This window comes from Anabrus simplex, chromosome 3, assembly GCF_040414725.1.
Source record: "Anabrus simplex isolate iqAnaSimp1 chromosome 3, ASM4041472v1, whole genome shotgun sequence".
In the NCBI taxonomy this organism is placed as follows: Eukaryota; Metazoa; Arthropoda; class Insecta; order Orthoptera; family Tettigoniidae; genus Anabrus; species Anabrus simplex.
The window spans coordinates 128,592,273-128,880,630 of NC_090267.1; the positions used below are offsets into that span (position 1 = coordinate 128,592,273).

At 38.2% G+C, this 288,358-nt stretch overlaps 2 protein-coding genes across 3 annotated transcripts in view; both read right to left on the reverse strand.

The window, feature by feature from the left end:
- Positions 1-33,573: 33,573 nt before the first annotated feature.
- LOC136867094 (xylosyl- and glucuronyltransferase LARGE1) lies at positions 33,574-178,808 on the reverse strand. The gene is made up of 14 exons (XM_067144196.2): positions 178,578-178,808; positions 178,187-178,331; positions 170,200-170,408; positions 165,036-165,231; positions 140,705-140,919; positions 140,491-140,576; positions 113,358-113,607; positions 105,351-105,518; positions 95,417-95,597; positions 62,527-62,651; positions 45,399-45,554; positions 45,112-45,291; positions 35,472-35,695; positions 33,574-33,697 (listed from the first exon to the last, which is right to left on the reverse strand). The coding sequence occupies exons 3-14, from the start codon at positions 170,392-170,394 to the stop codon at positions 33,616-33,618; spliced, it is 2,058 nt and encodes a 685-aa protein (XP_067000297.1). The 5' UTR covers positions 170,395-170,408; positions 178,187-178,331; positions 178,578-178,808; the 3' UTR covers positions 33,574-33,615.
- Positions 178,809-210,088: 31,280 nt separating this feature from the next.
- The window catches only part of LOC136866055 (protein mesh), a 164,209-nt gene continuing 85,939 nt past the window's right edge, over positions 210,089-288,358 (reverse strand). The window contains exons 9-21 of one of the 2 annotated variants that reach the window (XM_067142694.2): positions 287,486-287,631; positions 275,691-275,972; positions 268,637-268,769; positions 266,678-266,825; positions 262,425-262,613; positions 261,254-261,391; positions 256,957-257,093; positions 255,228-255,363; positions 250,283-250,424; positions 244,149-244,309; positions 240,165-240,347; positions 217,149-217,314; positions 210,089-212,963 (exon numbers count right to left, since the gene is read on the reverse strand). In XM_067142694.2, coding sequence (XP_066998795.2) covers positions 212,864-212,963; positions 217,149-217,314; positions 240,165-240,347; positions 244,149-244,309; positions 250,283-250,424; positions 255,228-255,363; positions 256,957-257,093; positions 261,254-261,391; positions 262,425-262,613; positions 266,678-266,825; positions 268,637-268,769; positions 275,691-275,972; positions 287,486-287,631 — 2,061 coding nt within the window. In that variant the 3' untranslated portion in view covers positions 210,089-212,863. Of the gene's footprint in view, positions 212,964-217,148; positions 217,315-230,711; positions 231,266-240,164; positions 240,348-244,148; positions 244,310-250,282; positions 250,425-255,227; positions 255,364-256,956; positions 257,094-261,253; positions 261,392-262,424; positions 262,614-266,677; positions 266,826-268,636; positions 268,770-275,690; positions 275,973-287,485; positions 287,632-288,358 lie in introns of those variants that run through there. The other variant, XM_067142692.2, reaches the window with a different exon arrangement.

Consider the following 288,358-nt stretch of genomic DNA (forward strand, 5'->3'; position numbering starts at 1 on the left):
CAACACACTACACTACCAACCACCACAGAAACACGCAATAGTGATTACATCCTTCCATATAGGGTTGGCGTCAGGAAGGGCATCCGGCCGTAAAACAGGGCCAAATCCACATGTGCGACACAGATCGCACCCGCGACCCCACAGGTGTGGGAAAAGCGGTAGGAAAAGAAGAAAGAAGAAGAAGATAGGTGTTTGTAGATGATATAGCCTTCCTAACAGAATGCGTGGAAATAGTAATAGGCAAATCGAAACCCTCCAATCCATAGCCACCAAGACTGGTCTTTAATAATCTTACAAGCACACAAGTACACAGTAGTTCAAATATCTAGGCAAGTGGATCGATTCGGATGTTGAAAAGGAAAAACGCATTACAGGAAAATGGATATAACTAACAACCTATGCAGGAATGCTTGCCGAAAAAAATCCACATCGGTCAAAGCAAAACTGAGACATTATGCTACAGTAATTGCATGGAAACCATGTAGCCGCTCACTCGTAATTATTATTATTATTATTATTATTATTATTATTATTATTATTATTATTATTATTAAACGAACATCGTGGAAAGAGTCAAGGTAGGAACCGCCATCATTGATACTATTGACGCGAGGTGGTTGAGATGGCATCGAAGACAAATGCAGTGGCGGCGATAAGGGCCTCGCAGACCCCGTGGGGCTGGGGTGGGGCATGGATTGTGAGGGGCCTATGACTGTTTTTTAATTCAGTAGCCGAAGAGTGATTTTACATACTGATAAAGCTACAGTACACAACACAGTATTATTTATACAGAGTGTTATTCCAAACTTAGGCCGTCGTAATGCAGAGCTTCTTTCATCAATAGGAGTGCGGTCGTTATTTCTGAAAGAATGTGGGTTTCCCAACCTGTTACAACAATAATCAGCCAGGTTCTGAGAACTCAGTAGTCATCGAAGATGCGATAACAAAACATCCTCCTAAGGTACACTATAAATACTGAAGTTTCGAGCCTGTTTATAACTCTCGGCAGTCAGAGTACCTAAGTAGGCTTACGCTGGACGGTTGAGTTTTAAATTATTTGGTCCCAGGAACGAGATTATTTCTTAATATTGTGACGGTCAGCGTGTTTTGGTTACTATAATTGGTATATGCATTTCTTGTGTGTGGGTTCGTACCAAAAAGTCTATGTGTATGTTGGGTATTCAGCCCAAAGGCTGGTTTGATCCTCCACACATAGGCCAACAGCTGTCATAGATATCCGGTGATCGAAGGGATGAACTTGAATACTACCATCTGCACAATATGTTCATCCTACTTCAAACAAGAGGATTTTGTAAGAATGCCATCTTCTGCGACGGTCAATTTTTGTGCGGTTGAGTGTACATTATGAATGTGCGCGTTAAATGTGTTCCTTCTCACTAGTAGCGAAGCCAGGATCGACCGGTGGGAGGGGGTTATGGTTACCAAATGATGGCAGAACATAACAAAGCTGTTTGTGCGTGTGTGGTGCGCGAATGCGTGAGTGTCATTATAAGGACACCGATACAAGTAAATTATGTTTATTTTATTTTCAGATTGCAGTACCGGTACACTACAAAATCTTACATTAGAATACAGAACAAAAACAATATGACCAAGGGGAAAAGTTTTATGGTGAATGGTATGTTTAGATTACAATCTAAAATCCAACTTTCAAGGCCTCAGAAAATAGATTCAAGAAATCTGTCCGTTTTACAATTATGTCTCTGTGAATGTTCAAAAGAGTCAACCCATTGAATCGATTTTCACTTGTATATTGCCAGTTTCTCTTTATTTTATTCTATAAAAATTCATGGCGGGGTCTAACCCCCAGCAACCTCCCCCTTGGCTACGCCCCTGCTTTTCAGGGTAAAATTCAGACACTCTGGTATCTCTCAAAATCTATAGCAATCGACGTGATATTGGGATGACACAATATTACCAGTCACTAACATGTATACTGCGGTTACTACTTCGTATTCAGTTTTGAGGGTATATAGAATATAAGAGATTGAGCTAGATTGTTATATTAACCACAGTCTACCATTTACGAAAATAAGGTATCGATGTCATCTTATGATGCAATACACTAGGCACAATTTTGTTAAATCAGTCTCGTCAAAATCGGCCTCTGACTGGTACCACTGTAGGTTGTGTGGTTTACAAAATGCATGCAGCAATAAAGCGTCGTAGGAAACCAGGAAAGAAGGGGGTTATTTGTTTAACTTACCTTCAATACCTAAGCCTTCTAAGAGACGTCGCACCGAGCTCGATAGCTGCAGTCGCTTAATTGCGGCCAGTATCCAGTATTCGGGAGATAGTAGGTTCGAACCCCACTATCGGCAGCCCTGAAAATGGTTTTCCGTGGTTTCCCATTTTCACACCAGGCAAATGCTGGGGCTGTACCTTAATTAAGGCCACGGCCGATTCCTTCCCACTCCTAGCCCTATCCTCTCCCATCGTCGCCATAAGACCTATCTGAGTCGGTGCGACGTAAAGCAACTAGCAAAAAAAAAAAAAAAAAAGACGTCGCAGAGTCGGAATCTTGTCCCGAAAGAGATGATCAAACTGCCTGAAGTGACGACACAGGGTTATCGCATTTAAGCACCATTAGATGCAATTAGATGAAATGTGGTGCTGGCGTCGAATGTTACGAATTCCCTGCACTCTCAGGCTAACAAATGAAGAAGTTCTCAAGAGAGCTAAAGAAACCATCAGTCTAGAGAAAATGATCGCGAAAAGAAGATTTAGTTGGATAGGTCATTTACTCCGGCATTCATCATGGTGCACCACACAGCTTGAAGGGAAACTGGAAGGAAAGACTAGAAGAGGACGACCAAGAGCAGGGTTCCTCGATGGCATTAAAGGGCGACGTCCATATCAATTAATCAAGCAGCTGGCTCAGGATAGAAGGTCGTTGGACGAGGACAGTCATGCTACCCACCAACCATCAGATTGAGGAGAGTGAAAGAGAGAGAGATGCACTGGCGTCAAGCTGGGACAGAACCTGCTTTCTTAGAAACAGAAAGATAACGTTTAACCACTATGCCACTGACATCGACGTAACCAGTGTTATTCTTCCATCAGATAGGTAAAACTAAAGTACCTTTATGACTCAGTGACCTAGGAAGGTTGTCGTAGGGGCAGTATTCAGCCCATCAGCTGTAATAGACGGCCTAGGCGTCTCTGAAGAACCATACCGCACTACGAAAATGAAGAAAAAACTACTGTAGATATCCCGTTACTTTTCTCACAGGGCCAGAGGTTGCTATTGCATATTAGTCTGCCGAGCCCATTGATATCACCCACTAACCGAACCTATTAGGGATATTGTTCACTCCATTCCATAACAGGAACTGGATGCATAAAGAATGGCATTACTGGCATCGCTCATACCTCAGTCATTTTCATAATGTCGAACTTAAGTATGAGACCGAGAGAGGTCAATGAAAAGAAATTTGTTCCAGCCCTTACCAGAAGACATAGTGCACTATCAAAGACAGCTAGGAGGTTAAGGGTCCGAAAAAGGATATGATGGTGATGTCAGCACTACGCCTCAATTAGTCCTTGGCCCTCTATTCTTTTAGACAGTAGATCGACTGAAGGTAAAGCCACCGGAGGTTGGTCTAGGAAAATGAAAACTAAACTTGTAACCTTTAGAAATATACTCGAAATTGATTGAATTAAACCCGCGACGTATAATGTTTCAAGCAAAGATACGAGCAATTCAGATGGCTACAAACTGGCCAACCCGCAACCTAGAAATCAACGTCGATTTACAAGCAACTCTAAAAACTATATCATCCACCCTACAATAATTAGAAGTAATCTCTACGCTGAGCTATCTACCAACCAGCTCACACTTCAGTGGATCCGGGGATTTACCAGACGTTATGGAAATTAATTAGCCGATTTTCTAGCAAATGTCAGTTCCAAAAAGAAGATAATATGATAAGATCACATTATCCCTAAATAAGCAGAAACGAACAGACTTCTACAAACACCTCTGGAATAGATTGTACAACCGAGCGAATGGCTGCGCGGTATGCACGTAGCTGTCACCCTGTATTCAGAAGAAAGTGAGTTCGAACTCCCCTGTCGGCAGCCCTGAGGATGGTTTTAGTGGTTTCCCACTTTCACGCCAGGATGTACCTTAATTAAGGCCACGGTCGTTTCCTTCCTGCTCCCTATCCTATAGTCGCCATAAGATTTATCTGTATCGGTGCGACGTAAATAAAACTGGTAATAATAATAATAATAATAATAATAATAATAATAATAATAATAAAAGACATAATAACATTTTGGACTTTTGTCATGTCAGAAAACAAGGTATAAATAAGAGAAATACAGCGCAACGAAAGACTGACAGGATAGAAGACTAGAACAAAACTGAAGATAGAAAAAGGAGTGTGCAGCAGAAAGAGAAGAAAAATGAGTGAGTCAGGCGGAGGGCGGAAAGGACGTACTACGAGGCTGAAGACACGGAAGTGAAAAGAAGTAAGTATAATAGAGTAACAGTTGTATACAGGTTTTGAAAGAATAACTCATTGCACACATGAGTGAACCATCTAGGGATGAGGAGAGCACGAATTTGGAAAACAGAGAAACGAAATATCAATGGCGAAAAAACTACCTACGTAAATCCTTAATGACTGCCAACCACGTATTACTTAATTGATAGCCTGTGTCCCTGTTGAAATTGTTCGGATTTTTACGCATTTCCACAGCTTCCGCTGTAATCCTAGACCTGTAATGTTTAGTGTGGATAAGAACCCGAACATCTTGGAACACGACATCACGAAATATTTCGTGGCTAACTCTTTTAATATAATAATATCTGCGACTGACGAGAAGTCGCGACAGCTTGTAGGTATGGCACGAGTAACAGGCACTACACTCTAAGCTACAAACATTCGTCATAACAGACAGTGCGAACTCTCTGAAACAGATGCATGTTCACTATTAACTCGTTCATACGCAGTACTTACAGTAAATGTGTAACAAAAGCACAATTGCACTGCCACTTTGAAGCTTTAGAACACCACCTCATTTCGCAAAAGTAACCGCGGACGTACCAGATGTTTATTGTCAGGTCTTGAGATAGGCGCATGCTCGGCAGCCATATTTATCCCTCGCACCCCTTACCCCGCATACACGCGACTTGTCGTCAGATAACCATAGTGCAGTTGTCAAGAACTTTTATTTTATTTTGTTATTTACTTTACGTCACACGAACTCAGACAGGGCTTATGGCGACGACAATGGGATAGGACAGGGATACGACGGAATGGTCTTTCTTTCTAGAGCAGAGGTGCTCAGCTGGGCGCCCCTCGAGGCTATCTCAGTGCGTGACATAAATGCGGGCAGTTTACGTAGCAAGGATACGTCACAATGAATTGAGAGAGCGAACGCACTTTGCAGGAAGGGAACAGTGATGTTCGATTGTCATTACGAAGCTCTCCTGTACTACTCAGCGAAAAGATGAAATGGGTACAGTATTAAAGAAAAAAAACGCTGTAATCGCAAGAAAACCGACCTTTCCAACATATTCTTGTTTGATTTATACTGCGCTCGATGATAAGTCAGTTTTTTTTTTTTTTTACGTTCAAAGAAAACTAACACGTTATCATTTTTGTTTTACAAAGATGAATGGTTTAAGTGTAGGCTACGAGCTACTATTTACAATTCCTTGGATGGAATGACAGTATTTCCATTTCTTAAAAAAGTAAAATTCCTGTTATTCATTCAGCAAAAAGTAATATATTTCCATATTTCAACAAGTTTACTGCTTGATTTTGCACACAATATTGTGTTGGTTGAATTTTCCTGTTCACTGAATTTGATAATGGTACTTAAAACTTATCAGGCGTCCAATGATAACAGCTAGCCTCTAAATGGCGACGGAGTTTCATATCGAGTGGGGACGTAGATATTTACTATCCAAGATTAATGTGCAACAACAAAGTAAATGTATCTACCAAATATATGTACAATATGTCTTCAAATAAATAACCTGCCGGACTGAGAGGCTCAGGTTCGATCCTGGCTCAGTCCGGTGGTATTTGAAGGTGCTCAAATATGTCAGCCTCGTGTCGGTAGATTTACTGGTACATAAAAGAACTCCTGCGGGACTAAATTCCGGCACCTCGGCGTCTCCGAAAACCATAAAATAAGTTAGTGGGGCGTAAAGCATTATTATTATTATTATTATTATTATTATTATTATTATTATTATTATTATTATTAATAAATAACCTAACTGATGTTATCGCCAGTAAGCATGATTGGATTATTGGTAAGTTTATCAGATGATTTAAACCCAAGCAACCACAAGCCACAGCTTATCCACCTTAACTCTGTATTATATTAGAAATTCTTCGAAAGCGCCTATTAAAATTTAATAATTCATGACGTACATTACAAAAATACTTGAGGTTGTAGGCCTCTTTATTGTATCCGGACAAAATACGTAAACTGCAATGAACATAAATTATTTCTTACAACGTAAATTGAAAATGGCGTGGATTTCTGCCTCCATTTCAAAATCATGTATCGCCGCAGTGATAGAGAATGATTTAGAAATACTTCTAAAGCACCTCTTAAAATTTAAGTGGCAATTGTAATTCATGACGGCTTTTGACGTGACCGCAACGTCATTGTGGTTGAATAGCATAAGCTCATCGCCCGCCTGCTCGCCCACTTACAGGGACGAAATGCCCAGCGAGAGCACCTCTGTTTAGAGGTTTAACGTCGCACTAACAGCAAAAAATTTCAGCGACGGAAGGATGGGAAATGACTAGGATTGGGAAGGTAGGAGCCACTGCCTTAATTAAGGTACAGTTTGAACATTTGCCTGATGTGAACATGGGCAACCACGGAAAACCATTTTCAGAGCTGCCAACAGTAGGATTTGAACCCACCATCTCCCGAATGCAAGCTCACAGCGGCAAATTCGCTCGGTTATTAAAGTAGTGACAGTGGCCTTAATTAACATACAGCATGAAAATGGGAAACCAAAGAGAAACCACATTCGGGGCTGCCAACAGTAGGATTTGAACCTATCTCCCAAATCAAAGGCAGATAATTTTCTGTGTAACCCCTAGCCAAGAAATCTCTATGATAAGGTGTTTGTTCCTTTCAGTCATAATTAATCACCTGCCATTTGAGCACTTGCACTTCACTTGCATTTATGCTTGCACCAGTAGCGTAGCCAGGATTTCAGTTTGGGGGGGGGGGCATTTTTAGGTGACCAAACTTCCAGAGTTTAGGTGGTATAGAATACCTAAAAAGGAAATTAGTGTCCTTGGATCCAAGTAAGAGTGGTGGATTCGTGCGGATTCCGGAAGCTAATAGTAATCATCATCATCATCTTCTTCTTCTTCTTCTTCTTCTTCTTCTTCTTCTTCTTCCGTTTTTCCTACATCTGTGGGGGTCACGGGTGCGAACTGTGTCATACATGTGAATTTGGCCCTATTTTACGGCCGGATGCTCTTCCCGACGCAATCCTATATGGAGGGATGTAATCACTGTTGTGTGTTTCTTTGGTGTCTGGTAGTGTAGTATGTTGTCTGAATATGAAGAGGAAAATGTTGGGACAGACACCAAGTCCCCAAGCCAGAATATAAATACGGTAATTTTATTATAATAATGGTCATGTGATAAGCTATAAAGAAGTGACATTTTATACGATTAATGCGGCAAAGAAACACACACATACACGTCGAATAAAGGTTTCTCACCCTTCTCCATGGCTAGATGTTGAATCCAAGAGAATGATGGCCACCGTGACTCGTCATTTCGACATTATAAACAAACCTTAGATGACACAGACTTCGAATCTTACCGCATCTTAAGAAATCGCACAAAGCAGTTAATCAGAAATAAAAAATGTGCATATTTCCAGAATTTAGCTAACAACTTTAATTCCAATCGCGCATGGGACCAATTTAGAGCTCTGGGAATAGGAAAACATCAACAGAGCCAGACAACTCCTGACATTCTACTTGACGAACTGAACGATTACTCTAGTGGAATAAATATTCAACCTACCCCAATTAACTGCACCAAATCACCGCCCTCCCCTCCAGCCAATCCACCATTCACATTTCACAGTGTCACAGAAAATCAGGTTAAAAAGGCTTTGTACTCGATTAAATCAAAGGCCACGCGTGTAGATGATAATCCTGTTACTTTTATACATAACATTATTGGTGCTGTCCTGCCTATACTGACGCACATACTGAACTACTGTTTACTAAACGGAATTTTCCCCTACTGTCTGGAAAACAGACAATATTGAATATTATACTGGTACCTAAGAGTTTAGACCCACAATCTCTCTCTGACATTCGTCCTGTGTTCATGCTCCCTGCGCTTTCTAAAGCCTTTGAACGTTTAGTACATGAGAAAGTTCTGGAATACCTAAATAAAAATGCTCCTTTGGACCCTTTGCAATCTGGATTTAAGAAGGGTCACAGTACCGCGACAGCACTTTTGAAGGTAAGAAGAAACGCTATAGACAAACGACTGCTCACTAAACTTATCATTCTTAACTTCAGTAGCACCTTTGACACTATAGAAATTCCGACTATGATAAAGTAAATGGAACTGCTACATTTCGACCTGGTTGCGCTTAAGTTTCTTAGTTATTATTTGAGTAACCATCAACAGCGTGTAACAGTAAACGACAAGGCCTCTAAATGGAAAATGAAACTTAGTGGTGCCCCGCAGGGCAGTATTCTAGGGCCCTTACTTTTCTGTATTTATATCAATGACATACCATCCGTGACAGGAAATAACATATCGACACTGCAAGACAAGATATTAACAATGACCTCTGATGACTCAGTATATATGCACAACGAAATTCTCTTATACTAAACTCCACAAAATCTCAGGCAATCATAATTGGACCACGAAAATTACTGAGCTGCTCAAACAATGTCGCAATCCCACCTATCCTACTGAATGGGAACATTATTCCCCACAGTAAACCGGTTAAAAATATTGGCTTAATTATGAATGAAACACTTGATTGTTCTGGTCACACGAAAAAAAATACGTAAAAAAAAAGACCTTTGGAGTGCTTCACCCTCTTAAACGGCAGAGGGATATATTTCCATTTGAGCTAAAAGCAAAACTAATACAGACACTCATTCCCCCTATTCTTGATTACTGTTACGTTGTATTAGTTGATATGACGAGAGAAGAAATACTTAAACTTCAACGAGCACTGAATTCCTGCCTGAGATTTATTTACAACATCGGGTACGATGTTCATACCACCCCATACTATCAGGCTGTCTCATGGCTGAAGCCTGATAAACGTCGGCAGCTACACACTTTAACGATGGTGTTTAGGAGTGTTAGCTGAAAGTCAGCCACTGTATATTTCTTCTAAATTCACCTTTTTATCATCATTTCACAACTTAAATACACGTTCTAGATCCTATCTTTCTATTCCACTGCACCGCACAAATACAATTAATGGATTATTATTTGTGGTAATCGGCGTCACATTATGGAATTCCCTGTCAGCTCAGGTCAGAGAAACTAGCTCTTTATTAAGATTTAAGGTCACCTGCCGAGACGTCCGACTCGTTGGCTGAATGGTCAGCGTATTGGCCTTCGGTTCAGAGTTCGATTCCCGGCCGGGTCGGGAATTTTAACCTTCATTGGTTAATTCCAATGGCCCGGAGGCTGGGTGTTTGTGCTGTCCCCAACATCCCTGCAACTCACACACCACACATAACACTATCCTCTACCACAATAACACGCAGTTACCTACACATGGCAGATGCCGCCCACCATCATCGGAGGGTCTGCCTTACAAGGGCTGCACTCGGCTAGAAATAGCCACACGAAATTAAATTAAACCTGCCGAGACTACCTGCTGAGGACAGCTGACTGAATGGTTGAAGTGTGAATGTGTGCGTGCCTGAGGATGTCATTTTTAAGAGTTTTTAATATTGAAATGAAATGACGTATGGGTTTTAGTGCCAGGAGTGTCCGAGGACATGTTAGGCTCGCGTCGGCATGAGAATGTAATGATGATGAAGACGACACATACACCCAGCCCCCGTGCTAGCGAAATTAACCAATGATGGTTAAAATTCCCGACCCTGCTGGGAATCGAATCCAGGACCCCTGTGACCAAAGGCCAACTCGCTAACCATTTAGCCATGGAGCCGCACTTTTCAATACTAATTAGTTTTAATATTAATTTAGTCAGTAATGTATTTAAATTTATTTTTAAAACTAAAAATTTATGTAGTTTTAACTGTTTTACGTATCTCAGTATTCTATTTGAGATTTTGATTAGTATGTGGTTAAGTATACGAGAGGGCCTCGAGCCCTAACTTCGCCACTGTAAAAAAGGCACTAATAAATAAATAAGTAAATATAGAATGTAAGGGGTATGGGTATAGATATTTTGTTAGTTGGTAAAGAAAAATATATGTCACAACATACGCTAGGGAGTGTTTACCTTGTCCTATTTGTTTCCCTAGCGGTTAGGGCAGCGCAGTTGTGAGCTTGCATCCGGGAACCAGTGGATTCGAACCCTTCTGTCGGCAGCCCTGAAAATGGTTTCCCGTGGTTTCCCATTTTCACACCAGGCAAGTGCTGGGGCTGTACCTTAATTAAGGGAACGGCCGCTTCCATCCCACTCCTACGCCTTTCCTATCCCACCGTCACCATAAGGCCTATCAGTGTCGTTGCGACGTAAAGCAAATTGTTAATTCGTTTCCTTCGCAAGCCTGGGGTGCAGAATATAGTAGCATTAAGTTACAGTTTTATGACGCTAATATTCGTATGTATAATTTTTATTAACGTGCCAGAAACCAACGACATGGAGCTGTTGCCATTTCAACACCGTTTTGAGGGCCACCGACCAAAGTCCGGATTTGAACCTGCGAACTCGGACTCAGAAGGACAGCGACTCAACCAACTGAACCACATGAAAAGGAGGCGTTTCTGATTATTGTTATAAATAGATTCAGTTAGTATGTTTACACAGGTTTTATGAAGAGCATTTATTGAGGCGCACGTTTTCCAACTGTCCTAAATGCACGAGACCGGACGGAAGAACTAGCTGGAAGCTAAAGAGCCTTGCAGGGGTGTCGCTTACTTCTCTGTACACTTTTCCAAACCAAACTCCATGACGTAACAGCCCCGAAGGGCCATCGCCTACCAAGCGACCGCTGTTCAGCCCGAAGTCCTGCAAATTATGAGGTGTCCTGTGGTCAGTACGACGAATCCTCTCCGCCGTTATTCTAGGCTTTCTAGACCGGGGCCGTTATCTCACCGTCAGATAGCTCCTCAATTATAAGCTCGTGGGCTGAGTGTACCTCGAACCAGTCCTCAGATCCAGGTAAAAACCCTGATCTGGCCGGGAATGGAACCCGGGGCCTCCGGTAAGAGGCAGGCAAGCTACCCCTACACCGCGGGGTCGGCTTGTTACTTTCAGGTCACCTTATTTTAGAATTAGACTTAAGGCATCCTGCATTCGATGCCCGCCACTGACAGAGTTAAGAAAGGCATGGGATCGGGAAGATACAGCCTTGTTTGTGGCTGCAATAGAGTTGGCCATGAGTCTCCCGTGATCGAAATATCTACGACCTGGCAGGTAGTCACCTTCACGGGGCGTCGTACCAAAGTGGTTCTTTTTTTTTAGAAAAAAAATTAAATGAAGATTCTACTTCCTCACAAACTAAGAACGATATCAATTTTACGAACAGTTTCAATAATGCAGACGGTTTAGAGTACAGAAGCTATGATTTCGATTGTTGGATATAATTACATGGCAAGAATCAAAACCATCAATATCTACAGAAGATCCGTCACCGCACTCGGTAGGACCGGCTTTCTTTTCATATCCACCGGGCTAGTTGGCCGTGAGGTTAAAGGCGCACAGCTGTGTGCTTGCATCCGCTTCGAACCCCACTGTCGGCAGCCCTAAAGATGGTTTTCCGTGGTTTCCCATTTTCACACCTTAATGACAGCTGATGGCGGAGCTGTTGAGGATCCAACCAGCCTTAGGGCTGAAGACTGTACATACAACATACAATTAAGGCTACGGCCGCTTCCTTCCCACTCCTAACCCTTTACTTTCCCATCGTTGCCATAAGACCTGCGGTGCGACGTAAAGCAAATTCTAAATACAAAATAAAACATCTTTTCACAACCCCTTCCATGGAAAAGTTGTATCTACGCTACCGGCCATTGAAATTGTTTCATGGGTACGCCACTGCATCCACTCACCATTTAAGGTACAAGGTAAGCCCGAAGAATGGTTGATACTCAAAATACACCATCATAAATGATGCGGTTATTACTCAAAAGTACTAAAGAAAGGTAAGGCACGCGACCTAGTGTTTTAAGTAGAATCTGTATCAATAGAACGTGACTTCCCATTTTAAAAATGTTTCATGCATCGACTGCGACTCAAGCCTCGGCCGTCTTGATGAGAAGATAGAACCATTGGAACTGAGTTATCACGTCCGCTAATTACAAGATAGTTACATGCACTTTTGATGGTGCCATTTGAAGTTCTAATCAGTCCCCGGGCATTTGACAAAATATATAGACCTACCTATAGAACTAAGGTACGCATCTGCGATCTGTCTTGCTATTAGAATTTTTAAAAAATCATAACTTACCGAGGATGCACATTATTTTGCCCTCAGTGACAAATAAAGTTATTATATGGCACAAAATGAGAAACTAACGTGCAGCTCACAATCCTGTCACAGTCTTCCGAACGCTGCAACTTGAACACAGCACATCTTTCAACCACGGTACAACCCCAGTTTACTGGAACTGATCTGCAAAAGTTGACACGATGTTGTTCAACTGTTTCTGGCTGTGGACCCCGTTATCTCGGTGGTCACGTTCCGGCCCCCTACTGAGTAATCCCTGGCTAATTGCCCCTTTCCTCATCTTTTGGCATTTGTCAACACATTCCCAATACTGAGGCCTCTACAGTGAAATACCCTGCGCATCACAAACCTAAGTGTCTTCCTTTCATTCAAGCAGTACAAATATGGAGAATTATGAATGGCCGTATTGAGCCCTGCTAGTAGATTCTTTGTCGCTACGTTAATTCGTCATTTCGGCGTAAGTTTTAAGTTGCTCGTATCGTACGTAAAACAACGGCTGATCCTCGCTCTGGTTTCAGGAAACATTTTGGGGGGGGCCCGGCCTTGGCTACGCCAGTGGCTTGCACTGAGTTCATCTGTGTTCCTATATCAACAACTGATAGTACACCCAGGTACAGTATAGGCCTACCTCAAGATTACTAAATTACACGGATCTCACATGGACTGGTGCCTTAATTTAATACAACATTTATAAGACAAAAAAAAATGATAAAAATTACCAAAAACAGAGAAGAAAAAAAAAGACATTAAAATCAGTATTCAGTTTATTGTTCCATATAAATCACAGGAGATAGTTGCAATGTTGGTAATGTTGAACAAGTGGCATCATGTACACAATCAGTACAATTACTATCACAGTAGCCCTAACTTAGAAATCAGTTTTGTTTAGAAATTCAACTGTATCAATAACAAGACAATAATAATGAGCTTGAGAATTTCTTCAACTCTTCAAAACTTGACAACATGCATACTGAGAAAACATGTACTAAAAAATTAAACACATACTGTAATAAGAAGTTTTATTCTATACATCAGTTTCAAATAGAACCACTTCAGAATTAGTACCTAAACACATAAAACAAGGAGTATCCTTTCTTAAAATATGATGAGCATTTCCTCCCTGGGTACTTTAGCTTTATTGGAATAAACAAACATAAGTTACTCATGTATGTTAAAGCACACATAAATAAAAAGATATATAGCCCAGTATTTCACCTTAGATAGCCCTAACTTACATGGTATTGCATTAAATAAATGATTAGCAAACTCCACCATATTTCTGGCAATTAATATTCAGAGAATTTAAATGTGATCCAAAGGAAGGAAGATTTAACAGAAGAGCTACTAGTGATATACAGTACCGTAAATCTGGTTATGTACTCTCCAGACGTTACAATGCATATGGATTGGCAGTGACATACTGTATATTTTCAATAATGGTCCAGTTCTGTAACATGATCAATACATTTATATAAAATGTCACAAAGTAATGTTCAATTACTATCCTGCATAGTCAAAGCATGTAGCAGAGTAGAACCTTGGATCTTCAAACTGAAAGACTGTTATGAGTAAGGTTAAAATATACTGCTTTGGCCACTCATTACTAATTGCTCTCACACAATATGATGTTCCTGATGGTCAATATCAAGAGTTCTGACAATTTTTTCAGTTAAAAGAAGAGAGAAATGCCAACTTTCAGCTCTACCAGGGTGCAGTCTACTACTGGTACCTCAGCAAGTTATTGGTACAGAGAAAAGCCACTTTACCACATATGTGTAACGCATAAATCAACACAATGAAGGGTTTAATAAAACGCCAATATTTTATGATGTAATTTAAAAAATTCTCAATGCACATTTTTTTCTGCTATATGTTTTACTGTACATCACACTGGCACAGATGGGTCTTATGGTGACGATGCCTTAATTAAGGCACAGCCCCAGCATTTACCTAGTTCAAAAATGGAAAACCAATGAAAACCATCTTCGGGGCTGTGGACAGTGGGGTTCAAACCCACAATCTCCTGAATGCAAGCTCACAGTTATGTAATCCAAACCGCATGGCCAAATTAAGGCAAAAATAACTCACGATATTTTTTAAATTTATGAACTTATTTCATTATTTAATTGCTTCCTAATTTATGGGTTGCCATTATGACAAAGCATACCATACAACCAATTTATGGGTTGTCATTGCGATGAAGTGTACCACGTAAGTCTTTGCATCCATATTATTATACATAAATTTGGCTATTAAAGCATTCTGATGTGGACTTTGAAAAATGAACAGATCAATCGTCTGAAGTTACTCCAGGTTATTCAAACTTTTTTCTTGGGAACCATTACAGTTACTTGTAAGTTTGTTTTTGCAATAGATTGGGTTGACTTTCTACAATAATTTGGAATATAAGTGTCAAACTCAGCTTGCACAAGCTATTTGTCTTTATCTTACGGTTCTTCCCTCATATATATATTTATCTGGCCTTCTTCTTATCTTGCACTTTATGCAACAAGACTGAACATCTTTCGAGATGGTTCCTTGGTGAGAGTTCAAACCTGCCCTCCCGATGAAGTTAGGAAGCAGAAACGAAGGCTGTAGAAGAACTGGGATCAATGAGAGGAGAGGGCCTATCTATCTGAAGATGGCAGTTGTATAAAGATGTGAACAATGTCCTTGTCCTTTTGTTGTTTTCATGTTTATCCTTGTCTCCTCTTTCTGTTGCTCCCTCTTCTCACATTGACCTGCCATTATGTTAGTCATATGCCCCCTCCCCTCCTCTCTCTCTCTCTCTCTGTATGCATATACAGTATATATGCAACTTGATTTGACTTTTTTGTTCCTTTCTAAGTCAACCGATACTTGTTATACATTACAGGTTAAATGGGGTGGAACATGTTAATTTTAATGACAACCACAGTAATTATTTACTAGGCTGTAAGGATTTTTAGGAGTGTAAAGGGCCCCTTTCAAACATCACTATACTGCACAATCAGATTTAGAGAGCAATGTCGTCAGACATATCAGATTGTAATGCTCAGAAAAACATCCACATCAGTGATCCAAGCAATAATAATGTCTAGTGACAAATTTCTAACTAAAACTTGGTGGAATAAAATAGAACACACTAGTGGCATACAAAGTTCATTCCTGATTTTTAAGTTCTTATATTTAAAAAGCTCATGTTTAGATTGTTCCATATTGATTGTATATTACAAGAAATTATAACACAATTAAAAAGTTCCACCTTGGTCAATACACTGCATGTCGTAAAGAATTTTTATGAATTCGTTCTTAAGTTCTATTTTTTTTTTCTTTTTTTTTTTCTTTTAATTATATCATTTCTTTTATGCTCTTGTCAAAGCCTACTGCAGGCCATGTTTGCAGCATGACCAGACTGTAATTTCCAGCACTGTAGGATGTGCTCGCACTTAAGACCGGAATGTGTTTACAATACTTTGCAAAATTCCAAAATAATAGCTTTAAGCAACTAATGATGATCTTTACCTGTTCGTTAAGACCTTAACATGAATCTGAAGAATAGCAAACCAAAATATTTCTTTTATTGGTTTAGTGGAGCACCTGCTTGGTAGAAGGTGCTTACTAAATAATAATCTCCTTATAAAAGCATCTGAAAATGATAAACTGAGACTACTGTTCATAATAAACTACATAAATAACATTCATTCTGAAATGCATTCATTATTCCCAATTCTATTTTCATTCTAGCTGTCTATGGTATGTAAGCTGAAAGTTGAGATAATGAAATGTTTCTGGAAGTTTAAATATACAGAAACCTCTGCATATAGAACTGTTAGCCATAACGAAAGACAGCCATTTAAAATAAAAATTATCAACAGGTATCAACCATGTATTTCACCATAATTCAAGTTTTCTTCTATGTCTGCAATAGAGTCTCGGTATTTCGAGTCTCGACAGTTCAATACTCCCATACATTAGACTGAAGAATTTGAATCAACAAAAATAATAAATCAATTTTTAATGCACAAGTGCCTTATACAAAGCGAAAGCTAAACACAACACATGGACAACCAACTTTCACTCAATCTGGCAGTTCCCCTAACCCCAGCTCCCTTCACCTATCTCTCCTCTTCACCTACATCATACCATGTTCTACAATTAAATCAGTCTGTCCTTTGATCATATTGCATCGAAATCTGTTACTTTGAAAGTGAAGAAGCATTAAGAAGACTTGACAAGAGTGAGACAATTAAGACTTGCTGCAGAATATGTTGTTGGTGAGGTCACAGTCAGCAACTGGTGACAAAACAGAAATAAACTTCAAACATTTTCACCTAACAAGTGCTCTGATGAATCATTTGACTGAAAGCAAATGAAAAAGTTTGAGTATGAAAAAACGAGTGAGGCACTGTACATGTGGTTTATACAGCAACATGTGGTTTACATAACAAAAACAAAGGGAAAGCCCACTTTCGGGGCCAAACCTTCAGGAAAAGGCTTTGATGTTTAGAAACCAGTTGAGATGCTAATTTCACTTAGAGTGTAGGCTGGTTTGACAAGTGGGGGGAAAAAAAAGTATCTTACAACTGACCAGCTTTATAACGGCTCTACTTCAAAATGTTACCAGCTAAAACACTTGCTTTGCATAAAGATAAAAGCGCAACTGGTCACAAAAAAAAAAAAAAAAAAGCTCAAGTCCTGGCTGCATCCAACACTTAAAGAAATCATAAGCTTAAACTGCTTGTTGTTGGAAAGTATAGCAAGCCTAGAGAATTCCAACATGTTTCCATGGCACAGTGCTGTGTAAAAAAAAAAACACACACACACACAAAATGCAAGGATAGACTGGAAAATATTCAAGAATTATTGGGTTTTTTAAATGATTTTGTACCATAAGTAAAGTACTACAGTTTTAATGCTGGACAATGCAGTCACACCAAAGTGAAGATGAACTACAGAGTGATAGTATCGTGCCATATTTTTGCTGCCTAATGTCACGAGTTTAATTAATAATAATGTTATCTGCTTTACGTCCCACTAACTACTTTTTACGGTTTTCGGAGATGCCGAGGTGCCGGAATTTTGTCCCAAAGGAGTTCTTTTATGTACCAGTAAATCTACCGACACGAGGCTGACATATTTGAGCACCTTCAAATACCACCGGACTGAGCCAGGATCGAACCTGCCAAGTTGGGGTCAGAATGACAGCGCCTTAACCGTCTGAGCCACTCAGCCCGGCGCGAGTTTAATTCAGCCTAGATCAGGAAGTTCTGGAATGCCTCAAGAAAGAATATTGGCACCAGATGCTATAATCTCTTTTACGAGCAAAAGAAGGTGAGGATAGCATTGCTGGAGCTTTATAAAAATAACTGTGAAGGACACCGTAAAGTGGGTGATTGAATCATGGAGTGAAATAACATCAACAACATTAATTAAGCCATGGATCAAAATTTTGAAGGAAGAGACTACAGAAAGTGAGGAGGAGAACAACACTGAAGACAACAAACTTTCTTAAATGACTTCCAGGTTGTGAAAGCACTAACAAGGCTGACATCATGGAGTGGTTAAAAGGTGATAAGCAGCTGGAAATTACAGATGCTTCTATCATAGAAATTATGAGTGCACCAACACAGTGTGAAAGTGAAGAGGATGTGACAGATACTGTACCACTGATAAGCCACAGTGAGGGGGCATACAGCACTAGAGCCAGCTACGTGTTATGTTGAACAACAGCCTGAGGTGGCCCCAACAGACAATCTGCTGTTTAGACAGTGGTGCAGTTTATTAAAACACTTAACAAATTTTTTAAAAAATTGTATTACAATGTGTTATTAATTTCCATCACCACTGATATAGGGCCTATGATATTAAACTCAAGTAATTTTTTTTTTAAATTTTCAAAAGACACTTGACAATTTCTTTTAGTGTAAAGCAGCTCCCGGTACTGCCAGGAATTTAAGAATGACTGGAGGGTTGGTATGTGGTTGAAATGGTACATTTTTTTTTTTGCTAGTTGTTTTACGTCGCACCGACACAGATAGGTCTTACGGCGACGATGGGACAGGAAAGGGCTAGGAGTGGGAAGGAAGTGGCCATGGCCTTAATTAAGGTACAGCCCCAGCATTTGCCTGGTGTGAAAATGGTAAACCACGGAAAACCATTTTCAGGGCTGCCGACAGTGGGGTTCGAACCTACTATCTCCCGAATACTGGATACTGGCTGCACTTAAGCGACTGCAGCTATCGAGCTCGGTGAATTGGTACATGCAGCTCACCTCCACTGGGGGTGTGCCTGAAAAGACCTTGGGATGAAGACACGTGTTTACTTTACTTATCTGTATATTTTATAAAACTACTGTGCTGTAATGTTCAACACAAGTACATAAGTACATTTTTTCTTGTACATAGGCTTTTTGGTGTAATTTCATAAGTCTGAGTTTCAATAGTTCAACGCAGTCACAGTCCTGTCCACCTCGAATTACCGAGACTCTATTGTACATGGGAATGACTACTGTCGTGGAAAAAAGTATAGACACTCAAGTTTATACGTTAATAAAATGTTTATCCTTTGTCCCACATAGAAACAAGCTACACCAAAATTTAGCTTATTTTATTCTACATTTAATTATGTATAGTACAAATGTTTGTCATTCCCAGTTCAAATTTTAATGCAGGTTGAAAGAAAAAAGTGTTGGTATTTTTTTTTCCATTTCCAACAGAGCAATCACTTTGAAAATTCATAACTTTAAAAGTATTGATCTAATCATTACAAAACGTTAATAGGTCTTGAAGCAACTTATTGTTGATCTGTATTCCAAGTTTTTATTTCATCTGATATTTTTGAAAAAAGCTGTTGTAAATTTTGTGAAACAACATTTTTTCATCATAAACATAAAAAAAATTGGCTTGTTATGAAGCTCATGAGAAAGTCAGGCTAAAATTAAAATTGCTTTCTGCCTGCAATTAATTGTTGATTTTATATTGATTTATATTTAATCGGGTGGTTGTGTGAGAAGAAAGCAGTTGTTTAAAACCTTTATTGGAGTAGCGCTCGATATATCAACGATAGAATTACGTAGTATATCTTGTATTTCACCGTAAGTTCCGGTTTATGAGAAGGACCTCTTCACTTCGTTAGTGATTAATGCATCAGTGTACTTCGTAAAATTATTTGGAAACTTAGTTTCCTTAGAAGGAGGGAAGAAGTCATTGTTTCTCCAAAATGTCTCATTTCTACGTGAACTTTAGTAAAATGGTACAGATTACGCTGTCGCTAACAACTCCGGTTAGCTGAACGCAAGGAGCCTAGTAGCATTCGCTCCACAGCGGTATCGCATAGCGCGTGTGTAATTAAATACGGTAAAGTCGAAAAACGTATTTTCTTTAATTTTTTGGTTTTCGGATACAAGGGTCCTGGGTTCGATTACTGGCCAGGTCATTGAAATTTATCTTCACTTGGGGCTAGGTGATTGGGGCTTATTCGAAGAATACCCTCGCTTCTAGGTATCAGTAGTAGTGGTGGGATGCATTCAACTATTGAAACGTCAGGGGGAAACACCACTTTTCTTCGTCTAGCATGTTAACCCATTGTTCTACTTTCTCACCCCACAACACAACACGTTCATTGCAAAGTAGTTCACATGACTCAAAGCTGACACAGAGCAGTGACAGAGTTCAGTTAGCATGGCAAATAAGCCAACTGGGCAACACCCCTTGTCCAATACGCTGCTTTCTTCTCTCAAAACCACTCAGTTAAATTTAAATCAATATAAAATAAACAATTGCATGCAGGAAAAAAGCAGTTTTAATTTTAGTCTGACATTCTCAAAGCTTCATAAGAAGCCAAATTTTTTATGGCTATGATCACCCATTAATGAGAAAATGCTGTTTCACAAAATTGACAACAACTTTTTTCACAAAAATCAGATGAAATAAAAACTTTGTATACAGATCAACAATAAGTTCCTTTAAGACTTATTAAAGTTTGGTAACGATCAGATCAATACTTTTAAAATTATGAATTTTCAAAGTGATAAACTTTTTATTAACGTATAAACTCGGGTGTCTATGCCTTTTTTCACAATAGTACGTGTGACTTTTTATCACTCAAGATACAAGAAAATTCTTATAATGACATAACATCACCACTTAATAGAAAGATTTGCAATCTTATTTCATGTTCTCTGCTTTGCAAGTTACCATTAAACCAACACAGACCTTTAACATTTTGAATTAATGTCGCCCTAAATACCCACCGAGTAGAACGAGCATCCTGCCTCTTATTCAGAAGCCTCTATATCAATTTTCAGTTTGTCCAAGGACTGAGGACTGGAACATGATTCATTCAGACTTCTGAGACCAACTAAGAAGCTGTCTGATTTAAGGCAGTGGACCCAGTCATGAAAGCCAAGCAATACAGCTGACAATATTTTCACACCGGCATGTGGCACTCCATGATCTCCAGGCCATCTGGCCAGGTAACGGTCATTTTGGCAAACCATGCTCCAAAACATGCTGTTTGTTTGTTTGTTTGTTTGTTTGTTTGTTAATAAGCAACAGAATTACCAAGCGAGTTGGCTGTGCAGTTAGGGCCACATACCTGTGAGCTTGCATTCAGGAGATGGTGGGTTAGAATCCCACCATCGGCAGCGATGAAGATGGTATTCTGTGGTTTCCCATTTTCAACACCAAGCAAATGCTGCGATTGTACCTTAGTTAAGGCCATCTTGTGCATCACCAGAAGTCTTTGATATGTTAGTGCGACATTTAAAAAAACATTTTAATGCAATGGAATGTCTTTATTCCTAGTACATATTAATCCTCCCTAAATCAGTAGAACAGGGAAGTTTACTTTTAAAAAATATTCACACCTCATCACTGTCCATCAATGGACGAATTTGTTGTCTGTTTATAAGAAGTAAAAAGTATGCATGAGCTAGCAGAAGGTTAGAAATAAACTTGATCCTAATAAAAATAAGAAACATACACAATTTAAAAAATCATACACAATAGAAAAATCAATTCCTGGCACGTATTAACAGCAAGTATCACCAGTATGAGATAATCAAGATTCTACACTGTGCACATTGACCACCTACTGTCTGCATTACTCAACAACAAAGTTCAGATCATACACTGAATGAAAGGCAAGTAGACTGTCATAGAGAAACAATGATAAACTTGAACAAATGATAGAGAAACATATCTCCATGAATACCTTGTCCAACCTTAAATTGAAAAAAATAAACAAAAATGCAATTCTGGTATTGACATTAGGAATGTACTCTCTTCTGTCCAAGTCAAATTTGCAACAGTGAACAAGCAAATATTGCAATTCCATATATAGGGTGAAGCGTAATTCGCGCACTCGGGCGTCGCAGCGCGACTCCTCATATGCCAGCAATAAAAAAAATGTCTCTTACAAATTTTCGTTTTGCGAGTATATCCGGTAGAAAACGGATGTTGAAGAGTAACAATCTGGCAACACTGTAACCGTATGTAGGGTAACTACCGCTGTCAGCACTTTTTCGTCGTGCTGCACAGTTGGTGCAGTGGATAGAGTTTTTGGTTGGCATGCAGGAGGTCGATGGTTCGATCCTGGGTTGAGGCGCATTTTTTATTTGCTAATTTCCATCTGACATTACCTACTGTAATACAGTAAGACACCGTTTCTGAGGTCACATGTATCCTACATTTACAACATTTTGTAACGCTGAAACAACAAATACCTGGTTAGACTAATAGAAATAGACAGCTGAAACAAACAGGTTTCACATCTAGTAGATGAAGTGCTGCGAATAAATTCACGCCCACGACGTGGAAAGGGCGCCTTTCAAAGCTGACCAATGAAAACGATTGTTCGTCCATTTCTAGGATCGTAGTATGTAAGTGCAAATGGTTTCTAGAGGACCCACTGCAATCGCTGTTGACGATTAAGATGCCAGATACCGTACCACCTGGACTACATTTACGAAATAAAAAACATACGCCTCAACCCAGGATCGACCACTCGACCTCCTGCATGCTAATCCAAAACTTTATCCACTGCACCAACTGTACAGTACGACTAACTTCTGCTGACAGAGGTAGTTACCCTACATGTGGTTACAGTGTTGCCAGATTGCTACTCTTCAACGCCGGTTTTTGCCGGATATACTCGCAAGACGAAATTTTGTAAGAGACATTTTTTTATTGCTGGCATGTGAGGAGTTGCGCTGCGACGCCCGAGTGCGCGAATTACGCTTCACCCTGTATACACCATGCCCAAATACAATATCACAGAATTCTGTTCAAGGTCTCAATTAGGTACATCCAATAGACCTACATATACCTACTGGGAGCTATCCATGTTTCAGATCCTAAGTAACAGAAATTACACATCCTATTACAGTAGTTCAGGTTTCAATCACCCAGTTAACTTAAGAACCTGTATTTAAATCTTCCCTACTTTTCAATTCAACTGATTACACTTTGCCCAGTAATTTACAGCTCGTGAGCTATACACACTTCCTTCAAATTCATGCAACGTTCTTGTAAAGTACACAACTACATATTTTTGATAGGTAAGTATATGTTAATGAAAATGAATTAATTAAATAAATAAATAAAAACAAAAGAACATCTCTGACAGACATTCACAATGCATACCGGTATAGTAACCAAGTTTGGCACAGCAAAGTGTACTCGTTACATAACAGATATTAAGGGACAAAATAGTCCAATATGCATTCGAAAAAGACAGATCAATCAATACTTTATTTGCATACCACCAAGCAAGCATTTACAAGTTCACCAACTTCAAGATTTCCAAATATTCTTCAGTTCCTCTCTTTGGATCCTTTTATTTCAAACCATTACGGCCATGTTTTAATTACAGGTTCATAAAGTGATGGTTTAATGACTCAATTTCAGCTAGCTGAGAGGTTGATGTATGAGCTAAAGAATAAAGAACTGAATCTCAAAATACATTAGCTTAGATCTTAATGAAGTCTAAGCCAGATGAAACTGCAGACTTGATGGTAGAACTGTCTACTGAATGGTAACCACTTTGATTTCATGCTTTCACTTAACATGAGGGGCAGAACTATGTAACTCAAGAGGCTCTTAGTGAGTGCACTCTATCAATACAGTATTTTATTACATACATAAGAACAAAGGTATCATCATCATCATCATCATCATCATCATCATCATCATCATCATCATCTGGGTATTATTGTCCCAGGTTGCTATAACATCCTTCTCAAAGTTATGATATAGAACACAAACACCAAAGAAGTTTTGAAGTTTGGCTATGTGATGCAAACACCAGTGAAATAGTCTTAAGGAAATTCAGATGACTTTACTTACTGTATATTGAAATAACATTGTTACAAATGCTTATGTCCTTAAAATGGATAAAATATTGCAGGCCTGTTATAAAATTCAAAAATAACACTATCAAAATGCGTATGTTTGACCATCTGTCTTGTAAAGCTATGAAAATTTCATATAATTTTGCATGACCATTTGACAAAACTTACATAAAAACGTAATGGGCCAATCACGTCTTATGCTATTAGCAGCACAAATTGTATACTGCAGATCCAATAATCTCCCAGTGTGACATTATTATTATTATTATTATTATTATTATTATTATTATTATTATTATTATTATTATTATTATTATAGATCTAAAATTAGCTTAAAAATTATATCAAGTGTTTACCATTTATTTGTTTTAGGTCTTTCTATGGATGTTTTAATATTTTGATTGCAGACAAAGAGAATGGATCAATTTATCGAAACATGTACGATTGATGTAAAGTAGGTAGCATTATTTTCATGCATATAATCTATATACATAAAATCCTTTCCTGCGAACTGTGTGACCTCGCTGCGGTGGGGAGACTTACGCGTCTCATTGAAGCAGATAGCCAAGCCGCTGGTGCAACCATATCGGATGGGTATCTGCTGAGAGACCAGACTAATGAATGGTTCATCGAAAGGGGGGATAGCAGCCTTTTGGAAGTTGCAAGGGCGGCAGTCTGGATGATTGACTGATGTGGCCTTGTAATGATACTCAACATGGCATAACTATGTTGATACTGCTACATGGCTGAAAGCAATAGGAAACTACAGCCGTAACTACTCCTGAGGACATGCAGCTCTCTCTGTATGAATGATGTACTGATGGTGGCTTCCTCCCGGGTAAACTATTCCAGAAATAAAATAGTCTTCAATTCGGATCTCCGGGTAGGGACTACAAGAGAGGGAGCAATCTGCGTGTCGGAGCGTGGAATGTTAGAAGTTTGAATCGTTGTGGTAGGTTAGAGAATATGAAAAGGGAGATGGGTTGACTAAAGTTAGATATAGTTTGTATAAGTGAAGTACGTTGGCCGGAAGAGCAGGATTTTTGATCAGATGACTACAGACTTATCAACACAAAATCAAACAAGGGAATAACGAATAAGAAAATAGGACAGCAAGTAAGCTACTACGACCAGTATAGTGAAAGGATTATTGATGTCAAGATAGACACCAAACCAATGCCTACCACAATAGTGCAGGTCTATATGCCTACTAGTTCAGAAATCAAAAGAAGATTTAATACAATATGTAAAATGTGACGAGAATCTAATTGTGATGGGAGACTCGAATGGAATGGTAGGCCAAGGAGGAGAAGGTAATACAGTAGGACAATTCGGAATGGGACAAAGGAATGAAAGAGGAAGTCGGCTTCTTAAACAAGCCTTTCTAGTGGACATTCGAGATTTTTTTCTGATGATGCAGAGCACAGTTCTCTGCGAAACGTAAAGAATTTCACCTTATTTTCTTGACACGGCATAACCCAAAAGCCTATACAGTATCATGTCTATAAGTACAGGCCATGAAAGCATTAAAGGCAACATTGTTCAATCCTGTTAACTCATGTTGGTTTTTGTCATGACTGTCTTGAGGTGTAAAACCATGTGATCACTGGTCCATATCGACAAGGAAAATTGTAAAGATGATTATAAAAAATCATAAAGGACCAATCACTTGAAGAATAAGAAAAGAGGGGGGTCATGAAAGGAGAAAGGACTCCCTTTACAATAGATGGCCTAATATCACAGAGTTAGATGAAAACTAAATTTGAAGGCCTACAATATGAAAGTAGTGTGTAGACATTAATATATTTTTGGTTCCCATTCACTGCTTGGTATTAATGATTTTGAGGTGACAAGATATTTTACTGGCTATCCCATCGACCTGATTTTCTATCAAAGGAAAATCCTCAATACATGCCTGGGTTTGGAAGGAAAGCACCACTACCAGTAATGCACCATTTTACTGTTTTTATTCTTTTTAATAGTGAACATCAAGCATAGGATAAGTAACCATATCATAGGATAGAATAGGATATAGGGATTAGGACTGCACTAACACAAGTAAAAATTTTCCAGTGACCTTAGGATAGGAGAGTATAGGATAAGATAGGATAGAATAGAACAGAATAGAAGATAGAGTATAGGGATTAGGACTAGTGAGGTAGTAGTTGAGTCCTTGCATAAGATATGGCCCTTCCAATCACCTGGTGTGAAAATGAAAAAACTACAGAAAACCATTTTCTGTTCTGCCAACACTCATACTCATCATCTCCCAAATCCAAGGTTACAGATTCAGGACTGTGCCATGTAGCCAACTTGCTCAGTACCTGAAAATCCATAATAGGAACTGAAAAAAGCCTGCATGTCTGCTTGTCACTGCACTCCAAACAAATCATATGACTTGAAAGACGCCTTTCAATCCACTACACCAGATATCCTTACTTGCATATCCAGTAAGTGTATGAGGTTGTGTGAGCAACACAATAGTGCACACAACTCTAATGGACACGTAATCTCACTAGGACCAAGGGGATTGCCCAGATACCCAGTATGCTGCATTAGATCTCACAATTCGAGATGAAGAACTTCGCCAATTTCTGTGAACAATCATTCAGTATGTAGAGTATTCAGTCCAAAGGCTGGCTGAATTTCTCAACAACTCCACCATCGGCTGTCACAGATGGCCTAGACATCATTAAAGAGAAATACTAGGGAAATAAGGAGCGAAGTAGGTTCCTGTTCCTTTCCTCATCAAGCCAGAAGTTGCTATTACATATCAGTCAGTCCAGCCCATTGAAATGCAAGCACCAACTGACCCTAAGAGTGAAATTTTCACACCATTCATAAGAGGGACTGGCTGCATAAGGAATGGCATTACTAGCATCACTTATATCTCAGTCACTTTCAAACTGTCAAACCCAAGGATGAGACCAAGACAGGTCAATGAAAGGAACAAATTTATTCTAACCCATACCAGAAGACACGGTGCACTGTAAATGTGTATGGCTCACCAGGAAAAGCAGATCCATTCAGTAAAACATCAAGAAAATAACTTTCATCATAAGCACAAAAACCTTTGAAAATGCCCTGAATATAAAACAACAACAAAAAAACAACAAAGCAAGCTTGTAAGTTTTACCTGACTGTCAATACAGTGGTTATAGACACAAGACCTCCTGTTTTTAGTGAAATCTGAACTACCAAGGACGTGACTTTAATTTCAAAAATCGCACATACAGTAGATTGTTTGGATTGTAATAGCAGCCACTTGAGTGAGAATCTAGTGACAAAGTTGGTTGATTTTCCCATCCTCTCACCCCAATTATAGCACTAAAATAATCCCATTTCATCTTTATTATGACAAGCTCATTTCAAGTTTCATAGTACAGTGATATGGAAAAATTAAAACATTATACATAGAGTTTTACTATTTCTCCACTGACAGTCTACTAATATAAACAGAAATAGAAACAGTTTATATTTAATCTACCACAAAGCAAGCAGTCTTTGTTAAAAACAGCATGTGAAATAAGTATGCAATAGCAACTAAACAAGTACAAAAACAATATTATTTACAAATAAAAGAATAAATTACTACAAAATACTTTCAATATTTGGCAATATCCCATGATCATGCTAAGTAGCATTCTTGGACTTAATAAATAGCTGCCTTAACAATATAAAACAAAAAAAAATAAGTTACAGTGGACAGGCACAAACATGACATTTCCTTCTCTAGACTGTGCATAATATCAAACAACAATGCAGATAGGATTACAGCATCTTTAAAAGTGTGGAGAATGTTGAAATGCAATCATATATGTAATTACAACGAAACTAGTTGGACAGTTATCTTTGGCTACCAAGTTTCACCTTATGGTACGAGACAATCTGCACAAATGTAATCGTAAACTAATTCTCCAAGGTTCAGAACAGTAATCAGAGAGCAAGTTCCCAATAGAGACAGAAGACTGCCTAAAAGTAGAGACCACCATCATCATCATCATCATCATCATCATCATCATCATCATCATCATCATCATCATCATCATAAAAAATCCCACCAACTACTTCTTACAGTTTTCAGAGATGGCAAGAGGCTGGAATTTTGTCCTGCAAGGGTTCTCGTATGTGCCAGTAAATCTACTAATGTGGGCCTGGGATATTTGAGCACCTTCAAATACCACCAGACAGAGCCAAGATCAAACTCACCAAACTGAGTTCAGAAGGCCAGCTCAGCTGGGCGACTTGCATGTTTCCTCAGAGGTAACTTATCAGATTCTAGTAAGTGAAGTCAGAGAACAAGTTAAGTTTAAGGATCCACATACACTGATTGGCACAAAAAATTAAACACATTTTGCATGCTGAAGATATTATGAGTAATTATGTGTAATTGTTTGTAATCGTCCATTTAACTTCAGGACTTCATCTTGTCTTTCTTCATGGGGAAGGTTCTCCGTTATGTTTCTGTAAGAATAATGTATTAAAGGTAGTTTTTGACACTGTCCCAGCAATTTTCACTATCTTATATTGTATCTCCCAGATCTTGGGAAGTGTTTTTACAGAATACTGCACACTGAGTTTTATTATACACTTTCTCCACCCAGGGCTGCTCTTTTCCCACTTAAGGGTGATTCTTTCTTTTCCCAATAATCTGGATTTCCAAGCATACCTGTCAGTTTCAAAATCAAATGCATGTTATTCTAGGAGGCCAGGAATGAGCTCAAGAGCCACACCACCTAGGGATGATCAGTTCCTATGGCTACTAGTTCTCCCTGACCATCATACCAATATCTAAAATTGAATCCAGCAAGTCTGAAGAGTCAACATCAGCGAGAGAACTATCCAAAGAAAGTTCCATGAAGCCAGTCTCCATTCCAAAAGACTTCTTTTTTCTTTTCTTTTTACAACTTGCTTTACATCGCACCAACAGAGATAGGTCTTATGGCAGACAGGAAGGGGCTAGGAGTGGGAAGGAAGCGGCCATGGCCTCAATTAAGGTACAGCTCCACCAGCATCTGACTGGTGTGAAAATGGGAACCACAGAAAACCATCTTCAGGGCTACCGACAGTGGGGTTTGAACCCACTATCTCCCGAATACTGGATACTGGCCGCACTTAAACAACTGCAGCTCCTGAGCTTGCTGTGGGCCCCTACTCACCTGACAACATTGTATTGCATGGCTGCATTATGTGACGGAGCATTGTAATTGGATGATACAGCTGTCAAAGCAAGTATTATTCAATGATGAGTTTCTATTTTGCTTTTGAACACTGGATAACAAAGAAAGTGAAGGAGGACTGGGCAAAAAGTATTCCCTATTGCACATTTTCATCCAGGGCAGCTTTTCAGCAAGATTTTGTGATGGTGCAGGCAGGAATAAGTTTGATGGTAAGGACAGATCATCACCGGGCAAGTTGGCTGTGCGGCTGTGAACTTGCACCGGGAGATAGTGGGTTCGAATCCCACTGTCGGCAGCCCTGAAGATGGTTTTTCGTGGTTTCCCATTTTTACCCCAGGCAAATGCTGGGGCTGTACCTTAATTAAGGCCATGGCCGCTTGCTTCCCCAACTCCTAGACCTTTCCTACCCCATCGTCCCCATAAGGCCTATCTGTGTCAGTGCAACGTAAAGCCAGTAGCAAAAAAAAAAACAGGATGGATCAAGTATTCGTAGAGTATGGAACCTTTACAGAACATCAATATGTGAATAAAATCCTTGAGGAACATGTTGTGCCATTTGCTCCATTCATCAGTGATAGTTTCATGCTAACGCATGACTTACCAGCATGTTGCAAACACTGTGCAACAATACTTGGACGAAGTTGGGATTCATATAATGGTATGGCCTGGTCTAAGTCCAAATCGGAATCCCATAGAACATTTACGGCATAAATTTCTCGAGACTCTTCAGGACTTGCAGGGGGCTCTTCAAGAAGAGTGCAAGCAGATTCCATAGGACAGGATTGCAATATCATTCAGGAGCATGCCTGAGATGCTAGATGACATGATTAAAGCAAGAGGTGGCATTACAAGCTTTTAAAGGTGGATAAATGTATCAATGAAATGTAGTAAATGAAAAGGAGTAAATAAAAAGTGTTGGTGGATAGATATTTCATGATTATCCATGAACAGCTAGAGAGTACACACCAATTATATATTACTTTTGTCTTTCTTGACCATTAAATTGTTTACAAAATATCATCATCCATTCATTTTCATGTTTAAAAATGACTTAATCATAGTATTAGACTGCAAAATAATATTTTAATCCCAAGTTGACAAGAATTTAAAATCTCCAGGTCAAAATGTTTGAGAGTTACTTTACTGAGGCAGTTAGTACACAAAACTGATAGGAAGTGAACACCAGATAACTGTCCAATTCATCAACCTACTCCTTTGGCTCAAAGCTATGAAAATATTTGCTTGTTACTTCACAAAATATACAAAGTCTAGTTACATTGCTGTGGGCCCCAACTCACCTGACAACATTGTATTGCACACGTGAGTATGTTATAAAGTATGTTACAAATCACAGTTTGGAATAATGGGTGCACAAATTGTGTAATAGGCCATCTGCAAACAAATAACATGCTGCCATGTGTAAAAGGGAAGATTTAGCTGTACAGCAAGAAAGGGTGATTATCAGCTTTCAGCAGCCTAACAGGGACAACTGTGAATAACTAATGTGGAAACTGTGGGAAACTCATTCCATTTCCATTGAGTAAGTGAACACCGCTATGAAAGATCATGAGGGACAACCAACCTTCTACAGTGGAGCACAGCTCTCCATCAAAATGAACCAGGAGACTAAAAATGACAATTCAGCAAACCATGGGGTTCCAAAGCAAACAGACTTGCCTTAACCAGTAAGTTCCATTTTCTGCTTCATCAAACGGATGGACATCAGCATGTCAGGTGAGAAATTGGGGAGATGTTTACTTTGTAAACAAAATATGCAAAGTCTAGTTACATTATTGTGACCACCTGTAACATTCGACATTGGCAGCATGTAGTCTACAAAGTACGTTATATATCATAGCTTGGAGTAATGGGTAAACAAAGTGTGCAATAGATCATCTACAAACAAATAACTTGCTGTCATGTGTAAAAGGGAAGATTTAGCTGTGCAAGGCACTCTTGATCATTATTAATCAATCCTTACAGAAAATGTACACCCAAACATACTCACTGTCAGCCCTGGGGCAGATGAGTTCTTTCAACAAGACAGTGTAAAAAAAAGAAATTCCAACAGTTGTTAGAAGAGTACAACCAAATTTCCAAGTACTTCCCTGGTCCTCTAATAACCAAGACTAACCCAATTAAGCATCTCTGGGTCCACCTCAATCATTGCATTTGCTCTATGAATCCTCAACTGTGCACCCTCCAGCAGTTGCAGGAAGCATGGATACCTACCAGCCCCTTACAGAGTCCCTCTCAGTTTATCTAGCTACTCTCTATGTTGCACACTTTAGTTACTCTGGATATTAGCTGGTGGTTGGTTGTAATAAACTGACTGTACTAAGTATACTTTTTAGGTTACATTAGAGCATATGCTGCAAGAGTGGAACAACACTAACAGAGCTTCTGAAATCTGGACTCTCCTAATGACCACAAAAGCTATGACAGCAGCCAATTCTTGAGAAGAGTGGGATAATTCTGAACACCAGATGTAAGTTACTTTTCTGTAAAATGCTCATAAAATGCATAGAATATGGCACATTTTAACAAGTCTACTGCAGCAAGATAGTCTGAATAACTCCAAATGGTAACAAGCTTCTTGAATAGCTCTGTCTCTTATTTCTTTATATCAATATTCCTGTATTTCAGTCTGCTTTCTTCCTGATGAAGCTTCATATTCATTATAACTATGATCTGTTAATTCTGTAAACTGATTAGCAGCCAAAAGAAATTTTCAAAACTGTAAAGCCTGAAATTTGAGTTAAAATTCCACCGTTTCAGTAAGTTAGGAATTCTCTGTCACCACAAACTGTGATGATATTGCTAATGCTGACGAATGTTGTAGTATCCTTGAACGGAAGGCAGCAATGACTGGAGAATCCAGGAAAAGAACTCCTAGTGACTGGCTCAATGAAAATATATGTTTTATAAGAGAATTTAGGTGAAGCAAATGAAGCAGTGGGGAGGGGTGAAATACCTGGATGAAAGTTAGTGGAGGAGTTTCATTCGCAGACTCATCAATTGGATCAAACAATGTGCAATATGCTGCTACTGCTGATGCTGCTGCTGCTGATGATGATTATGATGATGATGAAAGTTTCTCCTGAAATCTGTCCCACAAGTTTCAAATTACACTGGATCTCTACATTCCAACACCATTCATCTCATAACACATTAACTGAGGCTGTTTCATGATGTTCAGTAGTTCATGTAGCATGCAATAAAATTAGCTACTTTATTTCATCTTTTGAAGTTTCATAATGCTTCCAACATTCAGCCCAACAGGTTATTTTGGATAGATTTGGAGGCTGCTGTAAAAACATGATTTGGCTCACAATACCTTTACAGCACTGCATATCTCTACCCAAAACTAAATCCTAAAAACATACTAGTATTAGAAGCAGTACACATCCAGCCTCATTTCTTGAGTGCTTTATTACAGCTTTTTCCACAGAAGAAACAAAGGCTAGAGATATATGCATGTCCTACAAGTCAGTACCAGCTCAGTGCACTATAGAATTTCTCACCTTCCTCAACAAAAGCCACCCAAACAACTCTGGCATTCCCAGCTTCCCAAGAAGCATAATGTACATGAAAAGGTCAACTGCATTTACATAATTATAAAACAGCACAAATTGCATCTTTCTAAAAATTATCAAGGTGCTATAGCAAACCGATACACAAATGTGCATCACTCCAAACTAAAATTAATAATCTCATCAGAACTGTGTGACAATGTTATGCAAATGCTAACTATAACTGAAGCAAATAATATTAAGTTTTGCGACACATATTTGAAATGTTTGGCAAGAATGACGGCTTACATAACATGAGATCAGTAAATAGTCAATTGAATTACACAATAAAATGTGATGTTATTTCACGCTTGTGCCTAATCCACGTGTAAATATGAAAATAGAAATACAATAAATATTAATCTAAAAAGAAACTGATTTGCTCTTTGACATTCAGCCTCTTGGACTTAAAAGGAGCAACTGATCAAAAAAAAAAGTGGACATAAACAAAATCACATTTAAAATATTTCTTTTCAAGCATAGCCTCCATGAACACTGGGTTAAGTAATACTATAGGATACTGGTCATCATTCATTATGAAGTTGAATTCAACCTGCTCCACAGTCTCTCAACATTTGACATTCCATATAAACTCTACATCATACATATAACTAAACCACTTATAATCTTCAATGTCTCAACATGAAGCACGCACAGAGAGACAAGAACATCAACACAGTATATAGTATCATAAATCCATGGGATAATACCATTAACATTTTCTGTAGTTAAAACTGATCTAATAATGCACAAAAAGTTAAAAAATAAATAACAGGAGGACAGCCACTCGCCAGGAGGGATTCATGATTATAAAGGATAGATACAGAATGCAGAGGTTTTGGATGGAAGCATCAGTTCAATTGCTTTATGTATTAACTAGTGTCAATATCAAATACTTTACTATAACGTTTACTCAGATCTTTCACAAATTCATTCTTTAAAATCTTCAGGCACCTGAAAAAAAGAGAAAAGATGTAGTAGTAAGGATTAAAAAGTAAACATTTTTTACAAAATAAGAGGATCATAAATGGTTTACTTAACTCAAATTAATATTTTTAGAAAAGAAGTTTGAGAGGTCTAGATAGTCTTTAAATTTCTACCCTTTATGGCATTTTCCCTTTCTTTTGCCAATACATTTTTTTCTTTGATAGGTTGAACCTCTTCCTTTATCTCTACCAACCAAGAGTTAAAAGGAGAAATTTGTGTAGTTGTACTTCCCCTTAAAGCAATCACCACCCCTACCTTTTCTCCACAGAATGCATGACTGTCCCATTTCACATCATTATTGTTGCTGAAGTTTTCAATATATCCACAGAATCACATTCCCTCCCTCACATCACCTTATGACACACCTTAATAGAGGAACAAAATATATTAAAATGAATAATTAAAGTATATATAGGTGTATGGCCTTCAAAGAGGATTGGAACAGGTCTTTCAAGTTGATGCCCATAAGTGATCAGTGCATCTGTGCAGATGAAATCAAATGTTGAAGACAGCACAAACACCTAGTCCCTGAGCCAGAAGAAATAACCAATGAAGGCTAAAATCCCCAATCCGGACAGGAATTGAACCTGGGACACTTGGACCACAGGCCAGTTTGCTAAACAGTCAGCCACTTAGCTGAACAAGACTAAAGAAAAAGTTTAAACTAAAAATAGAAAGAAAATAGTCTACCTTTTTATTACATATTGCATATTGTACAACGGGTGATTGTTTGGTCTGCCCTGTCAATATATTATTAATACTTGAATAATTTATACCAACATGTTTCGGGAGCCTTAACCCCCTTCGTCAGCGTATTTACATCAAAATCTACCTTACCCAAGTCTCAAGATACATCTTATCATATTAACATTAAGCCTTGTCCTGTATAACCTTAACTCTAGACCACTATATGTACACTTTGCTTTTTGTATAATAATGCCTGTTGTAACCCAACACATAAGACATGGAACATATTTAAAAACACTCTCGAATAGTCCACTCATTCCTCCTATGCTTTACACTCTTACATGTATCATCACCCTGGATGGATCCATTAGCTGAGTCAGCCACTGATAAAATGTTACTTGTCACTGCTTGTAATGTTGCTGCCACTAGGAATCTAGAGTGTAAAGGATAGGAGGAATGAGTGGACTATTCAAGAGTGTTTTTAAATTTGTTCCATGTCTTACGTGTTGGGTTACAACAGGCATTATTATACATAAAGCAAAGTGTACATATAGTGGTCTAGCATTGAAGTTATAACAGGACAATGCTTAATGTTAATATGATAAGATGTTGTATCTTGAGACTTAGGTAAGGTAGATTTTGATGTAAATACGCTGACGATGGGAGTTAAGGCTCCCAAAACATGTACGTATAAATTATTCAAATATTAATAATAGATTGACACAGCGGACCAAACAATCACCCCTTGTACATTATTGTCATACGAGTCCATACGGACCAATTAAGGACCGATATGGTCAAGTTTGTCGACTTTTTATTACATGTTGAAATTTCAAGTTTATATGTCACAAACAAGCTGAAAGTATTTAAATAACCAAGAATTTTAACCTTAGTTCTCTTGATACACATTCATGGACAAGAGCCTCTAAGTGTGGCCAAAAATATAAACTTCCCATGAACCATATACACTAGTTTACCACTTTCTACTGAATTTTTTTTATCTCAGCAAGAAAAACATTTAATTAAAAGAAATAATAAACACTTTTATACTTACTTTCTATATTGCGAAGAACTTCTAAACTTGGCAATATCAAAACTGGGGGCATGAGGCATATGAATGATGAATGCATTGGGTAAAACAACGAATTCAAAGCCTTGTGCTTCCAGTTCCATTATGTGGGACACTTTGTTCCAGCCGAAGCCCACGAAACGAGTATCATACTCTGGGATATCTTTTCGGACAACAATATATGGCTCAAAGTCAGGCTCCCACTGCACCTGTGGCAAAAGATCACTCTCTTACAAAACATAATTTTCTATAATAAGGTTTCTCATACATGCCATACTTCTAAAACTTCATTTGAGTAGAAAAAAATATTCTGCATTCGTTTTGTAAAGTCCCTTCAAACAATGTTTTCATCAATTTCTTTTATACCACTTCCAACAAACGTTTGTAATTATTTACCTACTCTTCACACACATCATCAGAAATGCCAACAATAGCCATGAATTTGTTATCAAGTTCAAGATGGAATATGACCTGACCTATGTTCTTTTTGCCTCAATCCTGGTTCCTTTCTTTCCATCTGTTAATTTATGTTCAGATTTTTAGGATAGAGGAATAAATCATTCATAGGAAGAAAGTCTATATCTGTCAGAAATGCATAGTGTATATTCATTTGCTCAAGCCCAACATGTTACAGAAATCAATTCCCATAGAGAACCAGAAATATTTGTCCCAAGTGAGTCTATTTATAATACCAATGTAATTAGTCCATTATTAGGCATTATAAATTTTCCAGGTAACTCATTCCTGTTGCCAGTGTTTTGCTCCAGTGTACCAAAAAAGAATATTTATTAATGTCCAATAATGCCCAACATCACGAAGGACGATGATGATGATGATGAAGATGATTATGCTTGTTGTTTAAAGGGGCCTAACATTGAGGTCACTGGCCCCTAATGGTACGAAATGAGAGACAAAATGGAATGACAAATTAAAAGTCCAAAATCCTCCACTGACCAGAATTCAAACCATGAGGATGAAGAATGAATGGATGGATATGAATTTAAAATAATTAGTGGACCCGACCCGCAATGTCTCGCATTCACAGAAACTGACATGAAACAATAGCATTACTGACCAAGGGACTGCGTCTATAGCATAATACCAAATCGATGATGCTTTTAGTCTAAAGGGGTCCAAAATCCAAGTCATCGGCCTCTCAAAATGGTACTTATCAGTAGGAAAGTAGAACCATGGTATTTGTCATGTTGCAGTACTAATCAAAAGTAGCATAGACTCGTGGCATTCCACATAGTATGGTACTACTCACAGGTAATGAAATTCCCACATGGAATACAGACCTATGGTGTTTCGCAAACTGCGGCGCTACTTACAGGCAACGCAAACCTATACAGGCAAAGCAAACCTATGACGTTCGTCACAAAACTGGACTAAACACAGGAACCTGCACTATCTCGGGGTGTTCCTCACATAGTGGGTACTAAGCATAGGCAAGGCAGAACCATAGTGTTACTCATATAGGGGTATGAATCACAGGTACTGTAGAAGCCGGCACCATACTCTATTACTACTAATCACAAACCTATTTGGTACCTAACATAGTAGTACTATGCGCAAGTAAAAGCAACCCGTGTGTTCCCCGCGTGGTGGTACTAATCACAAGTAGTCTCATGGTTCTAATTTGATCATCCCTTGATCGCCCCTTTTAGTCACCTCTTACGACATGCAGGGGATACCGTGGGTTGAGTGTTTGGTCCGCAAGAGGTATTTTATTTCCCTCAAGTCTGCCGGCAAGCCAGTTAGGACCCCCTATCCGCCATCTGGGATGCGCCACGTGGGAGTATCACCTCTCCCCCTGCTACGCCAGCGTTGTAGGTTCATGGCATCATGAAGGAAATTCACACAATAAAAGCTCAGGACATGACGAAAATAAGATCCAGTCAATGAATTCATTTTGTAAAAGTAAATTACATTGAGAGTCAGGCAAGAGTATCAGTACAAGTGCAAATGTTTAAATTGAATCTTTCACTTCACACAATAATAAACATGGCATTATTTTCTGTTTATGTTGTGTGAAAAAGAAACTGCAAACATTTTGCAAAAACTTTTGTTCCATGTCCTCAGAAATGAACCATGACTGACCACAATTGTTGTATTCATCATTTCCCTTTATCCGGCTGTAGCCGGATAGGGGAAAATATGGTTCCTCTCCACTTTCTTTGGTCTTTCCACCAGATCCCTACCTGAAAATGACAAAATAGCCCAAAAGAAGAACCAAACAACCATATATTAGTTCCAAGACTGTAAAAACATCTGTGTACACCCCCATATTTTGTGAAATAACACACAAGAAATATTATCAATCATGCAGATTGTGTGATTTTGTGATTTTTCACTTTTTTCATGAATGAACTGACACTTTCTATACTAATATTATAAAGAGGAAAAATTAGTTTGTTTGTAACGAATAGACTCAAAAACTACTGAACCGATTTTAAAAATTACTTCACCTATAGAAAGATACATTGCGAGTGAGTAACACGGGCTGAATTTTATTTTCAAAACAATTTGAGGTAGGGGGCATGGGGGGGAGATATAAAAATAATAGGCTAATATAGGCAAAATATCGAATTTGTCGTATAAGGATGACACAAAGCTCAATTTAACCCTCTTCGCGCAAAGAACAAAATTCGGTAAGCCCTACGGGCCCAAAAACCATGTTTTAAGGCCCTAAAACCAACCATTCCGGAGATATTGGCACCACTCTACCCCTGCTCTATGAATCGGATAAAGTAATGAACTGGAGTAACCATGGCAACGTCAGCTCCAGGATTCTACAGCAGCGAAATTATCTACAATAAATCACAAAAACTTAACATGTTACAGACATGAAAATTGATATTTGGAATCCCCTTTAAAAATAAAAAAAACACAAATATTCGTTTTCAGAAAATCCACTTAAAGGGGGGGGGGGGTGAAAGAAAGCGAGGAAGGAGTTGAATTATTTATATGAGGATACATATATCTCAAAAAATGAAGGTGTTACAGACTTTAAAATTGGTACTTGGAATCTCCTTTAAAAATGAACACACACTTTTTGGAAAATCCACTTAAGGGGGCAAAAAGAATAAAAAAGCGGGTGAATTTAAAAAAATGAGTATCTTCTTCTTCTTTTGCTTTACCCACACCTGTGAGATTGTGGGTGCGAACTGTGTCACACATGTGGATTAAACCCAGTTTTACGGCTGGATGCCCTTCCTGACGGCAACCGTATGTGTAGGGATGTAATCTATACTTCTATACTAATACTATAAAGAGGAAAAATTTGTATATTTGTTTGTAATGGATAGACTCAAACACTACTGAACCGATTTTAATAATTACTTCACCTATAGAAAGCTACATTGCCAGTGAGTAACATGGGCTGTATTTTATTTTCAAAACAATTTGAGGGAGGCGACGGGGGGAGATATAAAAATAATAAAATAATAGTCTAATATATAGGCGAAATCGAATTTGTCGTACAAGGACAAGACAAAGCTCATTTTAAGCCCCTTGACGCAAAGAACAAAACTCTGTAAACCCTTCAGGCCCGAAAACCATGTTTTAAGGCCCTAAAACCAACCGTTACGGAGATATTGGAACCACACTACCCCTGCTGTAGGAAACGGATAAAGAAACGAACGGCCGTTCGCAACGTCAGCTCCAGGATTCTACAGCAGTGAGATTATGCATGTACGTTTGGGCATAGCTGCCAACGAAAATTGATACACATGACTTACTATCTGGAAAAAATAAACTGTTGTGTAAGACGCTCATAGCACTCCTTTGGGCGGGGATGGAAAGGGAGTGAAGTATAAAAACAATAGCCCCAGAGATCTCCGTAGTACAGCGACAAGTGGTTGCCGACAAGCCTCCGTTTTTACGTACTGGCTTAGGTTTCAGCATTTTGCGGAGTCTGTTTCCTATAGTTTAAACCATTTTCTATCAAATAATCGAGTAGTAGGATCACTGATGTTATTAGTGCCGATATTTTGGTCCACTTTCACGATCATTGTAACCATGAAAAAATTTCTCAAAATTTATACTCAGATTCATTATATGATGTGCAACATGAGTGACAAGCCCTGAGATTTATAATTCTCTATAATTATAGTAGTTTCTTTTATGCATCGCATATTTCCTTGATCATCTGTAATAGTTACGAAATGTTGGATCAAACAAATACATTCGATAATATTTATATTTGTGGTACTATCTGGCGAAAGTATACTTACACTAAACCAGCAGCTTTGTGAAGGGAGCAGGTATATCTAGGTGGGAATGAAGGAAAAACATGGTAGCAAAATATCTTAGAGGTAGACGCTAATTAGGAACTAATATTTAGAGCCCCCCATGAAGAAAAGAAGAAGAAGATACACTATAATTCCAAACATGACAAATAATTACTACGTACTTAAGTAAATACACCAGTGATATGAATATCTAATGAAGTCAGTCAAACCAATAGTATGAGTAACTAAAGCCATTTTTTTATAACCTGTACGAAGAACAGGTACTTCTGCTAGTTTCAAATATAATATATTATGTGCCTCGATCATGCATTTTTCATATCTCAAAAAAGGGTGGCTACATCATACCTATCTTTGCATTAATGTCCCGTCATTGGAGTAATTAGAGCAAGTACCGGGAAAGTGATTGCAGTGAACTTGCATTGTATTCACTGGGTGTGTTTGAGGAAATCAAGGAAATCATAAAGCAAAGTGGCCATAACAGTTGGAAGGAGACAGAGTATATTCAACAGTTCTACTTGAAGACAGAATGAGTTTTGCCAAATGTTCATACTTGTAAAAATAAATCTGCATTATGTCCAGGGTTAGATGTTTATTTTTTATAGACTTTATACGATTACATCTGTACCAGTAGTTAGGCCTCCTTAGCTGTTTAAAACTGCCGCTAATTGCTACAGTGCAATAACCTATTCAGAAAAGAATGAAACATTTAATATTGTAGTAATTTGAACATTTTGGTCTAGATGTCTCTAGCATTGAGTTTTTAGTGCCTCCTTGTGGTTATGAACTAGAACTATTAGGGAGAAAGTTGGTGCTTTAAAGTTGGATAACCTTGTTTGCCATTTAACTGTGTCTCAGTTGTCATTGATTCAACATAAATAAGATTTGATACGGGAAATGAAGCTGATTTCTTGCAATGTCATTACTGTTGTTTACCTTTCCCAGTCACTTAGTGCCTGCCTTCTCAAGTAATTTTGAACCAATTAGAAAAGACATTACATCATTATTCTGGAAGGATCCCAGCCACCCCACCACCCCAATATAAGCTGGGCGTTTCTTGAGTGGCTAACTAGCGGGAATGGATTGCTGAGTGTGCTACGGTTGCGAGCTCTCCCTTTGGGAGAGGTATGCTAGGGTCTGGCGGACTGATTGAACGTGGCGGCAATAATTAAAGGTACAGCAAAATATTAAACATGTGAACTTCTGTGTTAAAAAGTTGGAAAGATTTCTAAGTTCTTATTTAGCTTGTAACCCTTAGGTCATTCTGGATTATTACACTTTAAATGTAGGGTTTTCTCTTGTCAACTTCAAAATGTAGGCCTCCATTTCCTGTCTCCAGACTTACAGATTTATTTCCCTAATGGGACCTTGTAAAATATAAGGAAGCACGAGTGGATACCCTTGTTAACCTTCATCGGCTAACGTAAATTTTTTAACACTTCGGCTATCGTTGCAGCTGTTAGCTGCACTTGCATCTTTCTAACTGCCAGTGTTATTGTTTAACTTAAATGCATAATAGACAGCAGGTCTCTTAAATCAGTATTAGTAAGTACTGTATTAAGTAATAAACTATATTTTTTCCGGAATGATGTCTTCGTTACAACATATTTTAAAAGCTTAAACATTATCACAATTCTTATTGTTCTAAGACATCAATTTTCAGTTGGTTTTAGTTCACGTCAATAAGCTGTCTTTTGTTTGTATACACAATATCAATATGTTGATCATATAAATATAATAAAGGCGAAAAGAAATCATGAACATTCAAAATATCTATTAGCCAAAGTGTAGGCTACATGTCCGAACAAAACAAATATAACTCACATATTGCAAACAACCGAAACAAAACTTTACTTTTCAGTCACATACTTGAGGGGGATAGCCACCCACCTTCACGCAGAATCCCAAGGAATGTAATGCTATTCTTCAGAAGATGCTCAGCAAGCAGTTAGCTACAGAAGTAGTAGTTGCTGGTCAAGTTTCTAAGTAAGGATGCGTATATTTTATATTATGACAAAAGTTTTATAATATGTACTTATAATAATTTTATAGTTAATGTCGTTGAAAACACCTATTTACAAAGCAACCCACAAAACAAAATAATAATAACACACACTGATATTGTGACCAAAAGCTGAGACACACTGGCTAACATGCGGCAGACAGCCGCCGATTTGACACCTATAAACTTAGAAGTCACATTGGGCGCCTCCTTGTCGTGGAGACTTCTGGAAACCATTCCGCCTAATTGGGGAAGGGTGTAACTTAGGAATACTGGCTCCTTCCATTACACTGTGATGCGCCGAGTGCGGAATGGCGAGTTGGTTTCAAATTTTGCGGCCAACAGCCGCATACATTAGCCGATGAAGGTTAATCTTCCTCTCACCTTAGTTTTTGGTGATCTTTTTCCTAAACATTTAAATTATATTGCATCTGTTCAGCCTTTTATTATTTTCATTACCTAATCACCTCGTAGTATGGCTTAGCCTCTGTTTCTGCGGGCCTTATGCCCCGTTAGATAGGATATAAATTTATTTTGGAATGCTTGCATTTTGCCTCCATTCCATTTTGGTTTAAGGCCTTTGTAAATGTAACTTTTCTTTATTCTTTCTTAACTTTTTGGCCATGTAGCATGAGCCTTCTGCTCCTGTTTCCTATGGATCTGCAAATCCTTTTTTTTTTCCTAATTGGATAATTTTTATTTGTGTATTCAGTAATACATTCACTCGCTTAAAACGTTATTTTTCCTTGTCCCCTGCAGAAACATCTTAAAGAGGTTTTTTCTGAATCACGTAATAAATTTTGCTTTCAATTTTTTGGCTAGTAGTTCAATGTCACACTAAAATTTACACATTTTCATTGAAGTCAGAATGGGAATGGACAAGGACTGTAAAGGTAGCAGTCATGATCTTAATTATGGAAGAGCCTCATCATCTTGCTGGTGCAAAAATGAGAAACCAGAGAAAAACATCTTCAGGGCTGCCCATGGTAGGGTTCAGATTTACAATCCATCAAATGCAATTATTTTTACAATTGACTTTACATCGCACGGACACAGATAGGTCTTATGGCAATGATGGGATAGGAAAGGACTAGAAGTTGGAAGGAAGCGGCCATGGCCTTAATTAAGGTATAGCGGCTGTGAGCTTGCATCCGGGAGATAGTAGGTTCGAATCCCACTATCGGCAGCCCTGAAAATGGTTTTCCGTGGTTTCCCATTTTCACACCAGGCAAATGCTGGGGCTGTACCTTAATTAAGGCCACGGCCGCTTCCTTCCAACTCCTAGGCCTTTCCTATCCCATCGTCGCCATAAGACCTATCTGTGTCGGTGCGACGTAAAGCCCCTAGCAAAAAAAAATTAAGGTATAGCCCCAGCATTTACCTTGTTTGAAAATGGGAAACCCCAGAAATCCATCTTCAGGGCTGCCAACAGGGGGATTTGAAGTTCGAACCCACTATCGCCCGAATGCAAGCTCATAGCTCTGCACCCCTAACAGCACGCCAACTCGCTCAGTAAATGCAAGTTCACAGCTACATGATCTATTATACTGCACAGCCAACTCGCTTGATGCAATGACTACAGTCCAGTTAAGAGGACAAAGTAGTGAGTTTCCAGAAGTAAAATAAAGAAAACACATACGTCTTCTGCTTCTAAGTAACTGAAAGAATCACCAGATTACTTGAAACTAAACAATATATTTAAACAGCAGTCACAATGAACATTTCAACTGCATATTTCTGAACTCCAGATAGAACAAAATTTGTTATGAATACAGTGAAACCTTGTTAGTGTGTTCCTCATTAACACATTTTCCCACTTAACATGTCGTAAATTTGAAGTCCTGATTCTCATCACATTAAATCCATATAAAAATACCTCACTTATCGTGTCACAAATTTTTGCTATTTCCGCTTAGTACAATCACATTTTTCCTAGCCCTGAAAATGTTATTTGCCATCCCTTGTGAAAGAAACATGATTTCCATATCAGATAAGAGCCCTCGCCACAGTTGCATGATTACAGAAAAAGGCCTTAAATTCCTTAAATTCACAGGATAACTTGCACCTTCAGGGAGCAAGCTGTTAACCTCAGGAATGTTCAGTTTTGCTTGCCGGTTAGCAGCGAGATTTTCTGAATAACACAGCGAGCCTATACCGGTAGTTTTATTTTGCATTCCATTCAGAAGTTAGAAATTTATTTTGTGTTGAGTGGTACCAGTACCATGAAGTGTCAGCGAATATTTGTCATATGATAGCCTATATCTGAATTAGGAACATAATCGTGTGAAGTTGACTAGCATGGTGCATATTTATCTTGTGATAGCCTAGTTATGGATATGGAAAAAAGTCGTGAAATTCCTTACTAATGAAAAAATTAAAATCTGTCAGAAAGTAGACTGGCACCTGCATCTTTGAGCACACAGAGGTCAAAAATGTTGAAACTCACACCTTTGAGTTTTGAACTGATCAATGGCATTAGTCGAAGTTTTGTCCAATTCAAAATGGCAGCTGAAATCATTCCTGGCAGTAGCACATGGTAGAGTGCAACCTCCACTCCCCACTGGTCCAAAATAAAAGACTTCTACTAATATTTGTTTGAGAAAGAGTGCGATCTGCAATAACACCTCGATATTTTTATTGGCCCACGTGCATATGTTTTCCTATTTGTTGTCTGGTGGTGTTATTTTATAAGCCCCAGTGGAAAATATTTTCACATTTGCTGTCTTGTATTTTTCACACCTTTTAATACTTTGCTCTCATCATTAGAAAAGGTAGGCCTAGATATATTTTTCACTTTACCCGCGCATACACGACGTAAAATGCCCTCATTTATTACAAGTAATTAAAAACATTTTGGGTCCGCATTGAATCTCAGTATACTTCTTAACATATATAATTTGTTTATTAAACAGCCACCTATTCATACAATTGTACTGAAACAGCCACCTATTCAATCGTATTTAGTGTCTCCATATCCCGGTTAGATAGTTTTTATTCGTATATTCAGTAGTACGTTTTCTTGCTTAACACTTTTTTTTTTTCGTCCCCTGCAAAAACGTCTTAACAAGGTTTTACTGTAAATGAATTTCTCACTACAAAATTGTTAAATTAAAAAGAATAGTATTCAGATTCTCCAGTAAATATTCAAAAAATAAGATCTTGTTTTTCAACCATCAAGCATTAATAAAGTAAGGATAAACTTTTCAACTAGAGCTATACTCAACATTAAATATGAATATTAATTCTGAACTGAATTTCTATGTGCGAGGCTTCCCAATATACAGGGATAAGAAACAGGCCAATGGAAATGAAAAGTACAACGTGATCACCAACTTCTTACTCTCAACGTTCAATTCTGAAAAACATGAACTACCTTGTATGGAGTAGTAGCTGTTCTCCATTTGCCGAAATTTGTGGGTGCATGTCCTTTAGTCCACACATGGTAACGAAATGTGAAAAGAGTTCCCATGTCCAACATGTTGAGAAGCTCAGCTTTACTTTTGGGAAATGTGATGCGATATCGCTGCGTCTCAAAAGCAGGTACCACCAGAGCCTAAACAGGTGAGGCAATAAATATACTAGAGGTCATATTAAATTATTAAAATGGCAGCAAGAAATTTTTAAACATAACTTTTCTCAGAAAATAAATTATTTTATTACCTTCTTAGCAGACTCGAGATTCAATATCTGGATGGATTTTTTAAGATATGGATATAACCCATACATAGGAAGAAAGTCTATATCTGTCAGAAAAACATATGGTGTATTCACTTGCTGAAGCCCAACATTGCGAAGGAAATTCACGGGATAGAAACTCTGGAACATGACGAAAAGTAAAGTCTAGTCACTAAATTAATACATTTTGTACAAGTATATCGTGTCAAGAGTCTGGCAAGATCTGCAATTTAGCTATAAGCATCTCAGAAGTAATTACAATAAAAAGCAATGTTCACCACCACCATAACCTGAAATGTTAATATAATAACTGGCAATTCACACTCATCTATTAATATCTTCAATGGGAAAAATATGAAACAGAAATTTCACACAGACATGCCTAGTGCAAGACACATATCTCTGAAAATTCCTTATTTCCTGATAGTTAAGGCAATTATTTTAAATAACATCAGCATTAATTTTTAATATCTGAAACTATGCCAACTATTTTAAATAACATCACAATGTTTCAATCATATCTATATACATTTCCATTTATTTAGGAACAACCTCCTGTATTTACAGGCTGCCACTAAGTACAAGATAAAACATATCAAATTTTCTGCACAGTTCTATTAATTGAAGAAAACTCTAAATTATACAGAAGAGTATAATTAGTGCGGCATTTCAGAGCTGTAGCTGTAGAGGTGATGTCTCAGGATCTTGATGGAGCCTCAGAAGACAAGAGTCACAATTTCGGGGATGAGCTTCATTGGAAGTTGGAGACGCTTCTGACAAGGTATGGTGCCATGAGCTCCAAACATTATCCCTATTATTTCAATTTCCTGAAGGTGGTATTTAGATTTGTAGTAACTGTACTCATAATCATTCCAATAAATTCATGATTCAGTAAAAAGACACAATTATCAATTATTTTTATTTATTTATTTATTTATTTATTTATTTATTTATTTATTTATTTATTTATTTATTTATTTATTGTCTTGTTTTATATGGCAGGACTCAGGCTATGAAGCCTGCTAGTTGATTTCAAATAACTTCTGAACCGGGCGAGTTGGCCATGTGGTTAGGAACGCGCAGCTGTGAGCTCGCATCCGGAAAATAGTGAGTTCGAACCCCACTGTCGGCAGCCCTGAAGATGGTTTCCCGCGGTTTCCCATTTTCACACCAGGCAAATGGTGGGGCTGTACCTTAATTAAGGCCACAGCCGCTTCCTTCCCATTCCCAGGCCTTTCCTGTCCCATCGTCACCATAAGACCTATCTGTGTCAGTGCGACATAAAGCAACTAGCAAAAAAAATAATAATAATAACTTCTGAACTCTCGCACAGAGCCATGTAAATACTGTATAAAGTCTTGATTACTACATGTGATAGTTTAAATTTGAACAAGCTGTGAAAAAAAAAAAAAAACTGGAAAAAGAGAAGGTGGACCATCATATTTAATCCCGTAATTCCCCCAGAATTCCATCAGATTAATGGCAAATGTCAATATAACATAAATTCTGGTTTAACAAAATTATTTATTAGCCCCAGCTAATTTATCTATATCTTACATGCTGTATTTATTAGGAATAATAAGACCCTTTTGCACATAAGACTCTCTCCATTTTTTTAAGCCAATTTATTCCTCTCCCCCCCCCCCCCCTGCATACTGGACGCTTATAAATGAAATACATTAGACATATGGCACTAATATTTCATTTTGTGTGTCTATTACCGAGTAATTTTAAACATTATATGAAAGGAAAAAAGAATTGCTAATTATTCGCAAATTTCAATTAACATAAATTTCACATTGGCTACCACAAAATATTGAGAGTATACTCAACTGCCGTTACAGTATTCTCTAAGCAACAGTAGGCTAACTTATTTGTATCATGATGCAACGAGCTGCATTCCTTTGTGCCTGCAAGAAAGATTGTGTCAAGAACTAGTTCCCCTCACCACAAGCCACATTCCCAGCCAGTGACTGACACCACCCCTCTCACTGCTGTCTTTGTCAATCTGCTTATCAGGTAGCACAGATGCTAACAACAACAGTCATCTGGAAAGTGAACTTCAATCAAATAAGTTGTGCGTTAATATGAGTACTACCGGTAATAAACGTCGAAGTTATTCTGCAAGTTTTAAACAAAATGTATTTTCATTTGCCGATACAATTGGTGTGTGGGCTTCCAGCCTTGAATTCGCTGTTCAACCAAATATGGTAGGATGTTGGAGAAATCAAAAAGAAATAATTTATGGCCACAAAAAAGGAAATGTCAAAACTTTCCGAGGGTCGAAATCAGGACAGTGATCTGAAGAGTATAAGAAAGTGTTGATGTGGGTGCAGGAAAGCGGAACAATGGCAACAGTGTGTCTGATGAAATTCTACAAATGAAGGTATGTGAAATCGTAAAGAATTGAGAGAAAATGAGTTTAAAGCAAGCACAGGTTGGGCTGTGCACTTCATGTGAAGAAATAACCTTAGTTTATGGATGTGTACATCACTGTATTAGCGAATGCCGAAAGAATGCATGAATAAAGAATACCATTTCATCTGTTTGAGTCAACAGCAGCAAGAACACCAGTATCTCAAATTGCAGATAAGAAATGCGGATCAGACTCTGGTTTAACTGATATGTCAAAACTATCAACACTATAGGAACTTTAAGTGTACTTGAGAAAACTACATGGGGTGAAAAATTATGGTGTACAGTAATGGTCACAATTACAGCAGATAGCAGGGAACTTCCTCCCTATGCTATTTTTAAAAGGAAAATCTTTTCCAGTGGTTCATGTTTGTGGGTTACTGTAGTCACGTCCTAGTTTGTGAATCATGGGCAACGGCTGAGGGGCCTAGTAAGTGGTCCTGAGAGTTGAGATACCAGTTGCTATGGAATGGGAATGGGCATCTCGGACATATTCTGAGTCATGGCCCTCCTTGTGCTCAGGTGGCTAGGACTATACAATTCACCGGTGGTCCATAACCCGTCAGAGGAGAGATCCTCACTTGGACTACGTGCAAGTAGGGTAGCATCCTGCTTCATGAATTTACCAAGCTCAGAACATTCTAAGCAAGCCTCGGACCTATGGGAGTAACGGAGTCCCACTCCCATTTGACAAGCGAGGGACTCAAAACAACTTGGCAAACGAAATGGAATTCGATGGGGAGCTATCAATATTAATGGGGCTTATGGGAGAAAGAAAGTAGAACTGGCTGAGTCAGCAAAGAGGATGCATCTGGATGTGCTAGGAGTAAGTGATATTCGGGTAAGGGGAGATAACGAGGAAGAGATAGGAGATTATAAAGTGTACTTGATGGGTGTTAGAAAGGGAAGGGCAGAGTCTGGGGTAGGGCTCTTTATCAGGAATACCATTGCACGCAACATAGTTTCTGTTAGGCACGTAAATGAGCGAATGATGTGGGTAGATTTGTCAGTTGGAGGAATTAAGACAAGAATTGTGTCCGTGTATTCACCATGTGAGGGTGCATATGAGGATGAAGTTGACAAGTTTTCTGAAGCATTGAGTGACATCGTGGTTAGGGTCAACAGCAAGGATAGAATAGTGCTAATGGGCGATTTCAATGCGAGAATTGGGAATAGAACTGAAGGTTACGAAACGGTGATTGGTAAATGTGGGGAAGATATGGAAGCAAATGGGAATGGGAAGCGTTTGCTGGACTTCTGTGCTAGTATGGGTTTAGCTGTTACGAATACATTCTTCAAGCATAAGGCTATACACCGCTTCACATGGGAGGCTAGGGGTACCAGATCATAATAGACTATATCTTAACAGACATCGAATTCAGGAAATCTGTTCGGAATGCACGAGTTTTTCGCGGATTTTTCGATGATACAGACCACTATCTGATCTGTAGTGAACTAAGTATCTCTAGGCCTTGGGTAGAGAAAGTGAAATCTGTCTGCAAACGAATAAGGGTAGAAAATCTCCAGGACGAGGAAATTAGACAGAAGTACATGGATATGATTAGTGACAAGTTTCGAACAATAGACAGTAAGCAGGTTCAGGATATAGAAAGTGAATGGGAGGCATACAGGGATGCTGTAGTAGAAACAGCAAGGAAATACCTAGGAACAACTGTGTGTAAAGATGGGAAAAGGTGAACATCTTGGTGGAATGATGAAGTGAGAGCAGCCTGTAAACGTAAAAAGAAGGCTTATCAGAAATGGCTCCAAACAAGGGCCGAGGCAGACAGGGATTGGTACGTAGATGAAAGAAACAGAGTGAAAAAAACAGTTGTTGAATCCAAAAAGAAGTCATGGGAAGATTTTGGTAATAACCTGGAAAGACTAGGTCGAACAGCAGGGAAACCTTTCTGGATAGTAATAAAGAATCTTAGGATGGGAGGGAAAAAGGAAATGAACAGTGTTTTGAGTAATTCAGGTGAACTCATAATAGATCCCAGGGAATCACTGGAGAGGTGGAGGGAATATTTTGAACATCATCCTCAATGTAAAAGGAAATCATCTTGGTGGTGTTGCAAACAGCCAAGCTCATGAGGAGGAGGAAAATGATGTTGGTGAAATTATCCTTGAGGAAGTGGAAAGGATGGTAAAAAAAAACTCCATTGTCATAAGGCAGCAGGAATAGATGAAATTAGACCTGAAATGGTGAAGTATAGTGGAAAGGCAGGGATGAAATGGCTTCATAGAGTAGTCAAATTAGCGTGGAGTGTTGGTAAGGTACCTTCAGATTGGACAAAAGCAGTAACTGCACCTGTCTATAAGCAAGGGAACAGGAAGGATTGCAACAACTATCGAGGTATCCCATTGATTAGCATACCAGGCAAAGTATTCACTGGCATCCTGGAAGGGAGGGTGCGATCAGTCGTTGAAAGGAAGTTGGATGAAAACCAGTGTGGTTTCAGACCACAGAGAGGCTGTTAGGATCAGATTTTCAGTATGCGCCAAGTAAATGAAAAATGCTACGAGAAGAATAGGCAGTTGTATTTATGTTTCGTAGATCTAGAGAATGCCTTTGCTGGCAGGACGTAGTGTTTACAGTGCACTATGTCTTCTGGAATGGGCTAGAGCAATATTGTTACTTTCATTGATCTGTCTCAGCTTTATCCTTGGCTTTGACAAGATGAAAGTGACTGAGGTATGAGCGATGCTAGTAATGCCATTCCTTATGCAGCCAGTCCCTGCTATGAATGGTGTGAAAATGTTGCTCATAGGGTCAGTTGGTGCATGCATTTCAGTGGGCTTGGCAGACTGATATGTAATAGCAACTTCTGGCTCAGTGAGGAAAGCAACGGGAAACTACCTCACTCCTCATTTCCCTAGTACACCTCTTCAGTGATGCCTAGGCCATTTATGACAGCTGATGGCGGAGCTGTTGAGGATCCAACCAGCCTTCGGGCTGAGGACTAAACATACATACAGATCTAGAGAAAGCATATGACAGGGTACCGAGGGAAAAGATGTTCACTATACTGAGGGACTATGGAATTAAAGATAGATTATTAAAATCAATCAAAGGCATTTATGTTGACAAATGGGCTTCAGTGAGAATTGATGGTAGAATGAGTTCTTGGTTCAGAGTACTTACAGGGGTTAGACAAGGCTGTAATCTTTCACCTTTGCTGTTCGTAGTTTACATGGATCATTTGCTGAAAGGTATAAAATGGCAGGGAGGGATTCAGTGAGGTGGAAATGTAGTAAGCAGCCTGGCCTATGCTGACGACTTGGTCTTAATGGCAGACTGTGCCGAAAGCCTGCAGTCTGATATCTTGGAACTTGAAAATAGGTGCAATGAGTATGGTATGAAAATTAGCCTCTCGAAGACTAAATTGAGGTCAGTGGGTAACAAATTCAACAAAATTGAATGTCAGATTGGTGATACAAAGCTAGAACAGGTCAATAATTTCAAGTATTTAGGTTGTGTGTTCTCCCAGGATGGTAATATAGTAAGTGAGATTGAATCAAGATGTAGTAAAGCTAATCTAGTGAGCTCGCAGTTGCGATCAGCAGTATTCTGTAAGAAGGAAGTCAGCTCCCAGACGAAACTATCTTTACATCGGTCTGTTTTCAGACCAACTTTGCTTTACGGGAGCGAAAGCTGGGTGGACTCAGGATATCTTATTCATAAGTTAGAAGTAACAGACATGAAAGTAGCAAGAATGATTGCTGGTACAAACAGGTGGGAACAATGGCAGGATGGTACTCGGAATGAGGAGATAAAGGCTAATTTAGGAATGAACTCGATGGATAAAGCTGTACGCATAAACCGGCTTCAGTGGTGGGGTCATGTGAGGCGAATGGAGGAGGATAGGTTACCTAGGAGAATAATGGACTCTGTTATGGAGGGTAAGAGAAGTAGAGGGAGACCAAGGCGACAATGGTTAGAGTCAGTTTATAACGATTTAAAGATAAGAGGTATAGAACTAAATGAGGCCACAACACTAGCTGCAAATCCGAGGATTGAGGCGACGTTTAGTAAATTCTCAGAGGCTTGCAGACTGAATGCTGAAAGGCATAACAGTCCATAATGATAATGTATGTAATTTATGTAAATCTTTTCCACTGGCAATTTTCACATTCAAGAGAAAGGGTGGGTGGTGGTAGATCTGATGACAGACTGCTTGGACACAATGTAGGGTCACCACCGTGAATCCTTGCTGGCGAAGAAGGTACTTATGGTGCAACACAGTTTTCAGGGCTACCTTGTAAAAAAAAATTTAAAAAATTATAAAAAAAAAGGTTGCTCTAAATAAACACCCACACCACAATTTCCATCCTTCAACCATTGTATGCATGAACAGGCCATTCTAAGATCATGTGAAATGTTTTTATGTACACTGGATGAAAACTGGAAACTTAACGCTGACGAAAGGTGGAAAAATGTAAAATCCATCCAGTGAAACAGTGTGGGAATCGATAGTCTGAGCCTAGGGAATCATCATCATCATCATCATCATCATCATCATCATCATCATCTTCCTCTGCTCATCCTACATCTGTGGATGTGGCCCTGTTTTATGACCAAATGCCCTTCCTGACGCCAAACCTATATGGAGGAATGTAATCACTATTGCGTGTTTCTATGGTGGTTGTCTGAATATGAAGAGGAAAGTGTTGGAGCGAACATTAACACCCAGTCCCTGAGCCAGAAGAATTAATCAGATGTGATTGAAATCCCTGACCCGGTCAGGAATCGAACCCGGGACCCTCTGAACGAAAGGCCTCAATGCTGACCATTCAGCCAGGAGTCGGACAGCCTAGGGAATTATCACATTACAAATTGTTGAGAGAAGATTAAAAAAAACTAGAATGTCATGTGCATTGGATGTATGAGAAGATGATGCAGTAAGGGCAACCAACCAACCAACCAACCAGCCAGCCAGCCAGCCAACCAACCAACCAACCAACCAACCAACCAACCAACCATCTATAAACACTGATGCAGAAGGCAGCAATGACTGACACCGTGATGACAGTGATGACGTATAAAACATAACAATAATACATTTCTTTTAATAGTAGTGTAAGAATGACTTTTAAGTTAAAATGTACTCTATCCCTGTTGTATCCACAATGATGCACACAAAAAGCTGTCAACTTGTGTACACGGAATTATTTACAATTATTTACAAATTAAATGCACATAACCTAAATCACTGCCGTCACAACAAAACACTTCACTCCGTAAACATCAACAAGCCACCATTTCTAACAACTGCCTATCACAAAGTATCTTACATGGAGACTGCAACCATTGCATGTCAACTACCAACTTTACTAAACAAATTCACATACTTCAAACACTCATCAGCATGACGCACGTCTGATCAGAACGACTCCTGTTAAACCCGACTGTTATTTAACAATAACTCTTCTCTACCATCAAGATCGCCTCCTTATAATACGTGCCTAGCCAGGCTTCTTAAAAGATACATTACAAAAATACCTTCTTATAAATAAAGTGCCTAACAACATGGTTATAACGTACAGAATATTCTACCATCATCTCGTCTGATCCAGTGCCATTCTGGATGTTACAGTGTGTTACACAATTCTGTACCGTACCGGTAGTGGATTACAAATCTATATATATAAAATAACTTGTTCTGACCGACCGACCGACCGACCGACCGACCGACTCATCATCGCCGAGCCGAAACTACTGGACACAGATAAATGAAATTTTGGGGATACGTTCATATTAACATGTAGGTGTTCGCTAAGGGAGGATTTTTTGATATTCCATCCCTAAGGGGGTGAAAAGGGGGGTTAATTTTTAAAATGAGAATATCTATATCTCAAAAACTTAAAGGTTTAGAGTAATAAAAATTGGTATTTGGTATCTCCTTTAAAAATAAAGAAATATGTATTTTTTGTTTTTGGAAAATCCCATGAAGGGGGGTGAAAAGGGGAGAAAAAGGGGTTGAACACCTTTTATGTGGAGACTTATATCTCAAAAACTAAAGATGTTATAGTCATAAAAATTTAAATTTGGAACCTCCTTTAAAAATAGACACGTATTTTTTGGTTTTTGGAAAATCCAAATAATGGGGGTGAAAAGGGGGGTGTGAATTCTTAAAATGAGTGTATCTATATCCCAAAACTGTAAAAGTTTACAGACGTAGAAATTGGTATTTAAAATCTCCTTTCAAAATAAAGAAACATGTATTTTTTGTTTTCGGAAAATCCCATGAAGGGGGGTGAAAAGGGGGGGAATGCGTTGAACAACTTTCATGAGGAGACTTATATCTCAAAAACTGAAGAGGTTACAGTCATGAAAATTTAAATTTGGAACCTCCTTTAAAAATAAAGGAACACGTACTTTTTTGCTTTTGGAAAATCCAAATAATGGGGGATGAAAAGGGGGGGGGCGAATTTTAAAAATGAGTGTATTTATATCTCGAAACTGTAAAAGTTTACAGATGTAGAAATTGGTATTTATAATCTCCTTTCAACATAAAGAAACACGTATTTTTTTGTTTTTGGTAAATCCCAATAGGAGGGGTGAAAAGGAGTGAATAATGGGTTGAATACCCTTAATGAGGATACTTATCTCTCAGAAACTGAAGATATTACAGACATGAAAAAAGATATTTGGGATCTCCTTTACAAATGAAGAAACATGTACTTTTTGTTTTTGGAAAATCCAAATAGTGGAGGGTTGAAAGGGGGGTGAATTTTTAAAATGAGTGTATCTATATCTCAAAACTTTCGTTTACAGATGTAAAAGTTGGTACTTAGAATCTACTTTCAAAGTAAAGAAACAGATATTTTTTTGTTTTCGGAAAATCCCAATAGGAGGGGTGAAAAGGGGTGAAAAATGGTCGAATGCCTTTAATAAGGATCCTTATATCTCATAAACTGAAGATGTTACAGACCTGAAAATCTGTATTTGGGATCTCCTTTATAAATAACGAAATATGTATTTTTTGTTTGTAGAAAATCCAAATAGTGGGGGGTGAAAGGGGTGTGTATTTTAAAAATGAGTGTATCTATATCTCAAAACCTCAAAAGTTTGCAGATGTAAAAACTGATATTTAGAATTAAAAGATTTAAAAGAACACATATTTTTTTGTTTTCTGTAAATCCCAATAGGAGGAGTGAAAAGTGTGAGTAAGGAGTTGAATGTCTTTAATGAGGATACTTATACCTCAGAAACTGAAGATATTACAGACCAGACAGTTAGTATACGGAATCTCCTTTAAAAATACAGAAACATTTTTTGTTTTGTTTTTGGAAAATCTAATTAATGGGGGTTAAACAGGAGTGACAAATTGGGGTGAATTTTTAGAAAGACTATATCTATAGTACATCTCAGAAATGTAAAATGCTACAAACGTAAAAACTGGTATTTGGAATCTCCTGTTAAAATAAAGAAACAGGTATTCTCGGAAAATCCAATGAAGGGGGGGGGGGGGGGAAATTGAAAAAATAGTCAAATTAATTGTATGAGGATAAGTCTTACATCTAATAAAAACTAAAGTTGTTACAGACGTGAAAATGGGTGTTTAGATTTTCTTTAAAAATAAAACAACGCGTTTGGGGGGGGGGGGCGGGAATCATCTTTGGGGGCCGGTGTGAAAAGGAGTTGAATTCGTTTTGTGAGGACACATGTCTCAAAAACTGAAGATAATCGGTATTTAGAAGGACCTTTACTATTAAAGAAACAAATATTTTTTGCTGGAAAATTCACTTAGGGGGCGGGGGTGTGAAAGTGAAAAAAGTGAATTATTTTTATGGGAATACTTATATCTCAAAACTGAAGGTAACACACGTGAACATTGGTATTTGGAATCTCCTTTAAACATAAAGAAACACGCCTTCTTTTTTTTGGGGGGGAGGGGTAAATCAACTTAATCGTGGTGGGGTGAAAACGGAGGTGAGACCAATTGATTTTACTGTTCCTAATGTACTTATAAGGCGCCTCCGTGGCTCAGGCAGCAGCGCGCTGGCCTCTCACTGCTGGATTTCGTGGTTCAAATCCCGGTCACTCCATGTGAGATTTGTGCTGGACAAAGCGGAGGCAGGACAGGTTTTTCTCCGGGTACTCCGGTTTTCCCCGTCATCATTCATTCCAGCAACACTCTCCAATATCATTTCATTTCATTTGTCATTCATTAATCATTGCCCCAGAGGAGTGCGACAGGCTTCGGCTGCCAGCACAATTCCTATCCTCACCGCTAGCTGGGGGCTTATTCATTCCATTCCTAACCCGGTTGAATGACTGGAAACAGGCTGTGGATTTTCAATGTACTTATTCTGATCCTAAACCCATCATTTTCAATCTTTAATGGGTTCATTTTCAAGAGCCATCTTTTTCTATGGAGAACCTTCTTAGATTATAGTAGATTCTTCTGGCATATAAATAAAAATTTAAACACATTTGAATTAAACGATAGGTATAAGACTGACCGTGCAATTGTTCACCTCTATAATAAGGTCAATAATGTATGGAAGTACGTCATTCGTATTGCCAGAAGTCCTGTGCACTTGCCTACGGGCGACAATGGTGCTGGTCATACTGTCATCAATGACAATGGCAGCAGATGTAATTTACCGCCAAGTAGAGGTCTTGCATCTTGCTGTGGGGTCCAGAACATCAATAATAATAATAATAATAATAATAATAATAATGTTCTGGACCGTCGTCAAAATATGTGGACCGTGCTGGAAACGGGTCCTGGACGTGTAATGGCTACGATTGCAGTCCGGCCGCCGGTTCAGTACCGCCAAGGCACCCAAGACGACACCACGCCAGATCTCCTCAAGGATTTGATCCACATTAAAAATGCTTAAAGGAAAAGGTGGCAAAGATTTAGGGACCCAACTGACCGGGTGGAATACCTGGACCTCGCCCGGAAAGTACGAAATCGATTGCTGGAAAAAAGATTGAAAAATGGGAGGAATGTTGCCGTAATCTCTCAGAAAACAAGTCAGATCGCGAATTATGGCGGAATCTCTCAGAAAACGAGTCAGATCACGAATATTGGTGGGTTATATATAAAACGATAAGCATTCAATTATAAATTTCAATATAATACCGTAGCGAAGCACGGGTATCTTGCTAGTCATATATACAGGTAATATGAAATTATACACAGATTCTTACATTAATTGAACTCAAATAAGACTACTGACAAAAATGAGTGCAATTCGACTAGAAAAAAGAGTGACTGAATGGGTGGCTATATTTTTAGAAAATAGAACTCAGAGAATTAGAGTAGGCAAAGCTTTATCTGACCCTGTAATAATTAAGATTGGAATTCCTCAAGGCAGTATTATTGGACCTTTATGTTTTCTTATATATATATCAATGATATGTGTAAAGAAGTGGAATCAGAGATAAGGCTTTTCGCAGATGATGTTATTCTGTACAGAGTAATAAATAAGTTACAAGATTGTGAGCGGTTGCAGGGTGACCTCGATAGTGTAGTGAGATGGACGGTGGACAATAGTATGATGATAAACGGGGTTAAAAGTCAAGTTGTGAGTTTCACAAATAGGAAAAGTCCTCTCAGTTTCAATTTCTGCGTTGATGGGGTGAAAGTTCCTTTTGGGGATCAGTGTAAGTACCTAGGTGTTAATATAAGAAAAGACCTTCATTGGGGTAATCACATAAATATGATTGTTAATAAAGGATACAGATCTCTGCACATGGTTATGAGGGCATTTAGGAGTTGTAGTAAGGATGTAAAGGAGAGGGCATATAAGTCTCTGGTAAGACCCCCACTAGAGTATGCTTCCAGTGTATGGGACCCTCACCAGGATTACTTGATTCAAGAACTGGAAAAAATCCAAAGAAAAGCAGCTCAATATGTTCTGGGTGATTTCCAACAAAAGAGTAGCATTACAAAAATGTTGCAAAGTTTGAGCTGGGAAGATTTGGGAGAAAGGAGACGAGCTGCTTGATTAAATGGTATGTTTCGAGCTGTCAGAGGAGAGATGGCGTGGGAGGACATCAGTAGACGAATAAGTTTGAGTGGTGTCTTTAAAAGTAGGAAAGATCACAATATGAAGATAAAGTTGGAATTCAAGAGGACAAATTGGGGCAAATATTCGTTTATAGGAAGGGGAGTTAGGGATTGGAATAACTTACCAAGGGAAATGTTCAATAATTTTCCAATTTCTTTGCGATCATTTAAGAAAAGGCTAGGAAAACAACAGATAGGGAATCTGCCACCTGGGCGACTGCCCTAAAAGCAGATCAGTAGTGATTGAGTTGAGTGAGAATGTCAATATACAGTACATGTTTTATGACATAACCTCACAAACACTGCAATCATTTGACTATGTAAATAATAATATTGTTTTCAAGTTATATCAGTATATCATACTTGCGTCATCCGTAACAGTATTTTTGATTTATTTCACCACACAGAGCTTGAACATTAAAATAGGCCTGCTCTATGACACATAGATCCCCCACACCACAAGTGTGGTGACTTTATATCTCAGAAAAAGTGAATGTATCTTCTTCTTCTGCTTTTCCCACACCTGAGGGGTCACGGGTGCAACCGTGCCTCACATGTGGATTTGGCCTTGTTTTACGGCCGGATGTCCTTCCTAATGCCAACCCTATCTGGAAGGATGTATTTAGTACTGCGAGGCAGAAGAATTAATCAGACGCGATTAAAATCCCCGACCCAGCCGAGTCCAAACCTGGGACCCTCTGACCATTCAGCCAAGAAGTCTGACAGAAAATGTAAATGTACACTATGTGATCAAAAGTATCCGGACACCCGCAAAAAGATACGTTTTTCATCTTAGGTGCATTGTGCTGCCACCTACTGTCAGGTACTTCATAGTAGCGACCTCAGTAGTCATTAGACATCATGAGAGAGCAGAATGGGGCACTCCGCGGAACTCACGGACTTCAAACGTGGTCAGGTGATTGGGTGTCACGTATGTCGGAAGTCTGTACGCGAGATTTCCACACTCCTAAACATCCCTAGGGCCACTGTTTCTGATGTGATAGTGAAGTGAAAACGTGAAGGGACATGTACAGCACAAAAGAGTACAGGCGACCTCGTCTGTTGACTGACAGAGACCGCCAACAGTTGAAGAGGGTCGTCAAGTGTAATAGGCAGGCATCTATCCAGACCATCACACAGGAATTCCAAACTGTATCAGGATCCACTCCAAGTACTATGACGGAGGTGAGAAAACTTGGATTTCATGGTCGAGCGGCCGTCCATAAGCCACACATCACACAGGTCGATGCCAAACGACGCCTGGTGTAAGGAGCGTAAACATTGTACGATTGAACAGTGGAAAAAAGTTGTGTGGAGTGACGAATCACGATACACAATGTGGTGATCCAATGGCAGGGTGTGGGTATGGCGAATGCCCTTTGAACGTCATCTGCCAGCGTATGTAGTGCCAACAGTAAAATTCGGAGGTGGTGGTGTTATGGTGGGGTTGTGCTTTTCATGGAGGGGCTTGCACCCCTTGTTGTTTTGCATGGCACTATCACAGCACAGCCCTACATTGATGTTTTAAGCACCCTCTTGCTTCCCACTGTTGAGGAGCACTTCAGGGATGGTGATTGCATCTTTCAACACGATCAAGCACCTGTTCATAATGCACGGCCTGTGGCGAAGTGGTTACACGTCATTAACATCCCCGTCATGGACTGGCCTGCACAGAGTCCCGACCTGAATCCTATAGAACGTCTTTGGGATGTTTTGGAACGCCAACTTCGTGCCAGGTCTCACCGTCCAACATCGCTACCTCTCCTCAGTACAGCACTCCGTGAAAAATGGGCTGCCATTCCCCAAGCAACCTTCTAGCACCTGATTGATCTTATGCCTGCGAGAGTGAAAGCTGTCGTCAAGGCTAAGAGTGGGCCAACACCATATTGAATTCCAGCGTTACTGATGGAGGGCGCCCCGAACTTGTATGTCATGTTCAGCCAGGTGTCCGGATACTTTTGATCACATAGGGCCGGTTCTACCATCTGCTGGTAAAGTGGCTGGCAGCTGCCCGGGAGGTAAACTACCTGGAGGTGTAAATCGGCTGGTACTTTGGCTTGCGTCCAACCACCTCCGCACAAGCGCTAGGTAGCTACCCGGAGCTAGACACTGATATACGAAGTTGGCTAGACTGATTTTCAGCGACTTCTCGCTTTCGAGTGTGGTGCTATCTGTCGTCAGATGCATGAAACTCATTTTGATTGTCTTATTTCCCTGTGCTTGCATCAGCTGATTACCACCAAAAAGCCTAATAAGGGGAGTCTTAAGAGTTATGGACAACGATTTATGTCAAACTTTCGTGATTTTAATCTATGATCTTCAATATCAATACCTAATTGGGATTAAAATCTCGAGATTACATTTTCTTATGCCAGTTATAACCTGTCATGTAAGGCAGCGTTTTGAAAAGTATTCTCGTAGTAGATTGGTCAAGTCGCTCGCACCGTAATAGAAGGTATGCAGGTTTTCATCGTATTTCTAATTTACATTTTAAAATGTATTTTCGTTCCCTGCCATTGTTCTTAACTCTCTTTTACACGCTTCCATATACGTATATACACACACACACACACACACACACACACACATCGTCTTTACGGACTTACTGCCTTTGAGCATTCTATCTACAGGCTCCTGTGAATTGATGAAGTATCTCCACGATGCTCTATTTGCAACTAGTTCTGTGACCTCGTCTAGTTCCACATGCTTCCATTTATTGAAAAAGCATTTCATTCTAATGTTTAACTTTATGAAGATAAAGTTGGACGGTACTGTAAATGTAAAGAACTAATTGGGATAAATATCCATTCATAGGAAGAGGAATTCGGGAATGGAATAGTTTCCAATTTCTTCGAAATAATTTACAAGAGGACTATGTAAACAACTAATAGGGAATCTGCTACCTGGGCGACAGTCCTTATTGTTATTAATCATAACATCACGTTCTATAAGTAGCATACATATAAAGCAATTTCCTAGTAGACATAATATTGTGATTAAATATTTCAATGAAATATATTATTAAGAAAAGAACGTATGAAAAGAGGCATACAGATTAACACAACACAAATAATGGAAATTTAAAAAATTTGTCATAATAATGACTCGAACCTGCGTACCTCGTACTACGAAGTGAGCGTGTTAGCCATTACGCTACGAGAACGCTTAAGGTATTTAGGATACATGCATTAACTTATACATCGTGTTTGAAAAACTGAAAAAGTAGAAAATTAAAGCTCATTTGAAATGATTTCCAAATAGATTTTGATTTTATATCCTTTTAAAGTTTCTTTACGAAAGCTTGACGTATAAAATGTGTTTCCTAAGCTACTGATGCGAGAGGCTGGTGTGACCGTTGCAACTCAAGCGAAGCATTAATGTTCAAGATCCTGCAATACAATATCGGCCACTGTTACAGTATCAAGCTTTTTTCAGTATACTAAGCTAATTTAAGTTGTATGTCACCAGAAATACAGTTAATAACGTTCAACTCTCAAAACTTGCCCAGCAGGTAAAGTCTTATCGGGCCCTCGAAGTGGCCGATAAATTACGCGCCGGGTAACTACAATTTATGCTGCCGATAGCGCTACCTGGGGGGGGGGGGGGCGAACGGAAATATCCTTTTACGCGGAGGGCAAGTTACGCGCTACTTTACCAGTAGGTGGTAGAACCGGCCCATAGTGTATAATGGTCTGTAATTGTATTAAATTCACATAATAAATTTACTGTTTAGCAATATCTTTTCGAGAGGGCTATAACCACTGCACACAACGAAGATACAGCACAAGACCACTCAGAATGAAATTAAAAAGCATAATGATGCCTCAGTGCCAGGAGGTTCATAGGCATGGTTATATAGTGTGGTTGTGCATGAATAACCTGTGCAATGCACTCCAGCCTACATGATCCTTGCTCCAGCATAACAGGTTGCTGCTATTCTATATTACAGTATTGAGCTGTTCCTTTCAGAAAGACTTTTGTATATATTTCCCTCATCAATGCTCAATGTGAAAAAATTTTCACAGGGGATAATTTTTTTTTTTTTTTTTTTACAATCGACATGATAAAATTATAGTTTATGGAAGGATAGATGCAGGGAAAGGAAGAAATATCATCTTTGTTTTCTTGGATATAGAAATATAACATTAGTTTATGTGAGACATTTCTGGGACTAAATAAATTGAACGATGATTACGGGAAAGCTACAGTCCCAGGAATGATGAATCAAGGTTCTATAAAACCTCTGAGAGAGGATTCTGATATAATACATAAGAGGTGCAATCAGGAATTCAATACAGTTTGCTGTGAATGGAGCTAGTCTGCAGTTGGCATCCATTTAATCACTGGGGAGCAGAGACATCACTTTAAAGAAAACATTCTCCCTTCCTTTCAAAAATGGTGTATGGTAGTAGTTTAAATTCACGTTTTGAGCGACGATGGGATAGGAAAGGATTGGGAGTGAATAGTTCATGACATTTATTAAGGTACATCCTCCAGCCCCAGCATTTTCCTGGCCTAAAAATAGGAAACTACAGAAAATTATCTTCAGGACTTCCAGTGGTTTCTATGCACATAGTAGTAATACATGACATATTAACAAAAATGTCTAAATGATTCACATGGTTACAACTTGCAATATAATGCTACAAAAATTGTATGCAAGTACTTACTCCTTCTTTGTAAACAATGTGATACCCAATGTTCTTCCTGCCACTGAGGACTTCTGAACCCAAGGCATAGCTGAGGAACTGTTGTGCCTCTGCATCTGACATATAGAGTGTCAGACTGATAGGACCTAAAACATATCAGGTCATATTAGAAAATCCATTGTTACTCTCAAAAACAGCAATTTACCGTTACCTATAATTGTATTTTCCATTTTATTATGGCAAAATACTAGGAGAAAGGAAGAAATATCTTTTTTTTTTCTTTCTTGGATATAGAAAAGTCTTAAGACAGCCTGCCCAGGGACAAGATCTGGGAATGTCGAACAAGAAGAAAAGTACCAGGATCTCTTATCAGGAATTGCTCTATAACCATTGTCAGAGCTGTGTCCAAACAGGGAGTGGATATTTGGAATGGTTTGTCTTAACTAACAGAGTATAACAAGGCAATGCCTTGTCACCTTCATTCTTTATCACTGCAATGGATGAAATCATAAAGAGGGTGAAACAACAGAATTCCAGAAATGATGTTAAGGCATTTGCTTTTGCAGACGATGTATTAATATGGGGTTGCACAGATGAAGTAGAGCAGAAACTAAACACCTGGAACTACCAATTTACGGAGTTTGGCCGCAAAATCAATCCTACAAAAACAGTAGCAATCAAAGTGAACAGGCAAGGTGAACATACTAACATTATGCTGGAAGGAAAGAAATTAGAAGCAGTTCATCATTTCTAATATCTTGTCAGCATTGTAACTCAAGACAGCTGAAACTCAGCTGAAATCACCAACAGATTTCAGAAACGAGCCCACTTTTACCACGAAGTTAGGAAACTCCTTTGGGTCGTTGAAGTGCCTTTGATAACAAGACTCTGTACGAGGCCTACTTTGTACCAATAACAGAATATGGAATAGAAACTTGCACCATCAACAGAAGGGATAATAGCAGACTCCAGGCTGCAGAAATTAAATTCCTGAGGTCAATGTTTCAGAAAACAGGATGAGATAAGATCAGAAATGAAATGATCTGAAAAGACATCCAAACAGAACCACTTTGTGAAACTCTAGCAAAATTAAGATTGAAATGGTTTGGTCACTTGAAGAGAATGGACCCAAAGAGAGCAGCAAGGAAATGGTTTTGAAAGGAATCTAGAGAGCAAGCCACCTACACACAGGCCACGGACAAGATGGATATTACAAATAAAAGAAGATTTGCAATGGAGAGGCATAGAATGGTGTAAAGTTGAAGAGAAAGGAATGTACCTGAGCAGATGTAAATGGAGAGCGCTCTCACACCATACCTGCGAAACTGGGGATGGTTAAATTATGATTATGATGATGATTTTTCATTTTATCCTCCTTGTATTATCTTTCTCTGCTGCTCCATCTCAGAACCTAAGTGAGGTCATCGATGCAATACAGTATGTTCCTCATGTGAACTCGGCCCAGTTTTATGGCCGGATTTTCTTCCTGACACTAAACCCATGTGGAGGAATTATTACGTGTTTCTGTGACCATTAGTATGGTGCTGTGTGTGCAGATGAAGAAGTGTGTATTTAAACAGAGATCTAATCCCTGAGCCAGACAAATTAAGCAGATGTGACTAAAAGCTATTCCAAAAATAATGAACTGCTACTTTATAGAGGTGATATTGCCCAAGAGTGGCTAAAAGCTTAAAATGTTAATATTAACATTGACATTTTTTAGAATAAGCATGCCAAAAGAATTCCAACAAATGAGCACAACAGGTGATCATTTTATCAGACCATGTCTGACATACAAACACAAAGATCTGAGACCATAATTCTTCCCTTTCCTTACTTATAACCACTGTTAATATCTAACAAAGGATCTTCTAACTTAAAACTAACAAAACTGATTAGACATAAGATGCTAACAAGATATGAACACAACAAGAGGCTAGTGTTGGCAGAGGGAGCAACAAAAAGAAGAGACAACGATAAACATCATGACATTAAAGATCCAAGGATATAGTCCACATCTCAGCACACAGCTATCTTCATAAATGGGCTCTCCATCACTTCATCAATCCTAGTTCTTCCTGATAACTTTCTTTCCAGGCTCTGAGCTTCACCAGAGGAATGAACATACATAATCACGAAGGAGCCTTTCTTGACATGAGAAATACAGAGTAATGAAGAGTTTGCATACAAGAACAGGAAAAACAAAACAGAAAAGAATATGGATGCCAGAAGGCAACGAGCACAAGACTAACACAGAAGAAGTGATGATATCATAGATCAAGCACATCAAGGTCACATGCGCGTGCATGATAAACAGCTGTTATTAGCACTAGCCCATGACGTTTTCAGATAGCGCAAGTCTCGAGGGGAGTACATTACACGCTCATAGCTGGAGTAATCTGTACAATACATGTGTATATATATATATATATATATGAACGTAGGTTTTCGTGGCTCATTGTATTAACATATTCTTTCATATAAGGACATATGTAATTAAATATATTCAAAACGGCGCCCGCATAAAATGGGTGAAACAATATGCTTTGCAATCACCAATTACCAGAAAAATAATTACTTTAAACACTGCCATAAGCAATGAAGTAAAAATAAAAGGCCATTATTATTTTGGGGGCTTAACATGCTCAACTCTCCTACGAACAATTATGAAGCAGAATGCCAAATACTATGCCGCTACTATACCGCTCCTGCATCAAAAACTCATGTTTTTATAAATATAATAAAATAGGCTTCAAAAAAAGCAGCACCTCTTCAAGCAATCATGTTGAAAAAAGGAATACAGTGGAACCTCAATTCTCAATTTTTGGTGGGACCACAGGAAAAAAAAAAGAAAAATGGAAAATCCAGGAATGAATGAACCACCAACAATTTGGCTAAACATCACAAAAATGAAATATGTACAATTATAATCTTACAGACACTCCTACACTAAACCAAACTACAACCCCAATGGGCCTTCGCCTACCAAGTGACCGCCGCTCAGTCCGAAGTCCTCTCGGCTGTAATTCCTGGCTCTCTATACAGGGGTCATTGTCTCACCATTAGATAGCTCCTCAATTAAAGGTAATCCATAGGCTGAGTGGACCTGGAACCAGCCCTCATTTCCAGGTAAAAATGCCTGACCTGGCCGGGAATCGAACCCGGGCACTTTGGATGAGAGGCAAGCAAGTTAGACCGCGGGGCCGGCTTTAAACATTAATTTCTGCTACGCAAGTAAAAAATCTTGTAACTTTACATTCAGTTTTACCGGGGAAACTTCATCCGTTTCCAGTGAAAACTTTTTTCTGTTCAGCAACTTTGATTAGCCAAACTCTTCAAAAAATCTAATAACACCAAGCCAAGTCAAACAACTGACCACAAGTAGTTTTTAATTCTCTAAGCTAATAAATTAAACCACATTAGATACAAAAACACCCATCAGGATCGTGAAACCCCCTTTTTTAATCTTCCATTTAATTTGGTCACCAGTATACTGTTTGTACAATTTCTGGAAATCTTGTACCACATAAATTAGGCCTACATAGACTTTTAAAGGGTATTTTAAACCAGAGAACATTATTTTGAATATAAGCATTGATTCTCAAAAGTTCTCAAATGCATTATATTCAATTCTGCCCGTCACTAATCACAATGAGAAAAACTATCATTAAACATCTGAAATTATGGTTATTCGTGACCTTGAGCTTAGCTAGAAAGCGCACTCGCTGTACAAGTCACTACGAGTGGGCAATGACACAAACTTTTTAAATGTAACGTGCGCAAATAAAACAACTAGGTTTTCATAAGATTTTAACACAAAAACGTAAAATTCCCAGTCATATATTAGGTCCAAAACAGTAATAGGCAATCCCAAAACCTCCCATAGCTTTATGTATCTAAGGTCCAATATATGTTCTGGTCTCGATAACATAATCGTACATGATATCAAATACTAGATTTGTGTTAAGAAGGAGCAGTTTCAATTCCTGCCTGAAAGCCCCAGTGACTATAGAGTGCCCTGAGGGAAGTGCCGAAAACCTGTTCAGCGATACAATCAAAAAAGTTTTTAAAAAAATCTAACCCTGGACAGAATGTAGACATTTTATAAGTACCAACATTTGATGAAACTCATTCCGTCTTCAAATAGAGCTGTCAAAATGTGCTCTGTCTCCTTCCAATTGTTGTGGCCACTTTCTGCTTTATGATTTCCGAGGATTCTCTAAACAATACCACCCGAAAGCGATGCTAAGACGGTTTCTTATGCAAGTTCACCACCTATCGCTTTTCCAGTACAGTACTTGTTCTAATTATCGCAATGACAGGACGTCAACACCAAGATCCATAGGTATGCCGTAGCCGTCCTTTCGTGAGATGCAGTTTCTTGAAAAACCCTTGTTAGAGCATTTAGCGTTGATGGGACTGAAATTTCTGGATGGTTGATCCGGGAAATTTTCTTCGAGGAACAGATAATGCAGGATTTTTTACAATGTGACTTAATTAGGATGCTCACAGGACCATGTCATTTGAATTAATAATCTGGGAAAACGTAGTTTCCAGGAACATATAATAGAGGTTCTACTGTACACAAACACATCCTAAGAAATTACACTACTGTGTCAATCCTTATCTCACAGCCTATGTAGCTGTATGTTTCAACCATTACTTGTAAAGCAAAACAAACTGGAACCTGTATCAGTAGGCATGCACAGCACTGTGTCAGCTATGTGGAAAAGTCCAAGCCAACTAAGGGGAAGATACATATGCTCCCATGCACAGGCATTTCTAGCACGGGCACTGCGCTCACAGTGGGCAAGCTTTGACACCCGTGTCATAGATCATTAGTATTTGAATGTAAAGGAGTGGATCACACAAAAAGATGCAATACTCAAAAATCCCAGGTTCAAAATATAACAATGAAATACTTTTAACTTATAGTATTACCTCCAACACAATGTTAGATCATTTATGAAATAAATGCCACAGATATTTTCAGCATAACAGTTGAACAAAGGTAATTTTCTTTAAATGGTGTGCGTAATAAATGATACGCAACAATCCTAGTCATCAATCCATGTACAAAAAAAATATACTGTATTAAGAAACAGGCTTGCCATGATAAGATAAGAGTACCGAAACTGGAACTATCTCTTCTGGCAGCAAGACATCACTTCTTATGGAAAGAGACAATGTTTATATTGTACCGATCCAAAGGGTGCACTCTAGTTATCATACACCAACATATAACATTCAACTTCTCGAGTAAAAATATATAAACGTTACCTTGAAATGCTTTTACAAGAGAAATATGTCCATTGTAAATTCCAAGGACCAACCAACCCGTGCCAAAAAGTGGATTTACTTTTATAACCTAATGGAATATTTCATCAGCCATTGCCCATTAGACGAACAGCTACTCGCACTGCCATTGGCCAACATGACATCATTCCCAGAATTTAAAACCCTCAGCTTCCATTACCCACCTATGCAGAATACAAACATAAGTAAAGGCTCTGTTAATAGCTGTAGGCTAACCTATCTTGCACATCCAGGCCAATTTCTGTCTTGAGAACATTAGCCCCTTTGGGGCCACACTCCCTTCAAAAGGCTTTTTTCTATGGCCATGTCACATTAAAGCACACACTTTCGTAATCTCCCTGCAATAGTTTTGTAACAGTTAGTAGAACCTACTGATGCTTCTATTGACACTGTCAACCGGGTGAGTTGGCCATGCGGTTAGGGGCGCGTAGCTGTGAGCTTGCATCTGGAAGATAGTGGGTTCGAACCCCACTGTTCGCAACGCTGAAGATGGTTTTCTGTGGTTTCCCATTTTCACACCAGGCAAATGCAGGGGCTGTACGTTAATTAAGGCCATGGCTGCTTTCTTCCCATTCCTAAGCCTTTCCTATCCCGTCGTCGCCATAAGACCTATCTGTGTTGGTGCAACGTAAAGCAAATAGCGAGTCTCTGCCTGTAATGTGGGCACTGTGGAAACTAGAGCTGTACCAAATCCAAGTTTCCTGACAAGGTAACAAAAGAATCCCTTATCAAGGGTTATGAATTTCATGTTGTTGGTCCATATTGAACTGAGATTACATATAAGTTATAAACATAAAAGTTTTCCACCTATTCAATACATAGTTTTATTTACATATACATAACCCTTGATGATGTAGCTTACCAGGCAAAACAGAAAGCCTTCCAATATCTAGGCCTTAAATTAAAGATAGCCAAATTACGCAAAGATGTTGATTTCCTAAAACAATGTATATTGCTTGACTTGACACCTAATTTTCTAAAAAAACAACAAAAAGAAACACCGGATCTCACCTCAAACCATCAAAACTCATCAAAACTTTTCTATCACCAAGTAGAAAATAAATTGTTCTATGAACTAGCCAGAAAACAATCAAATGTGGAGGAAAAACTTAACAGGTTGATAAACTCCAAACCACACAACAATCAAACTAGAAAATTTAACAAAAACATGGACAATTGTAAGCAGTTTCACCCACCTGTCGTAAATCTATCAAACACACCCTTAAGTGAATTTGAACACTCAACTTTAGCCAAAGGATCCAAACACAACTGACCCAATTTGAACATTCTCAACATAGCCACCACTATGATTACAGGATCAGAGCTAGCCATCAGCAAAATGCCAGAAGATACACAAAATGAAGTTAGAACCGATGTCGAAAGGAAACTGAATAACATCCTCTCCAATTTAACCAACCCCATGAATGATTTCAAATATAGGGAAATAATAGCTGAACAAAAGCACGTATAGGGTAAACCTACCTAACTTCGTCATATTAAGGATTATAAGTAATATATCAGAACAAATACTCGATCTAAGAATTTTATATTTTACATGATGAGTACCTATACATTATTCTACAAACAAATGATAAAGAATGTTCAAAAAATGCAAAACATTTGGAGTTATAACATGTAACGAGCGAAGTGGGCATGCTACCAAATTTCGTGATAGCATACCTAATTCCGTGACACAGTATACCTAACTTCGTGATAATGTACTTAACTCCGTGATAACTTTTCTGAGCATTGTTACAGTTCACTTCATGCACTTTTCACTCATTTTCAGTATCAGTATCATAATTGACATAGTTAAAATTGAAATAATAAATAAAGAGGTTCAACCTATTCCTCACACTGCCAAATTCTTTGAGGAATAGGTTGAACCTCTTTATTTATTATTTCAATTTTAACTGTGATACTTTTCAATGGGGAACAATGAAATTTTTATCTTTAAAAGTAACTGACATATTCACAAATACTACACATAAATACAATAGCATTAGATGAATCAATGGACTGACAACTTTCATGGAACAATCGCAAACAGAAGCAACACTGAATCCATGGACTTTTATTCTTCCCATTACTGTAGCTGTCATTACAGGTGGCGCAGATGTCATCATCCTTTTTGTTTGACATCTGTTTTTCCGTAGATACAGGTTTCACTATAGTGATATGTGTGGTGGATTTTCTGGCTTGATCAGAAACAGGTGTAGTTAGATGTGTGGTTTAGTATTATAAACTTCATTTTTTGTCCGTATTGACTCAAGATTTTACAATGCTTAGTAAAGCTAAAGGTTCCGCCTATTCAATACGTTATCGTAATGGTCTATTTAGAACATCACATATTTATTTAACTTATCATAAAAGAGATGTGTGGTGCCAGCCCTGGCCTGATCAGGAACATGTGGCTGGTATGCGATGGAACAGTCACAACGATAATTTCATTCTTGGATGCAATTTCCAATACCTCTGGTGTCGTGACTAACATGGGAATCCATTATCAGTATCACAGATCTTTCTGCATCAAAGCCTCGAACAAATTCCTTGAACCACTTTAAGAAAAGTTCACTGTTAAACCATCCACTCCACGACAGGGCTACTGAGGCGTTAGGGAGGGCACAATTCGTCAATGAATATGACATTTTACGCCTTTAAAAATAATTAGAAGTAGACTGAATTCACCTGAAGCACTTACACATGGCAGCACAGTGTGGGTTTCTGCCTTGTCTGCAATAACATGGTTGTACATAACAAAGTCCAGTTTTGTCGCAATTCCAGATTTGACTTGGTTTGATAGCACTGCCAAGCTTACTGTAACACTCCTTGAGTTTATCATAAAAATCACTCAGTACCTCACAATTGGCATTGCTCGCTCTGTAGTAGGACAAATTTTCTGCCGTACAAAGGCACAGGTTGTACCGGTTACTAAAATCACGCCACCATTTCCAGCTTGCACAAGTCATTGTTTGCATACTGTTTTTTGGCCATAGCATACGCAACATGTCTTTTTCGGTTAACGTTCAGGCCGATCCCTATTTCCTGCATTTTTACTATGAAATTAACTACCGATCCCTATTTCCTGCATTTTTACTATGAAATTAACTAACTTAATCTCCAGTCCACTCGTAAGGGCAAACGGTCTATCCATTTTTCCAATGGTCATATTGTCTTTTAGAGTACTTCATGGAACTGTGAAATGTTTAGCAGCCTTAATATAGACCCCTTTTCCTCCCAAACCTTCTGAAGAGCTCCCGGAAGATCATCTGATGAATAGGCTTGTCTTCTTTTGTTCACAAGACCCATTTTTTTTAGCTTGTTGCTGTGTTTTCCTTCTTTACACATTTGCTGAACGCTGGAGCCATTATGTCTGCATTGGACACAAAACATAAGAGTCGTAGTCATTTTCCTAAGCAATTATCTCTTTAATAACGCACTTAAATCCAAGTCTGACTACTGATATTATAAGTGTGTTCTTTAGAGAATATAACTGCATATACTTGTCTGAATAATTACTTGACCAGCTTACTTTAATAACATTTTACTACAGGAACAGACCAACAAGCAGCAGGTTTCCATCCACACAACATACAATCAACAATCAACTGCCTGTCCTTCACCCAGGGGCAATTCCCGCTCAAAATATTTTCCCCGTGTAAAGGCACTCCTGCTATGTATTGAGGACTGGTGGAACTCAATGTAGAACACCTACCTTACTTCAGGATCAACAATATGTCACATATCACGAAATAAAGTATGTCATGAAATAAGGTAGGTTTACCCTACGCCCTCAAAAAGAAAATCAAAGACAACAAACTTATCGTAACCAAAACCGACAAAGGCAATGCAACAGTGATTATGGATAAAAAAGAATATATTAATTTTTCACAGATAGCTTCTTTCCTCTAATCAAAAAAGACCCCACTTAAAAAGTTCAAAGACTTCTTAAACAAACTCTTAAGAACACTTCATTTTTATTTACTGAAAAGGAAAAATCCAAACACATAAATATGAACCCAGGTCTCCCTACTGCTAAAGCTCTCCCCAAAATACACAATGCAGCAGAATTACAAGGGGAGAATTCAATATCCTCAAAAGGAGGAACTGTAAACTCACTTGGCTATGTTCCGGATGCAAAGTAAAAAATTTGAACTTTTCAGATGTGGAAGATCATCTGCTGGAAAAGCTCAAGACATTTATGGAGACGGTTTTAATCAAAATTAAGAACAACGTGATGACCATACTGAGGGATGAGATAAAATCAACACTATGCCAAGAATTATCAAACTATAATAAGCGCCCGAATAAGGAGAAAACTCCCAGCCCCCCAATTGCTCCTAACGGTCCTAAAACCTGAAACAGTGATCTTGGGGAAACGCAAGGGGCAGAAGTCAACTCTTGTATGAACATTTACGCCACCGTAGTATCACAGCAAGCTCAAAAGAGAACGCTCAAGGAGAAAGACATGGTTTTAGTACAGAAGAGTAAAGAACTGGTAGAGACAGATTCTAAGAAGACAAATAAAAACACAGAACCTATGCCTGTAGGTATACCAATCGTTAGACAACACGAAGTTGAAACTCTCGTGGAAGAAGGAGAGTGGGAAGTACAGAAAAGAAGGAGGAAGTCCACGAGAACGCACACCATAACGGGGTCCAAAATATTTGAAAATAGCAAAATCAGAGCTGCAGATAGGAAAGCGAGGCTGTATGTAGACCGCGTACATCGATCCGTCGATAAGGATACTCTGGTTGAACATCTAAAGGAAAATGGAATTGAAGGGAAGATAGAATATGAAGAGCTCACCACAGCGGGCGAGAACAAAGCGTTCAATGTAGGTTCCCCTTGGTGGAACATATGCAATTTTTTCCAAGAAGGATCGTTGTTCGACGATATCTTTTTCGGAGATACTAAGATTCAAGGATCCAACCTGCGGGAAGAAACTATGACCGAGAATATCAGAACAATGGCATGGAATATACAAGGTGCAGTGAATGCTCTAAGAATGTCCCCAATCAATGAGCTCAATGAACGGAAACCTTTCTCACGAAGGACTGGAATTTTGAAGGTTTCTACAACATCCATGTTCTCGCTCTGCAGGGACTAAAAGGTAGGCCATCCGGTGGAATCACCTGACTCCTGAAGCCGAGATTTCACCTGTTCACTGTGGAATACAAGACATCAGAGATGATAGTGGTTAAAACAAGTCTGTGTTCGAACATATGTGTGTATTTCCAGCCATGGTATAGAGATGAAGACATTATAGATAACATTAGCATTGGACTCAACAAGGTGGTACAACAGGAACTGGTTATACTCGCTGGAGATATTAATTCAGAGTTGATATTGACAGCACTAAGTCAGAGGCAGTTCTCGGATTTCTTCAAGGAGAAGGTCTGAGACTACGCAGAGAAGACATACATCTGCCACAACGGAAGTACCACGATCGAATTAGTATTCTCAAATATGAAGAACATGACAAACGTAGCGCAAAGAATACAGAAGAATATTGTCAGGAAGCATCTGCCTGTAGTGACAAACTTTACTGTACAGCAAAGCATCCCGCCACATCTCATACCATAAAGCGGACCAGAGCCCTTAATATACAAACGATCGAGGAATCCACCCCTTTGATCACAGAAGCAATACACCTTGTAAAGCATGGACACATTGACACCGTCTTACAGGAACTAGAAGACATCATACTCAGCACAATGACCGTAATACCAACATTTAACATGAAAGCCAAGCCCTGGTTCAATGCAGCCTGTTACCATTCCAGGTAAACATCGATTCAACCGCAGCACGTAGCGTTAATGTCACCCTGCGAAGCCTCCCTGTACGATTACTCCAGGAAAAGACAGAGCTACAAAGCGCTGATCAGAGAAGAAAAAAGGAAATATTTTGAAAGAAGAGCAGAGAAGCTTGTAGAAGAAGCTAAGAAGAACCCCTTCAAAGTCTTAAAAGCCGAGGAATCCAACCTTCCCGAGAGACATTCCTATGGAGATCTGGCATGACCACTTCAGAAGAGTATTACAGTCTAAAGACACTAGACCTTCCGATGCTACTGTCAGCCAAGGAAATGTGAGACGCATTGAGTCATTCACTCAAGAAGAGATAGTAGAAATAATTGCAACAATGAAACCCAATAAAGCATGTGGACATGATTTGATTTTTAGTGAATATCTGCAGAGGTCAGCTCAAATATTAGCAAAGGCATGGACTGAACTGTTTAATAAATGTCTCCAGCAGGGCAAAATTCCAGACAAGTGGAGGATTTCGAGGGTTAAAACTCTGTATAAGGGCAGAGGGGACCCGAGTAACCCTAATTCCTACAGAGGCATAGCGCTAGAATGTACATTATATAAAGCCCTGGTGAAACTTCTGACCTTGAAACTGACAGCCATAGTGGACAAGTGTATCCCAGAACAGCAGTTTGGTTTTAGGAAATGTCAATCGACAATCCAAGCAGTAAAATGTCTACAGAACAACATGCATGAGGCCCTTCGACATCCAAAAGGAAAACTACACGTATTTGTTAATTATACCAAGGCATTCAAAACTATCAACAGAATGAAGCTAATGATGAAACTCGAGCAACTCGTAGGAGAAGAACTCCTTTACAAGGCTAGTGAAAAATATACTTTCGAGGAACTATATTGAAGTGGACGACACACTTACGATCTCTAACCCGATTGAGCAGACTACGAGAGTCTTACAAGAGGATCCGCTAAACCCCCTCCTATTCAACATTGTTACATACAACGTGGTGCAGGCAACAAAGACAGAAGACATAAAGACATACCTGTACACGGATGACAGGACCCTGGTTTCAACATAGATCACTTTGCTACAAAAAGCGTTCGATCACCTAGTAGACTGGGCGAACAACAACGATCTTCAACTCAACAGGCTGAAGACTGAAAATGACCTTCAAGAAAGGAGGAAGATAAGCAGCAGAGGACGTTACATATTCAGGCAAACAACTGCCAAGCAATGTGAGCAGGTTCAAATATTTGGGAATCACTCTACAGGCACAGGACAGAACATTTTCTGCACATGTTAGAGAAAGAGTAACCGCATCTCTGATTGCAATAAATGATATCAGACATATCAGGAAGATTTCACTCCGAACAGCGATGAAATTATTTAAATTTAAGGTCATACCCGTAGCTACCTATGGGTTACAGTTAATCTGGGAATGCCTCACAAAAGCGAACTTGAAGGACATCGAAAACGTTAAGGCCACGTAAATGAAGCGAGTCCTCGGCGTCACCAAATTTTCTCCATTCAGACTGAGCTACGAGTTGTGCAGCAAAACAATGCTTTTGGAAGATCTTCGCGTACAGTTTGGACTGCCATCCACGCCAGCTTATGAAGAAGTCGTCTCCGAACACCAGAGGAAAAAGAAAGACATCTGGATTGACTTCTACAGCACAGACATGATGTTGACAAATGACTGGAAGGAAGCGAACTATGAGTTGAGGCACCTTGTAACAAGGTTTGCGATCCACGGCTTCAATTTCAGTCTGTTGCACCGATCAATTCCATGAATGTGAAAAATGTAGTTGTTCCTTGTGTGGTAAGTCATGCAATCATTACCACCTGCAATTTTGTGATAGCAGACGTATGTCGCTTACGAAATTCTGCTCAGAAGAGAATTAATACCGTGTAGACTGTCAATTATACAAATGAAATTGTAATTTGTAACATCTACTTATACACGGTATGCAAGTTTCTCTATGGCCATTGGCTGCAATAAACGTATCATCATCATCATCATCATCATCATCATCATTATTATTATTATTATTATTATTATTAAAAAATAATGACATATCATTGTAAACACAGTTTTAAAACAATTTGTTAAAAATTGTCTTAAGACCAATTACTAAATGGTGAAAGTCCCATTGAGTTTTGATACTCAAAATAAAATTTAATATGATCACAGCGTTCTAAAATCGGAATTAAATCTTGGAATTAGGTCATTGTCATCTCAGGTTGGAAGCTTGAATACGTATGCGTCTGGTTAAATAGGGCTTCTTTTTAGGTGAATTACTCAATATGTTGGATTATGTAGCCGGACAATTCATGCAATCCAGATATTATTGGTGTATGAAAGATTTTCTCCTCCCTGTTTATCTCTCTCTTGTCCGGCCAGCTCATGTGTGGATCTGTGTGGGACTGCTGTTTGCTTTTGAATCAACAAGACAGAAGGTCTTAATGATTGAGCGACTCCACCTTTAAAATGCAGTACAATATTATTCCTTTTATCAATTATACTTTCATCTACATTTACAGGCAAACACATCGCACCCTTCTCTGCAGCAAGATTAATTAGGTAACAAGAGCAGCCTACGATGATTATGCTATTATTTTCCCACTTCAAAGATCCTGTCACACCATTCTTTAACTCTACCATATTGGATCATTATCAGCACCAAGGGGTAGGCAGTTTTTAATGGAATGCAGAATTCCTGAAAAGTTGAAAGCAAAAGATCGGCAATGTTAACTCCAGTAGCATCCCCTTCTAAATTAGGCATAGAGAGTAGACAATTCTGAATTTCATTGAGTTCAGGCCTAAAAAATGTTATAACAATAGGATATATTTTCAAGTCTCTTTTATTACTACCATCAGTAGCAACAAAAAATGCATTCACCTGCAAATGTGATACAATTTTCGCCCTTTCTTCCATGCACATTTCTGTAATGATAGCCGCAGTTTTTTGTTCTGGCACACCAATATCATATGAATTAACACAGTAAAGGTTTCCACCTATTCAGTACTAATATGTATTTACAATGTTATAAATTACATGGAACTAGTTTCGACCCACCTAGGGGTCATCATCAGCCATATTAAAGCATACATAAGTTTTTGTCGAATCCTAAAACATGTTATTTTTAACTGTAATAATCGTGTGGATTTATAATTTATAAAGTGAAGTGTGGTAATGAGATGAGAAATGTTAGTATGGTACAGGTGAGTAGTAAATAATAATATACACTGACTGACAGAGCAAATGCAACACCAAGAAGGAGTGGTCAGAACTTTATGCCAATTGCAGGGTAGACTGACGTCACTGAGGTATGCTCATGATGTGAAATGCGCCGCTGTGCTGCGCACGTAGCGAACGATAAATGGGACACGGCATTGGCGAATGGCCCACTTCGTACCGTGATTTCTCAGCCGACAGTCATTGTAGAACGTGTTGTCGTGTGCCACAGGACACGTGTATAGCTAAGAATGCCAGGCCGCCGTCAACGGAGGCATTTCCAGCAGACAGACGACTTTACGAGGGGTATGGTGATCGGGCTGAGAAGGGCAGGTTGGTCGCTTCATCAAATCGCAGCCGATACCCATAGGGATGTGTCCACGGTGCAGCGCCTGTGGCGAAGATGGTTGGCGCAGGGACATGTGGCACGTGCGAGGGGTCCAGGCGCAGCCCGAGTGACGTCAGCACGCGAGGATCGGCGCATCCGCCGCCAAGCGGTGGCAGCCCCGCACGCCACGTCAACCGCCATTCTTCAGCATGTGCAAGACACCCTGGCTGTTCCAATATCGACCAGAACAATTTCCCTTTCCCGTCGATTGGTTGAAGGAGGCCTGCACTCCCGGCGTCCGCTCAGAAGACTACCATTGACTCCACAGCATAGACGTGCACGCCTGGCATGGTGCCGGGCTAGAGCGACTTGGATGAGGGAATGGCGGAACATCGTGTTCTCCGATGAGTCACGCTTCTGTTCTGTCAGTGATAGTCACCGCAGACGAGTGTGGCGTCGGCGTGGAGAAAGGTCAAATCCGGCAGTAACTGTGGAGCGCCCTACCGCTAGACAACGCGGCATCATGGTTTGGGGCGCTATTGCGTATGATTCCACGTCACCTCTAGTGCGTATTCAAGGCACGTTAAATGCCCACCGCTACGTGCAGCATGTGCTGCGGCCGGTGGCACTCCCGTACCTTCAGAGGCTGCCCAATGCTCTGTTTCAGCAGGATAATGCCTGCCCACACACTGCTCGCATCTCCCAACAGGCTCTACGAGGTGTACAGATGCTTCCGTGGCCAGCGTACTCTCCGGATCTCTCACCAATCGAACACGTGTGGGATCTCATTGGACGCCGTTTGCAAACTCTGCCCCAGCCTCGTACGGACGACCAACTGTGGCAAATGGTTGACAGAGAATGGAGAACCATCCCTCAGGACACCATCCGCACTCTTATTGACTCTGTACCTCGACGTGTTTCTGCGTGCATCACCGCTCGCGGTGGTCCTACATCCTACTGAGTCGATGCCGTGCGCATTGTGTAACCTGCATATCGGTTTGAAATAAACATCAATTATTCGTCCGTGCCGTCTCTGTTTTTTCCCCAACTTTCATCCCTTTCGAACCACTCCTTCTTGGTGTTGCATTTGCTCTGTCAGTCAGTGTATATACAAACAAGTTTGGAACAAAGTACAAGTGGGGTGCTTAGAGTTGTAAAAATATAACCTCGTGGGTGTCAGTAATCCTCGTAGTAAAGAATCAATGTAAAATAACACATATAAACATATATACAAGTATGTACAAAGTCTGGAGAGTAAAGAGTGATACTCTTTTTATGTCGAGTCGGCTTGACACTGATCACTTAAGCGGAGAAATTAGGCATTTGGTGTATTAAAGCTGTGTTGATCGGTTGCGTTGTTGATTGTTGGACGTGAAGTTATTTTTGAATTTCTGGTTGAGAAGAAGGTGGAAACTGCGCGTGGATATATTGATTCTCAGTTCTTAGCGAAAAACAAATTGGACCTGTTTAAATGGAGAAAGTCGGTAAAAACAAAAAATGGAGATAGGAAAAGGTTAACATAAAGTGAAAGAACGCTTGCCTCACGCTGCGGTGTGTGCAGTATAGCTGATGGTGTGCGATTGGTGGCGGGGAGAGAAGTGTGGGCAGAGAGGAGGGTTGGCGCGTGCGGGTTAAGAGGGGGTTAGGAAGAGTGGGGGTGGCTTGGGGTGAGGTGGGGGTGGGGAGCTTTTAAGGCAGGGCTGAAGGGTGCGGGAGAAAGGGTAATTGTCTCGGAAAAGTACCTTTGATTAGACTTAGGGTTGAGTTTTGGTTGGCTGCATTATTGTTTCTGAGGAAAGTGATGAATAGATCGAAGAGTATGTTGGGTTTCTCTGAGATTTCATTGAGATTGTGACTGGCGTTGAAGTATTGGTCTAGGTGTATGTAGTAATTTTCCATTATGTTGAGTAAAGGGTCTTTGTTTGCTAATTCGAGGATGTCCATGTCCTGTTCGATATTGGTGAAATTATGGTTATAATCATGCATGTGTTGGCCGATGGCTGAAAACCTGTCGTATTTTATTGCATTAGTGTGTTCGTAGTATCTGGTATTGAAGTTTCTACCGGTCTGTCCGATGTAGGATTTTTCACAGGTGTTGCATTTGATCCTGTAAACTCCTGATTTTAAAAAAACTGCTGGTCTTGTTGATGTGTGAAGTATTGTGTAAGACGTTCGTGTTCTTATTGTTGGTTTTGAAGGCTATTTTAACACCTTGTTTCTTGAAGATATTGGTTAACTTGTAGATATCATTGTTGAACGTGAAGGTGGAAAATGTTAAAGGTTTAGTCACTTCTTTTTTGAGGGTAGTTTTAGGGCGATGTTTGTGTTTATTGATTATCCTTTCTATAAAATGATTGCTGAAGCCATTGTATTTTGCAATTCCGCGAATTGTGTTAAGTTCGTTCTTTAGATCTTTCTTGGACATAGGTATGCTGAAGGCTCGGTGAACTAGGTTGTTGTATGTGGCTCGTTTGTGGGACTGGGGGTGCACTGAATCTTGGCAAATGGTGGAGGCTGTTTGAGTAGGTTTTCTGAATATTTTATAACTGAAAGAATCTGAGTTTCTAGTGATAGTTAAATCTAGGAAGTTGATTTTTTGATTTGATTCGGATTCTAGTGTGAATTTGATATGAGAATCAATAGTGTTGAGTTTTAAGACGGTGGTGGAGGCATTAATTGATTGCTCATTCATGATTACGAAGACATCGTCAACATATCTGGCCCAAAAGTGATCAGTGTCAAGCCGACTCGACATAAAAAGAGTATCACTCTTTACTCTCCACACTTTGTACATACTTGTATATATGTTTATATGTGTTATTTTACATTGATTCTTTAGTACGAGGATTACTGACACCCACGAGGTTATATTTTTACAACTCTAAGCACCCCACTTGTACTTTGTTCCAAACTTGTTTGTATATATTGTAACAGTAAATTTGGTACTTCGGCAGAGATGAGACGCAGGGCGTGTACCAGTCGCTGAAGTGCATACAGAGGGAGAGGGTTTGTTTAAATGAAATCTAAAAAACCTTTGTTCCAGAGTTTATTAAAAATTGAAATTAATATCACCTCTGTACAGCGTATACAGTCGAAAAAGTTCCTCGTCCTATGGCTGGCGATGTCCTTGGATTCCGGCAGCTCCATTTTCCATAGCAGCGAACCACCATTCGTCCCCCGATGGAAGTTCTAGAAGATCTATTCGGTGCTTTGAAGATCCATGGCGTCGAGGTAGTCCTTGTAAATGGTGAACATGAATGAACATCGTTCAGCTCTGGGGCGAGTTAGTGCAAAGGCTGCTTCTGCACAGATGATAGAGTGTTTATAAATGCTTTTGACAAAGTCCAAACACAAATGTCTCGGTGAAATGTCACTTAATTTTGTCACGTGTCAAGTGAAAGAAATATTCATAAAATAAAGTCCACTCGGAACTGATTTAAAGTTACTGAAAGTTTGTTGCACCTATTACAACGTGAAGTAAGTTCATTGAAGCACTGTTCAATTTAAATGAAATAAAGATGTTCCGCTCGTGAATCAAACTCGTTCACGTGTTGAAACCAGAAGACGAAATTAACTGAGTACTGACAGTCCTTGGTTTTGACTGTTCGTAAACTAAATGTACACTGTTCATTAGAATGGAAATGCACTGTTCATTAAAATAGAGATGCGCTGTTCACACCTGCACAGTTCATAGTTCATGACCACAGTTTACGGATTGGTAAATTAAATTTGGATTAAACACAGTTTATAACTTAAAGTATCGAGTCCTCGGCAAGAAGCAATCAGATTCAAGTCCATAAAATTTCGATTTCGAACACTCGAAAATGTTTGCGGGTCTTGGACACTCGTATAGAGTAACAGTCAATAAATAATGTCCAGACGATACACAATTCACCTCACGTCCTATCGGAGTAAAAGGTTGTCACAATATAAGGAAATCTGAATAAGTCCACATTCAACGTGACTATATTAAAGTCCACGAACGTGAAACTTAGCAGCGGCTTCACGCTCGATTACCGCACCCGCGAACTGACGGTGCGAATACTACAGTCTAGTGTGCTTATAGAAATCCCGGCCACAAACTGGTATCACATTCTGCAGCGCACTGCTGCTCACTATAACATGCTGCAACACACTCACACTGACATTCACTGATCTGCTGAGCGAAGCAGCACGTATTTATATTTGATCCGAAACACGTAGAACATTCTCCATCAATCCAGGCTTTGTAGTGCAGCGAGGCATGCTGTGACGTCACCCGCTCACTACGTCACACGCGCGCAGCTCTTGCTCGCTGTCGAGTCAGTTCTTCGTAAGCGGTCCGGAGCATAACACGTAAGTTTAAGATTTTCATAACGGGGACTTAGTCTGTACCGCCGTTACCGGTACATCTCCCCCTCCTCCTGGGGAAAAGAAAATTCGATAGGATTTTCTTTTAATGATATTCTCTCCTGAAATATTTCTTTAGGTTGGCTGCATTGTAAATGCCCTAGATGCTTCCATCCAATTTATTAATTTTGTATGCCCCATTCTCGAGAACCTCTGCAATCCTATATGGTCCTACATAAAGCGGGCAAAACTTTGCATAAATGCGAAGTTCGGGATGTGAAACAGCTGGTTTTCTTATCAATAGCCAGGGGGTTTAGATACAGAATGACACATTTAGAAATGATACCATTATTTTCCATTTCCTTTATCACAGTCCTGGCTTCTTCTCGGTACTTCTCAGGAACTGGATAGGGCCGTTTTTTATAAGGAGAGGTGTCCTTGACGTTCAATTGGTATTCAAAATCTCTAATAACGCCTGGTTTGTCATCAAAAACTTCAGGGAATTTCTCAAATATTTGTCGAGTTGCTTCTGCCACGCGGGAATCGAACTCTGGGCTTTCAGCCGCACTGGTGAGAAATATGAAGTGATCACGACCTTCGTCGAATATATCCTCAAAAATGGGCACTTCCTGGCCCTCGACGGGTCCCTCTTGACCGGGTCTACCCTCTTCGCAATCTATTTCATCGGCAGGCAAAGCATCGCTCATCTTGCCTCCGGTTTCTATGAATGGGGTACCCAGACCTTGGCACTTCAAATTATTACAGTCTACCAGCTGCAACTCTACAGAGTCGATATTAAAAAATCGTATGACGTTGGCAGGATAATCAATGATTCCCCCATACTTGGCTAAGAAATCTGACCCTAGGATGACGTTGAATTTCATCGGCGAAATGACTAGGAATATATGCTCGAACTGGACACCTTCAATGTCAAATGTAACAAAAGCTTGAAATTTACATTTGATATGCTTGTCCGGTACTATCCCTTTAATTTTAATCTGTGCGACTGGTATCAATAACATGTCTTCTCCTCCCTTCAACATTTCAATTAACCTCTCAGACATTAACGAAGCTTGAGCTCCAGAATCGATTAAGGCAGTTACATAAAGGGTATCCAAAGTAATACTAATAACTGGAAGGCTTCGTTGGACCTTCGGTGTTGTAGGAGTGGGATCTTCATACAACAGATCTGAGTCATCCAAGTACCAGTAATTAATATTAGTGACACAAATTATTTCCCCTCTACTACAGTTTTCAGGCAATCTTATTGTTGTGTTGTCGAAGTTTTTTTTTTAATTGCGCCTGTCGATTCGAGGTTGGTCGCAGGCGTCGTGTTCTGTCTTCTGGCATGCTCTTGATATTCTAAAGAGGTAGCGCCAGGTAATCCTTCATCCCGGTTTCGATTCTGGATATATTCGCGAGTTTCTCTCCATCTTCTTTCGATCTCGGCTCTCGGCGAATCTCTATCTCGAGTAAGTGATTCGGTAGGTTTCTTCCACGTTTGATTACGTCTATAAGGCGCACTTTGCCTGTATGGACGTCTCCTGAATTGTCGGAAATGAGATAACGGATCTCTCCGTGGTTGTACTTCCTCACGGGGTTCGGGATTCGATCTCGGCGGGTTATTAACTTCGACATGGTTAGTTGCAACCTCTTTCGTCTTAGTAACCCTAGGTAGATTTTGTGTATGTGCAGTGTCAAGTTTCCTTAATAAATCATCAAGTTGTTCTAGGTCTTGAACATTGGCTGCCACAAGAATTTCTTGTACATGCGCCGGAAATTGTAAAGTTATTACCTGTATTAACTCCTGTTCTGGCAAAGGAGGATCAAAGAATTGCATCTTCTTCAATTGGGAAATGAGAAAATCAGAATATCGTGAAGAATTAATAGCTGTGTTGTATCTCCTAGAGTACAATTGTAACTTAATCAAGTGTTGAATTTCCGAATTCCAAAACCTCTTCAACAAGGCTTCCTTGAATTCATCATAGGTTTTAATGTTAAATTTAAATGCTGTGTACCAATTTAATGCTTTCCCTTCCAATAATCTAGAAGCTATCCTCAATTGGTGATCGGATCATACTTTATTCTCTTGAAAGTACTCTTCAATATTGAGAAGGAATTCTTTCGCTGTGTACTCTTCTTTTCCGGAAAATTTTGCAGGTTTATCGTCTGACAATTTTAAGACTGTGGAAATGCTAGAAGTATCTCCACTAAACCCTTGACACTGGTGTGTAGACACCTCCTTCTCCACCTGAGAGATTCTATTACCAATCGTCTCTATTTTTCCTTGTAATTCGACCTTGATATTCTTAACTTGCCCACGGATGGAGTTTTCCACGCTCTGGACTTCCTTTTCGAGGTCCTGCTTCACTTCATTTACATCGCGGCCTATGCGAATGATTTGAGTATGTGCGCTATCTAATTGGTTTTTTACATGCTTATCTGTTTCCTCCTGCCTTGTTTTAAGTAAATTGACCTCATTACTTATTTTCTGAAAGTTAGTCTTAAAAGATTCATGGATGTTATCCTGAATAGAGGCTATTTTTGCTTGTGCCTGTGATAACTGACCATGAGATTCTTTAAATTCTGCCTTTAAGCTTTCAACTTCCTTAATCAATTGATGTGAGGTAGGAAAAGAAGCTTTTAAGTCTTCAACTATTTGTAGTTTAAGGTCCTGTTTTACTGTTTCTAAGTCATGGGTGAGGCGTTCGTTTATTTCCGTAAACTTAGAATTAATCTTCGCATTAGTTTCTGAGAATCTTTTTTCAATCTCGGAACCAGCTTTAGTAAGCCTATTTTCCAAATTAGCATTAACTTCGGTAAACTTGGTATTAATTATTTTAGTTACTTGTGTGATACGACTTTCTAAGTTGGCTGTAGTTGCGGTACTGGTCTCATTGATACGAGTGTTAATCTCATTAATACGAGATTCTAAAGTAGTACCTAATTGAGCAGTTACGGCATTGGCCTCGTTAATACGGGCTTGTAAATCAGCACCTAATTGAGCAGTTGCAGCATTGGCCTCAGTAATACGAGCTTGTAAATCAGCACCTACTTGAGCATGCGATTTGGCGATACGTTCATTTAAGCTAATCTTAAGAGCTTCAATAGCCGCTAAAATATTTTCCATTTTGATGGTAATGTATTTAAACCAAACAACAAGAAAATCATAAATCACTTGAAAAGAATTCAGATATCACCATTATTGTCCAATGGTTAAAAGTTCATGTTCAAAGTCATTCAAACATTCCCAAAAAGAAAAATCTCCAAGACATTTAACACACAAAATTATCCCATTTGATAACACTTCTTATTATAGAGAAGTTAAATCTTGTTAGACAGTTCACTGTAATGTCAATAGTTATTCCACATAAAGCACTGGAAATGTATATTACTAAGTCACACGATTTTAGTGCGATTTTGTCTATCACTGCACTTCTTAATTATTACTAGTACTTCAAAATTGAGCTTAGAATGGTTAAGTGTCAATTTAATGTCTACTGCACTCATAATTAAGTTCTGATATTGCTGAAGCGCTAATTTCTAATTTTACTGCACTCCAAATCGGCCCCGATACGACTGGGGTGCCAATTTCTACCCCTCTCCTCTGTAACAGTAAATTTGGTACTTCGGCAGAGATGAGACGCAGGGCGTGTACCAGTCGCTGAAGTGCATACAGAGGGAGAGGGTTTGTTTAAATGAAATCTAAAAAACCTTTGTTCCAGAGTTTATTAAAAATTGAAATTAATATCACCTCTGTACAGCGTATACAGTCGAAAAAGTTCCTCGTCCTATGGCTGGCGATGTCCTTGGATTCCGGCAGCTCCATTTTCCATAGCAGCGAACCACCATTCGTCCCCCGATGGAAGTTCTAGAAGATCTATTCGGTGCTTTGAAGATCCATGGCGTCGAGGTAGTCCTTGTAAATGGTGAACATGAATGAACATCGTTCAGCTCTGGGGCGAGTTAGTGCAAAGGCTGCTTCTGCACAGATGATAGAGTGTTTATAAATGCTTTTGACAAAGTCCAAACACAAATGTCTCGGTGAAATGTCACTTAATTTTGTCACGTGTCAAGTGAAAGAAATATTCATAAAATAAAGTCCACTCGGAACTGATTTAAAGTTACTGAAAGTTTGTTGCACCTATTACAACGTGAAGTAAGTTCATTGAAGCACTGTTCAATTTAAATGAAATAAAGATGTTCCGCTCGTGAATCAAACTCGTTCACGTGTTGAAACCAGAAGACGAAATTAACTGAGTACTGACAGTCCTTGGTTTTGACTGTTCGTAAACTAAATGTACACTGTTCATTAGAATGGAAATGCACTGTTCATTAAAATAGAGATGCGCTGTTCACACCTGCACAGTTCATAGTTCATGACCACAGTTTACGGATTGGTAAATTAAATTTGGATTAAACACAGTTTATAACTTAAAGTATCGAGTCCTCGGCAAGAAGCAATCAGATTCAAGTCCATAAAATTTCGATTTCGAACACTCGAAAATGTTTGCGGGTCTTGGACACTCGTATAGAGTAACAGTCAATAAATAATGTCCAGACGATACACAATTCACCTCACGTCCTATCGGAGTAAAAGGTTGTCACAATATAAGGAAATCTGAATAAGTCCACATTCAACGTGACTATATTAAAGTCCACGAACTTGAAACTTAGCAGCGGCTTCACGCTCGATTACCGCACCCGCGAACTGACGGTGCGAATACTACAGTCTAGTGTGCTTATAGAAATCCCGGCCACAAACTGGTATCACATTCTGCAGCGCACTGCTGCTCACTATAACATGCTGCAACACACTCACACTGACATTCACTGATCTGCTGAGCGAAGCAGCACGTATTTATATTTGATCCGAAACTCGTAGAACATTCTCCATCAATCCAGGCTTTGTAGTGCAGCGAGGCATGCTGTGACGTCACCCGCTCACTACGTCACACACGCGCAGCTCTTGCTCGCTGTCGAGTCAGTTCTTCGTAAGCGGTCCGGAGCATAACACGTAAGTTTAAGATTTTCATAACGGGGACTTAGTCTGTACCGCCGTTACCGGTACAATATATTATTATTTACTACTCACCTGTAGCATACTAACATTTTTCATCTCATTACCACACTTCACTTTATAAATTATAAATCCACACGATTATTACAGTTAAAAATAACATGTTTTAAGATTCGACAAAAACTTATGTATGCTTTAATATGGCTGATGATGACCCCTAGGTGGGTCGAAACTAGTTCCATGTAATTTATAACATTGTAAATACATATTAGTACTGAATAGGTGGAAACCTTTACTGTGTTACTATTCATATGTCATTCTCAGTTCAGTACGGACCAACAACATGAAATTCATAACCCTTGACACCAATATCATTCAGCGATTTCTGAATCAGGAAATGTTTTGCGAAACAAAGGTCCCGTGTGGTCGGCACAATTTACAGGCAGGTTATGTTCTACGATAAATGACATAAATAAAGCCTTGGCATCAGTCACAGGATTTACAAAACTGCAATTGAACTCTTCAAGAATTCCCTCCGTACTACATTTGGATTCGTATTTGATTCTGGACTTCTTCCCATACAGTGCTCTCTAACGCTTATGTCTTACTAACGTTCTTGATCCATGACTTCTTCATGATTGACACGCAGTGCTGATCCTTAAAATTATACAGTGCCTTATAAACTGCAACTGATAAATATGTATTTGACTTTAGACTTTTATCATAACATTGTGTTATAGTGTTTCATAAACTGCATCTGACAGTATCATCTAAACTTCATATTTTTACCTGTGCATCTTATTTGTGATTGACTACATTTCAACACACAGTACTCCCTAAAGATTTTAGTACTTCACTAACAGCAACCTACAAAATTCTTTATACTCGCAAATTTATTTATCTGTGCATTGTTTTACACTTATTTGTGATCGGCTGATGATGACCAAAAATACAGGTCGAAACCGGTACCAAGTTGAATTAAATAGGAATGTAAACTAACATTTCTTATTTTAATAGTATTGAAAGGTTGAACCATTTTATACTTTCTTTTAACTTATTAATGAAAAGTTCATTTGATTCTTTCTTTCTGCACACTGGACACTCTCCTGATGTTTATTCGTTTGCACATGTTTGAGTATATCGCACTTCCCGCCATGCGCAACTAAAAAATCACACCTACATATAGTACAGAATGTAAACTTTGGTCCCTTCCTAGATTCACTGAAACACGGAAACTCTTCCCTATAAGCGCTTTTAAACACTGCATCATGTTTCTTTTTTGACATTTTGGGGCAAAACAAACATTAAGGAATACAACCAAGAAGCACTACTACATGACTTAACACAAGCACTTATGCAGGTCCTGCCCTGGGTAGACGTCTATGGTGTGCTACTTTTGAAGTTAGGATACTCGCTTGCGACTTCCACTTCCTATTAAGCTATTTGAGTATTTGACTGTATTATAGACCAATGAGGAGCACATGGCTGGCCACCGTGCCCCGTACTGCCATATGGTTGTGATTATTAGAACTACTATCGACTAGCCATACTCAGCCATATATCGATAGAATGAGGAAACACGCTGGAGTTTAATATGAAAATTAATGAAACTGTTCTGAAAATCGGGGATCGGTTCCGGCAATCAGGAGACTGGTACGAACGATGAAAAATCGGGAGTCTCCCACTTAAATCATGAGAGTTGGCACGTCTGCTTAAGGTATAACTCCTGCATGTATGTGGTGTAAAAGTAGGAAACTACAGAAATCCAGAGCTACCAAGAGTGAAGTTCAAAACTACCATCTCCTAAATGCAACCTTATGCCCAAGTGCAACAAACCAACCAATATACCAGGATAAAGTCACATTCTGTTGCACCATACTCAATTTCGAGTATACCAACGATTTACCATAGTATAATGTTTACCACTCTTGAGGGAGTGACTTTCCATGAAAACTGTGGTAAAGAATCCAAAATGGTGCTTAATAGCTATGTGCCTACATGTTAAATTATCTTCAATATCATAATCAATCCTACCCGTCTCACTGGAAGGGCAAACCGATGACTATGATCATAATCTATTTGAACAGAATGAAGGGAGAGTTATACAAGAGAGGAAAGGTCCATATGAAGAAATGAACAATGCTTCATTTCAGAGAAAAAGTTCAATTAATAAAGAAAACAGTGAGATATATTTTAGATATACAGTGAAACCTCGATAGTGCATTCTTCATTAACATGTTTTCGCGCTTAGCATGTCATAAATTCGAAGTTCAGATTCTCATTGTATTAAATCTTTATAAAAATACCTCATTTATCATATCACAAAGTAGCACGCGATTTCCAACTCGGGTAAGAGCCGTCACCCAGTTGCGTGAAAAGGCCTTGAATTTCTAAACATCACAGGATAAGTTGCAACTTCGGGAAGCAAACCGTTAGCCTCAGGAATGTTCAATTTTGCTTACCGTTTGGCAGCGAGATTGTTGAATAACACAGTGAGCATGTTTGCACCTGTATTTCGCATTCCATTCAGAAATATATTTTGTATTGAGTGGCACAGTGAAGTGTGGCGAATATTTGTCATGTGATAGCCTATAGTGCATATATGTCTTATAATAACCTAGTTATGGATATGGAAAAAGTCGTTTAATTCCTTATTAATGAAGACAAAATTAAAATCTGACAGAAAATGGACTGGCATCCGCATCCTTAAGTGTGCAGAGGTAGTGGATGTTGAAATTCACAACTTTGAGTTTCGACTTGATCACTCGAGTAGGTCGAAGTTTCGTCAGATTCAACATGGCGGCCAAAATCATTTCTGGCAGTTGCACATGATCGAGTGTAACCTCTAATTCACTGTCTAAGAGTGTGACCAGAAAATAATGTTTAATAACCCACTGATCCAAAATAAAAGGCTTATACATACTAACATTTATTTTAGAAAGAGTGATATCTGCATTAATACTTTGGTATTTTTATTGGCGCCCATACACTTGTTTTCATATTTGTTGTCTGGTGTTTTTCAATTTTCACACCCTTCAGTGCACTGTTGTTATTTTATAAGCCCCAGTGGAAAAAGGTTTTCATATTTGTTCTCTGAAGTTTTTCACACCTTAGAAATCCTTAGAAATGGTAGATATAGTTTTCACTGTACCCACGGATAAACGACGTAAAATGTCCTCATGTCAGAAAAAATCGTGGCTAGTGTTTCTTTGCCTGTTGGATAGGTTTTTTTTTTGTATATTCAGTAGTACGTTTTCTCGCTTAACACCTTCTTTTTCCTCCTCCCCTTCAGAAATGTCTTAACGAGGTTTTTCTGTAATTAGTGAATAATTCCAGCTCCCAACTGGGAGAAACCATCCAATATTGCTGGAAATTACCTTCTAAGTAGTGCTGCTAATCTGTATAACTGCAAGAGTTTCAAGCAGTGAACAGTGATATCTGTGATATCAATGGTATGCCGAGCAAGTTCAGCCTACCCTACTTAGGGGTACGAATTGAAGTAACTTCTTTTTGCTTTGCTTTGCTTTGCTGCATAATATATAAGGCTTCAGATTTCATTGCTTCATTATCATCACAGTTCATTAAACTCCCTCAATATAACAGGAATAAATAGAGGTTATGGAAGGTTTAAAAAATAAATTTAAAAACATTTATCAACTAAGCCTCCATGGCTCAGGCGGCAGTGCGCCGGCCTCTCACCGCTGGGTACCATGGTCCAAATCCCAGTCACTCCATGTGAGATTTGTGCTGGACAAAGCAGAGATGGGACAGGTTTTCCTCCGGTTTTCCCTGTCATTTTTCATTCGAACAACACTCTCCAATATCATCTCATTTCATCTGCCAGTCATTAAATCATTGCCCCAGATGAGTGCGACGGGCTTCGGCAGCCAGTACAATTCCAATTCTCACCACTAGATTGGAGCTTCATTCACTCCATCCCTGACCAAGTCGAATAACTGGAAACAGGCTGTGGATTTCCATTTTCATTTCTCAACTAAATCGAACAAGATAAAATTTCCATACGGGCTAAAATTAAAAACTCTTGCACATCTGAATATTTTGTCATCCTTCCCTTCCATTCTGAAGATTAATTGCAGACCAAATATTACAACAGGGATGCACTGAAACACAACCGACAGATGTCTCATTAGGAATATGCAGCCCCTTGTTCGTCACTTGTTTCGTTGTTTTCTTAATGAAAGGTTCTCCACTGACAGAATAAGTTCTGCACTGTTTAATTTTTAATACAAAACAACGACTATTAACAAAATTCTTAATTAAAGAGTGTCCTAAGACCTTTAATATAAGCCTTCAAACTTTAGAAGTTATTGTACTTCAAAATTTCTGACTAAAGATTTTCGTAGTCTAAATTTGTGATGATGTCACACCTGTAAATATTAATTATGACGAAAATATTCTTTTAAAAACAAAATAGTAACACCATTGCTGTGAAGTATGCCATTTGTTCTCTTGGGATCGGAAGTAAACCCAGGAAGCTAAAAGCACTGAAAGTACAGCTGTTGAATCCATGTGGAGGGGAGCCTATGAGCGCATGTTTTATATGATGTTATCACGTCAAAAGGAGAAAAACTGCAATGCCTATCACTGCTTTCCAAAGTGCCAAAGCAAACATCAACCGTAGCATATTCACACCACCAGTTCTCTAAACGGGAGTCCTTATGGAAACAGTAGCTGCATGCAATTCACAAGAAGAACTTTTTTTAAATGTGTAACCTGCAATATCACTCATCATTATTATTAATTTTCTCTTTCTTTTTACTTCATGCTCCGGATTTCTTTACTTTTATTTGTTGAGCTTTGCTTTCTTTCTTCATTATATGTTCTCCAAATCTGCTACTTAGCTTAGTTATCTTTCATTTTATAACAGAATAGTATATTTCTTTTATATGTATATTATCCTGTAATTTACATGGTTAAGTGTAAGAGAAGGCCACGATTCCTAACTTTGCCACTGTTAAACAAACAAACAAACAAACAAACAAACAAACAAACAAACAAATAAATAAATAAATAAATAAATAAATAAATAAATAAATAAATAAATAAATAAATAAATAAATAAATAAATAAATAAATAAATAAATAAATAAATAAATAAATAAATAAATAAATATAGTAAAACTTCATTAATTCAAAGTCACTGGGATGCAAAAATTGGTCTTCGAATTACAAGATTTCAAATTAACCACCAATGAGTAATTCAGAAATGCCAACTCTTGCCATGCCACAAAATATTCTATGACCCGTTACTGCAACCCTTGATTCACAGTTTAAACCTTTCAAATGCCATGGAAAAATCTATTTCCAAAATGTATCCAACAAGGTGCATTTACAGTATTCATATAATCCACTTCGATAACTCACTGACAAACATAACCCCACGCAACGAAAGAAAAAAAAAAGCATGATTCAAAGACTAGGAGAAATCTATGCTGGTTCCCCTGTCCAAGTCCTTTATTCATTAGATTATTGTACCGTATGCATTTTAGATGTCTTGTACTTGCACGGAAAGTACCCAATGCCCTTAAAACATCGTGGTGTAATGAACTTTCCTATTATGAGGGGAGAAAGTCTCCCGCTTCCGTCTGCATTACAACACAGTAAAGCGACTATCCTTGCACGATTTCCCGCCATGGCACTTCTTTTGTAATTCAGAAACACCAACCCTTGCCGCGTCACAGAGTTTTCTAAGACTCATTAATGCACTCAATCACCTTGATTCACAGTTTAAACCTTTCAAATGCCATGGAAAATCTATTTCTAAACTTGGATAAATCACTGGCAAACATTACCTCACGCAACAAAAGAAAAAAACACACGATTCAAAGACATGGGCAAATTATGCTGGCTCCCCAGCGCAAATACTTTTTTTTTGGATTACTGTACATTTTTGCATTTTTAGATGCCTTGTACTTGCACGTAAAGTCCTTGACGCCCTTAAAACATCGAGGCTTATCAAACTTTCTTATGATGAGGGGAGGAAGTATCTCCCTTCCGTGTACATTGCAACAGAGTACGATTTCCCGACTGGCACTTCTTTTCTTTAAAACCATAAGTCCATTCAGGTTTGGCATTTAAAAAAACAATGCAATTTCATCGGTGTTGACAATATTGTTCGGTGTGTACGAATTGATTATATGAGCCATGCTTTTTTGCCAATTGTTGGCATCACCAGTATTCACGGATTATACTTCTCCGCACACTGCCTGTCACGTGACATTGTGGCATTCCTTAAAACGCTGACTACAAAAGAATTACGATTTTACTTGAACTTAGCAAATATGAAGGACACTGTAGACACACTGAAGTGAGTGAAAGTATGGAAAGCTATCCCAGCATGTTCCAGAAGACGCATTCTATCATGAAGCGGATAAATTTTGAATTTAAATTACTCTGTAAATTTTTTTTTTTTAATTTTATGTAAAGGCAGTTTTGAATTAAAAGTCTGAATTTAGGTAACGGGACCAACATTGTTCTTCGAATAATGAATTATCCGTATTTCGAATTAAACAATTTAAATAACATGCAAAACCGTACCTCATGCTTCCAAGAACATTAATGTATTATGTACAGTTGTAGAAAACAAGTTCCAACACTTTACCACAGTTTTCATGGAAAGTCACTCCCTCAAGAGTGGTAAACATTATACTATGGTAAATCGTCAGTAAACTCAAAATCGAATATGGTGCAACAGAATGTGACTTTATCCTGGTATATTGGTTAGTTTGTTGCACTTAGGAGATGGTAGTTTTGAACTTCACTCTTGGTAGCCCTGGATTTCTGCGGTTTCCTACTTTTACACCATACACATGCAGGAGTTATACCTTAAGCAGACGTGCCAGCTCTCCTGATTTAAGCAGGAGACTCCCGATTTTCATCGTTCTTACCTCCCTCTTAACCTCACTAGTGCTTTAACCACATGATGAAAAATACTGTCAGTAGTCGTGTGGTAAACATTAATTAGATCACCAGGAACTAACTGAAATGTTCTGGTACGAAACACTCGTAGGACACACAACTACTATAATTTGGAAGATACAACAAAATTAAGACAGGAATTAAGCTGTAAGTGATCTCAAAGTAGATTTAGAAGGAAAGTAAAGGATTCCTTTCTAAGACTGAACGTTCCTTACACTCTCTCCACGTGCACATCATACGGCTCTCGCCTTTCATGCACTGTACGCACTATTACATTTCCCATCGTTTTCTGCGTTGAGATCATCAATATAATCTGTCTTCCTGTCATATACGACACGATATTTTCAACAGTCAACAAGTCTAAACCTAGCTTACTACATGCACGAAGTGAGAGTAACTTTTTTTTTCTGCTAGTTGCTTTACATTGCACCGACACAGATAGGTCTTATGGCGATGATGGGACGGAGAAGGCCTAGAAATGGGAAAGAAGTGGCCGTGGCCTTAATTAAGGGGAAACCATGGAATGGGAAACCATAAAAAACCATCTTCAGGGCTGCTGACAGTGGGGTTCGAACCCACTATATCCCGGATGCGAGCTCACAACTGCGCGCTCCTAACTGCACGGCCAACTCACCCGGTTTAGAGTAAATACTAACCTATATTCGTGTTTCAAAGATATGAGCTTCATTGATATTTCCGTATTGAACTGAGATCACAGAGATGAGATATCTATTAGGTTCTACCTATTCAATACTAATTATGTGTTGATGTTACCAATAACTTTTATTCAACTGGGGACCTGTTTCGATACATAAAATGTCATCATTAGCCATAAAATTAATCACAAATATATAAGCAAAGTCATAATAACCAAAACTATTGTGGATATATATTGAAAAATAAATCTTAACACATGGTGCGAATGGACGGTTAAAGATTTTTAATGATCATATTTCAATATATAGCCATAATAGTTTTGGTTATTATGTCTTTGCTTACAATTTTGTGATTAATTTTATGGCTGATGATGACATTTTATGGGTCAAAACAGGTCCCAAGTTGAATAAAAGTTATTAGTAACATCAACACGTAATTAGTATTGAATAGATGGAACCTAATAGATATCTCATCTCTATATTTGTGTGTTATTTACTTCTTCAGTAATATACTACAAGATGGTGCTCTTCAACATTTTACTCTTGTAGTAATTTAGTCCAGGAGTATCTGAAAGGACTAAAATACTTCGGAAGTAATTTACTCTCGTATGGAAGTCGCCAAATGCTGACTTCAAGAGTACTTTACTACAGAAGTAGAACTTACTCTTGGTTGGTGCACGCCACCCTTAGCCTTTGAAGATCCCTCTTCTCCACAAGGAAGTGGTTTCCCATTCTAATTTTCCCTAGAGAGGATGGGTTGCCTCATCCACCATTTTTGCCATTCCGAAGGTCTCCTTCTCTGCCTAAGATGTTGTTAAGGTCTTCACCCGTACCCCTGGTCATGGGTTCCACGTTATACCCCGTGAGACTGGGTCCTTGCCTGAACTTAACTCTCCTTCACACCAGCCTACTGATGCGGAGGATACCCACCCCCGCAACGCGGATGCGCCAGACAAGAATTACTCAAGAGTATTTCACAAAGAATAAAATCAAATCTTATTCACCCCAAATGAGATATAAATACTCAGGTACAAAATCAAAGATAGAAATTATAGAAATTACCAAAACAGATTAATGAGGATGATGTCTTCATTGTGTGTAAGCTATATCATCTGCTTTCCTGGTTGGTTAGATAATTTCTCTCTTACTTATAGATATAGGAAGGGATTAAAGCTGGGAGAAGTAGCATATATAGCCTTAATTCAGGTATAGCCCTGCCATTTTAAAAGTGAAAAACCATGGAAAACAGAACTTCGGGGCAGCTGATAGCAGGGTTTTAATCCTAATTTGAAAAATGGATGGAAAATCCTTAATAACCTACCTTCCCAGTGTTTGCACAATGCTTCCACCATTTGCAATCTGTCCATAGAAAGCTGGGCCACAAGAGTGACATCAAACCCATCTGGAGAAGGTTCATACTCATAATCTAAGAAGTAGAGGTGTGTACGAAGGCTGTTGACTCTCGCTCTACGAAATTCATAACATGGATCTTCTTCATTTAACTGAAAAATCACATTAAGATTAACCAAACTTCACCCTCCTGCATAGAATGAAAGACAAGCTAACAAAAGTTAACTAACTCAACAACAAGGTTGTAAACATCTCTTCATATCATATTCACAGAAATACATCAAATCAAAATGTACTTTATTTCTGCAAAACAAAGAGCTGAGAAAACATGCTGGGTCTCAAGCCTATGAAGGAAGAATTTCACAAGTAATGACAATCTGAACCTAGAACATAGTATAATAAACTATTCTTAGATGGAGGATGTACGAGATCCGTATCGATGCAAAGATAAGCCACATATTTTATCCAAATTTGTATTATGGAAATTTCAGGAACAGCTAACAAGTATGACATTATAAAACTGTCCTTAGCAATAAGCCATTGCATCATATATACCAGTTAATTCAAACATAGTACTCATTCTTTAATTTGAAACATAGCAACACATGCCAGTAGCACCTGGAAACAAGAAGTGAAAAGGGGTATATGATAAAGTGTATTGTAACAATAGAAATTTTTATCTCATCATTCATGACTCTTATTGATCTCGTGAACAGTTCTTTGTTACCAAGTGAATGTAGTGGAAAACATTATGTTAATAATGTTTCGTTTCCACTGCTATTAACTATCGCTTTGAGCGAAAAAGCATCAATAAGCTTGGGAATTCAGAGTAGCTATGTTGCAAGTTTCAGACTGACAAATGTGCATTATACTAAAAGCACAAGTAATTATGAGACCCAAAAAGTTATAGGTTGAAGGAATCTAATGTCCGACACCCTACAGCATCACAACAAGAATAAATAGCTTCCATTTCAATGAAGAGTGATAATAATTTATTTTACATTTTATGGCCTTCACTGGACCACTTTAGTCAATTATACAATGATTTTTCGATTTTCTCTCAGCCCAGGACTTCTTCATTCTCTCGGATCTTGATTTTCTCTCCTCGTCTGAAATCACTCCTCCCTTGGTTTGTCTGTTGATCATGGTCTGTAGTTGGATGTCTATGTTTTTGAGTGTCTAGATTCTGCAGGTCTTGTTTTTTAAATCCTGTAATCATCATCATCGTCGTCGTCGTCGTCGTCGTCGTCGTCGTCATCTGCTCCAAGAACAGTTTCCTTGTTAATACACTTGTTTTCTGAACATTTTCCATAAGAAAAGATGAATGTGTCGAATGATAATTTTGAAGTAATCGAAATCGACTTTCAACCTATTAGGTCGTGTTACGTACATTTAGTACGCGTTGAAGAGATGTTAAGTACAGAACGAAAATAGCCAACCGGACACCAGTGGGATCCAAACCCACAACCTTCTGATTTCGCTTCAGTTGCTCTACCAAGTGAGCTATGGTGGCCTAGGCCATCTCTGTTCTGTTGGAAAGGATGTAAGCTACAGGTCTGGCACTACTGCCATTACACAGGTATGCCGGACCCTCCAAATTGATAACTGGGAAGAGTGGGCTCAAGATCAAAAAGGATGGAAAAGGATTTTGAGATCGGCACAGGAAATTCACGTCCCTCAGAGGCCTACGGAGTGAGTATCTAAAACAAATGACCAAAAATTTTTCAACATTTGGTGAGTAAAGTACGAGCCTTAAGTCACACCCATATCACTTCAAGTCTTCTCATTACAATAATATAGTGTGTAATATGAGGTCAAAAAATGAATGGTAATTTAACATAATGGTCACTACTATCATATTTTTTAAACATTTGCTCAAAATAGATAGATTCTGTTTCAACAAGGAGATTGCCTCCGAGTTTCAGACATCAGCTGAAAGTGAATTCCACAGTCGGGACCCAGTCACAAGGAAGAATCTACTGTACTCAAGGAGCAGTTGATGAAAATAGTGAGGAAAGAGCCAGATCAAGTGTTAAAAATATGATTTTCATTCAGAGTTCTCTACATCAACGTCAGTAAAAGAAACTCCAGTCCCTCATCAGGTTTTAGCCAGGAAGAAGCTTTGCATATAGAGGTTACAAGAGTACCAAGACCAGAGTTTAATGCTTGTTGTAGTTCCACAGTTTATTCACGAACTGCGTCAATGAAGACGATGTTGCAAAAGACCAGTGTTCATGAAATCAGAGTTTTAAGGTGTATCTCTAAAAGAAGTATAATGTTACCATTAATTCTATTGCTGACTAGTTGGCTACAATGCTGGAACAGAAGTACAACCCAGAGCTCCCCATAGACCTCATTGTGAGAGTTCAAGAAAATGTATGTATTTCTCCGAATCCACGACAACCCTCACTTTTTCCTTCAAAAAAATTAAATCAGGTTTAAAAAGTGCTTTGTGAAATTATAATTTTATGCATTACAAATTTCAAATTTAATTTGAAAAATAATATAAACACACACAAGTACCATGTAAATTCTACCTAATATCCTAATTATTTTCATTTGGGGTATATTGTACTGCCTTTGAAAGTATAAGGAATTCCTATTCGCAAACCTGCATTCGTATCGCATCTCGTGTTGTGGCCATTCTGACCTTGCGTTTATCGCACACATACCTCACAATTTCATGTTGCGGGCTACTGGATGCCTTTCTCGTACAGTACACATTTTTTGACTACCACTGTCTTTATGCCAATGCCAAATATTGGCTTTAGTTATGCCGTATTTTCCTACGGCTGCACATTCTTTATTTCCGCATGTTTAATAACCATTAATTTAAAACTGTCATTATAATATTGAAGAAAACCTGTTGGAAATTTGTTGTCGGAAGTGTTTCTATAATACGACGATCCATCACAAAAGTATTCCTGTTGTCCATAAAACTCTTACTAAGCGTTAGGTACAACAGGTTGCCACTAGATGCACATCTTGTTTGCCAGCTTTGGTCAGTTTCAGCGGCTCGTGATGTACAATATAATAAAGGCAAGGACGCTGAAAGTCAACAAGTTTTGTGCGCCATGATGGGCCATTCCGCCATTGCATTTTTTGTGCATATAGGCCTACCTCACAATTTCATCTTCGAGTTCTGTAAAGCATCCTTGTTGAGAGCCACTGAATGCAGTGTTTTTGTATAGTACACATTTTTAAGCTCTCTTCAGCTTCACACTAACACCGAACACTGGCTTCAGTTATGCCATACTTTCTTGCGGCTACACAAATTATTCTTCATTTCCACATGTTCAATAACCATTAACTTAAAATTGGCATCATAATATCAATAAGAACCTGTCAAAAATTTGCCAGCAATACCTGTTCCACGTGTCTCTACAATACGACGATCCATCGCGAAAATATTTCTGCTGTCTATAAAATGGTTAATTTTACTAAGTGCCAGGTACAGCAGACGTGTCATAACTCTGTCACTGAGTAACCTTGGACTTTCTAAGAGTTCTAAAGATTGCATCCTTGCTATTCCAATTTAAATGACATTTCCTGTGCAGCTAGGGCTCGGAAATACGGTACTTTATGGTCGAACTTGTAATTAGCTCACGAGAGTACCATAGGCCTAATATTTTGATGTCATTCTGCGGACTTGAGAAACGTTTTTGTAGAGGCTAGTAGAATGTCATTCTCTCTTCACTATTTTCCGAGAAGCAGTGACGTTACACAGAGGCACTGTACAATCGACTGCTGCAGCTAGCGAAAGACGCAGACATTGAAGGTAGAGTTTTGTGCATGTGCAGAGGTGTGAAGGGAACCAGCATGGTTTCCGTGGTAGCTGCCAGTGGTGTTCATTATAGTTACGTCACAAATGCAAGACGGCCTGATTTTTCACATGAAATTCTGAAAGAAAAAAAATGATGTCTTGGATTCGGAGAAATACAGTAGTTGCAAGTGATAAATATCATTATGGATCTGTACTGAAGATACTATATGTAGGATGCTAATTAGTTTATAATATCACCTATTCAATACATTAAAATTTTAAACAATTAGGAATTTATCATTATTTCCATATGAGACATGCTTTGCCTTTCATTGAAGGCATCATCAGTATTTGCCTATTTTATTCCTGTGTTCAGAAACGTAGGCTTTTAAGATATAAATCTGTTTTAGGTTCCTTTAAGCTAGATTTAGTTGGTTTTATTGTGCCTATAAATGCCTATTTCAGGGGTTTGTGCCTATTTGGAGTATAATTGCCTATTTGAATGTATTTTAAAGAAGCCAATTTTCCTCCCGTACATTATATTGTAATTGATGTGCTCGACAGTATTATCTTCTCATTTCTCAAGATCCGTTTACCCCACGAACAAAAATGGGATTTCTTGGAAGTCACCAGAAATAGTTCTTGGGAAATTTCCGTCAAGAGAAACAAGGAACAATTTGACCTCGAAGCCTTTAACCCCTCCAACCTTCTAAGACATATGCGAGAACCAATCAACGTCAAACCTTTATACCTCCTACTCGATGTGAACTGTTGTATGCGTACGCTTTATCTTCGAACGTATTGTGATTTATTGTGAAGAAGAAGGGTGTCGGTGGCAATGCTCGAAGAAAAATCATCGGGCGAGTTGGATGTGCGCTTAAGGGCGCGCAGCTGTGAGCTTGCATCCGGGAGATAGTGGTTCGAGCCCCACTGTCGGCAGTCCTGAAAGCGGTTTTCCGTGGTTTTCCATTTTCACACCAGGAAAATGCTGGAGCTGTACCTTAATTAAGGCCACGGTTGCTTCCTTCCCACTCCCAGGCCTTTCCCATCCCATCGTCCCCATACAACCTATTTGTGTCGGCGTGACATAAAAAAATGTAATTGCAAAGAAAAATCGTCGAAGTCCTACTGGCTGAAGCAGTGGATCACAGGGGATCCCAATTTCACTACGGATGGAAAGGTACTCTTCTGCCAAGCTTGGTAAGTTTGTTTGTTCCTTTTATCTATTTTTGTGACTGAACTTCGATCGCATTTCATTGTAGCATTTATAGGCCTATTAATTTATGTATTGTGGAAAATTATTTTGATGCAATGCTGTATCAGTCGTGAACTTTAAATAATATATTGCTAAAATGTAAATAATCATTTTATTACTGAACGAGGAGTTAGAACGCCGATGGTCTCTTGTCACAGAGTGGATGAAAATTAAAAATCGGTAATTTGAACTCCGAATCAATTCCCGCAGAAACAGAGATTTACAACTGAAATATTTTCTTTCTGTTTTTCTTTCTTTCTTTCTTTCTTAATCTGTTTACCCTGCAGGGTAGGTTTTTCCCTCGAACTCAGCGAAGGATCCTACCTCTACCATGTCAAGGGCAGTGTCCTGGAGCGTGAGACTTTGGGTCGGGAAATACAACCGGGGAGGAGGACTAGAACCTTTCCCAGACAGCCTCACCTTCTATGCTGAACAAGGGCCTTGTGAAGGCATGGAAAGATTGGAAGGGACAGGCAAAGAAGAGAGAAGGAAGTGGCCGCGTCTTTAAGTTAGGTACCATCCTGGCATTTTCCTGACGAGAAGTGGGCAACCACAGAAAACCACTTCGAGGATGGCTGAGGTGGGATTTTTTTTGTTAGCGGCTTTACATCGCACCGACACAGATAGGTCTTATGGCAACGATGGGATAGGAAAGGTCTAGGAGTTGGAAGGAAGCGGCCGTGGCCTTAATTCAGGTACAGCCCCAACATTAGCCTGGTGAGAAAATGGGAAACCATGGAAAATTATATTCAGGGCTGCCAACAGTGGGATTCGAACCCACTATCTCCCGGATGCAAGCTCACAGCTGCGCGCCCCTAACCGCACAGCCAACTCGCCCGATGATGTGGGAATCAAACCCATCTCTACTCAGTTGACCTCCCAAGGCTTAGTGGACCCCGTTCCAGCCGTCGTGCCACTTTTCAAATTTCGTGGCAGAGCCGGGAATCGAACCCGGGCCTACGTTGGTGGCGGCTAATCACGCTAACTACTGCACCACAGAAGCGGACTACAACTGAATTGTAATTTTTAAATATCGTGAGAAACTTTCACCAGCGCAATGTATAGGCTCTAGTGAACTCTGTTACGCTTCCGCTATGCCTTTGCGAAACATAGGTTGAAGATCGAATGCAGTGCAGCTAGGACGATGTCACAGAGGCTAGACATACAAGATGGCATGGCTTGGACGATGTCACAGCGTGTTTAACAAGGCTACAAAGACTATCTTTACAAGACCAGGCCAGTGGAAAGACTGTTGGTCTGGAGTGGTGAGGTCTGGTTAGTACCCGTTGGTCTGAGGGGGGGGGCAAGAATAGAGAGTATGGGGTGCGTAAGCTCTAGCATCCCATCTAGAGATTTGCTAAATTGTGACGAAAAGTAAGTTTATGGGCGCATGCCACGACAATTTCAAATCACGCGGTTTTCTAATTTTCAACGAGGGTGGCAGCCTTCTGGGGACACATGATGCAGGATCTATTGCAAGCAACAGAAAATAGTCTTCATTACAGCTGGCCCGGCTGACCAAAGCAGGCGAATAGCAACATATAAAATCTGAGATTTACAGTGCCTCCGTTTTAATTCTTCTATATAAGTAAGAATACTGCTAGAGGCAGCTTGGTGAGTTTCTGGCAAGCATATAGGAAGAATATCTCCTCTACGCTACTCAGGTACCGTTTTGCGTCATTTTTATGATTTTTTTCACCCGATGAATTCGACAGGAACCTGCCAGTTTATAACTGAACATTTTTGAGGACATATTTCCATGTAAATTACAAATTCTTGTTCCTACTTTAAAGTTTTGTACTTCTAGAAACATCACCTCTAATAGTCTTTCTCTTTTTTTTTTATGAAACAAATGCATGTTTATACTGTCCGACTTGTTGGCTGAATGGTCAGTGTACTGGCCTTCGGTTCACAGGGTCCCGTGTTCATTTCCCGGTTGGGTCGGAGATTGTAAGCTTAATTGGTTAATTCCAATGGCTCTGGGGCTGGGTGTGCGTGGCGTATTCAGCATTAGAAATCATCCTAGGTAGGGCCCTCATTTGCACAGACATGCAGGTCGCCTAATAGGCCGTCTACGAGGAAAAGATCCGCGCCAGGTCACGCAGGAGGCCATACGCCATTATTATGTTTATACTAAGCATTACTGCCAATTAGCCCAGCTGTAGGATTATTTTTGCTAGGGGCTTTACGTCGCACCGACACAGATAGGTCTTATGGCGATGATGGGATAGGAAAGGCCTAGGAGTTGGAAGGAAGCGGCCGTGGCCTTAATTAAGGTACAGCCCCAGCATTTGCCTGGTGTGAAAATGGGAAACCACGGAAAACCATCTTCAGGGCTGCCGATAGTGGGATTCGAACCTACTATCTCCCGGATGCAAGCTCACAGCCGCGCGCCTCTACGCGCACGGCCAACTCGCCCGGTACTGTAGGATTATAAGAACATCGTAATTTAAGGCAATTTTATTATGTTTCAGATCAAATGTGAAAAAATACTATATAGATCAACATAGAAATACTGCAATGCATTTGACATGAGTACAGAAAGCGTTGTCATCGCAGCTTGACTACCAGTCCACTGTGAACAGCGACCAACAACAATTTTCTATAGGCCTGTGCACTGCAATGATGGGAGCTAATATCCTCCCTGCATTAAATGGAGCATCTTCAGAATTCAACAAGCTGCCGGGAGCAATCACCGAGTAGGAGACGATTGGCTTTCCCCCGGTGGAGTCATTTAGGGTTGTGGAAGAAGTCAGAAGAAATTTTGACCGAACCTCTGGGAAGGTAGCCGCTGTCAGCAAAAAGTTCCATAAGAGTCCTGCAGAAGAATCCATGATGGAAAATGACGGTAAAAGTAGCCGGGGTGCTACGAGGTGAGGTAGATGAAGCAGTTGAACTAAAACCAGATGAAGTGGCTTCATTGAAGTTTTGACCAATCACTTTCTGTGATGTTGAGAGATTTCTCTCAGAACAAAACATTCTGCCCGACAGGAGAACAAGATTGTTACTGGAAAACATTGAAACGTTGCTTGTTGTAAATTCCTTTTATAGTAATTGAGCGTGTTATTGAATTATAAGTATTTTTTCATGCCTATTTTACATGTTAGTGCCTATTTACATGCCTATTTTGACTAATTTAAGAGCCTATATGCCTGCCTATTTTAACTGTTTTCAGTGCCTATGATTCTTGTCTCTATAGTTTATAATATCAGCTATTCAATACATTAGAATTTCAAAGTCATAGTCAGTCAACACTTACCCCGAACAAGTAGCTTCTCAGCGGCATATCGGGTATGTAATACTAACATATACTCTTTTTTACTTACATACTGTAGACCCTTTCTTTTAAACACCAATTTAATAATAATATCTCGATTACAAATAACTTCCACTCCATTCACCACAGCTTTTAACAACATGCTAGCATCCAGCATGCATCGGCACCAACATGGCGTGCCACTACAGCTCCACTTCACAGACAGAATTGAAGATGACAAATCCTAGCCGTGACACTCCTACTCAGTAATAGAGTACTTTCACATTTATTCTTTTTCACTAGGCCAGCATCACAAACCAAAACTTCGTCCCAATGTTCTTCATGTTTTCAATTACGACAATACCTCCGTTTAAAGTCTCATTAATCATTCTCACGCTGGTATTTTTCAAATAACATTACAGTTAGCAAGAAGTTAACAAAACTCAATTTAAGAGAGTGATTCTAACCCCGCAACATCTTCCCTGAAAAAAACATTATCAACAAATAACGGCCGTCATTGTGGCCATTCACAATGCACCATGTACTTAACGACCTTTCTTCAAATACACCGAAATTATGCCTGAACATTACGACACCCAATCAAATTTCCTTCCATGCCAGCCAAATTCACCATTGCTTATGGCGCCATATTCACGAACCCGGGACTTCAACCCAGACAGCTTTCAGTATGACTACTCTCCTAATGAAGCCTCATTCGGCAATTTCAAAAAAATGTTGGAATATTTTTCCTAGCATTCCAAATAATTATGAATTGAGGTCAAACCACTGCTGAATATTACTATGCAGTTGCCTTGTCAATACTGTGATCATCAACCAATGGGAGAAATTAATGTTATGCACACTGGTGTCAGACATTTTGTATTCTTTCTCCCCAAACTGCTCCCATGTAAATATGTATTATAAGCTTTGTTATTTCCCAACTTTTCAATAGAGTAACTTTAATATTACTGTATAATTACCCTGTCAATACTGTGATCATCAACAAACAGCAGAAATTATTGTTATGCACATTGGTGCCAGACATTTTGTATCCTTTCTCCCCAAACTGCTTCCATGTAAATATATATTATAAGCTTGTAAGTTCCTAAATTTTCTAATAGAGTAGCATCAGTGATTCATGTCAGACCACCACTGCTGGACACTGTTAAAATGCCCTGTGGTCTTACACATTGGTGCCAGTCACTTATCTTTCCCTTAGACTGCCACCATGAAAATATGTTAAGTTAACCTTTGTAAGACATACCCTAACATTTTGACGCTGTTATCCTTCACAACTGATAATTACAGCCAACGGCTGATATGTTGGTATCCATATTATCACCGAACATTGTTTTTCTCATTGACTATCCCTACTGTAATATGTCAATATTATTTTTTAGTAATTACAATTTAATTACAAATCAGGTATCTGATTTATACCTTGAGGTAGTACTGTGACTGATGATGCCTTCAATGAAAGGTGAAACATGTCTCATATGGAAATAAAGATAAATTCCTAATTGCTTAAAATTTTAATGTATTGAATAGGTGATATTATAAACTAATTTAGCATACTACATGAACTACAGTAGTACATAATTATGAACTTAAGGCCCTGAAGCATGTCTCACCTTGCTAAGCTCTCTCTCCTTCAGAGATGTCTTGGTGTTGTTGCAACCGAAGAGTTCTCTTCTCAACAGGTTACCATCGTACTCCAGAAAAGTTAAGTACAAGTTACGAAAAAACTCTACATGCTTGTTTTTAACCTTCAGCTTCTTAGGTGAGTTCCAATGAATGACCTGAAAAACATGCTTAATTAATGAACAGAACATAGCACAATCCTCAGTAACATAATACAGTATTATATATCATATTTCAAAAATACCAATCCACCCTACTTCAAAAACTAATTAATTTTGATTTAATGTCAAAGGCAGGATGTAACAGATGTTTCTTCATACCGAACTCTTGTATATTTCACATTATTTGTAGTGCACAAAACAAATGTCAAAGATTAAATCACATATAAAATATAACATAGAGAAGAAGGGAGGAAAACCAGGAGATGTACTTAAAAAAAGAAGAAGAGTGGTGGGGAGATAGGCAGCAATGGAGGTCCTTGGTTCACAACCCAATCCAGGAAGCTGGAAACTGGAAATGAAGATGATTATAAAATATTTGACTAATTTTTTTTAAATGCTTATTTATGAACTCTACTATTATCCACATGTGCCCAAAACAATAAAGTATTACTCTATTCACAGTCACTATGACTGCATATAAACAAACACCATATGCATACGGGTTCTATTCAGCTTTTTACATTGGCCCAACCACTAACACACAAGCCGAACATCTATTTGGTCTCTTTTGTACCCACAAGTCTCCGAACACTGATCTCTTCTGAATCCGTTCACACCCCGCTCCCCCAAGCAATGATTCATTATTTTCCTGTCAAAGTCCAGGAACATTAACCCTTTTCTCCCTCCTTTGCCTGAGCGGCATCAACTGGTGCTAAGGATTAAGTAGCACCCAGCCTTAGACCTCAAGCCAATAGCTGATTTACCGCTAACTGATCTGGAAGTGTTGCACATTTGCAGCATCTCGCCTACGTCATTCTAAACAAGTCATGGTATATGCACAAACGATACACCAAAATAATCAGGTGAACTGAATTTTTTCCAGACAATTTGCATTTTATAACTCAGCTCCTTTCAAAAGCACAGTGTATTTTAATTTCAAAATTTGATTTGATTACACATCAAATTAAAATGAGCATTAGCACAAGTTGCCATAAATGTTTGTAGTTTTGTTCATAAAAGGGTTAGGATGCAGTAACACCACACAAGTTCCAATTGTTTCTTCCTTCATTTCATGCTTACCAGTAAAACACGAAAACTAAATGAACTTCCAGATTTAAATGTACTGATAAACTGTGATTACTGTAATTAAAAAAAAAAGAAAAAACAACCAAAATACTACAAATTGCATGCCTTTACCACCATGTGCTCTGTAACAGAATAAATTAAACCTCACTATTGGTGCATGTGCGGTATGGTGTACGGTATATCAGCTGACTTCACGACGAAGTTTCCAGCTGTGCCATATGTAAAGATTGAAGCAAAGTCAGAAACAACTTCTTCCAATTTAAATGAAAAAATCTAAATGGGGCTGCTTCCAGGTCACGATTGCAAGCTTTGACGTAAAATATGTCCAGTGTGATAGGTGTTACCAAAATATAGTGCAATACTGATCTGAAATGTTTCCAGCACTGGGGCAGTAGACTTGCTTGACTGTAGCTCCAGTAACAAAATCTCACCCCATGATACACGGGTGCCATAACTTCGATACCCTCATAAATAGCACTTTTTATGATCGGCATTGCTGATCTTGGATTGTTTAAATAAGCCATTCTATAGTCTCAAATGCATTTTCAATAACTTTGAAGCCATTTATTGTACTCATGTTATAATTGAGACACTTTTTGCACTTCTTTACACTTCAAATTCCTCACGTCTTTCATCGTTGTAACTTTTTTGCCATATACGTCTAAAAATCACAGAGACAAATCAAACACCACCTCAAATGACATGCTACCAACTAGAATCAACAGCTACACTAATTGTTAGCTGTACGGTCTGACAATTTTAGTACCTCAAGATGGCAGTGCTATTGTATCAACCATATATGCCATACGGAGGTCAGACTCTTGTTACTGGACACAATAATTCTTTTTTCTTTACAACGAGGTACTGGATGGCATGTGTTGTCAAGAAGTTATGTCGATTTCAAAACTTTTATGTTTCTGTAATGTTTACCAGCCCAAATTAGTCCTGAAACTATAGACATGTTCTTTGTCAAAATATTATGTATACTTCAAAGGAAATTTTTTTGTTCATATCTGAAGATTTCTTCTCAGTTTATAACTGTCAGGCTCTCAGTCTGTAGAAAATAATTTATGAATAAATAACACCTGCTCGCAAGGATCCGCCCACCCTTTCCCCCCCCCCCTCCGTGTCATTCACCGCCTCAGCCACACCGGTATAATACTATAAGTAGAAAAGTCAGTCAAGCTAGAGTTGCTGGAACATGCACCATACGAATAAGTACCGCCTTAGGCATTTTTGACATGCGGGAAGTCTCATGCACAATACCCTCTTTAACATTTTGTTTCAGGTAAAACGCGATCATTTCTTCGAACAAATGTTTCAACAGGGTTAATAACACCCACTTGACCGTCTTTTGGATCCAATTTATTACCGTACTAACATAACTAAACACTGACATCAGCTAGCTTTGACATAACATTCATCCTTAGCAACGTCTCCACAAGAAGTCCCATCTTCCTTTCTACGACTTTCTGATAAATCAACTGTACATATTTTAACACATTTGATACGTGCACACTTCTATTTTAAATAACTGACATTGATTTTACTATAAACTTGAACTCATGCTATGGGAATGGAGTAAACATCCCCCTTGGATGATTGTGCTTTTACGCTCAAGGCCGTCACAGTCCTAATGACGTATAAGAAGAGGATCCATTTTGGTTTTAAACGCTTAAATATTCATGATTAACCACGTTATAATCTTAAAAAATTGTTAATTCACAGTATTTTTTAACATACTTTCTGTGCAATATCCCTATTTTAGATGCTATAGTCCAAACATTTTATGAGATCATTGTCCAACATTTTACTCTATAGTTTATAAGATTAGAAAGATCACGTATCCATTAATTTTTAAGATTGATATAGGCTGATGATGCCCATAAAAAAAGGGTGAAACATGTACCTACGACTTTTATGTATTGTGTATAAATTTTAACCACGTGAAATAGTGGATTGTATTGTATTGTATTGTATTGAACAGGTGGATCTATAAATATTATAATAATATTTGGGATATATATGCAAGCTCACAGCCGCACGCCCCTAACCACACGGCCAACTCGTCCAGTCACTTTCTCTTGAATGCAAGCTGACAGCTATGTGACCCAACTAGTGACCAGGTTAGGTATAGAAGGTTTCCATGCCTCACTGTGCTGGCTACATAAATTTAAGATTAGACATGGAATTAGCACCAAGCATGTGGGGAGAAAATAACAAGCTTTGACATTAATACTATAAGTATGTGGAAAGGAAGTAGTTCGAAGGAACTGACATCCCAGTATGACCCCAAAAATACATATTTAATGCTGTTGAGACCGGTCTCTTCTTAATTTAATGCCTGACCAAACAATAGCATCCAAAGAAGAGAACTACCGAAACGGGAAGCACAGTAAAGAACATGTGACAGTGCTGCTGTGAGCAAATAGTGACAGAACAGCTGCCTCTTTTAACCCATTCAACATTGATCTTTTAAATCTCCTGCTGGTACTAGTATGTTGCTGGATAGGCCTTGTGATTTCACTTTGTGGAGTTAATCAGAAAACAATTCATATCTTTGGCCATTTTTATCATGCTTTTATGTAACTAAAACTACAGTGATAGTGAATATTTTTTCTACATGCTTAGAAAGTTAGGCTTACTACATCAATATTTAAGGTATTATATTTATAGTTTCATCTCAAAGATATTGTTTTGTTAGTTAGAAGATGCCAACAGTAGTTTAAAAATTGTATTCAGACTGTACAATCTATGCACTCAGACATTTCTGCTTGTGCTATGAAAGAAGCTTATATAAATTTCAATGTCAGCAATATCATTTCCTCATTCTCTAGTACATGTGCTGGCTAGCGTCTCGCTATGAAAAACAAAAGCAAACTGTCATAGTCTGACACATCTGTTGATCTTCCAATAATAGCAATAACATATTAATAGCACATGAGATTACACAAATAACATAGGTACTCTGAATATTTAGATCAGTTCACTCATAAACATGGTTTCAAAAAGCAGAGGTGCCTCGAGTGGTTTGCAATGTGTAGCGAGTATTAGTGACGCAGAAATCATGCCGGACTTTATTACTATACCAGATAATGTCAGCAATACAGATTTCAACTTTGGTGACGTGATTTAGAAAACAGTATTGGAGAAACTGTTAGTTCCAGTGGCAAAGGAAATGAGTATGCATTTTCCTGTATGGTCGAGGGAGGAGTCATGTGGAGCACAGGCAAGAACTGCATGAATATAATACCTCATAGATACACGGATGGAATGGCAGGTGTTCAAACATACACATGCCTAACTGAAGTGGTATAAGTACTGTTCCTTTCAGTGCATCAAGTTGCTCTTGTACTTCTTTGTTGCTGTTCATTCGCCAGACCACCAATATCGTCTGCAAATAGTAATAATTTAATTTCCCTATTCCTAAGTGCTTCCTTCCGTTGTCTCCATTACAAAGATGTTGGACATAGCTGTTTATAGCAACTTGGTGATTCCGAGAGCCCTAAATGTGCGGAAGAGAATGACGTCTTCTCAATTTCTGTCTCGTGGTAGTGCACCCCCTGATGGAACAGCACCATGTGCCGCACCCATCCACATGGGATAAAATATTAAATAGTGAAACTCTGTTAGAAGTTTTTCAAGGGACAGCAAAAAAAAAAAAAAAAAAAAAAAAAAAACTTCTTAAGCAGGAAACTTCTTAAAAGGTGTAATGCCCAAAAACTTATTCTGTAATTTGAAATACATGTGAAACACACCATCAACAGATTTCCTTGTTTGTGAATAATACCGAAATAGGCTGATATATAAGAGCTGCTAACAGAAAGCCACAATACAAAAATTTGCCACAAATTGTTTTGTAAACGATGCCGGCTCGATTTTTAAAGCAGTCCAGCCAGCCATTCGACGCGGTAAAAGGTACCCTTAATTTGCATCCAATTTTTCGGCTTTCTCCTTCACAATAGTCCCACTCAAAAGTATGTTTAAACTTCGCTGCTGTTTAAACCACATTAGCAGAGCTTGTTCTATTTCATCATACTTTTCAGATTTAACTTCGTTGCAATTTGCTGAAGTATTCCCTGCAGAAGCAAAGATCTCTTCTTTCTTCGCTACAATGCCGTTCAAAGTAGACGGCGGCATCTCCAGCTCCTTTGCCAAAGCAACACGGGAATGTGTAGATCACTTTCCTTATAATCTCCACTTTGTCTTTTATTGTTAGTGCCTTTCGCTTGATCTCTTTCCTCTGAGTTCCGCTCATTTTCACGTAAAACGTTTGTATGTTGATATTACAAGTATAACTAAACTTCACCGACTCCTATTCATACTAATTACGATGCTACACTATGCTTGACAATCCGTAGCTTAGGCTTACAAGACGCAAAGACAAGGCAGTTTGTTAGCATGAGTTTTCTATCTTCCTCACACCCCCGACACCTGCTTCAAAGATAACGACAGCAAATGGGAAATCTGGCAACCTGCTTCAAAGATAACGACAGCAAATGGGAAATCTGGCAACTTATTCTTAGAGATTCTTAGAACCTAGGTCTAAATTGCCCCTGCATTCCTACTGGTTGTCACGGCAACGGGCGTAGTTTCTGGCTGTTTCGCAAGTACTGCATGGCCAAGCCAGTATTGAGTTTATTTTCACGCTTTAATCCTCTTCATGCCATAGGTAATGAAGAAAAGAAACAACAGGTTCGAAGTTGCAGAAATGAGTGCATGGAAAAGTATCTAGGGTATTGCGTGGGAGTGATAAAGGCGCAGTAGCAACGCTAGCACATCTAAACGTAAACAGTTTCCTTCCCTGCGAGAATTTTATTTCATGTCTCCTCATCCTTGTGCTACGTTCTAATGCGATGTAATAATTACGAGTGACACGATAATACAATGTTTAGCTCGTATAAAGGAAAAATTAAAAATAACTTTCAATTTTATGCCAACACGTGGTACTGCAATGCCTCTGTGTGCCTCCCACCAACACCCAGTTGGCTATCAACATTCGTTCAACTTCGTAGACGATCGGGATCTTTCGGCTGGCTGTTTGACGGCATGTGTATCAACTGGCTGCTGGCAAGTCGGCTGTTTCCTGCATAGAGTCGGGTAGTTGTTTTTGTTCACCTCACTAATAATGGACACGGAAAATCTTATCAGTTTAGTTCAAAAACGTAATTTCCTCTACGACAAGACCCATAAGTATTATTGCAACAACAACGTAAGAGAGAATGCCTGGAAGGAAATAAGCAAGGGAATGAAAAATCAAACAGGTTAGAATATTTCATTTTGTGGTAGATTAACAGTAATGTTGTGGACAAATACACTTTACGGTTTTTAATTAATGTTTAGGCCACCTCGATAAATGACTTCACCCTGTCGCGGCCCGCAAATTACTGCATTAAAGTTTTATCAAACCATCCATTGCGTGCTTCATGTTTTCCACGTAGAATCCCGTTTGATTCTATTCTGCTAGATGGAACGGTGGAGTGGAAATTTCGACTGATGGGTTCGATTCGATTTCACAAGGTCAGAGTGAGCATCTGGTGTCCATGTTGTCACAGCATGACGTCGTATGGCCTTAGCAAGCCCGCACAGGTTCCGTGACACCAGAGACATACCGCGAGCGCGCGAAGGGTCTAACACAGGGTGCAACTTGCGTGGAGACTGGAGGGTTCAAACCATGGGCTGCTTTGAGCGAACGTTTTCTATCTCAAGGGGCTCTAAAATCTGAACTGTTTAACCGGGAAATATATTTACAACAGAACACTTTAAACGGGAAAAATATACATATATCTTAATGCAACTGATCAAGGGACCAAGAATATCACACTTCTTAGGCAGGAAAACTTCTTATGCGGGAACTTCATAACCGAGTTTCATTGTAAATAAATATCGCCCTTTAGGCTAAAAGAGAGATATTTAATCTCCAAGATTCCATCCACAGACAAGAAAAAATATGCTAGCCGCCGATGTGTGCTGTGTCAGAAAAAAAGACATTAGGAAAGACATAAGAACAACATGCACTGCCTGCAGAAATATACCCTTTTGCTTCAACCCCTATTTTGAGGCATATCATACTAAACTCAACAAGTGAAGTCAAAATATAAAAACATTTTAATTTTAAGAACAGTATTTTTCACAAAACATTCAGTATAATTCAAAGAATGTGAAAGAGTGAAAGCAAAGAGGACACCGCGGTAGAATGAGGTGAGGGTGGTAGTATGTTGTGATGTACCAGAGCAAAGGTGGTTACCAGAAGACTTAAAATTAGATACTGGGATCAGGTCCAGAAAGATATGAGAAGGTTGGAAATCAATCAATCAATCAATGAGAGAGAGAGAAAATCCACAAGGGAATAAGGGGTATTGTACGGTAACAGCATCAAATAGCTAGTAATTTTCGCACTATTTGTCTTAGGATAAAATGAGCTTATATATTTTTTAATTTTTCAGGAAAACTTTATTTTTCTTTACATATACCGTATAAATGGTGATTTACCATTGGCAATGAATCATGTTGCTGCTGTTGTAATATTACTTTTTTCCTTCTAGAATTTTAAATGTATTGTATTCTATGAGATTGCTTGCAAAGTTAGACATATTCGTAATCATATTGCAACCATATATGTAGCAGAATATGTAAAATGGTGAAATCTCCATTGCACTGAAACAGTAAGGATGTGATAGTCACTAACTTGTATACTACTTTTCAAACCGAAAATAGAACAAAGGATCTTAGTTAGGCAAGTGTCCCTACCTTAAGATCAGTAACTTCTGTGTAACACAATTCACTGCGAGTGTTGTCACTCAGCTGCACATTCCATTGGCACGGTAAATTATACACTAAATATGGATGCTGCTTAATGATAGCATTGAAGATATCTTGGTCTGCTAAGCTGGTGGCCAACATAGTAATGAGATCTTTCTCTGCAATCAGTCTCCAGAGTTGACCCCAGCCTAACTCCCGAAGTTTCTGGAGTTGAAGTAGGATCACTCCCGTGTTATACCTGAAATCATGAAATATTCTATTTACACAAAAACAAATTATGTGAAAGTTCAGTTTTTTTCTTTTCTAAATGATAACTATTATGGGTGTCAAATTTTCAAGAAATTCTTTTTTGCAAGAAAAACATGTATATCAATGTTAAATGAAAAAACATTGACAGTGCTGCTTTCAAACTTATCTTCTTCATCATTATAAGTCATGCTTAGATTAAAACCAAGATTTGGTCATCTATCACATTTGGTCACTTGACAGCCCATGAGATTAAACCAAATCCATTTTCTATTCCTTTAAAAGTGCTCCACACATTCCCTGTGCAATGATCACTCATAGACACTTTGACCCTTAAGAAAAATATGGTAAATCTTGCTGAAACATATTCTTGAATGTTTTATCCACATGTCTTTACAATGAAAAAATTATAAATTCAATTTTCAGTTCTTACTGTCCCAAATACTGTATCTTAGAAATAAAGCAATTATATTTCACACGTTCAAATAACCTCAAATCATCCGAATTAAAGCTTTCACAGTCTGTTGAACTCGAATTGAGCTCTTTGCAAAGGCTGGGCCATGATGTTGCATTGCCTCTATGATAAACAAGACCTGGAAAGGAGCTTACATTCTGAGCATAAAAACTGGACGGATCAAATTCACAATCTCACTGCTAGGTTCCTGTAACTAGATCAACTGTTAACCCCTAAACTGACTTGAATAATGATGATGATACTACATTCAAGGGATCACTTTTAGAGAACTCTCGAGTCCAAATTATGGACATTTAACATAATAATAGTTTTTTTTTTGAGCTAGTTGCTTTACGTCGCACCGACACAGATAGGTCTTATGGCGACGATGGGACAGGGAAGGGCTAGGAGTTGGGAGGAAGCGGCCATGGCCTTAATTAAGGTACAGCCCCAGCATTTGCCTGGTGTGAAAATGGGAAACCACGGAAAACCATTTTCAGGGCTGCCGACAGTGGGGCTCGAACCTACTATCTCCCAAATACTGGATACTGGCCGCCCTTAAGCGACTGCAGCTATCAAGCTCGGTAATAGTAAATTTATTATTATTAGTATTATTATTTATATATTAAAAGAGTTTCCTAAAAACAGCTTGGTTACCCATCTCAAGTTCGAACAATGCACGCCACTAGTTTCAAGATTCCTGTCCTTTTCCTTATCTCTTCTTATCTCTTCATTTCTAATTCTTTCCTTTCTGGTCTCGCCCTCGATACCTCTTAGAAATTTAATCTCTGCTGCCTGTATTCTACTCTCCTCTCGTTTTGTTGTAGACCACGATCCAGCTGCATAGCTTCATAATAGGTTGAATATAATACTTTCTTACATTTCTTTGGGACATCTTGCTTCCACAAAATACCCCTTACACTCTGGTAGAAGCTGTTTGCTTGTATTCTTTTCCCCATTTCCTCAGTTATCTTTCCATCTTCTGTGATCACACTTCCCAAGTACTTAAAACTTTTAACCACTTCCAGAATTTTACCATTCAGTTTTATCTTTCCTCTTCCTTCCTTCCTTCCTTCCTTCCTTCCTTCCTTCCTTCCTTCCTTCCTTCCCCTTGTCATCACTATTGTTTTACTTTTCTCTGTGCTTACCTTCATCCCAAATTTTTCCATCTCTTAATTCCATACATCTATTTATTTTTGCACTCCCATTTCATCCTCACTCCCTATCACTATATCATCTGCAAACAATATGGCTTTTGTTGCCTGTCTTCCCAATCACTGTTTAATGTTCTTATGAATTTCATCCATGACCATGATGAATAGTATGGGGGATAGTACACCTCCCTGTCAGAGACCAGTTTCAACTTTAAACCATTTTGTTTTTCCTATACTAGTCTTCGCACTACTAAAACAATTTTTGTACATAGCTTTTATCCCTCCTCTGTGAACCATGTGACCTTGCCGCGGTGGGGAGGCTTGCGTGTCCCAATGATGCAGATAGCCGAGCCGCAGGTGCAACCATATCGGATGGGTATCTGTTGAGAGACCAGACTAACGAATGGTTCATCGAAAGGGGGGTAGCAGCTTTTCGGTAGTTGCAAGGGCGGCAGTCTAGATGATTGACTGATACGGCCTTGTAATAATACTCAACATGGCTTAGCTGTGTTGATACTGCTACACGGCTGAAAGCAACGGGAGACTACAGCCGTAACCACCTCCCGAGGACATGCAGCTCTCTCTGTATGAAAGATGTACTGATGATGGCTTCCTCCCGGGTAAAATATTCCGGAGGTAAACTAGTCCCCCATTCGGATCTCCGGGTGGGGACTACACGAGAGGGGGCGATCATCAGGAAGATGGATACTGACATTCTGCGAGTCGGAGCGTGGAATGTTAGGAGTTTGAATCGTTGTGGTAGGTTAGAGAATCTGAAAAGGGAGATGGATAGGCTAAAGTTAGATGTAGTTGGTATAAGTGAAGTACGTTGGCAGGAAGAACAGGATTTTTGGTCAGGCGACTACCGAATTATCAACACGAAATCAAACAGGGGTAATGCAGGAGTTGGTTTAATAATGAATAAAAAAATAGGGCAGCGGATAAGCTACTACGACCAGCATAGTGAAAGAATTATTGTCGCCAAGATAGACACCAAACCAATGCCCACCACAATAGTGCAGGTCTATATGCCTACTAGTTCAGCGGATGATGAAGAAATTGAAAGAATATATGAGGAGATAGAAGATTTAATACAATATGTCAAAGGTGACGAGAATCTAATTGTGATGGGAGACTGGAACGCAGTGGTAGGCCAAGGAAGAGAAGGTAGCACAGTAGGAGAATTCGGATTGGGACAAAGGAACGAAAGAGGAAGTCGGCTGGTTGAATTCTGCACTGACCATAACTTAGTCCTCGCCAATACTTGGTTCAAACACCACAAACGACGGCTGTATACGTGGACGAGACCTGGAGACACTGGAAGGTATCAAATAGACTTCATTATGATTAGGCAGAGATTCAGAAACCAGGTGTTGGATTGCAAAACTTTCCCAGGAGCAGACGTGGACTCTGACCACAACTTGTTGGTCATGAAATGCCATCTGAAGTTGAAGAAATTGAAGAAAGGAAAGAATGCAAAAAGATGGGATCTAGACAAGTTGAAAGAAAAGAGTGTGATGGATCGTTTCAAGGAACATGTTGCACAAGGACTAAATGAAAAGGCCGAAAGAAACACAGTAGAGGAAGAGTGGAGAGTCATGAAAAATGAAGTCAGTAGGGCTGCTGAAGAAATGTTAGGAAGGAAGAAAAGATCAACTAAGAATCAGTGGATAACTCAGGAGATACTAGACCTGATTGATGAACGACGAAAATACAAGAATGCTAGAAATGAAGAGGGCAGAAAAGAATACAGGCGATTAAAGAATGAAGTGGATAGAAAGTGCAAGGTAGCTAAGGAAGAATGGCTGAAGGAGAAGTGCAAGGATGTCGAAGGCTGTATGGTCCTGGGAAAGGTAGATGCTGCATACAGGAAAATCAAGGAAACCTTTGGAGAAAGGAAATCTAGGTGCATGAATATTAAGAGCTCAGATGGAAAGCCACTTCTAGGGAAAGAAGACAAAGCAGAAAGATGGCAGGAGCATATCCAACAGTTGTATCAAGGTAACGATGTAGATAATTTGGTTCTGGAACATGAAGAGGCTGTTGATGCTGATGAAATGGGAGACCCAATTTTGAGGTCAGAGTTTGACAGAGCTGTGAGTGACCTAAATAGGAACAAGGCACCTGGAATTGATGATATTCCCTCTGAGTTACTGACTGCCTTAGGAGAAACCAGCATGGTAAGGTTATTTCATTTAGTGTGCAAGATGTATGAGACAGGAGAAGTCCCATCCGATTTTCGGCAGAATGTTGTTATACCTATTCCCAAGAAAGCCGGTGCTGACAGGTGTGAAAACTACCGCACTATTAGTTTAGTATCTCATGCCTGCAAAATTTTAACACGTATTATTTACAGAAGAATGGAAAAACAAGTTGAAGCTGAGTTGGGGGAAGATCAATTTGGCTTCAGAAGAAATGTAGGAACACGTGAAGCAATCCTGACTTTACGTCTGATCTTAGAGGATCGAATCAAGAAGGACAAGCCCACGTACATGGCATTCGTAGATCTAGAAAAGGCATTCGATAATGTTGATTGGACCAGGCTGTTTATGATTCTGAAGATGATAGGGATCAAATACCGAGAACGAAGAATTATCTACAACCTGTATAAAAATCAGTCTGCAGTGATAAGAATCGAGGGCTTTGAAAAAGAAGCTGCAATCCAGAAAGGAGTGAGGCAAGGCTGCAGTTTGTCCCCTCTCCTTTTCAATGTTTACATAGAACAGGCAGTAAAGGAAATCAAAGAGAAATTTGGAAAGGGAATCACAGTCCAAGGAGAGGAAATCAAAACCTTGAGATTTGCCGATGATATTGTTATTTTATCTGAGACTGCAGAAGATCTCGAGAAGTTGCTGAATGGTATGGATGAAGTCTTAGGTAAGGAGTACAAGATGAAAATAAATAAATCCAAAACAAAAGTAATGGAGTGCAGTCGAACGAAGGCAGGTGATGTAGGAAATATTAGATTAGGAAACGAAGTCTTAAAGGAAGTAGATGAATATTGTTACTTGGGTAGTAAAATAACCAACGATGGCAGAAGTAAGGAGGACATAAAATGCAGACTAGCACAAGCAAGGAAGAGCTTTCTTAAGAAAAGAAATTTGCTCACTTCAAACATTGATATCGGAATTAGAAAGATGTTTTTGAAGACTTTTGTGTGGAGCGTGGCATTGTATGGAAGTGAAACATGGACGATAACTAGCTCAGAAAGAAAGAGAATAGAAGCTTTTGAAATGTGGTGTTATAGAAGAATGCTGAAGGTGAGATGGATAGATCGAATCACGAATGAAGAGATACTGAATCGAATTGGTGAGAGGAGAGCGATTTGGCTAAATTTGACGAGAAGAAGAGATAGAATGATAGGACACATCTTAAGACACCCAGGACTTGTTCAGTTGGTTTTTGAAGGAAGTGTAGGTGGCAAGAACGGTAGGGGTAGACCAAGGTATGAATATGACAAACAGATTAGAGCAGATGTAGGATGCAATAGTTACGTAGAAATGAAAAGGTTAGCACAGGATAGGGTGGCATGGAGGGCTGCATCAAACCAGTCTATGGACTGATGACTCAAACAACACAACAGCTTTTATCATCTACACTTCCACTCTGTTAACTTGTTTTTTACCTTATTGTGTCCCATACCAACTGTCAATGTCAGTAAATATCATCACTATGTCTTTTCCAAACTCCCATCTCTTCTCCATCATATGTCTTAATGTAAAGATCAGATCAAATAAAGATACAATGAATAAAGATACAATGAAATGAAATGAAATGAAATGAAATGAAATGAAATGGTGTATGGCTTTTAGTGCCAGGAGTGTCCAAGGACATGTTCGGCTCGCCAGGTACAGGTCTTTTTATTTGACTCCCGTAGGCGACCTACGCATCATAATGAGGATGAAATGATGATGAAGACGACACCTACACCCAACCCCCATGCCAGAGAAATTAACCAATCATGGTTAAAATTCCCGACCCTGCCGAGAATCGAACCTGGGACCCCTGTGACCAAAGGCCAGCACGCTAACCATTATGCCATAAAGCCGGACAAGATACAATTAATAATTTCGAGAAAAGAGTACTGGTCATACTAATTGTAGGCATAATTATGTACGAATGGGTGAGTACACTAACTGATTGAGCAACTGTTTCTGTATGTTTCTCACCAACAAACGATACAGTCCTTTTCACTTTCATTCGGGCACGAAACCACTCTAATCAGTATTGTATATTGAAGAAGGGGTGTAGTCTAAAAATCACTCTGTAGCTGGTTCCACAAATTTCTTTGCAACTTTATCTTTTTTGTCTTCTTCTTGCAGATACGTACGGGATACAAAATTCGTAATTTATCTGCTTTTTATTCTGTACTTTTTCTTTAAACAACTCAATAACTAGCACATGCACTAAAATTAGTTCACCCCATTGAAATCTCTCTTGAAATTTCCAAGGTGCAGGTCTTCATCGCATACATTCCACTTCAGTCTTCTTGCTTCTGTAAAGAGAAAAAATAATTTTGTATGCATCAATTTCCTGTGTTCAATGGGGCTTACTGATGTAGATTCTAATTGGTTCTTCCACCTGTACAGTTGTCGTAGTGACGTCACCTTACGACAACTTTTGCAAACAGTAGTTAATGCACACACATCCCTCCCTATTTCATCACAAATTTACAGCTTTTCTCTTGTATGCAAGATCTACAGTTTGTTTCACTTTCTTCTGTGGACTGGAAGCATAGCTTTAACTAGTAGATTTGCTAGGTGACTGCAGTGTCTCTTCACTGGATTGACGGGAATCAGACTCGGGGCTCAAAATCGGACCCGTAACACATCTTGTTCCTGGCGATGGTGTGCTGCCTTCTCTTTCAGATAGAGCAGATGACGTGTCGTTGCTTCCACTATCACTTTCACTGTCACTATTTCTCTTCAGACACGACTCCGAGATGATGCTGGCACCCAAGGGATGATTTTCAATTAGCTTGATCACACGTCGACCCATCTCCCTTTCTTCCAAAGTTATTTCACGGGAAGAGTAGAAACCTTTTTCACGGAAATAACATAAAGCATACTCTAGAACATTAGCCAGGTTCAAGACTGCTCTTTCAAATGAACATGTGTCAACTGGCTAGCGCAGAAAGCTCAAGGTAACCCAGTCACTTCAGCTGGTCACCAGGGCTGCCCACGTCGAGCTATACGCTAAAGCATACAAATTCCATTAGACATTTCCGTATCGATTTAAGGACCTTACTGATCGAAATAGCAGCTGAATTTTTGTACATTGCTTTCTTATGAACCTATCATCCTCTCTACCAAATTTCATTGTTGATTTAGATATGACAGTACGGGCAGTTTCCTTGTAAGCCTTGTTGAATAAGGCCATATCAGTCAATCATTTAGACTGCCGCCCTTGCAACTTCTGAAAGGCTACTACTCCCCTTTCGATGAACCATTCATTAGTCTGGTCCCTCAACAGATACCCATCTGATATGGTTGCACCTGTGGCTCAGCTATCTGCTTCACTGGGACGCGTAAGCCTCCCCACCGCGGCCAGGTCACACGGTTTGCAGGGGAGGTCCATTGTATTAAATCTATGTAAAAATACCTCACTCATCGCATCACAAATTTTTGCTACAACTGCTTAGTATGATCACATTTGCCCTGAAAATGAAATGGTGTATGCCTTTTAGTGCCGGGAGTGTCCAAGGACAAGTTCGGCTCATCAGATGCAGGTCTTCTGATTTGACGCCCATAGGAGACCTGTGCATCATGATGACGTTGAAATGATGATGAAGACGACACATACATCCAGCCCCTGTGAGAGCAAAATTAACTAATTATGGTTAAAATTCCCGACCCTGCCGGGAATCAAACTTGGGACCCGTGTGACCAAAGGCCAGCACGCTAACCATTTACCAATGGAGCCGGACACATTAGCCATGAAAAAGTTCTTTGTTTTCCCTTGTGAAAGGAACCTTATTTCCAGCACAGGTAAGAGTCCTCACAGCAGGAGGGAGGTCAGGGTTTTTGCTATAACCACTCAGTACGATCACATTAGCCCAGAAAATGTTCTTTGTTTTCCCTTGTGAAAAGAACATTATTTCTAACACAGGTAAGAGTCTTCACTACAGGAGGCAGGTCAGGGAAAGTTGCGTGATAATAGGAAAAAGCCTTGAATTCCTGCACTTCACAGGATAAATTGTACCTTCGGGGAGTAAGCTGTTAGCCTCGGGAGAGTTCAATTTTGCTTGCTGGTTAGCAGTGAGATTGCTGGATAAGAATTTTTGTGCTTTTATTCTGCATTCCAGATAGAAATAACAGAAATTTTTTCTGTGTTGAGTGGTACAGCAAAGGGTAGCAAATATTTATCACGTTGCCTTTCCAGGTCGTCCGTTATCTAGCAGACAAAGGTTGTTATTCTAAGTACAAAAACAACCCAGATGAAAAATGTATTTTTTTTTTTTTTTTTTTTTGCTAGGGGCTTTACGTCGTACCGACACAGATAGGTCTTATGGCGACGATGGGATAGGAAAGGCCTAGGAGTTGGAAGGAAGCGGCCATGGCCTTAATTAAGGTACAGCCCCAGCATTTGCCTGGTGTGAAAATGGGAAACCATGGAAAACCATTTTCAGGGCTGCCGATAGTGGGATTTGAACCTACTATCTCCCGGATGCAAGCTCACAGCCGCACGCCTCTACGCGCACGGCCAACTCGCCCGGTAAAATGTAATTTTAACCTGAAGTGAGATAAAATACTAGTATTATTGTAAGACAGAAGACCCTCTTTTCTTTTCCTATTGTATTAACGTCACACTAACACATCAAAGGTTTCTGACGACACAAAGACAGGAAAGGCAAGGATTATGAAGGTAGCGGCCATGGCCTTAAGGTACAGCCCCAGCATTTGCCTGGTGTGAAAATGGTAAAACATGAAAAACCATCTTCCGACCTGCTGACAATGGGATTCGCACCCATCTCCCAAACGTAAGCTCACAGCTGCAGAACACTAACCGCACGGCCAACATGCTTGCTGAGAGAAGACTCCTTTACTAACAGCGATACAGTACCAAAATGTCCCTTTATCCACCGCAACCAACAGGCCTACCAAATGATATTGTCACTAAACTTGTAACGTTCCAGACGTTACAGTGTAATTATGTTAATTTTATTATGTGTAATTAATTCAGGAATTTAACGTCATGATATTTATTTGGTATGTAATTGTATTATAATTCATGTTTAATCATTTGCTCACTATCATTTCATTACTTTGTAACTACGACTTATAAACGAGGGCTGAATATCCTAATATTCACTTAGATTCTTGCGACAGTTGGTTAAAATTAACTTGCAGTAGATTTCAGTTATCTTGCCACATCACCGAGGAGGAAGGGAGGACAAATTTAGACATCAAGTTCTGAGAAATGCGAGCACGTGTTCACGCGTCCTAACGTAAGCTACCGTATTTCGACCAGAATTATTCGAACTGATCAACGCCTATATTTTCAAAGGAGCGTCATGTTGCCATGGATACTGATTGAAAGGACGAATAGAAGAACAGTTGATATCTTGTGTGGGACCCATCTACTCTAAAATCTAGAGTGGGGAGAGAAGTGTCATCTGATTGGACCACGTGTAGCGGCCTGTAATTAGCGCGAGAGAAGGTTATAAGAGGGCGTGTTGGAGCTCCAGGGGGTCTCTCTACAACGTCTTATTCGCTTCTGCGAGTCTCTCTACATTATTCTACGATCTTCTACGAGGCTTCTACTTGATTTTCTACTTGATTCTGCGTCTCGATACTTAGAAATTCTGAATGAGGGGTGTATAGCCACTCTCATGAGGAAGTACGTACAGCACGGCTACAAGACCGGTTTGAACCAGTCTAAGTCAATAGATAGTTTTAATCTAGATAGAAATGAAACTTCAGAGAAAATTATCAGTAAAGTTGGAAGGATTCTTAATTGAGTATCCTCTCCATATAACCCAAGGTGGTTCTTCTAACTGTGACATAGGGCTTATCTCCAATCTATGGGATAAAGCATAATAGGGAGTGTTAGTTTTGAAGTCATCTTCCAATTAGTGGTGGGTGCAATTGGCAAGGCAGGAATGGTACTGAGCTGCAGATGAAGAGATATCAAAGACGACCGGTGATGTTCCAGCTGCAAGGATGGAAGCTTTCCAAGGACCAGCAGAACAAGACGACATGGTGAGCAAGCGAGTTAAAGATATTGCAAGTTTTCGCGAAGTAGAGTCATTCAATTTTTTATTAAATTCATTTTCTATGTTAAATTCAGTTCTCGTTAAACCGTCGTCATTCATCTTAAATATAATAAATAGTATTTTTCTAGTTCATTGTAATCAATCTGCCTTAATTAGCCTTTTGATTTCTAATTCTCCTGCTTAATGATTAGTGTACTATCACCTCACCCCTGTGATAAGAGTCTGTCCAAGCTTGATTATAAATTTTATCTTTAAGTCCTCAACTTAAAGATTGGCGCCCTTTGCTTGCTTGGTTGCATTTCTCATTTGATGATTGTTCTCCGAGAGGGGAAGTCACATAAATGCCGCTCCAACGTGTGGCGAGAAAATCATTAAGTACGGAGCAGTTAATGACAGTAACGATATCAGAATTCGTATTATGGGCAAAATTTGGATATCCACGTTTCATTAAGAGTGTTTGATTGTGGGAAGGGTCATGGCTGATCAGACGAAAGAGGAGAGGATGTTGCGTAGTGGACGGGCGATAAAAGGCAATAGCGTATTGAGTTCAGAGGAAGAGTTGTGTAGTCTTGTAGAGGAAATTGAAGATAGAAGTGTAAGTAGTATGGAGAGTGAAGGCAAACAGAAAGAAGTCAGTATGGAGTCAGATGATAGTAGGATGGGGGGCGAAGCGGAAGTCAACACTAACAATGAAAGTAATAATAATGATCAGTTAATGGGAATGATGCAGTTAATGTTAAGTAAGATAGAGGACAGTAAAACTGAAATAAAAAATGAATTGGAACAAATTAAATCTGAGCTTAAAAGTGAATTAGAACAAACTAAAGCTGAATTAAGCAGGGAGATGAGGGAAAATAAGGAGGAAGCGAATCGGAGAATGGACGAACACAGTAGGCAGTTACGCGATCTGGTGGTAAAAAATGAACATTTTAATAAGCGATTAGAGGACCAGAAAAGCGAATATGTACGGCAAGGGAAAAAGGTAGAAGCAAAGTTTGCGGAACAGAGAAGTGAATTCCTGGAATTAATGGGGAAGGAAAACAACTCTACTAGGGAGGAAGTAATGAGGCAGGTCACTAGTATTGATAAGAGAGTTGAGACTCAAAGAGGGGAAATACGGATATTTAAAGACCACGTCCAACAAGAGATTGACACGGTAAAGCTTAGAATAGAAGATGAGACCCGGGCAAGTGAAGAAAGGTTTGCGATAGCGGAAGAGAATAAGATTGAAATTAGGACATTGAAAGAGAAGCAGGTTAATTTGGAGAGAGAAATTGATAGGAGAGACAGAGATGTAGATTGCCGGATGGAGAAAGCAGAAAATAAGTTAAAACAGGTGGCAAAGGATAAACAGGTTTTCACGGGAAGGCAATGTCTAGGAAATAGCTACATTAGGGAAATTGAACTACCTAAATTTAATGGGAAACAAACGAACCCGCTAGATTTTCTTAAGATGATTGAAAAACGATTTGAAAAGCGTCTAGAGGAAGGGTCTATGGACTGGGAAGACGTTATGGAAAATATTGACCATGCTTTTGTAGGAGAAACTCGGTCTTGGTTCATGGTATATAGGCAGACGATGACGAACCTGAAAGAATTCAGAAATAAGTTTAGAGAGAAATTCTGGAATGAAGCGATACAAGCTAGGGAGAGAGAAAGGGTGGTATTTGGGAGGTACAAACAGCATGAAGGAGTTACTATGACCGAGTACTTCCTGGCACATGTCATGATTTGTCAGAACTTAGATGGTATAACCGAGGGGTCTGATGTAGTAAGACTACTTTTAAGACATTTTCCGGACAGGGTGAGAGAAGCGGCCTGTATGCAAAAAGTTGGAACTATTCAGGAGATGGAGAACCTACTAGGCAGTTTTGATGCGTTAGGTAACCTTAGGAGTAGAACGGAGAATATTCAGAACTTTAGTCATCACAACGGAATGAGACATAACGGTAGTACACAGAATCACGAAACTCGTAATCAGTTCAGACCTCAGCAGAACAGCAGGAGAGGAGCATCTGAATATAGGACAGGAAATTCCCAACGGAGGCCAGAGCAATGTACTAATGAGTCCAACGTCAATACACAAAGGGAACCTTTAAACTAACGAGAGGCTGTAATGTTAGGTCAGAATTCCAGCCTAGTAAGAAGGTAGCGAAGTGTCTTGCCATGAAAGTGTTACCATATGACCTCGATGTTAGAGACGATTTGTTGTATGAACCCGAGCAGAATAATGGAGATGCAAGTAATAAAGTAGTCAATCCCGTTGTTAAATTGAAAGTCTGGGGGGCGTGGGTTAAAGTTTTGATTGATTCTGGTAGCCAAATATCATGTATTAGTTCTCAGTGGTATGAGTCATTAGTGAAACAGGGTATTCAGTTGGAGGAAATGCCTGTTAAGTCTACTTTCATCATTACGGCTGTTGGAAAGAGGTCTAAGCAAATTTGTAAACAAGTAGCTGTCACGATCTGTATTAATAATTTTATTAGCGTTCAGATATGTTTGGTAATTCCGCATTTAATATTTGATCTTATCTTGGGATCTGACTGGTTAACGTTAAAATTGGCTCAGTTAAATTACAATGATCTAGTGCTAAATTTGAGGTGGAATAATGAGGATATTAAGGTCAAGTTTGAGGAGGAAATTCAGAGGAAAACGGAAGTTAGTACAGTGTGGAGAATGAAAGAGGTTTCTAAAGTAAATGAAGAGGCTAGTGAGGGCCTGAAGTTGTGTCAGTTGTGGATTCATGAGGATAAAATATGTGGCTTGAAAGAAGCCGTAAGTAGAAATGAGTTGAATGAAGTCCAGAAGGACAAGTTATTTGAAGTGTTATGTGAACACGTGGAGATTTTCTCCGAGAAACCTGGTGTTACCCATCTGTATGAACATTCTTTTTCTGTGCTGGATAAGACTCCATTCAGCGGACCGCGGTATCCGATACCACACAAATATGCAAAAGCCGTAGAGGATCAAATTCAAGCTATGTTAGCAGACGATGTGATTGAATTATCAAACAGTCAATATGTTAATCCCTTAATTGTTGTGCCTAAGTGTGATAGATCAATACGTTTGTGTATTGAATGCGAGAGCGTAGTGAGAGTGTTAGGTTTGCCTGAGGAACCACCTCGTAATGCTGAATTTTACGTCCGACTAGCACGGGAGAACCTGATTAAATCTGGAGATAAACGTAAAAGGCAACAAAAACGTAAGGTACTGGATAACTTTGAGGTAGGTGATATGGTTTTGGTGAGAGTTCCCATGTTGTCAAATAGTGAGGATAAGGTGACAAAGAAATTTTTTCTTTTATATCAAGGCCCTTATAAAGTACATAGAAAACTAGGACCCTGTGCTTACAAGTTAGCGGATGGCGAGAGCGTAATGAATGGTTCATATAACATTAGTAGTTTAAGGAGATACCTGTCGTGTGAGGTGGCTGACCGGATTGTGAGATATAGGTCAGTAACTCGGGGAAGTTGCTACTTGTTATGTCAGACTACGAGCGGTATGTGTTTACGTCTCAATTGTGGTGGTATTTCCTAGTTGTGTTTGTAAACAAGGAAGGTGTTTTGTGTGTAGCGGTATATTTACGCTCGTTCATTAACGATAGATCATTTGTTTTACGTATGTGAGGCCATGAAATTTTATATATTTGTTTTATGAGATGTTACAGAAGGCTAATTAAAGCTGACGACGGCAAATAATTAATTTTCCCGTATGTGCATTTCTAACTTGCAATAATTTTACCGTGAGCTTAAATCACGTGTGTATTTGTGTGAAGTGTATTGCATCCTGCTTCAAGATAAGGTTGAAACATTCGAAAGAGTGATAAAAGTGTAAATTGTTTGTATCATATGTTTTCCATTTTTTAATGTAAAATTATGGAAGAGAACGTGTTACTGCTATCTGGCAAAGAATGTCGGAAAGATGGGAGTAAAAGGACAAAAAGACACTCGGCAGAGTTTGTAATCTGAATTGTATATATTATGTTATATTCTCTAGGGTAATCTTGTTTTTTTTACAAAAGTGAAAAGTTGCTTATGATGGGCATAATTTAGCATCTAAACCTCAAGATGAACTGAAATAACAGACAGTCGCAATGGGAAGCAGTCTAAGAGAGATATGGAAAGAGTGAGATATAATTAAGTGTATGAAAATAATGTCGCTCGTTATGGGCAGGTAATAGAGGTATTTCAAGTCAATGTGGGAGTATGTGTGTGAGTTCTCAACTCATGTGATATTTGTTAAGAACTCATGGGGGCGTATGTAACGTTCCAGACGTTACAGTGTAATTATGTTAATTTTATTATGTGTAATTAATTCAGGAATTTAACGTCATGATATTTATTTGGTATGTAATTGTATTATAATTCATGTTTAATCATTTGCTCACTATCATTTCATTACTTTGTAACTACGACTTATAAACGAGGGCTGAATATCCTAATATTCACTTAGATTCTTGCGACAGTTGGTTAAAATTAACTTGCAGTAGATTTCAGTTATCTTGCCACATCACCGAGGAGGAAGGGAGGACAAATTTAGACATCAAGTTCTGAGAAATGCGAGCACGTGTTCACGCGTCCTAACGTAAGCTACCGTATTTCGACCAGAATTATTCGAACTGATCAACGCCTATATTTTCAAAGGAGCGTCATGTTGCCATGGATACTGATTGAAAGGACGAATAGAAGAACAGTTGATATCTTGTGTGGGACCCATCTACTCTAAAATCTAGAGTGGGGAGAGAAGTGTCATCTGATTGGACCACGTGTAGCGGCCTGTAATTAGCGCGAGAGAAGGTTATAAGAGGGCGTGTTGGAGCTCCAGGGGGTCTCTCTACAACGTCTTATTCGCTTCTGCGAGTCTCTCTACATTATTCTACGATCTTCTACGAGGCTTCTACTTGATTTTCTACTTGATTCTGCGTCTCGATACTTAGAAATTCTGAATGAGGGGTGTATAGCCACTCTCATGAGGAAGTACGTACAGCACGGCTACAGGACCGGTTTGAACCAGTCTAAGTCAATAGATAGTTTTAATCTAGATAGAAATGAAACTTCAGAGAACATTATCAGTAAAGTTGGAAGGATTCTTAATTGAGTATCCTCTCCATATAACCCAAGGTGGTTCTTCTAACTGTGACATAGGGCTTATCTCCAATCTATGGGATAAAGCATAATAGGGAGTGTTAGTTTTGAAGTCATCTTCCAATTAGTGGTGGGTGCAATTGGCAAGGCAGGAATGGTACTGAGCTGCAGATGAAGAGATATCAAAGACGACCGGTGATGTTCCAGCTGCAAGGATGGAAGCTTTCCAAGGACCAGCAGAACAAGACGACATGGTGAGCAAGCGAGTTAAAGATATTGCAAGTTTTCGCGAAGTAGAGTCATTCAATTTTTTATTAAATTCATTTTCTATGTTAAATTCAGTTCTCGTTAAACCGTCGTCATTCATCTTAAATATAATAAATAGTATTTTTCTAGTTCATTGTAATCAATCTGCCTTAATTAGCCTTTTGATTTCTAATTCTCCTGCTTAATGATTAGTGTACTATCACCTCACCCCTGTGATAAGAGTCTGTCCAAGCTTGATTATAAATTTTATCTTTAAGTCCTCAACTTAAAGATTGGCGCCCTTTGCTTGCTTGGTTGCATTTCTCATTTGATGATTGTTCTCCGAGAGGGGAAGTCACAAACTGACACCAATATAGTCATGGCTCAAATCCAAGAAACATAATACATAAATTTTTGTTAACGTTAAATCACATTGTTTGGTTCAGATTCTACATAAAACTTGAGGTTCCATGCCTATGATCATAACAATTACTATACATGGAACAACAAGCTTGCTTGCTTGCGTTACCATGTGTGTAATGTAAAATTTCATCCACTTACAAGTAAATTATCTTGTTTCTTTTCTACTAGTTTTCTAATTTTCAGTAATATAGCAACTCTGAAGGTGTTTTCTTCGTTAATCCTTTAATGAATTTTCAAGAAACAGTAGAAGTCTGTTATAGCAAGAATTCATAACAGCGAAAAATTTACTCGCTATAGCGGATTGTCGTTATATCCGATTTTTTGTAAAAGTCAGAAAAATCCTCATACACATTAAAACTGGTATGAAACACCAAACAGTTTGTTCATAACTTGCGTTTTCGCGGATGACGTCCACACTACGGCTTACTTGTTTGTTACTTTTCAAATTCTGATACTACGTGAAAGTGTGTTTAATTTCATTCTGAAAAAATTATAATATCACTCCAGAGGCTTCTGTGGCAAAGTTTTAGTTTTTTCTTCAAACAGTGTCACCTAACCTAACCATATATGCATCATGAAAACATATTTCAAGCGTATGTAGAGAAATGATAATCTCCTCACTAAAAATTTACATGGAAATAGCATTTCCGAAATTTAACTAGATGCAAGAAAATATAAACTATCCGCGGAAATCAGCGACGTACTCTGCCATATCTTGAGGTTTATCACATTCTTACTTACCGTATTTACTCGCATATTAGGCCCCCCCTTTTTTTCCCCCCATTTTTACAGCCAATAATAGTAAAGGGTCCAATATGCGATAACCTCAAAATTTAGTGCAGCGAACACATGACTTCTAGGCTATAAAGAGCTATAAATTGTATGTGTAAACATTCTATACCATTATTCAACAAACTTACAATGTATTTACGTTATACTGGCTATTTTAGTTGGAAGGCAGTATTTCTAAATGTAAAAAGACAACAAATGGTGAATCCGACTTTCAGGCCTATGGTACATACAAAAGTCCGTTTTATTTACTCATATCACGTCATTCGTTACATCTCATTAATTCCTCTGGTGAGGTTGATGTCAGGAAGGACATACGGCTGTAAAAACTCGCTACGAAGATTTGTCTCACTTCATACTCGACCCCGTAGGTAAAAGGGATAAGGGTAACGTGTTATCATATAATTAAATATTGATACAAAACAACTTAATGGCCAGTCATTTGTCTCTGTCAGTTCAGTAGTAGGCCTACCACACAGTAAACATGATCACTGTTTTCATTTGAATTATCGCCTTGCTCCGCCAACTTCCCTGTCCTGCTAGCGGCATGTCGGCATTCCAAGTGTTGTCATCCTCACTGCCATTTTGTCAGTCGCGTCAGCCATGCTTCATTCTCTTTGAGCCATGCACTGCAATCGAGAGCATACAAGGTCCCGTCTTTTTTAAACTTTTAAAAATAATTTTGTTCCCGACTATAGAGTCTAAACAGTGTGAATCTATTCCCTAATGGTTTCTGGAGATGTTCTCCGATATTCCCAGTTGGTGTATATGTAGCACAAGCCACTTCTTCCGAATAAAGCCGTGCTGTAGAAGGCATGCCAAACCATCAGCTGATAACTAGCATATGTCACGAGTTGTATTTCCGAATGTCTCGTCGCCATAAGACCTATCTGTGTCGGTGCGACGTAAAGACCATACCAAAAAAAAAAAAGTATTTCCGAATGTAATACATAGTAACTGGAAACATTCTTTTGATAGCTGCAGCTGTTGGAACACAGACCCTTATTTTTAAGTACATTTCATGCTTGTTCTCTACATTTATCACATCAGGATTTAAGTAAACAGTTGTCCATGAGATAAGACAGACCACATTGTTTAGGTTAGGTATATTATAGCCCTGACAGTGCCTAAGTTCCTCGACGGAAAGAATAAAAATAAATAACAGGAAAATATACCGCATTTATGGATATCTACAGGTGTGGCGGTAATGCGTTTTATTATAATGTTTAATTTCGTACTTTCGTTGCCTCTTTTTACTAACACATACCCTAGTATGTTTTGTTTGGCGTCTCTGAAAATCGTTTAAAGTACGTGGGGACATAAATTTTTTTTTTTCTAGGGGCTTTACGTTGCACCGACACAGATAGGTCTTATGGCGACGATGGGATAGGAAAGGCCTAGGAGTTGGAAGGAAGCGGCCGTGGCCTTAATTAAGGTACAGCCCCAGCATTTGCCTGGTGTGAAAATGGGAAACCACGGAAAACCATTTTCAGGGCTGCCGATAGTGGGATTCGAACCTACTATCTTCCATATGCAAGCTCACAGCCGCGCGCCTCTACGCGCACGGCCAACTCGTCCGGTAAGTATAATTTTTTAATTTTTTATTTTTTTTGTATCCTTTTACATACATCCTCATCAAGGGGAATGATGCGAGTCTCTGGTCATGGGAATCAACAACACCCATTCCACAGCTGTAGTCAACAACAAGATTGGGTCTGAACTTCTTTTTTCCATCATACTTTACCACTTCAAGGTAATCTGGCTATCATTTCATCCTCAGATACAGAAAACCAGTGTTTCTTTTCATATGACATTACCCTATTTATATCCTCGGCAGCTGATACAGACATTTACTTGCATAAGCATTTGTCTCATTGGTTCTTCATATGACATTACCCTATTTATATCCTCGGCAGCTAATACAGACATTTACTTGTATAAGCATTTGTCTCATTGGTTAGATATTCTCAAAAGTCTGCTGTTAGAAATTCGTTCACAACTTGCAGTTCGTTCAGGCATTGTCCTAGGTGCCTTTGAACAACACTATTTATTTCACCAGAAGCAATGCACGAAAGATACTCTGGAGTATTACTTACATGCTCCCAGTTCCATTCCCTATCATGTAAAATATGATTAGAAGCCGTTGGTGTGGCATCAGTTGTAGGCCTAAAATTCAGAGACATATTTGACAGCAAAACAGCACTTTGTTCACCCCTACCAGCGCTCATGTCACTATCACACAAACTACTTTCACTACTTTCATTTCCATTAAATTCTTCGTCACTTATTTCTATATCAATGTTACTCTCTTCTAAAAATTTCCTTATAATCGCTCCGTCACTCAACTTGGAGGCAGCCATGATTTCGCTTACTATGAGGTTGCTAAGATACAGGTTATTCTTCCCACAGGATAACTGCGCAGAAGTGCTTTCATCCGTCAAGCGGTTTCCTTACTATTATCAAATCCTTTCACAAAGCAAACCGGCTTGGAGTGGGTCCAGAAATAAACACTACACGCGGACGGAGAGATCTGTCTTCGTACCGGAGTGCAGTCAAGAGCCAGGACAGAGATATCCATCAAAGTACGTCAAGTGGTTAATAGTATGATTTTCAGAGCACTTTTTGTTCCTTTATCCCGTAAGAATTTTAGGAAAGAAATCAACACCATTTATACAATAGCTGAATGTAAAGCGTTCGTGAATAAAATTCTTAATAAATTTAGAAGTAAACCCAAGATCACCTTGAAAAAAGAACCTCCCCCTAAATAGAAGTTTACCACATTTACCTTTAATAATAACAACATATATCCAATTTCTAATATTTTTAAAAAGCATAAGTTAAAAATAGCTTTCAAGACCACTCACACCAATGCTATAGATTTTTATTCCCATAACGTCGATAGCAACAGAAATTTACAAACTCTGGGGTATACAAATTAAAGTGCCAGTCTTGTTTTTCAACGTACGTAGAACAAACAGGCCGTAGTTTCAATATAAGATACACCAAACATCTTAACGCCTTGAAGTATACCGCTACTCAGCCATGAGCGAACATTGTAAGGAACAAAATCATAAATACACAACAATTGACCAGAATTTAAAGATTTTACATTATTAACAGAAAGGTCCCTTACTTAATATACTGAATATACTGAAGAATATACTTAATATACTGAAGAATATTGATATCGATATTGACCAATACAACAATTCCTCACACAACCTAAATGAAATTAACAAGAAGAAAAATGTTTTATTGGAAACCTTTGTCCTGCTCATCTGTCAACAATTTATTAATAAAAACGAGTTTCATTACCGATGTTCCAGAACTAGACCCGCCCTTCCCTCAACATCCCCCACCCATACCTTACCTTATCCCTCCTCCTTCCCCCTTCCTGTTCCCCACCCAACTACATCAGCTCTGACACACTGTAAGCTACACATATGCTTAGTGTCAATGTGACATGAAACCGACAAGGTCGTACCATTTGAGACGACAGCCTTTTAACAAGCAAGTTGATTGAGCCTTTTCTTTTACGCGATATTTTTGGTTTTGGTTTCATCCCTTCATTCTCTTTTTTCCCCATTACAGATGATGCACACTTATCATTCCCTTTATTGATGGTCTCACTATGCTGCGCAACACAGTGTTTCACTTTTTTTTTTTTAAGAATCAGCAAGTTTTATGTCAATCAAATTTTTCAGACGAGAGGATTTTTTACCTCGACATGTTTTTACTTTGTCAATCATGATCATTGTATTTTAATTCCACACACTTCATCAGTATTTTTAATTTGTTTGTACAAATGTCATATTGAGCTTCTACTGAGGATGGTCTTTAGATTAGGCTGAAACATGTATACATATCATCCCATCTAATATAGATGGTTGTTTTGTATTGAAAAGGAGGACCATATAAATACTTTTTATCTGTAACATTAAAATTAAGCGATCGTTTACTTCAGCTTTCATTTCTAATGAGTTAACAACTGCTATCGGTCACGTTATTTATGCACCTATTACAAAAACAAGTTATCCTCTTTCATTTAGAATTTCCTTTAGAGAACAACAGTCGACGGATATTACTAATCGACTCCGACAATGCCTTCGAACGTCGATGAGAGAGCTCGCAAGTGTACACAGCAAAAAAACTATACCGAAGATGTTCGATCACATTTTGTGGCAAACATTTCAGTTTTCATATTCAAACAGTCACCCAACCTAACTTAACCATACTATATGTATGACAAAAACATATTTCAAGCACCTGTGGAGAAATTATAACATTCTCGTTATAAATTTGCGTGGGAATAGCCTTTCCGAAATTTAACCAAACACGAGAAAACATAAGCTAACCTCTGAAAGCAGTGATGTGCTCTGCCAAATCTCGAGGTGTATGACATACTTACTTTATTTCAGTGTATAGTATTAAAATTAAGCATTCGTTTACTTAGCCTTTATTTGTAACGAGTTGACAACTATTGAAATTGAAATAATAAATAAGGTAGTTCAACCTATTCAATTTGTACTGAATTGAAATGTGATACATTGTGATACATTTCAATATGAAATTTTTATCTTTAAATTGACAACTACTATCAACCACGTTATTTACGTATTTATTACAAAAACACGTTCTCCTCTTTCATTTCTAATTTTCTTTACGGGACAGCAGTTCACAGGTATTAATGATCGGCTCCGGCATCGCTTTCAAATATCGACGAGAGACTCGCAAGTGCACATAGCGAGAAAAATATACCGAAAGTCGCATTTTGCGGTAAACGCTTCAGTTTTTTTATTCAAACAGTGTCACCTAACCTAACTTAATCATATGTGCACCATGAAAACGTATTTCAAGCGCCAGTAGAAAAGTGATAACTAGGGCCCGGATTTTTAGGTTCTTAAAAACCACGTTTTAGTTTTTTTAATAGCTCAAAATAGTTTTCTTAGGTTTTTATCTTCCTGAAATAGTTTTTAATGATCATTTCCACTGAAGTTATACTATTCATTCAAATTTTTTGTACTTTATTGTAACCTTCACGCCTCTCTAGTACAAAACTATACCACTCATTTCAAAATATGGGACAGAATGGCTTAATGAAAGCATTTCAAACTCATCACACCAACTGAAATTAAAAATAACACAAAATATTTATGCGCAAATACAATAAATGGTTCAATGTAGGTTAAATTTTTGTCACTTCCAATGCATGAAGAAATATTTTCAGAAGCACAGAACACAGTTTTCACTTGCTGTTACATTGTACAAATACATTTCCAGATTTTTCAGAGTAAAACTTTTTCTGTTATCTCTCAAAATATTCTTATAGCAGGAAAATGTACGCTCCACACAACAAGAAGTCCTTGGAGCAAGCTTCATTGAAGCAATAGCTCTCGGTCCCCATGGTACCTCGCCAGCAATTTCTTCTCCCTGAAGTATTGCAGACACACTGTTCACTGCTGAAAATCGAGGGTTCCGCTGTAAAATTTTGGTGAGCTTGAGTGAATAGGCTTCACCCACCGGTCCTGGTATTTCCTTCTTCGAAATGGAGTTCACAACTTCTATTGAATCTTTTAATGGCAACGATGCCGACTCAACACGCTCAATAGCTGCAGGAAGATCAGCAAAGTGTGCCCTAATGAAGGCAAGTGAAACAGCGTTCTTTGTTCGTGAGAGCTGTTTTAGCCTACACTATGCAGAGTGCATCATCGACATCAGCAGAATTTATAACATTTTAAATGTCTTCAAAGTGATTGGCATAGTATAGGGCTGCATTGAGCCCTGTCTCCCAACGAGTGATTATGGGTTTGGGAGGAAGAGGAGTTTGAGGCAACATTTCCTTGAATGTGAGAATGCAGCTAGGAGCTTTAAGAAACACCTTTCCCACAGAATAAACAATACTGTTTACTCATGGACAATTATTTCTAACCTCTTCAGCCAATCTGTGTAAGCCATGGCCTATGCAAGTTACACGCAGCATGTTAGGGCAGAAACTCTTCAATACTTCACCAGCTTTGATCATATATGCCGCACTATCACTCAAAAGATGTAAAAACTTGCCATCCTGTTTTTCTCTTGGCCAAAGAATGCGAAGAGCATCTCGGACGGTGCAAGCTATGGTGAGCGTATTCCACGGCACTTTTGCCGAAACCAGCGCTTCACATAAACGGATATTACCGAGCTCGATAGCTGCAGACACTTAAGTGCGGCCAGTATCCAGTAATCGGGGGATAGTGGGTTTGAACCCCACTGTCGGCAGCCCTGAAGATGGTTTTCCGTGGTTTCCCATTTTCACACCAGGCAAATGCCGGGGCAGTACCTTCATTAAGGCCACGGCCGCTTCCTTCCAGTTCCTAGGCCTTTCCTATCCCATCGTCGCAGTAAGACATATCTGTGTCGGTGCGACGTAAAACAAATAGCAAAAAAAAACTTACTTTTCATTATAGTAATGGGGACTTTTTTTATTGGAGGTATGCTAAATAATTCCTTACCTGCTTTTGGCAGACTTGACAAAATATAATTTTGCCATCTGTAGTAAAGTCCGGATCGTTACCAATCCACTGGCGAATCAACCAACTTCGAGATGCCTTGCCTTTAGGCATCGCTACTTCTGAGATGCGTAAGCTTCTTAAACTGCCTTCAATAATAAATTGATTTATAGGGAAAATTAATTTTAGTCTGTCGCATAATAATGTGCATAGAGCTAAACAGTGAACAGCGCCATAGCTGGCGGTAGTCGTCCGTACACAATGAGAGATGCACTGAAGCTGGCAAGTTAGGCGGGCTTGTACCTGTTAGATACAGGTCAGGGGGTTGCCTCTTGATTTGTGCAGTACCCTAGTGGAATAGTACCGTATCACGTTGTTTCGCTCGCACTAGTTATACTTACAAACCACTTCCAGTTCCAAACCATGAAGTCATTTCAAAAAGTCTTGAATAATGTTTATTTTAAAAAAATTCAATTTTATTAATATTTGATACTTCTATTCCAAAATAACGCAATACTGTCTTGAATAGCCCATTTAGTTTTTTTTAGGTTTTAACGTCTTATTTAGTTATTTTTAGGTTTTATAAGATTCGAGTAATTTACTCCATTGGTAATGAAATGGATAAGTAAGTTAAAATACTGCAGTTAACTAGCAAGGAATAAAATAGTTTAAAACCTAAAAATCCGGGCCCTAGTGATAACCTTATCGCTATAAATTTACATGGGAATAGCCTTATAGAAATTCAACCACCAGACTCGAGAAAATATAATTAAAGCTCTGATATCGATTATGCCCTCTACAATATCTTGAGGTTATCACATTCTTACTTAATTTCAGTATTAAAATTATGCGATCATTTACTTTAGCCTTTATTTCAAACGATTTCACAAATGTTATCGACAACGTAATTTAAGCATTTATTAAGAAAACATGTTCTTCTCTTCCATTTCGATTTTGCTTTACGGAACAGCAGTCGATTGTATTACCTATCACAATTTGTTTTACGTCGCACCGACACAGATAGGTCTTATGGCAACGATGGGATAGGAAAGGGCTGGGAGTGGGAAGGAAGTGGCCATGGCCTTAATTAAGTTACAGCCCCAGCATTTGCCTGGTGTGAAAATGGGAAACCACGGAAAACCATCTTCAGGGTTACCGACAGTGAGGTTTGAACCAAGTATCTCCCGAATGCAAGCTCACAGCTGTGTGACCCTAACCGCACGGCCACTTGCTCAGTTACATGTATTACTAATCGATTCCAACATCAACTTCAAATGTGGACCAGAAAGCTCGTAAGTGCACATAGCGAGAAAACGATACCGTACCGAAGATGATCAATCGCATTTTGTGGCAAACGTCTGTTTTCTTATTCAAACAGCATTATCTATCCTTTAACTGTACTATATGTATGATTAAAACATATTTCAAGCGCCAGCAGGGAAATTATAACCTTCTCGCTATAAATTGTTGTTTGTCTCGCACATAAACAGGGTTACCTCACGTGTTATATCACTCCTTGGTTTACTGTACAGGTTTTCTGACATCACAGATGTAAATGCCCTCAGAGCATTCTATGTCTCCTGTATCTTACCTATTGTTGAATACGCCTCTCCAGTCTGGTCCATTCCTGCTTCTTCAAACCTCAGCCACCTTCACCGTGTACAATCTTTTTTCTGTGCTATCGTCAGAGCCAGGGTCCCTGCATGTCGCAATCTAAACACTATCCAAGTGCTTGGGAAACTGAACCTCAAGACTCTTTCTGCTCGGAGGAAAGTAGCCGACCTAAAGCTGCTATACAAAGCAGTTAATGGTCTGTTTAGGTCTCCAGATTTAGCTTCCTTATTCCCCCTCCACGTCCCATCCCGTAATACCAGAATGAAGACCTTATTCCATACTCCGTACTCCCGGCTTTCTCTCACCCAAAGGTCCCTTTCGGTACGTATTCCAGCAATGTTTAATACATTATCTATCAACAACAACCTAGATCTCTTCGTAACGTTTCCTTCCTTCTGTCATGATATTTATCATATAACTTAATTTTCCTTCTTGTTCTTTCCCGTTCTGCTCCTGTATTTACTGTAAATGTATTTTTCTTTGTTAATAACGTTGTTTATGTAAATATGTATTATACAGAATTGTACAGTTTTCATTGTGTATATTTGTATCCTTTTTAAATATTTATATATCTTTAATTTTAGATTCATATCTATTGTACATAGCTCAGATCGTTGTAATTCGGCGTTATGCTGTTGCTGATAATAAATAAATAAATAAATAAATGAATAAATGAATAAATGAATAAATGAATAAATAAATAAATTTACATGGCAATAGCCTTTCCGAAATTTAACCAGACACGAGAAAATATAAACTAACCTCTGAAGCTAATGATGCACTCTGCCACATCTTGAGGTGTATCCCATTCTTACTCAATGGCAGTATTTAGCATAATTAAGCGATCATTTATTCAGCCTTTATTTTTAACGAGTTAACAACTTGTCCTTGTAAGATGTGTATTATTTAATTTCCTGTTGTGTATGTTTATCAGGAACTCAAGGGAGACTTCATTAGTTATTCGGAACATAGAAAGAATGATGAACTCTTCTCAGAAGAACTCTTAAGGTTTCACCTTACTTTTTCCTGCCTGCTGGCTCTTTAGAAGTGTGTGTGCGTGCGTTTTGTATTCAGGAATCATTCAAGGCAAATATTTTCGCACTGCAAGTTGTGTGGTTAAGCTTATTTTTAATATGTATTTTTGCTTTCTCAACGATGCATGTGTTTCTACATTCGTCCCTGTTTTTATCTCCTAGTAAGATGTGTATTATTTAATGTAACACCTTGTGTAAAAAATTGATTTAAATGAAGGAGTTATATCATGTTCAAGTTCATGCTTTCACGTCTCTGCACAATATTTAAAATGAAATTTACCATTGGTCTTTATAGCTATTGTTGAGAGTGAAGGAGAATTTCCTGTTGTGTATGTTTATCAGGAACTCAAGGGAGACTTCATTAGTTAGTCGGAACATAGAAAAAATGATGAACTCTTCTCAGAAGAACTCTTAATGTTTCACTTTACTTTGTCCTGCCTGCTGGCTCTTCAGAAATGTGTGCGCGTGTGTTTTATATTCAGGAATCATTCAAGAAGATTACTTTCGCACTGCAAGATGTGTGGTTAAGGTTATTTTTAATATGTATAACTTTTGCTTTCTCAACGATTCATTTGTTTCTATATTCGTCCCTGTTTTTATCTCCTTGTAAGATGTGTATTGTTTAATGTAACGCCTTGTGTAATATAAATGCCTACATGCTGGCCTATTTCCCACATTTTGGCTGATGATGACGCCAAACAGCGTCGAAACTAGTTCCAAGTGCAAATACATGTTATAAATAAACTATAACATTTTTTGTATTGAAAAGGTGGACCCTTTAAGTTTTCCTATCTTCCATTCTCAGTTCAATACGGACAAAAATGAAATTCTTAGGTTTAAATTAACAACTGTTATCGGACAAGTTATTTACACATTTATAACGAAAACATGTTCTCTTTCATTTCGAATTTTCTTAATGCAACAGCTCTCAACGCGTATTACTAATCAACTGACATCGCCTTCGAACATCGACAAGAGAGCTCACTAGTGGACATAGCGAAGAAACTATATCTAGGATGATCGATCCCTCTGCAACATAATCGCTGGGGGTGCATAAATATCGGTAGCTGAAAAATCGTGCACACTTAATTGCTCGTAATAACGGATGCATCAGTGGTAGGGCTCTTGCTGTAACTGAAGGATAATACACAGTATAATATAGGAATTTTGAAAGGACAGACAAAAAACTGTCGTTATAGTGGGGTTCTCGTTATATGCCATACTTGCTCTAGTGGACTTCTACTGTAATTATCTTTTGAAAAAAGAAAATTAAGAGCAACTTTCAGGACTTCATACCAAAAAAAAATAAAAAATGCCAACTCCCATTTAAACAAAACAGCACACAACACTAGAACTTTAGAAATGTATACAAACCCTCTTCCTAATGCAGGCCAAGGTCTGTGTTTCTTCCATAACTTTCCAAGGTACCAATCACTCTGGTTTTCAACAAGTCCTATAGCCTGCAAAACAGACAACTCCATTATTAAGAGAACTCTACATAGTTTTTTGAAATGTCCCTTCAGCCCCACAATCAATAATTGGAATTCATTATCTACATCATATCATTACATATGCTAAAGTACATTACCTGTTTCTGTCCCAGTTTTGAGAAAATCTTCCATAGTTCAGCAATATCAGTTGCAAATATCACATCTGTATCAAGAACTATTGCTTTCTGCAATGTGTCTGGTAAGACTTTGGGTAACGTAAGTTTCATGAGACCATACACTCCTGAATAATGCTTGTTAGGAATCCACGACACATCAGGAACCACATTATCAGCTAAATAAAAGCTAACATCCGCTGCAACAAAAAAAGAACAAACATATATACAAAATGTAACAACAGTAAATCACAGACAATTGTTAAATGTAACAACCTTGCCAGAAGTAGCCTTTGATGGAGACCATAGAGTAATGTTAGCAAAAATGAAGATAGGAAAAATAGTGAGAATGAAAGAAATAAGAGGATAATAAAAGTGTGCAAATTAAAAGATATGGAAGCAAAAGAATAATTCCAAAATGAATTGAAACAATACATACCCAGATCTGTGGTGGAGAGTGTGGAAGTGGAATGGGACATCTTCAAGAAGGTGTTTGTAAGCTGTGCAGAGTGTGCTTGTGATAGAATAGCTGAAAGTGTGCAAGATAAAAGACACCCCATGGTGGAATGAGGGGTTAAAGGAAGCAGTGACAAATATGAAAGCATGGCAATTATGGAATATGGATGAATGGAAGAAAGTATCAGAAAATGAAAGAAGGTGCATGTAAGTAGTAAATGAAGAAACGTTGGGAAGGCTTTACATAAGGGTTAGAAGAGGATGTTTATAGTGGTAAAAGTTTTTTTTTTTTTTTTTTTTTTTTTTTTAAAGAACATTTTGGTCTGTATTGAATCTAGATTTACACTATAAATTGAGGATAATTATGTCCACCTTTTCAATAAAAAAACAATGTGACGTCATTAACACATCACATATTTATTACCTTTCAAACATTGGGACCGGTTTCGGCATTATTTGTATGCCATCATCAGCCATAGGAAACTTTGTGACAAGGCCTAAGTACAATATTAACATAACTTACAACATACATATATATACACATATATATATATATATACACATATATATAAAAATTGAACATATTCTTACATGACTATTAAAATTTGGTGTACACCATAAAACCTTAGATTAAAATCGGTAGCATATTTTATGCGACATATTATGACTTTATACAATTATTTGACTAAAGTTAAAGCTTTTTGTCAGTTTTTATAAATATTACAAAATGTTAATTGAGCATCCAGATAACAATTTTCAATCTTTAAAAACTTTTATAACTACTAGGCGTTAAAGATAATAGTGCATTTGTTTGGTCAATAATACTAAATTGACATGCATTAAAATGAAATCGCCTACTGTCAGATTGGAAAACAGTGACCTATTTGTACTAGGTATGGGGTTAAGTTACATTATCAGTCTTTAGTAATTCTATATCTTGCATTAATATAGTTTGGTTATTTAATAACAAGTCGAATAAAATGATAAATTCGGCTGATATTTTAAACTTTAAAACATTAATTGTCCATTATAGAGGTCCCTTTTTCAGTGAAGATATATAGTGAGCAAAACAGTTCCTCTTAGAATTGATTACAGGTTCACTCTGTTTTAGGTGGATTTTGGATTGATAAATTTCTTATTTCGTAATATAATGTCGTTGAGCAATGTTCGTATATGTAACATTCCGTCTTTTATGCTAATGTTCTTAAAATGTAGGTCGACTTGATAGAAGTGGACTGGTGAACCGAAATTTCTTGGACCATTACATTCGAGGTCTTTGAGGTTCTAGAAATATCTCGATCCAAGACGGACCCTAAGCACTAGTAGTCTGCTTTCTGCCTTTCTGGTAGACAGTTCCTCACCAGCTTCATTCTCGACAACATAGTGCTTAGGGTCCGTCTTGGATCGAGATATTTCTAGAACCTCAAAGACCTCGAATGTAATGGTCCAAGAAATTTCGGTTCACCAGTCCACTTCTATCAAGTCGACCTACATTTTAAGAACATTAGCATAAAAGACGGAATGTTACATATACGAACATTGCTCAACGACATTATATTACGAAATAAGAAATTTATTCAATCCAAAATCCACCTAAAACAGAGTGAACCTGTAATCAATTCTAAGAGGAACTGTTTTGCTCACTATATATCTTCACTGAAAAAGGGACCTCTATAATGGACAATTAATGTTTTAAAGTTTAAAATATCAGCCGAATTTATCATTTTATTCGACTTGTTATTAAATAACCAAACTATATTAACGCAAGATATAGAATTACTAAAGACTGATAATGTAACTTATCCCCATACCTAGTACAAATAGGTCACTGTTTTCCAATCTGACAGTAGGCGATTTCATTTTAATGCATGTCAATTTAGTATTATTGACCAAACAAATGCACTATTATCTTTAACGTCTAGTAGTTATAAAAGTTTTTAAAGATTGAAAATTGTTATCTGGATGCTCAATTAACATTTCGTAATATTTATAAAAACTGACAAAAAGCTTTAACTTTAGTCAAATAATTGTATAAAGTCATAATATGTCGCATAAAATATGCTACCGATTTTAATCTAAGGTTTTATGGTGTACACCAAATTTTAATAGTCATGTAAGAATATGTTCAATTTTTATATATATGTGTATATATATATATATGTGTATATATATGTATGTTGTAAGTTATGTTAATATTGTACTTAGGCCTTGTCACAAAGTTTCCTATGGCTGATGATGGAATACAAATAATGCCGAAACCGGTCCCAATGTTTGAAAGGTAATAAATATGTGATGTGTTAATGACGTCACATTGTTTTTGTATTGAAAAGGTGGACATAATTATCCTCAATTTATAGTGTAGTGGTAAAAGATCACTATATCGACTCGTAAGAAGGAAGAGAAAAGAAATACAGTATTACCCTGCTTTTACTTTCCAGCACTTTAAGTTTTCTCGCTGTTTACAACATTTTTTGTTGGTCCCCTCACATTCTCTATGCTCGCAATGTATTAAAATCCTCAAATTTACTTTTGTGACAGAAAAAAATTCTCCGCTTAGGCTGCATAAACTGTTCAAGATATCCACAAACTACATATACAAGAACTGGAGAGCACAAAAATGTCTATTAAAAAGTCTCAAGGGCCACATACCTAACTTTACAAGGTTACTCAGAATAATAGGTTTGTTCCAACACACAGTTCGGAACGAGTTTCGAATTGGAATAATAACAATAAGTTAATTTATTAATTTGATCACCTAATCAATACAATAAGTCTTGTCTTAGTTGATTGTATTGATTATGTGGTCAAATTAATAAATTAACTTATTGTTATTATTCCAATCAAATATCATCAATATGGATCAAAAATGACATTTATCACATGTAACGAGTTTGGAACGCGTTCAGAACCAATACCAACAACTGTGAATGCACAAGCGCATACTGAGTACCGTTCAGAACCAGTTCGTTATTGCAGCATGTTGGAACGCAAATAGAACCGTTCTGTGCGTAATCAGCGTCATCTAGTGACAGTGGGAGAAACAAATCATTTATTTGGCAAGTACTTGATTACTGTAATAAGGAGATAAGGAATGAATTATGTCTACATTCTTATTAATGTACTGACACTGTCATTCCGAATCCTTTTAGCATCTCTATCATCATCGTCATCAACGTCGTCTATTTCCTGTTGAGGCAAGGACCTTTCCACAACAATGTCGATGCCATTCTCTTCCAATACAGTATCACTTAAACATGGATGAACACTAAATACCTTTAGGTATAGAATAAAAGCCTTTTCTATGCATATAGAAATCCAGGTCATTTCCTGGTTTGTCAATTTTTATACGAGAGCCATCGATGGCCTCAGTAACACCTGGAAACCCTCTTTTTCTGACATGTAGTTCAATGTCCCTTTTTTCAACTTCTGTAGGCTAGGTGATTATTTGGGCAGATAGATAGAAAGATTGCTCTAAAATAGAACAACTCTTTGGAGCACCCTGTGTAAACAGCAGACGGCAACATCAAATCTGTCAGCAACATCTCTGAAACTTGCAGTTTGAAATATGAGAACCTGAAATTAGCAATGCATATGTATTATGCCAAAGATGAATAAAATACATATATAGGCATTTTGCTAAGAAATGAATGCACGAAGTGTAGTCAACTATAAATTACCACTGCTGACCTGACTTAGGAGCTGGTAATTTTCCATACTGCCCATAGTTTGCTGAAACTGCTCAACAATATTCTCAGTAACTGCTCGAGTGACCGAAAATAGTTATCAAAATGAATCATCTTCATACTGAGGGACTGTATGTTCTGAAAATATAAAGGTATAAGCAATAAGTCTATGATCCTTTTCACCAGAATTTAAGCATCGTGTAAACACATAAGAATTAGAAAATTTATTTTCCAAATGGGGTATTTTCGTACTTCCTTCTGCCATGACCTCATTCTACATTTGAATGAATGCACATATTATTGGAAATGATTGAAGATGTCCTTTGCTCAGCTGTTCTATTCCTTTTCCCCCCTTCCCACAAATGAATATTTCCCCCGGTTATTATGCCATTGGCATAACCTTATTTTAAACTCGTGATCAAACCTACCTCTATAAACACCTTCAGTGTTTAATCTCTTTCCATTTTCCTCCCAAACACTTTCCCCTGTATATGCCAAGTACACACCTCCCATTCTTGCTCTCAACCTCCTTTCTGTCAAACTTTCCTCCCAAGTTTCCTTAGCATGATACTAACACTGCTGGTCGTTCTGTGATCCCCATCACATACCTAACCTGCTTTCCTCCGTAAAAAAACTCCACTTCTTTTACCAAAAATTCTTGATAAGGATCCCTTACCCGCAAAGCATACTCCAGTTGAGGTCTTACAAGTATTAAATATGCCATCTCTGTTATACCCCTGCTTGTTCCTTTTAATATCCGCATCACAATGTGCAGTGACCTAAATGCTTTATTGACTATGTAGCGGCTTTTGTGTTTGTACTCGCCTGCCGCATTTCATTTTGTTACAGTTGACCGTGTGCTGCTGCGTTTTGTTTTACACAGACACTGAACATGGCGACCGGCAGCAGTACACGTGTTTTGGTGTACCTCTGAATTTGTTGTACATACGTGTAAATATGCAGAGTTTTATTCATGTGTAATAAATGTTTGAATCACCTTCTGAGTGATGTGTTTGTGTCTGCTCGTTTGGAGCAGTCTGGTCCTCCATCTGCCTTGTTTTAAAATTGTATTTGTGCGCCTATGGAACTGAACTTTGTTATGTGCGGCCGATATGTTGTTTCGTCATTCGCAACATAAAATTTTGGTCCTTCCAGGCCGCGATGAGAATCACTGTGAACTTTGAACATTGTGCTAGTCGTGCTAGTCACCATAAAATTGTTATCGTCATGAATTGCTGCCTGCAACTGCCATTTGAACATAGCAACGAGCTTGGCGCGAAAAGCATCATAAACAGTTATTGTATAAAAGCACCAGGATGTCGTGCTTAAAACTAATTACAACGTATGTTTGAATTCGTCATATTGAGATTTCAACTAAGTCTACATTGTTTTGAAACTGTTTTGATATCGCACGTTAACAATCTGTGGAAGTTACCACATGCTAACGCATTTGTTCTTGTGAGCTGTTTACGCTAGCTCGTATCCGATATCCTGATGTTCGAGATGTTAAACGCTACTAGGAATTTGGACTCCAGTGAACATTACATCGCAGACGTCATCCTTTGGACTTTCCAGTCATTTTGGGCATGTGGTTCCAGTCAAGAAGTGGTTCCAGTGGTACCTAGCGAAGGTTAATGATACAGCACCGCTATGTACTGTAAGTCTGTTCCATTTGTTTTTAATGTTCCTATCTTGACCAGGGTGAACATCCTGCCTAACATCCTAACCCTACTGCTAGCACTTTCCGTGCATAGAATTAACCCGCAAGTGGTCGCTAGCCGAAATGTAACGTGAGTGGTCACGCGTGAGACTTTCTCTCACATTAAAATAAACATAACTTAATTCACAGTTTTGTGGGGCGTAAGGCTAAAATTTACAACTGAAATGAAGCGCAAATTCTACCTTATATATTTTAGATAAAAATGAAATGATTAGCTGTGTGTGAGAGAGAGAGAGATGGCGTGTGGTTTTTAGCGCCGGGAGTGTCCGAGGACAAGTTCGGCACGCCAGATGCAGGTCTTTTGATTTGACTCCCGTAGGTGAACTGCGCGTCATGATGAGGATGAAATGATGATGAAGACGACACATACACTCAGTCCCCATGTCAGCAAAATTAACCAATTAAGGTTAAAATTCCCAACCCCGCCAGGAATCAAACCCGGGACTTCTGTGACCAAAGGCCAGCACACTAATCATTTATCCATGGAGCCGGACATGATTAACTGTTTATTAAAGACATAAATTACTACTTAAAATAACATATTGAATGTACATAAAAATAACTTCCGTCCGGAATTTGTAAAAAAATAAAATCTCACACATGCATTATATCTAGTAATATTTACGTACAAAGCAAGGTTTCTGAACACAATAACATTTTCAGAAACAAGAAGTGCTCATAATACAAATACTAACGCGTACAGCAGGAGTAAGTTTCCCGCTCCACTTCAAAATAACACCAACGTCATTAGTCACGCGATGAGAGAATCTCTCACGCAGCGCGCACAGATACAAAGGAACCTTTGTTCTGACTAGGGAAAGGGGTGCTTACCCTTCAAATGTGAATCGCTCTACTCACGAAAGTCATAAACTCAGCTAGACAAGGGAACAGTCGCCTCCCTTTCATCACTGTGAAGTAATATCACAATAAAAAATAATGTGACAGAAAATCTCATATAGCGACCATTCGCGGGTTAACAGATTTGTCTTGATTTCTCATGGGCATTATAAGATTTCATGCTAATAATTTGTTGGGCTGCTTTGTGTATTTTGCATATTTTAGAACATACATGGTTTATTATACATTATTTCATGCTTTTTTGCATCTACCTACATTCTTGGTTCCATTCAAAGACTGTTACTCACTCTAACAATGCAAAATGAATGCAGTGCACTGAATATAGAGCTTATTGTTTGTATAGTCACCATAGTTGTAAGATTGATTTCTATTATTATCTTGTCAATAACTGATTACCCGAACTATTCATCATGGTGTTTGAATCCGAAGCAGAGGCTGTTCAAAAATGTGGTCTACTCAAAAGGTCAACTCACCTTGAAAATTACTTGAAGCAAGATAACATCAACCATCACAAACTAATTTCCAGGCAAAATAGGCTGCCAGAAATTTGGAAGGAATTCAGCATTGTTAGGGAGTATCTAGAATGTGAATTAGACTCACAATCTAGCGAAACTCACTTTGGGGAGCATGATGAATTTGAAAACAGATATCATGCAATAGTAGGTAGGATTCAAGAATTGCTTTGCTCATTTGAGAGACCCACAAGTACAAGCAATGCATCCATTATTTCTGACAACTCTACTCAGTCCAGCTATAGCTTGAAGCCCCCTCCCATTGAATTGCCTGTTTTTAAAGGAGATTTGACAAAATACTTGAGTTTCAGGAACACCTTTCAAAGCTTAGTTATTAACAATACCCACATTGACAATGTGCAAAGACTACACTACCTATTGTCGTCTCTTCAAGGCAAACCTAGGGATTTGTTAGATAACCTAGCCATATGTGCTGATAATTTCACTGTTGCTTTGAATTTAATTGATGAAAGGTACAATAATAAAAGCTTGATTGTTTCACAGCACATAAAACATTTGCTCAATCTACATAATTGTACTAGCGGATCTTCCGTTGAATATCGCACTCTGATAAACCAAGTAAAATCTAACCTTAGTGCTGTTGATAATTTGGAGGGTCAAGTTCCACTACATGAAATTTTGCTACAGGAATTGATTCTAAATAAGATCAAGCCCAACCATAGAAGTGAATGGGAAAACAAATTTGCCTCCACTGATATTCCCACACTAAATAATTTGATTGATTTCTTGGAAAGAAAATGTCAAACATTAGAGCTAACAGAATGCAAGAAACCTGTTATTGAGCAAAAACGAGACTTAAAATCCAACCTAAAAGCCCTTCACATTACCAATAATAGCACTTCCCTGAATTGTAGGTTTTGCAAACTTGATAATCACAGCATTTCTGATTGTAGAAAGTTCAAACAAGCAAACACTGATCATCGTCGCAAGTTTGTGAGGGAAAATAAACTTATCTTTGTTTTTCCACTTCTCATGTTTCTAAACAGTGTAAGCAAAACAAGTGCCCCCCAGTGTAATGGGCCCCACAACTTATTGGTTCACAAGGAGCAAGCAAGTCCCAATAATGACAATAATAATATGAATTCTACAAGTTCTGCAATTGTTTCACCCACTGCTATGAAGGTTGTTTCAGGACTAGGTTCTAATGTTTTGCTGAGCACAGCGTGTGTAGGAGTAAAAGATAGCTCAGGAGAGATTGTACCAGTTAAAGCTTTGTTAGACTCTGCAAGTCAATTATCCTTTGTAACTTTTGATCTTGTCAAGAAGCTTGGTGTCCGTACAAGGTCTTGTCGTCTACCTATTGTTGGTATAGGCAATGCGAATGTGTCTCCTGTAAGTTCCACATGTAACCTTGTTTTATTCTCCAATGTATCAGATTATACATTGAAGTTGAACTGTGCAGTCGTGAACACAATCACAAGTCCACTTCCTGCACAGGAAATTGATTGTTCCAATTGGGTTATTCCTCATGATATTATTTTGAGTGATAGGACATTTTAATCAGCCCTCTACTATTGATATTTTGCTAGGTGCTAATGTCTACTACGAAATTGTGTCTTCTAATATTTTGCATAAGAAGGGTTATCCCACCTTATTAGATACCGAATTTAGTTGGGAGCTATCAGGCACTTTCCCTAAGTTGTGCATTAAGAATAATGTCAAGGCTCGTAGTGCCAATCTTGTAAAACTTGATTCTATTGACACTAAACTCCAAAGGTTCTGGGAGCTTGAAGAACTTCATCAACCAGTTCTTATTCCTGAAGAAAAGGGTTGTGAAGAACACTTCGTGAATAGTGTTCAAAGAGATGATTCTGGTAGGTTTGTTGTCAAACTTCCTATTCGTGCGGAAGTGCCACCTGTGGCTGAGTCTAAGCATAATGCTGTTAGAAGGCTCAAACAGATGGAAAATAAATTTGCTAAGCTTCCAGACTTGAAAAGGAAGTATGTAATTTCATGCCTGAATACAGTGAAATGGGTCACATAGAAATTGTACCTCCAGAGACCTCTAACTCTTTAAGCTTTTACATGCCCCATCATTGTGTGCTCAAGGATTCTAGCACTACAACCAAGCTGAGAGTTGTTTTTGATGGAAGTTGGGAATCATCAAATGGGATAGCATTGAATTCTATGTTAATGGTTGGTCCTACTATTCAGCCTGACTTGCTGTCCATTGTTTTAAGGTTCAGAACCTATTTTGTTGCTCTTACGGCTGACATTGCTAAGATGTGTAGATGTGTGCTAATTTATCCTGACCACAGAAATCTTCAGAAAATTGTTTGGCATAAATCTACTGATGAAGAAATCAAGGATTACCGTCTTACTACCGTCAGATATGGTACAAGTTCCGCCCCTTTTCTTGCTACGAGATGTCTAGTTCAACTTGCTGATGAACACAAGGAATCTCACCCCACTGCATCAGAGATCATTCGCTCTTGTTTTTATGTTGATGACCTGGGGCCTGTTCCACGAACGAACTTTGCAACTTTTCAACTTTGCACTTTTCACTTGAAAAGTCTTTCTGTTCCACCATGAACTAGGCTGTACTTTTCAATTTCTTCGCAAAGTGAAAAGTCTTCGCGAATGAGTGATCCGATAGAGTTTATTCTATGAGCAAACTGTATAGGCCTAATACTCTATGATTTTAATGCTTTACTTTTTGCGGCAAACTTGGCGGTATTGTCGTACCGTTAAAGTTTTTATCATGGAAAAGAAAGGTTATTATAAGAAGCTGGCTGTGCTGGAAGTTGTCAAGAAGAAACGTGACATCCTTTTCTGACAACTTTAAAGATAACCTCTCAAATGATGACATACATCAATGTTAACGAGAGTACGGTACCGTCAAAACATATATACACAGAAGGGCATTCACCCTTCATTAGAAATCCCGTCGCTATATTAAGCGGATTATCAGGCCAACGTACTGTTAGGAAATATTACATTTACTATAACATCTACAACTTTGGTAACTTCTGCAAATAATTGATTTTGATGTCCCATGCATTGCTGTTACACAGTACAGCTGGGCACCATTTACTAAAAAATGTAAACATATAAGAATTTGCTCTTTTTCGGAAAGGAATTTACTTCTTCATGTTTCAATAAATGACCGATCATTTCAAGAATATAGTCAGCCTCTATTGGGATAATACGAAATCACTCGCGATATTACGTCGAAGTGAGGTTATGAAAATTAATCCTGTCTTTGCACGTTCTATTATTGGATTCTTCATCACTGTCCTCACTTGATGCTAACAAAAGCTCACGTCGTAACGTGTTTATATCACTAAACCAAATTCTACGCCGAGAAACTAATGTACATACTTGTTAATTAACATATGAAAAGGGAATCATCTCTTTGCAAGATTTATGAAACCTTTTCACTTCATTTCTTTGCACTTTGCATTTCTGTACCAATGGAGGAACATAACAGGCTTGAAAAGTGGAAAAATTTCTAACTTTTCACTTTTCACTTTGCAAGCTAAATTTGAAAAGCGATGGTGGAACAAAATCTGAACTGAAAAGTGCAAAGTGCAAAGTGAAAAGTTGCAATGTTCGTTCGTGGAATAGGCCCCTGTTGACAGGTACTACTTCAGTTGAAGAAGCTAAGAAGCTTCAATCAGAAATCTCTTCTTGCTTGATAGTGCATCTTTTCATCTTAGAAAGTGGACATCAAATTGTCCACAAGCTCTTGCCAATGTCCCTGTAGAGGATAGAGAAATGTTGTCACCTTGTAACCTCACTAAGGATGAAGCTATTAAAACATTAGGTATTGTGTGGCATCCTAAATGTGATGAGTTTCAGTTTCAAATAAATTTGAAGAAAGCACCTAAGGAAGTCACTAAGAGAAGCATTCTCACTATCATCGCTTCCATATTTGATCCCCTTGGATTGTTAGGATGTGCCGTGGTTAAGTGCAAACTTATCCTGCAGTCTCTTTGGCAGTTGAAAATTGATTGGGATGATGCGTTAGAACCTTCATCTGAAATTACTGAAATCTGGAATGCTGTCTACAGTGAGCTTCCCTTGCTTAACGAACTCAGAGTGCAAAGAAATGTAATGCCCTTTGCTAAGAATAAGGTTATTGAAATCCATGGCTTTTCTGATGCTTCAGAAGCTGCCTATGGTGCTTGTGCGTATATTAGGACAGTATCTGATAATGATGAGGTATCAGTGATCCTGTTGACTTCTAAATCGAGAGTTGCTCCATTAAAACAGCAATCTATTGCCCGTTTAGAGCTTTGTGCTGCTCTAGTGCTTTCTCGCCTTATGAGTAAGGTCACTGAATCGCTGAAATTGCACATTCCTTTCTCCACATACTGCTGGACTGACAGCACGATAGTTCTGTGTTGGTTACAGAAACCCGCCAATAGTTGGAAAACCTTTGTCGCTAATAGAGTTGCAGAAATTCAATCCCTCACTTCAGTCTCAGATTGGAGACACGTACCTACCCACAGCAATCCAGCTGACCACTTGTCTCGAGGTGTTTTACCCTCACAAATGTATTCTCTTGATGTATGGTGGCATGGTCCCTCCTGGTTGCACGAATTGTCCCCCGTTTTACCCTGATTTTGTTACCAGTAATACACCATCTGCTGTGAATGCAGAATCGAAACCCTCTTTGAGAGTCCTGCTAGTTAACATGCACCCACCTGAGTTACAGAAGTTTTCGTCCTTTCTCAAACTTAAGCGAGTTTATAGCTATGTTCTGAGATTTATTACCTATGTTCACTCCACTAAAGGTGCTCGTATCATTGGTCCACTCACCCCTGAAGAATTGAGGATTAGTGAAATGAAAATAATAAGTCTGATGCAAGCTAGTGAGTATAGAAAGGAACTTCATGACTTGAGGTCTAATAATGTAGTTGCCTCTTCGAGCTCATTAAAAACTTTGAATCCATTCCTCGATGATTACGGGTTGTTGAGTGTCTGTGGTCGACTCATGAATTCTCAGTTGGAATACAATGAAAAACACCCCATCATTCTTCCTCCGAAACACTTTGTTACAAAATTGATTGTTAAACATGAACATGAGATGCTATTGCATTCTGGCCCTCAGGCTGTATTGTTTTCCTTGCGTAACAGATTTTGGATTCCACGTGGGAAGACAGTTGTTCATGGTGTGATCCATTCATGTTACAAGTGCTTCAGGAGCAAACCTCCACTCACCACTCACATAATGAGTCAGTTACCCTTGTATAGAGTTGTTAAGGTTGGTCTTGATTAAGGTGGCCAGGTCATCATAAAAGGTGATAACCCGAGGAGTAAGATAAAGTTTAAAGCGTACATTGCTCTCTTTGTTTGTCTTGTCACTACGGCAATAGATCTTGAAACGGTGAAGAGTCTAATGACTCAGGTCTTCCTCGCCGTATTTAGGAGATTCACAGTGCGTAGAGGATTTCCATATCTCATCTTGAGTGATAATGGCACAAATTTTGTTGGAGCCAACAATGAGTTATTAACATTTATTAAGGATAGCTCTACTGAAATAGAAGAATATTCATCTAATTTGAATGTGAACTGGAAGTGTATTCCACCCTCCAGTCCTCATTTCGGTGGGCTTTGGGAGGCTGGAATGAAGTCCACAAAATCACTTTTAAAGCGGACCCTAGGAAAATGCATTCTTAATTTTGAAGAGCCGAGTACTCTTTTGTATCAAATTGAGTCTGTGTTGAACTCGAGACCTCTCTGTTCAATGACTGACAACCCCAATGATCAATGCTATTTGACACCTGGACATGACCTCTATCCCCTCTCCAGCAATATCCAACAGCTCCCGCTCCTGTCTAACTAAATGGAATTTGGTGCAACAGCTGTATCACAATTTTTGGCAGAGGTGGTCAAAGGAATACATACAATCACTTCAACAAAGATGTAAATGGTCTTCCGTAGGGAAGTGGACTCCAACTGTGGACTCCTCCTCTGGTTTGGAAGACTGGTATAATCCAGGAGCTCCATCCTGGTTGTAACAATATTACTCGTGTGGTCAGTGTAAAGACTAAAACTGGTCTTTTGCGCCGTGCCATATTGAAATTGTGTCCATTGCCCAAGGATGTTATATAGTTGTATATTTGTATGTGTTGTATCTGAGTTTTCTCTTTTATTCATTTGTCTGTGATGAGCATTAACCCTTGACTTTGATTTTGAGTGTTGAGATCCCTCAAAGGGGGGAGTATGTTGCGGCTTTTGTGTTGGTACTCGCCTGCCGCAATTCATTTTGTTACAGTTGGCAGTGTGCTGCTGTGTTTTGTTTTAGACAGACACTGAACATGGCGACCGGCAGCAGTACACGTGTTTTGGTGTAACTCTGAATTTGTTGTACATACATGTAAATATGCAGTGTTTTATTCATGTGTAATAAATGTTTGAATCACCTTCTGAGTGATGTGTTTGTGTCTGCTCGTTTGGGGCAGTCTGGTCCTCCATCTGCCTTGTTTTAAAATTGTATTTGTGCGCCTATGAACTGAACTTTGTTATGTGCGGCCGATATGTTGTTTCGTCGTTCGCAACAGACTACATACCTTATTTACCACTGCCTGATGTGACCCCTAAGTATCTATACTTATCTTCAAAATTCACCTTCTCTCCCCCCTCCCATTTAGCAATTATGCACTATCCTGCATATCTTGTTCCTGAAACTAACTGCTTAACTCCTTTCAACATTAATTTTCATCCCATTTTTCTGAGTCCAGATACTGTATGTATTTTGTTTAGATCCTCTTGCAATATTTTAAACTCATCTAAACAGTTCACTTTTCTATATACAATTTGCAAGTTCAATCCTTCTTGCATATTTTTCACAAAAATTACAAAAATGTGAAGGCACCAGTTTACTGCCCTCTCCTATACCCCTCCACACTTTCTGAGGTTCTGTTAATGACCCATCTGCCTCCTATCTAGTCCTATTTTTTTTTTCTTTTTCTTTATAAGTATATCTTGGTATACTCTGTGAAAAGATTTAGACAAGTCTATTGCTATACAATCCAACTGTTCACTCTTGTCTAAAACCTCTGACATCCTGAGCTCTCCTGTCTCCCATTTTAGGTCTGGAATTGTATTTTTTACCCCCTTCTGTGTTTTAATATAGCTATACATATTTCTCCACGCTGTCCTTACTCTCAAGGAAATCTTTTGCCTCCTTTTTTACCTTATTTAATTCCCTTTGTAACAATTACAGTTTCACCTTATTTCATGCTCCTTTTCTAATTTTATTCCTTGTCACCCTATTTAGTCTCTTGAATCCCCATTGTAGAATGATGCGTATTTGTATTGCCAACAGTTTTAATCAGCAACTCCCCTCTTTCCCCTTCCAGAAGTACATTTTTGAGTCCTCCCCATAGCAATTCTACAATTTCCCATCCATTTATCCTCTTGTTAAAATTTTTTGCAAAGTAAGATCCTACTGCTTCTATTGCTTCTGTGTCTGTCTTATCATACAATTTAACCATCTTCCTTTCCTCTTTTCTCTCCTCTTGCTTCAGTGTTAATTTCTAACAATAATAATAAAAATAATAATAATAATAATAATGCTATTTGCTTTACATCCCACTAACTAATTTTATGGTTTTGGGGAGCACCAAAGTGCTGGAATTTAGTCCTGCAGGAGTCTGAGCGACTCAGCCCAGCTAATTTCTAACATCACTGCGCTATGATCACTCATTCCTTCTATTAGATACCTCTCTTCAGGTTTGACCAGGAATACATCCAGAAAGTTATTGCCCCTTGTATTTTCATTTACCAGTTGGGTATATCCACCCTACCAGATCAACTTGTTTGCTAAAAAGTTGGTCATGTTTCTCAAAGTTTAAATCTCCTTCTAAAACCATGTCCATATTTAGGTCACCACCAGTGATAATACTTCTACCACATTTCTTGGCCTCCATACTGTATTAAATCATTCACTAATTTTACATCTCCCCTTTTCTCTATCTGCAAGGACAAACTTTGAGCTCTCCTGTCTCCCATTTTAGGTCTGGAATTTTATTTTTTACCCCCTTCTGTGTTTTAATATAGCTGTACATATTTCTCCATGCTGTCTGTTCCCCTTTCACCAGCTTACTCTCAAGAAAATTTTGTGCTGTTGATGTGAAGTCCAATACCTAAAATTTTACTTTTATTACATTTTAATATTTAATGACTTGCAAAATTATATATAATAAGAAAACCCCAGCACCCCTGCTTCCCCTATTCCTCCTATAAACATTATACCTTTTTGGAAAAATATCCCCTCAGCATCACAATTGGGCAATTCAAAAAGAAAATTCAAGACAGGGTCCAACCCACATAACCAGAGCATCTTGCGCTTGAAAGTGGGCATAGGCACTGCCTTCGTAATGTCCAGGCCGTACTGTACCTCTGATGACGTCACGCTTTGGGGGGAACTTGAAGGCGATACGCATACGCTCCGCTTGAATAACACACTCGTTTAAATTATTTAAAGAACTGTTAACACCTTATAAAACCAAAACCTATCGTCAAATATTTGTTAATTCTGACATACAATGCATATTCTTCTCCGTAACATTCTATTTCTCGCGTATATACGTTCGTTTGCGTGAGTACAGCCTAACATTTTGAGACATATTCTTGCGATTTTATCCATTTTCTGGTCAACTGGAACATTCACATCATACACACTGACAGAAAACATGCAGCCAATTACCATACTATTTATTACAAATATAAATTATTTCTGTACCTCACTGTTTCCACTTCATGAACACTGCAGCTTTCCTGGACCTCTTACAGAAAGTTACACCAGTAAGGAGTAGGTCTGCTCTCTTTGAAGCACTTTGTTGAATACACAAGTCGGTGTGAATTTTGGAAAAATTATTTAAAAACATATTCACCCAAATATATATACACTGTCCGGCCAGGTCTTCCAATTTCTTCCCGCAGTCACAAATGACTAGGGAATCTGTCAACTGCATTAACTCCAAAGCCAAGGATATTGTGACACACTTAGGATTGTCTGAATTTAGAAATACCATCTTATATGTGCACCCTACGGGTCAGGGTAACCACAGTAATTCCCGACTAGTCAGTTAAATATATCTCAGGGTATCCATGCCTCCAGAAAAATGGTTAATTTTTCTATGTTTAGTTTTACGTGTGTCCGAAGAGAAATAACGGTACCATATGCGGTTCAGAGAAAGTAACGATATTGTACGCGGTTCAGAGAAAGTAATGATACCATACGCTCAGTAGTTGTTTCGTGAACGCAAACTTCAGTCATCCTTTTAGAAAAATATATATATGCGCACAACGAGAACCTTACACACTAAGTAAAACTATTAACTACCAATATGAATGAAAACTCACTTCATTATATAAGAAACTAATCAAGAAACACATTTATTAAATTGTCAAGTTTCGCAAAAGAAATGGTTAATATCAGGTATGACTCATAATCTTCAATTATCAACTTAGTAAATAAATATTTTAATCAGTGAATCAAAATATGTTAGGTCAGCGCTGCCTAATTCCTAAACTAAGCTTACATCTTAATACACTGAGTAACGTATTCCTGAAATTAATTATCTTCCCTTTAAAAAATTACATTTGGTCACTTAAATATATTACATCACAGTCTTTTGGCCACGGTCGAAATTCGTTATATCAATAAATTATTCCATCAGTCACGGTATAATTATATACCTCATTGAAAATACAACCATCACGTTGTTCAAGTTTCTGCGAAAATGAATTGAATTTGAATAATATGTCCTGAATACAAATATCAGTGACCTAAGTTATGTTGAAAATTATCTGAGTTCGTTGGTGCAGGTTAGCGTGAAGAAAATGAAATATTGAATGACGCACTAAGTTCCTCGGTCCGATTGCCATTTAAATTACGGCTCCTAACTAAGTATTCGCTCTAATAATATTCCATATTAACAAAACATCGATGATATCCTACGTAAATGTCAAATAATTTCCCTATTCTAGCTAAATAATTTCTTATGTATCGTATACCAGCTCGATATACATACAGCCAGTGAGCATTTTTCATATATAGGTGTGCTAATGCCAACACAAAGATATTTCAACACTACATTACGTTATTACTTGCATACAAGCTTATTCTTCCATGCATTAACCATTCATTCAGAATATGACATCATCATGTATTCATTTACTCATCACCGGTTGTTATTATTGTCAAACCACTTTCACACATCATTAAAATATACATAATATTATTGTCCATACCTTGCTATAGTTCTTCCCTGGGGCATACTTATATTCTGTAATCGCACTGCATGTGCTCCAACATCACATATTAAATATATCAAATACGCTTTACTTCCTATTACTCTGCGCAATATATCATTTAAAATACTATACACACTTCCATTATCTCACTATTAACCTCCAATATTAACCCATATTTAATTCATTTAACATTCACAATTAGCGCGTTTAACCTCCAATATTAATTACACAACGATACGTATCTCATCAATAGCGCAGAATTCGTTCCTCAAAACGCATTTTTAATCTTGCAATTCCGTATATAACCCCAAATTCAGTATCTTTCCTTTCAATAAAATCATACAGCAAAGAGTATGGTAACTTATCTTAACCAATTCAACATGCGTCCCTCTGTGACGTAACTGGGTTTGACTATTACTACATCACTCATGGACCTTTCTAACTAACCGGGATTCTTTGGAAACAGCTGTTACACTATGTCGTATTTTTAAATCGTATTCCTTCATCCTTGGATAAAATTATGTAGTAACACGTTACCACTCCGTAACAAGATATCGTCTTAAATATTTCACACTGCACTTTCTTATATTCACAAGCACACTTAATTATCTCACGCTTAGGCTATTCAGATCTACTGTATATACTGGTAATACTCCACATAAGAAATTATATTACTTAATACTATTACTTAGCTCGCCATTCAATATCTCGAGCCTTAGTTGCTCCTCGGTGTGGTCGAAGTCCTTGGATCGGGAACTGGGCAGGATTTCCTCCACACGGGTCGGGTGGTTTTAACGGCCAGGATGACATCTCCCTCCAGGTTGGTCTATGTCAATTTAGCAAGCCATCATCTGTTCAGCAACACAGTAGACAAAATGCGATGATTCTGAAAAATATAAGCTCTTCATGGTTCTGCGTAGAATATATATATTTTTATGGTGATTGCTTCTTTATTTGGTTTTCCTTGCGATTATTTTCACTAAGAGTGGCTTAACCTCGAGCTCTCACGTCTCAATCAAGTTCCTATTTTCAAACGGCTTTGCGTCTAAGTATCTGGACGTATTATTCAAAGCTTCAGGATTATACTCCCTCTTTCCAGTATTTTAACGCTTATCTATTCAATTCGCTCAATATTTCCTTCTTCTCAGCTTAATACTTCTCGCTAAATATTGCCAATCTCGCTTATTTTCGAGTGCGAAGTTCGGAACGTCTTGTTCTCACCACGTCAATTTTTCAAGTCAGTTTTTGTAATAATCTGTTTTATCCTTCTTATTTTTTTTAAAACAATTCTATCGATTCTACACCATTGTACACCGCCTTCGTAGTGGTAGGTTTAAGTTAGTCATGGCCTCCTAGCATACATCAATATCGATATCTTATTGTACATTTCTTTGCCTTGGCTGGCCTCTACCTTCCGTAGGCGCCATTTTGAATTCGTCCAGTAAATGCATCGGGTACATATGTATCTGACACTAACACACAAAATACTTTGTACACCTCAATTCTAAGTTCTATTGACATGTCTGATGGATACTTTAAGCCCCCTCGATTTAGGAAATTCAGATATCTTACTTCTGGAGATAATTCATATATAAGATCTGAATCTGTCAGAAGATAACATTTACATAAATCACACTGCTGTTTGATACTCTTTTTTTGTTGTTGCTATTTGCTTCTCGTCGCGCCGACACAGATAGGTCTTACGGCGACGATAGGACAGGAAAGGTCTAGGAATGGGAAGGAAGTGGCCATGGCCTTAATTAAGGTACAGCCCCAGCATTCGCCTGGCGTGAAAATGGGGAACCACGGAAAACCATCTTCAGGGCTGCCGACAGTGGGGTTCGAACCCACTGTCTCCCGAATACTGGATACTGGCCGCACTTAAGCGACTGCAGCTATCGAGCTCGGTGATACTCGTAAATAAGACTTGCATTTTCAAATACACCGAATTCAGATAAGCCATAGGTCTGATTACATAAAAATACAGGACATTATGACATAATAAAAAAATTTACCTCACCATCTGGACGTGACACTCTTATTTCTCTCAGGTTGTGATTTTCAGGAAAGTGCTTGATACACACAACTGTGTTTTGGGGAAAGTGCTTGATACACACAACTGTGTTTTGATTAACTATTAAATTCTCCCTGGGAATAGCCTTCTTCCATAACTAAACTAGTTCTTCATCAAAAGGAAACACAAATACCGGAGTGTACTCTCGTTGTTTATAATTGGCTTTGCAGCCAGGCACACAGCAACTCTACGGCATGGTGATTTCCCTCACTGATCATCTTAATTCAAGTATATACAATTCGTGGTTAATAATAAAACACAGAATGCAGAAACTCAATTAATTTTACACTATAAATATAACTTTACACAAATAAACTACAAAATTAAAACACCGAAGAACGATCTTCTTAACCTATAGCTTCACATAAATACACGCTCACGCTAAGTTTTCTTCACTAATTAACGACTTTCCACTTAATAATGCAGTCGATGACGACTCATTCTCACATATATCTGAGTGAACATGCAGCCATCGTTAAAAGTTTCAATAAAACTGCGAAAAACTGTGTTTAACTCTACTAACTCATGTGCTAAACTTCCCCCCTAACGATCAGCTGATTGCTTTCCCGCGCTAGTTACAATACGGCCTGGACATCACGAAGGCAGTGGCATAGGCATAGTTGATTGGGTAAGCAACTATGGTGTAAAGGTTAGCACTCTAGACTCTGAATCCAGCGATCTGAGATCATATCTTAGTGGAACCTCCATAAACAGGTTCCAGGAAGGACATTCCAGGGAACATTAATGAGCAAGGCAAGTTTACATGCAAGGATTTACATAAGGCAGAATTTCTTTATTTTTTTTAAAGGTACCGGTACCAGCCGTGGCCTTAATGAAAGTAAGTTACAACATTTGCCTGGTGTGAAAATGGGAGACCATGGACAACAGTCTTCAGGGCTGCCAACAGTGAGGGTTCGAACCCACTAACTTCCGATGCAAGCTCACAGATGCATGACCGTAATCTGGCCAAAAACGAGACATCTATTGGAGCTCAGCAAATCGCAATACTTGTCTGGACAGAGGTACCTATACTGATATGTTTACATTAGGATTAAAATCTTGTGAAAAAAAACGTTGTGCAATCAAGTTAAAACATTCAGTATTATAGTACAGTCATCTCCATACAGGCCATGAAGGCCTTTGGAATGGTGGAAGATGAAAGCTTTCATGATTCATAACCTCGGCTTCAATATTTTAGGCCTAACCTAATTATAAAGCTTAAACTGTTATCTACCTAAATAATTTTCATTCTTTTTTTTCCTCAGTACTTTCATATCTAACTCATCCTCATCACTTACGCTTTCCTCATAGAGGTCACTGTCACCATCTAAATCACTAATTTCCCTTACTTTCCAAAATCTCAAGAAATGTAGAGTAATCTTGGCTATGAGGATTATAGAGGAAGTGCAGATCCAAGTGCGCAGATTGCGCTCCGAATTCTTATTGGGACAAACCTTTAAGTGCGCATGACCAGAACGTCTAGTTCTCGCTCTAGACCGAAAATCGTTTTCACCGGTTCGTAACCATTACGAACCAGTTTCGAATTATGTCAGAACAGCAAACTGGGAATTCAGAACCGATTCTCATTTATGTTGGAACGCCCGTCAAGTTACTGCGCATGAGCAGACAATTCAAAATCGATTCAGAATTGTGTTGGAACAAACCTAGAAGCTCTTATTTTGTTAAGAACAGAAACCCTGTGCTAGGTGTATAAAGAGCTTTTTTCTGAGACTTGGCTTAATGCTCCTTAAATATTTAAAGATATCCTCAGACTATGTATATAAGAATTATTTAGTATAAGTTGTTCAATGAATAATTCCAGGAGATTGCAAGTGTATAAGGAAGCACTCAACTAAACAGCTACAGGTTTTCATGGCTTTGCCCACCATGTGAACTAAATTAGTTTACAAATATTCCTTTTAAAATAACGATAGGGGCAGAATCATTATTACCAAGCAAGTAAGTTGAGAACAAAAGTTAATATTAATAAAATTCAAATAATACCATTCCACCTTCTATATTTTTGAAAAATATAATCATTGACTGACAAGCAAAAATAGCTGTGTATATTTAGCATTAGCACTGGAATTATCATCTTCCAGAAGGTTTCACCTAACCCAGAGGTGCTCACGCTGTGCATTTGGTCACAGGCCATGAAGGTTGGGCAAAGTTCTCCCGGTCACTCTCGATCACTGCGGGCGATGTCCGAGTTTGAAATGGAGGCAGAAATCCATGTAATTTTCAACTTATGTTGTAAGAAGTAAGTTATTTATGTTCATTGCAGTTTATGTAGGTTGACTAGATACATTAAAGAGACCTACAACCTCAAATATTTTTGTAATGTACGTAATGAATTACAATTTTTACTATTAAATTTTTAGAGGTGCTTTAGAAGCATTTTTAATATAATACAGAGTTATGGTAGACAAGCTGTGGCTTGCGGTTGTTTGGGTTTAAATTATCTGATAAACTCACCAACAATCCAATCATGCTTACTGGGAATAACATCAGTTAGGTTATTTATCTGAAGGCATACCATCTATTTAGTAGATACATTTACATTATTGTTGTACTTTAATCTTGGATAGTAAATATCTATGTCCTCACTTACGATAAAATCCTATTTTTTTTTTCTAGTTGCTTTACGTCGCACCGACATAGATAGGTCTTATGGCGACGATGCGACAGGCAAGGGCTAGGAGTGGGAAGGAAGCGGCCGTGGCCCTAATTAAGGTACAGCCCCAGCATTTGCCTGATGTGAAAATGGGAAACCATGGAAAACCATTTTCAGGGCTGCCGACAGTGGGGTTCGAACCTACTATCTCCCGAATACTGGATACTGGCCTCACTTAAGCGACTGCAGCTATCGAGCTCGGTAAAATCCTATTATCATTGGATGCCAGGTAAGGTTTAAATATTATTTTCAAATTCAAACAACACTTCAACATGGAGCAAAATCAAGCAGTAAATTTTTGAATTATGTAAATATACACTATGTGATCAAAAGTATCTTGGGTGCATTGTGCTGCCACCTACTACCAGGTACTCCGTAGCAGCAACCTCAGTAGTCATTTGACATCGTGAGAGAGCGGAATGGGGGGCTCCACAGAACTCACGGACTTCGAACGTGGTCAGGTGATTGGGTGTCACTTGTGTCAGAAGTCTGTACGCGAGATTTCCACACTCCTAAACATCCACTGTTTCTGATGTGATAGTGAAGTGGAAATGTGAAGGGACACGTACAGCATGAAAGCGTACAGACCGACCTCATCTGTTGACTGACAGAGACCGCCGACCGTTGAAGAGGGTCATCAAGTGTAATAGGCAGGCATCTATCCGGACCATCACACAGGAATGGTGAATGCCCGGTGAACGGCATCTGCCAGCGTGTGTAGTGCCAACAGTAAAATTCGGAGGTGGTGGTGTTATGGTGTGGTCGTGCTTTTTATGGAGGGGGCTTGCACCCCTTGTTGTTTTGTGTGGCACTATCACAGCACAGGCCTACATTGATGTTTTAAGCACCTTCTTGCTTCACACTGTTGAAGAGCACTTCGGGGATGGCGACTGCATCTTTCAACACGATCGAGCACCTGTTCATAATGCACGGCCTGTGGCGGAGTGGTTACACGACAATAACATCCCTGTAATGGACTGGCCTGCACAGAGTCCCAACCTGAATCCTATAGAACACCTTTAGGATATTTTGGAACGGCGACTTCGTGCCAGGTCTCACCGACCGACATCGCTACCTCTCCTCAGTGCAGCACTCCGTGAAGAATGGGCTGCCATTCCCCAGGCAACCTTCCAGCACCTGATTGAATGTATGCCTGCAAGAGTGGAAGGTGTCATCAAGGCCAACACCATATTGAATTCCAGCATTACCGATGGAGGGCGCCACGAACTAGTATGTCACGTTCAGCCAGTTGTCCGGATACTTTTGATCACATAGTGTATTACTTTTTGATGGATGAATAACAGGAATGTTGCTTTTTAAGAAATGGAATTACTGTCATTCCCATCCAAAGAATTGTAAATTGTAGCTTGTGCGCTTAAACCCTGTATCTTTGTAAATTGAAACACAAAAATTACGTGTAAGTTTTCTTTGAATGTATAAATACAAGAAAATAAAACTGACTGTTTATATCAAGTGCAGTATAAAACAAACCAGAATATCTTGAAAAGGTCAGTTTTCTTGCGATTTTGTGGTTCTTTTCCTTAAATACTGTACCCCATTCAGCATTTCGCTGACTAGTGAAGGAGAGCTTTGTAATGACAATTGAACGTCACAGTTCCCCTCTCTGCAAAGTGTGTTCGCTCTCTCTCGCTTCACTATGCTTGCTATGTAAACTGCCCGCATTTACATCACGTCAGCCCAGCTGCAATGGGCTAGCCTCAACGGACACCATGCTGAGCACCTCCAATCTAACCTCTGACAGTCAAAGTATTCAAATCCATTTCACTGCAACAGCTAAAACTAGTACACATTTCTGTTCCACTCAGTTATGTTTTTACTAAACTTAAAGGACACAATCACTTGGATTCACAAAATTGGTCAACATGGGCACAGCCACTAGAATAGAAATATAAGAACACTCTGTTCTGCTGCACTCAAAAAACCAACCACTTTGAGGGTAAGAATTCAAACTATGGGAAGATTTTGGAGAAATGTTGCTATTCATAACACAATGCAAATTACTGTACTGTATAAAATAAACTGCATATGTTATCAAAATGTTAAAGATAATTACATAAAGCTCCACATAATATTTGACTGACTCACCCTGTGGGACACTCCATGTGTAAAATAGTGTCTGAAGGATGACCTGAGCAACAGAATCTGCTATGAGGTGGAAATGTAGAGGATTTTTGCTGTAGAAAAGGATGGACTTGATGAGGGTGACCACAGAACGACTAGAGTTGTAGCCAGCACAAACAATGGCCACATGTACCACTTCACACTTGGGTACATCAGCTTCCTAATAAATAAAAAGTACATATTGCAACACATTTTAAAAATACAACAGCAACAATAAACATTCACACCATTAAAAATTTCCCTAAACAAAGAAAGCAGATGTGAAGAAAACTGCTAAAAATTTAATCAAATTAAATGCCAATATATACAAATCAAAACTGAGAATAATATTGAAATTGGCTTAGGAAATAAGCAAGCAACCTTTCAATTTTATGAAGTTGCTTATTTTTTTATTTTATTTTATTTTTTTTTTGGGCCTATTACGGACCATGGGGCTTGACTTAACTCTTAGCTAAGGTCTTCTGCTTTTTCTTGGCCCAGTATGCTTTCATTTTCTGGCTGCCCACTTAGGTCTGGTGGTCCCTGTACTCTTTTTGCTTGTGAGGGACAATGTGAGGATGGCCTGTTGGTACTGAGATCAGTTCTCTATGGTCTCTAATGGGATCTGTAGTTCCTCTAGGTCTTATTTTACTGAGACGATCCACTTGATCTTGGAAGCCTTTCCCCTACTTGTCACTGTGAGGATTCTGTTGGTGAGCCTGCAGGGTTTCAGGTGGCTCATGTGCCCATAGAAGCTTTATTAGTAAGAAAAACAGCATTATTATTTAGCAAACAGTAATAATCAAATTATGACAATGGTAATGAATAACTATATTAATCATCAGGTATATGTTGATGTTGATTCATTTAAGAAGAAAAAGCTAGCAAGCAAGTAGTTTTACACATCTGTTAATCTTGTGATATAAGCCCTGACACCTATACTTTAATGTAGTATCTGATGAAGAACCTATCCCATTTTGAGGTCCAGAAAGTAAATGATAGCTGACATTGTTGAAAAATCACACAATGTCTAGTTCACATGCACAATATTAGATGTTAATAGAAAACTTGTCTACAGGAGAATGATGAAAGTTGGCCTTTGAGTGGAGCGAAAAGCATCTACCTCAGAATAGGAAGATGGTTTATAGGAGACGGGAGTTACTTTTCCCAAAGTGATCACCATCTGAGTTTATAAAATTATCAAAGCAACTTGCACCACGAGCAACAAATTAAGATGGAGTCACGGTACTGATTGCATGTATGTACAAATCACATGTTATCTTGAAAATCACATGTTGAATCACCAGCTATATACATATGTTCATTTTAAATGGTTTACCACAGAGTTCAATTTTGATTTACATGGAGTGAACTTTTGTGTAGGGGCTGCCTGGCCGAGGAGGTAAAGGCGTGCTCGGTTCGCCCGGAAGGACGTGGGTTCGAATCCCAGTCAGGAAGTCTTAAAATTTAAGAAACAAGATTTCCACTTCTGGAGGTGTATATGGCCCTGAGGTTCACTCAGCCTACACCAAAAATGAGTACCAGGTTAATTCCTGGGGGCAAAGGCGGCCGGGCGTAGAGCTAACCACTCTACCCCATCACGTGCCACGGTTAACAATGGTGGAAGCCTTTACCTTCCAATCCTCCAAGGGCCTTCATGGCCTGTACAGAGGTTTTTTTTTTTTTTTCCAGTCGTCCAAGAATTTCTTCTGCATTTGCTGCTCATGGTACAAGTCAAAAATTTGCCATGGTCATTTTGTGAACTCTGATGATGACCACTTCGTGAAATAACTCCTGTCTTCTGTACCTTCCAATACAAAAGCAGAAGCTTTTAAAATCATTGAGAGGAATGTTCCCATCCTCTTCCAGTGAACTAAGTTTTTCATTAGCAGCTAATACTGCACATGTGAACTAAGCATTGTAAGGTGCTTTCAAATGCACAAAACACCACTACCTCAAAGGGAGACCTATCCCATTTTGAGGTCCAGAAAGTAAATGATAGTTGATATTGTTGAAAAATCACACAATGTCCAGTTCAATGCACAATATTAGATGTTAAATGTGTTGTTACAGAGGTACAGAGATATGAATGTTGATGTCTATGCCTATTTTATAGACTATAAAAAAGTTTTTGATTGTGTCAGGCACAATAAGCTGATAAGAGATTCTGAGATCAACAGGTATTGACTTCGGTGACTTACGTATAATCAGTAACCTGTACTGGAATCAGTTTGCAAATGTCAAAACTGATCAAGGAACTTCAGAAACTGCTTCGATCCGAAGGGCGTCCGCCAGGGTTGTGTACTGTCACGTCTGTTGTTTAGCATTTACTCAGAGGCAATCTTTAAAGAAACACTGGAAGACTATGGTGGGATCAAAATTAACGGGAAAATCATCAACAACATCAGATATGCAGATGATACCGTTGTCATAGGTGATGACATGCCTGCCCTTCAGTGCATGATAAACTCCTTAGTTCAGCACAGTGAAGAGTTTGGATTATATGTTAACCCCTCAAAAACGAAACTGATGGTGTTCTCTAAGAAGACAATTCAGACAAATCTCACAATAAAAGATAAAATAGTCGAGCAAGTGTCTTCTCTCAAATATCTGGGTACCATCTTAGATGACCAATGTAACTCCAAACGGGAGATAATATCTACAATTAAGCAGGACAGGAAACAATTCATTACCATGAAGAAATTCTTTGTGAGGTCAGATCTCAGTCTCCAACTACGAATTCATATGATCTGCTGCTATATATTTTCTGTTCTCCTATATGGATGTGAAAGCTGGACTCTGGATCCAATCATAGAAAAACGTATTGATGCCTTCGAAATGTTCCTGTATCGCCGTCTCTTGCGGATATCCTGGGTAATGAAAATCTCAAATGCCGAGCAAAAAGAACTACTGCTCATCATAAAACAGAGGAAAACGCAATACCTAGGACATATCATGAGAGGTGAGAGGTATCAGTTATTACAGCTTATTATCGAAGGGAAGATACATGGGAAGAGATCTGTTGGGAGAAGAAGAAATTCATGGCTGAAAGACCTTCGAAGATGGCACTGCTGTACTTCAGAAATGGCATTCCATTCTGCGCTGTCAAGATCAGAGCTAGTTACGTGGATCGCCAACCTCCGCTCGGAGACGGCGTCTTGAGAAGGAGAACTCATCTCAAAGCAGCCTCAACTAGCACACTAATGTCTGTTTGCAACGGTTATATCAGATAATATTTTAGACCAATCAACTTAACAAGGATAACATCATAACATTCGCTTTTTTTCTTAACCAATCTTTTATTGTTGGAACGCAAAATATAAACAAAATTCACCCTCAAGTTTTCAACCATTTTAGTCTATTGGAAACTTACGTTGGCAACTGCCCCAGTGAATATATGCCGACTTTTATAACGAAGAGGATCCACTTCAGTACCAGACATGTGCCATTTTTAGAACTTTATATTGACACAAATTTTCTATTGACAAGATTTTAAATAACTTTACAATAATTTTAGCATGTGTTGTATGTCCCAACACCATATTTTATAACCACTATTCTGTAAAGTTAATATCATAAGAAATCACAGTTTAACTTTTACAAATTATAAATGTCATTGTCCTTTAAACAATGTTTGTTTTAAGATTAAATTAATATGGCTGATGCCCAATAAGAAGGGCGAAACATGTCCCCATAATATTCAGATTGTCTATGTCTAATTAACCACGTGACATGGTACTGATTGTATTGAATAGGTGGAACAATAAATGTACTCTTTTGTAAACTAAGTGAGATTGCTATTTTCAATACCGATCAAAAATGAGAGTGATAAGTGGTATGTTCTGAGCTGTCAGCGAAGAGATGGTGTGGAATGACATTAATAGACGAATAAGTTTGAGTGACATCTTTAAAAGTAGGAAAGATCACAATATGAAGATAAAGTTGGAATTCAAGAGGACAAATTGGGGCAAATATTCATTTACAGGAAGGGGAGTTAGGAATTGGAATAACTTACCAAGAGAGATGTTCGATAAATTTCCAATTTCTTTGAAATCATTTAAGAAAAGGCCAGGAAAACAACAGATAGGGAATCTGCCACCTGGGCAACTGCCCTAAATGCAGATCAGGACCGACCGACCGACTGACTGATTGATTGATTGATTGATTGATTGATTGATTGATTGATTGATTGATTGATTGATTGATTGATTGATTGATTGATTGATTTGATATTACTATCAAAATTGGCTCTGAAGAATAAGATAGTAACACGGTTTTTAGGAAGTAGGGATTGTAACATTAATAATTTTCTTTATGCCTCATATTCATTAGTTTATAAGTTTTATATTAAGCTATGTTCATTCACGTATTCATTAGTTAAGTTTTACTCTGAAGCTAATTACCAGATACTGCAGTATTAACTTAGGTACTGGTATCTTTTTTTTTTTTTTTTTTTTTTTTTTTTACATCAACTATTTATTTATTAATATACATTATCTTATTAAAATCTAAAAAAAAAATCCTCAACCCTTTCTTGGGATTAATGTTGAAAATTGATCTGAACTTTCAGGAAACTTTTAAACAATTAAAAACTATAAGCTTGAACGATTGTGTATGCTTGCACATATATATATATATATATATATATATATATATATATATACACTGTTTGGATCACGAGGCCTAATTTTTAACCACCCCAGCTTCAGCCCCATTAGAGAGTTTTGGGAAATTTCCTAGGGATGTTGGTGATATCAGGTTCTCTAGTACCAAGTTCTAAGTGTTTAGGATGCCTGGAAGTACCTAATTTATTCAAATCTATTTTCATTTCTATACCTTACCTTTATACATTGTAACACTTTGACTTCCACTTAATTACATAATACGGATGAAACACAAGTCAAACTCACACATGGTCAAAATGTATGTAAAGCCAAGAATGCACATATCAAATTCCTATTATGTATCATATCACAAAAATTGGAATTAATAATCATGAACTAAAGTTTACATTAAATATTAGGCATGATAGCAAGGAAATAAATGGAAAAGTTAATGGAAATTTAAGAAGATAACAGAGCAGTAATACATATTCCATAAAATAATATGAAAAACTATTTCAACTTTATTATGTAGCTAAGCAATCTACCTGGTTTGGGCAACGGTTTGAATGTTCATGAGTTGGATGTGCCACTGCCTGTGTGGGTGTGTGATTACTGGTTCGCATGGCTGCTACTAGGTGGCTCTGGGATATGCTCAGCTGACGGCGCAAGAGCTGGTTTTGCTCTTCCATTTCACGAACTCGCCCCGCCAGCCGGGCCTCACGTCCCGTGAAGCCCAACATGTTGTTACCATCAACTAAATACAAACTCCTTCACATAAGTTAATATCTACAGCATAATAGCAGGAAAATGGTACAAAAGAATACACTTAGTTTCTGGTTGGTATATACATGATACACATACAATTTAGAACACATTCTGCAACACTAGATTAAATATCACCACAAGAATTCCTTCACATACAAATGTTGACAATTAAGTTTGAACAGAATAATATTTTCTCCACCATTCTAATTTTTTTAAAAATTAAATTATCAATATAATCTTCTCACTTTTCTCTTTTTATTACATTTATATTTTTTATATTATATTACTATTAAAATTGGCTCTGACAGAGATAGTAACACGGTTTTTAGGGAGTAGAGATTGTAACATTCAGTCATTTTCTTTATGCCTCATATTCATTAGTTTATAAGTTTGATTTTAAGCTACATTCATTCACGTATTCATTAGTTGATTTTACTTTGAAGCCAGTTGCCAGAAACTGCAGTATTAACTTAGGTACTGGTATCCTCTTTTTTAAATGAATTTCAAAATTATTTTATTACTGTTTACTCCTTATTTAACTTATAAGGTTTTCCATAACATGTACCATAAAATGGGACAGATTACCTAACTTCTTGATATTTTGCTGAGAAAAGTTTTTCTTCTATAGTGCAATGTAAAGGTCTTCAAAGAAAGTCAAAAATTAATTCTGAAGATTATCATCACCATCCAGACAAACTTTTTTTTTATTCGCTATAATTCATAATGGTAGTGCAGGAGGACTAGGTCAAGTACAAAACTGAAATCAATGGTACAAGCCTGCTTTAACAGGCTATAAATCCTCTGCATTAAAGTAATCATCATCATCATCATCATCATCATCAATGTCCCACTCCAGTTGCCCAGGTCTGGTTCATTAAAGTAGTATTAAATCAAAAATTAAATTATTCCCTACAAGTTGCGCCAACGGCCGTAGCCGCGTTGAAACACCGGATCCCATGAGATCTCCGAAGTTAAGCAACATTGGGCGTGGTCAGGAGTTGGATGGGTTGCCACGCGCTGTTGGTGAGGGGTGAGGGAATGGAGTAGAGGAAAGGAACTAGGGTTTGAATAAGTTTTATTTTCATGCTGTGTGGAAGAATGAATTGTTTCATTTTTAGGGGGTGAAGAGATGCATATACTTTTCTGCAGACTCTTGTTATATGGTCATTCCAGTTTAATGTGTCATTCATGACAACACCTAGATTTTTTACAGACTTCTGAAAAGGTATAGCTTCACCACAGAGCATGAGATTAGGCTGTTGTATGATGTTTAGCGTGTTTAAAAGTCTAGATTGTCCTATTATGATTGCTTGCGTTTTCTTCGGGTTAACAGATTATAATTGTTATTTTTAATGATTAATATTATCTAGCCTATCTACATCTACATCACCTAACAATAAGTTCTAAATCACGCTTTAAGGAATGGTAAAGATCCACTATATTATAACAGAGAAGTAAAGAGACTGAGAAGGAGGTGCAGGTTGAAAATGAAATGGCGAATGGCTTTTAGTGCCAGGAGTGTCCGAGGACATGTTCGGCTTGCCAGGTGCAGGTCTTTTGATTTGACATCCGTAGGTGACCTGCGCGTCATGATGGGGTTGAAATGATGATGATGATGATGATGATGATGATGATGATGAAGACGACACATACACCCAGCCCCCGTGCCAGCGAAATTAACCAATGATGGTTAAAATCCCCGACCCTGCCGGGAATCGAACCCGGGACCCCTGTGACCAAAGGCCAGCACCCTAACCATTTACCCATGGAGCCGGACTGCAGGTTGGAAAGAAATAGAATTAGAAATGGCTGTGGAAATAACGAGAAATTGAAGAAACTTAGTAGGAAATTGAATCTAGCAAAGAAGTCAGTTAAGGATAACATGACGGCAAGCATAACTGGCGGTCATACAAATTTTAGAGAAAAATGGAAGGGTATGTTTAAGTACTTTAAGGCAGAAACAGGTTCCAAGAAGGACATTCCAGGAATAATTAATGAACAAGGGGACTATGTATGTGAGGATCTTCAAAAGGGAGAAGTATTCAGTCAGCAGTGTGTAAAGATTGTTGGTTACAAGGATAATGTCCAGACAGAGGAGGTTACTAATGCTAAAGAAGTATTCAAATTTACCTATGATAACAATGGCATTTACAGTAGGATACAAATGTTAAAAACTAGAAAAGCAGCTGGAATTGATAAGGTTTCGGGAGATATACTAAAGACAATGGGTTGGGATATAGTACAGTGGAATCTTGATTTTCTGTTTTTGGAGGGACCATGGAGAAAAACGTACAACATGGATAATTGAAAATCCAAGAACAAATGAACCATCAGCAATTTGACTAAACATCAAAAAAATGAAATATGTATACTTATAATCTTACAAAACCCCTAAACCAAACCAAGCTACAGGCCCAATGGGCCTTCTGCCTACCAAGCGACCATTGCTTGGTCCAAAGGCATGCAGATTACGAGGTGACACATGGTCAGTATGACGAATCCTTTCGGCCGTTATTCCTGGCTCTCTAGACCGGAGTCACCATCTCACCATTAAATAGCTGCTCAATTAAAGCTAACTGTGTCTGTTCCCGCAGTGTAGGGGGCAGTTTGCCGGGTTCGATTCCCGGCCGGGTCAGGGGTTTTTAATTGTAAATGATTAATATCCCTGGCCTGGGGACTGGGTGTTTGTGTCGTCCTTAATGTTCCTTTCCTCACATTCAACACTCTACACTTTCACAATTCCAATTACACGCAGCTTCATATCATATGGTGCAAGTAGTGGCAAAAGATCCACAGGGGTCGACGCCACGAACAAATATCATTTAAAAAAAAAAGTAATCATAGAATGAGTGAACCTGGAACCAGCCCTCAACCGTCATATCCAGGTAAAAATGCCCGATCTGGCTGGGAATTGTACCCGGACCCTCCGGGTGAGAAGCAGGCAAATTAGACCACGGAGCCGGCCTCAAACATGAATTACCGGTACGCGATTTAAAAATCTTGAAACTTTACATTCAGTTTTACCGGAGAAACATCGTCGGTTTCCTCTGAAAACCTCTTTCAGTTCAGCAATTTTGATCAGCCGAACTCTTCAAAAAATCTAATACCCGTAATGCCACGCCAAACAACAATCGACCATAAGTACTTTCTAATTCTCTAATCTAATAAAATAAAACACATTAGGTATAAAAGCACCCAACATGATGGAAAAATTCCTTTTCTCTACCTTTCATTATAATTTGGTCACCGGTAAACTGTTCGTTTATGGAAAACATGTACCATGTAGGCCTAAATTAGACGTACATCGACTTTTACAGGTTATATTGAACTCGAGAATATGGTTTCAAAGGCAAGTATCGATTCTCAAGTTCTCGAATGCATTATATTCAATTCTGCCCGTAACTAATCACAATCAAGTCCGGCCCCGCGGTGTAGGGGGCAACGCATCCGCCTGTCACCTGGAGGCCCCAGATTTGATTCCCGGCCGGGTCAGGGTTTTTTAATTGTACATGATTAATATCCCTGGCCTGGGGACTGGGTGTCTGTGTCGTCCTTAATGTTCTTTTCCTCACATTCAACACTTCACACTTCCGCAATTACACTTACATGCAGGTTCCTATCATATGGTGAAAGTAGTGGCAGAAGATCTGTAGAGGTCGATGCCATGAACAAATATAATTCTTTTTTTTAAATCACAATCAAATTGGAAAGAGAAAAAATATCATTAACACTTCCGAAATTACGGTTATTCGCGACCTTGAGTTCAGTTGGAAAGCGCACTCGCTGTACAAGTCGGTACGAGTGCGAAATGATACAAAGTTTTTAAATGTAACGTGCGCAAATAAAACGACTGCGGTTTTTATAACATTTAAACACAAAAACGTGAAATTCCCAGTCATATATTAGGACCAAAACAGTAATAGGCAATCCCAAAACTTCCCAAGGCTTTATGTATTGTAAGGTGTAACAACTCTTCTGGTCTCGATAACATAATCGTAAGCGATAATATTTAAATAATAAATTTGTGTCAAGGAGCAATTTTGATTCCTGCCTAAAAGCCCAGTGACTATACAGTGCCACGAGGGAAGTGCCGAAAACTTGTTTCGCAAGTACGAACATTTGACGAAATTCGTTCCATCTTCAATTAGAGCTGTCAAATTGCGCTCTGTCTCCTTCCAATCGTTGTGGATACTCTCTGCTTTATTTTTACCGAGGATTCTCTAAACAATACCACCCGAATGCGATGCTAAGATGGTCCCTTATACAAGTTCACCGCCGATCGCTTTTCCAGTACAATACTTCCTCAAATTTCCGCAATGACGGGACGTTAACATAAAGATCCGCAAGTACGCCGTAGCCATCCTTTCGTGAGATACAGTTTCTTGAAACACGCGTGATCGAGGATTTAGCGTTGATAGGACTGACATTTCTGGACGGTTGATCTGGGAAATCGTTTCTTCGAGGAACAGATAATGCAGGATTTTCACAACGTGATTTAATTAGGATGCTCGCGGGACCACTTAATTTGAATGAATAATACAGGAAAACGTAGTTTTAAGGAACGTATAATAGAGGTTTTGCTATACCATATCTGAAGCACTTATTTGATTATTGTTTGCATGAAGGAGCTATACCAAATGAATGGAGAGTTGCTATAGTAGCCCCTGTGTATAAAGGAAAGGGTGATAGATATAAAGCTAAAAATTACAGGCCAGTCAGTTTGACATGCATTGCATGTAAGCTTTGGGAAAGCATTCTTTCTGAGTATATTAGACATGTTTGCAAAATTAATAACTGGTTCGATAGAAGGCAGTTCAGGTTTAGGAAATGTTATTCCAATGAAGCTCAACTTGTAGGATTCCAGCAAGATACAGCAGATATCTTGGATTCAGAAGGTAAAATGGACTGTATTATGATTCACCTACCTAAGGCATTTGATAGTGAAGATCATGGGAGACTATTGGCAAAAATTAGTGCAATTGGACTAGACAAAAGAGTGACTGAATGGGTGACTATATTACTCGAAAATAGAACTCAGAGAATTAGAGTAGCCGAATCTTTATCTGACCATGTAGTAATTAAGAGGGAAATTCCTCAGGGCAGTAATATTGGACCTCTACGTTTTCTTATATATAGCAATGATATGAGTAAAGAAGTGGAATCAGAGATACAGCTGTTTGCAGATGATGTTATTCTCCATAGAGTAATAAATAAGTCACAAGATTGTGAGCGGCTGCAGGGTGACCTCGATAGTATTGTGAGATGGACGGTGGGCAATGGTATGGTGATAAACGGGGTAAAGAGTCAGGTTGTGAGTTTCGCAAATAGGAAAAAACCTCTCAGTTTTAATTACTGCATTCATGGAGTGAAAGTTCCTTTTGGGGATCATTGTAAGTACTTAGGTGTTAAGGAAAAAAAATTTTTTACGTCGCACTGACACGGATAGGTCTTACGGCGACGATGAGGGAGGAAGGGGCTAGGAGTGGGAAGGAAGCGGCCGTGGCCTTAATTAAGGTACAGCCCCAGCATTTGCCTGGAGTGAAAATGGGAAACCACAGAAAACCATCTTCGGGGCTGCCAACAGTGGGGTTCGAACCCACGATCTCCCGAATACTGGATACTGGCTGCACTTAAGCGACTGCAGCTATCGAGCTCGGGTAAAGATCTTCATAGGGGTAATCACATAAATATGATTGTAAATAAAGGGTACAGATCTCTACATGTGGTTATGACGGTATTTGGGTGTTGTAGTAAAAATGTAAAGGAGAGGGCATATAAGTCTCTGGTAAGACCCCAAGTAGAGTATAGATCCAGTGTATGGGACCCTCATCAGGATTACTTGATTCAAGAACTGGAAAAAATCCAAAGAAAAGCAGCTCGATTTGTTCTGGGTGATTTCCGACAAAAGGGTAGCGTTACAAAAATGTTGCAAAGTTTGGGCTGAGAAGACTTGGGAGAAAGGAGTCGAGCTGCTCGACTAAGTGGCGGAAAATTTATAATGTGCAATAATGGACCAACTATATTGGTATTATAAATGGTATGTTCCGAGCTGTCAGTGGAGAGATAGCATGGAATAACATCAGTAGACAAAACGTTTGACTGGTGTCGTTAAAAGTAGAAAGATCACAGTACGAAGATAAAGCTGGAATTCAAGAGGACAAATTGGGGCAAATATTCGTTTTTAGGATGAGGAGTTAGGGATTTGAATAACTTACCAAGGGAGACGTTCAATAAATTTCCAATTTCTTTGCAATCATTGAAGAAAAGGCTAGGAAAGCAACAGGTAAGGAATCTGCCACCTGGGCGACTGCCTTAAAAGGAGATCAGTATTGATTGATTGATTGATTGATTATCCACATTACCTTTAATTAACAAGCATCATCAAATAATAATAATAATAATAGACTACAGAAACACCTGAGAAAATAATATTTCAGTCCTTTCTGAAAACTTACAGTAGTTCTGACGAGCAAAACAACTGAGAATCTATGTCATCTAGTGATATCTGGATACCTCATCTTTGTCACAACTCACATGTTGTTGAATGGTAAATCTTTTATCTCTCCCCCTCCACTTTACATACTGTATTTATCAGAAATGTATCTGACCATCAGTAGAATTTACTGAATTGTGAAATATTTTTCTTCAATGGACAGCTAAAGCTTTATCTCTGGCATTTTAACACTTGAATGAATCACAGAAGAATAAATAAAACTTGCAGTGTATAAAACGAAACTGACCCGTACCTATGCATGTTAATACTTGGACACTTCAACCTCCTGACTTAAATGTAAATTTGTACCTCTTACAGTGATAATACCTCCCACTCTCATGGCAAGCCCATCCAAATTAGAAGCAATGTCTCATTGCACTCTTTTTTTTTTTTGCTTTATGTCGCACCGACGCAGACAGGTCCTATGGCGACAATGGGTACAGGAAAGGCCTAGGAATAGGAAGGAAATAGCCTCTATTTCTTATTAATATTAAATCATAAGTGGCATAATCTAAGCTTTACAGAGTTCAGATCCATAATTATTGCATGGATAGTGACAAAGCGATTGGTCTGGGTAGGTTAGGTCTGGCTAGTGACAAAATCATTGGTCTGGATTCGTTAGGTCCGGCTAGTGACAAAACCATTGATCTGTGAAGAAGCAAAGTGGCTTCTAACCTCTTGACAAAGCCATTGGTCTGTGAACAAGCAAACATTAGAAGCCGCAAAGCGGCTTTAGGCCTCTATTTCTTATTAATATTAAATCATAAGTGGCTCAATCTATGCTTTCCAGTGTTCAGAATCGTAATTACTGCATCGCTACGTCTCAACTATTTCAACATGTTCTTATTTCTCTTTGGTGTGTTCATATATAATCGTGGCTGGCGGGGCACAAATGGACTCTGCCATCACCTAAAAATCTACCCTATGAAAAGTCACTCCCATAATTCAAGACAGCCAATTATTATTCTTATTTATTTAATATGCTTATTCTTTTACATTGCCTCATTCTCTTAGATCTTTTCATCGCGTAAGAAGGTCATAACTTCTGGCTTACTTGAATTAAGGGAACGACATTACACTGGCGTAACCTTCAACCAATGGCAGAGTCCATTTGCCCATCATCAGCCATGATTACTATCTTATAAACTTGGGTGAGTAGGGGCATTTTGGCTAGGAACAATTCAAACATTGTATAACACTGTTAATGCTATGTTTTAAGTACCGGTATGAAGATTAAAACAAAATAGACTTGATTAGGAAACTTGAGAACTTACCATGGCGATCAAGAAGAGTGTAGTACAAGAGTCCAGAAGCCACCAAAGCCCCAAGCAGAAAGCTGCTCACCCAATGTCTTGCCAAAGCACAAGGTAGAGCATTACGATTCCTTCGCCGAGCAATTATGGCTCCTTTTAACAAATTCTAAAGGATATGCAGAAATTTGAACTGACTTTAGAAACATATAATGATTACAAATCCGTTTAAATTTCGGCAAATTAATTAATTAAGCAATGAAAATAACTGCAGGACTTCACCTCACGTGTACATTAATCCATCTACACGAACTGACAGTTGTCCATTAATGGTACAAATGCACGACAGTTACTACGAACTGAACACAGAAATCACACTCACTACATAAAACACAATTTCTTCATCCAAAATTACCTGCAGTGTCAAGATGTTCAAACCTGCCGCTGTCTCTTTGAAAATATCTGAGAAACTGAAGAGGTTATGTTATTTCTTGTAAACAAAACAAAGGTCTCTCCATTCATTTGAGAGAAAGTCACTCACATTTATGCTAGCGTAAAATGCTTAAACAGTTCATTTTAATAAATGTCACTTGAACTAATTATATTTTTAAAATATTTAACACCTGCAATCATAACAACAACACTTAAAAAGCAATTTTCACAAGCGTCAATTCACCTTCTTGAAAGGGGGCGGTTCCAGTGCAGCCGACAGCAGCACTGTTATTTCCCTGTTCGTTGCGATATCCCATTCCTGAGTCAAACTAGCTGAAGTCGAAAGTGGCATTAACCCAATCAAAATCCAATTACATGTATATCGTCCAGTAGATTTCTTATTGCGTGTAGAGTACTTCTTCCTCTTCTAAATCCAAATTGCTCATCCGGAAGTTTGGCTTCGATTTCTTCCGTCAGTCGAGTGGTTATTAGCTTGGTGAGTATCTTCATCAAATTATTCTCCAGAGCAATCCCTCTATAGGAATTTGGATCAAGCAAGTTACCCTTTCCTTTGTATAAGACCTTCAATGTGGAGGTTTTCCATGCTTTGGGGATGTCTCCTAGTAACAAGCAGAGGTTCATGAGATTCGTTATGGATGGAAGTAATACATTTATTGAAGCTTTGATGTGTTCACTGAAAATGCCATCAGGGCCCGGTGCTTTTCCATCTTTTAGTTTGAGTATAGTGTCAGAGACTTCTTTTTGTGAGAATAGGGTGATGCCTCCCCTGTCTGCTTCAACGTATTTTCTTGGATAGGCTGTTACGGATCTTTGTTGGTTTAGGATGCGTGAGAAGTGCTTTTCCCATGTATTCATGTCTAATTTGCCAGTTGTTGGAACTTTACGTGGTTTTAATGCCGTGAATGGGTCCTTCTTGGCTTCGTCTGCCATCTTCATTGCTTCAAGTTCAATATACTTGTTTCTAGAAGTCTTCAGTAGTTCTTTGTATTTCCTTCTGAGCTGACTGTAGTTAGTTAAGTCTTCTATATTCAGTGTTGTTTTTGCCACATGAAGAGCCTTCAGGACTTGTTTTCTTTCCAAATAGCAGGTCTCATTGAACCACTTTTTGGATTTTCGTGGAGTTATTGTGATGAAGGCGGATCTGAAGATGTCTTCTAAAACAGAAGCTGCAGTATCCAATTCATGTTCCATTATGTTGTGGTTTAAGTCCATGATTTTATCGGTGCTTTGCAGGAGGACGTTCTCATTAAGCTTTCGGGCTATAGGCTTCATGGCGGTTTGTGCATTCCATGGGTGGGGAAGAACGTTCAGATGAAAGATCGCTGAGACTGGACAGTGCTTCTTTAATATTGACTCTGGAGATGAGTAGCATACCTTATAATCAATTAGTTTAAGTCCAGCACCTTTGAAGAATAGAACATCAATTGTACTGCTTCCATTGTGGGCAAAGTACGTCTTGTCAGATTTCCTGTTGACGAGGGTGAATCCTTCTTCCTCCAACGTTTGAAGCAATTCATGACCTCGATATTCATTGTTGTCTATCCTGCAATTTAAGTCTCCAGCAATGATTGTATTATTTTCTTGATTCACCTTCGATAGAGCAGTCAAGAGGATATATAATACATCTTCCATTGCTGAGGAGGGGTCGATATATAATCCTATTACCGATAATTTGTTGGATTCCATTATTATAATGTTCTTATCTCTATAAGTGCATGACAGTTTTCCAACAACGGGTTTAAAGAAGCAGGCAATACCACTCACGGGTCTGCCTCGTTGCCCTTGTATGGCGAGTACTTGCTCTGAGTAGAATCCAGGTATGTTGATTTCGGTGGTCGCGAATGTTTCAGTCATGATAATAATGTCTTGCTTGTCGATGAGGTTTCCCGTAGCTAAAGTCATAGTGTTTTTAAGCCCTTCCACATTCCAGAGGAGGAAATTGAGCGTTATATTTTTCTTCTTTTCCCTGTTGTCGAAAAAGACGATATCTTCTCACTACGGCGTATTCTGGCCAGAGTTCCGGATCGGTGACCTTTCCAAGGTCGTTGAGAGGGATAACCACTTTGTATGATTTAAGTTTTCCTTTTGTTTGGAGTTGTTCACATTCTATTACCTCCTCTACTTTCAAGTTCTTCAAGTGATTCTTTATCATCTCTACTGAAGTATTTTGGTCCAATCTGCCTATGTAGAGCCATGCTCTTCGGGGGGCCGCACGAAGTTCCATGTTCTTTTTAACTTTCTCATTTTCTAAATCATTCCGCTTTGTTCCAATGAAGGTTGGAGTTTTTATTGATGTTGTAAAAGATCTCCGCCTGTTTTTGACGGCTTCGACCCATTCTGCGTTATCAGAAGACTGTTGTTCGGATCTTATTAATGGTGCGGTATCTTTACTGCAATGGGGGAGTTCTTCTCTACCACCTATATTTCCCTGGATCCTTTGGGTAGACACATTTGTTAATTCCAAGGCCCTCTTTGGTTTAAGGTTATGATCGGCCGTGCGCGTTGCTTTATGTCGTTTCATTTCTTCAGATTTTTTACGTGACGTCATCTCTTTTGAATTTGTGTCCGGTATCATCTCAATATCTACCGGGTTGACCTTATTGGGCACATTCAGCGCTGGTTCTCTGTACTTTGTAACTGTATATCTACTAAGTGTTTCAAATTCTTTTCCGATCGCATTGTGAATTTCCTTCCCTATTTCATTTGTGATATTAATCTTCAGATCATTTAGCAACTTTTGCAGATGTTCTGATATCTTATTCAACACACTCCTTTCTATGTCCACAATGTTGATCTTTGATTTACATTCTATGCATAGCCAGGTTAGTTTACAGTTCTTCCGTTTTGCGATATCGTATTCTCCTTTAGTTAGTTCTGAACAGTGGAAGTGCTGCCACTGATGACACCTTACGGCTACCAAAGGGTAAATTTCACACTGTGTTCATAGATTTCTCCAAGGCCTTCGATAATCTTAATAGAAACATCATATCGTCGAAACTAGATTATCTTGTAGAGGACAAGGCGCTCACTCTTTTGATCCATAACATGTTGATAAATAACACTGTTATCATCTCAGACAATATAACCTCATCGAGGGAGATCACGCAGACAAATGGCGTTCTACAGGGTGACCCTCTTAGTCCTTTATTGTTTAATGTAGCTACCTATGATGTGGTCCAAGCGATAAAAGAGGTGACAAACGAAGTAACCACGTATTTATATGCCGATGATATGGTTCTAGGATCACACGATGTTAAAGAGCTACAAAAAGCACTGGATGCACTGGAGAAGTGGGCAGATATAAATGAATTGCAGGTAAACATCGAAAAGACTGTCTACATGATCTTCAGGAAGGGTGGACGAACATCCTCAAGTGACAAAGTGACGTACAAAGCAGAAACATTAAACGACGTGAACAGTTTTAAATATCTGGGTTTGACGATGCAGACGACAGCAAACTCCTTTAGACTTCATATTAGACTACGTGCTGCGGCAGCTATGAAAGCGATATTTGACATCAAGAATCTAAACAGACTATCTCTCAAGACGGCCATTACCCTGTTTGACGCAAAAATAATCCCTATATTAACATATGGGCTGGAAATCATTTGGGATAAGCTAACAAAGAATGACCTACACATTCTAGAAAAAGTCAAAGCCCGATTCTTAAAGACAACCCTGTGTGTGTCTAGATTCACTAGATCAAGACTGGTTTATGAACTCGCAAAGGAGCCTTTCCTAATTGAAGACTTGAGATTCAAGCTTGCTCTACCTTATACAGACCAATGGAAGAAACTCCTGGACGAAAGAGTGGCCAAAAGGAATGATATTTGTCCCGAATTCTATACGACTGAAGCAATGACGAACAGAACATGGACCAATACAAACCACGACCTCCGACATTTTATCAATTCTATGGCAATTCATGGATACCACTACAAACTCTGCAAAACCAGGATCTTTCATGAACCGGACGAGAGTTGTGTGTGTAAACTGTGTAATTTGACTTGTTCTCGTTACCATGTCGTGGAATGCTCTAAGAGAAATAGGCCTATAATTGACTTATGTTTAAATGACATGTAATCGCTTTATATACACAAATTGTGTGCTATTAAATTATATATAAAATCCAATTACAGTGTGAAAACGTATGATTTCATATGTTCAAGTTTATCGATATTGTTAATGTAAAAATATTAATGTTCAATGCCAGTGCACTGAACTTTTTGAACTTGATTCTTTGTTCATAACAGCAGGCATACAGGCATACAGTATTAGCGATAATAGACAACAGAGATTGATATAAATTTACTTCATTTATAATAATGTATTAGGCTGTCACACTATCCGATTCCAACCGGTGTACCTGTGTTTGAGGGTTTTAAGACCATGACCATAAACAATGCTGTCCGATTTCAATGCGTAGGTAGCCTAGGCCTACCGGTATCTTTTTAATATCATTTTTTAAATCTAAATTTCTCCCACGTCTATAACTGGAATTATCAATGCTAGAAATTTTGCGACTTTTTCTGTGCTGTTAGTTCTGATATTTTACCCTACTGTTTGAATGTTTTCTGTACGCCTACGCTTACGAAAATGTGTACTAATATATGATACAATCACATGAATAGAACCAGCTTTTGGGTGGTTAGGCCGTGTGCATTTTGCAGAGTTTCACCCAGACGTGCCATTTGGGCCCATCAGCTGGATATATGATAGACTGAATGAAAACCTACAATCTGTGTTCCAGTCAGTGACTGGGTCAGGGATGGGATGAATACAACCCCCAACTTGCGGCGAGGATGTGCTCGCTGGAGGATATGAATTGTGCCGGCGGCAATGATTAATGACTGACAGTGAGAGTGTTGCTGGAATGAAAGGCGACAGGGAAAACCGGAGTACACAGAGAAAAACATGTCCCGCCTCCGCTTTGTCCAGCATAAATCTCACATGGAGTGACCGGGATTTGAACCACGGTATCCAGCGGTGAGAGGCCGGCGCGCTGCCGCCGGAGCCACGTAGGCTCTCGTGTGACAGACTCTGCAGGAGTGCCCATGGCGGGTGGAAAGGGGAGAACGCCCCACCCCCCTAGCTCTCAAGGAAAGGCAAAAATCTAATGTACTATAGTCAGGTGTATTTCTTTCAAGAAAATTTAAAAGTCGGTACGTAGAAGTCGTGGTACCACCTCCCACCAACAGGCAGGGATGTTATTCTACTGCGGAATACAAGTCCAGAATGTTAAAAATACTACATGTACATACTCTCAGGTCTAGCCCCCCCCCCCCCCCACACACACACACACACACACAAACTGTCATATGGGCGTGCATGAGACTATGGGATATTTGTGTTATAATATTTTTCAATTGCGACAGTTGGTACACTTTGGTAAGGACCAGGGGGGTGAAACTCTAATAGGGCTTTTGGTTCCAATCTGTAGCTAACTTCAGGTAGTTTCAGTCTCTTTTTCTAGATGGCGCTGGAAGTCATTCATAACGTGTAAATAGTTATATACACGTTCTGTAGATGGCACGCAAGTAAGCATGAAATGAGCGTTGTTAATAATTAAAGGCAGTTTGTCTCGAAGTGAAGTATTTCAAGTCTAACCTCAATCAGTGGGCACTTCTCAAAAATTAATTAGTCATAAAACGTCAAGCATTGTGGAGATAATATTGCTGAATTGCATCGAATTCGACTTTTCCCAATCGATTAACCTTGTTCGAACTTATATCGATTTTCATCGATAGTTCCCATGATGCTACAGTATTTGTGTTGTTTTGAATTCCAAGTGCTCATGTGCTTGTGATGTAAATGTTAGTTCTTTGTGCTTGTTTATTTGAAATATATCTTCGCCAGTCCTCCTGAAATCCTGTATTTCCTGTTTGAGTACACATCAGGGGCTGAAAGCTGAATGGTTCTATTAATGTAGTTCTATATATTTCCTGTCTCAGTGCATTTAATTCTGTTATTTTTATTTTCATGTGGTACTTGGATATTGATGTGATACCCCATTGTCTTGCATATGGTGTGCTCTGTTGTCTTGCTTTCGAAGGGATTTCTTATTTGTTATAATATCAGCTTTGTGTTAATGTGTCAATCATTCATTTGAAGTTAAAGCTGCTTTGAGGTGTGTGGTTATGTTCTCAGTAACACAGTATGCCATACGAACTAGGGGTAACAGATCATTATTTACAACGTAGTAAGTACTTGGAAATAAAAATATATGAATTACAATGTATTGGGCATGGAAGTAGTAGAACTGCATTATTATCGCCGTTTGCTGGGATGGTTGGGCGAGGGGCAGGGAAAGGAGGGGGGAAGAGCCGTAAGCATACCCGGATGTGCGTCACTGCGCCGGATGTTAATTCTCCGCGCTATCTGTTGATAGTAATTCTAAGGTATTGCACCAGAATGCACATTGTGGCGCTATCTCGGAAAAGAGACTAAAACTACTAGCGCCAAGTAGCTTGGAACCGAAATTTATCATTGAGTTTCATCTCTATTCTATTCTAACCTCTTTGGTAAGGACTACTTATTCTCTTTGGGTAAGGAGCAAGGAGTAAAGAATTTAGATTCTCTCAACGGTATGTAGCCAATATATTTTATTTAATTTTGACGTTACAACCTCTAGAAATAATGAGGCTTCAAAACTTTTACACCTCAGTTAAACTATTGGTCGTTAATGAACATGTGATTACACGAAACCAAATACAGTATTTGACAACGAGCTAGCTAGCTCGTTGGTATTTGACGAAACATAACCTCAATACCTTGTGATTGCAAACTGCCATTTTTATTTCAGGTGTAACAACTTTTGTCTGCCAAACTGAAATTCCATTTAACCACTCTGGTTGATAACTTGGGACAGTGTGTCCCAAATTACAAACCTATCCCAAGTTACCAACAAAGTGATATGATACCATGGGCGCCCGCAAAATCTTTTCCAGGGGAGGGGGGCACATTAACAATTTTCTTGAATATAAAAACCAATATAACGTCAGCAACAGTAAATTGTTTACAGAAATTTCCGGTTGTAACAGATGTTAGATGACTGTCAGTAGGTAAGTTCAGTTAATGAAATAACCTGGTAAGTTGAACAATTGAACATCAACCGTTTTAGAATTCCGGGGAAGGGGGGGGGGGCTCCGCTCTTGCGGGCGCCTATGTATGATACCTTTTCATGTGCTGAAAACCTCTTCTGAAAAGTAATACCACACTATTCTTGCTCTAATTGCAGACAATATGGACAACTTACCACGTTCTAGAACTGTTGGTGCCAGAAATTATCGAAATTTTCTGGATGAAAATTTGGAAAAAAGCATTGGCAGAAGTAAAAGCTGGACTAAGTTACAGGTAAGCAGCTGAAAAATATCGCATCTGCAAGACCACAATTGAGATACACTTTAAGGAAAAACAATGTGGGAAATTTGGTAGGCTATATGTTCTACAACAAGACGACGAGGATACTTTGACTGAATGTATGAAACTATCTTCTGATTGGGGTTTCCCACTCACCACTTCTGATGTCCGTTTAATTGTCAAATCATTTCTGGACAGAAAAGGAGTCAAAAGATTTCAAAATAATATGCCTAGAAGCGCTTGGGCCGAAGGATTTCTCCAATGACACACAACTATTTTGTCCGAACATCTTAGTCAAAATATCAAACATTCCAGGGAAGCTGTGACAGAGGAAAAATTGAGTGAATATTTTGAAGAACTGGGCACTTCTCTAGCTGATGTCCCACCTGAGTTGATAAACTATGATGAAACAAACATTACCGACTATCCTGGTAGGAAGAAAATTATTGCCAGAAGAGGAAATCGCCATCCTGAGAGAATAATTGATCATTCCCAAACTAGTGTTTCTGTTATGTTTACTGGCTCTGCCAGTGGACATCTGCTTCCATCACATGTTGTGTACCGTGCAGAAAACATGTACAATTCCTGGACTGAAAGGGAGCCAGAAGGTGCACGATACAACAGGTCAAAGAACTCTTGGTTCAACATGACAGTTTTTGAAGATTACTTTTTCTCTTTTGTCCTCCCATATTTCAAACATTTTGACAATGCTTTGACAAAAGTGATGATTGTTGTTTATAAGTTTCATTTCCGTATTGATAGATATTACTATAGTTTATATATATATATATATATATTTATATATATGTATATTTACCAGCTTAATGTAAATTAATTTTGTATTGATAAGGTGGAGACTCATATTTATATTGTTTTTTGTAAAAAAAAAAAAAAAAAAAAAAAGTGATGATTGGCGACAACTTAGCTTCTCATTTTTCACCATCTGTGATTCTGGAATGTGAAAAAAATACTGGTACCGTAATATAAGATTTTATCTTCTGCCACCAAATTCCACTCGCCTATGCCAGCCATTTGATGTTGCTTTCTCCAGGCCATTAAAGATGAAGTGGGCTGAGGTCTTGCAGAAATGAAAGTCAACACACAGGGGGACCATCCCCAAAGACAAGTTTCCTAGATTGCTTAAGGCATGCCTCGATAGCTTGAGTGAAAATGGTTCTGCAGAAAGGAATTTGAAATCTGGGTTCAGAGGAAGCGGGATATATATCCTCTGAACAAAAGTGAGATGCTAAAGAGAATTCCAATGGTAAAGAAAGCAGAAACCGAAGGTGGAGGTTTTCACTGACCTTCTTAAGGCATCATGTGCCACAGAAACTCAACCTCTGAGAAAAAGAAAGAAGAAAGTCAATGGTACACCTGGAAAAAAGTGTTGATTCTTCCATTCTTTCCAGCTCTCAACCAGCGACATCTGGAAATGCTATTTGTGTAAACACTAACAACAAACATGCAGCAACCACTTCAACAGCAGCAAGTAAAAAGTTGGGTCGACTAGATGAATCAAGTTCTGATGAGAGTGATGGAGCTATTTCATTACATGACTCTAGTTCTGACTTTAATGTATGTTCATCAAATTCTAATGACAGTGAAATTGAAGAAAGTGTGCCAGTAGACGTTCAACCCATTGCAAAATAAGATGTAGTCACAGACATTCCAGTGCTTGAACAAACTGTTGACAAACACAATTTATCTGTTGGTTCATTTGCAGTTGTACAATTTCAGTATTACAAATGTGGTAGAGTTACAAAGAAGCCAGCAACAAGTACCAATACCAAAGCATACAAATAATGGGATGTGGTTGTGTTCGAACCTTGGTTGAAACGCAAGGCATAGAAAACGACTTAAAACAAACATTTCTCTGAAGGTAGTATAGTACATATCGGCGCTAATCCGAAATTAATATCGAACGAAGATATCGTCACCTAATTCTGGAAGACAAATGCACGATGTCAAATCATCGCCAGTTCATATCAAGTTTGTTATAAAGTATATTGCGTGTTTTAAGAGTGAAAAGTGCTATGTGTTAATTGATAACTGTGCTTAAACAGTGTATCACTCACTATAAGGGAATTCTTTAAAAATGCAGTGTAACCGCCATCACAACAATGCAATTTGCAAAGTGATGTATTTTTAAATTTATTTCGAGTGCTGTGTTATGAAAGTGGAATAGTTAATATAGTTAATATTAGCATAAAAAGAATCACTTCAAGCAGTATTAGTTATAGAAAAAAACAGTGTAAATATTGTGTTTTTGAAACCGTTAACTATTAACTTACGTATCCTACTTCGATAAACCACCTTTTATTCTGAGCCATTGTTGATGTGAAGAGGGTGAACAATCGATAGTGTCTGTTAAAATTTGAAAAATTGAAATCACGGCCTACTAGATAAGAAAATGGTGATTGTCAGATGTAGTGGGTAACTCCACGATAAAGTAAGCTTAAGTGCATCTTTAGAAAAGAATTATATATAAAAATGATTTGTATATTTCACTAACTGTGAACAAATTTATAGCAAACGAATTATTGAGTTGTTTGGGGCATTAGGTAGCCTATATAAGATATAGTCAGTAATCATTTGGTGAGTGAACTCAACGCCGTTGTTGTTCGGTGCTAACAAAGAGTATATTTATATAATAGACAAAGAGAAGGAATCAAAGAAACATGACTGGGAAAGGCAACAACAATGCCCCTTGCGGCACATGCGGCAAACAAGTAACAGATAGCGATGCCGGTGTTTGTTGTATCGATAGTTGTAATAAATGGTTTCACAAAGATTGTGTCGGTATCAGCGCTGGAGACTATACTACTCTCCAGAAACCTAGCTGCACATTGTTATGGCTTTGTAAACCGTGTAAAAGAGAACTAGAATATCTCAAAAGAAGCAGAAGTGAACTCAAAGATATCAGAAGAGAAATGCAAACATTACAGGAAACAATCCTAGCCGGAGTCAGAGAAGAAATGAGGAAATTCGTCGAAAACCTCACCTGCAAAGACAATCAAATCAACAAAGAACAGACATCAAAGACACCTCCAGAGGTAGAATCAAACCAAACTCCACAGACCCCACCAGAAAAACAGAAAACGGACCCCTCTAAGGATCGTACAACTTCAGATATAACGATCCAAAATAAGAACCCAACTACTAGACCCGGAAAAACCTCAAAAAAAGAACCCACCTACGGACAACTTGACTGGACAGGAAGAAAATTCCAAAGAAAAGTGCGTGGATGGAACAGCACAAGTCCGGAACTATAGACCTCTAGCTTGCTCGTATACTGACTTTGGAGACAAGGAGAAAACGAGTGACCTAAATGAATCTACCCTACCAACACTGACCGAAGACGCAGGACCCGATGAAAAAATACCCTGGAACACAGTGGTGAAGAAATCGAAACAGCATTGTAGGACCATCATCGGGACGAAACAAAGCAACGAAGAGCTACAACCGGCAGCCAAAACAGCATGGCTATATGTGGGAAAGATAAAAGAAGGAACCACAGAAGATAACATCAAAAACTATCTATTAAGAAATGGCATTACAGAGATAAAAGCCTGTGAAATGCTTAATACAGTTGGGCCCATGAAAGCCTGCAAATTGAGAATTCCTTTTGAATTTCTACAAACAACAGAAAAACCCGATTTCTGGCCTAAAGGTAGTGTAGTTAGAAGATTTTCTTTTCGAGGCCAAAGACGCAACATTGGAGTGTCCCTCGAATAATAAAATAATCAAGATTCTTCTCTGGAACATCGAAGGACTAAAAAAGGCCTTACTATTAATACCCCCAAAGACAATGGAACATTTCGATGTCATCATAGCTACGGAAACTTTTCTTTTAGAACCAACAGACCTACCAAAATTCTATGGATACCACACATTTGCAACGCCAACAGGAGGTAGACCGGCTGGAGGAGTCTCATGCTTCCTCAAACCAACTGTTGGAAGAGTACATGAAATCCAGAGAAGTGAAAACACAATCATAGTTAAAACCACTGACCTAACATTAATAGGAATATATATCGCACCAGATAATTCAATAGAAGATGTAGTAGAATCAGTACTTAATGCAATAGGGAAAGTAAATACTGCGGAAGAAGTGATAATCGCGGGTGACCTCAACTGCAGGATAGACAAACCGAACGTAAAATCGGAGTTAGTTATTCAAATCCTGAGGGATGAAGGTTACACAATGATAAACAGAAAAGACCTTAAAACATACTTTGCTCCAAATGGCTCCAGCGCAATTTATCTTTTATTCTACAGAGGTGAAAGATTTATGATAAGGAAACAGGAAGGTCTATGGTCCTCAGGGTCAACGCCAATCAGAAAACATATACCCATCTGCACAGAAATTGAACACAAAGAGTCACGGAAAACACCAATCCCCGACGATAAGGGCATCACACTTTCAAGAAATATTGATGGAACGAAACTGCAAGACCACCCGAATATACAAAAAGCAAGAGCACTTGTAGCTCGAGGACACCTAGATGAAGCAGTAGGAGTCGCTACAAATCTGATACAGGAAACCGCTTTGCCTGTGAAAGAAAGGAGAGCACAAAAGTGGTTTGACAGACAATGCTACATAGCACGAAAAGACACCTTACGCGCGTTATGCTTAGCCAGAAAAATGAAGACCGCTGATTACTTGGAAGCATATGCCATCAAAAGAAGAAATTACAGAAAACTTCTAAAAGAGAAGCGAGCTGAATACCTGGAAGCAGAAGCCAAGAAGCTTGCAGTCGAAGCAGAAACAGACCCATTTCGGGCCCTCAAGAAAAAGCAAGAGTGTAGAGCGAGGGAAATACCAATGGAAACATGGGAAAAACACTTCTCAGCGCTTCTAAACAGGGACAGCAGAGCAAAAGGTGAAACCGCAAACCACCCTATCGATCCAGAACACGAAATTAGACTAACCATAGGGGAAGTACAGATGGTAATCAGCAAAGGAAAAAAAGGGAAGTCAGCAGGACCGGACAACATATATACAGAACACTTAAAAAGTACTCAAGACCATTTACTACAACTTTGGACGGAACTATTCAACAAATGTCCTAAATTTAGGCAAAATACCGGAAGTTTGGAGAACGGCAACGCTGAAGATTTTGTACAAAGGGAAAGGAGAAACTGACAACCCCGACTCATATAGAGGTATAGCTCTAGAAAGCAACTTATACAAAGCATTTGCAACTATTGTAGCGAATCGCCTGAACAACGAAATAGACCCATTCATACCAGAATGCCAACTAGGCTTCCGTAAAGGAAAAAGCACGTTACAAGCCGCAGCATGCCTGAAAGAAAAAATTGAAGAGGCACTGAGGCATCCAAAAGGGAAGTACTACCTCGTCTTTGTCGACTATAAGAAGGCTTTTGATCTTATCGACAGAGATATCCTGATAGGAAAATTGAAACAAATGATTGGTGACAACATGGTCGTGAGAATCGTTGAGACCATACTAGACTACAACCTAATCCAAATTGAAGATGGAGCATCCTCATCCGGGAAAGTAATTCAAACAAACGGGGTACCCCAAGGAGACCCACTAAGTCCGCTACTATTCAACGTAGCAACGGCAGATATCACACAAATAATGACGGACTCCCCTGAGACTACTCTAATAATGTACGCTGATGACATGGCTCTGGGATCGAGCTCAAAGGAAGAACTACAGTCGACAGTAATGAAGTTAGAAGCTTGGGCTTCAGATAACAAATTTGAAATTAACCAGGAAAAGACAGTACAGATGGTCTTCAGAAAAGGTGGCAAGGCGGCCAAGGACAACGCCATACCATTAAATAATAAACCACTAGAAATAGTCAAGAAATTCAAATACGTGGGCATCACGTTCCAAACGAGCATGACATCCTTCAACAGCCACGTCATAGACAGAACGACAGCAGCAATCAGAGCCATCCACAATATCAAGAATATATCTATGCTATCCCTTAACACAGCGATGACTTTATTCAAGACCGCAATAACCCCAATTGTCTCATATGGAATCGAAATAATATGGGATAACCTGACAATCGGTGACTTGGAGAGGATAGAAAGGGTCAAAGCAAGGTTCCTGAAGAAGGTCCTAGGAGTAGGCAAACTGGCACCCTCCAGACTTGTTTATGTACTGGCACGGGAAACTTACTTCATTGAGGATCTACGACTCAATCTACCACTGCCATCTACCAGCCCATTCCAAGAGCTTCAGAAAAAACTTCTTAAGAAACGCCCGGAAATAGACCCCGAATTCTACGGAAATGACGCCATGATCGATCGAAACTGGACCAATCACCTTCAAGAGCAAAGACATGTCATAACAAGATATGCAATACATGGCTTCCACCACAAAATATGCGCAAAGACAAAATTCCACAACCCAACAGATGACTGTGTTTGTACACTGTGTGAGGAAAAGTGCAACCGCTACCATCTGCTAAAGTGCAAGAACAGAATAAAGACTCTAACAGAATACAGCACAATGTAAATTGGCACAACAAACTCAATACTCATTCGAGTGCTCCTTATATAATTATAAAACTTCATAAGTCAAGTGATGTCAATTTCTGAAGACTTCAGTGAAGTTACATTTAAAGTTTACAAAATGCCAAAATGTTTTTATTTTCCCAGTGGTGGATGACATTTCAGGAGTTGAATTTTCACAGATTATTTGCACATTAATGCCACTTACTGTTAATAGAGGTCGTTATACTTTCCCTTATGAGTTAGATTGAAATGTTAGTGACTCTTTGGTATTTTGTTCAAGTTTTAGTATTTGATGTAATTTGTAATTTTTTGTATTAAAATAGTCAAATATGTAGCCTAAAGATGCATTTCATGTTGTTTGAAAGCCTTACCATGTCCCATGTTAACATTGCAGGCTCTAACTTGAGTCAGGCTATAATCAACCAGCCATTTTTATTGAAATCATAAAGTGTCTTAAGTTATGTGAACTTGATTATAACTTTGGACAGTCATTTTATTCAATATAATATACCTTAGAAATGGATACCAACTGATGAGCCCAACTTACTACACTGGGGCAAAACATGGGAAACAGGAATGAGTTAGTTGGAAAATTTATAATGTCCAATAATGGACCATTTATATTGGTATTATAAATTTACTCATTTGGGACAAATATTTGAGGTTCCGTATGGGAATCAACATCTTTAACATCTGGTGGCCAGGCAGGCATCAATTTTTGCTAACGAGACAAAGTCTCTTATAGTGCATTGGCACTACCAGTGGCTCCAAGTAGCCTATGCAGTGGCTTCCACAGTACGCACTAGCCGTGTGTCTTGGTGTGTGTGCTGTTTACCAACTAATGAGCCCAACTTAGCACACTGGGGTGAAACGCTGGCAACCAGGAATGAGTTAGGTGGAAAATTTATAATGTCCAGTAACGGACCATTTATATTTGTATTAAGTTGAATAATGTCACACCGACACAGATAGATCTTATGGCTACGATCTGTCCCAATTGAGTAAATTTATAATACGTATAAATTTTCTGGCTAACTCATTCCTGGTTGTCAGTGTTTCGCCCCAGTGTGCTAAGTTGGGCTCATCTGATGGTAAATAGCACACCCACCAAGACGCATGGCTAGTGCATACCGTGGAAGCCACTGCATCGACTACTTGGAGCCATCAGCAGTGCCAATGCACTATGAAAGACTTTGTCTCATTACCAAAAACTGATGCCTGCCTGGTCATCAGATGATATAGATGTTGATTACCATAGGGAACCTGAAATATTTGTCCCAAATGAGTAAATTTATAATACCAATATGAATGAGACAAAGTCTCTCATAGTGCATGGGCAATGCCAGTGGCTCCAAGTAGCCTACGCAGTGGCCTCCACGGTATGCACTAGTCATGCGTCTTGGTGGATGTGCTGTTTAACAAATGATGAGCCCAACTTAGCACACTGGGGCAAAATGCTGGCAACCAAGAATGAGTTAGCTGGAAAATTTATAATATCCAATAACGGACTATTTATATTGGAATTATCAATTTACTCATTTGGGCAAGTATTTCAGGTTCTCTATGGGAATCAATATCTATATCGTCTGATGGCCAGGCAGGCATCGGTTTTTGGTAATGAGACAAAGTCTCTCAGAGTGCATTGGCACTGCCAGTGGCTCCAAGTAGCCTACGCAGTGACCTCCACAGTATGCACTAGCCATGCGTCTTGGTGTATGTGCTATTTACCAACTGATGAACCCAGCTTAGCACACTGGGGCAAAACGCTGGCAACCAGGAATGAGTTAGCTGGAAAATTTATAATGTCCAATATTGGTATTATAAATTTACTCATTTGGGACAAATAGTTCAGGTTCAGGTTCCCTATGGGAATCAACATCTTTAACATCTGATGGACAGGAATCAATTTTTGGTAATGGAGGATAAGAGAATGGCTAAACAAGCTTTGGACGCCAGAATGCAAGGAGCTAGACCGCACAGCAAACCCAGAAGAATGTGGGAAGAAGATGTAAAGGCAGCTGTGGAAGCCAGGAATGGGGACTGGAGGAAAGTGAAAGGCTGGCCCAAGACAGAACCCACTGGAGGACCCTCTGGAAAACCTCGACACCGCAAGATAGAAGAGGACCGACTAAGTAAGTAAGTAATTATTAAGTTGAATAATGTACACCGACACAGATAGAACTTATGGCTATGATGGGATAGGAAAGGGCTATAACTGGGAGGGAAGCGACTGTGATCTTAAGTAAGGTACAGCCTCAGCATTTGCCTAGTGTAAAAATGGAAAACCATCTTCAGGGCTGTTGACAGTGGGGTTCAACCATCTCCCGAATGCAAGCTGATAGCTACCTGACCTTTAACCACATTGCTACTCGCTCTTATTATTATTATTATTATTATTATTATTATTATTATTATTATTATTATTATTATTATTATTTTTATTATTATTATTACCTGATGACCGATAAAGCATGAATAGAATGTGCTACATCCCAGTGATAAGCACTAAATGACATTAACTACATCAATAGATTTATTTAAAAGAACAAAATTGCAGAAAATCTGCCTTGAAAATTCAAAGGAGAATATTTTGTAAGCACTTAAATATTTATGCTCTAGAATGCAGTAAATGCCACAAATTAACTTATAAAAATTCAGAATACTTAGTACATCAGAGCAGTTAAACAAAATAGAGAATCTGCATATTTCAACCACTTCTTTAACAAGTTGCTTTACGTCGCACTGACACAGACAGATCTTATGGAGATGATGGGATAGGAAAGGGCTAGGAGTGTGAAGGAAGCAACCATGGCCTTAATTAAGGTGCAGCCCCAGCATTTGCCTGGTGTGAAAATGGGAAACCTTGGAAAACCCTCTTCAAGGCTGCCAACAGTGGGAACGGGCGAGTTCGCCATGCAGTTAGGGACGTGCGGCTGTGAGCTGGCATCCGGAAGATAGTAAGTTTGAATCCCACTGTCGGCAGCCCTGAAGATTGTTTTCCGTTGTTTCCCATTTTCACACCAAACAAATGCTGGGGCTGTACCTTAATTAAGGCCACAGCCGCTTCCTTCCAACCCCAAGGCCTGTACTATCCCATCATCGCCATAAGACCTATCTGTGTTGGTGCGACGTTAAGCCACTAGCAAAAAAAAATTAGCCAACAGTGGGGTTCAAACCCACTATCTCCCAAATGCAAACTCACAGCTGCATGCCCCTAAACGCATGGCCAACTCGCTCTGTGGCCACTTCTTTATAGGACAGAATATCAACTCAGACGTACAAACTCGTCATCAGCCTTCACATTGAAAAGACACACATTCAGTTCACTGAATTAATGTGAAAGACATGTATAGGCCTACACACTATATCCATTTGCTATGTGTAGAACCATAACCAATAATATGCAAATAACTCAGATCTGTACAACTAAATTTAGCAGAGCTTCCTTCTACCTCAGTGTTGCCAGTAATGAACATACAAATTTATGAGATACAATTTTCTATGACAACCCATAGAATTCATTCTATGGTGTGGTATAGAGTTCATAATATTCAATTGTAAAAGCATATATCATTTTCTCCATAAACAAGAAGAATTAATAACATTAATGTATTTTTGCTGATCCATTACCATTATAGAATTTACTTACTGTACCTTTATAGTTCTGCTGTTAATTTTGTGAACACTTAAGCTACTGTATATCCAACCAAATGATAAGTATCATGTTACAGATTCTAATAGAAATTACTGCTTTTGAATGAGTGGAAATGTTGTAAATGGCATTTCCCTCATTCCTTCAAATAAAACCAACCAAGTATTGAGTTTGGAAGCATGAGTAGTGGGTGAATAAACCAGTTATTTATTTCTCTGTTAGTAATAGTAGGAAGTGACTTTATATTCTTGCATAATTCACAAGTTTGACCTTGTTTTGTTGCTTAGTGGTAGTTCATGATCTCTGAACTCAACAGCTGTGCAGTTTCCCATACCTAATGTTTTCTTCAGTCTACATTTTATTCAGGTAAAAGAAAAATCAATTACCTCCAGATCAGGGAGTGTTGATGGCAAAGATGATGATGATGATAACTAGCAATGCTTTCTTGTTCATATTCTCTCTGAGGAGCTTCTTCATATTAGAGATATAGATAAAAAAATTCCAACAGCATCAGACTGTGATTATTATCCTCTAGAAAAAGATGTAAAGATCTGTAGCACCACTTAAACATGTCTCACCATATCATTAAACCACCAAACCTGTCCCTTTCCATTATCATCATGAGTTTGTAATAGATTTCTCTTGTCCTGTTCTGAGTATTGGTCTGTAAACTGAATCTGTACTTATCTGATAGGAGCACATTTCTCCACAAATTCAGGGTCCTATGATGGAAGTTCTGGGTGTTTTTCTTGGTAAGCATTTACTTGAACAGGGGCTTTTACAAACACAATTTTTGGTACCAGAAACTATGGTATTTACTTCAGGAAACTGTTGCCATAGGACTTCTGCTACCCTTTGAAGCCTGTGCACAATACAACTAACATGAATTAAATAGGGATAAAATATTGTCAGAAATGATGCAGCTTACCACATATAGGCTGCAGCATCTGAAATTAGAACTCAAAATGTATGTTCATACCCCATTCTGGGCATAATACTCCTGAAGCATCATTCACAAAACGAGTTATGGTGGAATTATTAGATTTCTCTATGATCGTACAAGCAATCAAAAACCTTGCCTAGCTTGTATTCACTGAGATTGCCAACAAGAGAATTCACCATGTGGCACCCACAGGAGTCTGCAGTTTCATCTACCTCACTCCATATGAGACAGTCTTTCAAATTATCAATCAATCAATACTGATTTACATTTAGGACAGTCCCCCAGGTGGCAGATTCCCTATCTGTTGTTTTCCTAGCCTTTTCTTAAGTGGGTTCAAAGAAATTGGATATTTATTGAACTCCCTTGGTAAGATATTTCAATCCCTAACTCCCCTTCCAGTAAATGAATATTTGCCCCAGTTTGTCCTCTTGAATTCCTACTTTTAAAGACAACACTGAAACTTATTCATCTACTGATGTCATTCTACACCATCTTTCCACTGACAGCTCAGAACATACCACTTAGTTGAGCAGCTCGTCTTCTTTCTCCCAAGTTTTCCCAGCCCAAACTTTGCAATATTTCTGTAATGCTACTCTTTTGTCGGAAATCACCCAGAACAAATCGAGCTGCTTTTCTTTGGATTTTTTCCATTTCTTGAATCAAGTAATCCTGGTGAGAGTCCCATACACTGGAACCATACTCTAGTTGGGGTCTTACCAGAGACTTATATGCCCTCTCCTTTACATCCTAACTACAACCCCTAAACATCCTCATAACTATGTGCAGACATCTTTACTCTTTATTTACAATCCCATTTATGTGATTACCCCAATGAAGATCTTTCCTTATATTAACACCTAGGTACTTACAGTGATCCCCATAAGGACATTTCATACCCATCAATGCAGTAATTCAAACTTCAGTGATTCCTAGGCCATCTATGGCAGCTGTTGGCATAGCTGTGGAGGTTCAAACCAGCCTTCGGGCTGAATACCCAACATACATACAATAATAATCAACACAGTAATTAAAACAGATAACTTCTTCTCCTGGTGAAACTTACAACCTGACTTATACTATTTGTGACACAACCTGAGTTTTAACACTGTTTATCATCATACCATTGCCTGCTATCCATCTCACAACATTATCAAGATCAGTTTGCAGTTGCTCACAATCTTGTAACTTATTTATTACTCTATACAGAATAACATCTGCAAAGAGGCTTATCTCTGATTCCACTTCTTTACTCATATCATTGATATATATAAGAAAACATAAGGGCCTTGAGGAATTTCCCTCTCAGTTATTACAGGGTCAGATAAAGCTTTGCCTATTCTAATTCTCTGAGATCTATTTAAAGATTCTGTAAATAATATAGTGACGCAAAACAGTTTTCAAGTGTTGGAATCTAATGATCATGAGGCAAACATGGAACATGACTCACCTGCAGTGTCGAAAAGACAAAAAAAATCCCGTCGGCGACCGGTACATAAACAAGCCCGTACAGTAATAGTTGGGGACTCGATGATAAGGAATGTTGAAGAGGGAATTGCGTATTGCTATCCAGGCATACGAGTGGGTCAACTTACAGAACATGTAAACAGTGACGGTATTAAAGAAAATCCTGAAGCCCTGATAGTTCACATTGGCACAAATGACCTTCATAATTTCTCAACACCTAGTGACATAATGGCCGAAACTAATAGGCTTATTACTGCAATAAAAAGGAGGTTTCCAGTGGCAAAGCTTTGTCTCAGTGGCGTTTTATATCGGCATGATGTTGATTATCGCTGTATAGATGCTGTAAACTCCACTCTTGACTGGTTATGCCGTAATGGAGATGTCCTTTTTGTCGATGCAAATAGCTGGCTTAGAGGTAGTGATTTTAGAAAAGATGGGCTACACCTTAATAGAAAAGGAACCTCTAAGTTTAGTAAACTTCTCAATAGAATATCTAGTAGAATGCTCTCGGGAAACTAATTAAAAAAATGAGGGGGGATGCTAATCCTAGTGGCAAAAACTTAAGTGATACAGAAAATGATTTAGAAAGTATAACTTATAACAGGAATATATTGCAAAATATAGATAGGGAATCATTTCACAGAAGTCAGATACACAATACTAAGAAAGCACCAAAGACTTCAATAAAAAGGTTAGTTGAACACTTAACAGGATACTATCAAAATGTAAATGAACTTCGAAGTAAACTAACTGAACTTAAAATTTCTTCATGTTTAGCTGACTATGACTTTGTGGTATTAACCGAAACAAACTTAAATGATGAAATTAGTGATGTGGAACTCGGACTCGAAACGTATTCAATTTTCAGATGTGATAGGTCTTCTTTAACGAGTATGAAGGTATCCCACAGGGGGGTAATGATCTGCATTAGCAAGAGGTTTAAACCTACTCTGATACCGTGCAGTAACACAGTTGAACAGTTGTTTGTGTCCCTGACTTTTAACACCACAAAATTAATCATTGGTGCTGTATACATTCCACCAAAGTCTCCTGTCCAAAAATATTTCGAACATTGCAGTGCTGTTGAAAAAATTATGTCAAATCTCGACAACCATTTATTGCTCGTTGGTGACTAAAATCTACCACATCTTAATTGGATAGTAAATGAAGAAACATCTCCTGGCCTTATGTCAGTAGGTAACCACACTATGCATTCCAGTTCAGTTATAGACACTTTTTCTTATCTCTGTTTAAATCAGTTTAATGCTATCCCTAATTTTCTGAATCACTTTCTTGATTTGGTTTTCAGTAACTCCAGCTCCATTGAAGTAAAATCTAGTAATGAAAACATTGTCCCCCTCGATAGACACCCATCCAGCTTTAGAGATTTCTTTACCTATAAATGAGCTATACAATTCCTTGCCTGCTGATAGTTTTTATTTTGACTTTTTAAATGGTGACTATAATGGACTAAATTATTATCTGTCACAGTTCAGCTGGAAGGTAATGTTTCAAAATGTATCAATTGATAAAGCAGTAGAAACCTTCTATTCAGTACTACATTATGGCATGGAACTTTACATCCCTATACGGAATTTTAAGACTCCCAAATTCCCAAAGTGGTTTAATCATAAATTGAAGTCCCTGATTATTGAAAAGAAGAAAGCACATAAGCAATACAAAATATCAGGTCTCAATAGTGATTATCAGCATTTCTCGAAATTAAGAAATGAATGCAAGTGTGAATCTAAATCTTGCTATACAATGTATGTTTCCAACTGTGAACGAAGTATTACTTCCAATCCACAGAAATTCTGGGAATATCTAAGTTCTAAAAGGTCATGTAATAATATTCCTTCAACAATGCATCTTAATGAAGTTACAGCAGATACTGGAGAAAATATTGTCAATCTTTTTGCTAACCACTTTTCATCTGTTTATTCTTCTTATCAGAATAGTAGTAGTATGTCATATGATTATCCTTTTTCTGTCAATCTATCAGTTATAAACATTAGTAAGGCAGAAATTTACAACAAACTGATATCTCTGGAATTAAAGAAAACTGTAGGACCTGATGGTGTTTCAACTTACCTGCTCAAGTACTGCTCATTTATTTTATGTGAAGCACTCTTTTATCTGTTCAACTTATCATTAAACCAAGGTGTTTTTCCAGTGGAATGGAAGAAAGGATTTGTTAGTCCAGTTTTCAGAAATGGTGATAAAACTGACATAAAACAATATAGACCAGTTATAATTTCTTCTCATATTTCCAAAATATTTGACTCAATAATTCTTGACAAAATCACACCTCTCTTTAGAAACATCCTTATTGATGAGCAGCATGGATTCTTTTCAGGACGGTCAACCTGTAGCAATCTTCTTTTATTCTATCAGTTCCTCTTGGATGCAATAGAGAACCACTCCCAAGTGGACTGCATTTATACAGACTTTTCAAAAGCTTTTGACACTGTCGATCACGATATCTTGTTGCAAAAACTAATGGGCTACGGAATTAATGGGCCTCTCCTCTCATGGTTTGAATCATATCTTAAAAATCGCCTGCAGATTGTTAAAATAAGGAATCATTTTTCTGCACCTATTATTATTATTATTATTGTTACTCTCTACATAAATGACATTAAAAATATACTTAAGAATTCTAAATTGCTTTTGTTTGCCGACGATGCAAAAATTTTTATGCAAATTAATTGTCCACTTGATTGTTTAAAACTTCAAGAAGATTTACATCATCTGGAAAAGTACTGTATTCAAAATGGGTTGAAACTTACTCATGAGAAATGTAAAATAATATCGTTTTTTAAAAACAAGAAGAAAATATCATTTCCGTACAAATTTAGTAATAACAACATTCTAACTCCTGTTTCACAAGTTAATGACCTTGGTGTTTTATTCAGTTATATCCTATCATTTAATGAACATATTGAAAATATTTGTAAGAAAGCATTTCAAAGTTTGGGTTGCATTACTAGATATTCTAGGGAATTTTCAAACTTAGCTACCTATCGATTGCTGTATGTATCTATGGTACGCCCTATACTAGAATACTGTACACCTGTTTGGAACCCTTCTCGTCAGACCTCTATCCATAGATTAGATTCAGTACAACATAAATTTCTTCATCTATATTCTTTTAGAGCAGGATTCTCATATGATAATGTTGATTATACATCCCTACAACAGTCCTTAAATCTGCATAGCCTGTCACAACGCCGTGAATTATTGGATACACTCTTCATTTTTAAATTGCTTCATTCCTTGGTGAATTGTCCGCAACTCCTTGCAAAAATTAACGTACATGTACCAGACAGACGCACAAGGTTCAAGAATACATTGTCTACAAATTGGCATAGAACTAACTATGCATTCAATGGGCCAATTGAACAAATGTCAGGATCTCTAAACAAAGTGGATATTGATATATTTAACTGCTCATTGTCAAAACTTAGAACTCATTTACATAATCTCCAGAATTGACTATTACTTACTATTGCTTACTTGTAATATAACCTGTGTATATATCTGTACATATTTTTCTACTTATACTCCATTGAACTTTCTTTTTACTGTGTTTTGTATTACTTTTGTATTACTTTCCTGTGCTTACTTGTAATATATCCTGTGTATATATCTGTACATATTTTTTCTACTTATACTCCATTGAACTTTCTTTTTACTGTGTTTTGTCTATACTTCTCTACTGTTATGTAAAATGGTATTTCCGTTAATAAAGTATTATTAACCCATCAGTCACTCTTTTGCCTATTCCAGTTGCACTCATTGTTGCCAATAGTTTCCCATGATCTACCCTATCAAATACCTTAGATAGGTATAATATAATATAATATAATATAATATAATATAATATAATATAATATAATATAATATAATATAATATAATATAATATAATATAATATAATATAATATAATATAATATAATATAATATAATATAATAATCATGCCCTTGATGGCATGAGCTAGAATATATTTGTTACTTTCATTGACCTGTCTCAGTCCCATCCATGGCTTTGACAATATGAATGTGACTGAGGTATAAGCGATGCTAGTAATACCATTCCTTATGTAACCAGTCCCTGTTATGAATGGTACTTATGAAAATATCACTCACAGAGCCAGTTGGTGCGTGTATTTCAGTGGGCTTGGCATACAGATATGTGAGGAAAGCAACAGTAAACTACCTCACTCCTCATTTCCCTTGTACGCCTCTTCAGTGATTCCTAGGCCATCTATGACAGCTGTGGGCATAGCTGTGGAGATTCAAACCAGCCTTTGGGCTGAATACCCAACATACATACAATAATAATCAACACAGTAATTAAAACAGATAACCTCTTCTCCTGGTGAAACTTACAACCTGACTTTTCATACTGTTTACCATCATACCATTGTCTGCTGTCTGGTGGTGGTGGATGTTATTATTTTAAGAGGAAGTACAACTAGGCAACCATCCTCTATTAACAATACAGAGGGAAAATACGTAAGGGGCCCTACATTTCTAAAAATGAAGGTATTGGCCAAATGAAGGCAAGGGCCATGAAGGACATGAAAATGAGAGACTCACTAGGTCTTGAATGCTCTAATACCATTGGGGTCAGAAAAGAACAAGTGTTCACCAAGGAGGTCGGATAGGATAGATTAAAGTGAGGAGCATGGCACAAGTAAGTGGAAGCAATGCCAGGACTCAGCTAAGAGCCCCTTGGATGTTGTTCTACTGCCCTCACTCACAGGATGTATCTGCTGTCCATTTCACAACTTTGTCAATGTCTATTTGCAGTTGCTCACAATTCTGTAACTTATTTATTATTTGATACAGTATAACATCATCCACAAAAAGCCTCATCTGTGATTCCACTTCTGTACTCACATCATTTATATATGAAAAAAAAAATAGAGAAGTCCAATATTACTACCTTTTGGGACCTCTCTTATCATTACTGGATCAGACAATTTTTCCTCAGCTCTATTTTCTAGAAATTTAGCCACCTATTTAGTCACTCTTTTGTTTAGTCCAAATCACTAAAATATCTGCTATATCTTAAGTTGATTGGATAGAAACTGTCCACTTCTGTAGAATAATAATGTTATTTGCTTTGCGTCCCTCTAACTACTTTTACGGTTTTCATAAATGCCGAGGTGCCAGAATTTAGTCCCACATGAGTTCTTTTATGTGCCAGTAAATCTACAAACATGAGGCTGATGTATTTGAGAACTTTCAAATATCACCAGACGGAGCCAGGATCAAACCTGCCAAGTTGGGGTCAGAAGGTCAGTGTCTCAACCGTCTGAGCCACTCAGCCCAGCATATCCACTTATGTTTCCCTTTCCTTTGTGGACTAGGGCAACTATAACAACACCCCATTCATTTGCTATAGCTCCTTCATGCAAACAGTTTTCAAACAAGACATTCAGATATTATACTATATCCCAACCCATTGCCTTTAGTACATTCCCAGAAGTCAGTGGCGTGCGTGCTTTCTGCAACAGGGTAGGTTCTTCACATTTCCATGCTGCGTAGCGACCATTCAAGTATTACCTAAGCATATTTATAGTATTTTATAAACTCGCCCACCCCTCCTCCTTGTCCTGTATGCAAGAATAAGCCTTTGGTCCCCAGAACCTTTTGTGCTTACGTAAGATTTGTCTAATTTCTTTATGTTACATCACTGGTCAAACTAGTGGTTTCAATATTTAAATTCATAATCCACTCTGAGTATAAATGTTTAGGTATTAAAAGAATAACAGTAAACACCACTGAAAGGTAAATGAAAACCACAAAAATTATATCAAAGTGTTGAACAATTTTCCATTTTTTGTTTAATAATTGGGCATTTTCAGTTTCGTCTGTCTTTAATAAGCATTGCTCTGTTCTTTCCTCCCACTTGCCAACAGAATAAGCTAAGCTTAATCCATAAAAATTTATGTAATACATCATTGGTCCTTTCAATATCTTGAACACATTGGTAATGTAATATAATTTATGGCTTCTGACATCAAACCAGATATTCTCCTATATTTCATGATATCACTGTGCAGGCGTTCTCTCTTTCATAGCACTTCTTCGTATTCAACACCATCACAAACATCATTTCACACCGCTTCAGATCTCTCTCTTTTATTCTGAATAATACACTTTCTTTTGTTCACCTTTTCTGCACAGTACAGTATGTTCAAATGCTTTGTCTGAAGAATGTTATATAGAATGTCAGTGTATGAATAGATGTTTGATAAAACATAAAAAAGGAATTTGGTCCCAAATTCTGAAAGGAAAGACAAATATCCATGTGCAAGGGCTACAGTTTCATTTTCCCAGTCTGATGAGTTGTCTAGTATACTCTGAAAGAAATTCACCAGCAATTCACAGTTCTCTTTGACAACATTTACAACTCTGGAAGAGAAATTCCATCTTCTTGGTGCATTTCGTGGAATTTTCTTGTTGGAATAATCAGTAAGAGCATGAGTATATTTTGTAGACTTAGAGAAGAAACTACTTAGTTCATTGAGAGTTTGGAAAAAGATACGGCACTCCTTAATACTCGTAGCTGACTGAGGTAAGACTAGATTTAGAATGTGACTGAAACATAAACAAAGAGAGCTCTAGGGTACATTTCTTGAACTTTGATCTTTTAGTCCATTTAGTTCACCAGCCATCACTGCAGCACCATCGTGTGTCTGGGCAACCAATTTTTCTCTGATGTCATAGGAAGTCACTATGTCCATCTATCTACACTCACGTCAACGAAGGAAATAAACATTTCTTGAACCTGTGCTGTCTGGTGATGAACATATCTGAGGGTGGTGGACAGTTGTGATTTGTTGTTAATATCATAATTTTCATCTAAAATAACTGCTACATTCTGGGCCATGGAAAGCTCATTCCTTATGGTTTCCATCAACACGCTACTTATAGCAGCAATCAAGTCGTTTTGAATTCTATTCGCTGTGCCCTTAAAAGTTGAAGACAACTCTAGATGTTCTCTAATAGTAGTGTCATAGCTGCTCAACAAATTTAAAAGTTCTATATAATTGCCTTTGTTGAATGAACCTTATCTTTCTTCGTGTCCTCTGAATGGCAATTCTTGCATGGATAAGAAGCATGTTGCGTCGATTAGGTGCTTTAATATTTCTCTGTTCTACTTGACCATTTTATAATGACACACCCCGTCAGCTTCTAAATTGTTGATCCAGTCGGGTATCAATGTGAACACTTCCGAAGCACACAAGCTGACCCAGAAAGTATCTTACAAACACATTCTACGTAGCTGAACTCACTCATGACTCAAAACTTACCCTTGAAGGATACCAGCAATTGTTCAAGAATGATCCCTTCTCAGAAGAAACAATGGAAGCAAGTGAGGAGTTGCTTGGAGCTATAATCAACTCAAGACAAGAGAGATGGTGCTCTCCAATAGAAAATATGGATATGTAACAAAATAGCCGATGTGCATGGAAAATGGTTCTTAACCTTAGCAACCTTAGCAATGATCCTACTTCTACTTAGGCAGCCTACTTAAGAGTGAAGTTACACCCAATCAGATTGCTTATCAGCTACTACTTAGTTGTAAAAGTACCAGGTGGACAAAAAGATTGGAGTTTCACTGTGAATTTGAAGATGAAAACCACTCACCTAACACTCCCTTTTTCACTGGCTGAACCATGAGAAGTGATTCACCCCATGAAGAATAATAAGGCAGGCAGAGTGGATGAGTTGAGAACAGAACAAATAAAACATTTTGGGCCTGAAACATTGAAATGGATCCTCAACTTCATGAATAACTGCATCACCACTTGCCAAATTCCAAGGATGTGGAGGAAAGCTCATGCTGTAGTTATTTTAAAGCCTGGCAGGGAGCCAAATGAACCTAAGAACTTCCGACCTGTTTCTCTATTGTGCCATCTTTCTAAAATCTTTGAGCGAATGATACTGAACCGCATTTCACTTCTTGTAGATGAAGCTCTCATATACTGAACAAGTAGGATTTAGGCCTGGAAGATCAAGCTGTGAACAAGTTCTCAATCTGACACAACATGTAGAGGATGGCTATGAGTGGGGACAAGTGACTAGTGTTGCCTTCATAGACCTTAGTGCAGCTTACATAGGTGGTTTGAAAAGTTCTCGGAATGTACTAGAATTAAGTATCTTACCTCGGTGGAACTGCTTTTATTTTTCAACATAGTCTCCCTGTTGACTAATGCATTTGGTCCAGCAATGTTCCAATCCCTTGATCCCATCTCGAAAATGAGATTCCTCCAGGCCTGCAAAATACCTCTCCAATTCGGCTGTCAGTTCTTCCCTTGTAGAAAATCTCTGTCCACTGAGAAAAATTTTCAGCTTGGGGAATAGATGAATGTCTGATGGTGCCAAATCAGGTGAATAAGGTGGATGTGGCAATAATTCATACCCCAGTTCATGAAGTTTTGCCATGGCAAAAACACTTGTGTGCGGCGGAGCGTTGTCCTGATGAAAGATGACCTTTTTCCTTGCCAAACCAGGCCTTGTTTCGCGTATCTTTTCCTGTAGTTGGTCTAGGAGGTTTGCGTAGTATTGCCCCATAATTGTTTAGCCAGTAAGAAGATAATCTATCAGCAGAATGCCTTTTGCATCCCAGAAAACTGAGGCCATGACCTTTCTGGCCGAACGCACTGCCTTTGCTTTCTTTGGTGGTGGTGAATCAGCATGTTTCCACTGCTTTGACTGCTGTTTTGTCTCTGGGGTATAGTAGTGGACCCAAGTTTCATCTCTAGTCACAAACCAGCGCAAAAAATCTTGTTGGTTGCACTGAAAACGGGCCAGACTTTGTTCAGACATTTCCAATCTGGTGCGTTTATTGTCCAATGTCAAGAGCCGCGGCACCCATCTTGCGGATAATTTTTTCATACCCAATTCTTCGATTAAAATATAATATACCTGTTCAGAAGACATCCCTACAGCTTCAGCAATCTTCCGCACTTTCAGTCGATGATCCTCCATGACCATTTTATGCACTTTTGTGATAAATTCTGGGGTCATAACACTTTTTGGCCATCCACTAAGTGGATCATCATCCAAGCTCTCCTGACCAAATTTAAACTCGCTGGTCCACTTGGCAACAGTTGAAAATGAAGGAGCAGAGTCCCCCAGTGTGTTCTGAAAGTTGGCATGAATTTCCTTTGCTTTCATACCTTTCTTTACAAAGTATTTAATCACTGCTCGAATCTCAGTTTTTCCATTGTCACAAATCACTACGCGGGAACAACAACAAAGAGTCGTCACTACCACACTCCTGCAACTAGAGCACTGATGCGGCACGTGTTCACTCACAAAGGATGTGTGTTTATTGCGCGGGAATCTCATTGCTCTAGCACTGACATCTAGCGGTGATTCCGAGAACTTTTCAAACCGTCCTCGTATGATACCATTAATCATAAAAGATTGGTGTATAAATTGTATCAAAGAACAAGGGACTATGGTTTCACAACATTTATTGAATACATTCTTCAAAATCAATGTTTCTACGTCTCTCTTCAAAATAAGAACAGCCGTTGGAGAACTGAAAAGAATGGATTACCTCAAGGAAGTGTGCTTGCACCATTGTTCTATGACATCTACACTAATGACCAGCCAATTCCTGCCAAAGTCAAGCAGTTTATCTACGCTGATGACACAACAGTGGCAGCACAGTAGAGTAAAACAGAGTCTACAAAACTGACAGATAGGCAGCCTAAATGGTGTAAAATCAAAATACTTGTCCACAGTAGCTGAAGCCATACAATTATTATTTCAAAATTAAAGATGAAAGGAATTGTTACAAGGAAAGAAAAGTAGTTATTATATTTCCTTAGAGGTTACTGTAATATTTTATTATATATATAAACTTACATTATATTATAAATATGAGTCTTATCATGAAAAATTTATCATAACATTGGGTTCTAGATACTCATGGACAGAGATGGGTCCAGACAGTGGAAGTGATTGTTTTTAAAATTCCATATGTAGCTAGTAAAACAGATATAAGTGACTCAGTGGAATCAGATTTTGTCACATCTTTTTCTTAGAACACAGTATAGACATTTTTTATTCATAATAGAGCAATCTCTATCAACAAAAACTTGTACTTGTGAATTTTTATTTAAGTGACTTCTGGTAGTTGGGAAGTTCTTAATTCTTCCTGTATTTTGCTTCTTGATTTTTATAGTTTGATCACAATAGCTTTTTGGAATGGAATGACCAGCATTCAATATTAATTACTAGTTAATTGAGATGATTGGCTAGCCCCCATGATATAGATATAGTCTGCTTCTTGCTGCTTTAGAGTTTTGAAGAATAGACACTAAAGGCTTCATCACTGAACGATGAAATATTCCACCATGCCAGGAAAACATGTTAAGTCTTAATCCTCAGAAAATACAGGAAAGCAGCCTATTTGAGTCACATCTTCAGAAATGACAAATACAGACTGATACAACTGATCATACAAAGGAAACATTGACATGGATGGAGGTGATTTTTCTGACACAGAACCTCCAACAGTGGTTCAACATCCACGATACAGCAATTCTGAGATGGAAAACACAAAATAAGAATAACTAATCCTTGATGGCCATCAACCTTCTGTGAGGAGACAGCACCTGAAGAAAAACCAGAATGTCTGCTTCTTACTCAGAGGCTCTGGGTTTGATTCCCAGCTTATCTACAGATTTTAATTCTGGATTGAGAACTGGAATGGGTTCATTTAGCCTCATATGACTAACTAAAGATCTAAGTGATATGAGAGGCAGCAGAGTTGAGCCAACCAAAATGGCTGAGAAAGTCATCACTCTGCCCATGTAGCATTCCGATATCTGCAGGCTACAGTATTTGGCTGGACAGCAGTCGCCTGGGCAGATTGAAGCTCTTTAACACTGCAGTGTTTGGTTATTGTTTAATGATTAGATGATTATAGAAAAAGGTATGTATGTCAGTCTGTATGTTATAACTTATGCACAGAAAACATTAGCATTCTTAACACACAAGAAGTTTCTATTGTAGACCAGAAGATTTTCCTACAAAAGATTCAGGGTTAATTGTGAGTAACTGATTTACTTTACACTTCTTCAAATAATGAGGAATAAGACATGGTGGGATAAAAATTAGTTCACCCTCTGGTCTAGGGGTAGTGACCCTGCCTCTTACTGGGAGGCCCCATGTTCAATTCCCCACCAGGTCACAGAATTTTACCTGGATCTGAGGGATGTCTCAAGATCCACCCCCAACCCCCACCCCCATGTGAAAACAATTAAGGAGCTATCTGACAACGAGATAGGCCCCTCTATAGAAAACTAAGAGTAACAGCTGAGATGATTTGTCGTGCTGACCACATCTGCCATTTAGTGCTTGACAATAATGTATATTAGTGTACCGAGGTAGACACCTCATTTGCAAATTTTTATTTGATTTGATTTCATTTTACATGTCACCTCACAATCTGCAGGCCTAGAGGCAAGCAGCAGTCGGTTGTTATGCCAAGGTCCATCAGAGCTGTAACGTTATGGAGTGTGGTTTGATTTTTTTTTTTTTTTTTTGCTAGGGGCTTTACGTCGCACCGACACAGATAGGTCTTATGGCGACGATGGGATAGGAAAGGCTTAGGAGTTGGAAGGAAGCGGCCATGGCCTTAATGAAGATACAGCCCCAGCATTTGCCTGGTGTGAAAATGGGAAACCACGGAAAACCATCTTCAGGGCTGCCGATAGTGGGATTCGAACCTACTATCTCCCGGATGCAAGCTCACAGCCGCGCGCCTCTACGCGCACGGCCAACTCGCCCAGTGGTTTGATTTTTGGGATAAAAGTTACTAGCAAGAGAGTTAAAATGATTATATTGCAATCACTAAAGAAATACTTAGGATATATGTCCTTTATTTTGAATATTAAATTCAACATGAAAATTAACTTAAAAAAACAGAGACAATGGTATGTGTTCGTTAGCAACATTACTATCAAAATTAGAGTTATTCCACTGAAAAAAATGAAACTTCACATATCTCAGATGAAAAATTACTGCAATTGGATGAAGTAAAAGTGATCTAAAGATCAGAATGGACAAGTCAAGATGGCTTTCAACAAGAAAAAGACCATTCTAACCACAAAAACCTATATAAAGAAGTGAAAGAAAAATTCTGGAGTGTTCTTTATAGTTCAGAAACAGACCATTGGAAACAATTAGAAGAGATTATTAGAAGCATTTGAGTTGTGGTGTTGTATGTGAATGGAAGTAATAACCTTGATGGCAAAAGTGATGAATGAATATGTGTTTACCATAGTTGGAAAAAAGGGAAGTCTTTGTAACAAGATATTAAAACAAAGAGATTGGTTTACTGGACACTTGTATAGGCACAAGATATATGTTTACGGTTAATGTTTTGGAGAGAAAAACAGGAAGAGGCAATTAAAGATTTCATTCGTTAACCAAAGCATTGATGATGTAATTGCTCAGGAAAGAGAGGATTAAGAAAAAGAAGAATCACTGCCCACCTGTCTTTGGATAGAGGAACCAAGAAGACAGAACAGAAATGATGAAATTATGTAAGAAAGAAAAAAAAAATCACATGGTACGACAGCTCTGAAGGGCCTAGGCTTATCGAGAGACCACTGCTCAGCACAAAGGTCTACAGATTATGAGGTATGAAATGTCATATGGCTTTTAGTGCCGGGAGTGTCCGAGGACATGTTCGGCTCACCAGGTGCAGGTCTTTTGATTTGACACCCGTAGGCGACCTGTGCGTCGTGATGAGAATGAAATGATGATGAAGTCAACACATACACCCAGCCCCCGTGCCAGTGAAATTAACCAATGATAGTTAAAATTCCCAACCCTGCCGGGAATCAAACCCGGGACCCCTCTGACCAAAGGCCAACACGCTAACCATTTAGCCACGGAGCCGGACGATTATGAGGTGACACATGGTCAATGCAACAAATCCTCTCAGCTGTTACTCTTCAACTTACTAGAGTGGGAAAAATATAAAATCTGCTCTCTAATCCATTGCAAAATGGGTTAAATGAATGCTGGCATAACCTCTGGCTTTAAACTTAAAGGAAATAAATAAAGTAATAGGTTATAAATTGATGTTTAAGTTGAAATAAGTTATGCACGGTAATTCACCACTTAAAAAAATACTCTTTTGGATCCATCTCTGCACAAAAATGTATACTTTGTACATTAAAGGTCAGAACACAGAAAAAATAATAATATAAACGTTCTTAAAAAATAAGTACCTAATTTATACTTCCTGTATACCAGCACAGGTAATTTATATCACTCATAAGGACTCATTGAACATACTGTACACAGGTGTAAGCTCACTGGATCTTTCATACAAAGTTTAATGAAAGCTCGTAGTAATAAAAGGAAGCTTGACACATATATTATTTATAAAAAGTTATTTCTACAATAAATACTATCCTGTGAACCACAACAGTAAATACAATACTTCTGAATCTGGTCATTATAGTGTTTCCTGGGGTCAATTATATAGCAAACTAGCTGTTTTATCCATTCTTTGACCAGAGTAGAAAATGGTGTATAGTAAACAGGGCCAGGTTTGCCAAGTCCTTGCATAAATAGCAGGGAAAGTGAACGCTTCCCTTGTCCTTTAAAGTAAATGCAGAATTCTTGCCTGATTTTCATTTCTGGTCTCAAGGTTATTTTACCAGTTACAAATCTAAGAGTAGGTTACAGCTGTAAAACAGTCAAACTTAAGGAATGTATAATGCTAACTGTTCAAAGTTTGAGAAGTCAATGGTTTCATTGGCCAGGAGTTAAGCACCACCTAAAATCTCCCACCACAAGATCAACAGATGGCTTGCAGACACATTTGGTGCGGGAAAATATTGTGGATCATTGTTTTGCTTGTTGATGTCACACACTTGGTCCTTTTCTACCCTGTAGCACTCTCTTCTATAATAAAAGGTCTATTTGTACACTGTCTTCTCTATGTAAATTACCCCACATACCAAATCTTAAATTTGTACCATGTTGGAAAGTATGTTAAACATTTCAGGCAAACACATACACAAATTTCCCTTTGAAAATATTGATGAAAGTAATCCTACATAATATGGAGAATCTTGCACAATATCAGTAAAAATCCTCTTACATAACTGGAACCTTCTAGGGTAGACATTGGACACCAATGGAGTACTTCATTTATTCATTTTCTTTATTAAAAAATAACTAAATTCATTTTAATTTTAAATAATTTTAAAATAACAGTTTTAACTTCAATGATGTAAAGATGAATTTAGAAATTTTTCTTTGGAGCAAGTGTTTTTATCAGTTGAGTTCTGTCTCCTTCTTCTGCAAGGTAACTGTCTCTCCATTGAAACTGTCAAGTGGTTTTATAGAAGCTCCTGTTAGTTCAATGGGCTGTTTCCTGTAACATGAAATAGTACAAGTGAGACCCATCTAAGAAAACATTATATAAATTATTATTTTCTTACATGTGTTTTACATCACACTAACTCAGACAGGTCTTATGGCAATGATGGTACAAGAAAGGGCTAGGAATGGGAAGGAAGTAACTGTGGCCTTAAGAAGTCAGCACCAACGGTTACCTGGTGTGAAAATGGGAAACCACAGAAAACCCCCTTCAGGGCTGCCGACAGTGGGGTTGGAACCCACCATCTCCTGAATGCAAGCTCACAGCTACATGATCCAAACCACACTACCGAGCTCGATAGCTGCAGTCGCTTAAGTATCCAATATTCGGGAGATAGTGGGTTCGAACCCCACTGTCGGCAGCCCTGAAGATGGTTTTCCATGGTTTCCCATTTTCACACCAGGCAAATGCTGGGGCTGTACCTTAATTAAGGCCATGGCCACTTCCTTCCCACTCCTAGGCCTTTCCTGTCCCATCGTCGCCATAAGACCTATCTGTGTCAGTGCGACGTAAAGCCAATAGTAAACAAACCACACTAGTTGGCCAGTCAGTCGGTCAGATTGTTCAAATTCCTTGAGCTTGCTTTTTGAATACACTGCACATGATCCTGCTTCAGAATCTACAATGCCTAATGAAGAGGTACTGAAAGGAAGTATAAAATGAAAATTTTGCAATTCATATTTGGACATGAGATCCACCGAGTTCGACTGGGCTGAGCGGCTTGGACAGATAAGGAGCTGGCCTTCTCACCCCAACTTGGCAGGTTTGATCCTGATTCAGTCCGGTGGTATAATATGTCAGCCTTGTGTTGGTAGATTTATTGGCATGTAAAAGAACTCCTGCAGGACTAAATTCCAGCACCTCGGCATCTCTAAATACTGTAAAAGTAGTTTGTGGGACATAAAGCCAACATCATCATCATCATCATCATCATCATCATCACCACCACCACCACTATGTTTGCTGATGGACGTCCACAGTGTGTGCGGTACGTAACAAAGTTTTGCCATATAGCTGTATGTTCCCTGCCAAGCTCAGATGGCATTTTCAAACTTGTTCTGACTTCACAAATAAAACTGCAGACAATTTCAAAAGAAATAAATGATGAACTCCATGCAATTCAGACAAAATTTGTATCTCGTACAAAGATAACGAGAAAGCACTGAAAGCATCGTGCCTGGTTAGTCATGACTTGGCTCTTGCTGGTAAAACTCATACTCTTGCTGAAACTCTTATAATATCACTACTAGTTAAGATAGTGAAGTACATGGTGGACGAAAAAAACCTGCAAACTTCATCTCCAGTGTGCCCTTATGAAATAACTCTGTGCATAATCATATCCAGGATCTATCAAACGATATTAAAAGATACCATAATTTCCTGTATCAGTCAAAATAATTTTCACTGCAACTGGATGAATCGATGGATGTTGCTGGATTAGCTTTGTTAATTATGTTTGTGTGGTATAAATTTTAGAGATTCTTTTTATGAAAATATTCTGTTATGCAAGGCACTACCAGTAATGATTTTTTTTTTTTTTTTTTTCATGCTTGATGCCTTCTTCACTGAAAACTCCACGCCATGGGACAATTGGATTGACATGTACACAGATGGTGCAATGGGCTTGGTAGGTCATGTTGCTGGCACTGTTAAAAGAATCAAGAACGTTTCAAAATACTGCACAAGGAGTCTTTGTGTACTACATAGACACTCCCTCACAATGAAAAATTGCCAACATTATTGAAACCATACTAGACAACACTGTCAAAATTATCAACTTTCTTAAGGCAATGTAGGCTGCCCAAAATAATGTATGAAGATATGGGGAGTGTACATAAGTCCTTGTTATTATACACAGAAGTACAGTGGTTGTCATGAGGTGAAGTGTTGCCCTATTTACTTGAACTTTGAAAAGAAGGTTGTTCACTTTTGAATGATGAAAATGGTTGGCTACCTGATTATTTGAATGATCAGGAATAGTTGTGCAAATTATGCTACTTGGCTGACATTTTATTGAAAAATGAATTAATTCAAGCACAACCATACAAGGGAAATTGAAGACAATATTCAATGCTAATGAAAAAATTGCCATGCTGCAAAAAAAAAGATAGCATTCTACATGGAAAGTGTCAAGAACAAGTATCTTGCATGTTTCTCATTGACTTCTAACATTTTAGAAGAAAATAACTTACAATGAATGAATTATTGCCAGCAATAATAACAGAGCACCTTAACAATTTGCTCCAAAATTTGAATGTATGTTTTCCAAGAGACACTCAGAAATTGGTTCAGAAGAATTCTGAGTGGATTGTAGATCTATTTTTCAGTTAAGTCAAAACCAGCAGCCCTTACTACAGTAGAATATGAGGTCTTTATAGACATTGTTTCACACAGCCACTGTCGGACATCGTTTGAAAGTAAACCACTTCCCGAATTTTGGGCTCTGTTAGGGGAGGATCTATCAATATTAAATTCAAATGTTAAATTGTTCTTACTACCTTATGGTTCTATGTACCTCTGTGAAATGGCTTTTTCAAGGTACACGGCTACAAAAACTGAATATCGAGTTTTTTTGGATGCAGAAGACAAAATGTGTTTTCAACTGACTATTTTGGTACCAGGTATTGACAAACTCTGCCACAAGAAGCAGGCATGTTATTCACATTAACTTTGGGTGTACACATAATATTGTAACATTGTAACTAGTTATATCAGAAGATTTAAATAATAATATTGTCTCCAGTTCTTTCTTACTATTGTTTCCTTTATTGATATGAATACCTTAATATTCATACTTCCATATATGTGACCTGTTGCACGGAAAGGGACATACAATCAGATTTTTAATTCTTGAGATTTTTGTGGTTCAAAAATTGACATTAAATACTGAGCATTTTAAAAACAGAATTCATGCTTCTATGTGCAATACTTCAGAAGATATTAATTATTGGCTGTTGCTATTAAGGAAACTATATGTTGAGAAAAATGCAGTTAGAGCTTTCACTAATTTTCTTACCAATTGTGCAAAGTTTTCATGACATCGAGTGGCTAAGATTCGAATTGCTGCATAATTTAGTTTGTTAAGAATACCCATGGGTAGCACAAGAAGTCAAAACATAGAAATGCAATTTTTACACCCTGGACACTTCCTCTCATCTCTGCTGTAAAATTTTCATTGCCGACTTTGGTCTCTTTCCGCACAACGGGTAACATATCTATCGTGTGTAATATGCCTCACAGGACTAAACACTAAACATTTCTTGGGGCTCTACAAGAAACTTATGCTTTAAAAAGGGCTCTGTGATTAAAAATATTTGGGTACTGCTGTTCTATATCTATTTAGGCATCACCAAACATATCAAGCAAGTCTTTGATTTTACGATAATTTAACCCTGAGATCACACAGAACTGACTCAAATTTTAATTATTTGTGGTGTCTTTATCTGAGCCCTGTCTCATCCATAGATTTAAATCCTGTTTTGAGGGTTGTAAATAATGCACTCAGTACTTTGTTGTCAATCAAGAAGCTGTCTGATAGGAAAGGTCAAAGCCAAGCAATACGGTTGAGAAGATACGCTGACTAACCGGGGCAGTCTCAATATCACTGGGCTATCTGACTGGGAACCATACACCTTGGCAGATGAAGCCCTTAATCATGTCAAGGCATTTTTTTTTGTTATTTGCTTTACGTCGCACCGACACAGATAGGTCTTATGGCGACAATGGGACAGAAAAGGCCTAGGAATGGGAAGGAATTGACTGTGGCCTTAATTAAAAGTACAGTCCTAGCATTTGCCTGGTGTGAAAATGGATGACCACGGAAAACCATCTTCAGGGCTGCTGACAATGGGGTTCGAACCCACTATCTCCCAGATGCGAGCTCACAGCTGTGTGCTCCTAACCACATGGCCAACTCACCCGGTAAGGCATTTTCTTTACCTGGGACTTCACGATATTCTTTCTTGCCTCAAAGTCAGGTTGCATTTCTACAATATGCTAACCATGGTTTTTTTAAGAGCACTTTGTCAATAAGTGTTAGGAAGTGGCCTGCCATATTTCTTTTAATATATTTATACGAGATCTACTAGATCTTAATGTGTTATCTGTGTCACATTTAAATGAAGTGTGCTGTTAAAATATACATTTTTATTTCAATATAAATTTCTAGTTTTTACATACCTATTCGTGGCTACTGGAGAATCATCGTCTTCCCGTTGAAGTCGCTTCCTTCGTGCGCTTACATTCTTGTATACAACACATACAACAATCAGTAAAATTGGCACCAATACACCCAATATTATGCCTGATGTGATACCAGCCTCACGAGAAGATTTTTCTTGCTGTCCTGTAATGAGTTAATGAACCAGTAACTTAACTATTCAATTAATCAATGAATCCATGACTATAAGTCAGCCAGCCACTCTTCACTCGGTTACTCACTTCTAATGAAATGTACTATACCTGCAGTACATCCTATATTCTGTAAGTCAGACATTATAGCAGGAAGAACCAAGCCAGCAGTACCTACTTTACTGAATAATAAGCCTTGTTTAGATACTCATGTTCTTTCTTTTGAGATTTCTTATTATTTTTTACAATTGCCTTTACATCACACCAACACAGATATGTCTTATGCTGGTGATGGGATAGGAGTGGGAAAGAAGCAACCATGGCCTTAAATAAGGTACAGCCCCAGCATTTTCCTGGTATGAAAATGGGAAACCATGGAAAACCATCCTCAGGGCTGCCAACAGTGGGGTTCAAACCTCCTATCTCCTGAATCTTGTTGTTTAATGGAGAAGTTGATACAAATTTTCTTCCCCATTTATAAAACCATATTCTCTTGGATTTAAAATCAGTTGATCCAAGACAGCCTCATAAATAAAGTTAAAATGTTGCACAGTGAGAACAGTAGCTGCAGTCAAGTAGGTGGTGGTTTTTCCAATTGGTCTGAGAGAGATAAGTGCAACAGGAGGGTTCATTGTCATCATTTCTATTCATTATCACAATGGATTTCATAATGAAAGCACTTAGAAGTAAAGAACATGCTGATCAACAAGGATACTGTAACTCTAAACTCCAGCCAGGTGAAATGAAATTCCTACACACCAAAGTGCAGAACTGAAAGGACAAATTCAGGAATGAGAAGATTAGAGAAGAAATGTTTATGGGAGATTCTCTCCTCAACAAAATCCAGAAATCACAACTGAAATGATTTGGACACATGACAAGGATGCCAGCCAACAAAACTGCAAGAGGGAATATGAAAGAGATGTGATGTTGTTGTTTAAAAGGGCCTAACATCTAGGTCATCAGCCCCTAATGGTACATAATAAGACAAAATTTAAAAGTCCAAAACTCATTCACTGACCAGAATTCAAAATGTGGTGATGGAAGAATGAATGGATGAATATGAATTTAAAATAATTAGCAAACCCTGTTCACAATGTTGAAAGTTAAAAATAATTCCAAAATTAGTCCACTGACTATAATTCATAAAAAAGAGAGAGAGACAATGAACAACGATTATGAACATAAAACAATCAGCGGATTCAACCTGCAATGCCCCACCTTCCCAGAAACTATCTTAAAACAATAGTATATACTGACCAAAGGGCTGCTTCCAAAGCACAATCCTGAATCGATGATGCATGTTGTCTAAAAGGGTTCAAAATCCAGGTCAACGGCCCTGCATAATGGTACTTATTGCTAGGAAAGTAAGAGCCATGGTATTTCTCATGTAATGGTATTAATCATAAGTAACATAGACTTACAGTGTTCCACACATTGTGGTAATACTCACAGGTAATGTAATATGCACAGGTAATGCAGACCTATGGTGTTTCTCACATAATGGTGCCACTCATAGGCATCGCAAACCCATGGTGTCCATCACATAGGTGTACTAATCACAGGGACTCGTACCATCCCATGGCGTTCCTCACATAGTGGGTACTAATCATAGGCAATGCAGACCCATGGTGACGCTCATATAGCGGTATTAATCACAGGCAATGCCAAAACCCGTGGTGTTTCTCACATAATGGTACTAATCACAAGCAACGTAAGCCCATGGTGTTTCGCATATAGTGGTACTAATCACGGGTACTGTAAAATTTATACCGATTCACCCCCCTGTTGCTACTAATTACAAACCTATTGTGTACCTAACATAGTGGTACTGGTTGCAAGTAAAGACAACCCATGGTGTTCCTCGCGTGATGGTACTAATTATAAGTAGTCTCATGGTTCTAATTCATTCATCCCTTGGTTGTCCCTGGTCCGCGAGAACTATTTTATTTTGCTCAAGTCCACCCGCCAAGCCAGTTAGGACCCCCCTACCCGCCACCTGGGATGCGCCACATGGGAGTATCACCTCTTCCCCTGCTATGCCAGCATAGTAGGTTTGTGGTGAAAGAGATGTGGAAGGAAGTCAACCTGTGGGAAGACCGAGAATAAAGTGGATTCATCTAGTGAAGAAGGATGTGCTACAAAGAGATCGTGATTGGGACACGTTAGTGAAAGAAGAGTGCTACAAGGACAGAACAAGATGGAGGGTCTGGGCAACTGGAGATGTTTTAAGATGATCATAATATCAATTTTCTACATTCTTCATGGTGAACAACCTATAATTTTACCAACTAAAGAAAGTTAGGGGTTGTTATCACCTTCATTTTCATTATTGTGCAGCTTGAGATCTTGACTGTAGCAGATGCTTGCATTTATGATTAATACAACAAGGAAAATCTATATTTCTACTTTTGAAAACAGGGGCTATTGGGGTCCCTGAAGCAATTCATAAGGGTCAGAGTACATTGTTCTTAAACCTTACAATTCTTTCTACATCATACTGACACAGATAGGTCTTGTGGTGACAATGGAATAGGAAAGGCCTAGGAGTGGTAAGGAAGCGACCATGGCCTTAATTAAGGTACAGCCCCAGCATTTGCCCAGTGTGAAAATGAAAAACCTCAGAAAACCATCTTCAGGGCTGCCAACAGTGGGGTTCAAACCCACTATCTCCTGAATGCAAGCTCACAGCCATGCACCCGTAACCGCATGGCCAATTCGCCCGGTCATTGTTCTTAAACAGAGGACTGTTCCTTAAAATACAAGATAATCACCTAATTTCACTTCACCTCAAAACAATAATCGCCATACTCTACAATCCTACTCATGGCACTGAAATGCTGCATTATGCAAATGAAGTCCTCTAAAAGGTCCTGCTGATATTAGAACACTCATGAAGCTTCCTAGTAGGGGTAAAATATGTCTGTGAAATTCAAATACAACCTTTATTAATAACTAAACTACAATTTCTTCTTCACTTATGAATTGCTTTTCATAAATATACAACCATCGTAAAGGAGTTATGTTAAGAATCTGAGTCTAACATGAGTTTACTAAGATGCAATTAGGAACTGTTTCTATTTATCTGCAGTCTGCTGAAGCCAAAGAAAGACATCAAGTAAGTTCGAAATAATTACATTGTTGGCAAGGTGGTGGTGGTAGTAGTAGTGGTGGTAATGGTGGTGATTATTGTTTTAAGAGGAAGTACAATTGAGCAACCATCCTCTATTAACAGCAATCAGAGGGAAAAAATGGAAGGGATCCAACACTTTGAAAAATGAAGGTATCAGCCAAAGAAAGACAAGGGACATGAAGGGCATTAAAATGAAAGACTCCCAAGGATTCACAAACCTAATACTGTCAGGGTCATAAAAGAAGGAGAGTTGACCAAGGGAGGTCAGATAGGAATGATGAAAGTGAGGAGCCTGGAGGAAGTAAGTGTAAATGATGCCAGGACTCAACTAAGGGCCTCGTGGTTGCCAACTCACGCTCCTAAGTTAAGAGCCCCTGGCCCACTGTTGGTAAGGGAGAATCTAATGCAAAATTCTGGAAAATTGCACAGTTGTTGAAACACAGCATTTTTGTTCAGCAGGGAGTATGCAGAGAATACTATGAAGCAGAAAATACCGCAGAGAGACAAATACGACAGGTACTAGAAAGAATCATAACAATGGACAACTGTTCTACTGAAATAAATGCAGCACACTCTAACCAAGACTATACTATGCATTATATTTGTTGTTGTCCCTCAGAAGATGCCTGTGCATGAGATGTTTTAACCTGGAAAGATAGAAACTAATTATCATTCCAGATATATTAGTGCAGCATTTGGTCATCTCATTAAATTGGTCTTTGACAACCATGATCTCAACCAAGCTATATGTTAACACTGGCACGGTGACACCTACACTTACTTATGGATTCAAAATGTAGAATACATACAGAAGACACTTACCATAAAATGTATGGAAAAATTACCACCACTGCTGTCTTAGCAGAACACCTACAGTAAAATGTCAGGACCATCTAACAAACATCAGCATCTCAGAAGAGGCCCAAAAACACCAGCATTGAGGCAATGATTTATTTATGAAATATTAACTTGGATGGGCTGGCCACATTGCTCCTGTGTCTAGCACAAGCCATCCAAAGCAAGAGATTTATTCTCAATTGTAGGATGGACAGTGTTTTCAGAGAGGACTAGCTAAATCAGCCCAAGGGCATTCTCAAATTGACATTGGCGACTTTGAGGTTACATCATCTGATTGGCCGATGTGGCAATGTATTGTCCGCAAAAGCCCACATTGAGCAACAGCAATGGAAAAAATATATAAAAGAGATATGAGATAGAGATCAAATGTTCAGCAGGTTCTACAACAATAAGGAGCTTTGGGAATTTAATGTGACAGGATTATAACATGGTTTGCATTACTACCACATCTTCTACTGACAAACCACTGTAGTAGTGCATTGAACACATAGCTGGAAAGAGGAATGGCAGAATATTGTGTTTTCCAATTAGTCATGCTTTTGTTTAGGCAAACATATTGGGCATAACATAGTCATATTGGTACACTATTACATTTCATCTTTCTTTCTTCTCTGCCATTTTCTTACACTCTAGTGGGGTCATAGGTGCAATATGTTGCATTTGCAGACTTTGACAACTTTTACTGTTGGATGCCCTTACTGACATTAAATTTATGTAAAGTAAAGCCATCGCCATACAGGCCATGAAGGCCTTTGGAGAAGCGGAAGGTAAAGGCTTACACTTTCCATAGCCTCTGCAGTAAGTGAGTTAGAGTAGTGAGCTCTATGCTCGGATGCCTTTGCTGCCAGGAGTTAACCAGATCCTATTTTTGGTGCAGGCTGAGTGAACTTCATGGCCATGTGTTGCACCAGAAGTGCAAATATTGTTCCTTAAATTTTTCAGCTTCCTGTCAGGAAATCAAACCCACATCCTTTAGAATGAATCTTGCATACCTTTACTGCCTTGGCTAGGGAGGCCCTGACGTCAATTGTATGTAGAGGGACATATTTAACTGTAACATGTTTATCTGTTATTTGTCAGTGTGGTGTGTTGTGTGAAAATGGACAGGTGTGTTTTGAGAAAAATGACATTATTAATGTATGTCCTTTGGCATAACACCCAAGTTGTGTATTGAAACAGGAACCATCCGGTTACACCTGCAATTGCCCATAATCAAACTGAGACCACACAGCCTGTTTCATAAGTTTAAATTGTGCGTGTTGTAGTCTGTGATGCAATGCATGCTGCTAGCAAGCTTGGCTGCAGCTTGCCAAGGCACGACTGCTACGTCACTGAACACGAAGCCTGCACTTCAAAAGGAATGATCTAGAAGCTTTTTTCTATCTCTGCTTCCTGATGAGATAACAGCAAATGGACAATGGGATCATGTAGTTGGCAATAACAAATATCTCATACTCAAATTTCAAGCCAATAGCTACATTATTTACAGAGATATTTTGATGTTAAAATATCGGGTGATACCCGTGACGTTCATGCTCAGGGTCAAGTATTTTTATAAAAGGCCAGCCTGGAGACTCAACAACACACAACAACCGACAGCAGAGACCAGTGGAGGTCTGCTGCATGATGTAGTACCAGTGAGTATGATTTGACTTAGTGCGTGGAGTGCAAAGTGCCAAACGTCTGCAACTTCGAACTCGGTCTCAGTGAGGCACGGCCTAGGTGAGAACTTTGACTGTGACAGCAGTGTAACTTTATACTCTAAACTTTTTGTCCACTTATAAAGAACTTATTTCAAAGTTGTAGCATGCAGACACTTTAACATATTACATTGCTTGCTTGAAAACCCAAGTGTTATACTTTGTTCAATGGGACATATTATTTTTGTGCTGTGTTCTACAGAACTGTCAGTAAACAACATAACTTACAATTTAATGAAAGAGGTTTACATATTTGAACTTCTGCAAGTGACTAGCTATTTAGGACTCTTGTTTCTTAAAATTATATGCCCATTATTTCATGTAAGGGAATATAGACTATGGAAATGAGCATTAATAATTTACGATGTGTGAGATAGGCAGTAGACTGTTTCTTGAATATTGTGTTCCCATTATTTTATGTGAGAGAACATAGACTGTGTAATTGAACATTGTACATTCTATCTCACACATGATAATGTAGTAGACTCTGTTTAGAATTCATGAACTGTATTCAAACTTACAGTCGGGAACACAGTGCATTCAGTGTATCAAACTTGTGCAATTGGACAGTGACGGTTCAGTACATTATTAAGTGGAACATTGGTTCAAATATCATAGTGAAATTTCCCTATGAATGCTACACTTGTTAATTATGAACCAACAGTGTTACAACACTCCAAGTGGCGTGAGCAATTTGATGCCACATGCCATAGACTTCACCACCCGTATCATCGTGTGAATTTCAATCGTGGGAACATGGTGACGGTGTTCTGGATCATAGGGGGGCATATGGTAATGTTGTTCCTGGTCATCAGTGGATATGTGGTACTCTGGGGCTATGAGAACACAGTCAGATAGAGCCAGCAACTTCAAGATCCAGAACAACTTAAAGGTGATATGCATCTGTGTTGTTTAAAGAACAGTCAGTTCGAACTTTATGAACTGTGACTTCCAATTTAACTTTCAAGTCTACATTTCACTTTCAGTTTTCCAATAACTATCAATTTCGTAAGTGACTTCCGATTTAACTTTCAAGTTCATAAATTACTTTCAATTTCCCAGGTAACTATCAATTTCTCAAGTGACTTTCAATTTTACACGTAAAGCCAGTGTAATATTAAGTCTTACCAGAGCTACTACAAAGCTCAAATGAACTTGTTAAAGAGTGGAAAAACTTTAAAGGACATTTATAGAACGCAATCAAGACTTAGCCATTTCGTTAGATATTTTTCCAGTGAATTAGAACGTGAGTAATATCAATTATTTTACTAACTACTTCAAGAGTGAACTCTAATTTACAATAATTTTTGAATTAGGCATTCAGTTTAGAACTTCAAGAGTGATCTTTATCATTTTCATAATAAGTCAAACTGATTTAATTATTCCAAGAAGGAACTTTATTTATTTATTATAGTTTTGAATTGAGCATTTGCTTGAAACTTCAAGAATGAACTTTGGCCATTTTACTATAACTAAGTGTCAATCAATAGCAGGATTCAAACATCAAGAATAAACTTTATTTGCTTTCAAATATCAAATTTTGATGGTATGCAAGTTCCATTTGACAAGGATTTTATGACATCACAGGGAATTTATTTACATTTGCCAATAGTAATAAAAGTTAGTGTGGCCTACTGTGCAATATTTATTCAACTGCAAATTTCCTCTCTGTACCCTCACCTGCTCTAAGACTGCACATGCCCTGCGTATTTCTCATGCTCGATCACACGCATGATTAAGTGCATCCGTTACTGATACAGTATGTAAATAAATATTACGGGACTGGATGAAGCCAATAATTCTGTTGTTTTGCCTTTTACATTCATTATATGACTTTCAAAACTACAAATACATACCTGAAAGCTGATTGTATCTTGTGACAGTTGGAATTGTTACATTATTATTTACGAAGAATTTCACCTACCTGAAATGTATCTTCTGTCAGTCAGTGCGCAATGGCTACTTGTAAACAGTTACATGATTACAGATACAATATTATTAAGGACAATAGGATAGGAATTTGTGGACTGGAAAATTTTCCATAAGGTTTAAAAATTATATTCATGGAAAAATTTCCATTCCACAAAAAAATGAACACAAAAGCAAGTGTCTTGGTACCGAATATATTAGGTTCAGTCATCATGGCTTTCAATATGCTATAGTATGTTCATACTTCCTGGAAAGCCTCGGTTAATTTTCTGACTTTAAAATAAATTTTGAAGTGTGGAATAGAAATTTTCCCACTGTCATTCAAAGAATTCAACACGTTTATACAAAAAAGACTTTATTTTAGTCATGGAAAGTTATTGAATATAAATACTTTTAGCATTAATAATCCTTTTTTTTCTCTTCTAATTTACTATTATGCATTACAATCCTGCAGTCACATTTCTGCTCTGAACATAATAAAATGACTGTGACTTCTAATGTTTAAATGCTGAGTTCTGTGGATGGATTAGAGGTTTCTGGTCTCTATCTTCCACTTTCTAATACACTGAAATCTTGTTCGCAGATTGCCTTGCCAGATTTATCTTGTCTTGTATAAATTGTAATTTACTAACACTTAGGCTACACCATTTGTTCCCATTTTAGTATTAGGCCTATTCATATTTTCAATATTCAATACTATCCTATTTCAGCAGAATCTTATTTCAGCACTATTTGTCCAGAATTGTTTTTTTGTTAATGTTCCTTATATACTTCCTATGTATCGTAGATACAAATGTTAGAGAGATCTCTGTTTTGTTTTTTATTTTTTACTATGAACCTTCCATATTTGCTAATTTCTAATTTGCTCAAATTTAAATTGGAATAAAGGTACTGAGAGATGATGAGTTGTTGGAATTCTTCCCTTATCTACAAGAGTTCTGGAGTAAAATTACTGCCATATGGCTATCAACTTTCAGCACCTTTACACAGCACCAAAGCAAGCAATCTGTAGCCATTCTTCCTCTTTTTTCCTGTACTGTGCAAAATTGAAAACATGTCAAATTCAGATTGTTGAACTTATTTCCTAGCATCACTGATTTACATATTTTAACAATATTTTGTTCTTACAAGTACTGTATGTGGAGATTGTCATCAGTCACAATTTTTTTTTTAAATATTGTATTTGTACTTTAATTCTATCTTCAATTGTGTGTGTTTTTGATAGAGTTTCTGCAACCATCAAAAAAAAAAAAAAAAAAAAAAAAAAAGTTATTCATGAAATCTTCTAAATTTTCTTCAGTATATTTTAGATTTCTTGGGTCACTGGAGGTTCTGTTCTAAGTTTTGTTGTTTTCATTTGAATGTATTTGAAGATAAAAAATTCACGATGTTCCGTATTGAACTGTATCACAATTAAATTGAAATAAAAATAACGTAGTTCAACCTATTCAATACAAATAAATAAGAAATGTAGTGTTACATTTCTGTTTAATTATAAGCGGAAGCAGTACCGGTTTCGACCCCAATCTGGGACATCATCAGCCGAATAAAATGCGAAAACGATGCATAGGTAAATAAGAAATTAAAGAATGAGTCTTTCACAAAAACAGTTGAAGAGGCAAAATAAGATAATGGGGATTGGCACTGTGTGATTTTAAATCGTAAAATGTGGAAGAAGTAGAAGGTCAGTCACTTATATAAGTAAGGCGCAATCTTCTGAATAGTAGCACAACATACGCAAAGTTCGGCACTGTCTCAAAATGTTTACGAGAAGAGGTGAACAGTTAAGTGAGCCAGCGTGCACATATTATCAGGCGTGAAGTCACAACACAATTTAATAAATATGAAGTCCCAAAATTGTGTTGTGACTTTGCGCCTGATAATATATGCATGCTGGCTCACTTAACTGTTCACCTCTTCTCATAAACATTTTGAGACAGTGCCGAACTTTGTGTATGTTGTGCTACTATTCAGAAGATTGCGCCTTACTTAATATAAGTGACAGACCTTCTACTTCTTCTAGATTTTACGATTTAAAATCGCACAGTGCCAATCCCCATTATCTTATTTTGCCTCTTCAACTGTTTTTGTGAAAGACTCATTCTTTAATTTCTTATTTACGTATGCATTGTTTTTGCATTTTATTCGGCCAATGATGACCCAGATTGGGGTCGAAACCAGTACCGCTTCCACTTATAATTAAATAGAAATGTAACACTACATTTCTTATTATTTGTATTGAATAGGTTGAACTACGTTATTTGTTATTTCAGTTTAATTCAGTTGAATGGTCAAAGCTTAAAGCCCTACCTACCTGATGCCACTTGATCTTTTTCATATAAAAATTTCAACACAGGATTAACCAGGATTCAAATCTCAGCTATCTGGGTAGAAAGCCAGCAGGTAAGCCAATGTGCTAATCCCACCCTTGTTTATTAAATCTTGTTATCTATATATTAAAAGATTTTACTAAAAACAGCTTTGAACTGATTTGCTTCATTTTTGTTTTATTCTCTCCGGAATTATCTGCCAGTGAATCATGAGACATTGATAGGCCTCTAAATTCAGCCAACATTGAATAATTATAAAATCAAGTCATTAAATGATCACTCCAATAATTGGAGGCAAAAGCTTACCCTAACCCACAATACATTCTGTATTTATCAGGTTGCTAAACGACTAATACTTTCATTAATATTCTGATATATATGATTTTCATCGTTAGTAATGTCATTGCTTGCAGCCATGTTTGATTACTACGTGTCAATCTAGAGAGTACAGTACATACTTCCTCTAATCACAGAAGAATACCATTCCCTGTTAAATACTCTTTGATTATCTAACCTTTCCCAGCTTCCAAATATGTTCAACAGATGGCGAAGTGTTCCTAATAACTTACATGCTGCTAAGAGAAAAAGAAGTCTGCATACAAACAGACCCCATCAAGACATACACCTTAGACATTATTTGGGAACACCTATCATAGGCTAACCTAGCTACACTAGAAAGAGTGAAGGCCATGTATCTTAAGGAAGTTCTCTGCCTGGCAAAAAGCACTCCTTCAAGACTAACCTGTGAGCTCACAAGACGTCCATTCGACATAGAAGAACTGCGAATAAAAATCCCATTGCCTTCTGTGACACAATACAAGCTTTACATCAAGAACTGCAGGATTAAAAAGCGAATATATGGATAGATTTTTACCAAACAGGCAGCATGATGATGTCAGAATGGATGAATTCTGACTATGAAATATGGACAGCATACCATAACGCGCTTCTTATTAAATGTTCAAAAGGGCAGGCAAAACAATATGAATACGATAGGCATCTCAAGACAAGTTATCTGACCTATTTATAATGAATGCTGTGGAGCAGCGTGGGTCCTCTAGTTAGTTCATATTTAGTTACAAAAGAATGTTTCTGGTATGAAAGAAATTGTATAACACTTAATGGTACATTAATTTTATGTTGCAAGCAATTATACTGCTATGAAAATCTTGTCCTAAAGACTAAATTTTTGTACTTATGTATGCATGTATTTTGAGTACTCAGGCCAAAGGCTGTTTGCATCCTCAACAGCTCCATCATCAGCTGTCGCAGATGGCCTATGCATCACTGAAGAAGTGCACTAGGGAAATTAAGAATGAGGTCATATGCCATTGCTTTCATCACCAAGCCAGAAATTGCCATTACATATATGTCTACAAAACCCGCTGAAGGGCATGCACCAACCGATCCTATGAACCACATTTTCACACCATTCATAACAGCGAATGGGTGATTAAGGAATGATATAACTAGCATCTTTCATACCTCGGTCACTTTCATATTGTCAAAGCCAAGGATGAGACAGATGGATTAATGAAAGTAAAAAAATTGGTTCAAGCCCATACCAGAAGACATTAGTGCACTATAAACACTAGGTCTCACCATCAAAGGCAAATTAAAATGTCACTTGTTATTAAAAAAAAAAAAAATGCTAACAGCAAACAAGTTTCCTGTGAAGTTTCTATGATCTCTGTCAGTGTATCATCATCATCATCATTATAATTATTATTATTAAATGAGGCCACAACACTAGTTGCAAATCAAGGATTGTGGTGACGTTTAGTAAATTCACAGAGGCTTGCAGACTGAATGCTGAAGGGCATAACAGTCTATAATGATAATGTATGTTATTATTATTATTATTTTATTTTATTTTTTTTGCTAGGGGCTTTATGTCGCACCGACACAGATAGGTCTTATGGCGACGATGGGAGAGGAAAGGCCTAGGAGTTGGAAGGAAGCGGCCGTGGCCTTAATTAAGGTACAGCTCCAGCATTTGCCTGGTGTGAAAATGGGAAACCACGGAAAACCATCTTCAGGGCTGCCGATAGTGGGATTCGAACCTACTATCTCCTGGATGCAAGCTCACAGCCGCGCGCCTCTACGTGCACGGCCAATTCGCCCGGTTATTATTATTATTATTATTATTATTATTATTATTATTATTATTATTATTATTATTATTATTATTATTATTATTATTATTATTACAGCATTCATGTTTAAATCTGTCTTCGTCATCATCTCTATCTACCTTGCCGAGTTTCGTGGTGTATTTGCTTTGCCAACGTCCTCCTTTTCCCTAGAAAGTAGGTTTGATCCTAGCTAAGGTCTATGACACTTGAGGGTGTTTAAATCTGACAACTCCATATTGTTGGATCCTACCACATTACAGAACTCCTTTGGGACAAAATTCCAGTACCCCAATGTCTCTTAAAATCTTATAGCAATTGCAGGGGGATATCATCATCATCATCATCATCATCATAATTTCCTCATGCAAACCATCTCGAAGGAAACAAATATCCCTTTTCCCCGAGCTATTACACACTTCTCAACCAGTATGGTTCTTCTAATGCTTATAGATAGATAGATAGATAGATAGATAGACAGATAGATAGATAGATAGATAGATAGATAGATAGATAGATAGATAGATAGATAGATAGATAGATAGATAGATAGATAGATAGATAGATAGATTGATTTTTACCCCTTTTAGAATGAAACAAACATTAATGCCTCAAGTTATATTTGGGTCTTTATCAAGTGCATTCACCATGATCTGGATTTCTTAGTTCTTCAGCTTATATTTTTTACTTGTTTTATCATCCTTTTGCTTAATTTCAAATCATCTTTTTCACATGATATTATTAGCTAAAACCTTTTTTGGATATTTTCCCTAATTATAATCCTGTGTTTGGTCATATTTTCGAGACAGAAGCATGAAGAATAATTCTATTTCATGTTTTGGCTTATAACCCTTCCAAATCTAAGTTAGGACAAAGTAAATTGCCAGCACCCATTTTACCACTTTTCTCTCAATACATAAAATCTCTGAGTTCTCCTCCCACACTTATGTTGCTAACTCAACTTTTGTTGTACAAAGAACAAGAGGTACAGGAAGATTCAGTGTACACCTTAATATCCTACAAACTATTAGCTAGCTGGGCACAGCACTGCTGCAGCTACAGTCTAAGCGAAGGTCTTCGACAGAGGATGAGTGTTCAATCGAAAGAGTACTTTTGAACCTGCTATCTCTGGGCTTGCTTGTCAAGATCATATGTAGTGAGGTAGTCAGGTGTTATCTAAATCACCCAGTAAAATGTAATGTAAGATAGGGTGAGTGACTTGGAAGTGGCACTTGCTTCAAATAGTCTGTTTTGAGTGGCTGTGTAAAAGTGTGTCAGTTTTAAATTGCTCACCCTGCTTCCAAACACTGTCAGGATCAAAATGTGTAATTCAAACTTATATATACAGTAACTTTACAAAATATTACTTTAGTCTATCACATCATTCAATAAATGTCAGTCTGTTTACTGAGACGGTTAGATACAGGTCCCTGACTAGTATCTGAAGGTGACATATCACTTAATGTTGTAGCCTCCTCCTCGAGATCCCAAACCTTATCTTCAAAGTCAATATTTGGCTTTCCAGGAAGTGGTTCATTAGTATGATACACAGCATCATAACTTCTGCGACCTTTACCCCCAAGTATACTACTATTACTTGCTGGTTTGATTTTTGTTTGTGGCATAAATGCTCCACTAAGTGAACTATCATTATCAAAATCTCCTTGTGGCTTAGTTTTAAGTTCTGGAGGATTGCTTGCCCTTGATGTCTTGTAATTCCAAGAAAGAGTTGAACTCTCTCCTTTTCTATTCTTCTTGACAAACCAGAACCAGACAGCAATAATTATCAAGATTAATGGTACCAGGACACCGAGGATTATACCAAATATTATACCAATCTGTCGTGAAGAATACTCTTGTTGACCTGTTATGAACACACAAATTTTATTAACATGGTGAATAACAACTCAATGTTTTTAAACTACTAAAAGAAAGAACAAGGGGATAAGAAATATTACAAACATTGATCTCTCTATAATATTACTCAATGTCATTCTGAGAGCAGCTGCACATACACAGAATTATGCAATGGGCATGAGATATCTTTCACCTGGTGTTATAGTCAGCTGTATCTTTAACCCCTTAAGTGTTAATGCTTGGAAATGTTGTGACAAGTGCAATCACTAATATATTGTAATCAATGCTTTATGCTTTGTTTAACTTGATGTTGATCTCTCTGTATTTCCTACACTGCACTATGTTGTGTTTCTTCAATAGCAGGTACCTTGAGCTACTAATTAAGATACATTGAAGTACCTATAGTTAGTTTGCTTAAAAACATTTTATTTGGATGTAGTGACATCGGATTGACATATATCATGCCATTACACGATACTAAAATCATTCCGTATTGACGGTTTTCACTTTACAAAGGAAATTTAATTTGTCCTCCTATTCAACACATGAGCATCCATGGCTCAGGTGGCAGCAGGCCGGCCTCTTACCACTGGGTTTCGTGGTTCAAATCCCGGGTACTCCAGTTTTCACTGTCATATTTCATTCCAGCAGCACTCTCCAGTATCATTTCAATTCACTTGCCATGCATTAATCATTGCACCAGAGGAGTGAGACAGGCTTCGGCAGCCGGCACAATTCCTATCCTCGCCACTAGATGGGGCTTCATTCATTCCATTCCTGACCCAGTAGAATGAACGGAAACAGGCTGTGGATTTTCATTTCATTTTCATTCAATACATACATATCTCCATTTTTAGATGGAGTAATATTAATCATACATGTTTCAACTCGGTTAAACCATCTTCAGTAAAAAACAGTGATTTTTTTTTTTTTTACATAATTGATGTAAAAAGAAGATGTTAACACATAATGAAGAAGAGAGTGGAAATGAATGAGACATGATGGTATTAAAACAATAAGTAATTATGGTGAGGTTGTGGACCTCTTAGTCTAGACATACAGTGTGTTACAATTAAAAACAAGGACGGATTTACTGTGCTAAAATTTAAAATGATAGTCTGTCTTCATTGAGTCACAATCACAAATAGTCAAGAGGGCAGAAAAAAATTGAAAAACTGTTTGAGAATAAAACAAATGCCAGATAAAATGTATGTGACTCATAGTGAAAACCACCAATGAAGTTCAAATCTGTAATGGAAAAAATGAGTGTGTATGAGAAACTTGGGCTAATAAGTAAAAAATGAGCATGAAGAAAACTTTAAACTTACTTACTGAGTAGTTTCGATCTCAAACATACATGTTTCAACTTCTCAATATAGCAGTCCCGCTTTCACTGATCGTGTCTGTTGCTGGCTCAGCTGTGTCTACGAGGATGGGAGGAGTGAAGGGAGAAGGGGAGGGAGGTGCTGAATTGGTGGGGAGAGGGGAAAGGAGGAGTGGTGTTGAATTGGAGAGAGGGAGGCAGGGTTTGTTTTTATTATAGAAATGCTAACAGATGTATGGAATTAATGTTTCAAGTAGAATGTTCTTTTTTTTCATTCAATTCATTTAAATTACAAGAGGGATGTCTAAACTGATCTATATCAATTTGGACACTCTCGAGAATGTTGAGCAAGGTGCCTTTTGGCTCATAATGCAAGATCTTATGATCTTTATTTATTGTTGTATATTTGTGACTGGATTCTTTATGATGCTCACCCATAGCTGAAAAAGATTGTATTTGAAAGCGTTGCGATGTTCAGCATAGCTTATAATAAAATTGTGGTCTAGCTGACCGACATAGCTGGAATTACAGGATTGGCATTCTAATTTGTAAACTCCAGAGTTCAGGTATCTGTTATTGTTATTATTATTATTATTATTATTATTATTATTATTATTATTATTATTATTATTATTATATACATTCGTTTAGCCCCCTAATGAGCACGTGGAACCATTAAATAGCACTGGTATTCTTCATCTTATTCTTATCTTCCCAAAACTTCCTCATCCTTTCACTATGGGCCTGCCGTCTTCTTCTTCTTCTTCTTATTTTTGATTCGTTGTGCCCAACTGTGGAGCGTGTTTGAACTTATTTTGCACAATGTTTCTTCTTCTTTTCTTCCCAATATCTCTTCATTTTTTCACTGTGTTCCTTTCTGCATGTTTCTGTCCAGCCTGTACTTTTTCTTGTTGGTTTCTCTGCAAATTTATGTTTGTTTACTAAGCTTGGGAAATTATTCCACATTTGGTGATTAATGGTTAATTGTCGAATCTTGATTTAGTTCCTTCCATAAACTGCGTCTTTTCAAATGAAATTTGAAGTTCAGTTTTTGCGGCTATTTCATGCAATTTTTCTATGGAATGGATTGCTTCTTGTCTGTTGTTCGAAAGGATCGCAAGGTCATCTGTGAATGCTAAGCAATCAAGGTGAATTTTGTCTTTAAGAAGTCTGCCAATGTTTATTCCTTTAGTTTCTTTTCTCCATTCACGAATCACTTTTTCCAAAACTAAATTGAATAGTAGTGGGGATAGTCCATCTCCCTGTCGGACACCAGTTCTGATTTCGAACGGTTCAGAAATTTGTCCCAAGAACTTAACTTTTGATGTTGTGTTGGTCAGAGTTTGTTTAATCAATTCCCTCGTTTTCCTGTCGACTTGAAATTCCTGTAGTATGTTGAACAGGGTCTGCTGATCTATGGAATCACATGCATTTTTGAAGTCAACGAAGGTGATTACTGTTTGTTTGGTTTTGCAAATCTGTAGTATGGTTTTTAGGTTTAGGATTTGTTCTGCGCAGGATCTCCCTTTCGGAATCCAGCCTGATAATCTCCGATCAGGTGGTCTGTTTGTTTCTCTAATCTATTAAGTAGAGCTTTAGAGAAGGTTTTATATACGAGTGAGAGGAGAGAAATTCCTATGTAGTTATTAATATCTGATTTGTCTCCTTTCTTGTGAAGTGGGTGAATCAATGCACATTTCCAATCCTCTGGAATTTCTTCAGAAAACCAGATGTCCTGTAAGATTTTTTGAATACTCTGGGCCAGTTTGTCACCACCAATTTTCAACATTTTGAATCTGGATTAGGTGTTGGTTTTTCATAGGTGAATTGTTCTTTCGGAGATTCACAGTTTAAAAGGCCCATGAAACGGTTTGCTAGGAGTTCACAATTTCCCTTATTACTTGTTTCCAAAGTCCCATCTGTACATTTGAAACAGAGACTAGGTGCCTGGTAATTGGATAATTCTTCTCTGAATGTTCTATAGAAGTTCCGTATATTGTTTTTCTTGAAATCTTCTTCGATTTCTGCCAGTCTGTTTTGATCATATTTTCGTTTTTCATATCTGATGATTTTTGAGGTTTGTTTCTGTGCTTTGAAGAATTCATCACGATTTTGATCAGTTTTATGGGAACTCCAGTTTAGCCAGGACCTAATTCTGACTTCTGTGGCCTTGTCACAGGTGTCATTCCACCACCTGTGTTTGCGTTTCCTTGGGGGGTTGCTGATGTTTTGTGAATCTTTCAAGAGTGTGTCCTTGAGTTCTAGCCAGTTTGAAGGAGCATCGTTGAGTTCTGTCTCAGAAATTCAGGGTCGATTCTTGGGTTTCTCATTGTTTTGGTTTTCTTCCTGTTGGGTTGAAACTTTACTTTAACAACAGATAGGTGGTGGTCGGAGTCAATAATTCCCTTTTTGACTTTAACGTTCATAATTTATTTTTTATTTTTCTTGGAAATAGCCACATGGTCTAGTTGAAATTCTCCTAAATGCATGTTCGGGGATCTCCATGTCATTTTCTTTTGTGAAAGTGCCAGGAAATGGGTTAACATCAATTTCAGATCGAAATTCTCGCAGAAGCCAATTAAACGTTCTCCATTTTTATTGGTTCTTTTGTGAGCAGGGTAAAGTCCTACAGTGGTCCTAAATTTCTTCTCTTTGCCAATTTGTGCATTGAAGTCCCCCAACAGAATTTTGACATGATGTTTTGGAATTTTGGCTGTAGTTTCTTCTAGTAATTCCCAGAAGTCATCTACCTTCTGTGGGTCTTTTTGATTGTAATTGTTTGTAGGTGCATGTGCATTGATTAGTGTATAAGCTTTGTTTCCTGATTTGATTGTCATTAGCAAAATTCTTTCAGAAGGAGATGTAAAGTATAATACCAAATTTGTTATATTTTTTCTCACTGCAAAACCAGTGCCAAATTGTAATATTTTGTTAGGGAGGAGGGTAGCTGGTTTACCTTTATAAATTCTATAGTTTCCTGATTCAAAATGATTTTCGTCACTGTACCTAGTTTCTTGGAGTGCCAGAATTTGGATGTTGAGTTGGTCTAATGTGTCTGTTAAGTGCTTCAACTTTCCAATTTTGCAAAGCGTGTTGATGTTTAAAGTGCCAATAAAATGTTTTTCCTTTGGGCAAACAGATTTAGGAAGCTCCGATACATTCCCGCATGATGTTCTCGGTCCCCCAGAATCCGATGACCGAGAAACCTTGTATGAATACTAGGGCCTGGGGTAGTAGTATCATTAACTGACGTTGCCATCATGCTAGTAAGTTGAAGATAATGGGGAGATTGATCTTTGTCAATCTCATAGTTACAACTAAGGTATTGAGCCTCAGAGGTTGTCTCAAGATGTTTTCTGGCAGTGCCTGTTTTCGGTCCGCGAGAGGTATTTTATTTCCCTCAAGCCCTCTAGACAAGTCCGGCGAGCCCCCCGATCCGCCACCTGGGACACGCCCGATAGGGGAACAGGCAAAACCCCCCATTGTTGTTGTTGTTGTTGTTGTTATTCAGATTCTGAAATTCACAATGAATAACAATTTCTTCACTTTCAATAATGTAATTTAGCAACAGATGGGTCTTGCTGTGGGGTCACTGGCTTCAGGAATCCTTGCGGATATTTACATCAATTGTTTAGAACATTCTCACATCATTGGTAAGATTAATGGCATTCAACACTATGTGGATGACACATTTGCTATTTTAGACTCTTATTACTAACAGCAACACAGTACTTGAACTTCTCAACTCCATTGACCCACATATAAAATTTACCAGAGAGTCAGAAAACTATAATGCCCTTAGTTACCTGGACTTAACCATTATGCGCAACTATAACAATATATATAATATATTTAATATATACAGAAAATTCACCCACACCATCAATACCATCCAAGAAACTTATCTGCACACAGACATACATTAGAAAGCAGGTTACTGTAGTATGGTACTCAGAGCGTTAATTGTTCCTTTATCTCACAAAAATTACAAAAAAGAAATAAACACTATTTACAATATTGCAGAATACAACAGCTTCACTAGAACCTTCATCAACAGAATCATGAAGACATGTAAGAGCAGATCTAAGACTACCCTAGAAAAAGAATCTGCTTCTAAAGAAAAGTTTTCTACTTTCACATTCAATAGCAATAGCATTTACCAAATTTCTAATGTCTTTAAAAAACACAACATTCAAATAGCTTTTAGAACCTCCCACACCAATTCCAGGCTTATTTTCAATCCGCACTCCGTCAGTAATAATAATAATAATAATAATAATAATAATAATAATAATAATAATAATAATAATAATAATAATAATAATAATAATAATAGATACTTGAACTCTGGAGTTTACAAACTAGAATGCCAATCCTGTAATTCCAGCTATGTTGGTCAAACAGGCTGCAGTTTTGTCATAAGATACACTGAACATCGCAACGCTCTCAAATATAATCTTTTTCAGCTATGAGTAAGCATCATAAAGAATTCAGTCATGATTATACAAAAATAGATAAAGATCTTAAGATCTTCCATTATGAGCCAAAAGGCACCTTGCTCAACATTCTCGAGAGCATCCACATTGATATACAGTAGATCAGTTTAGGAACCCCTTTTATAATTTAAATGAAATCAATGAAAAATAAAGAACATTCTACTTGAAACGTTCATTCCATATATCTGTCAGCATTTCTGTTATAAAAACAAACCCCATCTCCATCTCTCCAACCTAACACCTCTCCTCCCTTCCCTTCTTTCTACCAACTCAGCACCTCCCTCCCCTTCTCCTTTCACTCCTCCCATCCTCGTAAACACAGCTGAGCCAGCAACAGACATGATCAGTGAAAGCGAGACCGCTATATTGTGAAGGTCAGGCTGTTTGAGAGAGAAACTATTCAGTAAGTTTAAAGTTTTCTTTACACTCATGTTTTACTTATTAGCCCAAGTTTCTCTTAGACACTCATTTTTTCCATTACAGATTTGAACTTCATTGGCATTTTCCACTATGAGTCACATACATTTTATCTGGCATTTGTTTTATTCTCAAACATAGTTTTTCAATTTTTTCTGCCCTCTTGACTATTTGTGATTGTGACTCAATGAAGACAGACTGTCATTTTAAATTTTAGCACAGTGAATTCATCCTCATTTTAAATTGTAACACTGCACGTGTAGACTAAGAGATCCACAACCTTGCCATAATTACTTATTGTTTTAATTCCATCATGTCTCATTCATTTTCACTCTCTTCTTTGTCATGTTTTAACATATTCTTTTCACATCAATTATGTAAAAACAAATTCACCGTTTTTCACTGAAGATGACTCAAATGAGTTGAAACATTAATATTACTCCTTCTAAAGATGGAGATATGTATGTATTGAACAGGAGGACAAATTAAATTTCCTTTGTAAATATATCATGCCATCGTCCAAGATTCCTGCAGGTTAGAAGAAGCTGTTTAATGTGTAGTGGGAAGAAAATTATGGCAATATTTCTCATGCAATACATGTAAACCCTTCATTGTCATTTGGTGTCATAAAATAGGCAAATAAGACCGGTTAGGGTTTGCTCCAAATACAAAACCAGGAAGCAAACTGATATTCTGTGTGAGCGTTGCCAAAAATGATTGCATTCAGACTGTACCTCAGGACACAATCTGAATTCTGAAAGATTTTTCTCTGCTGCAGATGTTGAAAAGTGATGTAACGCTTTGTTTCATTCCTTGTTGTAGCCAGAAACTTTAATAATTGTTAGCACTAAAATGCAGAATGGAATGTTGTGCAGTTACCAGAAGAAGAATCAAGTGTAACTAAAAAATTATTAATTTTTATCTGACATACTATCCTCTTAGGGAAATGGGGTTGGCAATTATATTATTAAACTATGCAATTTCACCCAGCACTCAAAAGCTCAATAGAAAGAATAGACAACTGGAAAATAATCTAAAACAACAATACAACAGCAACAATAATAATCGTAAATAATATCATCCAAGAGTAAATCATGATGGAAAAGAACATAATGTCTTTACTCTACATATGAATAATTATCAACAAATGATAAACAACTTCTATACAGAGTTTATGGTAAATACATTTCTTTGTTAAAATGCTTTCAACTGATATTGTTTGACTATATTCACAAACCAACTTCCAGGACTGGAACACTCAATATTTTGTGTTCATTATAGCTGTACAGTTATAAAGCATTTTTGTATGATGTGGCTGTGTAGTGCATGTCATGGATTGTATTTGTTCACTCAGAATGCCTTGAAGTGCAGTATATGAATCAATTTCGTACTATTCTAGATTGTTAAGGGGACATCCAATATGTCTGTAGATGTGTTTACTGTGTCTCATAAATGGTTGACAAGTACATACAGTACGGTATTCTGTTTTATGTTCGATTGCTCTGATGTATTCTGTGCACTTTGTTTTGAAATTTCAGCTGGGTTTGGACATTCACTATGTTTGAATTTATGTGTCAGGTAGGTTATATGTCTATCTGCTTATTATTTTTTTCTAGGTTGAATTCTCTTAAATGTTTTTTTCTGTGAACCCTAATTTTCTGACTTTTTAGAAATGAGGATTCATCGCACTGACCCTGTGTCACCTTGAAATCTGAAAGTCTTTGGATTAAGCAGTAGAAGCTCAGTAATCAAGAGCCATCAGAGCTGTAATGCCATAGAATTTGTTGTTCTTTACTTTGTATAGGAAGCTGTCAATAAGTAAGTCAATTACATATTCTTGTAGACCTCAACACCAGACAAACAACCGATAAGCAAGGCCTTGCTTCTGCTGTCGGAACAAAACTACCAATAGTAATGTAGAGAATGAAAAGGATCAAAAGAAGAAATCATGCAGTTCTCATTTTAAGGGTTAGAACTCTTTCCTCAGCAGAGAGTTACGTAAATGGATGAAAATTACAAGAGCAAATACAGTATATAGGAAATACATGCACTGTATATGGAATAGAACCTTTTAGCAATCACAATGGTTGATAATATTTAAATAACATATCAGTGATCTGGATCATGAAGTCCATTTTCATTCAAATGCCCTTACCTTATAATGATCAGATACTAAATCTGGATCACAAGTGATATGGTTCTCTAACTTCCCACCCAAAGAAAAAAAGGAAAAAATCAGTATTTTATTCATTTGGCGTATGGCTTTTAGTTCTAGGAGATTCCGAGGACACGTTTAGCTCGCCTGGTGCGGGTCTTTCTATTTGATACCCATTGGCAGCCTGCGTGTCTGGGTGTGAAATGATAATTGAGATAGGGAGAGGATGAAATTCAGTGTCGGCACAAAGCCTGCTCCTGTTGAATAACATCAAATCATCTGCTCAAAGCTTTGAACATCCATCCGACAGATGAATCACCATCAACAGAGTCGTATGCTCTCACTCCATATGAACACTGGGGAAAGCTTTGGAACTGAATTCAGGTTTTTGACATATAATCTAGTGATTATAAGTTGTATACCACCACTTCTCCCACCCTGCCAGCCAATATTCTGATGGTGAGAATGAAATAATATTATGAATTAGTTAACTAAAAAATAGTTATTGACTTACGGAGGCATTCTGTGTATCCACTTTCTGGTGTACTCCACCTTCCATCAGGATTACATGTTCGTCTCTGGTCGCCGTCTAGCACAAAGCCCTGGTTGCATTCAAAAGTTACTTTCTTACCAGGTATGAAGTAGAAATTACTCTTTCGACCAAATCTTGGTGTTTCTAGAACTCCACAGGAAATAACTGGAACAGAAGTAGAACAATAAGGATGTTTTGTTTTTCAATACCAGCTAAATACATATATTTAATAGGAAATTGCTAAAATGGTATTTGTCTTAGCAATTTCCTACAGATTGGAGTACCATTTCTTCAAAAATTTTAATATATACTGTATGCCAAACAAAAATAGAATACAGGCAATAAATTGATAAATTAGAAAAAGAAAAAACTAGAGGAAGAACAATTATGTTAACAAGGATACTAAAATCACATATATACTAATTTAAATATCACAATAAAGCAGTACTTTGAATTAACATCTTAGTCAATCCAAGTGTGGCTAAATGGCCAATATCTGGGCCTTCAAGTATCTGGAACTCTAGTTCAATTCCTAGCCAAGTCATGAGATTTTAATCATGAGGGGTTAATTTCCTTGGTTTGGGTCTGGATGTTTGTGTGGACTTCAACATTCCTGCAATTTACTCACCACACAACATTACCCAACACGGCATTAGGATAACTTTCCTATACATGACAGGCGCCACCCACCTTCATCAGAGGATCTGCCTTACAAGGGCTGCACAAGGCTACTAATAGTCACATAAGCTATTTATTACCATTTAAAAAGTAGACTAAAGCTGTGAGGAGCATTAGAGACTTGAGTTTTCATTTACTGTCTACAATATGTTCTCAACTTTCTGCAGCAACTTAAGTGTTACAGTGACAATTAAGTAAGTGCTGCAATAAGGTACCATATTTCTCTGAATCCAAGACAATGTTTTTTTTCCTCAGAATCTCATGTGAAAAATCAAGGGTCATCTTGCATTCGTGACCTAACAGTAATGAGCACCACTGGCAGCTACCACAGTAACCACGCTGCTTTTCTTCACCCTCGCGTGTGCATAAAACTCAACCGTCACTGTCCACGTCTTTATTAGGCCTATAGGCTACATCGCTAGCCATGGAAACTGGTTGTACGGTGCCTCTGCGTAACGTCACTCTGGTTCTCAAAAAACAGTGAAGAGAGAATGACATTCTACTTGGCGAAAGACAGGCTCGCAGCGCAGGTGACCGGGTGAGCAACAATCTCCTGAATAAATAAACAAATGTCCCTGTATTACCCTCTACAAAAACGTTTCTCAAATCTACTGAGAACGTGCGAGCCTTTGAATTCTTAGAAAGACCATGGTTACTCAACGGTAGAATTATAAAGTGTCTACTGTACTTGAAACTTACCAGGAATATTTTCGTGATGCATTGTCATATTGTAAAGATACGTAGAACACGGTATTGACGGCAAATTTGCAATGGGTTCTTGTCGATATTATGATGCCAATTTTAAGTTAATGGGTAATAAACACGTGGAAATGAAGAATGATTGTGATTGATCAGATTTCTGGGGATATACTAAAGACATTGGGTTGGGATATAGTACCATATCTGAAGTACTTATTTGATTATTGTTTGGTCGGAGGAGCTATACCAGATGAATGAAGAGTTGCTATAGTAGCCCCTGTGTATAAAGGAAAGGGTGATAGACATAAAGCTGAAAATTACAGGCCAGTAAGTTTGACATGCATTGTATGTAAGCTTTGGGAAGACATTCTTTCTGATTATATTAGACATGTTTGCGAAATTAATAACTGGTTCGATAGAAGGCAATTCGGTTTTAGGAAAGGTTATTCCACTGAAGCTCAACTTGTAGGATTCCAGCAAGATATAGCAGATATCTTGGATTCTGGAGGTCAAATGGACTGTATCGCGATTGACCTGTCTAAAGCATTTGATAGGGTGGATCATGGGAGACTACTGGCAAAAATGAGTGCAATTGGACTAGACAAAAGAGTGACTGAATGGGTTGCTATATTTCTAGAAAATAGATCTCAGAGAATTAGGGTAGGTGAAGCTTTATCTGACCCTGTAATAATTAAGAGGGGAATTCCTCAAGGCAGTATTATCGGACCTTTATGTTTTCTTATATATATAAATGATATGAGTAAAGGAGTGGAATCGGAGGTAAGGCTTTTTGCAGATGATGTTATTCTCTATAGAGTGATAAATAAGTTACAAGATTGTGAGCAACTACAGCGTGACCTCGAAAATGTTGTGAGATGGACAGCAGGCAATGGTATGATGATAAACGGGGTTAAAAGTCAGGTTGTGAGTTTCACAAATAGGAAAAGTCCTCTCAGTTTTAATTACTGCGTTGATGGGATGAAAGTTCCTTTTGGGGATCATTGTAAGTATCTAGGTGTTAATATAAGGAAAGATCTTCATTGGGGTAATCACATAAATGGGATTGTAAATAAAGGGTACAGATCTCTGCACATGGTTATGAGGGTGTTTAGGGGTTGTAGTAAGGATGTAAAGGAAAGGGCATATAAGTCTCTGGTAAGACCCCAACTAGAGTATGGTTCCAGTGTATGGGACCCTCACCAGGATTACCTGATTCAAGAATTGGAAAAAAATCCAAAGAAAAGCAGCTCGATTTGTTCTGGGTGATTTCCGACAAAAGAGTAGCGTTACACAAATGTTGCAATGTTTGGGTTGGGAAGAATTGAGAGAGAGAAGAAGAGCTGCTCGACTAAGTGGTATGTTCCGAGCTGTCAGCGGAGAGTTGGCGTGGAATGACATTAGTAGACGAATAAGTTTGAATGGCGTTTATAAAAGTAGGAAAGATCACAATATGAAGATAAAGTTGGAATTCAAGAGGACAAACTGGGGCAAATATTAATTTATAGGAAGGGGAGTTAGGGATTGGAATAACTTACCAAGGGAGACGTTCAATAAATTTCCAATTTCTTTGAAATCATTTAGGAAAAGGCTAGGAAAGCAATAGATAGGGAATCTGCCATCTGGGCGACTGCCCTAAATGCAGATCAGTATTGATTGATTGATTGATTGATTGATTGATTGATTGATTGATTGATTGATTGATTGATTGATTGATTGATTGATTGATTGATTGATTGATTGATTGAAGAAAATACGACATAACTAAAGCCAATGTTCGGTGTTGGCGTGAAAGCAAAGATAGTCTAAAAATGTGTACTGTACAAGAAAGGTATTCATATGATTTCACTAAGAATCTTTTTAAGCCTGATTGAATTTTTTTGAAAGAAAAAGTGGGAGTTGTCTTGCATTCAGGGTTGTCTTGGATTCAGAGAAATATGGTATTATGGACAGTAGCAGTTATTTTAAGTAAAAAATTTGGCTGTTTTCTGGTTTAATGCTATTGTATCAGACACCTGTATACATCTTGTGCTCTTCTGCTGAAACTATTCCAACATTGGTTTTTTTTGAGGACTGCATAGTTACACATTTCCATCATTCTTAAACCATTGAATGCATCAGATGATGATGATGATGATGATGATGATTCCTATGATGGTTATTTTAAAGGACTTAACAATAAGATCATCAGCCCCCTAAAAAATATAACATAGGCTTGAAAGGTCTCCATTGATTAAAATGAGTATGGATGAGATAATTAAAACAGTCCATGGAATTTTTAATGTATACCCCACAGAATTGTTTTTAAATTCCTGGCTTAAAACAGTCTATGGAACTCTTAACCTATATCTCATAGATGTTTGTTTAATTTCTGGGCTTATTCCAGGTTTTTTTGGTTTTTCCCAAAGTTTCAAGCCTGGTTGCTTTTTCTGATACCATTCCGATACCATATCATATTTCAGGTGAAAATCCACTGGAATTCAAACCTTGGCATTTAGACTAGCTACTGTGCTGATCATTTCCTCATTTTATATAAATGAATTTACTCCTAATCTAAGAAGTCAGAACAAAGTATTTCAGTATGATACTTACCCCTCTCTAGGTTCTTCTTTCTAATTTTTGAATAATCGTCATGATGTTGTTTTGAGTAAAATGCTAATTCTCTGTTCAGACTGACAGCATAATCAAATCGACATTGATAGGAGTCACCACAATAGGAAACACCATCTTGAAGTTCACGGTCCCTTGATGTTCTGGAAAAAATCAAAAGCAATGTTGACTGGAATTTGCATCTAATGACAAGAAACTAAGAAGGTGCAAAGACAGTGCTTGAAGTGGGATTTTTTAAAAGTAGCAGGATGTTTTAATCTCTTTCCCTGCTGACATAATATTCTCTCAAATTCTCTACATATATCTCTTTCCCCTTCTAGACTAGTGATTTTATCAAATTCTAGAATTTTCATAAATTATGAGGGGTGTTCAAATGAAAAGGTACAGTCATAAAAATCAAACCGGTTGATATTTGAGTACCCCGCTTTGGGATGATGTAGTGCGGCATCTAGGGAAGCGAATGTAGTGTCCAGCATGATAATGCACATTGTGCAGGTGTTCTCACATGACGCAAGGTGATGCTCACTGTCTGTTTCAATGTCCGAGGTCCGATACTCATCGAATTCCTCGAGCACAGAAAAACCATTAACAGTGGTGCGTACTGTGAGACACTCCATAGCTTACGCAAGTCCATCAAGAGCAAATGGCTAGGCTGCTCATGGAGGGAGTGATTCTGCTCCACAATAACGCTCGTCCACATGTCTCCAAGGTCACACAAAGTGTACTTGCCAAGATCAAGTGGGAGTAGCTTGAGCATCCGCGCTACAGCCCGGACATGTCACCTTGAGACTTCCATCTGTTTGGTCCGCTAAAAAGAAAATCTCAAAGGGAAGTGCTTTCACTCAGACGAAGAACTGAAGCACACCATGAAGGACTGGCTCCTGTCACAGCCACAGGAATTCTGGGAGCAGGGAATCCTTCTGCTCATGAAACAGTGGGATAGTTGTACTCAGGCCTATGGTGAGTACTTTCGGAGAGACTGATTACCTCGGATCGAGTAGGGGTATTTCAGTCGCCTTGACAAAGAATACTGCAATGTATTCGAAACGTCGGCAAACTGTACGTGATGTGCGTACAAGTACAACATGGTTCAACCCGGAAATTAAATTAAATAATTCTTCACGCCGTGGAAGCTTCACTTCTAAGATATCCAATATTATCTTCAAATTTTGTTGCCATTTCAGTAGGTTTTCATGATGGGGAAAATTGTGAAGCAGTGTGGGATGCGCAAAGGCATGAGACATTCTTCACCTGAATAATACTGGAGCTGTATCACTAGTCCTAGAAAATTAAATGATTATAATATGCAGCACCTTCACCCATTTCCACCATTTGCTTTTTGTGTTTTTACTCAAACCAAGATGCGCAACATCATATTGATTACTTTCAAAATTTTCTGATTCCTTGCCGCTTTTCTCGGATTTGCCATTGTCACCGTCTTCACTACCCCAGTAAATAATTCTTCACAATTTGACATTTTTGACTCACTTTTGCTCTTGCTTGAGTTCAGAATTTCAAAAATATATCTTGCAACACTCGTCTTGCATTGGATGTAGACAGGCGTGATGGGGATCCACTCTCAATGTCTAATGGAACGTGAACTAGTTAAAATAACAGACCACAGTCTTCTTTGTGAGAAACTGCAATTCTGCAATGGTATATAACATGTCGTGCCATCTCGTAGCAAAATACCTGAAATATGCACTCAAATCTGATCAAGATCTGCGGCTCTGTCATACAGATGGTAGCCATGTGTGTGTATGCTTTGTTCTGTGAGCTATAACACTGTGGGTACATGTCGGTGAACATGTTTAGGTAAGAGATGTTCTCAGAAAATACGATATGGGACCTTAAATTACTCTGCTTAAATGTCATAGTTAACACATGTTCAATGTCTTGGGAATGACAAAACTTTTGAAAGAAATAGAGAAGCTAATCTGTTTATGACACCCCCTTACTTGAAAAGAAATCCCTTTAGTAGGCTGGCATAGTAGGTGGTTTGGATTTATTTTCCCCTAATATTTAAAAGAGGGAAGGGAGAGTTGGCAGTCAGATAGCAGGCCATAAAATCCTCAGCTGCCAATCGATTCTTGGTTGCCAAGACATCGCCAAGCAATTATTGAGATAAAATAAATTTTTATATAAGTTTTGAAACAAACTATGTTAAGAAGTTTTTGGATGTGGATGGTATTCTCATTATCAGTTTCTTTTTTTTTATTAAGTTACTTTACGTTGCACCAACACAGATAGGTCTTGTGACAATGATGGGATAGGATATGGCTAGGAGTGGGAAAGAAGCAGCCGTGGCCTTAATTAATGTGCATTTGCCTAGCGTGAAGATGGGAAACCAAGGAAAACCATTTTCGGGGCTGCCAACAGTGGGATTTGAATCCACAATCTCCTGAATGTAAGCTCACAGCTGTGCACCCCTAACCACATGGCCAACTCTTTTGGTCACTGTAAAATATATCAGGATAGTTTTAATGCACAGTAAAACCTCGTTAATTCGAAGTCGTTGGGACTAAAAAATCAGACTTCGAATTACGTGATTTCGAATTAACCGCCAATTTCCAATTCAGAAGTACCAACCCTTGCCGCGTTACAAAATATTCTAAGGCCCGTTACTGCATGCATTTAATCTTGATTCACAGTTTATACCTTTCAGTGAAAATGAAAACCTACAACCTGTTATCCAGTCATTGACCGGGTCAGGGATGGAATGAATGAAGCATATATAGGCTGTTTTTACAATGGGGTCGCCACTCCCAAGGTGATTTATTAATGAGTGATAAATGCTATGAAATGATAATGGAGAGTGTTGCTGGAATGAAAGATGACAGGGAAAACCGGAGTACCCGGAGAAAAACCTGTCCTGCCTCCGCTTTGTCCAGCACAAATCTCACATGGAGTCACCGGGATTTGAACCACGGTATCCAGCGGTGAGAGGCCGACGCGCTGCCGTCTGAGCCACGGAGGCTCCCTATACCTTTCAAATGCCATGGAAAAAGAACTATTTCCAAAATGTATCCAAGAAGGTGCATTTACAGTATTCAAATAATACACTCAGACATCTCACTGGCAAACATAACCTCACGCAACGAAAGAAAGAAAAAAAAGCACGATTCAAAGACGAGGAGAAATCTATGCTCGCTCCCATGTGCAAGTGCTTTATTAATTGGATTACTATACTGTATGCATTTTAGATGCCTTGTATTTACACAGAATGTACCCGATGCCCTTAAAATCGAACTTTCCTATGACTCTATCCTTGTACGATTTCCCGCCATGGCACTTCTCTCGTACTTCAGAAATGTAAACACTTGCCGCGTCACGAAGTATTCTAAGACCCATTAATACATGCAGTCACCTCGATTCACAGTTTAAACCTTTCAAAAGCCATGGGAAAAACTATTTCCGAAATGTATCCAAGAAGGTGCATTTACAATGTTCAAATAATGCACTTGGATAAATCACTGACAAACATAACCTCACGCAACGAAAGAAAAAAAATCACACAATTCAAAGACGAGGATAAATCATGCCGGTTCCCAAGTGCAAATGCATTATTTTTTGGATTTTTTTTTACTGTTTGCATTTTTATTATAGATGCTTTGTACTGGCATGGAAAGTGCCCGACGCTCTTAAAACATTGTGGCTTATCGAAGTTTCCTATGACGAGGGAATAAAGTACCTTGCTTCCATGCGCATTGCAACGCACTACTATGACCTCCATCCCTCATACTGTATGATTTCCTGGCTGGCAATTTCTCCTTTAAAACAATAAGACCATTTGGGCTCGCATTAAAATAAAGCAATGCAGTTTCACCGGCAATGTCAATATTGTTCGGTGCCTACGAATTTATTATATTTGCCACGTTTTTTCGTCAACTGTCGGCATCGCCAGTGTTCGCAGATTCTGTTTTCCCGCACACTGCATGTTGCATGATATTACGGCGTTCCTTAAAAGGTTGAACACACAAGAATTCTGATTTCATTCAACTTAGCAATCATGAAGCACACTGTAGACCCACCAAAGTGAGTGTAAGTGCGGAAAGCTACCCCTCCACGTTCCGGAACGCGTGTTCTATTATGACGCGGAGCGGATAAATTTCGAGTTGAAATTACTCTGTAACATACTATTGTTTTAAAATGTAAAGGCAGTTTCGAATTAAAAGTCTGAATTTCGGTAATGGGTCCAACATTGTACTTCAAATTACGAATTATCCGTATTTCGAATTAAACAATTGAAATAACATGCAAAACTGTATCTCATGTTTCCGGGAACGAGAGCTTCTTCGAATTAGGCGGGATTTTGAATTAACCGATTTCGAATTATCGATGTTCTATTGTATTTTAAAAAGTAATGGGATGTCATCCTGCTCCACCTCAATCACTGCAGATAGGATTACACATAAAGGGTAGACACACTAACAGGGTCATAGTGGGAAATTGGATCAATATAAAAGGGAAGAAAAAGGCAAACAAATACATACAAACATATGTTTTCTTTTACTGTTAATCTTGTTTGTCTTGTGAAGTAAGGAGTATGAATTTTCAAAATCAGTATGCAAACATTAGATTTTGTCAGCATTATGGTAAAAGCACCTTCAGAGACTTTCATGATGCTTACGTCAATGAGTAGTGACTGACAAGATCAAGATATGCTCGAGTGGTATCACCAGTTTAGAGAGGGCTAATTGACAATAATGAGCAGTCTGGTTGACCTGTGATTGTGCAGAATTATGACATCATTAATTGTGTGGTGCAGCATATTTGCCATAATCATAATCAATCCACTGAAGACATTGCTTATGCTGCTCAAGTATCACGAGCATCTGCCATTGCATTTTGATTGAGGATACTAACATGCACTGTTCATGGTCCCCCATCACTTTACTTCCAAACACAAGGAGGAATAGAAGCAGACATTAGGGAAGTTAATCAAGAAAGCCAACAACAAACCAATGCTTTTGAACAGATTAACAACAGGTAATGAAATATGAAGCAATTTAGTCAAAATTTGCTTCTCCAAAGAAAATCCATCAGGTTTGAATGGAGTCCATCTGTCATAAGCAGCTTGAGATGTGATGAAGTGGGCAGTGTATTTTCTTCATAACAGTGTGTTGGCGTATTGGTTCTTACTGGTCTCCCAATTTCTCACCAAACATCCATTTCTCTACTTCAATATTCCATCTATTCACCCAGCTTAGCTCTCTGTGACTTAATTCCTTACAGAAATGATAGGAGATTTTGAATCAACAAATGAGGTAAAACCAACATTACAAGAGGTATTACAGGAGCGTCCTAAAGATGACTGCCAGAAGAACTTCCACAAGCTTGAGCAATGCTGGCAAATGTGTTCACTCAACCAAGACAATGACCATACTTTGAAGGTGGTTGTGCATAGGATACTCAGTACATAAAATAGTGTACTAAAGACAAAAGGCTAAAAGGAAGAATAGGAAAATACACTATATGTAAACACAATGGCAATCTTGTAATGCAAAGGGACCAATGGAGAGGGGAGAGAAAATAAACCTGTCTGTTTGTGTTTTGATATTGCATATTACAATATACATTAAATGACAGGTCAATTATATAGCGAACAATGGAAAGAAGAATAGTAACTTAGATTTCACTAGAACAATTTTCCTTCATTACTAACATACAGTACGCACTTTAAATGTTGTCATAGTGTACACATCACAACTTCCATATTACAACTGTTTCTCAAAAGGACTACAGTCCCCTTGTAATTTTATTTTAATTTTAAAAATTGTAAGTTATTGTTAACATCAATGCATTTTACCTAAAAGTTAACATTAATTCATTCCTATAAAAGGAGGAATTTCTGTTACGATGAACAATAGCAAATTTGCAAATATAATAGACATTTGAATTGAAATGTTATTCATGAAAGCAAAAATACTGAATATTACAGTTGTTTGTCACTTTGAAATGGCAGCTGATAAGTGTCTATAATTCCCCATCATATCTAACATGATTCAATAATAATGGAAAGCCAGTCGATTGTGAGGTTAAGCTACCCTTATATTTTGTTCAGTTTGTTCTCTTTCATCCTATGAAATGACTGCTATATACATGTCATTACAAACCTGTTATAGGGTACAATTTCTGTGGCGTACTTCTTCCATTCTGCTACAAACGTCCTGTTTCCATAGTAGCTTGCTGTTCTCATATATTCACGACTGAACAGTGCAGAACCAATGTCAGGATTCTCTCTATCTTCCAGCATCCCTGTAAAGAACATGTAGCGAGTTCTAGTCCAGATTATTATATATATGATGTGTTCAAAATACTGTACATACAATGCAGCTGCCTCTATGGATCAGTGGTAGAGTGTCAAAACTCTCAGACAAGTTATGTAGGCCAGACTGGCAGGAATTTTAACATCCGATACCTCAAATACACTAATGCATTAAAGCCTAACAGATATTCCATGATGGGACAGCACATGGCAGATTCCAAACATAATATTCCAAATACTGAACAGCACCTTCAAGTGCTTGAAATTATACAGAAATGATCCCTGCTCCACATTACCGAAGATTGTTTCATATTTTTAGATCAACAGGTGAATCCAAACTATAATTTACTGTAAATAAATCAACAGAAAAACAAACATATTGTTTAAGTCAACTGATCCTTCATCACAAAAGAATATCACAGGAAACTCGTAAATCAGCATAACAAACTACCACACCTCCATATTGCGTCTTTTCTGCTACCATACCCAGACATTGCCCCACCTCCTTGTCCCATTCTCCCTTCAAATCTACACAGCAATAAGCCTCGCACAGAGGAGAATAAACAGTTCACATTCAACATCTCTGACAACAGATCAACATAGGCGAAGGGGAGTAAATGCAGACAGAAAGACTAACTAATTTGTTTTAGAATAACACTGTCACACACTTAACTTAATTTTTCTTTTGTTACAGGCATCCACTTTTCTTCTTCAACCTGCATTCATAACATAGTCGTTCAACTCCTTCTGATATCCAATTTCTACACAGCTTTATAATAGATTGTATAGGAGTATGTGCAATTGTTAAATACCTATTTATTAACAAGGAACTTCTTCACAATATATTATTAATACATCAACTTTAGTTGTTTAAGAACACTACTAGACCAACAAACAATTCAAAAAGACCAACACATTTTCCATAGATGTGAATGTGAGAACACCCCTTTAATTAGAGAAAATATTTTCACAACAAGATGAACAATAAATCGCAAGAAACATGTTATGGACACATCAGTGTTTAACATTTCTGTCAAGTATTCAGTGTTAATGACAAAACAAAATATTATTGAGTGAATCTTTAAAGAATTTTAGTGTTATGTTGACCGGGCGAGTTGGCCGTGCTCGTAGAGGCGCGCGGCTGTGAGCTTGCATCCGGGAGATAGTAGGTTCGAATCCCACTATCGGCAGCCCTGAAGATGGTTTTCCGTGGTTTCCCATTTTCACACCAGGCAAATGCTGGGGCTGTACCTTAATTAAGGCCACGGCCGCTTCCTTCCAACTCCTAGGCCTTTCCTATCCCATCGTCGCCATAAGACCTATCTGTGTCGGTGCGACGTAAAGCCCCTAGCAAAAAAAAAAAAAAAAAAAAAAAGTGTTATGTTGTTTGTATGTACTGTGTGCTATTTATACATTTTTTCAGTTTGTGTATGTTAGCTGAAAATGGTCCTATGTAGAGACCAAAACTATCCTGAAATAATGAAACAGGCTAATTAATACAGTACAACATATAGTGTTGATTAGGTGGAAATCCTTTAAGGGACCTTCAATGAAATTAGACACTCCAGTCCTCATTGTAGCCAACCAGAAGTTGTTTTTGCAGTTCCATACAGTCTTAAGATTTTATCTTCTACAGGTGAAGTCTTGCTGTACCTAGAATTTCTTCCAAGGCATCTGATGTACAAGGGAAACTTTTCCTGGATTTTAGTCCCAAATGGGGCAATAGGTGCCCAAATATTAGCCTTAACTTGTTAGTAGTCTGCAGTACCTTCCCTGTGAATGTTTTGAGATGGGATGCCAATATGGAAGTATAAATTATCCACAGGAGTCAGTTTTAGGCAGCCTGTAATCATCATGCATGGTTCATTAAAACTGGATCCACACTTCTAGTATGATGCAATGTATACCATATGGGGCAGGCATTTTCTGCAGCAGAATATTATTTCTAGCATTGATTTTCTGCTTGCTGTTACAGCAGGGTGTGCAAAGGTAAGAGAACAGTCCAACATGACTCTTACATATCTTGGAGTGAAGCACTGTTCAGTATAGGTACCACTCCAAAAAACTACTAGTTCCCTCTATACCTCCCTATTCCTGAGATGAAGAGCACAGACTTGTGGTTTCCATGGATTAGGACCTGCCAAGGCCTATTTCCACATTGTCGGTGGTTGCGCCTGGATGGCCAGGGTGTGGTCATCAATGTAAATAAAGCTAACTTACTTGTTTTGTGAGGAAGTAACTGGTCCTTTGTGAAGATGTTTGGATGTATTTGGGGCAAGTACACTTCCTAGCAGTAGCCCATTTTTCTGAGTTTTCTATTTGCTTAATTGGACTTGGAATTCACTGAAGAACCTGCAATTCAGGAGCAGGGTGGAAATGATCCTGGTGAAATTAAGATTTTTGGTGATATATAGATCTTGTGTAGCTGTGTTTGTGTGTTAACCTTTCAAGTGGTACATTTCTTTTGAGTAGCTACTAACACAGTGGCACATTCTCCATAAGGTACTGGGAAGTAACATATAGTGAGATAGATACTCTTGTGTAGTGTAGTATTTTTATTAGGTTCAAAAAGTATAGAATATGTATCAAGCTGTCAAAAATGATCATAGTACGAAGGGCAAGGTATCTGGCTCGCTGAGGAAAGCAACGGGAACTTATGGTGAGATACTTTTAATTGGCTAGGTATTTTCATCAGATTAAAAACAAAACAAAGTCTCACTTTCAAGCTATTAAAATTATTACAGTGCCAGGGCAAGGAAAGAGAATCTGACTCAGTGAGGAAAGCAACAGGAAACCTACAATAACATAACATCTAGAGACACATCGCTTTTGGGTGTGTACACACTTTGGAATCTGCTATTCAAGTGGTCTAGAATAGGTTTCAGTTTGTAGAGTTTCTTCGGACCACATGTGGCTTCATCATATGCTTCGTTATTGACAAAGTGTAAGAATTTGAGAAGGAGATGAAATGTTCTTTCAGAGAACAGCTCCAAAAATATTGGGGTCTCTAGTATCTGTCTACGAGAGAAGAAGCTCTTGTTGTCAGGTAGCTGATGAATGCCTTTCAAGAGAAAAATGCAAGTAAAGTCATAATTTCATCTTTATTCGTGTCAGTCCTCTGATTCACTCTCGAATACAGTTTCAAGGTTGGTGTGCTTTCTAAAAACTGTTGAGCATACCGGTTGGTTTCCCTATTATTAATTCCACTGATTCAGGAGTGAAAAACAATTGAAAATATTCTAGCGGATTATTTATGCTTTCAATTTGTACATTTAGTCCAGGTTGCGCCGTAAATGTAAATCTCAGCCATTCACATCCTACCCTTGCCCATATACTGAGCTGAATATCACCGCTAGTGCTACCATCACGTTCACTTGAGTCGCTTTCACCATTGCACTCGCTAACTCCTGACATAATTAGTCTCACTATCAGATGACACATCACGTCGCTTTCACCATTGCACTCGCTAACTCCTGACATAATTAGTCTCACTATCAGATGACACATCACTCTCCGAATTGTCACAGTGTAATAAATCAAACCGTTTTTCTTCCCGCAGACATTTCTGAGTTCTGCTTGCAACTGCTATAATGCAATATCTACCTGCCTCAACAGCCTGGCGGCTGGTACTAGCGCGGAACGAAAACATTTCGCCCGGTCACGTGGTTTTAGGAGAATGCTGCTGTAGGGGCTAAGCTTGAAACTAACATACACGCACAAAGGAAAGCGATCTCGGATCCTAAGAAAGAATAAGTCGTCATACCCATCGCCAAAAGACATTTACAATGTGACGACGGAATATTCCATCATGGCCACTTATGAAGCCATCCGGCTATGACGATTTATTCCGTCATTACCGAGTGAAAGGTTGACTGTATAATAAACACCACTCAATTTGATGAAGGGTACTCTTGTTACCTTGAAACTCATCCTTGATGTGTTGGCCAAGAATAAGAACCTGCACTGCATAACTCTTACCTGCCTTGAAGCGTGCTTGCTATAGAATGATAAGGTGGTCTACAAACATAATCAGTCTGTTAGAAAGCAGACCTGCACAGGAGAGACAGTTGTCTGTAGTTTTTTGGATTGCTGTGATGTTTACCCAGTTTTAATATGGTTATGACAGGAGCTTTCCTCCATATCTTTGAGATCTGAAACATCCACAGACAGTCATTGAAAAGTTCGAACAACCATTCTTTTGTTGCCACTATAATGTCGTCTAGCCCATCAACTCTGCCAGGTTTATGTCTCTGCAAGTTCAGTTGTTTCTTCACCTTTTCCCCACAGGTTTCCACAACAATCTCCTTACTTTGTCTTCATGGTTTGTTTTGCCATTCAATAAAAGTTAATGTGTACTTTAATTAGTTGACACATCTGAATGTGCAGAACCTAAGGTAGGATCTCAGCTGAGCTGCTTTAAGAGTCTCTGTGCCTTCTAGCTACTCTGGGACATATCTAAATAACCCATTAACTTCATCCAGCTCTCTCTTTTTGAGAAAACTATTATTGAAATATGTATATTGCTTGAATTGTTTCTTCACACAATAAATTTAGTTGGAATAATATATATTCTCCAGCTAAACTATTAATTCTAAAGCCTGGCCTTGGATATAATTGAATATTTTATTGTAATTAAGGAAAGGAGGGCTCAAAATTAATCTATTATTGAAATACATTCCAAACGTCTATGGGGCCAACATCACTAAAGGTGAATAATTCATATCATTAATTAAGGTTTAATGATTGATTAATGGCATTTAAGTAATCTATTCATTCATGCTTTTTATACTTACAGTACAGTCCAAAGCTTTTGTGAATACTTTCAAAACTGTTGACATTGAGATCAGGTACAACTTTCTGGCCATTGGGAAGGGTCAATTCATCCATCAGATCAAAGCTCCAGTTGCCAAATAAGCCTCGAGTTTGATTCTAAAATTAATACCATGCAGTGAAATTTCTAATAAACAGTTCAGTAAAATTGTGTTCAAAATACATTTCCCTAATGTGCATATTTGTTGAAATATGCGTCTCTAAATTAATTGCAGTTACGAGCCCTAGAGTTCAACTGTCACTATGGTTTGGAGTGGTGTGACCAGAATGTTTATGTCAAAAAGCAGTTATGAAGAAAATGGGCTTCACATGTGACTGTACACTGAAAGAAATAAAAACTCATAATTGCATATAAAATATGTTTTAATATCCTGCTTAAAAAGCATATGCATCATGGCTTTCCATCATATTATAATTGATCAATTTTTTCAAGATAAGGTACCATAAACAATTTAATAATTCCTAACAAGTATATTATAGACATCAACAACCTGCTGAATATGAACTTGTGGCTTCTAAATCAAGAACATCAGTGTTAACTTTGTATCTATCAGAAGACATTATATCTTGCAAGAGCTTTGAATTGCTTAATAGCAGATTGTAGAATTCCTAACATTTGTTAAGAAGGAAGCCATGCTTTTCAGTGTCAGCTTAGTTTAAATGTAAACTTAAAATATTTCCAGTCTGCTGAACACACAATTTCAATATAAATTTTACACTATAACATACCTGTAAAAAGCCACATTAATAAACAAGGAATAAAACACACAGTATTAAACAAAGAATAACATGTTCTGTTCTTAAAAAGAACATCAGATTCTATCAAGTCACATTCAAATTTTGGAAATATTTCTGTTTATTTCTGTCCAAACACCTATGAATTTGAAATTTAGAACTTATCTCATGAAACCTTGCTTTGTCACCACTCCAGCCTACAGTGCGAGGAGTTCAAAGAACCCCTGCTCCAACAAAAACAATGTGTGTGTGTGTGTGTGTGTGTGTGTGTGTGTGTGTGTGTGTGTGTGTGTGTGTGGTTTTTTTTTTCTTTTTGAGATAAAGCAATTCTTTTATATATTAAAGAAATTTGTCATTACCTTTTTGGTCATAGTAATTCTCTACAGCTACTTGAATGGGAAACAACTGAACCAAGACAGAGCATTTCTGAGATGATTCCCCATTCTTTGAAGATGTCTGGGATGGCTTATGTTTTGGCTCTGTTTTCAGTTATTGTTTTGGTGTTGTTTATGTTAAGCTGTGTCCCATTCGAGCACTCACATTTTTGACACAAGTAATAAGCTCAGTCATTTCCATCTCACTGGTGGCAATGAATGCAGTATCATCTACATAACGTAGGTTGGATATCGGTATCTTCTTACCACTAACAGGGAATATCCCATTTGATTCTTCCTCACATGATGTACTTCATCACAGATATTAAAGAGCACCAGTGAAAGTATATAGCATTGTTAGCATCTGAAGGAAAATTATTATGGTTTGTACTGTTTAACCATAAATGGATTCTGTCAGTAATTCATATACCTTACAAGTGAAATGTGCTTGTTTAACAATGCATGAGGTTGAAGGTTAACCTGCTCCCACAAGCCTATCACACTCTGCTCTCAACTGATTTTACTAATGCTGAATATAGGGTACTGAATAGAATTATAGAAATGGTAATGAGAATATACTCACAATGAAACTCCATGGGAGATAAACTCTAGCTGTCATGTATCCTTTATTCTCCACCACTTCCACTCCAGCACCTGATTGGAACATGATCACCACTTGGGACTGGTCCAGAATGTATGTTGGAGTATACACTGTAACCCCTGTATTATACAAGAAAGTAAGAAAACATTTATAATTGTACCAGTATGACTACATTATGTAATAGTTTTATTAAATTTAATCTATAAGTTATATAAAATAAGAGTTTTGTCTGCACATTGCTCAGAATTTAAAAGGAATGGTATTTCTGTATCAGTCATGTCCACAGTAACAAAGAAATGCACTTTTTACTTTTGCTAATTTCTGTCTGTCTGTCTGTCTATCTGTCTGTCTGTCTGTCTGTCTGTCTGTCTGTCTGTCTGTCTGTCTGTCTGTCTGTCTGTCTGTCTGTCTGTAAGTAGGATGTATGTATCTACAGTACATGCATCACGAGAAAACAGCTCAAGAGAACAAGATAATTTTATGAAAATCAGTATGTAGAGTTGAGAAATGAGCCACTACGATCTAGGCTATAAATCATTTTATTCATACTGGGTGAAATGGTAGTTTAGGGGAAGGCCTAAAATGTAATTCTCAAATATTTATGTTATTAGTGGTCCTATCGATAAATTCTACATAACTAAAGTAACATAGAATTAAATTTCTGATCATTTATGTCTTATAGGTTTTTACCATACCAGCTATAATAGAGATATTCATGAATTTGTATTTTTGTTGCCAAGACCAAATCAGCGCTCAGCCACGAGAAAATGGAAAAACAGAATTTAATGAAAATCGGTACATAAGAATCAGGAATAAGAAACTACAGTCTAAGCTATAAACAATTTTATTCACCCTGAATGATATGGTAGTTTAGGGGAAGGTGCCTAAAATTTTTGTTTTAAATACCTATGTTATTGGTCCTATTGAAAAGTATTACATACCAAAAGTTATAGAGAATAGAATTTCTGACCATTTATGTTTTATTCAGTTTTACCATACTGACTATGATAAGAGTGGTATTTCAGAGTCGGAAGAGGCCTACAATATCGAAAGCTCATAAAATTGATCAACAGTAACATTACATTGACCATTGTTTATTGTGATATTCTTTGTCTCTTATGCTGCCACTCATCTCCAATAGATGGGACTACTGCTGCTTACCGAGTGTAATAGCCTACCTGAATATTGGTGGGAAATAGCTGGGGAAGTAGATAACTTCTTCTTTAGCATGCCATTTCTCTGAGTTCATACATTTTTTTATACTGCTGGTACATAACACACTGCTTCATCACAGTATTCCAGCAATTCGATCCCTACTCTGACGTGCTGATTGGAATGAACAGTGTGCACACTTAATGGAATAATGGCAGAGGCTCACTTATGACCTGGTCTAGAATTACAATTTTGGCCTATTCCAAATTATAGCACCACAATTCACTAAATAACTCAAAATTCAACCCTGAAAAGAGCCGTTTCTCACGAAAAGCTTCTTCCTCTTCACTTTTATTAAGTTCTACATTCATTTTATTCCAATTTAGCAGCAAAGAGGGGGCTTCTCCTCTGGCTTGGAGGAAGAAATTGCCTCCAAATCAGATCATTTTTTCTCCCCCGCCAGTGTAGTGAATTGAGATTTTCCGACTCATCACATACTCTTATTAAACAGATGAGTTTTTGCCCTAGGACTCTATGACATGTGCTGCAGGAGATATATATTTGACCTAATGCAATTTTATTGACAAAATTTGTGGTACAACCTGTACCGCACATATCGACTTGCACAAGATTCGAGATGTTTCCTAACAAGCGTCCAATTAAACGTTTTAATTTGATTGGGTTAGATTAATCGGAAGGTAACTCCTGTGCGCTCATTGGTCATTAATTTTGCTGTGGCATTTCTGGTGCACCATTCGGCACGAGCTACCTTCAGGAAGCGCATTGCCGGGTGGTTGGATTTCCGTCTTTGGCATCGTGTAGAGTGGACGTGTTGTTCTGGAGCTGTGGCTTCTCTTGGAGTAAGCAAAACTTAAATTTCCTAATGTAACTATTTTATTTTATTTCACCTTTTTAAAATTTGTCACAGGAGTTTGCCCGTCGATTTTTCTACCAATAATCAATTTTCATTTACAATGTTGTAAAAGAAATCTTACATCCGTTTTCATGTTGCCACGAGGCAAGCCTTTTATAACCTTTTGTAACAAAATCAAATTGTTTATTAAGCTTGGCCTCAGTAGGTCTGTTTCCTTTTCATTTTCTTTTGACATGTATATTGGTGAAGGTGGTCGCTTTACATTAAAAGTATTTTACGTGAAATTTTAGTACTGATGAGATTGTAAAACTGCAACTTAATTATTTCAGAGTTTTCTTTTCTATTTCGTATTTGATGTTAAAGCTAGTGTTCACTATTTACTTTTTATATGTGTTTATAAGAAATAAGTATTTACGATAAGTAGATATTAACTAAATTGTACCTTGTTTGAAGTTTCAGCCACAACCCTCATAGGGTTCGCTGATGACAATGTAGAATTCTGTAGCGAAGCACAGGGACATCAGTTAGTAACTATATAAATTTAGAGGACTAAGATCATGGTGACTCAAGAATACTTAGATGTAAAGATTCAAATTTATAATGAAGAAATAAAAGTGGCTATGAATTAAATCTTCCTTGGTTCTAAAATTAACAGTGAAGGTGACTGCACCCCAGAAGTCAAGCAGTGAATGGGATGACCAGCTTGAAAAATATCTGAAAAAGCGTAGAAATCAGTAGGAGAACCCAATGCAGGCTGGTCATTGCCACTGTTATCCCTATAACCTCTTATGGCTGTGAGACATAGATCCTGAAGAAACCTGACAGGAGATGGATCAATGCATTTGAACTCTGTGCTGACAACATCTGTTGCAAAAACCGTGAACAGCCAGAAAGCGTAATAAGAACATTTTGGACCAAGTCATGTCAAAAGTCTCCTTGGAAGGGAGTATCGTGAAATAAAAGCTTTCTTACATTATACTTTGGCCACATAATAAGGACCTCACTTGAAAAGAATGTCATGCTCAGAATGGTGGGTGGGAAAAGAGGAATTGGAAGGCCAAGATTACATTGGTTAAATGGTGGCAAAGGGGATGCTTACTGAACCGAGAGAAGCTGCCCAGAATAGAGCTGAATGGTTACAATTGACCGTGTGTGTGTGAGTGTGTGTGTGTAGTTACAGGGGTATTGAGGACAACACAAACACCCAGTCGCAAAGCCAAAGGAATTAACCATTTAAAATTAAAATCCCCGACCCAACCAGGAATCGAACCCAGGGTCTTCTGAACCAGAGACCACTCGACTGACCATTCATCCAAGGGGCCAGACTCTCAAATGGCCAAGATATATACCTAATAGGAATGGATAGAACAAGAATACAGAAGCCCACGTGGCTCAGGCGGCAGCCTGTTGGCCTCTCACTGCTGGGTTCTGTGGTTCAAATCCCGGTCACTCAATGTGAGATTTGTGCTGATCAAAGGGGAGGCAGGACAGGTTTTTCTCCGGGCACTTCGCTTTCCCTGTCATCTTTCATTCCAGCAACACTCTCCATAATCATTTCATTTCATCTGTCAGTCAGAGGAGTGCGACAAACCTTGGCAGCCAGCACAATTCCTATCCTCGCCACAAGATGGGGGCTTCATTCATTTCATCCCTGACCCGGTCCATGACTGGAAAACAGGTTGTAGGTTTCCATTGATCATTCATAACAAGAATACAATGTACCTCCAGACAAACTTGATGTAAGGACCAGCAGGCTAGGAAGAGATTCAACAAGTGATTTTTTTTTTTGCTGGGGGCTTTACGTCGCACTGACAACAAGTGATGAACACATCAGGAATATACCTAGATATAATGGCCAAATGGGAAAGTTATAAAGTAGAAAATTATATTAATGTTATTGATTTTATGTCCCACTATCCACTGTTCTTTCAGAGTTGCCAAGGTGCTAGAATTTTTTAACATGCCAGTAAATCTACTGACACAAGGCTCATGTATTTGAGCACCTTCAAATACCATCGGACTGACCCAGGGTTGAACTTGCTAACTTGGGCTCAGAAAGCCAGCGCCTTAACCATCTCAGCCATTCAGGCTGACTAGAAAATTAGAAGGAAGTGCATCATCAGTAACATTTTATAAGAAAATAATTCTTGTTTGTTCATTCTCTTTCCATGTGGATGCAACCATACCAAAATTTGTTCTATCAGATAGAAGAAACAATATTAATTAACATCCAAAAATTACACATATAAATACCTCTGAAATGTTGAATTTTAAGCGATGGACGATCAAAGTAGACCCTCTTATTATCTGCAATGACATCTAGACGATAACGCCACTGGGCATGCGAAGGTCGAAGCCTGACTTCAATAGTGGAAGACATATTACCACGAGCTGTAAAGAGTGAAAAGTGATGTTATTTTAATGTAAAAATTTGTCTGAAATCTGCGTAAATTAGTGCAAGCTATTTTCAGTGAATCTTTTGAGTGTTTATTTGTTACCATAATCATGATCTAAATTTGTTCTCTATAAAGCTCATTTTTGAAAATGCTGTTTCACTAAAAGCACACAAAACTTGAATAACAACTGCTGAAAAATAACATCATAAACTATGACAGATATTTGTCTTTAATCACTGTGATATTTAAAATAGTATGATAGTATAATGACAAAACCAATAATTTTCCAAAATCTCAGTTTATTCACTGTTTCACCAGTTCATATTTGGACTGGTGTCCACCAATATTGGTGATTATGTGTCTACTTGATTTATTTATTTACATTTTATGGGCACCATTGGAACACTTTTGTCAATTTTATAAAAAGGGTTTTTCATTTTTTTGCTAGCCCAGTACTACACTTTTTTTCTTCGTGCGATATCACCGGTCCCATTGACCTTGACTGTCTGTAGCTGATATTAAAAGAAAAAACTTTTTTTTTGGGGGGGGGGGTAATATTTGTTCAAAATATTGAATATGAAAACAGAAAATTTGACAAACTGAAAACTTGAATTTTGTAAATTTTTCAGCTAATAATATCTTATAGTGAACAAGATGGTAGTGTACTCTATTTTTTTAAAAAAACTATTTGTTTTATGCTGCGCCAATACAGAGAGGTCCTATGGTGGTGAAGGTCCTAGGGCTGGTGTGAAAATGGGAAACCATGTAAATCCATCTTTACGGCTACCAACAGTAGAGTTAAACCTACTATCTTCTGAATGCAAGCCGATTGCTATATGATATAAACCATGCATCCATTCCCTCAGTGTAATATTCCCTCTTTTAGATGCTTATGAATATTTATTTTCTCTATTCAGACACATACACATATGAAGTTCACTACATGCAATAAGTCATGGTAGCATAGTGCACAGTATGGCATTATCTTATAGTATTACCAAATACAGCTGAAATGTATAAGTACAGACCTGCAATAGCTGTGAGGAGTGTGGCAGGAACTTTCCCGTAACGGTTTTCTGGCACTTGCTCAAAGCGAGCCTGAACATCCAGCTTTGCCTTGGCAGTGTCAGCATGCAGCAGAACGAATTCTCCCTTTCCATTGAAAGTGTATTCAAAGCCATCAAATGTTATAATATGAGGATCTCCAAACACAGTAGCTGTAAAGGTAGAAACATTTTGAAAATAAATATAATCAATTCTAATATGAATAGAATTATCTAGGAACCCTTAAGATTGACTTCTTATAAATCTGATAGTCTGCCATAAGAATACTTTCAACGGCCATGTTTTCTGTATGTACTGACGTAAATTAAGTTATGTGTATAACTGTAAACAATTTTTCATGTGTTAGAGGATAGGTTATACATTTAAAATTAATCATGTGTTAAATTGTTTTCCTATCACCTGTGTTTTTTTTCCTTGGTGAAGGTGGTTGTTTCACATTTTCAATTTGTAATTTTCTTTGAATATTGACCCACTCTGCACAGTGGAACCATTTGGAAGTATTTTCCATGAAGACTAGTACCTGCAGATTGTATTTCATTTCATCAAGGTTTATATTTCTTATGCTATTGGTAGTGTTCTTTATTTCTTTTTCTTTGATGTTTTTTTTTTTTTTAATTTACAAAATAGGTATTAACTATAAGCAGGTATTAACCAAATTATACTTTGGTCGAAGTTTTGGTCACAAAAGTCCTTTGATCCATAACCTTGTAGGGTTCCTTCCGCTGTCCACATCCTGTGTGTAGTTGTCATGTTTTTTTTACCTTGTTTAATTTTGATTTTATGATATGTTTTTAATGATTCCAATGTTTTAAAATTAATGTTTCAAATGTTCTTTCTTTCATAATTGTTATGTTAGCCCTCAACCGCTGCTACAAAATTAGTTATCTGAAAGCATCAATGACTAATTTGAAAACTACTGATTGAAATTTATTCAGATGTTTGTCAAACTTCATGTCATATCATCAAGTTTTATGCCTAGCCGACAGGCTATACTCCTCGCTCATCTGGTGCGAAATGTGACACAGTCATCATGGAGGTGTAAAAGGTGTGGAGTATAAGGGGGTACAGGTTGCAACTAGGTCAGGCACTGAGTGCTTGCAACAAGCAGAAATGCACCATTGTACACCTCCATGGAGACTGCATCACGCTTCCTACCAGACAAGTGAGGACAGTGCATGGAGCTAAGCCTTTTGCTAGGCCTAAAAATTGATGATATAACATGAAGTTTGACAAACATATGAATAGAATTTGATCAGCAGTTCCAAAATTTTCCATGAATACTTTCAGGTAACTAATTTAGAATAATCCTGTATATACACAGTATATTTTGAGAATTATGAGATTGCATTTGCGATGAGTAAAAATATATGTAAGTGTAGTCAGTGATAGTAGTGGTGGTGTTATATTTAACTACATTGCTGCACCTACGTCAATACATACATACACACATACATCCATACATCCATACATACATACACACACACACATACACACATACATACATACTGTACCAGGAAGGCATAGGCCCTGACACATCAGTATTATAAAATCTTTAATCATGAAAGAATGGCTGGGTTGCGACATCTGGAACAGCTGTACGAGGGAAGGTTCTCATCTCTACTGCTCCATGTTAGTGTGAGGGAGACAGCAAGAGAGGCGAACAAGGTCTAGTGACGTCAGCGCCACATGTATCTCACCTCCCCGTGGAAACATCTAGAAATGATTTTTATAACTTCTCAACGGCTTAACAGATAAATATGAGACAGACACCAACTTGTAGCCCATATTTCAAATGTACAATGATGAAAATTTGAGTTCAATCCGCCTAGTAGTTTAAAAGATATGGCGAGTAGAAGTTTGGAATGCATAACCACCCCTCTGTCACCTGACCCAGTGAGCTTGCTTCCAGCAGGATATAAATACGGTAGGTCAATGACTCAAGGGTACAGTCAGTTGAAATCTACGACTCGATCATGACTAGACGTCATACTGCTCCATTGCGCTTCGCGAGAGATGTGAGAGTCATATTCTAGAACTTTGAATTTGTGCGAGATCGTAGTAAGTGAAACTTCAACCGCGTCGTGGACATGTCAGATATTATAAAGTTCTATTAAACTGAGTTTTCGTCATATAAGAGTTAAGGATTTCTTGAACAAGTGTTCTTGCAATATAGACTGTGCATTGAGGTAAAACTGAGAATACCAGCGTTTAATTTACCATTTGACAGTATTATGGACTTTGTTAATTTTTCATATATTTGAACTCTGTCGTGATCATTTACAGTGACAAGCCTATTAGGAAATTGTGCATGACAAACTGAACTTTCAATTTATGACAATTTCATTAATTTTGAGATGCATTTCTTATATACAATTATGATTGTGAACTATTTGAAATAATATTCCACTCAAATATTCAGTAATTTATAGGACTGAATGTGCCTATTTATCATGTATTTCCTCGAATGTTCGATTAGTGCCGTAAGAAGAGAACTGAATGTTAAGGACATTTTATGGCGATATTAGGTCACACGAACCCTTATTATGCAAACTCATTCATAAAAACCCCTTAAGCAGTGAATACTAAGATTCAAGAGACTGTAATAGAAGTGACATTAATTGCACTTACTTGAGTATTTCATGGACTGTGATAGTTACTCTAATATTGATTTTACGACATAATCAGTGATTATTATGAACTGTGTTAGTGTCTAAATTTACGTCTTATAAACTGTGTAGTGAAAGACTGTGCTTTTGACTTTAAAAACAACCTCATTTTCTTACCACACTAACTTGACTCATAACTTGAACTGTAACATAGACTGTGCTATTCTAAGTCACGTATTTAATGCCATAGTATGAAAGTGCGAGTACAAACTGTGGTAATTAATAGTCCTACAACTTGCTGTATAGTGCCAATTGAACTTTCCCATGTTTCAACATTTCTTTAAAAAAAAACCCACCAGAAATCTTGGCGAAGAGTCGTGATATCACATAACGTAGAACGTCATATCCAGCGTGGGATTAATCGTGGTATGTTCGAGGGATATTCGTGGTATCCAGTGAAGGATTAATCGTGGTTTCTACAAGGGATTAAAACATGGTGTCTTTGTGGGATGGAACATGGTGCTGAGTTTGAGTTCAGGCTGTTCGCTGCAGAAGTTCCAGTCACCAAGCTACAGAGCCGTACTTCATCCATTCTTATGAGCAGATCAAAGGTGATGTAAGTGTATTTTACATTTTCTTGAGTGAGTAATTACACTTAGACACTAACTGACCTTTTAATGAAGCACTCCATCATTCAACAGTGCTACATTCATCAAATAAAAAGTGTTTCGTAATTCTTGACCTGTGAACTTTAATTCTACTGCTTGTAAGATTGTAGGAGATCATTCAACAAGACTTCAGGTCTTATTTAAAGGAACTTTAGGTTTCTCTTTGAAGTTAGTGTTAACTGAAGTCATTTTACAATAACTTAGATGAACTTTAGGGCTTGTCATATAACAAGTGCACAACTTGTATAATTGGTTTAGATGAACTGTAGGATTTTTTCAGCAAGTGATTGAAAATATTGAATTTGAACTATAGAATCGCTAAATCAAGTGAAAGTTAATATTATGTTTAATAATTTTAGAAAGATTTTAGGTTTGCATCACAAGTGAGGCTTAATTTCTTTGCAATCTAAAATCTTGGTAAATCAACAACTGGTTGAATGAAGTTATTTTAAATTTGAGTCTCTATGAGAGATCCTAAATGAACCGTAGGGTGTATTGAGATCTCAGGAAACTGGTATTTATTTTGAACAATATTAACATCGAGTGGATGTATCAGAATATAACAGCGCATATTTTTCATTTTTTTAATTGCATTCTGAAGAGATCAATTGAAATTTAATTTTGATAAATCAGAAGCAGGGTGATTTACTTCAGATTATCAATAAATATTGTCAAAAATTTTCATTACCATCTATTATTCGCCCTGTGAAATCATCCTTCTCTGTACCTGCTCCAATAGTAACCGCACACAACCTGAGATCCTTCCCATGCTCTTACCCAATAATCATTTCCCGCTACAAAAAACAAAACAAAAAACAAAAAAGCCACACGCGCACACACACGCACACACACAGAATAGTAATCATAATTGTAATTAATCAGTTTTTTCTATATATAATAGCGTAAGCAGTGATGACAGCCATTACATCCACACCGACTTACCAACATAAGGTGCCTGGTACGCTACACAGTCCTGACTTGGTCTCCTTTCAAATCTGTATGTCTCACAACCCACTGCTTGTTCCTCTTGCCAGAGACAACATTGGTAGAAAGGGATCATGTCGTGGAACCAATGAGATAGTGTTGGGACCTATGAAGAGAGTTTAGTAAGACTCAGCAACAACTTATTTTTGGCAGAAAATATAAATTAATTAACAGAGTTGTTCAGAGTTTGTTGCTGAAAATGGTCAGGCAGAAAGCAGGGTAAAACTTAAAACTAGGTATTCATTAAACTGAACGTTTGCCACCGATTACAGCGGTGTATGACACACTGCCTGTGGTATCTAGTAAAACAATGGAAGAACATCATGGGAAATACATTGTGAGCATTACTTACTTCAGTGCATTGTTCCCACTGTGAAATTTGACAGACATGGCATTATGAAGTTGGCCTGTTTTTTATGGTTTTGTCTTAGTCCTCTGATTTTAGTTCCTCAAACCATAAGTGAAATTTATCAGGAACCTGGATAATTCTATGCTACACAGCCTGTGGCAACAAATTGGAACTAGCCCTTCTCATTTTCAACATGACAATGCTCCCATTCATAAAGTGAAGTCCATAACCAAACACTTTTTTTTGCTAGCGGCTTTACGTCGCACCGACACAGATAGGTCTTATGGCGACGATGGGATAGGAAAGGCCTAGGAGTTGGAAGGAAGCGGCCGTGGCCTTAATTAAGGTACAGCCCCAGCATTTGCCTGGCGTGAAAATGGGAAACCACGGAAAACCATCTTCAGGGCTGCCGATAGTGAGATTCGAACCTACTATCTCCCGGATGCAAGCTCACAGCCGCGCGCCTCTACACGCATGGCCAACTCGCCCGGTATAACCAAACACTTTGTCAAAATGAGAGTGAATGAAATAGAATGGCTAGCCCAAAGAACTGATCTAAATCCAACGGAGCCTATCTGGGGCGAGTTACAGTGCTGGTTGTCATCCAGAATTGAGCAACCCAAAACACCTGCAGAATTGTTCATCTTATTACAGGTGGAATGGAAAAAAAATTCTTGTAGAAATCTACCAAAACGTAGTGGAAGTTTTCCTAGAATGGTAGAGTCTGTGATAGTGGTGAAGGCTGGACCGATGTCATTTAAAAAAAGAAAATTTATTACAATTTGCTTTACATCACAACAACATAGATAGGTCTTATGGGAATGATAGGATAGGAGAGGATTAGAAATGGGAAGGAAGTGACCATGGCCTTAAGGTACAGCCCCAGCATTTGCCTGGTGTGAAAGTGGGAAACTATAGAAAGCCATCTTCAGAGGTGCTGACAGTGGGGTTTGAAGCCACTATCTCCCAAATGTAAGCTGATAGCTACGTGATCCAAACTGCATGGCCACTTGCTCGGCGGACCTGTCATACTGACACCATGGTAGCTCCATTTAAGCTAGTATCTACAGGTGTTCAGTCATTAATGGCAAGTTAGTAGTTGTGGCAAACGTAGAAATTGTGCCCCTATTGATTTACTTAACATCAAACCTTTGAAAAACTTGACTATAAAATCGATTCCATTCTATACTATTATTTCAAACTATCCACTTCATGTCTGTATCGACATGACAATCTATGAATCAAACAGCTCATGTTATGTATGTATATACAGTTACATGTAACGTAATGAAAAGGGAATATTTTCATTTTTTTCATAATATCTGAAACCATCTCTTTTCTGTTTCAACTCACATAAGTTATAACAGTTAGGTTCTTCAGTATACCAAAACTAATTTTGAATAAAATTTATAATTGATTTACTATAAATTTATTTACTATGTGAAAAATAAAACATTTACTTTATAAATTTATTTATTCAAAATTATTTTTGGCAGACTAAAGAACCTAGGAGTTATATATTAATTACTGGCATCAGTCATACTATGAAAGGTTAAATAAAATGTTACCTTGTTGGCTTCATTCCATGGAAGAAAACCCAGGTTGTGAGATCTATGAGGACGAGAGCCCCACTGCTGGTCATATGATAACATCAGATAGTTAGTCTTGTCATAGCAGCATTCCTGTTCTGAACCTTCCTGGCTAATAACAAAAGATTAATTTTTTTTACTTTATCAGAAAATTGTCAACTAACATTAGGAGAAATTAGCTAAAGCTAGTTGTAAATTAAAGGCAATATTTTTTTTTGTTGCAAATCAATCAAAACATGTATAACTTTTGAATCATCATCATCATCATCATCATCATCATCATCATCATCATCATCATCATCATCATCATCATTATGAATATACTAGCAAGAACAGATTAATGTAAATTCTTTCCCTTTCTTTTGAATGTGGGAAAATTCACAAAAAAAAGTAACTCTATACAAGAGTTACTGGAAGGTTACATCCTTGTAAACATTTGTTTAAAAATAATTGAATACGGTATATCATCATCATCATCATCATCGTCATCTTCATCATCATCATCATCATCATCTTACATTTTGAATTTCCCAGGTACTGTTGATAAGCCTCTTCTGCATTCCTCTATTCATGAATGTCTTGTTCTACATAATATTATCCAGGTCCCTACCTGTAGCTGTAATGTCAATCTTGAACATAGCCATTCAGGAGGTTCTAGGTCTTCCACGTGGATGATTTCCTTCTACCTCTTTATCCAAGAACAGTAGGAATGTTCTCAGTACATTCCATTTTTATCAAATGTCTGAGTCACCATAGTCTGGATGTGTTGACTGTCTAGTACAGATAACCCCAGCTTCCTGCCTCACCTCCTCATTTTTCAACTACTTTTACGGTTTTCAGAGTCGCTGAGGTGCTGGAATTCAGTCCCACAGGAGTTATTTTACATGCCAGTAAGTCTACCGACTCAAGGCTGATGTATTTAAGCACCTTCAAACACCACCAGGCTGAGCCAGGATCAAACCTGTCAAGTTGGGGTCAGAAGGCCACTCAGCCTGGCAGTCTCCCTTTATGAGGATGCATGTTTAATGCCACTGGACAAGATGAATATGAAGTTACACAAGGACTGTATCAGCTGTGCGAGTTGGATAGATAGATAGATAGATAGATAGATAGATAGATAGATAGATAGATAGATAGATAGATAAGTAGGTAGATAAGTAGGTAGATAAAAGCCTTTTCACTCATTATGGTTTATGACCAAGAATAGTCTACCAGAGCAGTGCACTGTCCCTCAACTGTTTACTGTAAAATTATGGATGATAAAATGAAGAGCATTAAGGAAATATCCGGTGAACTCAATCCATTTGCCTTTGCTAATGGCCTTGTGATTTAGGGAGAAACAGAAAATGAGGTGCAGACAAGAGTCAACATGTAGAAGACAATGGTTTAGTTCAACCTAAAGATCTGTAAAAGTAAGATGATGATGATGATGATGACGACGACAACGACAACGACGACGATAATCTTTGATGGTGATGATGATGATGGTGATGATGATGATGATGATGATGATGATTAAACTAGCAGACCACCAGTGTGAACAGTTTCATCTGCTTGGGCAGTATAGTCTCCTGAGAGAGCTTAGTCACAAGAGAGACCACCAATAGGGTGCAAAAGAGTTCTCTCTTCTGCCAAAAAGTGAGGACCCTTCCTTGGATTGTTAAGATTCCAAAGAAAGAAAAATTAACCTCCAGTGGATTTAGCATTTGGCCAACATCAGAACCATCTTGCCCTGGCTGACCAATACTGCATGAATCTGGCATGGAAGAGACTGAGGATAGAAAACAACCAAATGAAGGCATGATACAACCAACGAGTGGATGTCACTGGGTATAATGAGAATGACCTAATGTGGCTGTATAATCCCATAAGGAAGAGAGGCTCACTTCTCAAGCTCCAGAATGTGTGGTAAGGCCCTTACTGCAATATGAGGAGAATAAAGTCATCAATCATATACAATGGAGCCTGAGATGCAAGATGAAGGTGGTGCATGTGGACTGATTGGTGCCTTACAGAGGAACAGCTGAAGAAGTTAACCGTTCGGGACTATCAGCTCTTGAATGATGATGTTACATGCTCATGAGTCTGCTATCCCTCTGCAAGCCCCCCCCCCCTCCAGTATCAGGGATGAGTGAGTCAGCCTCCCAGCCAGCCTGAAGGCATATGATAGCTTCTGCTTGTACTGTACTTTTCGTCTGATGTCTTTGTGGACTTTCTGGAAGACAAAATTAGAACGTTTCTATTCTGGATGCACCCCAAAGATACTTGAAATTCATCAGCAGGCTTGCCATGAACAAGTGAGTGTTGAGGTAGTGTTATTGCCATTTAGTGGTTGGTGTTGAATTGTGTTATCAATGTTGTTGTTGTTATTGTCGTCTTGCTGATTGATATGTGTTGAGTAGTTCAGTATGCAGAGTAGTTGTGTGAGTTGATTGTGCAAGTTATTAGCCTTGTCTGGAGTTGAGCTAAGTGTACAGCAGTTGTGCAATGTGAGAGTTAACAGACATATGTTTCAACCAATCTGCATGAAGACCATGAATAAGATGGAGGGATCAGGTGGAGGATGATTTAAATCGGAGAGGACTTCAATGGGAGACAATGAAATTTTAATAAGATATTATTTGACAAATAAAATAACATGTGATGACAGAAGCAAGGAGGATGTCTAAGTAATCTATGAAAGCCTTTCTGAATGCTCAGTTAAAATAAATTATGTATTAGAATACTGTCTTCAAACAGGGTTAGTCTGAAGTGTGGCAATGAATGTAAATACAGTGCTTAAAAGAATTTCTGCTTATTACGATTTAATATGGTATATGTCATGGTACCTCAAACGTGTTTACAGTATACACTGTAGGCCAATGTCTGAGACACACAGTGATGCTACGTCTAGATCAGGTTTGATATTTGTCTGAAAGGAGGCGTTTGTTTTGTTGGCCACTTTAAGAACATCACTTATAAGGTTGGTGACGTATACACAGTACGTGTAAGACTGAGGTAAACCGGGCAAGAGTATCCATTCTGCTACTGACTACATTCGAATGGTGACATTGCTGCAAGATGGATAGCAGCAAGTGGATGTCCTGCTCTTGTTGGTGTGAGCCAGACTGACTTCTTCAGAGTTTGGGAAATATTCAGAGACACAAACAGTTGTTTATCGACTACAGACGAGACCCTCCTGCACAACAATCTGCAGAGAGGGTCAGATTTATTACTTTCAACATTCGATAGACCCACTGCTACTGCCAACTTGTTCCAACAGGATCTTCGGAGGGCCATCAAAGCCCAGAGTCAGATCAGATAGTGCACAATCGGCAGCACGATAGAGAACAGATATCAAAGAGGCCTGTGCTAAAAGATGCTCTTAAACCACACCACAGGACAACTCGTGTGAGGTGGGCAACAATTCATAATCCATGGCATCAGAACATTGGAAGCTTACGCTCTTTTCTGATGAGGTCACCATAAGCTTGCACCCATCCAATAGGAGCATTAGAGTTGGGAGATGATCTGGTGAGAGATGAAATGAGCCGTACATCGTGGAGCACCATGAGGAGAAAGGAGATGTTTTAGGATACCTCTAATTCTTACCCAGGGTAACATAAATGGTCTCTTATACAGAGACACATTCTCCAATCTGCACTTCAGGATTCAGTTCCTTGAGATGCAGAGCATAAAGTGAATGGTGTGGCTGGTATATTCTGCAGACATGAACTGTGCTGAATATGCATGGCATGAAGTTAGGGTTGCCAAATTTTCAGATTGGAAATAAGGAGCACTTTGATTTCTTTACCTTATAGTATGAAAATGAAAAACTGCAACTATTTAATGAATGGCCATAGAGATTAAGGATGTACAGTATTAACTAATAAATAATAATATATCAGTGTCTGGCTCATTGGCTGAATGGTCAGCGTTGAGAGCGTTGAAGCCTTTGGTTCAGAGGGTCCCAGGTTCGATTTCCAGTCGGGTCAGGGATTTTAATCACCTCTGATTAATTCTTCTGGCCTGGGAACTGGGTACTTGTGTTTGTTCCAACACTTTCCTCTTCATACTGAAACAACACTCTACACTACCAACCACCACAGAAACACGCAATAGTGATTGCATTCATCCCTCTATGTAGGGTTGCGTCAGGAAGGGCATCCGGCTGTAAAACAGAGCCAAATTCACATGTGCAACACAGCTCGCACCCATGACCCCACAGGTGTGGGAAAAGCGGTAGAAAAAGAAGAAGAAATAATAATATATCAGTATCAGATATTTATTAAAAACTACTAACTAATAATATGAACTAAAACTATTATGCTATTAGAGATTTTATTTTAAATGGGTGTGATGTAAAGAATACAGCCTTTGTGTTTGCAACAGGTAGTAATAAAAAGTGATGTTTGGTCAGAACTGAAATGTATGGAACATTTTGTACTCTTTGATCAAAACCACACACCATTTAAGAACGGTACTATGGTCTATAGTGTGATATTTAAAAACAAAAAAGAGAGAGAATTTGTTTTCTGAAAAAAAAAAAAAAAAGGAGCATTCAGCATATGGTTTAAAGGGCCCACCATATGTGGAACAAAATATATAGTACCGAGTAAAACCATACATCCTGCAACCCTGCATTAACTGAAGAGAGTAACTGCTCACCATCTTAATCCTCCTGCTAACATTTAACAACTGACTGAAGTTGCTATTCAGGAGTGGGATAATCTGCCCCGAATTCCTTGATGCTGAGTATGCCTGTCTTGTTCAAACATGCATCAAGACCCAAGGTGGCTAAGCACAGTACTGTTCTGCCATGTTCAAATTCCCACATTACCAACTTTGTGCTTTTGTTTTATTTCTGTTGCTTTTGCAGAGCTGACTGCATGTTGTTTTTCTTTGTAATGCATAATGTACATGATACACATAGTGAAGTAACAAGTGTGCTAAACCAGAATATGCCATACTTCTCTTCAGCATTGCAGAACAAGGATTGTAACTAGTCATGAAATAAATAAAAAAAGAGTCTTAGAAATATACAAATGAAGAGGTACTTAATGTTGGTGAGATGAGAACAATTTGGAGTAACCAAGTCAAAACAATCCTGTTGATAATTTTCATCTTGAAGTATCCAGGCCTTGCTTACTTTATCTGGAGGGACATGTTTTGAGTTAACAAAAAGCTGAGGAAGTCCTCGTAAATAAAGGGTGTAATAGTTAAGTAGCATCAATAAATTAAACCATGTAAGGTGGCATGGAGTGCTGCATTAAATCATATGATGATAGAAACAATAATCTATGTGAATATGTGGAGACTGTCCTTGTCCTTTTGTGTTTTCATACTTGTTCTTGTCTCCCTTTCTGTTGCTTTCTTTTCTCACACTGCCCAGTCATTGTACTTATACTACTGTGTTTCCTATTAATGTTCCTATCTTTCTGTATAATACTTGGTTCATCACTTTCTTGTTCCTTTCAATTACTGTATAATCTTGAATACCACCCGTCACCGAATAAGACCCGCACCCTTATTCTAAAAGAACAAAATTTTTAAAAAAGTGATGTCAAAATTATTTACGATTATTTATGATTCCATGCCCTCAAAATCCACAAACACAGCAGCTAAATTTCCGAGCGCTGAATACGACCAGTTGGCATCAGTGTGTGATTATCAACCGCCATCCATTCTGTATAGAGCTGTTTCAAGGTTGCCTTAAACGGACGGTTCACGCAGACATTCGGCGGCTGTAGCATAGACGTTCATCCCGCCTGGAATGACTGCTAGGTCGGTTTTCCCATCCTTGATATGTTTCTTCACAGCGTCTGTTGTGTGGCCGCGGTAACTGTCGAGAACAAGCAAGGTCTTTTGTCCCAATAATGCACCAGGGCGAGGTTGCCAGACACACTTAACGCAGTCTTCCACAAGTGAACTGTCCATCCAGCCGGAGTTCTGAGATCTGATGATAACACCTGCGGGTAGTTTTTTAGGAAGCGTCTCTCACTTGAGAACAATGTATGGTGGCAATTTGCTTCCGGTGGTAAGAATACACAACATTGCTGTACACCGTTGTTTTTCATTACCACCTGTTCTAATGGTAACACTTTTTGCACCCTTAACATTCACAGTCCTGTCCATTGGCATTTCAAAGTTCTACAATCACCACTACATGTTAATAGTACATTTCTCGTTTTTCTCCAATCGCAAATACACGACTTGTCAATATAGTACTTCCTACCGGTGGCACGATTTCCAATAATTATGCCTTCCCGAATTATTGGTACTTTCAGTCTCTCACTCGCAGTAAAAGATCGCAAATGCTTTGTGGAATTCAAGTTAATACTCTGAGAACCTGCGTGAGACTGATGCCAAGCACGGAAGTAGAGTATACTGAGAGCGGAGAGAGCAGTTGCCAAGCCGCGCTGGCAGTGATGCCCGATTTACACGCATTCGGAAAGATAAATTTCCCAAAATTTTAAATAAGAACCGCACCCAATTTTGGAAGCGATATTTTCGAAAAAACAGTGTGGGTGGTACTCGAGATTATACGGTACTTACATAGACCCAGTGGTATTCTTTCCTCCCCCCGTGATTGTCCCATGTTTCTAGTTTTTCACCAGTCTATTTTTTTTTTTTTTGTATCATCCATTTCCCTGTATTTATCTGACTTTCTTTGTATCTATCTCATAACAGCATCTACTTTTTTAAATGTGAACCACAATTCTTATTCTAGCCTGCACTAATGAACACTGCAGCCAAAAATGTTTGACTTATGTGCTTCTTCAATGCATACTCTCTATCCATATGTGCTTGCATGGCAGGTCGTTGCTCTCCATTGGTTTTCGATACATATACAGTATATATAACCTAAATTAACAAACATAAACCAAATCTCATGCAATACTATTGTGATTTGCTTCAGTGATAGGTAAACAAGAACATCAAAAGTTCTTGTTCCAGAAGTCATGCCACGAATATATTTTTATTGAAATGACTAAAAAAATATTTGTTTTTATTTAAAATGTTAGTTCATCACCTATGGTAAAAAAATTCATACCTTGGAGTTCCTGTTTTAACACAGTGGACTGCTGTCTTGTGGTAGTAGCAGTTACGATTAGTATCTTTGTCACAATCAAAGTCAGGCATGTAGCGTCCTTTGTCATTCAATGCATGTTCTAGAGAACATGGACATTGTGGGATTTCTGCTGCAAAGTTCTTGAGGTAGCGATCATTCATTATCCAGTTGTTACACATTTCCTGTGGCCAGCGTGAGCCATACTCACGTTCCCATTGTGGACCAAAATACCATGCAAGTGGGATTGGTCTACTCCATAAAACTCTAAAATTTCAAAGAAAACCATGATTAATGAAAAGAATAACAATTAAGAGGGTGAAATGCACTATATATATAAACTGTGAGTTATATTCCAACATGATATCAAACTTAGATAATTATTTACTCTAAAGCATTCATAAAAAGAAAATTATTATAACTTAACAAGCATTTAGTAAAATTCAAGGTAGAAAAATGAAATGCCTCATAAGTATGATAGGAAAGACAAGAAAGGACAGAGTGAGAAATGAAGATGTTAGAAAGGAAGTTGGAATAGAAAACCAAAATGAGAGAATTGATAGGAATAAACTAAGATGGTTTGGACTTGTAAAGAGGATGGAGGAGAAAATTATGCCAAAATGGATAATGGAGATGCAATTGAAGGGAAAAGGAGCTAAAAGGAGATTAGAAAAAGGAGCATTCATTCAATGAAGAGGAGTGCAAGAAGAAGAAACCTGGTCTGGAACAAAATGATAGAAGGGGAATGGAAGATGGAGAAGTGCCATAAATGCCCTGTACCAAGAGGAGATCGATAAGGGGAAAGTAGGAGGAGGATGATGTATTTAACTATAGGGAATTCCTGGTACTGTAGTGACTGAAACAACCACATCAAATCAATATCAGAGAAAAATCTTGCATTGCATAATAGTATGTGCTCCTCTTCTATACTCAAGAAAATGAAAATCCTCAGCCTGATTCCAGTCATTCAACCGGGTCAGCAATGGAATGAATGAAGCCCCCATCTAGCGGTGAGGATATGAATTGTGCTGGCTGCCGAAGCCTCCTCTGGGGAAAGAATTAATGAATGACAGATGAAATGAAATGATATTGGAGAGTGTTGCTGGAATGGAATATGACAGGGAAAACCGGAGCACCCGGAGAAAAACCTGTCCTGCCTCCGCTTTGTCCAGCACAAATCTCACATAGATTGACCGGGATTTGAACCACGGAACCCAGCAGTGAGAGGCCGGCGCACTGCTGCCTGAGCCACAGAGGCTCTAGCTGAATTCCAGCACAATCAATATTCGTAAATGCCAGAGACCAATATCAGTAGATTTTCTGGTACATTAAAGAACAATTTATCACTGAAAAATTCTGGTTATCTGGTATCTCTTAAAACCAACACTGGTTGAAGATTCATTAATTATGTACACTGTCACATCTTCATAGTAGTTGTTGTTGATTATTCTGGTCACAGCTGTTATAACTTGAAATTACAGTAGCTATGTTACAACAAAATATTTTCTGATTTTCACAAGTTTGTATTTATTTACCTTTTGTGCCCACCATAGTAAGAAGGGTTACATTTGGAAAGTATCATTGCTAAGAATGTCCCAGTTAATAGTGCACCATGAGCAGAAGCACTTTACAGTGCAATATGAATCTTTCAAAATTGTTATGTCTGATGTTGCCTGTCTCTAACTTAAGCATTTAAATTTGCTTTAATTAGAAATGGATATACAAAGCGATTGTTGTACAATTAAGTTTACAGAATTTGATCAGTGGGGAAAGCAAATGGGGAAGAGATGTATTAATTTGTAAACACATTAGTTCTACTGATATAAGGCTTTTCTTCAGTCATATCTGAAAGTCAATTTTAAAGAAAAATTTTATGTGGGGAATATTTTGTATTAATTTAGAAAACTATCAAAGCAAAGTCTGCAATCAATATGTTATGAGTGATACAACAGTTTATTAAAGCATCTCTGGCCTTGTTCTTTTCTGACCCCAATGGTATTAGGTTGCGAGGCCTAGGGAGTCTTTTGTTTTTGTGCCCTTCGTGGCCGTTGTCTTTCTTTGGCCTATGCCTTCATTTTTCAAGGTGTCAGATCCCTTCCATTTTTTTTAATCTCTGATTAGTATTATACAGAGGATGGTTGCCTAGTTGTACTTCCTCTTAAAACAATAATTACCACCACCACCACAACTACCTGATAGCTTCATCTGGGAGAAACATAAATATGAGAATGCAATGTAAAACCACCTTTTGAGACTACAGGTTAACTGGACCAAGACTTATGGATAGATTCATGTCTTTATACAGACAGAATGTTGTCAGAATGATGTATCCTCCTGCCAGTTATACTGGTTTACCAAACTGGAACTTGCTACTATTATTGAATTAGCTTCTGAATTGTTCTCACAAGGCTGACAGGAACAGGTCCATGTGGTTGTCAGTAAAGTGTGGATAAGACTACAGTGAACTTCTCCAGACAACCACAACTCTAAGCTAACCGTCATTATTCCTTCCCTCTTTTATCCAGCATCATAAGACAAATTGTCCGACTCGTTGGCTGAATGGTCAGCATACTAGCCTTCGGTTCAGAGGTTCCCGGGTTCGATTCCCGGCCGGGTCGGGGATTTTAACCTTAATTGGTTAATTCCAATGGCCTGGGGGCTGGGTGTTTGTGCTGTCCTCAACATCCTTGCAACTCACACACCACACAACACTATCCTCCACCACAATAACATGCAGTTACCTACATATGGCAGATGCCGCCCACCCTCATCGGAGGGTCTGCCTTACAAGGGCTGCACTCGGCTAGGAATAGCCACACGAAATTATTATTATTGTAAGACAAATTTATTTCCACCCTCATTAAAACGACCATCCATTTTCCTCAAACAGTGACCATGAATTTTGGTCATATATCAACAATATATCCCCTTTCAAAGGAGAAGAACACTGAAAAAATTATTTACAGATCGGCATTGCATATGCCTGTACTGTACCATTCTTGGAGCATCTGTTTTATTGTTACTAAGATGATCATAATAATCTTCTCGGCTGTGAGCTTGCATCTGGGAGATAGTAGGTTCGAATCCCACTATCGGCAGCCCTGAAAATGGTTTTCCGTGGTTTCCCATTTTCACACCAGGCAAATGCTGGGGCTGTACCGTAATTAAGGCCACGGCCGCTTCCTTCCAACTCCTAGGCCTTTCCTATCCCATTGTCGCCATAAGACCTATCTGTGTCGGTGCGACGTAAAGCCCCTAGCAAAAAAAAATAAATAATAATCTTCTACATAAATGAAATCATAACGACCATTGACTATTTTGGTGAAATTTCTGTACAGTTATCCACTTCAGGTTTAATAATGACCATCTGCATATTTTTTTAGCTTTGGTGTCTGTTTGTCTATTTGTTTGTTTGTTTGTTTGTTTGTTTGTTTGTTTGTTTGTTTGTTTGTTTGTTTGTTTGTTTGTTTGTTTGTTTGTTTGTCTATAGCTTGAAAACTACTGGATATATTTCTAGCAAACTTCATATTTAGAATCCACCTGTCCTTGGGTAGGTTTTGGCACCAATATTGTTTCTAAATCCCTGAACTGACTGGGGGTTTATACGAAACCAAAACCGTGATTTTGCACTCCCACAAAATATACACCATCAGAATGGAAGTCTACCTGCCTTAATGTAAATCAATTTCTAAACTTTTTTTCTCATATGCATCATTACAATACAAGGATTAATAAGGGAGATATCATTAACGAGCCATTTTTCAGTACAAGTCCCACTGGACTTAACTGAAGAGTGGGTGCCTGTAAAGTGTATTTCTTATAACTTGAAAACTACTGGAGATATTTCAACCAAACTTCATGTTTAGCATCCACCTGTCTACAGGTAAGCTTTTTGGTCCATACCACATCAAATTCCCGGAATAGACTGGGGTTTATATGGAACCAAAACAGAGATTTTACTTCCCCACAATATATACAAGACCAGCTTGACTGGAAATCGATCAACCTTGATTGAAATCCATTTCTAAAACTATTTTATCATGTACATTTTTTCGATAGGAGGATTAACAGGGAAGATACCATTAACAGACTGTTTTTCAGTACAAGTCCCACCGGCCTTAACTCTAAAGCGGGTGCGTGTAAAGCGTATTTTTCATTACTTCACAACTACTGGAGATATGTCAACCGAACTTTATATTTAGCATCCACCTGTCCAAAGGTAGGTTTTTAGGCCCATACCATGTCAGCCCCGCCGTGTAGGGGGCAACGTGTCCACCTGTCACCTGGTGGGCCCGGGTTCGATTCCCAGCCGGATCAGGGGTTTTTAATTGTAAATGATTAATATCCCTGGCCTGGGGACTGGGTGTTTGTGTCATCCTTAACGTTCCTTTCCTCACATTCAACACTCTACACTTCCACAATTTCACTTACACGCAGGTCTCTATCATATGGTGAAAATAGTGGCAAAAGATCTACAGACGTCGACGCCACGAACAAATATCATTTTTTAATTTAAAAAAAAGGCCCATACCATTTCAAATTTCCTGATTGGACTGGGGTTTATAGGGAACCGAAATAGTGATTTCACTCTCCCACAATATATACAAGATCAACCTGACTGGAAATTGACCAACCTTGACGGAAATCTACTTCTAAAACTTTTTTCTCATATGCATTTTTTCGATAGGAGGATTAATAAGGGAGATATCATGAATGATCAGTTTTACAGTCTAAGTCCCATTGGCCTTAACTCAAAACGTGCTGTACATAGAGCAGATTCCTTATCTATATAAATAAAATTGTAACGACAGTGTGTCTGTACATTGAGTATTTTAGCGATAATGTACAGTTATCCATTTCAGGTGTAATAATGATGATCTGCATATTTGTTAGCTTTAGTTTCCTGAAAGTCGTCATTTTTAACCCCTACCTCCCCCAAAGCATGATTGAGGCACAATCTGCCATATGAGCTAGAAAATTGAAATTTGGCAAAATTATGTGTCTTAGCCTTAGATCTTCCAAGATCTTAAAATATTTAATTTTTTTACCCCCAAAAATATTGGAATATTGAGGCAATTTTAATGTTGGTGCAGACCCTCATTTCTAGGTATTTCACGGCTAAACGGTAAGTCATATCACAAAACGGATGGCACTATTGCAGTTCAATTTGGAGTGATCTACAACTTTGATCCGATGACGTTTCGTTGTATCTACATTTCTTATATGTTAGATTTGTCTCTATTTCTCGATTAGCTGGGCTGAGTGGCTTAGATGGTTGAGGGGCTGGCCTTCTGACCCCAACTTGGCAGGTTCGATCTTGGCTCAGTCCGGTGGTATTTGAAGGTTCTCAAATACGCCAGCCTCTTGTCGGTAGCTTTGCTGGCACGTAAGAGAACTCCTGCGGGACTAAATTCTGGCACCTCGGCATCTCCAAAAACCTTAAAAACAGTAGTTAGTGGTTATGAATTTCATGTTGTTGACCAACACAGCTTTAATACACCAAATACCTAATTTCTCCGCTTAAGTGATCAGTGTCAAGCCAACTCAACATTAAAAAAGAGTATCACTCTTTACTCTCCAGACTTTGTACATACTTGTATATATGTTTATATGTGTTATTTTACATTGTTTCTTTAGTATGAGGACTACTGACATCCACGAGGTTATATTTTACAACTCTAAGCACCCCACTAGTACTTTGTTCCAAACTTGTTTGTATATATATTATTATTTACTACTCACCTGTACCATACTAACATTTCTCATCTCATTACCAAACTTCACTTTATAAATTATAAAATCCATACGATTATTACAGTTAAAAATAACATGCTTTCAGGATTCGACAAAATACGTATGTATGCTTTAATATGGCTGATGATGACCCCTAGGCGGGTCGAAACTAGTTCCATGTAATTTATAACATTGTAAATACATATTAGTACTGAATAGGTGGAAACCTTACTGTGTTACTATTCATATGTTAAGTAGTTAGTGAGGCATAAGGCTAATAACATTATTATTATTTCTCGATTATACCTACATTTTGCTCTTTGTATACGTATTATTCGTAGTTCGAATATCAAAGATAGAATCATCTAATTCTACACGAACATTGGCCCAACCATTATCCATACGTGAGCCAAATTCTATGTTTTTAGCTGTCACATTAGTACCCAAAAATAATGCACTGTGAGAAAACCTTACCCAAATTTCACCCTATTCAACGTTTCTAACTCAATTTTACCCACAAACAGATGAGACAGGAGAAAATATCTTAAGACCAGACATTTAGACTGCTAAATGAGGTGTCTTTTGGTACAATCCATTTGTCAATATGATGTATCATTTAGCAACAGTTAATCTGTAAATGAAGCTTTGCAATATTGTAAACATGCATATACAATACTTCGTATGTCGATCTATATGTATTCATTGAAATCAATTTGTAGCGATGTAGAAATGGTGTGTTTGCCATTATAATTAATATTTTACATTGATAGTGACTCTCAGCAGGAGGGTTTCTGCTGTTGTAATCATTACTCTCCTTATCGACTTTGACTGGCAGGAGGAATGGGATCCATCACCAACTCCTTTGTAACTAGCATTAGTAAGGAGGGACTACCACTGTAATCAATAATTCCCTTCTCAATTTGACTGGCAGAAGTCAAGAGAGCATGCAATTTTGTTAAAAACCTCCCCTAACTGACTGTGTTTAGGAGTAGGCAAGTGTGCCCGCCATTATAAACAAATTTACCCATCTAAAATGTGGCTCGCATTAGGCATAGTGGCCTTTGCTATTATGAAGGAAACTCACAAACTCGGTGTGAATGTCATTAAGAAAAGGGGTCTGTCATTATAATGATAACAGCACAACTCAATTTTGACTGGCAGTAGGGAAGCTGCCTGCTATTAGAATAAAGTCTTCTTAACTGCAATGTGTCTGGAAGTAGTAAAGGGCACCTGCCATTGTAACAAAAAAACTCTTCAAATCAATTGTGACCGTGCAGTAGGTAATGGGACCTCCCATTACAATGAAAACTTCCATACTTGATTAAGAATGGCAGTAAAAGGTGAGCCTGCCATTATATCACAACTCCACAACTCACACTTTACATTGGAAACAACGTATGGGAACCTTCCCCTGCTGTTTCTGGATAACACTAAGAGCATGCAATTTAAAAAAATCTTATTCACTGCATGTACAGTAATTTACTTCGATATTCATATACAATAGAATACTGTAGCGAAGCACGGGTACATTTGCTAGCTTTTGCTGTTTTTGGAGATGTCAAGATGCCAGAATTTAGTCCCACAGGAGTTCTTTTATATCCCAGTAAATGTACCAACACGAGGCTGATGTATTTGAGCACCTTCAAATACTACCGGACTGGGCCAGGATTGAACCTGCCAAGTTGGGTTCAGAAGGCCAGCGCCTCAAACGTCTGAGTCACTTAGCCAGACTTGTTACTAAGAGAGAGAGAAGTGAGTGCACTGTCACAGTGAGCGTGCACAAGCAAAAAATGAATGCCCTTTTGCTGGAAAAACAATTTTCTGTTATAAAGAAGAGTTATAAAGGAAAATCTCAACACAAATAACATCCAGTTTAAGTGCAGAAGAAGTGAAATCCAAAATTGCTCTGTAAATCATGACTATTTCTTAAAGGAATAGAAAGAAAATATTAATAAAGACATTAAGAAAAGATGGTGGCAGCCATATGAATAAATGAACAATGCTGTTTTCATGTGGTTCAGTTAAGCCCATACTAAGGTATCACCTGTAAGCATACTGATGTTGCAGGATAAAATTTGCTTCTGATACAAAGCAAAAGCAAAGCCTTCTCCATTCAGGTCATAAAGGCCTTTGGATGCGTGAAGGAAAAGGCTTTCACTGCCCATAACTGCAGAACTAGGTGGGAGAGTGCACTCTGCTGAGCCGCCTTTGCCCCCCCTCCCATTGTCCACATTTCACTTCTATACAGTAGAAGAAAGTCTTCAAAATCATCTTAATAATTTTTATATCAAGAGTTGAGGAGCAAATTTATTTTCTTAAGAAAGGCCTTTGCTGCTTGTGCCAGTCCCCTTCATTTCCGTCATCGTTAATTATTCTACTACCTAAGTAACAATATTAACCTATTTCCCTTCAGACTCCATTTCATAATCTAATACTTCCTACATCACTCGATTGTATTCCATTACTTTTGTTTTGGATTTATTTTTCATCTTATACGCCTTCTCCGATACTCATAAAATAATATTATCAACAAATCTCAGAGTTTTTGTTTCCTCTCTGTCACTTGTGTGTTGTCAAGAAAGGACAGCAGAATTTCATTTTTGTCTCAAGAAAGGACAGCAGAATTTCATTTTATGTCTGTAATATTTTAGTATTGTGGAAAATGAAGAAATATGGACTCTGGACTCTGCAGGAATTATTTTTATGTAACTAGAAGAAAATATTTATTTGAATATGTTTGTAATATTTCTTTTATGCAATTTAGGGAAACCTCAAGAATATGAACTTTTGAATATTTTTAACATTGCAAGAGCGATTAAGTGACCTTTGTATTTATATTTCATTCAGTTGTGTTGTATTAGTGTTGTGTGTATCATTTAAATTAATTTCAAGAAGCATGAAGAAAAGACATTCTGGACGTTTTAATGTAACTTGAAGAATTTATTGAAAATTATTTTTTAATTATTGTGTGAAAAATAACTAAATGGTATTATCATTTTATATTCTGTACTTCAAGAATTGTAATTTTGTAATATGATTGAAAAAATTTAAAAGGGGTTTATTTTTGAGGCATCCTATGCCACATATGCGGTTACCGCTGATGAAACTTGTGCCGCAATAGAAATGTTCGCAAACTTGTGAAATTGCTAACTATCTTAAACTGACCATATATGGTCATGTAATTGGATTGGTCAGAGTAACGACCTTTCCAATAGGCGAAAAATGGGAATCTAGAGGAATTCAGTGTCCTATTGGTTGTTTGTGATCAGTCCATTTCCGGCCTTCTGCCAGCTTCGCGTGTGTGATGGGATTCGTCTGCGTCTTTTCCATCTGACCATCCTCATGAGTGTACACACTCGAGGGCTCCCCTCGGGGAATTCTTCCCCTTCTTGGTAAGTGCTATTTCTATGTTTTTCTATCATGTTGATTTTATTCAATTCCTTCTGTGTTTCAGTATTTTCTAGTTTAATGTAATTTTCAGTGTTTTAAATTCAACATGTCTGAGTTTGCCCTAGAGTCCTATCGTCACTAATTTCAATTCTCTGAATGACTGTTTACGACAGACAGTCACCTGCATTTTGTTATTGACAATATATTGTAATTCTGCATAATTTTACGATGTTAAACCTTGTGTTTTACAAATTTACTTAAGTATCCTGATTATGTCTTCCGTTTTGGTTTAGTGGATCTGTATCTTTTGTTAAAGTCTATTTAAACATCCTTGGTTTGTGAGTTAAGTATCAGCTGCTCTGGCATTTATTAATTTTGTTCTTGTATTTTTCATTTGTCAATTTTAATATAGTTGAGTTTGAGGTGGATGATCGTGAACCTTTTCTTCCCCATAACATCATACCTTCCTGCAAACCTCAATAGGGCTCCAGCACGTTCCACAATCCTGTCCATAGTTGTCATTGTTAGGCCTATAAGTTGTTTCCCTTGCGTATGGTTCAATTTTGTGTATTGATAAGTTTACCATCATTTCCAAGCTTTGTTATTTTATTATTTTTCGAATTCATTTTTATTATTACGGTATTTTTATTATTATTTTTTAATTCATATTTCATTATCATTATTATATCATTTTTATTATTATTATTTATTAGTGTATGTGCTCAACAGGTGCTATATTCTCCTTGGATTGATTCCTTTTTCAAATTCCTCTTTGATTTCCTCTACCTCCTGTTCTAGCTAAACATTCCTTTCTGTATTGCTGCTGCTTTCTCATAGCCCTTGATTCCTATCACTGCAGACTAATTTTTGTACAGACAAATAATCCTTCTTTTTTGGTGTCTGATCCCCCAACCACCTTAAGAATTTCCAGCAGCTTGGTCCAATCAGCATTACAGAATGCCTTTTCTGAATCAATGAATGTCATGTACGTAGGCTTGTCATTTTCAATTTAATCTGAGATGAGTCGTAAAGTCAAGATGGCTTCGCATGTTCCTACATCTCTTCTACAGCTAACTGATCTCCTAACTCAGCTTCGATTCTTCCATAAATAATGTGTTAACATTTTGCAAGTATGAGAGTGAGGCTCTAACCCACAAGAGGTACAATATATTTGGGAATATAATCATCAAACCAAAGTAATCAAATGCATATTCATTTCTGGGGAACCCAGGAATAATGGACTGATATTAATTTCAAACAGCGTAGTAAAATAAACCTAAAGGCTGCAGTGCACCTGGAACAATGCTAATGGGGGCCCTGATATACTGTACTTTTATGTTTATAATGGAAAGGAAAGAGTATGGACTTCATCCGACTCATTGGCTGAATGGTCAACGTTGAGGCCTTCAGTTCAGAGGGTCCCAGGTTTGATTCCCTGCCAGGTCAGGGATTTTAATTGCCTCTGATTAATTCTTCTGGCTCAGGGGCTGGGTGTTTGTGTTTGTCCCAACACTTTCCTCTTCATATTTACACAACGCACTACACTACCAACCACCACAGAACACACAATAGTGATTACATCCCTCTATGCAGGGTTGGCGTCAGGGAAGGCATCCGGTCGTAAAACAGGGCCAAATCTACATGTGCGACACAGTTTGCACCTGCGACCCCACAGGCGTGGGAAAAGCGGTAGATAAAGAAGAAAGAGTATGGACTTCAAGACTTCAAACATTTTGGTCCATTTCCATTACTTTCATTGAATATATATTTTATTTTTTAAAAGTCCAAGTGGGGCTATGGCCATTAAGGCGTTCAAGCTCCGTTGGTGAAAAAATGTTACCATCAGAATGTTGGCCAGCAGGCTAGGAGAGGTGGTGATATATAATTTCTAATCGCTAGATTGCACGCTAAAAGCCTAGATTCAATTCCAGACATTTCCACAGTGTTCATATAGAGTGAGAGCATATTACACAGTTGATTATTGTCCATTGTATGTGCACATTAAGCCTTTGGTGCTATTCAAAGCACCATGTTTCACCCTCTCCCTTCCTACTTTCGTATATCACATTGTTTCTTCTCATTAACTCCTCTGATGAGGTTGATGTCAAGAAGGGCATTTGGTTATAAAATGTTGCTAAAAATATTCATCTACTTCATATCTGACTCTGACCCTGTAGATGTTTGGACATACAATGAATATAAAAAAACCCAGTTAAGGTTAACGCTTCTGTCAACATTCGCTGTAGTTCTCAGTAAATACTGAACATACCCATTTAAAATACTGAGGTAATAAAACATTGGTATTGAAGGCAAACTTAAAAATAACCATCGCTGCAATGGACCAGAAAATAATGAATATGATAAACTTGATTCTCAAAGAAATCATTAAATTTTTGTACTCCTGTGAAAAAAGGAATTTGTGAATTACATGAGATTTCTGTGGTACAACTAAATTTATTTCATCTGGTGATAACGTATCTGTTGTGGACTTGCTACCATATCTGTTTTATCTAAAATTTTCATGTTAATAGTTATTAAATATCTGAATAAATACTTTAAGCATCCAATAATGTATACAATATTTATTAATGCATACCGGTAACCCAATTGAAAATGAACTAATTTCATTGGCTGTTTTGGTATATACTAGTACTTACGGTGAAACAGAAAGTCCCTGGTAAGTTTCAGGCTGAGTCAGATTAATTTGAATAAAACCAAACTGGCAGTCGCTAACTGCTCTATTGTCACGATTCCTGTAGTTACCTGGAGCAATTGTGTATACACCAGTATTAGTTGTACTATCCTGAAATCATAAACAAAAAGTATGAGCATTTGGTTTGAATTAAATCCCACAGAAAAAATATAAATATAAAAGTTGTGATTTATAATTCTCTGTAGTGGTTCATATTACTCTACAAAAAATAAAATGCATTTCACAATCAGATTGGCAAGTTTAAATTGAGTTGTTTGATCACAGGTTATAGAATATTTTGGTGACTATCCTATTATCTTGCATCCTTAATCTGAATAAATTATGCTGAATAGTATTTTCTTGCTTTCTTATTTTTTCATGTTTATGTGGGGTTGGTATAACACCCAGACTCAATTTAGGATCTTGCAAGATGTTTAAGACCAAATGACTGGACACCCGTTCCGTTTCCATATACAGCACACTCGGGTTGGGAGTCAAATGACTAAACCACTGTACCAGCAGCACACACTCCCCCTACCCAGCCCCTAGGAGATACCTATACCAATTTTAGGTCCAAATTGTACAAGCATCACAATAGCTAGTTATCAGACAACAATATAATTAACACTTTCAACACTACCATATTTTAACATGGACTCTGGCAGTGAAGTGGGCCTTTTTCCTGAATTTTAATACATTATTACAGCAAAACATAGTACATACTTGACTTTTGTATCATATGAAGGTGTCAGCCATTCAAAATGAAGATGTTGATCAGGAAGTACATATCTAAAGTATTTTAATTATACTAGTCTTATGCAAAACATTAAAAAATATA

Bases quoted from the DNA above. Each gene is read 5' to 3' on its own strand.
- LOC136867094 (XM_067144196.2), bottom strand. From the start codon at position 170,394: ATGTTGGGCTTCACGGGACGTGAGGCCCGGCTGGCGGGGCGAGTTCGT. The intron at 113,608-140,490 runs GTTTGTATACAT...TCATGATTTCAG, and splicing joins TGGCCTGCATTAGGAAGAGG to GTATAACACGGGAGTGATCC. The intron at 33,698-35,471 runs GTAAGTATAAAA...TCTTTTTTTCAG, and splicing joins AGTTCTTCGCAATATAGAAA to GTGCCTGAAGATTTTAAAGA.